This window comes from Pseudopodoces humilis, chromosome 4 (assembly GCF_049639895.1).
Source record: "Pseudopodoces humilis isolate 2021_Gansu_Grassland_sample_001 chromosome 4, ASM4963989v1, whole genome shotgun sequence".
In the NCBI taxonomy this organism is placed as follows: Eukaryota; Metazoa; Chordata; class Aves; order Passeriformes; family Paridae; genus Pseudopodoces; species Pseudopodoces humilis.
In genome coordinates this window covers 1,449,622-1,661,777 of record NC_142203.1, presented here as the reverse complement: position 1 = coordinate 1,661,777, position 212,156 = coordinate 1,449,622, and the positions used below count along the sequence as shown (strand labels likewise).

Below are 212,156 nucleotides of genomic sequence, written 5' to 3'. Positions count from 1 at the left end.
CATTTGCTGTCCAAACCTCTCAGAGATGAAGTCATAAGCAGAACTCTAAAACACCCTTTTGCAAGGGATGTTCACCAGTTAATAAAGGATCTGGTGTGCTCTCCAGGCAGCCCCCATCCCAAAATGTACCAATGTCAGTATGTGGGAGACATTTAAGGCACTCTCACCAGGCACAAAATGCTGGCAAGAGCAGCTCCTCTGGCGTGCTCCCTCTCAGAGAAGCAGATGCCAGAAGTCCCCCTCCTCCAGGAAGGTGTAAAGCTGGAGCCAGAGAAGAAAAGCCTGGAGAAATAGGTGTGTCTGGTTGCTCTGCTCTGGGCACGTTTTTGGCAGCCCCAGATACAGCTACTACGAAGAGGCGGGAGTTTTCCTCCAGCTCCTCTCGCTGTTACTGTTCCAGCTGCTGTGTCCCCAGAGTTACACTGACGGAGGATTTCAGACAAGCCCTTGTTTCCAAAGACAGACCTCAGTGCCAAGTTGGAGGGGTGGGAGGTGGAAGAGATGACAGCCAGGCAGGGAGAAATGGAGACCTGGAGGCTTAAACCAAATCAGCTTTGTGTGAGCCGTGGCCTGGGTGAACAGGGCTGGAGTGCTGGGTGAAATCCTTATCTCAGCTTGCAGAGCTTGTTTGTTTTTCCTCCTTAACATGGAGTAAACACACAATTGCCTGCTTGGGATGTTGGAGAGAAGCTTCTCTCGCACCGCTGCCAGCTCCCAGCAGCACCAGTCCCCCCAGTTCCTTGTGCCTGGGTCAGTCCCTGCACGGTGCACATGCCTCCTTGCCACACCTAAACACGCCGGACCTGCCCCACGCTGGGACGAGGTTTACCAATCCTTGAACCTCCTGTGTCAGAAGAGCTGACAGAAATACAATGCTCTGTTTTCAGAAAGGCACTATAAACAACCGTGGGCACGTCTTTTGAGGGTGTTTGATGCAAATTCACACACAGAGAATTTGCAGTTCCTGTTTTTGGTAGCCTTGCCTGCCTCGCCATGTGCAGTGTCACTGCTGAGGCAGTGCACACTTCCTCTGCACAGTGTTGTGATGAAAGGAGCATACTGACGTTGAATCTCTCCAACACTGGTTCAAACAAGCCTCTTCTGCCCCCCCAGACATAAGGGGGTTGGGTAAGACACACACTGAGAGCACTGTTCCCTCTCCCCATACAATCTCAGCCTTCCCAGGCTGCAGACAAACCCTCTGAATACGTATTCGTTCCTAAGGCAGGAATCTCTCTGGCCCACTCCCTTTTCTTGGGGTAGAGGTGGGAGACCACCCTGCTGCCATCCCACCCTCTGGAAAGGAGAGCAGGACATCCCCCATGGCATTGGGTATTTCCCTTTGTCCAGGCCACCCTCCAGGACAAACAAGGAACTTCTAAATGACCGGGCACCACCGTCAAGCTGCCCCTCTTAGCCTTCAGTGGCCACAACTTCCCAGCTTCACCTGTTCCTGCTCTGCTCCCTGCCTCGGCTTCAGGCGGGAGGGGTGACATTTAACGGAGCAGGAGCCACTTCTGCAGCCCTTGCTTCTTCACCACCCCTTGACTTGTCCACTGCAGACTGAGCAGCTGCTCCTGGCGAAGGATGGGAAGAGAAGAGGGTGACTCTGCTGGCCCTGCCCTGTGGAGATCTTTACTCTGCTGTGGAGCATCCTCTGGCAGCTGTGGCTGCAACAGCAACAGCTCCACGAGGGGAAGCTGCAGCTTTCTGCTCCCACTGGGGTACCCTCTGTGCTGGTGTCCAGCTGAAGCACTGACCGCCTCTCCAGGGGATGGGGAAATCCTGGGTCTGACCAGAAACCTGAGCAGGGAGTAGGGCCGGGGGGTTAGCGCTGCTCCCTGCCCTACAAGCACCAGCAAGGAGCAAACACTAGTTATAGCCCAGGGCTAACCAGCTCGCTGCTGGCACCTCTTTTTTCTTTTTCACGATGGGAAAGAAAGTATTTTTTTTTTTTTTAAGTAAAAAGACCCTTCCCCCCTCCCCTTTCCCACCCCCCGATTGCCGGAGCTCTGATGGGAACCGGCCGGCCAAAGCCGCTCAGTCTCGGAGCTGGGAAGAAAGCGGAGGATGCAGAGCCCACCCCTTTCCCCCTTCTCCCCAGCCCGCTCCCCGCCTTCCTCCTGCTCCTCCTCCTCCTCCTCTTCCTCCTCTCCGCCCGCCGCGGAGCTCCCGGAGCCCCCGCGGAGCCTCGGGGCCCCGGGGCTGGAGGCGCGGAGCCTCCCCTTGCTCACCCTCCCGGCGGCGGGGCTCGGCGTTCCCCCCAGCCCTTCCCGCGCTGGGATGGAGCTGTCTGGGCACGGGGGAGCCTTTGGGGCCGGCCAGACAAAGGCACGGGCAGAGGTGGTGGCAAGGCTGCTGTGGGACTGGGGAGGGAGGGATGAGGAACTCCTCCTTGGCACCCCCAGCCCGCCAGGGAGAGAGAAGCCCGGAGGAAGGAGGGTGTGTCACACCGGAGACCCTCGGGGCTTTTCAGGATGACTGGGGAAAGTGAGGAGCGGATCAAGCTGGAAAAACAGACCGCTGCAACCCCTCGGTGTTTTCATCCCACTTGATTTAACCCTCCCCACCTTCCCCGGCAGCCAAGCTTTTTGCACTGAACCAAAAATCTGTCCAGAGAGGGGATCTCCTTTCCTCCTCTTGGAGACCATGCAAACTGCCTCCATGGGTTATGTCAGGGGCCTGAAACATTGTCTGATTTACTGCGAATGTCAGATATTTTTCTTTGTAAATATTTTAGGCAAAGTAGAAACAGTAAACCTTTGCTCAGGCTGCCAAAAGCCTCCCATGACAAATCATTGTTTTCAGATGTTCGGATTTGTGTGAGAAAACCCAACAAACAGGAAAATGTTTAGGCTTTGTCTCCATCCTAAAGCAATATCACTCAAGAAAAAAAAATAATCCACCCTACTACATCTTAGTCCAGAGATGAAGAAAAACACTATTTTCATTACACACTTCTTAAGCACAGGTTTTATGTTACTGACTCAACAATGATTATCATTTTAAATGTGAAACACAGGCCCTAAATGGTTCTTTATGAGAAACCATTGTTTTCAAATATCTGAAATTAATTAGACCATGGCTACAGCCAATGTGCAAATATCAAACTGAACATCTGTGGAAAAAAAAAAGCTTCCCGTCACTTGAAAGAATATTGTGGATGTGAAACACAGTCTCTCAAGGAAAAACTAATTTCTCTGGTATGGGTTTTCTTAAGCCATCTTTTGTGGCTTCACAATCACCTTTTCTTTGTCTCTTCTATGCTTTTTTTTTTCCTCCTGAGCTGCTGTGTGTCAAAAAAAACTTACATAAAAGTAAAGGAAATAATTAATGTAATTTACATGTCAGCAGTACTAAGGTCAGTTCAAGCAAAATCAAAGATCCTTTCAAAGTTATTCCACCTGGTCAGTGGCTGTGAAAGTCCAGCTTCCCAATTCCATCGACTTGCAAAGGGTTGTACCATGGCAGCTGTGCTGAAAATGAGTCCAGTGGCCCAATTTTCCTCTCAAAGGTACAGATATGTAGGCTGCTTCCTTATTCTGCAGTGATTCAGTTATCTGAACCCCAGTGTGTTTTCAGAAACCACAAAATCTCCTGAAACAATAGACTTTTTGCAAGTTCTCAGATTCCACGTTTAAGAAAAGCTTTTTTTTCTCCAGAACTTCTCTTTCCTACGACGCTTCAAGTGAAATATGTTTTCAGAGGCAAATTAAAATTCTCCAAAGGAGTCAGGCTTAGCAGCAGTGGTAACCATAGTGTACACAGCCACTTTCTCAAACAAAACACTTGATGGCTTATGTCAATGTTTCTTTTGTGGCAAAACCCTTCTCCACCTATTTTTACTCCATATTTCTTCAGTGGAAGGGAGAGCACTCAGCTACAAAAAAACCATGAATAGAGTGTTTCATTTGGTAGCAGAACAAGCCACAATTGATGGTTAAGTATTATTTCTGCATTAAATGTAATGATGCAGACACGGCACTATCTGCACTGAGATAGTTGGTTTCCAGGACAGGATTTATCAGGAGAAGGTCCAGGCTTTCAGCAGCACTGGATGATGATGGCAGAGGCAATGATGTTTTCCTCCTGTGTTCTGATGCTGCCTTCTGTTCTGACTCAGTGTTTCTGCCTTGACTCCAAGGACAAGGGGCCAGACTGGGATGTTTTATGTTTCCACGGCTAATCCCCCCAAAAGCCGTGTCAGGAAGCTGGTGGTGTTTGGTTCTGGCTGGTGTAAGTGTCAGGCTGTGTCTCCAGGTCAGGCTGAAAGAGCAGCCCACAGCCGGGCCTGGCTCCTCAAAGAATGGCTGCTTTGTGATTTTGGGGAGGAGTGGTCAGTGTGGGCAGGTCACCACCAAGGTCCTTCTCAGGGCTGATCCTAGTGAGGACCAAACGCAGTCAAGGCAAGAAAGGGGGAAAGAAACTAAGAAACTTATCAGCACAGAGTGGCCTGAGCCATAGTCAAGTGTTGTGCTAATCCGTGCTGTCCTGGGCTTCCTCTGATAAACTCCATCCTGGGCATGCATTATTTTTGTTTTGATAACTCTGTGGCTGCATCATAAGCTTGAGTGCAGAAGTAATCCTGAATAATCAAATGTGGGTTTGTTCTCCTACTGTTACCAAAAGAAATGACTCTTTCATACTCCTTTTTGTTTTGTTTTGTTTTTTTCTTCATGATACGAGGGTACCACCATTGTGCAAAGAATAAACTCGCTGGGTCTGGTTCCACACTGATAGGGCAAACTCTTGAAATGGATTAAGAGAGATTTTCTTAACTAATCTCTTCTTCCTGGGCCTTCTCATCCTTGGCTAAAGCAATAACAAACATTCGCAATGTGATTAATCCAAAACCTACTGAAGTCACTGGAAAAATCCTGCTGACTCCACAAGTGTCAGTCAACAGCTTCTTCTCCTCGGCTGTGAGTGAAGGGGAAGCTAAGGAATTAAACAGATCAAGAACACCCTAAAAAGTGGAGGAAAGAGGGTGTTGAGGCTTTTGCCTTGCCCCTCACCCCCCCCTCTGCTTTTCTTCTCTGGGGACTCCTTTTTGTTGAGCAAAATAGAAAGGTGGAAATCTTGGTAGCTGTTAGCAGGCAAGGAAAGGTGAAAACATCCATGTCTACAGGGAGAGCCATAGCCCACCTTGAATAAAAGAGTATAAATTTGGGTTGAAAGATCTGATCCTGTCCCGGCACCTCACAGCTTGTGATTGGCTCTCAGGCCAATAAATAATACTTGTCATTATGTCATTTCAAACAAACAAACAAACAAAATACTATATAAAAAAAAAAAAAAAAAAAAAATTGGGCTGGGAACATGTGCGAATATATCTTGGCACAATTTATAAGACTCTTGGGGTAGATGTAAACATTTGCCTCCCCAAAAAACTTACCACTTCCTATGAAGGAAATGATATTTTTTTGTTCAGTGGGGAAAGAATGGGTATGAGAGCAGAGAGAAAAATTCTGTTGAAAACTACCCTATTTTGTTGAATGTTCTCTGATTTTTAATGATCTTTTCTAGTTTTTTGAAGGCCTCAACTTAAGGAAATGTAGCATTCTTGAAGCTTGTTTGAGTTTCACACAGAACATGAATCGTGGTGGGAGCAGAGAAAGTTTGGAAAGAGGAAGTAACTTTGCCCTGAAGATCTAAACACCAAATAAAAATAATCAGAGACAGAAAAGAAAAAGAAGTGATTTGCCAAATAATCTTCCAGTTTGTGAGGAAGATGGGCTCAGTGTTTTGGGAAGCCCAGGACTGTCAAGGAGTGAGAACTGATTTGTGATGCACACCAAGAGCTTCAAGCTCCATGTTCTCCCCACACCATTCCCAGGTCTCTGCTATAACTTGGTCTTGGCCACCCCAAGACCATCAAGGGTTTCTCACCAATTTCTGTGAGACACATGCCATTTTTATCCTCTGTCTGCTAAAGGAAGGATAAATAGAAGTGTTTCTGGTATCCAGAAATTCAGGTTTTCTCTGTTGTGGCAAGTGGGATCTCCCAGGGTGAGGGAGAATGGGAACAATACTAGCATTCATTGCACTGGCTGTAGGAGCTAAAAGATGCCTTTTTTAGTATAAAATCAGACAGAAATGCCATAAACTTTGTGATACTTTTCCATACTAATGCAAGTGGACCAGCTCTTGCTCCGGGTGCAACAGAGGGGTTCTCCCATGACCTGGCTGAGCACAACCCTTCAGCACTACAGCCCCAGAAGCTCTGGACATTTCCATGCCCAAAAGTGGTCAGAGAGCAGCTGCTGATACCTCTTTGGGGTGGTGGATCTGCAGATGGGGTTGGTGACAAGCAGATAAGGGGCTCTCACAGGGGGGAACGAGGTCTCCCCAAGACTCCCCAAAAGCCATATGGAAGTTTTGTCGTGGCTGCCGGTCCTTCCCAAGGGTCCTGTGAGCCAAGAAACCATAAATATAGATAACACCACCTGGCTGGTGTTTGATTTTGAAGGGTGAGAGGTGGTGCAGGTCTGCTTAGATGGGGAGGTGATGTATTTCTTTTTGTCTTTGGCCTCAGCTGCATCCTTGCACAGCATGTTACAGGAAGGAGCTCTTTGATCACCTTCTTACCTGCTCCTTCCCCTCATTCAGATGCACCAGGGTTAGGGGAAGCTGTGGAGTTGTAATATTTCTACTGAAACCAATAGTAATGGTACCCAGCAGCATCCCATGTCATATCACCGCAGGATATCTCACTTTTTTGTGCCCAGTGGAACAAACAGCTTTACCATTTGGAGATGGTTATGACCAAGCTGCTACAACAAAGCTCTTTGAAGCACAACAGCCTCTGTTCCATTCAGCAAGCTTTAGCACTGCAAACCCAGGACAGTCCAAGAAGAGAGAGAATCTCCCTGCCACGCTCCAGGGAAGCAGCTTGGGACAGGAGGGTCTTCCTTCTTCTGTGCATGGAAGCAAAACAGGGAATTTGGGGAGCCTTTGGCACAGTAGAGACAAGGAATAGCCCTGGCAGAGGGAACTGCCCAGGCAGAGGAAAAGGGGGTTGAGGAACAGAAAGATGCCATGAAAACAAGGGAAACCAGGGGACACTACAGCTGAGGGAGGATGAGTGTCAAAACAAACTCCACAGAGCAACAAAAGGCAGGGGGAAAATAAGTGTTTGTTTTTCTCCCTGTTTGCTTTTTAATGAAAGTAGGCAGGCGAGTGTTTGAGGGTTGTTAGCGTTTCTTGCTGACCTGCAGCTGGCGCATTTTTCACCCACTTCTGTCAGAATTTATTTGAGTTTGGTACTGAACGCTGGTCAGACTTTGCCCCTTGCTTTACTTAGGCTCGGAATTGCTTATACAGCAAACACTCTCTGCTAGGGTTCTCATTAATCCACGTCTTTGTTGAGGTTTCCTGGAGGAATTCCTATTTGGTAAACCAAACAGAATTAAAAGGAATGCATCTGCATCGGGGATATCCATCTTGGGTCTCTGGGATTTATTGTCCCGGCTGAACTAGACTAGGAGGCCTCTTGTGTTTGCCCGCAGCCCTGATTCCCACTGGCACTTGATAAACCATTAATAGGCTGCGTTACTCGGGAGGTTTTTGGCAGATTTGGGGCACCCCCGGCAGCGCGGGATGCGGGATGCGGGATGCAGGATGCGGGATGCGGGATGCAGGATGCGGGATGAGGGATGCAGGATGCGGGATGCGGGATGCAGGATGCGGGATGCGGGATGCAGGATGCAGGATGCGGGATGCGGGATGCGGGATGAGGGATGCAGGATGCGGGATGCGGGATGCGGGATGAGGGATGCAGGATGCGGGATGCGGGATGCGGGATGCAGGATGCGGGATGAGGGATGCGGGATGCGGGATGAGGGATGCAGGATGCAGGATGCGGGATGCGCTCCTTGCCACTAGGTGGCACTTCCCATCCTACAAATTACAGTAATTAACGCGCGTCTGGTGCCGCTAATGAGCATCGCCCGCTCTGTTTAATCGCCGGCAGGGCACGGAACCTGATGCACAGTATATATTTATTTTAAAGGCGCGATTGACGGGTGAATATTCTCTGTCTCTCAGCTCCTTATCTTCCCCACCACCCCCCTTTTTTTTAATCTTTTCTTTAAAGATGCTCTGAGCCTCACAACGAATTCTTTGCCTCTGTTATAATTTTTTGGCCTCCTACACGTGTGTAAAGTTGGGCCCTTTCCTCTAGAGATAGTGCTGGTCACTGAAAACAGAAGATTTGTGGTCCCATTTCATTCCCTCTTTGTTGCCTTGGCATCAGACTCCACCGATGTGACATGAAAAAAAGACAAGACAGGAAAGCCAGTTTGGGCCTTCCAACTGCTCCTCTCACAGCAGCCACAGAGAGAGCCTAAAAATGAGTGAAAACTTCACAGTTCAGCCGAAGAAAATGCACGCTTTCTTTATTAAAAAAAAATAAAAAATAAAAAATAAATAGACGCAGGTTTCACTGTGGATTATATGACACTTCACCTTGCACTTTAGGTTTCTATAAAGCCCAGTTTAGGTCAAACTGATTTTTTGGCAGAAAACCAGGCATAACTAAGAGCTTCATATAGTTTCCATCTGAAAACATAAATCAAGCAGCAGGCTCAAGGACAGCCCAGCCAAGGTTTGCTGAACTCCACAGCCCCAGACAGTGAGGCTTTCAGTGGATGTAGCCTGATATGCAGTTTTGGCTATGATATGTAGATATGTAGTTTGTTTGTTTTGCAAAGCATCTGGGCACGAGGAGGGGAGGAAAGATAAGTGAAATGTGGCTTTTTCCAGGCCCAGGAGCCGCCCCTGGCTCCCCAGTTGCTGGGGAACAGTGGGCTCTTTTACACAGCCCCAAGTGGCTCAACGGAAGCATGTGGGATGCAAATGGGAAAAGGGCATGAGAGGGGATTTTTACCTTTTTTTTCCCTCCCCCCCCTTTTCTTTCTTTAAAGTGTGCACCACAGTGTTTATACTTTATCACCTGTGATGCAACCAGATATCTGCTCATACCTGCACACTCCCATTGCCCTTTTCACTTTTTATCCATCCCTCTTTGCTACCTCCATTTATATATATATATATATATATATATATATTTATATAAATTTATATATTTTTTAAAATTTTTTTTTTTTTTTGCAAAATTGTAGCTTTGGGCTTTGCAACTCTTGGTTCTGCCGAGCCTTGCATGCTTTTTTGTGCCCAGCCCTTTTCCTCAGCTGTGTTAGTTACTCTGGTGCTGTCACACAAGGATTGGGACCTTTGTTTGCAGGGCAGGTTCTGTATGTTTTTCTGTTGAGTGCCTTGAGATGCTCAGTTTCAGAGAGATGTTTGTGGTTCTTTTAATAAAAAAAAATTACTGAGATAATTTCCCACTTGTGGAATCATTTAATAAATTCTCACAGGCTTAAAGCAGCACAAAGAGAGGCTTGAAAAAATTCCTCTCAGGTTCTGCTCATTTTGTTGCAATTTTGTTTTCCATGTTCTGAAAGTCTGAGTGGTTTCTAGCGAAACCCACCACGCAGTGTAACCTCTGCTCCCCTGCAATCATTTCACTCTGATTCACAGAGGCTTGGATTGTTCCTGCCCCCGAGTATCCCCCAGGATTAATGCCTGTTAAAACTTCCTAACATATTCCAGCCCATTCTGCTGCTTTCAGCATCTCACCGAGGACTTTCACTGCCCCACTTTGTACTGCAGGTCCGCTGCCTTGTTAGCAAACACTAATTATGTAACAGCAGCCACACTCTGCAATACTGGCCCTGTATGCAACCCAGGTGTGCGAGAAATAAAAAGGAATACAAGCTTGGTGCAAAATGCTGGGGGGGGGATAAAAGGTGAGGGCATTTTTATAAATTGCAATATTTGAAAGCTGGAGAGAAAAAGCTAGTCCCAGATTGTGAATATGGGGTTTGTCTTGGTTTGAAATATGGGTGTTTGCTAGGACACCTAATGCCAACAGGGCTGAAAACGAGGGCTCTAACACTGGTGAGGCCCCTGGGAAGGGTTCTGGGACTGAAGACTTGGTTGGTGGTTGTGATTTTTCCCTGGGCAGGCAGTGGGGTGCTGCATACCTGAGAGGGCTGCAGGGATGCAGAGCTGCATCAGCAGACCCTCTGGAGAGGTGCTTTGGGGCCACTGAAGGTCCTGGAACTTTGTCAGTCTCTGGAAAACCTGCTGCCCTTGTCAGCAGCAGCTGTACAAATCTTTCCATGGAGCTTTGCTTCTCCTTGCAGAGTTTGCCCAGCCCCTTCTGTTCGTACACGTCTTTCTTGAAGGTGCAACACCCCTGCCTCCTCCTGCCAGGGCCTCTCCTTCTCTTGGGCAAACATTTCGACTCAAAAGGCGAGAAAATCCTGGCTCCTGGGCAGCGTTTGAGGTCCCACACGCAACAACTCCAGATGCTGGAGAGCAGGATCTGAGTTCTTGTCACCATCTGCTTGCACAGGGTCATGCCCCAAATCCTGCTGCTCCCACTCAGCAGCACCAGCCCTGCCTCTGGAATCGCTTCCATCACTGACCCATGGGTGCTGGCACCCCTGCTGCTGTCTGCTCCACCATCCTTGTTCCTCCTGATGGAATTAAGCAACTGTGAAGCCCAGGAGAGGGGAGGGTTTAGTGGGGCAAGCAGAGGAAGAAGAGATTTGCGCTTTCGTTGCCTTGCGCTAAAACTTTCTGTTTTGACGCAAGAACTGGGCTAAATCTGCCTCAGCCAAGAAAGCTAAGCACAATAAACCTCTTTTCTTAGGTAGGAGAGTTGAGGAAATCTTTAAAGTGCTGCACAGGTAATAAAGATAAATTTAGGAGATAGCTTAAAAATCTCCCCCTAAGATATAAAGTAATAATAAGAAGTTTGCTATAGTTTGGGTCACAATTAAAATGCCTGTGGGATACATAAGTGCCATCCATGGGAGCTCCTGCCCTGCTGTTGGAATGTATTAATTACCCAACTACAGATGACCCTTAGGTGCTGAAAAGCTACAAAGATACTCACTGACTTTTAGGACTGAAAGCCAACCTTCACAAGGGGGATAGAAATCCCTTGCTAGAAAGCCTTGACATAATTTTTGTGTAACAGTCAACGGTTCGTGCAGAAAAGCGACAGCAAGGTTTTAAATCAATTAAAAAAAAAAAAAAAGGTTATTTCTTATATTCTTCAGTATTCATTGATTCATAGGAGGCTGCCCCCTCAACTACTGTCACGGTGACATCAGTCTTGACTTCAATTTTTCTCAGTTCCCAAGAAGCCAAAGGGATTCCTAAGATTAAATTTACATTTTTTTTTGCTCATGGGACGTGTATACCACATAGTTAGAACTTACACTTTTACCACATCTTCATAGTTTTCACTGCTGTTGTATTGGTTATTATTAGATTTTATTATTAGACTTTACAATATTAGACTTTAGTGTTAGACTTGAGTATTAGGACAGCCTAATTCTTTAAAAGAAGCAAACATCGGAGGTATTTTTATCTCTTCTTTCTTTTTTTGAACATACATCTAGGTCTTAATCCGAAGGGTTTTGAATTTTCTCAGGAATCTTCCGCCGACTTTGAAGAGCTTTATGTTCAGTAAAAAGGTCAGACAAAAGGAATACGTTGACTCTACTCAGGCTTCTATAAAAGGAAACCCGAAAGCGTTTAAAATAGAAAAAATGCTATCTTTCTGCAAGGCGTGTTTCCAAGGCCAGACGTTTAAGCCTCCCCAGAAGCCGGCAATAAGCTCCTCGTTTAATGTCACAATTAATTTAACAGGCTCAGATAGGACAGGGGGTTTGTGTGAGTTCATGCACCCGTGCCCACGCAGGCGTTCACCACACACCGTGACACTACCCTCGGAATATAAAAAAAAAAGAAAGAAATTAAATTCTGCATTAACCTCCAGTCCAGGGGCTTAGTTCACAGCTCTGGCTTTGCCAGCTGAAAGCCGAGCCCCGCTCTGACTCGGGCTGGCTTTGAAGGAGGCCGAGATAAGGCAGCATTAATCTAAGTGAGTGGTTTTTTTGCCTGCAGGGAGGGAGCCTCCTTCGGGAGGCCAGAGACCACCTGGGCATTCATCCTATCGGGCCACAAATCAGTGTGTTAATAGCTTGTGTACAATGGCCTGTCAGAACGAGCAGCAGGTACCTTTGCTGCTTCCACAAAGTGGGCAGAACCTGATTTTTTTTTTTTTTCTTCTTTTTTTCTTTTTTTTTCTTCATTTTTTTCCTTTTTTTCTTATTATTTCTTCCTTTTTTTTTTTTCCTTCCTTTTTCTTTATTTTTTCTTCTTTTTTTCTTTTTTACTTCTTTTATTTTTCTTCTTCTTTTTTTTCTTTTTCTTCTTTTTTCTCTTTCTTTTTTTTTTTTTTTTTTCCCTTTTGGTGCCTGGGACAGGAAAAATGCTTTTTATTTTAAACGCAGCCCTATTTAATAATTCCTTGGTAATCCCAATAAGTTTTTCTGATTAGCGCAGATGTTGGTATTTAAAAATAAATTAAGTCAATTATTTAATTATTTAATATATTTGATTTAGTAATTATTTAATAATTTCTATTTAAGAGTTCCTTGATAATCCAAATAAGTTTTTCGTGGTTAACACAGGCATCAGTATTTAATAATAAATCAAATTAATAGTCTGATTATTTAATAATTAAATTTAATTATTTAATGCATTTAATTTAATAATTATTTAGTAATTCCTTGATAATCCCAATAAGTTTTTGTGGTTAACACAGGCGTCAGCATTTAATAATAAATCAAATTAATGACTGAATTATTTAATAATTCCTATTTAGTAATTCCTTGATAATCCCAATATGTTTTTGTGGTTAGCATAGATGTCGGTATTTAATAATAAATTAAATAAATTATTTGATTATTTGATACATTTAATAATTGCTTAATAATTCCTATTTAACAGTTCCTTGATAATCCAAATACATTTTTTTGTGAGTAGCATAGATGTCGGTATTCAATAATAAATTAATAATGTAATAGTTTAATAATTTAATTATTTAATATATTTCATTTAGTAAGTATTTAATAATTCCCATTTAATAGCTCCTTGATAATCCCAACAAGTTTTTGGTGGTTATCACAGATGTCAGTGACCCTAGGAGCACACTTTTGAAGGGGTGAGGTGCTTTTTGAGCGGAGGATTGTGCAGGGAAACTGACAGGAGCGCAGTTTCGTGGGCGCTTTGCTGATGACTGGCTGTGGAAAATGGTCAGTTTTGGACTCAAATCTTCACGCTGGGAGATGGGGCTGTGCATTTGTCACCTGGAGAGGCACCAGGAGCTCCCACAGCCTCCAGCAAAGGAGAAAACTCAGAAGATGCGAGCTCCTGCTGCTGCTCAGCAAAAAGGAGCTTTAGTTCCACCACAGATCAGGAGGATTTGGTTTAAGTTTTAACATGTACACCGCCGTGCAGCAAGGCTGGCAGGAATGTTCTTCACACTCCTGACTTCCAGAAGTGCTCCCACACTCAGGGCAGCAAATGGAAGCTCTTGCAGAGAGGGACTCGCACAGTGACCTGTTCACACTGAAACTTGTACATCCAGCCCCGTTTTTAGAGCAACAGCACTCTATCAGCAGCCAGACTAACGAAAAAAGAGCAGAAATTTTAGAATTGCAGCCATTTCCTGACTTGAGGCATCGTCCAGTCAATCTTATCATTCATTCCTAAAAGCCCTTCCAGTTTCTCACCCCTAACCTACACCCACAGCGGCGCTGAAAGGGTGACCCATCTCCAGGGACAAAACAGAAGTGGTAAATATTCAGTATCTCGTGAAAACACAGAGGTGGATATGGTACAAAACACCACCCCAACACAAGGGAACCAGGCCCACAGCAGCTGTAATTTCATTTCTCTAAACCCGCTGCGGAGTGGGAAGGAAACAGGGGCAGGAGAGCCAAGGCACAGGTGGAGCAGGACTTGGCAGGGGATGTGAGGAGTGACGAGATTCTGTGAGTGCAGAGGTCAGAAAGAAAGGGCAAGGAGAGAGCTGTTGGAGTCTGAGATACAGAGTGTGTGCCCTTGTTTCTAATACTTAGTTCTAGGATTCAAAGAAACACTGAATTTCATATGACATGAAATTCATGAGCATGTTTTCATGGTGATACATGAAAACAAATGTTAAAGTTAGATAGGAAAAGTGTAAGTGTGTAGATTAGAAAGTTTCTTAAATCACTGGGTGAAAAAGTAGTTTAGAGAACAGGAGACAAGATGGAGGATTTAGGGTGTTGTCTCTTGTCCTTCTTCTTTCTTCTTCATGTTCTTCTCCTAAGGGTTTTTGGGTAGTAGTAAGTGATTGAGTAAAAAATGCCGCAGTGCAGCACACAGGTGTTGGGTCATTGGGTCACTAAGAAAAATAATTTAGTTGGCATCTGTTAATTGGGTAAATGGACATATAAAAGACCTTGAAGAAGGTCTTTGTTATCCATTTTACCCCTTTTCTATCCTAGTGCACATAGCTCCTTGTACCTTGTAATGCTGATAAGAAAAGAATAAACAACTGAGACAGAACAAGAGAAAACTGCCTCCCTCTCGTCAGTCTTCAGTTCAAAGGGAAAAAGAGCCCAAACCCAAAAGTCCATAATGAGACAGAGAGCAAAGCCCCTGCCACTGCCAGCAGCGAGAATTTGGCCATCACTTGAGGAAAGTGAGCAGTGACAACATCTCTGTGGCCTGAAGCATCCCAGCCCCCCGAGGGAGCTGGCTGGTGCTGCCAAACCACCTCCCATCATCGCTGAGAAGTCACAGCCCTCAGGCAAAGCCTGAGTAGAAAATGGGAAACATCATTGCTGCTTTTGAAAAGGGGGGAAAGGAGACCTGGGGAGCTGCAGAGCAGTGAGCTTCACCTCTGTGCCAGGGAAGGACACGGAAATATCCCCAGGGAAGCAATGTGAAGGCACCTGCAAGAGAAGGAGGTGATTTGAGACAGCCAGTGTGGATTCACCAAAGCTTCTGAGTCCAGGGGAGTGCTCAGGGCTCTGTCTTGGCATTCAACCCCTTCACAGAGGAGATGGATGGAGCACACCCCCAGCAGGTGACAGTGACACCCCTGAGGGACAGAATGGCATCCCAGGAGTGCCCCAGGGGATCTCAGGGGGTTTAACCCAGCCAGGGGCCGGTGCTGGCCCTGGCACAGGGTGCCCAGAGCAGCTGGGGCTGCCCCTGGATCCCTGGCAGTGCCCAAGGCCAGGCTGGACATTGGGGCTGGGAGCTCCTGGGACACTGGGAGGTGGCCCTGCCGTGCCTGGGGTGGCTCTGGGTGGGCTCCAAGATCCCAAACCACGATTCCAGGATTATCACTTTTCAAACAAGCATTTGGAGGTTGATGAAGCTCCATGCCTGCTAAGAACTACATTAAATAATAAACCTTGTGAAGATGCCATTCCCATGGCATGTCCTGGCAAAGAAGTAAATAAGGCTGCCTCAAGAAACATGAAGGAAATAATTCAGATCCTGATGACCAAAACCATCCTTTAGTGGCCCCATTTCTGCAGGCATTGGGTGCTGAAACATCAGCACACGGTACCTGCAATTTCTGTTCCCTTTCATGCTCTATTATTATAATTAGCCTCACACACACCTCTTTATGACCAAGAATTACATTCACGGCCCTTATGTAGAATGTAAATGCAACAAAAAAAGAGTTTAATGCACAGTGCTCACAGAAATGTTACTGCTGCCTCTTTACCGTGCATCACTTCCCACTGAGTTATCACGAAAATGCGAAAAGCAAATGGCTTTATTACATAAAGTGCCACAGCACTTTCAGTTGCTAAAGAGTAATTTTAAAGTTGAAAATGTCAGAGGCTGCGGGGACATTAGGAATGAACATTTCGGTGTTCCCTTTTCAAACCTGCAGAGGAAAATAAGTTCAGCAATCATAAATTTCCACTTTCTTATTATCCTCGTTAGAAATTTCTCTGCCTACAGCCCAGTCAACAGCAATTCAGTCGTGATTCATGGCTTTAAAGCCTGAATTATGACAAAAGGACTCATAAACTGCAGGAATTATTTTGCTTTAAAGATGATGGAGTATCTACTCTGACCAGAAGACTTTTAATCCATTATATTTCTTAAATAAATACGCCTGGGCAACTAATCACTTGCTATTAGCACTCTCCTATGATCACTTCAACTAACATAACAGTGTATCACTTAAATAAACTGGCAATGTGGTAGATTTATGGGCTTTAATTTCTCAGCTCACACTTGTCTCTCTTGCATTTAAAACAAATACCAGACTGTAGCTGTTGGCTGATGTTTGTAGAATCCATTTGTTCCGTGTTTTGAAAGCAACCATAGTGTTCATCAGCCAGTCTGGGATTGAATCAATAAGAAAAATTAAAAATTAAAAAAGAAATCCCCAAGAAACTCCAAGCAACCCCAAATTTCTGACTAACAAGCCAACAGAAAGGCCTCTGGATTGTATGGTAGCTTTGGAATGAATTTGTGTTTTTTAACTTCTCATGATGACATGTTTTTTTTTTCTCCAGTGGAAAAGGTCTGGGATGTGCCAGAAAAAGTTCTATAGCTCTGCTCACTTAAAGAAAGGTGTGGAAAGGGGTGTCCCAAAGGGGTCCTTGCTAAGCCAAACTGGCCACCTGACAGAGGTCAAGTACCAAAATTCTGAAGTTTTGCCACCAAGAAATGCCCAAGCAGGTCATGTTTTACCTGGTGCCACAAGCATGGCACATCCATCAGTTGGTGTTAGTCAGTAAAAGTTATACTCCAGGATATTAAAGAAATAGAAAAAGGCAAAAAAGAACAAAACCGAAAAAAGAAACCTGTCAATATAAAAAAGATAAATTAAAATTTTACTGTGGAAAAGCTTACTAAAGCTGGTGGTAAAAGGTGCAACTTTTAAGGCAACTCTTCCTCAAAGATGACCTCACCTCTGCACCAGGTTTTGTGCTTCACCTGTCCTAAATACATTCAGAAGTTTCCAAGGGCAGGAGAGTCAGGGTAGCTGGGAAGGATGGGGAAAAATCAGCTTCTCCTCACTGCTCCATTTGGGTAAATCCCAGCACCTCCCACCTGCCACCAGAGCTGGAGAGAGAACAGATCCTTGGGCTTCTAATGATGGTTTGAAACAAATAAAATAAAGGACAAATGAAAAAAACAAATAAAAAACCCCAAAAAAACCCAAACAAAAAACCAAAAACCTGCATTTCAGGCTGATCCAAATTCTGGCGTTTGTACTGATCTCAAAAATTACTTTGGGATTAAGCAATATGTTCTCATTCCTAAAAAACAACTTTGCTTTGGATTTAGACTATTAACTTAAAGGAAACGTGGAACAAAAATCCTGCCTAAATGGAAATCCCCAAAATAATCTGAAGTAATGCGTGGATTCCTGTTTTCGTCCTGCTTCCAGCTTTTCCTGGACTTTTTGGGATATTTTTTTTTTTTTTTTTTTTTTTTTTTTTTTTGGTAAGAGAAATGACTTGGCAAAAATTAAACTCAAGCTTCTAAAATGCTACGATGTCACCACGTCTCTGTGCTTCACAGAAAGAAATTTTAGCCAGTTGTAACCAACTAATTCATGTCTTGTGGGCAGCTATAGTAAACACAGCTCAGAAAGGGGTTATTTCCCATTAATAATGAATCCAGCAGCTGGAAGGGGAAATAAAAACAGTTTCTCTGTTTGATTGTAGGGCAGCATCTCCTCCAGTGCCCAAGATATCTGTCATTAATCAGCACATTAACCCAAATAAGAACTTGGTTTGAATTCAGGCACCTGTTGCTGAGCAGGCATTTGGGGAGGATCAAGATTAAAAAGGAAACCACTATTTTTATCAGCTGGGGAGGTATGGATCAGCTCTATTTTATCAAATTTCCACATATTAACTGTAGGCATCACTAAATTAATTTCTGGTCTCTGAGAGTGAAAACCAGAACTGACTAAAAGGGCAACCATTTACTCGCCCTCCCCACAATTGTCTTAAGTATGTATCAAAACTGATCTAAATCAAGCAAAAAAACTCCTAGCCTGCCCCTCCCACCCCCCAAAAAAATCAATAAAATCAGGATTAGTTCCATGTTTTGTTTTCTTAAATGCATTTTTCAGTATTTCCAGTCTACTGCTATGCCGCTAAGACTTTAAATTATTGAAGGCATTGGAATTGGAGCTTGCTACTCAGCATGGGTCTGGGCTTGTTTTGTGAAGCCAGAGTTAGAACTTGTCTTTAGGAAGAGCATTCTGTGACTCTGTGGTAATTTAAAATTAATTTTGCTCGTTCGCTCAGGTCGACGCCTACGGATCGCGCCCCGGTAAATTTAACACGTCCCTTCATTCCATCTCTTTGTGTCTGGTTTTCCTGGACCCTCCCAGACTCTGGACTGCCAGCAGACAGAGAGGAATCCCCCTGGAACCATCTCCATCACCCCAGAGCAGCGGGATTTCACCCCTGAACTGCTCCTCACCGCTTTAGTGATCAGGTCTTTTGTGTTGTGCCTCTTGCACATCCCTCAGGTCTCCCCCCAAAACCTCTCCCCTCTGACTGAAATACTGCACCCCACCAAAAACCACAACTGAAGCAGAATCCAAATATTCTGGGAGGAGAACAGGCAGCTTGCAGCATTTCTGTGCCTTTCCCACTCCATGAGAACAGCATCTCCGAAAGGCTGGATTCCTTCTTTTATTTGGCCATATGCTCTCACTGTAACTATGTTCTTTTCATAACAACCCTGCACTAACCATACATTATTAACCCCAGGAGACCCAAACTTCATTTTAACATTTTTCTGTAAGCACTGTGCAAACCTAGGGTGTAACACTAATGTCTTTTTTTTTTTCTTTTTTTACCCCCTGTGCTTACACTTTAAGGAGATGGTAAGTCAGTTAAAAAGAAAAAAAAAAAAAAAAAAAAAAGAAAAAAAAAAGAAAGAAAAAAAGGAAGAGAAACTCATCCAGTGTGGAGCATCCAAATCTGAATTATTTTCTGGTAGGAAAGAGAGTGCAGGTGGTAAAACATCTGTTCTCTCTCTGGGCTTTAGGTATCCAGCACTGGCTTGTGCTTTGCAACTCCTCTCCCATATGTGTCTCCTACAGAAGGTTTAACACTTACTTGTTGGGCCCTCTGCAGCATTTTTAAAATCAAAAGAGCAAAAATGCTTCATCAGTAAGTGACAATATTGTTTCCCAGAGTTCCTGCAGTGAAAACTCCCCTCGAGGTTTGGGCTCTGGGCTGCACTGAAGCCTGTCTGGCAGAGAAACCGGTGCCCTGCTTAGGTGTAACTCACCGAACAACACAGTGCTAAAGAACAAACAAAAATCCTTCTTTTTCATTTCTGGGGGGAAAGGTTTCTATCAAGAGATCTCAGGAAACGCTGTGATGTCTCAGGAGCCTCAAGCTGAGGCCTGTCAGGGTGTAATTAACAGATGCAGACAGCCCCTACCTCGGCATGACTAAGCTAGTTTTACACCGGATAAGCCGGAATTATATTTATTTTCGTTTCAAAACGCGCTCATAATTTTAATGAACTCGTGTGAGACATGAACAGGAGAGCAAGGCACCGTGACCAAGCCCCCTCCCCGAGCTGCTGGGTCTGGTATGTCAGAAAACAACTGCAAACACCTTCCCCACAGATGGGACAGTGGGGAGTGTCGGGGATGGGGCGGCAGCAGGAGCAGGGCACTGCTGAGGGACCACCTCAAACCCTGGGGGCAGCTCTGGGACCCTCCTGACAGGGAATTGAGGGGCTGGAGTGTGCCCAGGGCAGGGAACAGAGCTGGGAAGGGGCTGGAGAATTCCTGAGGGAGCTGGGAAGGGGCTGGAGAATTCCTGAGGGAGCTGGGAAAGGGGCTGGAGAATTCCTGAGGGAGCTGGGAAAGGGGCTCAGCCTGGAGAAAAGGAGGCTCAGGGGGCCCTTCTGGCTCTGCACAAGTCCCTGCCAGGAGGGGACAGCCGGGGGGATTTGGGCTCTGCTCCCAGGAACAGGGACAGGAGGAGAGGGAACGGCCTCAGGCTGGGCCAGGGGAGGCTCAGGGGGGACAGCAGCAGGAATTTCCCCATGGAAAGGGAGCTCAGGCCCTGGAACTGCCCAGGGAGGTTTGCAGTGCCCATCCCTGGAGGTGTCCAGGGAATTCCTGGATGTGGCACTCAGGGCTCTGGGCTGGGGACAAGGTGGGCATCAGGCACAGCTGGGACTTCGTGACCTGGGAGGGATTTTCCAGCCTCAAGGATCCCTGGATTCTGTGATTCTGAGAGGGAGCAGCAGCTACTGGGGCTGATTCCCTGGGACCAGGCTTGTTATTGCCCATCTATGATTAAATCAACAGCCATAATAGCAAAGGCTCAAGAACACTGCCCTTCAGTCCAAAAGCACTTGGCCACACAAACCAGACTCCTGAGATGTGTCTCCCAGGCTGAAACACAAGAAATGTTTCTTGCACCAGACCAAGTGATGCAAATGTTAAAAAGGTAAGTGGAGACCAAGATGTCTTACAAGACACACTGGCAGACAAGAGGCTGTAACACAAGCTAGACGTGGCTGCAGCTCTTGGAAAAAAAACCACATTTTCCTTCTGCTGGCCAACAACAGGAAGCCTAAGGACGCTCTCTGAACCTGCACCTGTGCCTAACATCACCCTTTTTGGGCTGAAACCTGTCCATGCAGCAGCTGCCCAGGTGCTGACTTGTACAGCAAAGGCTTTTCTGCTGCGGAAACACACACACACATTATTCAAAAAGGGATTATATGGTCTCCTGGAAATGACACATTCAAATATCTGAACATGAAACTTTCTGGCTCTGGCTGGAGCACAGCTCACTTTGTTGTGTCAAACTCCTTGTCAGAGCAGTACTTCAAACTCTGGGGACCAGAAGGGAGATGATTTGGGGCAGGTCCAGCCTCAGCTCTGACCTCGATGGAAGGACACAGGGACCACATTCAGGGCTGCTGTATGGCCCAGAGAGGCGAGAGAAGGGCAGGGAGGAGATAACCACCCACCTTCCCATAAATCCAGCCAGCAGCATTCCCCAGGACCAGCACAGCACCAGGAATTTCCCAGCTCTCTTGCAGCTGCTTTCCTCCCCAGGCAGGGCCTGGGTCACCAGTCTGCACCCACAGGGACAGCCACTGCCAGCTCACACCTGCCCACAGCAGCAAAGGGGCAATAAGTAGGAATATGAATAGAAATACTTCTCCCCCTGTGCTCTGGTTTAACCCAGAAGTCATCCCAAGGGCTGTTTTTGCCACACCTGGGGGACACAGAGCAGGAGGAGAGGGAGGATCTCTTGAGCTGTGCCCATCTCAAGCACTGGGACCACCAGTGGAACCCCAGGCTGCAGCCTGGCCTCTTCCCTGCTATAAATAAAAACATCAGCCTTCCTGTTTTTCAGGGATTAATCCTCCAAAGCCAAGGGAGATCCCTTTTCACACACCACCCTAAAAACAGCAGAGCCCTCCTCTCTCTAAAGCGACTCTAGGCAATAAGACAGCAAGAATGTAAAAATCTTCAGCACAGTGTTTCACATTTTGGTTTATTTTTTAATGACTGTTTCATGTAAGAACTCCTGTGCTTGTCTCTTTATCCCTTCGCTGCAATAAAAGCTCTCCCAGTGTCTCCTCCAGTGACACCTCCTGCCCTCCAGCCATGGCAACAGTGGCTACCTGGTCATCACCCAACCACCCCAATCTGCCCCCTTGGCCAGTTTTACGCACTTTAGAAGTCCTGTTTTTCCTCAGAAAGCACACAGCTCACATCCTCTGCTCCCCTGAAGCCTGCAAAGGGCTTGGGGCTGGCTGCAGAGTGGTGGGGACGCGACTCATCCACCCCCCTCCCCAGCAGAACTCTCTCAAGTGATTTTGTGCCACAATGGAAGGCAATTCATTACAAAAGGGCTACGGCAGAAATCTCGCCAGGCAAATAAAGAAAAAACACCCCTGTCAGTAGAATTTATAGAGACATTTTCGAGGGCCTCAAAGGGATTTCATTTCGCGACAGTTTTCTATTCAAATTGTAATTTCAGGGCTGGGTGTGGAGGAGCTTATTTGGCAACTCAGTCCCGGTGAGGGGCAGGGTGAGGGTGCCACAGTCACAAGCAGTAGGGGAACAAAGGGACTTGGGCCAGCCCTGCGAGGTGTGAACATCAGTTTGAGAATTTTCCCCTGAGCTGGGGAACAGAAATCACTACAGAACAGTAAAAAGCTGGCCAGAGTGCGCCCACCTCTGTTTCAGCCTGATTTTTTTTTAAATTTCCCTCCAAATCGCTCATGTACCGAGGAGGAGAAGGGAAAGGATAAGAAGAACCTGTTGTGGTGTGGAACCTACATATGTTACATATATTTTTTTGAGAGACTGCATCTTTCTACCCTTTTTTTTCTTTTTTTTTTTTTCCCTGGCTTCCTCTTGTGCTGTTCAAGTTAAATTTCTCATTTTAGGGTCTTGAGTGTTTAAATAAGACAGGGCCAGCCTCACACATCTTGTTTTGAGACCTCACCAGTGGTTTTTGTGCATCAAGCCTTGGTTTGGGCTGTCTGATTCGGGGAGTTTGACTTGAGAGGTTTCCCTCCCGCAAGTCTGAAGTTTCATGGCGAGGACCTGTGCTGCTCAGGAGGAACACAGGTCCTTGTCAGCTCTGGTTGGGTTTAACCCAGCAAAGACACCTCCTGAAAGCTGCAAAAAAACCTGACCTGAAGGCAGCTGAGCATCCACTGAAACTGGTGACAGCAGCAGGAAAGGCCCTTGCAGCAGCTCCACTCGGAGAAAACATCCAGCTCCTTCCTCCACACAAAACTGAAAGCAAAATCAAGGTTTAAGAAGGAGGAAAAAAAAAAAAAATAAAAACCCCCAACATTGCAAAACAGCAGCTCATTCTGGGCTCACAGCAGCTTATTATGGAGCAGTTGCAATAAATCATCACCCATTCTGGCCCTGGAGCTCAGCTGCAGTCGAAGTGGAAGACACAACATTCCTGGGAGCCCTGTCCCATCTTTCCGAGGCTGCATGAGCAGGAACGAGACAGGCTGCAAGGGGCCAAGTGCTAGGCAGAAATTATTTCACTTCCTCCATGCCTCTGCAGCAGAGAATTTCTTGCCCTGAAACAGCTCTGATTAATTTATAGCAGAGGTTTGGGTTAAAATGTCTCAATTGCTCTTTTGTTCCTGGGAGGACGCTCTTGTTTTTTATGGATATTTATTAGGGTGGCTGGTAGACAGCTGATTTAATTTCCCATCTCTCTGGGTTTTGGCTCTGTGGTGGGAAGGATGGAGTCATGAGGCTGAAACAGGGAGCAGGACGCAGGGTTTTGTCTCCTCCACCACGAGGAGCTGCCCAGGAGCAGACCAGGTCTTTTCCCCACAGCCCTGTGAAATAAATGTGGTTATCCAGGCAAGCCTCGAGCATCACCAGCTGGATCAAAGCTGAGCTAAGACACCCTGAAAAAACTGGAGTGCAGGGATGCCCTCAAGCAGAAAGGATCCATACCATGGTGAAGTTTAGCTTTTGCTTTCCCTGGGCTTGGAATCACTGCAATTTCCTGGGCAGGGGAGCTGCAGAAGTGCTGGTGCTGCTGATTTTTCCCCACTCCAGAGCGAGTAATTCATGGATAACAGGAGGGTAAAGGGCTCATCCATCCTCAGGGATACCAGGTGATGCTTTCTGCCTGGCCAGGGCCTGCCAGCTACCTTCAGGAAGGGTGAAGGTCATTTTCTCCCCTCCTCAGAAAGGGAAATTCACCATGTGCTCACTGTGTGGAAATGCTGTCAGAGAGTGTTGTCAATTCCTGCCGTCCTAATAGAGCAGGAATGCAAAACCTTGAGCAGAGTATTGCACATTTTGGTACATTTTTAATGGCTATTTAATGTAAGAACTCCTGGGCTCCTCTGTCTCCTCATTTCTTTGCTGCATAAAAACCCCTCCCAGTGTCTTTATAAACTTCAGGTGAGTGGGCTTGTGAATATTCCTGTAAATATATTTTATTGCCTTTCTCTGTTTTGACATGGATGTGAGTCTGGAGGACAGACTTTTTCCCCAGCCTTTTCTGCCTAGAACTGTGGCTTTTGGTTAAAATTGAGTTTTAACATCTTTCAACTGCCTTGGAAGCCCACCTGGCAAGGTCTCAGAAAGAAAGGGCCACACAAGGGATATTGAGGTGGGCAATTAAACTGATTATTAAACCCAGGTCTCTCAGCCAACAGGAACCAGAAACCTGCACTGGAAATGAGATGCAGGACTTCAAACTCATCATTAATTAAGCAGGAGAATAAGCACAATGTGGTATTATATCATTTACTCAGAGCAACATGGGTGCTACCTGCTGTACTGATGATTATTAAATGAATTCTACAGTAACAGCTGCATAAAAAGAGATATTTAAACATTACCTTCATCCCCTTCACAGAGTGGATGTCTACCTCTGGACGTGAATTTTACCATCAAATGTTCCTCTCAGACTCTCTCAACTGATCAACAGCTCTGTGTGTGAGAGGAAGACAGTAAGGACTAAGAATTCAGTATTAAAGTGGTTTCATGTGTTTGTTTCTTACCCAGGAAGGGTATTCCAGCCAGAAGCCACGGGTTTGACTCCCAAAATTGGGTCTCACAAGAAAACCTTTACAATTTTGACAATCCCTTTCCAAAATCACCTGTCCAGTGACTCTGTGAGGCTGCAGGAATGATGGCAAAATTTTCCCTGGTTAAATATTTCTGTACAAGGCAAATACCATTAAAAAAACCCCAAACTGAGCTTTGTTTCCTTCCCAAGAAAGAACCTTAAAGCAGAATGGTCATCCTTTTAATCCAGGGCTTGCACAAACATCACCTTGGATGATATTAGAAGCCAGGAAAGAAAATAAAATTTTTAAAAAAGTGATTTCTTTTGTCACCTCTGCCCAGTGGGACTGCATGGAATTCAAGACCGGAGAGTGCCAGGCTTCCCAGATCCACATCTTCAAGAGGTTTCACTGCAATTCCTGCTTTTTGTTCCGATGCCACTGGTGAAAATGAGGCTGACCCCAGAACTCATTGCTAGGGATCTCCAGAAACAATCTTCCTCCAGCTCAGCGTTTTCCTTCTTAAAGGTGTTGGTCTTCAAAAAATACAGTTTCATTTTCCTAACAGTAGCAGATGAATCCTGATGACTTTCACGAATTAAATTGATCCTGGAGTGTAATTATAACAGCAGGGAAATGGTTTAATGGTCAGAAAAGGATGAAAATTCAGATGCTGACCAACATTATAAGGGAAAAAATAAAAAATTTAAAAAAAAAAAAAAATGAGATGGAGGATGACAGATCATCCAAAGGAAATTTAGGAGAAAGATTTTATGAGGGGGCAGACTTTGTGAAGGGAATTAGAATAAAATCAGAGCAGGAAAACATTTAGTAGGGAAGCAGCACTTGCTGAGAGGATTGAAAAGGATTGATCTTCTCTCAGTAGGGTAACGAGACCCTGGGCATTTTTCTCAATTAGGATTGCTCAGAAGAAGTTCAAATGTATCACCTTCAGTCTCTAAGCAGCCTGGACATGTTTTTATTGCCCTGTTTTCCTCCCATTTTGACTTCACCATTCCAATATTTTATTTTTCCCAGAAAAACAGGAAAAAAAAAAATAAAATAAGAAGAATCTTTGCCATAAACATTTATCAGCACCTGAATCCCCCACGTGTAAAGACTTTTTCTTCCCTCAAGCACCTCCAGGCTGATGGATCAAACTGCAGCAGCTGTCAGCTACACCACCCTAAATACTTCCAGAGAAATAAATAAATTAGATGTAATTTAAATAAAATAGATTAAGTAAATTTCACATTTATACACACAATCATTTATACAGCAAGGGCACGAAGAGAGGGAGAATCTGATGCACACACAGAGACACACACGAGTGTCTGCTTCTGGGAATAGCAGTGAGAACAGTAGTTAAAATAGTGATACAGATTGTCAAAACATTATCTCAAAGTCAAACTGACATTATCATGCCAAAGGCAATGCTTTATGCAGCACTTTTCAGGAATTCATGGGGTTTTGGGGTTTTTTTTTTTCGGTCCAGAACTTTATTTTCCCTCTCTTGGAAAGAAATATTTGTGAGCTGTGCCTTTCAAAATTGATGAACTCAGACCTCAAATAACAAATTGTTTTGCATGACAACACACACTCTGTTCAAGCAGTTGCATTAAAGGTAAAAATCTCTGGATGAGTCCAGGCCTCTGATGAAAACATGTTTTTTCCTTCTGTAAAATAACTGCATCTTTTATCTCCCCCCATAAATACAGTTTAAACTGGTGGGGAAAAAAAAAAGTTACCAGGCAAATCATTTGTAGGAAATCTGTAGGGGAAATGTTAATAAAGAATCCTTGGGATCTGATCTGTAATTTGTAAGTTTGGTTAAGTTTCTGCCTTGAAAAACCCATTTCTGGGCATTTTTCTCTATTTTGTCACCTGTCATTTTGGGTAGGGAAGAAGCAATGGAGTGATGTGACATCTTCACACCTGGAAAACAAAGAGAACCCTGTTCACAAAACAAAATAAGTCTCAGTTTGGTAGGTCTGCTAAAGAGGAGGGTGGATGGAGTGAGGATTAGATCCAGACTGTGGAGAGATGGCAAAGACCTTGGCTTTTCTCAGTGACAACCAAGCAACACCAAATATTAGATGAATTATTAGATTTTAGTAGGTTATATTTTATTAATTTACAGTTTATTAGATTTTATTAATTATTAGTATTAATTACTCATTAATTTAGTAGCTAAAGTTAATTTAAAGATAATATTATTAAAGAATAACTGTTATTAATAATTATTAATTATATTTATTTTATAATATTACTTTATAATTATATTTATTTTATTAATGTTATTAATTTAAATAATAATAATTATTATAATAATTATAATAAGAGCTATTATAATTAATATTAAATTATTATTACTTCCCACCCCCAGACAGCACAACTGAGCTCAAACAGACCAAGGTGGGAATGCCCCACCAAGGAATTTTCTGCCCTGGGCTGGCTCTGCAAATCTCAAAAAACAAACAAACAAGCAAAAAAACCAAACAAAAAACAACACCAAAAACCCTAAAAAGACCCCAAAACAAAACAAAAAAAAACCCCTCAAAACCAGAAAGACACAAAAAAAACCCCAAAGAACCACAAAAACCCAAAACAAAACAAAAAAAAAAAACAAGAAAAACCCCTCAAAGCCCAAAACCAAACAAATAATTTAAAAATACCCCAAAAATAAACAAAAAAAAAGGAGAGAAAAGAACACTCAGACAGACTTTACAGCGTGTAACATTTCCTATTTGCACAGGAACATTTTGCTAGTAGAAACCCATCCGTTTCCTGAGAGTGGGGAGTTCTGTGGGATGCTCAGCTCCATTCACCTGCATTTTCTGCTGCAGGCACAGCCAAGGCTCTGGCACTCCAGGTGAAGTCATGGAACATTTTCACTCTCAAACTGAAACCATATACAAGCTTTTGCTGAAAGCATTGTCAGATCAGCGCTGGAAGATTTTAAATCAGGCTGTGCCTATGAATGGGTGCATGAATGGCTCTTTTGTGGCCCTGTCACTTCCCAGGCACAAAGCCCTTTTAGCAAGAAAAATATTTTGGCCCTTCTTATTTTTGCTGTGTGATTTATAACGCCGTCCCAAAGCCCTTTGTGACTTTTAAACGCTGTGACCGTGGTTTTTTTTCAGAGAGGCGTGCTTAAATACAATATTCCCAGATCCCCACGTTCTTGTGTGAAGCCTGAAAATACTAACAGGGATGCTTTTAATTGAATGTAGGATGGAATTCTGGCAGAATCAGAGACACTTCAGATATATCAAGTATTCCACCAAAGAGCTCTGCAACCCACAGATTTCAGCTGAAGATTTCAGCAGCTGACTTCAGTGGGATTCCTTCTGCAGAAAGAACTGGATCTTTCTGTCTTTAACAAGAAACTCTTGAAACTGCAAAGCAGAAACCTGAGATCCACAGTTAGCTCTTCATTTTGACCACTGAAAGAAGGTAAACGCATGTCAACTTGGTCTGTTTTGGTGAAGCCTTAAATCTAAATCTAAATCTAAATCTAACTCTAAATCTAAATGAATGCATCAGTTTGGGGCAAGACAAGCTCAGGCATTAACATGCTTTCACAGTCACTGCCTTTACTCATAGTGTCTAACAAATAAAGACAAATTTGATTTATTTTTCAAATGCATTTTATTTTTTTTTGTATTTTTTTCAGAAATCACCTTAAGGAAAAAAGCTGAAGTATCAAAAAAATCACAATTTTAAACGCCGTGGGTTTCTACGGAATGTTAAAATAGAGTTAATATCAACTTCAGTAGCACTTTACTCCCAAAAGCAGGAATACCTGATAATGCATAGTGCCCTCAAGTAAAAGGACATCTCTTTGTATGCTTTGGCTCAGAACAGACCGTTCCAAGATCACATCTGCACCTCAAATAAAGCTGATTTATCCAGACCATGTCTGGGCTGAGCTGGGAAAGGCTGAGAACCGTGGGATCACTTCATGGGAAATGGTGAATCCTGAGCACCATCAGAGGCTGGGAAGATGCAAGAGCACATCCACAGAGCTCTCCCTTCCCACATGCAGGTGATAAAAGGTCTACACAGAGGCTAAACTCAACTTTTAGCCCCGCACAGAGGAGGTGCAGCAGGGCCGAGGGTCTGCAAGGGCGGGAGAAGCGCGGCCCTGGAGGGTTTAGAGCCTCAGAGCAAAGATTTTGGCTCTGCTCTGTTAAAAAAACTATTTTAGTTTATGGCTTCTCCCTGGGGGAAGCACCAGTGCCCCCCTTCCCAGCCCACAGGTGGCTACATGTGCTCCAAGAGGTCCTCTGGCTGACAGGAGTTTTCCAGGGTTTCCAGATCCCAATCCGGGCAGCGCTGCCCCGACGTCGCCTGCGAGGCCGGGCCAGGCCTGGAAACAAAAAGCAGAGGGAGGTGAGACAAATTTGGAAGCAGATTATAAGTGATTCCAACTCATTTTGGGTGTGTTGTTTTTCAGGCTATGTCTAAGAGGAAGGTTAATTATTAGATATTAGTAAGTTAGATTTTATTAATTTATAGTTTATTAGATTTTATTAATTATCAGTATTAATTACTTATTAACTTAGTAATTTAAATTAAATTAAAAATATTATTAAATAATAATAACAATCCATAATTATTATTAATAGTTTTAATAATGTTATTTTATAGGGAAATTTAAATATTTATATTTATATATTATTAATGTATTTAAATATATATTTATATAATATATAACATATATATATTTAATATAAATATTATAAAACATACAACACAATTATATTGATATAATTTTTTAATTTAATATACTTTAATTAATTAATTTATTATTATTACGACATTACTATATGCTACTATACAACTATAATATATATTACTATATATTATTAATATATTATAATATATAATTATATATTATATATATGTATTATATATAATATCTATTTTATATATTATATATATATTAGATATTAGAGATATATTATATATTATAGATATATTATATAAATATATAATATATAATATAATTATATTATAATAATATTAATATATTAATATTACATTATATATAATATATAACTTATATAAAATATATCATTAATATAAATATAATTTAATATATTTAAATATCATTATGAAAATATTATTAGAAACTATTAATAAAAATTATTATATATTATTACTATATATTACATATATATTTATAATATATATATAAATTATTAATTGCTCGCTGGGGTGGCAAAGCAAGCAGAGGAAATTCAGTTTATAAATGCCAGCGCTCCAGGTGCTCTGCTGGAAGTTTTTTGAACAGCATGAGAGTGACCATTTCACCCACAATTTCCACATGGAGAGCTAGGAAGAGCAGCAGAGATGCAGAAATCATGCTAAGACACCGTGTTTCCTATTTCTGCTCTCTCTCCAAGACATGATTCCAGTTCTGCCTTTGTGCCTTGGGAAGGTGATTTTTCCTGTGTTTCCAAAAAAAAAAAAAGTGGCATTCGCAACAGCTTCTGATCCCTGTAGGAGTTACTCTTACACAGGCTGAATCCACAAAAACAAGCAAACAAATAAACAAAACCCACAAAAAACCCAAACCAAAACAAACAAAACATCCCACCCCACCACCCACAAAAATCACCTGAATCCTACAGAGAAACCTTATTTTCTTTTTTTTCAAATCTAGTTTAGAGGAGATTCATCAGTCACAGGGGTGTGTGTTTCCAGCATCAGTCACTGCCTTGAAAATAAGATGTGATCTCCTCCCCTTGGCTCAGGACCTGGCTGCAGGGGCAAAAATATGAAGGTATTCCCCCTCAGAGATACCCTGGAGTGACTACCACATAAGGTAAATTACAGGGGTATTTTTCTTTTTAATTCATTGTAGAATGGACAATACAAAAACCAAAATGTTTCACATTTTGGGCATGGGAAGCAGGGATCAGATCTCGTGTGCTGTACTGCAAGATTTGGGGCTGGCTGGAGCTCCACAGGGGTTGAGGACTCGTGCCCAGGTTTATTACACTGCTGCAATTCTGACAAAAAGGTGAAAAATTCATGTGTTACCCAGGATGGAAAGAACTAGCCAGAGGTGGTGGAGAGTTCTGCCCTGTGAGGACTCTGTGAAATGAGGCACGCCATGAAATCCTAATTTTCAGACTGACTTGAGCATCTGCCTTCAGCTGCTCCGTGTGGTGAAGTCAGTACTGTTGGTCAAAATTCAGCCATTTTCAGAAGCAAATTTTTCCATATCTCCTACCTAGGAATATCTAGGGAGCAGGAGTCTCTATAAAACATGGCAATTTCACAGGAATGAGCTCTCTGAGACACCAGGCACTGCACAACTCCAAGTTCCCCATCCCCTTGGAGGCTCAGAGCTGTGAATATTCTGTGATTCCTGGAGCTGAGGAATGAGTTCCATTTCATCCCTGCTGTGCCCCAGGACAATCAGCAAAAACCAATAAATGCTGACCCTTGGATGCTGCCACCTCCTCAGAGCTCCCCAGCCATCAGAAGGGTTTCCTCACCACTCTCTCTGCCACTCCAGCTCTGCAAACCCCTCCAAATTCAATATACTGCTATCTTCAGATGATGGTATTTCTCTGCAAGTCTAACGAGCTTTCTCCGAGGGCTCTTCCAAAACGCTCTTCTTCAGGCCTGAACAAATTGTGCCAAGCATCCTTTATATTCCTTCTGACACCTCAACAGATAATTTGCCTCACCAGAAGTCCCTGGGATTAGCTGTGAAACAGACCTGCAGGAACTGGGCTCTTCACCAATGACCTCAGAGCATCCCACGCTGCTCTGGGGGCTAGAAATCAACTTATTTAAAAATAAAATACAGGCACCAAGCCCCAGCAGAGGGTTATCAGGTTCAACCACTGAAGGTGTGCTGCTCTTCTACCTTTGTGGGTCCATCTCCAGTGAGAACAACAGGAGTGAACCACATGGGGTGGAGCCACACACTGATCATTTAAATTAATTCTGAAAGGTCTCATTAGCAAATAAATTAGGTTGTGGAGGCCTTTGTGCCACCACAGGATATTTCAGGTTTGTTTGGGGGTTTTTTTTGAGCATATGCTCATATATTATTCAGGCATAAGAGAATTAAAAGACCTCTGAGACCCCACATTTGTTGGCTGTGAGGTTTCAGCTGTTCCAGAGTTTTCTGATTTGGACAAGGAAGCCTGACAGGGCTTAAGCAACGACAACAACCATCCTCACTGGCTAAAATAACAGTTTTCAACACCATCCATGAGATCACATCTTTAAGCCAAGCCACTGATGAGTTTTCACATTGCACAGTGAGAACTATTAAGCTTCTGTGTCCTTGTAACAACATGGTCCTCATTTAATCTCCAAAAGCTGCAGCCTCTGAAAAAACCCAGCCCCACTTGCAGAGTGGAGGCATTAGGCTCTTCACACAAAGATCATCAGCAACTTAATTTTTGTTGCCAGACTTGGTGATTCCCACTTGCATGGCAGCTGCTCACTGAATGTCAGCAGCCTGCTCTCTTAATCCAAATTATTTTGGATTTCTCAGAGAGGCTGTATTACCATGTCCTGATGCATAACTGAGTTAATTTCTTTAAGTTGCAGCGAGTTGCACAGCCCTCTGTTGCCTAGAAGCCCGTAAGTAAGGCACTCCTCCTGAAAGTTTATTCTTCTGCTGGATCTCTTTTTTTGAAGTCTTGCCTTTTGTTAAAGTTAAACTCCATTAACACATCTGGAGAACTGCTGACTATAAGAGATCATTTCATATTTCCTGACATTTAGTTCATAAATTAAGACAGAAGACCAGACCCACAGCTGGTGTGAATCACTGGAGCACTAATAATGTCAGTGGAGCTCTGCTGACTTGCACCAGCTGAGATTCTGGCCCCAGATCTGGAGGAAAGTGGTTACATGACCAGATATTTCTTTCCAGAGCTGAGTAAGAGCTGTGAGCAGCAGAAGACACGCAAGGCTCTCCTTACCCAACAGCCTAGGAACCCAGAGCCGCTCAGGGCCACGGCTCTGCAGAAGCTGCACCAAAAAAACCCTTTATTTTCAGGAAAGGTGAGGTGTCCTTGCACTTTGCTCTGCCTCTAGAGCCAGCCCAGCACACACTGGTTATGACTCTACCCAAGTTTTGCCCAATTTGGAAAGAGAAAAACCCTCACAAACGAATGTGGATGGAAAGGTTTCCCAGGAAACTTGAGTAATCCAGGATTGTGCCCCTGAGCAGCTGCATTACTTCCCTCATTTTTTAGTACTTAAAATAACTGGTTCCAACCAATGAGCTGGCATTTAAGCAAGAGAGGGGATCTCAGCTCTCAGCATGCAAATTTCTCAGTCTGTACATCCTTCCCCTGCCTGGTTTAATGGTTCCCTGCTTCACCTGGATCTAAATCTTAATGAAGGCTTAATGCCATGAGTAGATAATAACAGAGGATAAAATCTGATACACACTTTATTCAGAATCATAAAAATGTGTGGCAGCAGCAGCTTGTGGACAGAGAACTCTGAGAGCATTAACACAGGAACTTCAAATTTCTGAGGCCCAAATGATGCATTGAGAACACTCCGTGCAGACAGAGCTCTTTAAAATGGAATATTTAAAACGTGGGTAGGCTAAATGGGAGCTACATGTGATTAAAAACATGATGGTATTCCCCCTCAGAGATATGCTAGAGTGACTATAATGTAAGGTAAATTATAGAGGCATTTTTCTTTTTAATTCAATGTAGAATGGGAAAAGGAAAATAAAATGTTTTATGTTTTGGCAGTAGTATCAGTTTACAGATATGGTTTTTGCTGGCATTTACTCCTAGAAATTATACGAAAGCAGGTCCATATACTTCTAAATAATCCTGCAAAATGTAAATCCCATCAAGTTTTGAAGAACTTGCTGGGTACATTCAACTTCATCACTTGAAATTAGAGTTGAGGGACTTTTCCCTAAGTTAGTGAAGAAACTGAGAATTTTTTTTGGTGTCGATTTCAGCCATCTGAGGAGAGCAGTGGTATCAGAGATCATCAGAGCCCAATCCATACTTGGATACCAAGACAAATTCATAGAAACTAGAGAAAAATACTCAGGAAATAGCTGAATAGAACAATTCCTGAGTCATTCCTGCATTTCCCTAAGCTCAGCGTGTCGAGCAAGTCTAGTCTCCTTTGAGGTCACCAGACAGACAATGACAACAACAACAACAACAATAAAAACAAACATCTTGTCCAATTTCACAGTTAATGAAGAATATTTTCAATGCTTCTTAATAAGCTCCCACTTCTGGCTGGAGGCCAATCTGCAACTGCATCCATCACTGCTGGGAAAGCTTGGAATTCCCTCCAAAAAACACAACTTAAAGCAAAACTCCATAACCCAGGACGAATTTAAATTATATCTTCAGCTCCTGCAAGCAAGGCTCTCCATTCTCTGGGACCAGAAACCACCAAAAGTGGGATGGTTTTGTTTTATGCTTGTGCAAGTTGTGTGAATTTTTTTTAGTTCACATATCCTTGGAATCCTCCAGAGGGAGGAAAGTGAACTTGGAATCCCTCAAATAGCCTGTAAATTGACAGACTGATTGCAGCAAGAGCCAAAAGTCTTCCATATTGAGAAGATGCTCACATTTATCTGTTAATGACATAACTTTTAATATCTCATGTAATTTCCAATAACTGGTCTAGATCAGTTCTCAACAATTCTATTCATCCACTGCATTTGTTCAGTCCTACAAACAGAAACTTTTTTAGGGACTTACATGCTTTGAGTTGCAAATTCCCAATTAACTTCAGCTGGCATTGGTGCAGGTCCTTATGTCAAGAGAACATTCTGGTTTAGCAATATAAATACAGGCTTGGATCTTTCCATCTGATCAAACACGCTTACAGATGCTTACTAACAAAGATCTACTTAAAAATGTAATAATAGATGTCACTTACAGGGAAAAAAAGCCTAAACCATGTTTGTTTTAGACAAGTGGCACACATTTCTGTGGCTCATTTCCACTTAAACTCCTTCCTGCTTAAATAAACTAGACCACATGCACTTTGAGGAACACACCAGCACCACTGCCTTCACTGGGGAAAAAACACAAACCTCTTCATCACAGCTACAAAAGTACAGAGTGAAGGAAAAACTTGGTTTGTTTAGGAATTTCGTCAAGGCCTTCCATAAATCCAGTGCACTGAAAATCTATTGGCAAATGCTGGGAGACGTTTCTCATGGTCATTATTTACCACATATACATTTATATAACATCAGAACTGGCTAAACTGTGTCACAATCCTGCTCCAGGCTGTCAGATCCTGGGGCTGCTGGGTCTCCCTAACCCTTTCCTACCCCTCAGGGTGATCACAGAGACCTCAGAGGGAAAATAAAAACTCCTGGTTTGGTTTCTTGTGTAGGGAATGTGTGTCCTGGTGTTCCTCTCGAGGCGGAGTGTGGAGGGATGGAGTTTTCCACCCCAAAATCTGGTGGCTGCACACAGCAGCTACTATCTGAAAGCCATGCTAAAACAGATTACAAAAGAGTATTTAACTGGTGGAAAACAGGAGTTAGTTTAAAGTTAAGTCTGAGCTTGCAGAGCCTCCTGAACCATGGGCTCAGCCTCCTGCTCTGAGTGCTGAAGAATGGAACCACGCCCTCCACAAATGAACATTTAAATTATTCTGAAAGAAAAAATGGATTAGTTCAGCATCTGTATGATGAAAATTTCCCTCTCAATACCAGACTGGGGTACTCTGATTTAGGAGAATCCCTGGACTCAACCCAAAGAACCATCTTTTAAAAACTGTTACAGCTGAATTAAGCACATTCTTTCTCCCTGCTGAACAATTTGTACACATACACCTGGGCACCATCAGGAGCCCATTACTGCCCAGATTACCTATTATCCACAGCTCTGCTCAGCAGGTTTTGGATCACTCACTTTAATCAGCTTATTGCAGAAAACCACTTTAGATCAGTAGAGCATGTGGAAATATCACTCATGTAGGTGTTTTCTAATGACAAAATGCACTTAGAAATATAGAGCAGCAGTGAGTTCTCAATAAATCTGGAAGCAGGATTCAATTTACAAGCTAAGGTAGAGCAGATGAAATATTGCAAGCTTCCCGCCCCCCCCCCCCTCTAGTAGGCTTCTACTGAATATAAAATTGTTTTTAGAACTCAGAACTGTGCTTTCCTCTCCGCTGCCTCTTAACTCCCATTCAGCCTCTCCCTGTGTTCCTCCTGACCCCTCCCCAGCCACAGATCTGAATTCATCCATACTTTCCTGAAATGAGATCAAAGCTTTGATAATTAAGATCAAACAATCGCCTACAGTGACACCTGTGAGAGCTGAAACCTCTTCAAACACACGGGAGGGGAAAGAAACCAGCCAAAAACCAAAAAGAAGGGGAAACAGCAATTTTCAGACCAAACACAAAAGTTCACTGCTTGCTGGGTAAATGCTTCACAAGAGTCTGGAGAATGAGATTTTTAAGAAAGGTTGCACCACCTCCAAATAAACACCAAAACCCCATCTAAACAAAAGGATGGGACTGGCCCTGTGTGCTTCCTTTCGTGAAAATTACTGTAAAACGGGGGGTTTTCTTCTTAATGAGCTGCTTTGCCTTTTATTCCTGTGGATGGTCAGAACCACAGGAACCAGTGGCAGCCCAGCTGGGATGCCAATCCACCCCGAAGCTGGGAAGGAGAGGAGCCCAGACGGGCCACCAGCCCCTGTTTCAGCTAGCCACCCGCGTCCTTTTGGCAAAGGAGCCGATGGAGCTAGGAGACACCAGCTGAAAAGGTGAAAACTGAAACGGAAATTTCTGATTTCCACCTCTCCACGGATCAAGGCAAGGCTTCAGGGAGCCCACACACCTCATGCCCCCTCTACCTGATGCTGCTCAGACTCCAGGTTTTCAGAGACCCTGAAGCAGGAAATCAGGAGAGGGTAAAGCTTAGGATGAACTACGAGGCTCATCACACAGGAAGGTGTGGCACTGGTGTCCCAGAGCCCTTCCAGCCTGCTCAGCACCTGCACTGGACACCTGCAGGTTATATTTCACACCTGGTGTTAGCTGAAAAAACACAACAACAAACCACTCAGCGATTTTGGGTGGCGTTGAGGTGGAATCAGCACCTTCCTGTGAGGAGGAAAGAGGCTGTGTCAGACAGGCTGAGAGAAGGAAATGACCCACAGTGTGAGAACAGCTGTCCTTGGGTCAACTCAACAGTGCCCAGAGCCCCTGGCACAGGTGCTGTTCCTTGGCAGCGTGGAGGCTCCCTGGGTTGCCTTTGGTGTGCTCAGAAACTTGCAGTGCATTTCCCTTTCTCGGAGAGTGCCCCCCGTGTCCCCTCAAGGCCATGGGAACCTCCCAGGGTCTCAAAGACACCCCACACATAATGTATAGGAACAGCAAAACCACAGCAGAAAGCACAGAATGCAATGAGGACGTGACAAAATTGATTAGATACCAGTGCACAGCGATTTTCTTTACACAGATAGCTCAGCTCCAGCCCAAGCCAGATTTTTACCTTCAGTTCTGACATATTACAACAAACCTAAAGTATGTGCAGAAAATTTTCTTCTACTGCTCTGGTTCAAAGCAGCATCCAAACCACAAACATTACACAGTTTTATACAGTTTTAATCCACAAGAGAGCCTTGGAAACAGTCCCAGTGCTGCACCACCACTGAAAAATTTTAGATAGTTTGCCTTTTTGTTGAGTTTCAGCACGGTGCTGTAAAGGAATTTTTCATCTTACATTAAAAGCATTAAGAGAAAAGGGAACACCATAGCAGGTGGGCAACTGGGACTTTATTAGGAGAAGGCAGGTGTCAATCAGAGGAGAATAATCATGGTTCACACATGATTATGTGTGCTGCTGCCTGGGTAAAAGAACCCAGAAAACAGCACTGAAAATGGAGCTGCACCTGGATCTTGAGGCACTGGTAACAGCTCCACTCAGTGGGAACCCACATGGTTTTATCCACCCTGTGGCACAGGGAAAAAGGGGAAGAGTAATGCATATTTTTCAAGGACATCTCTTCACCTGATGTCCCAACTGTTTTCTTTCCAGAGGAAAATAAATTAGTATCAAAATTAGATAGTCATTTCACAGAAATTAGAAATTAGGATCAATAGGAGATTCATGGCCCAAAGGCACCAGGAAGACACTGTCTGCTGTTAATTAAGATTGTGGCAGATTGAGGATTCTGAATCTGTCTGAAATGGGTATCTTTGCAAAGGAGAGAGAGGAAGGTGAAAGAGCAAGACACAGGAATTGCCATCTAAAAGAGCAGTTCACAGCCTGGGATAAAATCTCATGTTCAGAATGGGCAGTTCAGAGAATACAGAGTGATGCAAAACATTTAAAAGACCTAGTTGTTCAAAGAGCTGTTTAAAAACTTACTTTAAAGCACTATTTTAAATAAAAATTGTTGTTTCAAAGGTTTCCCAGTAAATCTGGCAGACCAAAGGCATTCCTGGCATCATTCGGGAGAAAAAAAAATCAGAATTCAGTCTGAAGCACAGGTTTTCAGTTTGAGCTCAGCTTAACTTCTTGTTAAATTACCAAAATCACTTTTAATATAATTTACCAGCCAGGTTTCTAAGCCATTCTACATTTTTGTCCTCGGTGTTGCTAATTGTAATAAAAATATTTAGGCTAGAATAACAGAAGCTCATTTTAAACCTGGTGGGCACCAGCAGGAGCCATTGCAGCGAGGGTCTGGTGTTGTCAAATTGCTGAGTTCCAAGCTTAACATAATTCTTTGGAGCCTACACTTTCCCCATCCTAGAAGGAAAAGAAGTTTCTGTTTTCTGATGGGAATGCAAGGAAACAGACCATTCAACTGCAGAACACCACAATACTCTATAAACCCCCAATAAAATTACAAATGGGAAGAAAAAGTTTGGTATTGCTGGTGGAAAAAGTACAACGAGGCCCCTAGTGGGGTGAGGGAAATTTCAGTGGTGTTGTCTCTGATTTCTGTCCCTGCAGAAAAGGAGGCTGCTCAAACCTAAGCTACTCCTGCCCTTTTCTCACAACAGTTTGATGTCCACACAACTGGTTCTTGTTAACAGCAAGAGCTCAACAGGCAGGAGAAAGAGCTGCAAGACAAGCTATGAAGGAAAAAAAAACACCAAACCAACTCTTATTTGATTGTTAAAGCTGTACAAAACCAGAGCAGTGAGCAATGCTCATGGTCCCAGGAAGAATTTATGTAGTAAGAAGTTTCTCTTCCTGTAAGCATCCTAGACATGGTCCCAGCACTACAAAACTCAGAGGGTTCAGAAGGTTTGGATGTGGACTAGGGGCTAATAGAAAACACGAAGTTCACCCCAAGGCTCTAAACAGCAGAAAATCATGGAAGGAAGTACCCCTTGTAAGATTTCTCTATTGCTGCTTCCAAAAACAAGAGGGGATAAAACTATCCGTCCCCACTTTTGCAGAGGGGGATGAAAAACGGGATAGCATAAACATCCAGGACAATCCTTTTGAGGTTTGGATCAAAAAAAAACAGAAATGAAGCCTCGGGGGCAGGGGAAGTTACTGCTTTATCACATCGAGTCATTCATCTTCAGCACTTCTGCGTGTCTATTACGTGTCAGCAAACCCAAATTAGGCAACAGGAGTGTGACAAAACCAGGTATTCCCACAAAACCTTTCTAGCAGATGATGCCTAATTCAAAGGAGTGGGTTTGTTTTTTGTTTTTTTTTTGGCCTTCCAACAGTTGCCTGAAAAGACAAAAACTCCAGTGAAACTGTCTCTGGTGACCAGTCCAGATCGATACGAGGCGAGCAGCTAGAATTAAATCAATAAAGGGAATAATTTCTCCTCAAAGCAAAAAGGCCAGAGGCTTCAGAGTCCCTCACAGACACCATCCTGCCTCACCAAGGCTGACTGGCCTCCACACAGCTCCATGCTGATGAAGCCACTGTGCTGCTAAAAATGCCTTAATGATGATTAAATACCTGCAGAACGATCAAAAATGGAAGAGTCACAAAGCTGGGTGAGGGAGAGGAAGGTGTGGGGCTCCTGAGAACCACGCAGAGCAGTGCAAGTTTGGGCAAAAACCCCATTTCTGGAGAGGCTGTTGCAGGCAGGGTGATGGTGGCAGCTGGGGAGGGGTGAGCAGGTGTCACACCACCCCTCATAAAGTTGCTCCTGCCACAGGCTTGGCGTAGTCACACTGCCCAGCTGTGTTACCTGCCCCAAAACCCTGCCAAAAACACCTGTTCTCCCACCCTGTGCATTTCAGGGCTTGCTCCCACCTTCAGAGTCTGGCACATCTTGGTGGCAAATCCCAAGAGGTGAAACCCAGCAGGTGAGAGCTGCAGCAGCAGGGCAGGAACCCAGCCTGGTCCCAACTGGGAGAAGCTGGAGCCCTGCCAGCTAGAGCACAGGCAGCTTCTGGTGGTGGGAGTGGGTTTTTGAAAGGTTTTTTAGAAGCTTTAGTACACCACACTGCAGCAGAAGCTCAGTGGGTGACGTGTTGCTGCCCTTTCCAAAAATGAGCTCCCTTAATGGAGAAGTGAGCTCCAGAGTCACTGAGGGCTTTGCTGAGCTGATGTGCTCACAAGTGCTTCTTTGTGCAACAGGAAATGAAGAGGATCTTCTGGGGGGAGGTGGAAAAGGAAAGAAAAAATAAAAAAATCCGTGTGGAATTAAGAATGCTGTGGTTTGATGCCAGCTAGACACACAAGTGCCCATCAAAGCTGCCCTGTCCTCAGCTGAGCAGGGCAAGGACATCACAGCTGGGCTCTGCTGCTCCTTCTTCCTCAGGGGCTGGACTCCTCACATTCCTTCCCTGCTCCAGTGTGGATCCCTGTATGCATGGGGTCAGCCCCTCAGGAACCCCCCAAACTGTGGGGGGTCACACCATTCCCACCAAACCTGCTCCAGAGTGGGATCTGTGCTCCCCAGACCCCCCAGGCACCTCCTCCCCTGACTTGGGGGCTGCAGGGCTGTGCCTCTCACATATTCCCCTCCCCAGCTGCAGCTGCACAGGTTCTTCCCCCCCTAATCTTCCACCCCAGGGGTGCTACCACCAAGAGAAATCACACACAGAGAGTCCTGGCAAGGTTGCAGTTAATGCAAAAAACACAAGTAAGTAAAACATGCCGTGTTAATGGCTATTTTGCAAGGCCAGGCTGCAGCCCTACTGTCCAAGGGAAAACAAAGCAGCCCTAAACAAGAGACTTGGAAACAGCAAACTGAATTCAAGTTGTGTTGGGAAGAAAATCCAAGTGGCTGCCTGGCCAGCCTTGCAGCCTCTGGGCTCCAGCACTCGTCACATCCTGGAGTGTAGTATCCCACCTCCAGGAGAAATCCAAGGAATAACTGTGGCCCACAGACCCCCTGAGCTCGCTCATTAAAAGACAGATATCCAGGGAGTTCTGTAGCACCAAAGGTGTTCCAGAGCCTGGAAATCTGTATCTGAAACTGGAGGCTATTGAGGAGGAGTTGTTGCCAATCCTCCTTGGAATAATCTATGTCTGTGGAGTTTTGTAGATAAATATACACTTACAATTATGTATAGGCAGCAGGGGATTGCCTGGCTATGCTTTTCAGCCAAATCAAAGACACACATTAAATATACATTCTCGTTAATTCTAAGAAACATTGGGAAACTAGGGCTTTGGGCACATAAACCAATGACCTAATTACACTCATCCACATACAGCATTTTTCCTACTCCCAACAGATAAAATGCTTAGCAACCCCCACTGCCCTTCCTGAAATTTGTTGTGCAATGTTCCTGTCACCAGTGCTGCACTGCTCTGTCTTAGATGTGACTGTTTCAGAGACTAAACCACACACATTGCCAGAGAGTCGTCACTTAACTTAAATCAGAGTTTTGGGAAGAGATGTGAAAAAAAGGAATGCTGACAAAATGGAATGGTATGTTCAGCACGAGCCTTACATCCAGTATGAATGAATACTGCAACACACTCCACCTGAAATGCAGATTATTCTCCCCTCTGCACCTGAGCTTTCAAAAGTGTCCTCCCAACCACAGAAAAAAAAAGCCCTTTAAATTTCCCTTTTAGAACACGCCACATACACAGTTGGGTTTTGGGATTTGTCTAACACTTGATGGAAAGACAGGCATTTAGTTTTATATATTTGCCAGGCAGAATATACAGGTACTAAGCACCGATTAAAATCTCTTTTTTGAAGAGCTTTTGTCAGAGAGGGGAACAGAAGAGTCCTGGGACAGAAGTTTTTATTTCCAGCTTTTCCAGTTTCTGCCCCACAGCTGAACTCCTGTTTCTGGGTGAATACACCAAGAACAGTCTAGGGGTAAATATTAAACCAATAACAGCAAGGTGAAAAAGAGCATTTTCTCAGAAAATCCTTTTCCTAAAGGTAGTTGTTTCTGGACATCGATCCCTTTGGCTTGAATTTCGGTGCTAACAGAAACTCACTAAAAGAATCTCTTAAAACCAAATGAAATTTGCCTTTCTCTCTATACCTGGGTGTCAGAGGGGTATAATGAGGGGTATAACATTAATGAATATTACTTCAGGCAAGTTGTCTGAGCTGGACATGGTTTCAAGTTTGATGGAAATTTCCAACAGGTCTACAGTTACCTCAACAAAAGACATGGAAAAATAACTTCACATACGTTTATCACAGCAATTCACCCTTACATGCTATTTTTCAACTCCATCAGTTAATTTTAGAACAGAGAGGAGTGTATCTTGCTTTCTGTCAAGATAAACACTTGTGACATACAGCGCACAGAAAATAATCCAAAATGACAGAATTGATTTTGGAAAACGACACTCACTAACGCAGCTAATGATGAGTAATTCCAGGTTGGGGATTTACCAGATTTGATCTGAACCATAAGCTATTTCTTTGTCTACAGCTCTGTGGAATAATACTTTAATGAGACTGTGGCAGATTTCCCCTACAGAAAAAAAACCCAAAAAAAACAAAACAAAAAAATAAAAACAAAACAAAAAACCCAATCCTTATCTAAAGACATAACTATTTCCTCAGAGCCTCATTGCCCTGATGGCATGGTAATCAATGCCTGTTTTTAATGGAGGGGGATTATCACTGAAATAAAGACAGATTGCATTTGTAGCTTGGTTAGATTAGTTAATTTACCATAAAGGCGTCACAAGGGTTTTATTTCTTATGGCTTGATTTGTTGTTTGTTTTTTTTTTTTTTAACTGGTGCATGCCACAGGTTAATTCCTGCCCACAGACAGCCCTCCAGTCCTGCCTTGCCCCACTGTCCTCCACTTTGATGCTGCTTTCCACATCACAGCCCTGCTCTGTCTGTGCACAAACAGCTGAGCCAGGATTACAAACTCCTCCGGCTCCAGACTCTGCCAAGAGTGAGAGAGCCCAGCATGAAGAAGCAGTTCAGGGATCCAAGTTCCTGTTGCCTAATCAGTCCTTTCACCCTGGCCAGGAGGCAGTCATGCCTCTGCTGTGGTTTTGCAAAAAAAACCCCAAAAAACAAAACAAAAAAAAAAAAACACCAAAAACCCTATGAATTATATGGCAGCACAATGGACTATCAATTACTGACCCAATCTGCAATGCTGGGAATCAAATCCCAAAGAATCTAACTGATCAAAGAGGAGTCGTAGGTTGCAAATTTTATTGCTGTGTTTTTACTGGAACACAGTTTACTCCTCCTAAAATCTTCTGCATTAACACAATACATAGTCTGGAGCTGTTTAAACAAAACCTCATTCCACAATTCCACATTTCAGGGAAATTAGCCAAGTAATAAGACAAAGCATTTTCTTTAGGGTATTAGGAAAAAAAATGGGAAAAGTTTTGAAAATTTAGATCCTGTCCCTAAAGCCTTAAACCCTGGAAATCAATCATAGTGCATATATTTTCCTAGATAATGAAAAGTATTTGTAATGGATTTTACAATTAAGTGAATGAAAGCTGCTACAGGATCTGTTAAGGATTGTCAAACCACTGTAAAAAATCCACTGTTACGTCAAACCCACCATTAAATTTCTTGTGCTTTTAGCCACAGGCATCAGAGAAGAAACAACATTTTGCACTGAAAGAACCCCCCTCATTCGGAAGATAATGACTGAATTTAACTTCAAGAGCGAAACGTGAGGGTAATAAATCAGCCAAGGGGAGGCATGTGGCACAAGGCACATGAGGCTCTGCAAGCAGCACTTGGTTTTCATTGTTATTTTCCACTCTACATCCCCTTGATGCATTGTTAAAGGCACTGGAAACAGAAAAGGCACAAACTGGCGCCCGTGTTGGCAGCAGTGATGCTGAAATGGATGAATTTATGGAATTTTGCTGCTGCCACCAGCCACAGCTTTCATAGAAGGCGCTTCAGAAAGGAAAGAATCTTTTGGGTGCTTTCCAGCAAAGTTAAGTCTCAGGAGGAACTTGGGCAACACCAAACCATGGCTGTAAAGCAGCGTCCCCTGGTAATTCTGACAAGGATGTGCCTTCCAGCATCTCACCAAGTGATGTTCCTGCCCAGTTGCTGTGGGGAGGGATGGAAAAAGACCTGTTCTGAGGAAACCAAAACAGAGTATGAATCAGCAGCAACCCAGCTGGGCTTTTTCCCTTTGGTTTCTTTGGGTTTCTGAGTGTATTTTTTTTTGTTTTGTTGTTTTGGGCTTTTTTTACTCTTCTGTCGTGGAAACACAAAATCTTTTCCTTTTTTCTTCTCTTCCAGTACTTTATTATTCTTGTGTGTTATCAGTGGGGTCCCTCACACTAATAGGTCTCAAACTTCTGAGCCTTTTATTACAGCACTCTCTTCAAGTCAAGACTTTTTCCAGTAATTCTGCAAAACAGGATCTTGTGGATTGAAGAAAAAAAAATAAAAAAAAAAAAATACTTTGGATGGATTCTCCTTCTGCTAGTCCTGACTTGACTGTGATAATCCTACTGAAAGAAACACTTTCAGTAGGTTCAAAGAGGTAAAGGCAGTGGGTGTAATACCCATGAGGAGCTTCAAGGAATCCCAGAATAGTTTGGTTTTGGAAGGTTCCCGTGGAGCTCCCTCAGCCCAGGCCGTGCCCAGCTGGGGCTGCCATGGCTCCACACAGGGACACTCCAGGCCCTCCCTGGGCAGCTGTTCCAGGCCTCTGCCCCTCCATGGACACAAGTTCTTCCTCCTGCCGGGCTGCCGCTCGCTGCCCTTTATTTTATTATCGGCAGCGCCCAGCAGAGCCCGGCCCCGTCCTCTGGCAGCCCTCGGAGATGTTTGTGTGGATCCACGGGATCCCCTCTGGGCCTTCCCTTCTCCGGCCTGGCCGGGCCCGGCTCCCGCAGCCTCTGGAGCTGCTGCAGAGCCCAAATCCTCTTCTACAACACACAGGAGCTGGAAGTCTGGCCCCACAGCAGGTCACAGATCACCCAGATATGGTTAAAAATATGAATAATTAATTAAGCAGAATGCTCAAATTCAAAGAAATGAGCAGCAATACATTGGGCTATGCCCTCCTACAGAGACGCTGTGGTTGAAACTGAAAAAGTCACGTATCCAAACCCAAATATCCTCCCCAAATATGAACTCCTCACTGGGAACACTGCTCCTGCTCCACAGCCCAAAAATGAGCTTTTCCATCAGAGCAGGCCACTCCAGCTGAAACTGCTCCTTAATGTGGCTGGGGACATCATTCAGGAAATAAGTATCCATTGAACTGGTTGCCTTGGTACCCTTAATGAAATCCCAACTTCCAGCATGTTCAGCTCAGCTCATCTCAGAACATTAAAGCCTGATTGCAAGAGGCAGGGGGAAAATGAGGTGGTGCCAGTGGAAAACATGCCTTTTATCCCTATAAATAACTCCTGAGAAAACAAGGTACTCAACCAGGAGTCAGGATGCCCTGACAACCAAGAGCCATTTGTCAGAATTCAGTGCCTGCACATCTATCTGTTCACAGATCTAGAACTGTACTGCCATTCTTGCATGCATACAATAATTAATTCCTCTATTTACATTGGTTTTCCAGAGTACAGAATTAGATGAGGAGCCTTTATTTACCTTACTGTGAAAAGAAACAAGCTCTGAAGAGTTTTTCAAACTGATCTATTTCCCCCAGAACTCTTCCTCATTATTAGTACTTCTGCAGCACATGTTAAATTCAGCCAGAGATACTGCTTCATTTTTTTCCCTCTGGAAACACTATTTTGCAAGCCAATAAATATGACTGACAATTTATTATTATATTGTCCAAAAGGCTCTTTCTCATTGCGAGTCATCTTTCCTAATCCCATTTCTCATATTACATTCTCTGCTCTGTGCTGATACTCTTCAAGCCTTATCAAATGTTTCCTTTGTTGTCCTGTAGCCAGCCTGGATGTATTTAACCTAAACCCACCCCTCATAAATCCGGGTTCCAAATACCATTCCTGTGCACGGTGTTCCTCCCTCCATCCCTCCAGCTGTCAATTCCTCCCTGCTAACGAGACCTCAGCATCCCCAGTGACAGGAGACCTCTGCTTATTAGACTAAAATTGAATTGGTCTTTTATTGCTGTCAAATCAGTATTCCAAATTCATGCCTAATTTGCTGTCAGTTACTACTTTTTAAGTCCCTTTTGGCATTGCTGCTTTCCGAGGTTCCCCTCACCCGCAGGAATCCGTGGCTCAGATTATTTTTCCCTTGATAGGCCGGCGCTAATTAATGTTTCCAAAATGCTCCTAAAGTGGGAAGCGCTGTATAAATATTAAGTATCCTTATCTGTGATGTGGAAATGTGCCCCATTACTGTTGTCACATAAACTTCACATCAACACACTCTGTGCACAGCCCTCGGTCATGGGCACTTGATTTCCGACAAAGCACTGCTGACTGGATACAATAATGGGAAATATTTATGTGTACACACAAAAGCTGGGCCCTGCAATGTCAGTGTTGCACACACAGAACACGGCCCGAGCCACTCTGCTGTTTATGTATTGAATGTAAACAGAAACTCAGAACAGTTTGCAGCTCTGCCTGTGTATTTTACACCGATTTTCGCTGTATAAACACTGTCTCGCTGAGTTATTGGCTGCCCAGCAAGGCCTGGCGCGGGGGATTGTTCAACACTGAATGAAATGAAGTTTGGTAACTTCGGGCAGCTTGGGTATTAATCACTCAGAAAAACAAAACGAACAAAAAGGCCTTATGTTTCCACTGCCTAGCACTTCCTACGTTTGATTTTAACCGGTGTCATTTCCAATGCTCTGCTCCACAAAGGACTGGGACACATTTCTGTACACTTGAACACCCTGAAGCCAGGGCAGATGACGGTGTGCATCCTCCACTGCCAGCACGGTGCCCTTGGGGACTCACAGCTCATGGCTGCTGGGTTTGTGACCCAGAGCACAAGCCCGAGGGGATGATGAGCACAGGGGGACACAAAGGAAGGAAACCAACCCAGATAATTTGTTAAAGCAGGCATTAAATAGGCTGGCAAGGTTTATTCTTCCAAACGGCTGCGTTCTTGGATCAGGTCCAACAAATCACTTACCATAGAACTCTGAGGAGTTATTTGGAAGTTAAATCTGTGTTTACATATTTGCTTCTTTGTTGTGATCAGCACAATCAGCACCTACCAGGATTCACCTACCACTTAATCCAAGTTTTTCTTAAATGTACCAATTTTTGACTCAGGAAATTCTGTGATAAATTTTCTGCAAGCATTGCTCCAGAGCAGTGGGGATGGCACACCTTCACTGTATTGTTTTCCAACAAGCCTATTTGCTACGATGCATTTTACCATATTCCCTCTTCATCTGAACTGGAGTCCCCCACTACAAACTTCAGACCAAAGCAGAAAACCAACCTTCTAAAGACCATAAAAAAGCCATTCCATCCAACCACCTGATGCTTTTTGCATGGCAGGTTGGATTTGCTGAACTCTCCGTGGTGATAAATGGAGCAGGTGGAGGAGGGCACACCTGTGCCAGGTTTCCCAAAAAAAGCCAGCAGGCTGTTTACTTTGGAGATTGTTTGGGCAGCACACCACACAGCCAAAGCACCCACTTCGTCATACTACCACAAGACCAGGGAAAAAAAAAAATAAAAAGCAAAGCTGTGTTTACCTCCCTTATAAAACAGAGAACAGAGCCCTTAACCTCGTATAAAATGTCTAGACTCTGGATAAACAGTCACCAGTGCCGGTGCTGCTGCTGGTTACTGAGTTACCACGGGGACAGAGCTGCACATTAATGCCAGCCATGCTCAGGGATGAGGAGCAGGTCTGGGATAATCTCTGGGATAATCTTTGCCCTGCCAGGGTCCCCATGGCTGCCCCAAGGATGCAGCCACCGGCCCCAGTCCACCCTCACCTCTCCTGAGGATCACAGGTGATCCTCAGCACTGATTCTTTTTCCACTCAGGCATTTCTCACCTCTAAGGTGCAGCTGGAGCACTGGGAAAGTTTGCAATTCCTCTGTCATTATTGCTGTATTATCTGTTTTATTATTACTATTATTATTTATTATTACTATTTTAGCACCAGTCTCCTCAGCAGCAGGACACAAAAGCAGTTAACTCACAGAACAACACCAGGAACTGAGGACAGCCTTCACAGAAACAAGGCAAACTTAGGTGAATCCACATTTTACTAGGTGCTGGCGGCTTATTTCAGGAGTGTATGTACTTTCCTGTAGTTCCACTCTATTGCCTTGATTGCACAACTTCAATTTGCTTCACTTTCTACATGCTGATACAATGCTTGTAGCTGACCATTACCATGTGTTTGCTTCAGGTTTTATTTCCTGGCACTGTGTAGATAAACTAATAACATTGCTTCTTTGGAAAAAAAAATGTTTCCTGTATTCACATAATTACCCAAAAAAAAAACCAAAACAAAAAAAAAACAACAAGCAATTCGTATTTGTATTATTATTCCTAGTAAAAGAAAACCAGAAAGACAACAAGGTTGGTGTGTGAGGGATTTTTGTCAAAGCCATGTTGGAGATGATTCCAGAAAAGAGGCTGGAGAGCTCACAGCCACTTTAGAGAGGTGAAAACGCCACATAAAACAAATGTACCTATCAGCAGCGATTACCTTCTCAGGTGTTTCAGTACTGGGGGAAATTTTATAAAAAAAAAAATCCAGCCCTAACTTGAAAGAACAGCACCTGTTGCTGTTTCCACAAGCAGCAGGTTTGAAAGACCTAGAAACTGGGACAGCCTTAAAGGAATTTTCCAAGATTTCATCCAGGAATGCTGCTTCTCTGGCTGAAAACTATCTGGGCTCCTTGCTGAGCAATCTTTAATCAAATTGTCTGCGACAGAGAAATATTAAGAAGAAAACTAAGGAAAAAAAAAAAAAATCAGGTCCATTTCCACCAGGGATCTAAGTAGTAGCCTGAATTGACATTTAAAGACAAAAAAACTGGACAAATGCAGTATTTCAGACTCATATTCCAAGTTACAGAGGCACAAACAGATAAATGTGTCAGTAAAATCAGCTTTCTTTTACTGCACAGTAAGCTCTTGTGAATAACCAACTTCTCCCCAACACATTTTTTAAAAGAATAATTTGTTCCTAGTCAAAAAGCCTGTGTGCCAAGTTTCAGCACAGAAAAAAAATCTTTACAGTGGAGTTATAAATTTTTTTGAAAAGTGGGTTCTGTGTACTCACATATACTTAACCATTACAAGGGCAGCAGGTGTCACTATAACAAATGATGTAAAGTTTAATTTAAACATCAGAGAGCACACTGAAATACTTTGGAAATTGCCACAGGTCACTTAACATTTTATATGAAAAAAAAAAAAAATTAAATTAAAACCCCTAACTCCTCTCCCTAACATTTTTTTTTTCCCCCTACATGGCAAAGTAAAGAAAACACAGACACAGATTCTTTGTAATTAGCAGGACCGTGGTTTTACAGCCAAACGTGGGCCAAGAATGAAAAGTTAACAAATCATTAGACAACATACATTTCTCTGTATGAGAACTGTGGCAATCTGCAGAACAGCTCAGGATACACGAGCATGAGGTCAACTGTTTTCAGTAGATAATTGTTAAGTATCAGCATCCTTGCCTCACAGACAAGGCATGCAACAACACACTGGGATTCCTGGCACTTTCAAAACAATTATATTTGCCCACCACGTTACCTAAACAAATACAGGAAGCATGGTCACTAATCGCAGGTATTATTTAAATATTAAGGAAAGGGGGGGGAAAAAAAATAAAATTCCTTTTTCTTTCCTCCCCTCTTTCCCTCTTTCTGCGAATCACCAGTTTCCATAGCAACTACACTGTTTACAACACAATAGCCTCTTCCTCTTCTTGCCCAGGCTCCCTGATGTTAAAAGCACTTTAACACCCCACTTAACTTTAAAGCTGGGGGACCCCTACAGCAGTGCTGGGGACCAGCCTAGGTGTTGTGCTCAATTCAGGGACAAAAAGGGAAGAGAACACAGAAGGGGAAGTAAAAAAATGCGACATCTGTTCGCTTAGGGACAGCCCTCCTTTCCCAGGCTGTCTTTTCATTTTAAGTTTGATTTTCAGCGTTACCTGCAGGTTTCCACACAGGAATCCTGCTCCTCCTGAGCTAGGCTCTGCTCAGGGCAGCACTCAGCTCCTACCAGTATTGGTGATCAGTGTTTTACTCTACATCTCATCCCACCAAGGCCAGGTTGGACAGGGCTTGGAGCAACCTGGGGTAGTGGAAAGGGTCGCTGCCCTGGTGGCAGGTGGAATGGGATGGGATCTAAGGTCCTTTCCAACCCCAACCAGTGGGGAATAATAAATATGATTTATTTATCCATGAATAATTTACCACCGTGCTGCCTTGCTGCTGCTGGCGTCCCTACCTGTCCACAACAACAACAAAAAAGCCTTAAAACCAGCAATTTTAACCCACATGGCCAAAGTTAATATGCAAAAAAGAAAAAGAAAACTGTGAGAAGGTTAAAGGAGAAGTTTTAGTTTTGAGTTTTCACTTAAGAAAGGAAGCCTCACCGTGGTCCCCAGCAGTAGCTGCTGCTGACAGCAAACACTGCTGGGATCATCAATCTCATCCCCTGCCCCTGGAACAGCAACCCAGAGCTGCCAGCAGCTGCCTGCCTCACCTGTGCCTGCAGATAACTGGAGCTCTTCCTCTTCTGCAAATGAACATTTTGCTTTAATCCCAGCAATATGAATATTAGCTGTTAGACATAATTTCCTTTTTTTTTTTTTTTTTTTTTTTTGGTGGTTTGTTGTTGTTTTTTCCTTTTTTTCTCCCTTTCTTTTGCTTCAGCATAACAACTCTGGCCCCGGTTCAACAATGCACTTAAGCATGTGCTTAGTTTTAAGTAGATGAATAGGCCTGTTGAAAAAATGCTCCAGTTAAGCATAAAATTAATAATGTGCCTCAGTGCTTTGGATTAGGCTTTAATTGCAGGAAAAGTTTAAAGCCATATTGTATAACACTTAAACATCCACCCGTAACCAAGTTATGCTTTTCCTTAAAAAAAAAAATAAAAATAAAAGCTGTAGCAGTGCTCCCTGAAAGAACCAAAGGACAGGGCTAAAGAGCCCGAAGATGAAACCAGAATTACCCTGCAATGTGATAACAGCACTGTAAAAAATGACCTGTGATTTTCATGCTAATCTTTGCTGTCACACACAATGGAGATTTTTTTCATCAGTCTCGGTAACTCAGATTATATAGATTAAAAATTACTAGTGCAGCTGGGTGTCTTTGTGGCTAGCTTGGTTCTGTTTTCAAACCCCAAAAACAGTGATCACATGCCAGCATCTCTTTGCAGACTTTACTGGAGTCCTTTTTGGTTTTGGTTTGTTTGTTTGTTTATTTGTTTGTTTGTTTTTAATGGGAAATTGTCATCCTTATATCCCTATCTTCCCCATCTACTTAGAAATTGTAATTTCTTGTCTCACTGCTTTCTCCATCTACCTACAACAACAGAAACCTATTTTAATTTTATTGTGAAACACCCCAAATTAACATTTTTAATGGCAAATGAGCCAATGTGAGCATGGAATATACATGCCTTTCTTCCTTCCTTGTGGAAGAGGTGTCTATCAGGGTGAATTTAACAAGAAGTGAGATTTTTTGGGGCGGGAGGGGGCACCCCATCCAAATCTAACGCCCATCACAGGGAATTTCATCTCCATCCTTGTGAAAGGAGAAGTCTCCCAGAAATCTTAAGCCAAATCTGGGTATCTGGAGAGCTTTATTTGGCATATTTGTGGTACCTGGTGCATTGTGAGGCACAGAGAGGTGCAGGATGGTCTGGAAGGAAGGGAACAGACAGGAAGGGAACCCATGGATCAGGGATAAATACAAACTGCTGACAACAGAGAATGAACTCTGGCACTAAGTATGAACTGGTCATGAAACGGGGAGCGTGTGGCTGAAACCTGAGCACAGGAGGGACCGTGAAGTCCCTAAATTCAGCAGGAAGACTGGTATTCAGACCCAGCCCCCAGCTGCCTCAAAGACACCCAATTATTGTGTCTCACTCCTAACGAGGTCCTGGGCCAGGAGCATCCTCCGTGCCAGTTACAGGAAAATATTTATGGGGCAGTTGATAGGAAAAGCACAGAGCCAGAGGAAGGGATGAAAAGGCCACAAGACATTTCTCTCTGCAGCTGTCAGTAGGAGGCTGCACACCAGGAAAAAAAAAGCTCCAAGAAGTTTTTGCAGTGTTTTTTTTTTTGTTGTTTTTTTTCCCCTCAAGAGACATGGATACAATGATACCTATTCAGTAGCCAGAGCCTCAGAAAAACAGAGAATTACACTTTTCTGCCTCTATGTGCAGTTCTCTGTTCACTTACATTGTCCAACACCCAATGAGACAGAGGGAGAATATAGTTTCTGTAACAAAAAAGAACTGTGTCTGTTGGGACCCTCCACGTGTTAGAAATACCCAACTTTTATTCATACAGTCCATGTAGCAAGGCTTATCAAAAGATAAAGAAAAATATTTTATCAGACTGAATTACTACTGGACTTTCTCACCAAACACTGCAGGGCTTTATTCCTACAGGGTTGCCTGAGAGCTGTGGTTTGAAACCACCACCATCGCAAAAATCAATTTTTTTTATTATTAATTACAAGAATTTTCTTTGCAGTCGTCTTGGGAACAGTGCTCACATATTGATCTCTCCTAAGGCAGTTCCAGAACTAATCTACCCATCTTATTCTGCCATCTTTGCAAAGAAAGTCCCCACAAGTTACTAAAAACCTCATTTCTACTGGGCTGTGCCCCTGAACCATCTGATTTCTGTGTCACAAAGGACTTCTCAGACACACTTCAGTACAGGAGACTGGAACTGTGCTAGTTTTTATTTGTACCAGTCCATGGGATCCTTCCCAGCCAAGCAGGGCACTACAAACACTGCCCAGGGTAAGAGAGAAGCAGCCTCTGAAGAGCTGACAACCAGTGCTAAAGAATTTATTTCAAGGGTTAAATAAAAGATATTGATGGTGAAACTGTGGAGCAGCCTCGTCCATTGACTATTTTAAAACTCGTATTTTTCCCTCCAAAATCAGATTGCAGGGGTGCAAAGATAATAACATGTAATCATCACTTGGGAAAAAGAATAATCCAAGTAGGACATTTCAAGGCATTTTGGCTCGATGGTTTTTGTCTCTTTTGAGAAGTGATTGTGTCAGTGTCTTTTCCTCAGATGATGTCAAAAACAACAAGCTAGTGCAGAACAGCAATGAGGAAGAAATCCCTTCATCTCCTGCACTCATGAAACAGCGCAGAAATAGCAAAGGTTTTGATAAATGAACATGGTTGGTTGGCTGAGATTGGAGCCAGGGGGGAGAAGGTTGTCTCTGACCCTGCTCTGGGCACAGAATGCAGAACAAGAATGAGGACAAAATCAGCGAGTTTGGGAAAAGGGGAGCACAGAAAATTCCAGTGACACCATTAGTCACAGTCTCATATCTAATTAATGTTGTTGCCTGCATGGCTGAGTAATTTTCATGCAAATAGGAAGCACTAACATCTTCATTTCACCCTGAATGAAGTCATTGATTTATCTTGCACTGGTGTCCTTCCACCATGCCTTAAAATTAACTGTGTGCACGGTGCTGGGGAAAAGCAACTTTAATACTGGTGCAATCACGTGATATAGAACATTATTTTACCTGATTTAGGCCTATCAGAATGCACACAGCAATGTTTTGCATGCTAACCCTGAAAGCAACAGGAAAGCAGCAGGAATATTCAGCATAAACTGCAAAGAACTGAGACATTTACATGTAGTTTCCTGCACTGCAACCAAAAGTCTTGCACCATCCCGATTTTAACAATATTATTTAAAACTTGCTTCAAATTTCCCTTTTTTCCTCCACAGACAAATGGAAATAACAGATGCAGGAGCCTAATAATGCCTGGCAATTGGTGAGAGTTTTGAAAGTTGCTATTTTTTATGCCGTGGTTTGAAGAGCAACTAGATTCTCATGTTTGTGTATCAGCTGGGTTGTATTAATGCAGTAAAACCTGTTTATTAAAATTGTTTGCCTGTCTTTGGCCTTGACAGCGATTTCAGAATTTTTGCAGCAAAATGGCTTTTGGTGCACGATGCAACAACTTCTCTTCATCAGCTTCTTTTTGTTAACTAAATGACAAAAATACAAAACAAACAAGCAGAAAAACCCCAATTTTTGCCACATTCTCAGCACACATCCAGGCATGTCTAATTCACCTTTTTTTTTTTTTTTTTTTTTTTTTCCTTTGGCAATACCTGGAATTAAAAGAATTGGAATTGTTTGTATGAAGCTGGAGCTTACTGGGGTGCCACAACGAGCTGAGTTTTCCCCGCAGGACCACAGTGATTTTGAGATGCCTGACTGTGAAAACAGGAAACTGCATGGAAAACAGAAAAATTGACGTGGTATCTGTTTGGGGGTGAATTTATCTTTTTGTTATAAATAAGTTTGCCACGGACATGTAAATGCAACTTTAATTCTTTTCCCACCTCTGGCTCTTCCACTTCTTTAATTTCCACAGCAAATAAACCAGCTTTAGTTGCAACCCTTCTGTGGCCAGGAGGCCAAGATTTCACCAAGAGGGAAGATGAATATGTGGTAGCCACAGAAATTCTTATTCTCACCTCAATTCTCCTTTTTCCAACACAAATATATTGGTGCATTTTTACTGCACAACAACTACACAAAACTGTGTGTTTCCAGCATAAAGGAACAATGCATTTTCTTGAATTTAGTTTCCTGATCAGCACAAAAGCTGTAGGAACATATTTTATAATTTGCTTACACCTTCTGGGGAAGGAGCATTAATACTAAGGTAACAGATGGTGGATTTTTTATGTCCAGAACATGAATAATTGAGATATCTATACTGAGTTAAGATGGTATCGTTCCATACAGTAACTTGGCAGGATAGATCAAAAACCATTTCAAATTCCAAAAGTTGTAATTTTCTGTATTACATGAAGCAAAAATACCATCAAAATCCAAAACAGCCTTTCCCGCACAAAATGAAATTTCTCCCTTACACTACCACCTAAACTTTTCTAGATGTGAAGTGACTTAAACTGAAAAAACACAGCTTCAAAAGGGGCAGTGTGACTCCTCTCATCCTCCTCTGTCCTGTGCTGTGCTCTGCACCTCTCTCCATGCATCCCAGCTCAAGACCCAATCTTGCAAATTCTCACTCCCAGGTGAAGCACTACCCCAAGAAGTTCCAGTGAAGCCTGAGGAGATCAAAAAAGGAGTATCCCAGGAGACCAGTTTTGACTCAAGAATGTAGACAGGGTGTCCAGAGGGGGCTGCTCAGTGAATACAAAAAGAGTCTGATGTTTACCTTGGGGTAGCACTCTCCTGACCAGAAAGTGGCAGTGGATTTTATCAACCAGGAGAGGCAAATTCAGTGTTGGTTCAAAATGCACCAGCCTCTTTCACAGACCTCAGCTCTGAAGAACCAAACATAAGTGCCTGGAGCTGCTGTTTTCCCACTAAGTCCACTGCTGATGTACTCTTTAATACAGATCTGTTATTGTTATATTGTTTATTCAACTGCTACTATATTAGTATTTAGAATAAATACTACATTTCTGAATGTATCTATATCCTATAGTCTATATATTAACATTAATATATAATATAATATAATATAATATAATATAATATAATATATAATATAACATATAACATAATATGAGACATAATAATATAATAAGATATATAATATAATACATAATATATAATGCATAATACATTATACATTATCTATTATATGAAATATTTTATATATAAGTATAATATACAATATAAAATATAACATATAATATGTAAGACATAATATATATAATATGCAATACATTATATATTACCTGTTATATTACATATTATATATTTATCCATCCCCATAGATAAAGGGGGATATTCTCAAAGAATTTTAAAGCAAAGGCTTCAAGAACAGCCTGCTTTACAGTGTCCTGCAGCTCAGATTTCAGATAGGTGAGAAAGTATATGTGATTTATTTCCAACATTTAGCATCTACCATAAACCCAGACTAACCAAAACAGCACCAGGACAGTAAAAAACTCAAAGCCACATTTTCAGGTCTCTGTTGTTATTATTCTCTAATGAGAATTGCTGCTGTTGACATTTCAGTGGATGACAAACTCCATAAAACAGGGGTTTGTTTACGAGTACTGATGTTTTTAAGCAGCTGGCCATGACTCCTCAGCACGGAAATTATTTTAGCAGCACATCTTCCATGACATTGCTCACTGCCATAGTCAAGAAAACAAGCACAGGGTGGGAACACATTTTAAGAGAAAAAAAGGAAGAACCACCTCAAAGTCCTGCAGGAAGTGGTGGAGGAGGGAAGTTAGGGCACAGTGGGTGCAGCCGAGGCTCCCCACAGACACTGATGCCTTTTGGGCTACCTAAATCAGAGGCCAGGCCAAGTGAAGGGAATAAAAAGCAGCTGTATTTGCTGAAGGGCCTTCAGGTACATTTAGGGCAGACAAAGCCCCCCAGGGCTGCACCCAAAATGGAGCAGGCCTGACGGGTTTCCCACTTCTCTAAGTCTGCTCCATTTGCACACCGGGGGTTGATCTCCCAATTGCAGCTGCAGGAATTGATGAAGCCATTCAGCCCCAGTTTGCTGCCCCAGCTCCCTTTTGTTTGCATTTCTGGGGCCTGAGGCACTGAGGTGTCCTTGATTGCCAGGCCTGGAGAGGAATTGCTGGGTCTGACCCAAATGGGGAAGCAGCAGCTGACCCTGCACATGGGGTTTGGAGTTCTACCCCAAAGACCTGCAGGGTTACAAATGCATGGGAAATGTAAAAGCTGAAATCCCCAGGCATCAAGACCTCTTTCTCCCTGCTGATGAACCAAGGCTGTGCCACTGCTGGGGGACAGAGGCTCCTCAGGTGTCACCCCCACCTGCACCCCAGCACCCCCACAAAAAACAACCCAGCAAAGCACAGAGTCTGCAGCATGGGGGTAACGAAGCAATTGTCCACTTCAGAATAATGAAAAAAAAAAACCCAAAAACCAAACCAAACAAAAAACCACCTTCCACAAGCGAGCTTCTTTTCCTTCTTTTTTCCCTCTGCCCGTCCTGGAAATATGTACAGTCTACACCCCTTTTATCCCTGATATTTTATAGGGGCTACAGATGATTCTGATGTGAAGCAAAATGAAAATAAGAGTATTTCACACAGTGTATCAGAGAACCCAGTTTAAAAATGCATATCCTCATAACTCGGGCCTCTAAAAACACTCTTTAAAATCAACCAATTCAATGCTTTTCATGTCAATCATACACAGAGGTCTCCAGTGACTCTGAATTTTATGAGCTGTCACTCATCCCAATCCCAGAGGTGTGCCTACTAAATACAAACTTAATGACCCTAGAAAGCATGGTTGAATATTTCTGTGCTACAAAAATGTAAATTAAAAGCACAACGGTAATTGAAATTAAAAATAAAAGAAACCAAACAACCAACACCACTGGCAATTTCTCCTTAAACAGTATTTTTACATTGGATATGGGCTGTCTTTGTTCACACTGAAATACACAATTTGTTCCCAGAAGGATGAAAATGATGCTCAAAGACATCTGCAGACAGTAAATGGCATTACCTTGAGACAGTGAAGATTATAGAGTAATAATTCCTTAATGCACCTGATTAATTGTATTCCCACCCTTATGAGAAATAAGAAAAATTTCTGTGGTCAGTCACAGTCACTGACCATGCTGCTCACTTGAAATTTAAGTTGCATTTTCCCTTTATATCAAGGATGGGGATAATCTACAAAATTCGGTGCACCACTCCAAAATTCAATGTGCACACGAGATGCCTCACTGATGGAAAGTTACCACTAAGAAGCCAAGTTAGATCATAGATACTGAACCACACAGTGAAGAAATACAATTTTAGTAATGCTTTGCAGGGTGATGATTGAAGAAATAAATCCAGCAGAATAAAATAATAATATATTATATATACATTATATATATGAATTGTAATAATATATTACTAGAATAATAGTCCAGCAGAAAAAGAGAGGGAATTAATGCCTGTATCTATTCTGTTGGTGAAAGTAACTGCAGTGGCTGCCAGGAGTGTAATACTGTGAACAACTTATCATAGAATTGTGGAATTGTTTGGGTTGGAAAGGAGTTTTATTCAGGTTATTCAATCCAAGGCCCTGCCATGAGGGTCTCCATTTGCCATAAGTTTTACTGGAGGTGTTAAAAAGAGAAATTAAAATGGCCTGGAAGCTGTGTTACCTGCATGTCTCATTAGTCTATTAAAAAAAAAAAAAAAAAATTGGAAGGTTCAGGTCAGAGCATTCTGTTGATACCAATTAACATACTTGTCAGCTTCACTCATTTATAAGCTGAAGTATCAGAGCCAGTGAGGGCATAAAAATAAAACAGACTTTTTTTTTTTATATTTAAGTCAAAATGTCCTGTGTTACCAACATGGCAGCTCTGAAAATCAAATGACCTGTGCAGACTGACGTGAATATTGTTAACACCTTCATTTCACCTGTTAAGGCAGTCCATACTTCTTATCTTTCAGCATAAAAATCCAAAATACTGGCATGAACCACCACTGTTACACTAATCCTTAACACTTTACATGTTAAAGGCACTGCTAGAAAAGTGCAAAGCTATTTTAAATTCTTACACACACGTCTAAGAGCTTTTACTGTGACACTAAGAAGTGACCTACTTTTGCAGACTTTTCCACTAATAAAAGCTATGAGAAAAAACAGATATCAATGATGGCCAAAGCAGAACCACAGGCTGCTGATAAGGTTCCTAATATTGATGGGAATTCATTCCCTGATGTTGATGTTACACCTGGCAAGTGGAAGGGCTGGAGCTGTGAAGAGACACTTCCCAGGAAGAACAAAAGAGAGAAATTTCTTGCCTGCTGAAAAGTGTAATAAAAAGTGCCAACTGAGAACCAAACTTTAACAAAAACAAGCTGCATTAACAAAAATCAGCTGTCCACCATGCTGATTATCCATAAATTACATGCTGTAATTTACATATTAAAGACAGCTTTATTAACTATTAATTATACAGTGAAGGTGCAGAAAGTTTAACAGATCAGTACAAGGGATATTGCTTTTTTTAATAGTCTTAGATTGGACTAAGTCCTACTCATTTCCTGATAAGTAAACAAAAACCAAACCAAAATTTTGGGTGCACCTTACCCTTTTTATGGACTAGGAAAGCATGTTCTTTTTAAGTTTTGAATGTGGAACTGGAGAACAACGCAGAGAGAAGCTGAGAGACAATAACTCATATAACAATAATATAATATTAATAGGGAGATTTTATGGTGTCTTTATTGATGACACCATAAAGAATAAGAACACCTCTAGTAAAACATGTCCTCTGAGTGTATTTCTGCTAAGGCAGGTTTTTGTCAGGGTGCTACATTTGTTTCACAAAATTTGGGAACACAAAAATAGTCCTTATCTTTACAGTTTGTGTCTTTCCTGGAAAGTAACAAAACACGACTGTAACAGCAAGACCTGAGTTTGCCTAAATTCAGAGGTATGAATCAAACAGCACCCCCAGGTCTTTATTAACATACACAATAAACTCCTTGCCAACGTTTCGAGCTTTAAAACTTTGCAATTAAGTCCCCAACATTGATCTCTGTGAGTTATTTCATAAATACTCAAGTGTTTAAAAGAAACAGTAATTTTCCTCACCAAAACTGCTGCTGGGGTAACACCTTGGGACACTGAAACAAATGCTATTTATAACATCCAGCAGTAACCCAATATCATCAGGCATTCAAATATATGCCTTCAGCTCCAGCATTTCCCTGAAGCATTCAATCCTTTTTAAGACCCGGTTTTTGTGGCAGCGGTTAAAAAAAATGTTCCTTCCACTTGATTAAGGGAACCATTTCATTCCCTAAAGGTATCAGATGTTACCTGTCAGGAACAGAGACAAGAATTGAGCCTTGTTTCACAGAAGAAATATTAAAAGCACAGGACAAAATTGGTGTCACTGCAACGAGCTGGTGAGTTATGGTGTTTGGGAAGCAGAGCTTTGGTTAAAAGCTGCTGGATAAGGTTTAATCCAGGAAACAGCAAAACCAGCACAGACACACACCCAAAAAAAATATAATAAAAAAAGCAAAAAAGAAAAGAAAAAAAAAAAAAAAAGGAGAAGAGGAGGAAAAAAAAAAAAAAGGGCCAGCAGCTTGGAAAGGCTTTTAGAAGTTGATAAAGGCTATCAGCAAGGGCTTGTGTTCTCTCACAGTGAAAGAAGCAGACAGGGTGGGAGTCACCCCTCTAAACAGAAGGATTCAGTGTTGATTTTTGTTTTAAATCTCTGCCATAAGGTGAGGGTGGCAGCAGCAGAGGTTGCTGTAGTCAGTGCGGGAAGAAACAAATCTGTTTATAATTATTATTTTTATGGGAGTGGTAATTCCAGGCCTGATAAGTAACGAAGAAATGAAATAAATAAATAAAATTAAGCAAGACACAAATGAGGAGTTCTGCCTCTCCTGTGCTGTAGGTCTGGGCTTTCTGAGGGGGTGAAGGATGAGTCAGGGTGACTCAAGGCCCTGTCACGCCGGCACAAGGGGAATTGAGAGGCACCTTCTGTTTTACCCTCAAAGTGGGTGATCTGGTGCTAGCACTGCTCCAGCATTAGTCATCCCATGGCAATAGACCCGTGGAACATTAAAAACTCTTTGCCATAAGGACAGAGAGGCACAGAAATAGGAAAAAAAAAAAAAAAAAAAGTAGAAATAAAGATAAACGAGCAAAGAAGGAGGAATGATGTTCTTGCATGACACGACCCTTGTCAAAGGACTGCTTGGTCCATCCACACAAAAACACTGGGCAGGGAACACCTCCAAACCTGTCCACAGGCCTTGAGCCACACCTGGATCACCTGGTTATGGCCACAGCAGATCTAAAACCTCACACTCTCTGCTAAATTCAGCATTCAGCATGGATGTTTACTGATTTGAAAAATGAGACTGCTTCTGTGACTTCATCTGCCCAAGAAAGGTAAGACCTGCAGGAGGGAGGGTGGGTGGGGGAATCTTATTCCAGCCCTGGAGCACAGCTGACTGAGAGAACGGCCAGAAATTCACACAGTTCACAGGAAAAAGATGAGTGAAATGGAGCACGGTTCCAAAATGCCCCTTGGCAGCCCAAGGGCTGGTCTGCTGTGCATAATCTCAGGATTTTGGCAGGAACACAGTTTAATTTGCCTCTGAAGAGCCTTGTTTACTTGCATTTCCCTCTCACCAGTCAACAAGCCGCCACTTCTAAGGTTGTTCAAGCATAGATACAAACCTGAGAGGGATTCAGTGTATGGCTGCTCCATAGTTCCCTCTTGATAATAATACATATCACTAGGACTTTTCACAAATTATAAATATATCCTACATGAAATTACAGACTCAGGGCTATCTGCCTAAGGAAAAAAACAAAAAGCTTAGGAAAACAATGGAACAATGAAATAAGTTAAAAGCTTATAACTTTACACCATTACCAGGAGAGGAAAATAGCCCTCACACCAGGGCTAAATCACACAAGTCAATTTAAGCTGTACGCAAATGGATTAGGGACAAACTTGTCAGTTCTAGAGTTATTTGACACACTGAAGAAAAAATCCCCATGTTTTCAATCAAACAAAGAGTCCTGGAATGGGTATTTAAATGGGGCAGGAAGACTGGAAACAAATGCACAGCTGCAGAGTGAAACTCACAAATTTAATTATGCTTGATTGCTAACTATCAATTTTGGTGCTAAAGTAGTATCATCACATCTCACAGGGAGAACAACAATTTATCTAATTTTATGGTGCTTGCAGTGATGAAATCCTTTGATGTATGCTATTAAGCACGATTTTAACAAAAAAGTATCATTCAACAGGGAAGAAAAAACATGTGCTTCCCAGAGTAATTCTTGATTCCAGAAATGTATCCAGTTGGAATTTTCTATTCCTTAACCCCCACCTGTTTTTTTTCATAATCCACTGAGATATACAGGAACTATCTAACAGTCAGAAGAAATAAAAATAAATGCTTAATGGAACAAAATGAAATTACTGGATTTTCCATCTGTGATATACAAGACATTTCAGCCTAATTGTGTTAGGTAGGGAAGAAAGTGAAAAACAGTGTGAGACAACCTTTCATATTTCTCTTTTGAGAAAAGTAACCTTTGTGTCCCACATCCACAAAAAAAAAAAAAAAAAAAAAAAAAAAAAAAAAAAAAGAAAACAAAAAACCAAACCCAACCAAATGAAACAAAATTAATCACCTGGAAAAGATAAAAACATCACGACTTCTACTGCCCACAGTTTTAGATGAAACTCTATTGAGAGTGCTTAAGCAGCAAAAGGAAAGGAAGGGCAATGCAAAAGCCGGAAAAAAGGAAATAGTCTGTTATCAAAGGACTATTAATTGCTCCCAAAGTAAGAGCAAGTGATGATCTTCTTCCTTTATTTACTAGGAGGTTCAGCTGTCTAATCAAAGAAACGTTGTGCTGGCTGGGCTGAAAGAAAACTGTACCTTTTGTTTTGGTGATTGCCCACTAGACCTTAAGGGCTTTCATTGGATCAGTTTTACAGCTCACTGCTGCACTTTAGAGAAGCAAAGGAGCAGCAGGCAGCTCCCAGAAACAGGAACAGGGCTCTGGAGCATCACCCAGCTCGATTTTGTGGTTGCTGCTGCTTGCCTGGTCCTCCCTGCAGAGCTGCAGTTTCTGGTTATACTCAAATTTACTGCGTTTGTGAATGTGACTTTCTAATTATAATTAGCTGGTAATATACAAGCCAATAGATTAAAAAAATAAAATAAAATAGCTAAAACAAAGCACTTTTTCACAGAGAAGACAAAGATTACAGGTTGTGAGTGCTAGCAAAGCAGTTTGGCATGTGCCACAAGTCCAGTGGCCTGCTTGAAGCTTGTAATGAAGTAGATGAGTAATAATAATAATTAAAAAAAATTACAATTTTCCTACTGCCTCACAGAACCTTTAGAATGCTAGATTTTTGCCTTCACCTCTACAATGTCCAAGAAAAGATGGAAATGCACCTCTTCCTTTTATCCTCCCCCGAATCCCCCCCACACAATCCATTACCAAAGCCATGAAAGTATGAAAGTGTCAGGTCCTCTTTCTCTTCAGAGCAGCAAGTTTTGTAATTTGCCTGCGGGCAGAATAAGAACAAGCAGCTTTTCAAGGTTTTTATGGCCTGAAAGAATTCTTACAACAGCAAAATTATTCTGGAAGAAAATTTCTTAACTCCTGATGGAGAGAGCAAAGATGTTTCAGATGATCTGTAAATGATATGTAATGTATGCTGACTTTTTTTTCCCTATCTAAAATTGCTCTATCCTGCCTTTTTAAAGATTTCTCTATATTGAAAACAGAGTATTTCTAATGGTGGATACCATTACAGAATGTGTGTGCAGAGGCTGAAAACGACCACAGGCACATTTCTCAGGGCATGTAAGGCTTTACAGTAATTTCTGTGTGAGATGAGGCCTACAGGAGTGAAGAAAACCCTCACTCCTGATACTTAGCAGCACAATTTTTTTTCCTATCCAAGATGTTTACGACTCTGCAGATGTTACAGGTTTATTTCTTCCCTTACAGGCTGAGTGAGCACAGCAAATCGTCCCCCACGGGAGCTCCCGAGCCAAGGCACACACAGCTATCCCAGAAAACATCTCCCTGCATCCACAGGAATAAAACACGAATAAAAACCCAGTCTTGAGGGGCTGGTGAACCTCCTGCTTTACCGGTCCTGGCCAGAGTTCTGGCATGTCTGTGAGACAAACACACAGAAAAGGGGCAATTTATGGAAATGCAATTTACGGAAAAGCTTTCGGGTCCGGGTGGGACTCAGTAATTTCATAACAGAGAGAGGCAGTGAGATGAAAGAGGGCTAATCAGGCACACTAAAAGCTGCTGGCTGGCAGGGATGGGGCAGGATCACCCAGGAAGCAGCAACACCTTGAGCCATTGTATCCCAAACCTGTCCCGACAAAGGCGGCTCTGTCACCCTGTTTACTTTCCCCAGTTTGTCTTGCTCTATGCCTTTGATAAACTGTCAGGACTAGTTCCTCCAAGGACCATATTCCCCCCAAAAAAAAACTCTCTCTGCCAGCCTCACATATGGTACAGTTTCTCGTGCCTCAGGAGCCTGCAGTTCTCATAAGAACTCTTCATGTTTTCCATAATAATTCCAATAGTTTTCGCATTATTTTCCAGCTGTGCTGCGTACGGGCTGAGCAGCGACACAAATCCTGCCCTATAACGTTACTCACTTTTAGCTGGTGCTGCAATCCTGTGGGCTAAGCTGCAGAAATATTAAAAGGCACAGGATCAGATAGCTGAACGCCAAACATAGGAACGGTTTACGCGCAAAACAGATGAATTTGCTTTCGTTACCCAGCCCCTGAAATAAAGCAAAGTCAAAATCAGATTACTTTGGCTTTTCCCAAGAAAAATTAGCAAGTTTCCCTGCTCCAGAACCAATTTTTCTCAAAGCTGATAAGGCTGAACTACCCCCCCCCCCCCCAGAAATTAACAGTATTGGAAAGCTAATACAGCAGCACATGTACTGGATAAAGTAACATTTTCTTAAGGCCTTGAGACATTCAGGACTTCTCTATTTTTTCAGGAAGAAAATTTTCTGTTTTTTTTCTATTTTGCTATTTTTTCAGGAAGAGCAACAGGAGAAGAATTCCCTCAGGTGGAGACTCCAATGCTAAGGGAGCATCCACAGGGTCTGGGTTTGCCTCCTCTGGAGCTGGGGAGAGCTGGAGCATAAAAAAGGGAAAATTGTGGAGTCAGAGTGTAATTCAGGGACTTGTGCAATACCATTGCTCCTTAAACTCGCTGATTGAACAAATACTTATTTTGCAATAATTTGCCTATGTAATCAAGCTTATAGCAAGGTCTAGAACACAAGAACTGTTAATACCAGGGTGACTAAGCCGTCCACTTGCAAAAGCCAGACAAAAAGGGGATAAAATGCATGTCTGAGGACGGGAAATGTTTCACACTGAGAGCACAGAGTGGCCTTTTTCTGAAGAATGATTAGTGCTCTGCAGCTGCCCTGACCTCATTATATTCACTCTGCTGAAATTCAAACTTCCGACAGTTTGTTCAGAAGGTGAAGGAAGAGTTTTTTGGTTTTTTTATTGTAAATTTGCCAGTCATGGATGATTACACATCTTCCTTCCACTGATATCCAAGGGGAGATACATGCCCAAACAGAACTTCTGCCCCCCAGGACCTCCCTCCTAGGAAGGCAGCTCCTGGCAAGCAGGTTTTATGCTGAATAATTCCATTTCTGCTCGCCATCCCTCTGAGCTCCAGCAGCCACAGCGCAGACTGAGAAATCTCCTCTGGCAAGCCTGAAACAGATTAGTGAAAAATTGCTTCTCCTCCTATTAAGCAATTTTCAGCACTTTATTCTGGTCAATTCAGCAGGTGACCATTCTCCCCAGGAGGGCACTGGGACCTGAGGGAGTGCAGATGAAAGCTTTTCCTCCACAGATAAATGTGGCACATTTTTAATTCATTAAGACCCCCGTTAAACTCCTCTAAAAACAACAGGCTGTTCAAAATGCTTGTTTAATGGGAATTGCAGTGGATTACCAGTGAGCACAAATTCAAAGATAATCCATATTTGAGAACACAGTACTTCCTCATAGCTGCACCACAAGCATTGCCTGCCTGTCATCAGCATTTTCTGTGCAAAAAATCTTGCTTGCTGTATCATTTCACTAACCCAATGCAAACATTTAAGCCCAGTTTAGCTCCAGCTGGTGGGCTCAGCAGGGCATCACATGGGTGCTGATGTCCTCACCATGCACCATCCCAGCCTCCTGTCCTGGATGTCGCCACAACTGCTCCCACCCACACCAAAAATGCAGCCTGTGCCTCAATATTCTGCCCTAAAAGCCCTTCCCTTGGAAAGGAGAGACAGGGCAGGTTTCTCAGGAGACAACTGTCCCACCATCCCTGGGTCCTCACAGTCCTACAGGGAGCCACAGGGCTTCCCTTCTTCCCTTCTTCCCATCCACCTGAATGCATGTCATAGGCCAAATTCCAGATTCTAGGATGAATTTATGTCGCTGCCACTGCCTTTTGAGTTGGCTTTAAGCTTTTGCAGGCTGCCTCTTTACAAAGTTATCTTCTGATGCAAGTCCTAATCACTGCTGTGACCACAGGAAGGGAGATCAGTAATTCCATTTTCCGTCATTATTCCTTCATGATGGATAACAAAATGCCTTTTTTATTTCACAAACAGAAAATTTCATGCTACGTAAAAGAAATACAGATGCAGTTTTGCTTAGAATTCGAACAGGGCAAAGGCTGCCAAGAGCTCAGGGAGTGTTTGGACAATGCTCTCAGGCACAAGGTGGGTGACTGGGGGGTCTGTGCAGGGCCAGGAGTTGGACTGGGTGATCCTGATCCCTTCCAGCTCAGGATATTCCGGGATTCCTAACCAAAGAGGATCTTTAGAAAAACCCTGCAGGTTATCCAGGAACTGCAAACTTACAGTTTTGGTCAGATGTTTTCTTACACAGCAAAGCCACCTGCCAAAAGTAAGCCCAGTGGGATGTACAAGAAAAAATTAAAGTTTCAGCCCACAAAAGTAAAAACACAGCAGCCCCATGTACTTAAGGTGCTGCCCAACATCAGAGCTGCCTTCTGAAATATCAGGGAATTCAGTCTGCCACAATTAGTGTGTTTAGGCTCACCTGCTTTCTGACTGAAATCCTCAGGAAGCCACACACACAAATGACACAGGGTGATTTAAAAAGCAGGAAATTGGGGGCCCTTGTGGAAGGACTCTGGCAGGTGAGCAGCTCCTGACTGATGAGTGTATAAACAAACCCTTCAAAGGCTAAAAAGGTATCCCACTTCCAAATGATTTTTGCAATTGATGGAACTAAGTGTGGAGGCTGGGCCCATACATCTAAAAATATTTATTTCAGACCCAGTAGATATCTATACTCACCCATTTAATCACACAATATTGATCATGTGTCTGTTCAAAAGAATTTTTTCCCTAATCCAAGTGGCCCCCTTTCTACAGAATCATTCTCTTTGGCTTAGAATTCTGTTAAGTATATATTTTATTCAGCTAATGAGCTGCATGTGATATTTTTTTTTCTTTTTTCAATTACTAAAACATCAAATGGACTTGTAAGAAATCATTCTTTCTGGTTAAAGCTATAAAGACACCCTTAAAACAGCTTCCCACCATTTAATGTCACAATCAGTTGTACAGAGCACTCGGTACAATAAAATCTAATATATCTTCAGTGCCTTTCAGGGAAAATATGTGTTTTTCTGAATGCTTCTGAGCTGCAAGCAGTTAACCTTCCTTGTTGATTAATAACCCTAGGGACCACATGCCATGCATGCAATATTTATTAATCTGTTCTTTGTATTTTGGAGGTAAGTGTATAAAATACCTGAAACACCACAGCAATTGTCAGACTGAGATTAAGTAGAAGGCGACTCCAATGATGGGAAAGAGACTATAAATAAAAACACACTAAAGATTTCATTGATCAGATGCCCTCTGAATGCATAATTCATCAAGGTGTTTGAGAACATTGAGATGCCTTGTTTGAACAGCAATCCACTTCTGTCAGTAATTTGAAATTTAAATTCTCACATTAGCTTCAGGGGGAAGCAGTGGGTGTACTCAACAGGCTGGAGGTATGAGGAAGAAGAGATAAGGATTAAAATAGAAAAGCAAGAAAAAAGTGTCTATTTCAAAGTGCACACTGTTAATTAATAGATTATGAGCCAAAAAAGAAAATGCATAAATATTCCAGTGACGGCTTCACAGTCTAAAAATAAATTTTAATTCAGAATTAGGAAGTACTCTAGCAGAGTTTTTTATTTCCAGTTGGATGCATGCGGGGCTCGACCGGCCTAAGTTAAAGATAGAAAAAATGGAATGGATAATTTCCCTGCAGTTCACAGAATCACAGACTGGTCTGGCTAGGAAGGGACCTTAAAGCCCAGTCAGTTCTTGCTGGGGCAGGGCCAGCTCCCAGTGTCCCAGGAGCTCCCAGCCCCAATGTCCAGCCTGGCCTTGGGCACTGCCAGGGATCCAGGGGCAGCCCCAGCTGCTCTGGGCACCCTGTGCCAGGGCCTGCCCACCCTGCCAGGGAACAATTCCTGCCCAAGATCCCATCCAGCCCTGCCCTCTGCCACTGGCAGCCATTCTCCCTGCTCCCTTGTGAGGTCTCCACACAAACTTCAGCCTTCTCCAGGCTGAACAGCCCCGAATTTCTCAGCCCAAACCTGCCACAGACCCCCAAAATCATCCAAGCCTGAGCTGATCTGGCAAGCAGGAAGAAGATCAAGCCACAGCTCAGCTCAGTCCTCATTCCTTGGTCTCCTTCAACTGCACGAAGTTCATCATCCTGGCCTGGGGCACCAAAGAACTCCAGAGGACAGCCTACAGCTGACACAGGATAGTTTATACTGCCTGAAACAGTCAGGAAGAAGAAGGAATTCTGCTGGGAAAAGGAGGCTGGGCTAATATTCCCAGTCTCTTCACAGCACCAGGAAGCACGAGGTTGCACAAGATGGACACCTCTCGAATTTTGTCGCAGCTTGTGACTTTGGAAACCTCCCAGTGAGGTGGAACACTGACAGCCTTGTTTTGGAAGGTGTGCCAGGAACTGGTGGGAACAGAGGGATGGAGAGGTCCAGGCAGCAGCCAGACACCACCTCAGCTCCAGGAAAGGAAGAGGAAACCATCAGGCTCCAAACCTCTGCCCTCCTGCCACTTAGCTTAATGCCATCGCTCAGCAAACCAAGAATTTTTCTGTGCCCTGTCTATATCCATCCACTGCCTGTGTATAATTGAGTTTTCTTCTGAAGGGCTTTTTAATAAAACTGAAGCTGCTGCCTAAGCCCTTCTCACACATCTGCTCGATCCTCGTGGTGTCAGTTCATCTATAATTAAACACCAGAGAGCTTTACCACCTATCAGTCATCATTCATCCAGGAGCTTGTGTTATTTATCCAATTAAAAAGGTATTTATTGTCAACATATTACTTTTTTTTTTTCTTCAATACTTGCCCAGTGGAGAAGCCTTGCACTATTTCATTTTGTTTGTACGCAATAATATCTACAGCAAAATTCTTGTGAAATCAAGGGGTGTTAAAATAAAAAAAACCCAGTAGCTTCAGAGTTGGCATTATCAAGGAATTCTCCTTTAAGCTTCATATCCAGATGGAATATGGAATTGCTACTGTATGTTTTAATATGGATTACTCCCTCAGTTTCCTGTTCAGGTTAATAAATAAATTTTATTATAATTTATATGACAGCTTGGTTACTGGCAGGAGAATTCATTTTGCTGAGAGATGGAAAATGAGTTAGTATACATAGCACCACATTGAAAACAAAATAAAGAAGGAGAATAAAACAGTATACATTAAAATTATCCTGCTGCTGAGAATAAAAAGACAGAAGTCTATGGAGGTGTCATGCTCGCACATTTATAATAAAAGTTTAATTTTTCAATAATATCCCTGTAATATCGTGTCCTGCAGCACTGATTACTTCCTTGGCTCACTGAAAATTAATTCTGGATAGTGCAAAACTGTCTTTGGAAAATAAACCCCATCAAAACAAAACAAAACAAAACAAAACAAAACAAAACAAAACACAACACAACCATCTACCTACTCATCTAAGACTTGCAAGTTCTCCATTAACAGATCACACAAATGAGGAACTGACATGTTAATAATGTCTGTAAGAAGTTATTAAAGACTGAGGTCCCTGATTATGTCCTGTCACTCTCTTGTCCTTAACGTCTACAGAGCCTTAAGTATGAAGAACACCAGGCTTTCAAAACTGCAGATCTTGCCATAGTTTACAAATAATCCCCATTATTCATGTGGAATTTTGTAGTTCAGCGCTGTTCTGACACAACCAGCACTGCAGCCAATAACCTATAAATTACTGTATGAAACTGCTGAAATCTCCTGCAGCACCCTGAGCTTGGTACCAGACCTAAACCTGGGGAATTTGACACCACAGACAGGGGACAGTGGATCCCAAAACCCATTCCAGGATGCTACTGCCAAGGTTATGAGCTGCCTCGAGAAAAAAAGACCCAAAAAAACCCTACAGCTGTGGACCCTACATTTCTGCTTCCATCAGCCCAAAGTTTAGGTGAAATTGCTCAGAAGAACAATCTGATTTCTTCCCCTTTTCTTCACCTACCTTAAGGCAGTCACGTTTTGCTCCAGGGGACAATGGGGACTGTGTTACATGAGACAACCTACTTTTGTGAGAACATACAATGGAAGAATAATATTTGGAGACGTCAGGTGATGGCAGGTAAACCTCCACACAGGTGCACCTTTAATGCAGGCGGCACCGGGCCCTACCTTGATTAATTTTCTGAATTCCATGTCAAATTGGCTAAGTCTTAACAACTGGAAAGTTTTCAAGATGAAAAGCGCTTGTCAACATGACTCAGCCAAGAAATATATGTAAAAGCAGAGAACTCAATTACATTTGGAATGCTGGTGCCCTGCTAAGGAGCAGCAATTTCAGGTGTGACAGAAGGTTTGAGGTTAATGATTTGGAAGCCCTCGCTGAGACCAAACTTTCTGATGCCAAAGTAATGGCCTTTAAATAAATATCGAGCAAATGCTTAAAAACAAACACTAAATACTATTGCAGACAGGAATGCCTGGTTTAAAAAAAAAAAAAAAAAAGCAAAGATGTGAAATAAAAATATGAATATCCAGCTTAGATTCAGGGTGATTCAGGTAATTTGAAAGGCTTGGATAAGACATGCATACTTACCTGTCCAACAACATCCCAGCCTGTGATCTGTCATCTCAGTAATGAACTTTACTAATACAAATTTCCCTCAATCTTTTTTTGAGGGAAAATTTTGTATTTTGTACATATTTTGTATTTTGAGGGATATTTTGAGGAAAAGGAGTTTCTTCTTCCTCTCACTTGCGTATTTCTCTTTGGAACAGGAATATATTTTAGTTGGTGCATCATGAAACTCCAGTGGTGTCTGAAAATTACATGTGTCACCATATTCAATGGGATCTACCCACCTGTGGGCTGGTTTTGCAAAGGGACCTCGCAACAGAAAAGTCAGAAATAATGAATATTTTTAGCCTGGAAAAATGAGAACACATCAAGACACAGGAGCTGGTGCAGAGCTGGGAGTGGCGTGAACAAAACCATGAAGAAGGGGAGTGTCTGGCAAACACTGCCTCGGGGTAACACGAAAATCTGGCTTTTTTTCCCTGCAAATCAAGGAAAGGTTATAACAGCATCAGGAACATCTCAACCTTGCAAATCACTGCATGAGGGAAGCTGTGAGCGCAGGGCTGTGGTCTCTGCAGCATCCTGCACCCAGTCATGCTGAGTGAACAGCCTGACGAGCATTCCCGCTCCTGCCCTCAGAAGTGATGGTTGGTTTGGTGTCAGTTCAGGCAGAAAAGGTGTAGGTGCACATCAGGCACGCAGGAGGCCATCGTTCTGTGCCTCTCCAGTGCTGTGCTGGAGGGCAGAAAGTGGGAAGGCAAACAGGAGACTGAGAGGTCTCACACCAAGGGGTGGATAAAGACTCACCTGGACAACACCATGTCCCTCTAAAACTGAATTTCAAACCCTCCAGCCTGTACAATCCCATCCCTTGACATGATTTTCCCAAATCTCCTGCTGTGTTATTCCCTGTGTTTAGCCATGTCAGCCACCACCTGCTCCCAGGCAGAGCCTGCTGTCCCAAACAACCCCGTTGTTCCCAGATTTGGGAAGGACAACACTCACCCCCACAAAGGGAAGTTGCACAAACTTCATGCATCTGTACAAAAAATGCTTTGATCTCCTGCTCTCCTGTTCTTCCCCTTGCTTCCCTCCCTTCCCACCATCACTGGCTGGGGGACACTGGTTTGGACATTTTGTTTGTGGACATTTTGCTTACACATTTTGCTCTGGGGTGGCTCTCAGCCACAATGATAAAAAGTCGATGATTTTTGCCTCTTTTTAAAACTCTGGAGCTCACAAAGTATTTTGAAGAGCCAACAGGCAACTCATCACATCCTGACAATGTTTTATTTTTATTTGGAGATCTTCTGTTTTCTGCCTTAAAATCTGGTTTTGCCTCAATTGAAACACTTGCTCAGGTTCTGAGCAGTTTTGTCAACACAACTGGGTGTAATCTGTTTGGTTTTTTTTCATTTAACATTTTTAGTCAATGCTGTAGGCACACAGATATACAGCTGGAGAAGAGTTTTAATACCAAAATAATCTTTCCTAACCTGGTGCTCCACAACAGTTTGACACTGACACAGCACTTGAACAGAAAAATAATTTTGTATTTGTGACAAACATCAAGTCCAGGAGGTTTACTCCTTGTAGTAGTCTTCCTATTCATTGGTGAGTTTTAGCCTAGAGGATTGAAGGTTTTCTTTATAAAAAGTACATATTTTTTTTCAGAATAGCTCAATAAAAGTAGAATTTTGTTCAGGTAGTTCAATAGTTACCCAAGAATCAGCTCCAGAGGGACTAAAGCAGGAGCTCTCTGGATAGTTCACATCCTCAGCAGAAACCAAATGATTTATCACCACTTTACTCCAGTTTTACACCTGTGCAACTACAAGGTTTAGCCAGCTGTGGCAAAACATTGAAGTGATAAGAAACGAGCTATTTTCCTCTCTGAACAAAAAATAACCCCTGTGAAAGAATTTTATAGAGTTGCTCAGGGATCTGGGGAGTGGGGAAGATCACAGCATGAACTAGTAAAAATTTATTCCTGTGGCCAAATCGTAGTTCAGAACCTTTATTAATTTTAATTAATATGTGGAGAATTCCTCAATATGTAAAAAAACAAAACAATCATCTTTTTTCTGACTCCTGCTAAATTCAGTGAACATTCTCTGTGTTCTGTGATGTCTTTAGAAAATTGCATCTCTATGGGCTTCTACAACATAAAACATATTTCTTTCAAGCTTTTTCTACAATTAGCACCTTTTTCAACAACCCTCTCATAAATTATTTTCTCAAGTTAAATAGGTTCTTTATCTCTTCTAGATAAACACAAGGCCAGAGGTACCATTTCTTAACTTAACAGACAGGTCTCCAGCTTTGATGTCAAATACTCCTTGGGGGATCCATATAAGTGGAATATAAAATATTTATTTCTGCGCTCTTGAATAATTAACATCTTTTAAAGAAGCACGTGAGAAATCTCATCTTTTTCTGGCATGAGACCTAGAATGAAACTCACCCTCACCTTACACATTTGTCCCATTTCCTTAGTTTTAGTCATTATTACTGTGCTCATTCTAAATGTACAGGATGGAACACGGATGCCAGTGGCTACACTACTCTTAGATTTTCATTCACCTCAGTACTTAGAATCATCCAAATGATTTTGAATCTCACTTCAAATTTTCACTTTGAAGTGAGATTTTGAGAATCTCACTTCTGCTATTTAGGATTCATTACAACATTGACTCTGTTACTGATCATTTTTGAATATTGACCGTTTTCCTTCATTTTTACACCCAGTCCACTTGTAACAGCTGATATTCAGAAAACCATCTGAGGAAAACACAAGCATGTAATTAGCTTTCAAATTGCTGGTTGTATGTTCAAGCTCGAGTGATGCAACAGCTACATGACAATTGTTATGAATGGTTTGACAGACGAATAAAGTAAGGAATTATTTTATTAAGCAATCAAGGGAGAGTGTCAGCAATATGCTGTGTTAACAAGGCTCATATTAATCTAATTCTGCACCTCCTGCAGCTTCTAATAAAGATATTTTTATTTATGATCGAGGAGACTGAAATGTAGTGAAATCATTTTAAGAGAGACCTGGTTTGTGCAACTCTGTCTCTGATGCCCGAAGTTTTTGGGCTGATGCAGGAGCATGTGCCATGTGCCCTGCCACAGATGGCAGAACTCATCAAGAAGGGGTCCTGATTAATGCCACAGGAATTCTGACACAGGCTGACAGACACAGATGAGTCCCCTCACCCGACCATGAAAGTGCATTTTCTCAGACCACATGCATTAGTCACAGTGTATAAATGTATGAATATTTATCCACTCTGACCAGATCTGGGGATGCTCCAAATATCACTGGAAATTCATTGCCATGGAAGTCAAGGGCTTGATTTACTGCTTTTGGGGAGACACATATCCATGGTAAATAGGAAAACAAATGCACCATCAGTGCCTCTCACCACATTCCCTCTCTGTCTTTGCTCACAGACCTGTCCAGTGCCACCTCTCACCCTTTTCTGTGCTCTAGACCTTTTCCTTCCTCTCCAAGACACTCTGAGGCAGGAACAGGATTCAAATAAATTCAGTACAAGCCCTTTTCCCCCTTTTCCTCTGTCTTTGCACCAGAATGCAAGCATTCTGGAACAGAAAATGTCCTAATATCTGTATGCTTTCCAGTTTCAGCAGCATCCTTAAGGATCACACACAAGAGGTCGAGAAGGACACCCAAATCTGATAAAATATTTCTCATTGGCTGGACCTAGGTCTTCACAATCAACAGCAGTCAGGTGAAATTAGGCAGGTGAAGAAAAACAGACAATCTAGACACAGCCATCACTGCTTGAGGAGTAAAGTCACCACTGGAGAGATAATTCCCATGCATTTAGTTCTGTGGATTTGAAGCAGAGAATTAAGCACTTACTTTGGCATAAAGAAATTGGTAAGCCTTGTTAAATCTAAGTGGCATTTTTTTAGCCCTGCTGTGCTGAGGTGGGACATTTCTGGGAGAAAAAAAAATGGTAAAAAGCCAAGTAAAGAAAAAAGGATGAACAGAAATAAAAATAGGAAGATTAATAGCTTCATGCAGTGAATCTGAGTTTTGAAAAATGCACTGAACTGAGCAATCTCCTCGGCAGAGCAGGCAGTGTTTGCAAGAGTTTGTGAAATCCTTTCCCAGATCATGAGTTTCAGTGTATTTCTGTGCACAGCATTTTCTCCAGCAGGTTTCCTGGGGCCCATTATGATTTAAGGGACTGCTGGCCCTCCCAGACAGTTGTGCTATACAGAATACTCCAATTTAATGCAGTAAAGAAGACTTAACTTCATGTTCAGTCCAAAGAACAGCAGAAACAGGTATTTTGTTATATATGGGGCAGCTTTGTGTCATTAATGGAGCCAAGCTTTCCTCCTACTCTCTCCCACGATATTTTTGACACCAGGGCTGAGGTGGCAAGCAGGTTACTTGGGCTTTCCATCAGCCTAATCTCAATCTCCTGCCAACACCTAATCAAAATCTCAGGCCCCTACATCACCTGCTCCTTCCTATTACAAATAATGTGAAAATAATTCTGCCAGAAAAGCTGCTTTGGGAAATTGAGGTTTAATGGCACCATCAGGAGCCCTTTACAGAGCTGGTCACACAGAAAGTGCATGTTTGCTCCTGCACCCTGATCACCAGGACGCAGGTGGAATTTCAAATATTGCCTTCTTTGTTGCTTCTAACACAATCTCTTCTCCTTAGCTTCTCACCCTTTACCCTCAAAGGCTGAAAATGTTGGAGCATGGTCTAGTTCAAAAGCCAGCAACTGTTCCAGCACTGCTGGTTACCTCAACCACACAAAACCTTCCCTCCTTCTTAGTGTAATTTACCTCCAAGGAGAAATTCTTAGGCCTCCCACATGAAAACACCCCACTGAGGTTCTCAGTATTTAACAAAACTAATGCATAATGTGGTAAATTAAACTATTCCAGCCCACAACCCACCTAAGTGGGGCTTAAAATATAAAGCTCAGGTAAAACACAACTCCAGTTAAAACCTGTGTTTAAAAGTCAAGGGAAAAGCATCAAAAAAGTTGACCAGAAAGGTAATGGAGGAAGAAGGTATAGTTTCCATTTTTTAAGCTCTTCTCTTGTAATCTAACAGCCTGAAATATGAAATAAATTTTCTGGAAATGTTTCAGTGAAATACATTATAGATGAATCATTGGAGACACATATCTCACCAGATTTGTCACAGCAATAAAACCCTGACCTAAGGAACATGCCCTGAGACACCAGAGGGTAGAGCCCTGTCAGTCTTTCTGAGTAATAACTCCTCCATCAGCAGTCAATTATTGGGCTGTTACCAGTGACAAAAACCTGTGAGATGTGCTCCAAAACTGGAGAGCTGAGAGACTTTCCCCAGGAGAAATGGAAGCCTCTGAGGTCAGCAGACAATGCTCATTTTTTTCCTGCCCTGGGCCTTCAGTCTTCACATCATCCCACCCTTCCCTGGGGACCTGGGAGAAATGGTGGTGGATCCCAATTCCCTCCACTTCCCAAGGAAATAAATCACCCCTTCCCACGTGGATGGTGGAAGCCTAATTATCTGCTGCTCAGTTAAAAAAAGAGACACTGCACAGGTACCACCACCAGGAGAAAAAGCAGCTGCACTTTGTTGCATTTATTCCTTCATTCAAGCTGAATGAAGAATTACTCTAGATTTTTTTGCAACCTTTTTTTTTTTCCCCCTCCCCAAAATGATTCATGTCTTTTACAGTTTTTGCAGTATTGCCATAAAAGGTTTTATCCCTCTTTTTTGTTTTTTGTTTTTTGTTTTTTTTTGTCTCTGAGAGCCCCCCATTGTTGCACAGATCCCCTTCCCAGCCCAGCCTGGAACAGTCACAGGTGAGGGCTCAGGTGATGAGGGTCACTTATCAAAGCTGCCACACAAAGGTGCTGGGGTATTTCTGATGTTTGCTCAGGTGGGGCAAAACTGTCTGCTGTGACTGATGTCACACCGCTGCTGCTGCCAGTGCCTCGGCAAAAGAGCAAAAACAGAAGGAAAAAAGGGGGAAGAAAGAAACCACCCAAAGGCACGAGATAATGCTGAGCATGCAAGAATCACAAAGATGCCTTAATTCACTACTTAAATGTTTTTGCTTTAATACTCACATTAGAGGCTCATACTACCCAACCATCCACTTCTAAGAGATTTCTTAACTTGTTTACATTTCAGCCTGGATAAGTAATCATCAAAACTTTCTAAAATCTGCATTCCATAAATTTATGGTGGCAGGAAAGAGCTTCTCGCTGCCCTGACTGACTGAAAGATCACAGTGATCACAGTGTTTGCCAAACCAGGAAAGTTCTCTCCTTCTGCATTAAATAAATGCACTTGAGATAATACAGAAGTGACATGTCATCATGAGCTCTTCAGTACATCTTTCCCTAAAAGGGGATAACTGTGGGATAAACTTCACACCCCCTCTGGAAGGTTCTGGTGTCATTTTCAGCAGAACCCAATTTTTGGCTGGTTGAACTTTTACGAGGAGAAAAAGCTGTTGTGTGAGACAGAAAACCCAAAGCCTGGCCTCAGAGAATGCCAGATTCCAGGACAGGCCTGTGGTTTCTCCTACCTGAGTCACTGGTGGTGGCAGACCACACTTTAAATAAACTTTGCATTAGAGCTTCAAAAATGTGAACCGCAAGCAATGAATTAAACAAATGCAGAGAGAGGGTCCCCAGGGAGCCCTGCGCTCACCACAGGCTCACAGTGCTTTTAAGGGGGTGGAAGTCCATCAAAAGAAAGACAAGTACAGCTTATTACAGTATTGGGATACAATGCTAAAGGAATTCTTTCCAAATAAATTACATATACCTGCGAAGATTAAAAAAAAAAAACAACTTTTGAAGGTACAGAAAGGGAGGAGAGCATAAACACTGGAGGAAAAAAAAAAAAAATAAATAAAAAAGCCCACATTTATCATTAACAAGTAAAAACCATGCAGCAGCTCATTCTACCCACAATTACACACATGACTAAGTTTAATCAGGCCCTGAAGTCAAGAACAAACAGCGAGTGTGAGCACCGTAACAATCGTGTTTAAAGGAAAAATTACATTCCCTGTTTGGCCTCTGATGGAGCCAGGGATGGCAACGCAGGTGGCAGAAGCCTGGGACCTTCAGCACACGCTCAGAAACCTGATTATGTTCCTCTGATTCGCTCAAGCGCTTCGGAGAGCTCCTAAAAAAATATGCTGAACCCTTCTAGAGCTCTCTGAAAAAGCAGGGTTTATGTGTAAAAAAAGAAAAAAATTTAATTACTGGTGGCAAAGGTCCCATCAGTCTGACCTGCATCTCGAAATTTCAGCAAAGCCAAACGCAGGGAGAGCCTCTCTTTCCTTCAATTTAAATTTAGGCCTGATTCTGAAAGTCACTTCATTTTATCACTCAAGCAACAGGTACCAAGCAACCAAAAGTCAAATTTCAATTAAAAAAACTGAAAACACCCAAAGAACCAAAATAAACAAACAAACAAAGCCAGTAGTAGTGACATCAAATGTACTCAACTAGACTTATGAAACTGAAATTTTTGGCATGCAGAACAGCTAACAAGTCAGAGTCACAGTGCTTGGTGCAAACAGGCAATTCTTCTTAAAAAGAAAAAAGAAAATAATACCTGTTACTTCTCAGCCAGCTGGATCAAGAGTATCTCTTGACACTTGCTTCTCAGAATTATGGAACACTTCCTCTGTAAGAACTTTTTTTAAAATTATTTTTCTAGTCTTATTCTCAGGGGAATCCAGCGTATTTGCATCCATAATAATGTTTTTCCTGTATTTAGGATGCCTTTCCCCAAACCCCTAATGTAATTGTACATCCACTCAACAGTAGGTGTGCATTAAAAGGCAGAGAAATTATGAATACCCTCGAGCAAAAGGAATGAGTTATATTTTGAAATATACAGAATAACTTATAGAAAATTTGAGCCTTATCCAGCAAAGCCTTTCTCCTAAGAAACACGTGTGTGAATGAGGACCATAAAAGATCCTTTATTAGCAAAAAAAGAAAGACAGAAATAAAAAGGTTTTGTTTTTCTTAACTCATTAAAAAAAACCCAAAAAACAATTCTGATAAATCAAAGTGGAAAGATGTAAGTTGCACTGGAAATGGAAGCTTTTTCCTGATTTATTTTATTTTAGTGTCGAGACTCCATCTCTGTTCCACAGTAGTCTGTGACAATGACTTTGCCCAATGACTGGTTTGTTCAATGACTATGCTTCATTCTTAAAATTATATTACAAATTATGCCATCCTCAGTAGGTACTATCTGCTCTCAAGTAGCTCCCAACACTTTTAAAATGAAAATATTATAGAAACATCCAATTATTTACAGGATTGAGGCTGACAGGCCACACAGCTAAGCCTCTGTATTGAATGCATATTCCACACAGCTAATAGTGCCATTCATATGCAGCCCCCAAAGAGATTTGGGTAATGCCTCAATAACCATAACTTCTAACTGTGGGTTGGGAATGCTCTTATTATTATTATTATTTTTTTTTTTCTCCTCCAATTATGTAATGCAAATTGTGAAAAGCAGAATTTGCATCTTAACTTGACTACTATATTATCTCTGCTTTGCACCTTAGGAAATTGCCAGATATTAAGTTATAGTTAGAGCTGCACCAAGACCATCAGAGTTCACTGGAATCAGAGTAATTTTATTTTACTTCCTGGCTCAATTGTCTTCTGAAAAGCAAGATCTACTTTTTGTCTTTGCATATATTTAAAATGTGTAAATTAAGAGCCATAGGTCAGCTGTTATTAACTAAAAGTAACATCTGTCTGCCTAAAGAAGTATTTCCTTTCACTGGATATCTCAGACTTAAGAATAACCTGCTAGAGAGCTGGATAAACCTCATTCTTGGCAGCTGGCTGACCCACTAATTATTCTAAATTTCTACTTTATCCTAAAGTACATCTTTATTTCAGCAAATAATTAAACAGTTCATTTAGCGACCTTGTTCCACAAATCCTAGTTCAGTTCCTTGCTGCTCTCATGGCTACTTTCACTAAGCTTAATATTATCCAAAGCACATTGCCAAGTTTCATTAAAAATGTTGATTTAGCCCTTGAATAAATTGCCACAGTAATACTAGATGTCTATATGGATAAATACAATTCAACTCCTTTTCCTGCCACTGCACCCACACACAAAGCATGAGGAAGGCAGCACTCCTTTTGCTCTAATTTCTGTGTCAAACATATTTTTATTTGCATTCTTCTGAGTACTTTTGGCCATATCCAAGGATATATTTTCCTTCCAAGGAGCAGAGAATTGCCACACAACTAGCCTCAACATCCATAAATCCAAAATATTTGCAGAAGTAGAATCCTTTAAGTTTTGATGGCTTAGTATTTACTCTCAAGAGAAATGCTGCTTTCTTAGCATACTGTGACATCTTTTGAGAAGTAGATAAAAGTAACTTTTCTTGAAAGTTATGACACAACTTCTCTTACGTGGTAACACCGCCTGCGTTGAAAAACACTGTGTTTTCAAAAAAAAAACAATCTGAAAGGCAAGGGGAAAAAGAAAACCTTGGATGCTTTCCTTTGCTAAAGAGGTATTTTTAATTCCTTTTTCTTGTTTTTGGATCTTCTTTAGGATTCAGCTTTAGGGCAGGCTCGTGGTGCTGGGTTTGTGGCAGCGCTCCCCTCGCCTGGAGAGCGTGGCTGGTGAAGTCACCAAAAACTCCACGTGGGAAATAACTCCAAACAAGATCTATTTGCTAAAGCAAGAAATGTGGGAGAGGGTTTTGTGTGACTTGGCCTGGAAGCATTCACATTTGTATTTAGATTTGTATTCACACTGAGGAGGCAGCCCTGGCTGCAGGTCTGAGCAGGAGAGCCCAGGAACGAGGGAAGACTCCTTGGTGCACGTGCAGACGTGATCAGGACATCAGCTCAAATCTGGCACTTGATCCCAGAGCACCACAGCATGCTCTCCATCCCCCTGTTTGCCATGGAGCACTCCCAGAGGTGAAGGAATTTCCAGGTTCACTTCCCCCACTGCCACCCCTTTGCTTGGATAAATAATTTTTAAATTTTTTTAAATTTTTTTTTCTCTTTCTGCTCAGTGACACAATACTGGAAAACATTTTGGGCAGGACCCCAAGGTGCTGCCAGCTTAAGATAAAGCCCTTTGCAGCACCCAAGGATCTGGCATTCCATCAGCACAAATTACTGGAGTAATTAAAAACTACTCCATAAAAAGAACACCTACATTTGAGAACTGGATCACGGTGCTAATTCTGCATCTCCACACTTTTTTGACAGGCTGAAGAGAACTGAAAATTATTAGCCAAGCAAATTGACTGAAAACTTGATTAGCAGCTGGCAAGAGACTTCAGATGGAGCTCAGAAACTTCAGTGATGTTGAGAAAAAACAACCAGCAAAGTGGAAATTATTTCAGTTCGGTTTTTGTAATGTTTCAGGTAAGCGGGGTTATTTCCTATCTTCTTATTTAATAACTAAATATTATATAAATTTATATAAATATTATCTAAGAAGTTAATAAGAATTGCCACTGCCACGTAAAGTGCAAAACAGAAAAATGGAGATACAGACTGATAGAATGGATGTCCCATATGGTCTCAAAATAAAACTAATTATGTTATAGCCAGCAAGAAGAGTCACTCTTTAGATTCAGCCCTGACTCAATCTCTAAATAGAGTAGGAATTCTTTGCACAAACAAAAATCATAATGTTGCTGTGTTTCTACTAAAATTTGCCTAAAATTAATTATTTTCAAACTAAAATTATTTCAAAGAACTACAACAAAAAATCATTATCTTCTTAGTTGTCCCCCTGCACACAGGACTCAGACATTCATAAATAGACAATTACTCAGCCCAGGGCCTCTGTATATTTGCAGTATTTTGCCTCCATAGGTTTTCCTTCAACAACCAATGTTAAATAAAATGAACCTGAATTTCAGGCACAGGTAGGCTGCTAAAATCAAACTGACCAAATACAATGGGAAAAAGGCATTTTCCATTGCAATGGACTGCAATGTGAAAGAAGAAAAAAGCAAAGTCTGCTTTCTCTACATATTTCTATGCCATCCCAAAAAAATTGCAATTTTTAAACTCATAAAACAGGGCTGTAAATTCAAACATTCCTAGCTGGTGTCAAACCACAACTTTTACGTCAAAATGAGATAATTCTCCTGCTGATTCAAACAGAAATCTTTGCTAATCATGGGAAATGTCTTTGTAATCTGCTTGTGTCCATTTGCTTGTGTTGCCTGTTTAAAGACTTTACAATCCATGGAGTATTACAGATAAAAACAGAAAATATATATTTTCAAATGTAATTTGCCATACATTTAGGAAAAAAAAATTGGCGTTTTTGAAGAAAATACTACCAATCCCACAGCAGCTCTGAGGTAACTAGAAGCACCTCCCACAACACAAGGGAATATTTCCAGAAGTTGAAATGGACACAAGAAAAATACTTTCAAGTGTTACAAATCCTGACCCCCTTTGTGTTCTAAGAGCAAACTATTTTTTTTCGCCTGGAGACTTCATTTTCAGAAAAAAATCTATTAATCTGTTAAAGATTAATCTATTAATCCATTAAAGATGGAACTGAGAGGTGGTTTCTTTCCACTGGAATCCCCAAGGCAGAACCTCAGGGTTGTGAGGTTGGAACCTCCTCCACCAGAGGCTGCCCGTGCCCAGCTGGGTTTGGAGTCCCAGGAACCCGGTGAGGTCTGTGAACATAGAAACATTTAAATACATTTAAAACCTGCTTACTTTTCCTGCTCTGCCTCGTAAGCAGCCACCTTAGCTCCTGCCCCTGCAGGTTTTGCTGTCCTCTGCCTTCGTTTTCTCCTCGGAGCTGGGTCCACGATGTCTGGGCTGCCCAGGAGGGAGGAATCCCTTCGTTCTGGAGCTGCCAAGAGGAAAAAACAACCAAGGTCAAAAGAAATCTAACATTTGAGGTCTTTCAAGACAACCCTTGAAGTGTTTCTTCTCTGTGTCTTTCTTACAGAAATCTCCATAGTCCCAGGATGGTCTCAGGACTGGGAGAAGTTTGTGACATAAAGGCAGGTTCAAAAAGAGTGAATTTAAACTAGAAAGATAATCTTTTCTTGGTACCTCTTTGTAGAGAGAAAGGCCAGCAACTCCAAACTGGACAATCTGTCTGGATTTTCACTGCCTCCTTTGCTGATGCTGAGTGAAGCAGGCTCTGTCCAGGTTCATCTACCTATTTAAATTACCATGTAAATTCATAAAATATGCTTTATCTATACTTAAACAACAAACCCCTCTCCACTTTGACAATTACCTACTCAAAACTCAAATGTCAAGGCAGACAGATCCTTCCTTAAGCTAAAAAAAACAAAAACAAAACAAAACACAAAACCTATTAATGCATTCAGAAGTTATGCAGACATTTTTTATTCCAGCTATCTACATCCTGCAGTGTGTTTTGATGGTATGCCTGCTTTCAAAGTGAAATCTTTAGTTACCTGTAATTTTCAAGACAATGATATCCAGAACAGTACAAACTTCAGCAGAAATATATTAAATAATAATGGGGTGGCTGAGGCTGAAGCTTTTGGGGTCCCTTCCCTGTTTATTACGTTTCTTTGCATTTTAGGGTGGTTTAATCCTCATGGGGAAGAAAGATGCCATAATTTGAGACTCAAATGGTTTTCACAGAAAGTAAATAATAATGAGTCCTGTTTCCCCACCCCTTTCACAATGGTTACCCACGTGTGCTGAAAATGAAGCAGGGAGGTAACACACAGCCCACAAGTGGCATTTTCACCGTTTCTCAGAGAAACATGTGTTTCTGGCCAAGAACACTGATAAATTTATCAGAGGCTCCCCACAGCCTCTGCTCAGAGTGAGGCACATGCTTTACATTTAATAATATTAAATATTCACCAGCAGGCACTACACTACATCACAGACTTGCAGATACTTGCAGGGTGACAACAGGCATTAGCTGACATATTTCCCAGGCACAAGCTAATTAACAAGTTCCAAAGTCCAGCACAGACAAGATACATTCCTACAATAAATGCTGAGAAGGGTTAAACTACACTAACCATAAACCATTCTAAACTTTAACCAGCTATGCATACTTTTCCAGTGTTAACTGCTGAAAATACACTTATGATAGTTACTCTTTACCTGTCTGGGGCAGCGTGTCCAACATGGGCACAAACACTGGTTTATATATTTCAACATCACTGCTCAAAGTTGGCCTCTTCATAATGAATACACACAGAACAGTTTTATGTCAAGAACCCAACAAATCTGAATAATTTTACTATCATAACTGCTATCCTTCCTTTTTGCTGTTCTCCTCCCACACCCTCTGTTTTGGCCAAAGAGTAGATCCAGAGGTGAACCTCATGTAGAAAATCTACATTTCCCTAACATAATAAAGAAATGTCTCTGTGTTTTCACCTGTGCAATGTGCACTGGTGATCACAGCCCTCAAGCCCAGTAACAGAATTCCTCTGTGTCTAAAACGAATTTTAAAAAGTCCTTTTTTTTTTCTTCTTCTTCTTTTTCTAAAAAAAATAATTTCTGTTAATTATAGCAAAAGAAAGGCTTCTCGTTCAGGCAGCCCAGAATTCAGTCCCACAAACAGCAGCAGACTGGCTCGTGGGTGAGGACTGATCACCACAGGCTTGGGGATTTTTGTTGCGTTTGTTTATTTCTTTTAAGCTAAAACTCTCAGGATTGCTGAAGAAAAGAAGGAATACACTTGACTCTCACAGTACCATGCATCACCGCTGGGCTCTAAACACACACCCACTACTGCTGCCCAAAAATAATTCCCACTAATGAATTCATTTATAGCACTTGAGTAAAAGCCAAAGAAAGCTTCAGCAGAATACTGCTCATTGCTCAATGTAAAAATCTTTTGGAAAAATGAGAGACAGCCTTAGGCACAAGCCTAGCTTTTTCATTCTGAAAATATTTTCTGTCTAAATTTAAGCAACGTTTTAAGGAGGGAAAGATCCTCGTGAAAATAAATTTTCTACTTTTATGTTACGTAATTCAGTATGAAGGGTTGTTATACCTTTGAGAGGAATGGTAGCAATTTAAACACAGACAAGAGTACTGCTGGATGAAAAACAGTAATTAAACCTCCTACACCAAACATTGATTAGGAAAAGAAAATATTCCCAGCAGAGAACATACTTCCTGCAAGAAAATAAGATTGATAAGAGAGCAAGAAGGGGACTGTGGTTCAAGTACTGGAAGAATATTTGTGCCAAGAAGATTAAAGACTTTAAATAAAAACTCCTGCAGGTTGGAGGGCTTTTCCTTGTTTTGGGGGTCCTCTTCTGTAACTTTGAAGAGTGATATTATTTGGTGGGTTGAGGGAGTTTTTCCAATAGGGTATTCCAGAAAATAACTGTAAATTAAAAATAGCTGTCATTGGTTTGGAAGAGCTGGGATGAAATTAAATCAAGGCAGCCCCTCAGTGTTGGGGACCTGGAAACAGAATATGCCTTAAATACAGAAAAACTCTGAAAAACACAGAAAAAAAAGTCAGGACTATTCCTCGAGACATTTGGAAATACAGCATCAGGATCTCTGAAACAACAGAGATTAATTTCTGCAGCCTAGTTATAGGCAGGCGGTCCTGTTAGATTCCACAATACACTTCTGCATTACTTTATTTTGAAATACAGAAGTCAATTGTTTAAAAATAAATACTTTCCAATCTGACATATCCACCTTTTAGTCTGAAAAAAACAACTCTGTGCATCTTCATTTGTGTATACCATGAAAACGTATTTTCACTTCTAATCAAAATCCTACAGCATTGACTTGTCTAATTATTCATGACAGTGTCACCAAGAAAACAGGATCCAGATCCTCTCAGTACAGCAGTAAAGGGCTAAAATCAGCACCAAAAGCTTAGTTTTCCCATAAAAAACATAAACAGGGACCAAAGCAAGCAAAAAGCAAAGCAGAAGTTTTCCAAAACTGAGGAATTTGTTAGTCTACAATAACCTAACTTCACAGTCAGAATACACAACCTCAGTTATGAATAATGGACCACAGGCAAGAAAAAATCGGATTTTACCCACAGGAAATTCAGTCACAGATATTATTTCTCTTCATCTTGCTGTTATATAGACAAGTGATTAAATGGATTCAAGGAATGTTCATAGTCTCAGCCTGTACCACTAAATGAAATGTATTTTGTTTGATCACAATAAAGAACTTGCAGTTATTAAAAAAAAACCCAAACAAACAAAAAAAACCCAAGCTTTTCCAGATTGGTATAGAACAGGAAACATTTTTAAAGGACACAGGCATTTATTCTGAAGAGAAGCCTTTATTTAAAATTATCTCCTATCCTGGAGATTTCATCAACAGCAGGACAGAATTCTGACAATTTTCATTTCTCTTCTGAATGAAAATAAAGACTTAGGAAAATCTGTTCAGACTTTCAGATATTAACACTACTGTAGCTCCCCAAAATTCCACCCAGAGCCCTCCTGTTAGCAGAACTCCCTGGCTGAATTCTGCCTAGCTCCAGGCAGAATGTGTTGCTCCGTGGAATTAATCAACTGAACTTCCAAGTTCTGCTCTTTAATGAGGCTGATGATTTAATGTGAACCAGTACTAGACAAAATGGGCTGAGAGGTGGCCACAAAACCATCACCTGGAGAGCACCAGGGCCGCCTGTCAGAGCTGTCCCCCAAGCTGCCAGAGAAAGGAAAAGGCAGAAGGAGGGAGCAGAACTCATCACTTTAATCCCTGACTGCAGCATAACTCCAGCAATTTCGTGGTTTCTCAATCCCAGCATAATTCCCCAGGGATCACCGTGGTTGATGGTAATTAGCATCCCTTTGACAGCCTCAGCAGAGCCCTCTAAATGAATGGGTATGGAAATTAACACATCCCAGGGATGCAAAGGCAGTATCTGCAAAGCAGGATTAAGTCATTCCTGACAGGCAATTGAGGAAACATCATTCCTACCTCCGTGTTCACAGATCCTGGCATTTTTCATGAGAAATAGATCTATTTGGGTCACTCAGAGATATTAAACACTGCTGTTTACAGTTCATGCATCTGCTTCAGTGAAAGCAACAGGAATATGTCACTATATTAATTTTAGGGAAACAATGAGAGCCATTCCCCATTCCCTTTGTCCTGCCCTACAGTATATTTAATTCTTTGTATAAATTTGGGTTTACTGTACCGTAATCCCCTGGGGGCAAGAAGCAGTTGAGACAGAGGTTCTATAAATTCTCTGTCAGCTGGTTGTTAACGTTTATTTTCACAAAGAATATCTCCATGGGAAGTGTTTATGAAGACACATTTTAAAACAACTCCAGCAAAAAGTTTAGATCCAGCTATACAAAATTTATAAATTGTAGTCAGCTCAGTAAGGAAGTTTACATTTTACCCTAGCAGGCTGTATTACCACTGAGTTTTCTACTTGCAAAGTCTATTCTTTTCCTGACATCACCCTTTTCTAAAAGCTTTTTAAATGCAGCACTTGAATTAAAAACAAACAAACAAACAAACAAACAAACAACAACAACAAAAAAAAACCCCAAACCAAACAAAGAACCCCACACAAAACAAACCAAACAAAAAATCTCACACAAAATGTGCTCATTTCAAACCTGCAGGGAAACAAATCAAGTTATGGTAAAATCTGTTTGCCAGAAGGTTTCCTTTCCAATGATTATTTGTTGGGGATTTATTTATTAGGGATAACTCAGATGTGCTATCCTACATTGTCTTGAAACTACATGGCACAGGAAATTAGGGTAAATTTGACACACAAATAGTAAGCTTGGCCAGGGAGCATGAAAAAGTCTCTTTCCATCTATCAAAATACAAGTGGGTAAAAAAAAGAATGCATTTTACACATCTCCAAGAGACTCTGAGGGAGCTCATTAATTTTAATCATTGAAACCATGATCTGTAATAGAAATCCCTCTTTTTAAAAAGGCCTTGAGAAGGGAAATTTCAATGAACCACATAATCAGATGAGAGATATTAACTTCCAATAATCCACACCAATGTGTTTTGCAAAAAATACTTTACTAGTATTATAATTCTAAAAAAGCCCCTGCTTACAAGCACTGCTGAAGGTTTTGATTTTGCTTGAAAATACTATAAATTTGTAGTGTCTCCAGCCCCTGAGCACCAAGGGAAAGCTTTGGGATGTGCTCAGATCTTCCTTGATGTGGGTCAGGCAGAGGCAACATTTTGCAATTCCAGTTTGGACACCTAAAAATCTCCTAACAATTAAGGTTGTTTCCCCTGCTTTATTGTCCAAGGGTGCCTGACAGAAGCAGCACCAAAGCTGGTGGCTCGGATGCTGTGCTGCTTTTTTGGGCTTGGCCAGGGGCTGTTTGGGGGCAAGTTTTAGGCTGGTCAGCTTTTCATCAACCCTGATTTACTGCAGGAACCTTTCTTCCCTCTCTGGCCCTCGGATCTTCTCAAACCTCCGTGTTAAAGGCTGATTTTCTGTGCTGTCATCCAGCTCACAAGCACTTCCAAATTCAGGCATCAGCACCAAAAAAGGTCGTGGTTTCAAAAGGTTTGGATGAGCTCAGTGTCCCGGGTGTGACTGTTTGCTGGAGTCATCCTCTGGGCTCCTGGGATGTCCCATCTGGATCATCTGAACCACCCAGGGTGGAGGTAGGAGGCTTCTGGACATAACTCCCAGGAGGCATGAAGCACCAGGCAGGTCGAGTAAACAAAACAACAAAGCAGGCAGACACAAGAGCTGGAATCACAGAGGCCACAGGAAGCTTTGGGAAAGATCTCAGTGCTGTGATGTCTCAATTCAACGTGAGGCAGTGGAGCCCAGAGTAATTTCTCAGCAGGCTCGTAAAGCATAATAATAAACCTCATGCCTGGAATTCCATCATTTTTGCTCAGCTGGGATTTTCTGGTGTCTGAGCTGATGTTGCTCAGCCCACCCAGCAGATCCAGGCCCTGGCACCAGCAGTGGTGGCTTCCAATGATTATCCCACATATGTCAAAAATCCTTATTATCCCCAATCCCTGGCTGTGTGGATGTGGAGCCCAAGGTCTGAAAGTCACTCCTAAAGAAGAATGTGAATAAGGAACATTATTTACCTATTTCAAAGCAGTATGTGATTATTTTGTTAACCTTTATGCAGTCATAAAACCACAGAATTGTGGATTGGTTTGGGCTGGAAAGAATCTTAAAGCTCACCCATCCCATCCCTGCCATGGACACCTTCCACTGTGCCAGGGTACCCCAAGCCCCATGCAACCTGGCCTGGGAGATTTTTGGGGACACTTCTGGGGGACTCCACAACCTCTGCAGCTAGCAGTCACCTGTGCTGCTACTTGGAATAAGTGAAGGTACGTAACATATTTGTTCATGACCACTATTGGAAAAGGACTTCTGGACTAACACCAACAGTAAGTGTCAAACCCCTTTCATGTAGTGAGAGCTGTTGCTACTCCTGTGATAGATACTTCACTCAGAATGTCTTGGATGGAGAAATTCACAACAGCAACTGCAAGACCTGTAGAAAATAAAGTCTTTTGACTTCATTCAACTTTATTTTGAGCTTCTGAGCCAGCAGTGTAGCCAGAAGGCCAATGGCCTCTGACCTGTATCAAGAAATGTGGCAACAGGAGAAGGGCAGTGCCTGTCCCTGTGTTGGCACTGCTGAGGCCACACCTCGAGTGCCCAGGGCAGGGAACGGAGCTGGGAAGGGGCTGGAGAATTCCTGAGGGAGCTGGGAAGGGGCTGGAGAATTCCTGAGGGAGCTGGGAAGGGGCTGGAGAATTCCTGAGGGAGCTGGGAAGGGGCTGGAGAATTCCTGAGGGAGCTGGGAAAGGGGCTCAGGCTGGAGAAAAGGAGGCTCAGGGGACCCTGTGGCTCTGCACAAGTCCCTGGCAGGAGGGGACAGCCGGGGGGATTTGGGCTCTGCTCCCAGGAACAGGGACAGGAGGAGAGGGAACGGCCTCAGGCTGGGCCAGGGGAGGCTCAGGGGGGACAGCAGCAGGAATTTCCCCATGGAAAGGGAGCTCAGGCCCTGGAACTGCCAGGAGGGAGGTTTGGAGTGCCCATCCCTGGAGGTGTCCAAGGAAGGGCTGGAGGTGGCACTGGGTGCTCCAGGCTGGGGACAAGGTGGGGATTTGGCACAGCTGGGACTCCATGGCCTTGGAGATCTTTTCCAACCAAAATAAATGATTCTGTGATTCCATCACTCGCTAAATTCATTTTCTTATTTCTGTGGAACATGCACTGGGTCGCCCTGGTGCTTGAACTCACTTTGTCAGGATCACCATCCTGACACACAGTGCATTCCCTGAGAACCCCACGGGAATCTTGAGGACAGAGAGATTTCCCCCAGTGTACCAAAGGTAGCCTTAAAAACCAAGTGTGAGCTGCTTCCCCCCGGTGCCCTGGAGCTCAGACTCCTCTGCCACAAGAATGATTTCTTTCCCCATTAAACAACCTTTGAGGAAATCAATACAGCTCAAGGGAGGACGTAACTCTGGAAAATGTATGTTTTCATAATGATGGCATTTCGTGGTGGATAAATTAGTAACCTCTACCAATAACTTGATCATGTTGTACTTACAAGCCTAAGACTTTTTCATTTGTATTACACATCCTGGTTTTTTGTATTATAGATATTTCTACTTTAGGCTGAGAAAACATTTCAGGTAGAAAAATCTGAAATAAAAACCTATTTAAATGGGAACTTTGCTTGCCTGTATTCCACTATACATTTGTAAGGAAGCACAAAAACATTTAAACAAATACTACATTCAGAACAGAAGGTATTTTGCTGCTTATTTATACAGCAACATAAATACATGGTGCTATTTTAGAGATAAAATAGCAGCATAAATATGTTGCACTATATCTTTTAGAGAAAAAGACAGATTTAAAGCTTTAAAATAACCCACTCTAAAATCAGTCAGTGACACGAGACCTATGCCCCCTGCACAACAACACACAGCTTTAACCCTGGAACACAAATCAGCCACTTTAAAACTGTCCTTACATGTGAACACACAGAATTAATGACAGCACAGAGCCTAATCACTCAAAATGTCATTGTCAAAGGACAAAAGTCGAGATGAGTAAAAGGGAAATGGTGATTCCTGGGGTGGGCAGGCACGAGGAGAAGGCCAGTGTGGCTGAGGAAGGCTCAGACATGAGAAAGATCTGTGATCTAATGGCCCACGAGCCACTCTGATGGCCAGTGTGACTCTCCAGCATGTGAAAGATTATAAAGTGTGCCCACAACCCTTCAGTCAGTGCTGATGGAGAACAGCTGAGAGTGAAAAGCCTAATTATTATCCCAAACAGTGCTTCTGACAGAACCAAAGGCAAAGTCGACATTGTGAACTAATGAAGGAAACAAATTTAGACATTAAATGTGTTTTGGGCTTTCAAAAATCTTTATTTAAAGTACTTTAAAGATTAAATCACTGCCCTAAGTATTCAATGTCTTGAAAAATGAAGTGAAAAAATGGGAAGTTCAACATGAACTTCAGGAAAACCAAGCTCTGCCCCAGCATCCTCCACAGTTCAGCGATGATCATCAAAAATACGAAAGCCTGTGAGATTTTGTACTGCCTGCTTTTATACCTGTTCTCCTTTTCTTCCCCTGCCTTTAGCAAACTTTGAGACAACCTGAGGAGACTGTGGTGACTGCTAAAAGCAGATCATTGCCCAGAAAGTGACAGAATTATTTGAAGCCCCTTCCTTCTCAAAGACTGTTCCATGAAAGCTCACACCCTTTCCAAATTCTTTCTAGCAGAAGTGATTTTTGGAATATTTATACTGTGCTATTTGTATGTATAGACATTATTTTTTTTCCCCCGAATTTAACAAGCTTTAGATCTTTTATTTCCACTGTATGTTTTTGAATTTTGCATAACCAGCTGACACAGTCCCAAACTCTGTTGTGCATTTTCCTGTATTTGCTGTGCAATGAGCAAGCTGAACTGAAGCCTCACACGTCATTCCCTAGGAACCAAGTTCTATTTACACTATTACCTTTCTGGACCCATTTATTTCTCTTGAAATCAGTATAAAACCTCCCCTAAATAAAAGACACACCATGAGTATTACCTACAAATTGCTGTCAGCTCTCTGCCTTATTTTTTTTTTTTTTTTTTTTGTCACACCGTATTCCTAAAAGGCTTTTCATGCTGTGAATTTAAAGACAGCATTTAAGATGTCATTATGGCATGTCTTTATATACAGCTGCCATTAAGGTCTTTGTAATGGATTTAGAAATGATGAACATGGAAGGTGCCTCAGTCAGACATGACATTAATGTTTTTATGGCAGATGCACTGGCACAATCTCAATCAACATCACGGGATAATTCTGCTTTGGAAAAATGCTACAGGTAATTCTGGTTGCCCTAAGAGGCTCTGAGGGTATATTTAAAGAATTTTAAATATCTCAGTAAGTACTTTGAGAGCAGCAACACATTAATATTTATTACAACTCTTAATGAACAATGAATGTGAAACCCAGCCATGTGCGAGACGCTGATATATGGCAAAAAAAAATTATCAATCAACAGGTCTCAATCAGAATCAAGAAGTTGGTTTAATCTGTAACAACTTCTATTTAGATGCTCTTAAACACTCACATAGACAATGAGGATATCATCCACATATTGCAGAATAACTCCTTTTGGCTCCTGTCTTTTCCAGTCTTCTAATTCCTTTGCTAGCTGTTTTTCAAATATTGTTGGGCTATTCTTGAAACCTTGAGGTGAAACTGTCCAAGTAAGCTGGCTTTTCCTTCCTCTCTCGGGATTTTCCCACTCAAAGCAAAGAGATCTTGGCTGGTTTTGTGCACAGGAATGCAGAAAAAGCATCCTTCAGGTCTACAGGACGCTTTCTAGTCATCGTTTTTCATTCATTGTGAACGGATTGTAACACTTGTGACAGGACCCCCGACCTGTTTTTCTTCACCAGGTCCTTGGACATCTGCAGGGCTCTCCTGGTCTGGCTGGGCTGTGACCACGAGCAAAGCCCAGCACTGAGAGGGCACAGCTGAGCTTCAGGAGAGGTGACACCACCCGTGGTGTCACACAGGGCATGGACAAGCTGGGATTGTTACCAAACCCCAGGGATTTTTTTAGAGGACAGTGGTGGAGATGAGTGGCAGAAGCCCATGGCGAACAAGCTGGCCCCAAGTCAGTCAGGCAGCAGGGATGCAGAGCCAGGATGCAGGGTGAGGTCAGTGCGTGTGACGGCCAGACTCGTTACAGGACTGGCCCTGCTCCCCTGGGACCCACTAACTCTGGGATAGTCTTTCCATATGGCAAAAGCCTCAGTGAGAAAAAACAGGAGCACGCCCTGAGCTGGGCTCATGTTCCACGGATCCTCCCCCAGCCAACGTCCCTGAGAGCCACCAGGGCCAGGAGGCATCAGGAAAATTCTGTATTAAAATGGCAATGACAGAGGCTCCATCACCCAAACCCCCAAACCCAAATATCCAAGCTCAGGAAAGGTGGAATTTTCTTCTGATAAAGAGTCTCCCTACTAAGTTTTGCTGATATGCAGAGGATCAGCTGCCTGAGGGATTACGTTGAAGGGTGAAACACTTGCATAGAAGGGTGAAACACCCTTACATAAAAGGGTGAAACACAGCCTAGACTGGCAAAACTTGATGCAATTCCTCTACCCCTCCACAACGTGCAGTGATTCTAAAAAAAAAACCAAAAAAAGATATCTATATATAGGGATAATTTATGGTTGCTTAATATTTCATGCAGGCTCAAAATATCTACGTGCAAGAAGAAAATGCTTTTCTATATTTAATGTATTTTTGTAATTTCATTACACTGGCCAATTCTCATGCCCCTTTACCATCAAAAATTCATTTAAATTATTAAGGGCCTGTGGAAATTTTAAACACTTCCTGACATTTCTCCAAAACAACAGTTACTGTAATGGTAAGGTTTGATTACAAAAAGTAATACAGTCTCCCTCTAACTAAATAAAGCTTAGAGAAAATGGGATTTAAATACAAAGGGTGTGTAAACACACACTCCTTTTCCCACCACAACAAAACAGACTGGTTTAGACTGAAAAGAGTTTTTCCTCTGGCACCTTTTCTTGCTTCAGGAAAAATATCAAGGGATGATCACTGTGATGTAAACCACATGCTAAACTCTGGTGATGAAATATTATAAAAACATGATGTCGTCAAAGAAAGAATGTCAGTGGGTTATTTCCAGAGAAATTTGCTGAAGATGTTGGAAAGTATGAATGATTTTACGACTTTTTTTAGAGAAACAAGAGAAAAAAAGATGTGCAGGCTACAAAGACCTGAAGAATTAAGGTCACTAACAGTAAAAGCAGAATAAATTCACTAGGTTAAGCAGGTGATGCGTGGGATAACAGAAAGCCATCACAAGGTTCTATAAATGGAAAATATTGTATAATTTGATTTTTTTTTTACTCTTTCCAGGAAAAAAAAAAAATGTAAAACAGAGAATCTTGGTATCACAATTCTTCAAATTAAAGGCTCTATCTTAGAAGTACTCCAGCTGTCTTGAGTAGTGCTGTATTTGACAGCCTGATCCTTAGAAAAAAACAATGTTGATATTATTTAAAGCTAGAATTTTTGCCTTTAACTAGTATTTCTTCTAACCATCATAATACTTGTCTAAAAAGGCGTTTGAGAACCTGCAATTTTCTTTTATTGGAATGGATTAATCATTATCATATTGGTATACCCAACTTACGAAAAAAAAAAAAAAAGGAAAAAAAATCACACAGAGTTCCAAATCAGACATTTAAAAAAATATTTTCCTTCCTTGTGTGCTCCAGTTGGAGCTGGGAAAAGCTCCACAGTGCTGCCCTCAGTCCCATGGCTGCTGGTACTGGGTGTTATTTTGGCACCCTGCCTCCCAGGAAGGCCAGTCTGGTCTGACTCCTCTGGAGGAGAACACTGTGCAGAAGAGTGAAAAACGTCAGAGCAGAGCTCAAAAGCAGAGAAAGATACATCTAATCTTTGCCCATGCACACAACACCCTCTTTGTTGACCAACAAAAAACACATTAAAACCTCCAGGACTGGGCACAAAGTGCTGATGTGAATAGCGGCTGCTCAGATGAGTAACACTTTTATTACATATTCAGAACTGAACACTTTGGCCAGGGACGGGGCCAGAATAAACCAGAGCATCGTCTCTGGAAGTTAATGGAACCATAATGAATTACACCAATTGAGAATTCAGAGTATTATTCTGGGATAGAGCTTGCTGGTGAAATGCACAAAACAAAGCAAAAGGCTAATTGCATGCTGGGCATGAACGCAGTCACTTCAAATTCCATTTCCTGAAAAGGCAGCTGAATAATATCATTACCTGAGAAACACCTAGAATCCTTCTTGATCATTCCCTCTCTTGCAAAACCTGCATATAGCAGCTTTCTTCTTCTTTGTTAAATTACATGAAAGAGCTTAAAGTCCATTGCTGCTTTCTTTCCCCTGAAGTAGCAGGATAAAGGCATCACCACGACTAAAATATCCATTTTTAAACTGCTAACTCACCAAACCTATTCTGAGATATGAAATTCTATTTGATACAACGAATCTTTCCCAGCCTTGGAAAAGCTGAAGGGAGCTGCATGGCCAGGGCAGTTTTGGGAGGACATTCCCAAATCCTATGATGGGCTCCCAGTCCACACAGCTTGCTGGCCCCTGGACTGCGGCTAGCCTGCATGCTCACACATCCAGAGCCTCTTGTCTTGGTGGTTTAAAAAAGGAAAATGCTCTGTGCCTTCACCATTTACCCTCAGGACCCCTCACTACAAAAATACCTGTTATTTCCTCTAACACTGTTTTCACTAATAACAACTATTCCAGCTGATAACAAGAATTGTGTTGATCTAGTTATCCAAGGATATCTAAGGAAAATAAAGCCACCTCCTGTCTGCCAGACAGGGATTTTAAAGTTCCTCAGGCCCATGAGCAACAAGGGGATGATTTGTTCCAAGCAGCAGCCATGAATTAAAAATGTCAGTGTTGTCCTGAGTGGAGACAGCAGCAGCCTGGGCAACTGGGAGAAACTCAGCTCTGAGACACCAGGCTGCTGCAGGGAAAGATTTGGGGGCTGCTTTCCCTTCTAGTTTTCTACCCCAGACAAAGGACATGGATACACAGCAGGGTTAATTCACTGCTGCCGGGATAAGGGTCACGACTGACTGAGCCACTGGCTGCTCCTAATAAATGTAATGTCACATCTCTCCTGCAGTAATTTTAGCAAGACACAGCGAGGAGAATGAAGTGGGAAATAGCCTAATCTCACCAAGATGCAGTGCCACTTCTTCCTGTCTGATGTCCCATTTTTCAAAGAATAAAGAAAAAAAAAAACTAAATGAAAACGCAACTTGTCCTGTCCTTTACCGCTGCTACTCATTGCTGCAGAAGGATGGAGCAGCACAGAGTAAAACACAGTTCCCACCTTAGAGCTGCAAAATCCCCAATCTGTACCACAAATTCCACACCTTGTCTCCCACCAGAAGACAGGAACTGTGGATAATATCCCATTGCCCCTGTGCCCATTCCTTCCCCCCAGCTCAACAGGGACTGGCTGACTCTCCTGCCCAGGGGGATCTCACCAGGGATTTCTTTTAAGGCAACTTTCCATTGTTCAAGCAGTAAAAATCCTCCTCAATAGGCTACAGACATATTCATAAAGGGGCTGGGGCTTTAGGAAACTATTTAATGTCTTTCAGCCATAAAATAGAAGTGTCTCCTGAAAGTGCTGGCTTATATCTGGATGCTTGGTGCAGCTCTCCAGTGTCTGTGACACTTCAGTGGCACAGTTAACTTGCCTCTCCCTGCACAAAAAATACCTCCAGTGCACATAAAAGTACCTGCAATGGGATGGCTGCGTGTCTTCCACCCCTAGTTATCCTAAATAAACCATCTCCTCTCCTTGGCTCTCCAAAACTCAAAGGTCCAGCGTGGGGGTTGATCTCTTCTGCCCCCTCACAAGAGACAGGACAAGAGGAAATGGCCTCAAGTTGCACCAGGGGAGGATTAGTTTGGGTATTAGGAATAATTTCATCACACAAAGGGAGGTGGAATCATCCTTGAAAATATTTAAAAAAATGTGTGGATGCGGTGTTTAGGGACGTGGCACTGCTGGCTTCACCATCTGACTCAATGACCTTTGAGGTCTTCCCCAGTCTTAGCAAATCCATGAATCTACAATTCCATGTTTCTGTGAGGTGGACAAAACCCTCCTTTTCTCTCAGGGTGCAGTGAGAATGATGCCTGTTTCCAGCATAACGTGATTTTCCGCCTATTATTTCCTCAGATTATCAAAATTCAACTGTGCTATAAAGCTCCTCAGAAGGTTCTCAGACATTGAAACAGCTTTTTGATGTTCATATGCTCATATGTTCATAGAAAGGGTAATTTTTTCATCTGGCAGCTCCTGAACCAAGTGTTGCAACCGAGTAAAGAATAAAGCCTCAGGAAGCAGCTCAGTAGCCTAGAAAGTGACATAATTCACTCACACAGGCCCACAAACCAAAGGCCAATCACAGCTTTGACCTCGCTGATGCTTTCTGAAAATGACTGACATCAACCTCATGATTCAAATATCTTAAGGATAGCTTGAAAGCACTCACAGCCCTCAAAAATCCTCTGCTAGAAATCTAATTCCTGCCCTGCTTCATGGGAAAGGCTCCCGAGATGTTAGGATTCATGGCAAAGGTCTGATTTTACCCTTGGTGTGATGCGGTCAGTGTCATCAGCCTGCAATAATTGAGGTCAGCAGCTCAGTCTGATAGCTATAACCGTGCAACACTTTCATTTCTCTTTCTCTCTCTCAAAAAATAAAAAAAAAAAAAAAATAAAAAAAAAACAGTTTAGGCAGAGTGGGAAATCGAAGATCACATTTCCATCATTCACAGCCAACCTCCATTTCTGATCACAAGGAAAAGACAGATGAATTCATGTCATAAGCGCCAAAAATCCTTATCAAGTCCTTGGTGGGCAAAAGCACTTTTTATATTTCCCTAAAAGCTGTAAGGCTCAATCATTTCTGGGAAGTTTAAACTACAAGTTGCAGAAGGAAAATAGTTCTCTGTTCTCCACTTCTATGAAAAGTTAAGCTAAGTGCACAATAGGAGCTTATCCCTCCTGGGCACACAGAGAGGAGATGTATTTAAATTTCTTCTGTATGTTGATTTTTGTGCTTGGTTAGTGATTTGTTAATGTCCTCAGAAGCTACAGAAACTTGGCAGAACATGCTCCTAAATTTCGCTGGCTAATGAAATAGTTTTAAACATGGGAGGTACAGAAAAAACATCAAGGTGAAATAAGAATAGGGCACATCACATGAAAAATGAATGACAGTATAGTGAAATGATTGAAAATCCATTTAACCAAAAAGTCCATCTGCATTTCACACCAATCCCCGATTTTTCTTTCCCTTTAACAATCAAGGTAGGTGACGATATTGGAATTGACCTTTTTACTCAACAGAACTGAAATCAAACCAGGTACAATTTACAAGCAGCTTCCACTGGAGCATCAACATGTTTTGAACCTGCTGCATAAAGGCTCGTTCTGCAGGCAGCAGCCACACAAACAGGCAGCAGTGTTCCGTGGGGAGGTTTATTCAGCACACCTTGAGACGTGGCTGGGAATTGTGACTCAGATTTGTTGTTGTCAAGTGAGGGAGTCAAGGGAACTCTGTCTTCGGGCAGGCTGTAAACAGTGCTAAGTAAAGCCAGGTCTGAGCAAGGCACAGGGTTTGTGAAGGACAGGTAATGAAGCCAGGGCTCTTAGTGCTAATTGGAATAAGGATGAGGATTCTCCTCTGGACACAGATGGAAGCTGATGGCAAGCAGTCAGCGTCTCACAGCAAATGGAGAGGAGGTGATTCTGGTGGAAGGAAAGGCTTTGTTAGCAGCTCTCTTTAGCACGAGAACTGAACAAAAAATGAACTGCTTGTTACTTACGTTATGTTACGAAGCAGTTCACACTAGGAAAAGTAGCCAGGTGAAAACCATGGGAGCTGTGAGGGTGGGCAGGCCCTGGCACAGGGTGCCCAGAGCAGCTGGGGCTGCCCCTGGATCCCTGGCAGTGCCCAAGGCCAGGCTGGACATTGGGGCTGGGAGCTCCTGGGACACTGGGAGCTGGCCCTGCCGTGCCTGGGGTGGGAATGGGTGATCCTCAAGTCCCTTCCAACAAAAACCAGTCTGTGTGATCTGTACACAACCCTGTCTTATGGATTTTGTGGGATTTTTACAGACTGGCCAAGAAAATTACTTACTACCAAATATCCTTGTCATTTTGCACACCCGATATATAATTTCCTTCCCACACCAAGGGAGTGTTCCTGCAAATCCCAATCAAAAAACACTGCAAGTCTTCCACGTATGGAAAACAGGAGCCACTGGTAATCAAGGACAAAGTGTCTTACCTAACAAGGGAAATTCAGGGGTTCACAACGTGCAGCTGCTCTGGAAAATTCAGCATTTCCTGGAGATCTCCCCAAGGTTGCTTACTGCACCCCATGCAGATGTTAGGGGCTCTGCCAGGAAACACCCTGTGTGCCGCTTCCAACACAAAGACACACATTTTGGTACCTGCTTCATTCTCATTCCCCTCACTTGCACACTGATCAATGATACAAGAAGCCACTGCCTCCCTCTGCAGAGATGTGTCCCAAATCTTATCACATATTCCTTCCCTGTCCCCTGGGCCACAGGGAAGCTCCATGGAAGTGACTGGGTTTTGCTTTCTTCTCCTCACCTCTTGAACCAAACCAAACTAAAAACAAACCCACCAAAAGAAAATTTCACCTTCATCAGAATTCTCCAAGTCTGGCTAGAATTCAAAGATTACACCCAAAATGTTTTGATGCTTCCTGCAGAGCAACGAGCTACTAGTGAGCCATCTAGTTAATGAGACTGCTCCCAAAGCAGACCAAATTTCATGCCTAACTAGAGAAGTTAATATTTGTTGAGGTGTAATGAAGTAAACAATCAAGCAGGGAGCATACAACAGCTTTATTTAGAATTTATCTTTTTTTTCTTTTTTTTTTAAATTACTTTGAAGCTTTAAGAAGGTGAGGTGCATTCACACCACGTGGAGGTGGTGGGACAAAATTCAAACAACCCACTGGAGAGTGCCAGAATGCCAACATCACGCCCCTGAAAGAATCCCTGGGGATTACAGACAGGTTAACCAGGAAAGGTCTTCAGGAAATTGCTGGCAATCAGATACTCCTGACCTGACCCTTCTCTCCCAGGAACCCAGGTAATGAGTATCCTTGTGAGAATCCAACACCTGGCTATAGATTAAAGAGCTGTTTTTTTCCTGACTGAGACAGCAGTACGGCTAATCCCAAATAAACCCTGCTTTTCCTGTATGGAACTGGAGACAGTTGCAGGATCAGCAGAGGGAAATCTGGGGGCTGTGTGAGCAGGGACAACACTGCAGCCAGGTGAGCACACCTGGAAGACCCAGCTGAGACAAAGCCCTGCTCCAAGGTGTTCTCCTACAAGCTGAGTTTATCTCTCCAACTGAAACAAACAGATTCATTACAGAGACAAAAAGTGAGACTTCTTGTCTGGCCTGAACTGGTTACGTCCAATTGCTTCCCAAGCTTTAATGGATTAACCCATTAAATCATGGAAATTACTTTGGTCACTCTTGAAAGCTGAGATTTTTAGCTATCAGCACAGTTACCAAAGAGCTGCCTGTATACTTATGTGCTGAGGAAGTTTTATATCCTTATTAAATAAAAAAAAAACCAAAAAACCTCTGGTCTCGAAGTGAACAAAGTAATCTCCTGGCAGAAGAGGGAGTCATTTGATATAGGCATAATAAACTGGTTTTCTGCCATGCACATCAACACCAAAGACTAATTAATTCTGATTGTGGCTTTCACATGATTGAGGCAGTTACTTGGTTAAGAGAGGCTAAGAAAAACTATCATGGGAATAAATACCAGTTTTTAGTTTTTATTATATTCCTTGTATATTCAAAAATACTGATACATACAAATGTATGGTAATGTGCCTTTTCTTGTTTCATTTTAATTGCCCTGAATTTGGACACAATTGATATCTATACCACAAGGTCAAAATTTTACCTCACAGTCTATAAAAAAAAGACAATTAAAGATGGTCACTCATTTTATTTTATATTTAGATATCCAGATTTCTAGAACTGTATGTTCTGAAATGCTCAGAGAGCATGCAAATTTCTGTTTGCACAAAGAGTGATATTGTGCCTTTTTACACACTGACAGAATTGATAATGAGTTATAACTGAGTTATTACTGACATTTTTATAAGCTACAAGGGAAGAAGAGGTTTGCAGGTTGACTATAGGGATACCTTCTCTGGAAAAGTGAATTGCTGGGTTTAAATTTGGGAAGAATTTAAAAGAGGGACCAATGATTTCAGTGTGATTGGTCCCAGGTGATCACAATCACACCTATTCACTCACAGGAAAAGGAGCAAAGCTAGGTAAAGACTTGTGAAATGGAGATGAAAACTGCAGGAAGATGAATCCATCTGTGAGCATCATTTTATTTAAATCTACCTTTTAAAAAGAAAAGTTAGATATTTAGTTTCTAAGAGAGGTAGAAGATACTCAGGAGGCCCACAGTGGGTTCTGCAACTTCTTTTCCTAAATATAAATGTAAAGCTCAGAACCTCATGAATTTTACTCTCTCTGGAAGGTTAGCAGGTATGATGTTTTGTGTGTCCTAACAGAGTACAATGAATCATATATAAAAAAATGTAAATAAATGAGGTATTTATCTGTATGAGGAATTCCACACTCTCTCTGTTTCATGTATGTTGGGTTCTCTCTCCACACAGTTAAAAAAAAAGCAAAACTCAGAGTTTACAATACTTTTGCTTTGGCATTATATCCTTTAGTACATTTAATTTATCCAATTAGTAAAAAAAAAAAAACAACAACAAACTAACTAATAAGATGCTGCTGACAGCTCCAGCTTTGAAAACACCTCCCCTCTATCAGATCCCATATGGGAAAGTTGTCTTTTGGAGTGTGTAACTTCGTGTTTGGCCTGCCTGGGCACAGGGTGTGTAACTGAGAGCTCCTTTATGAGGTCACCTGTACATAAACCAGCCAGTTCAGGTTAAGCTCCAAAACCAAGCAGAATACAGCAAAATGCACGACAAAATCTGGCCTAAGAACTACAGATGTCATTTTCCCATTGCACCTGGATTATTTTGAAGCCATTTTTCCCCTTCCAAGTTTCACAGATTTCTAATATTCTGCATGAAATCCGTGCACATAACATATGCAGCGTCACAGATATTGAGGAAAATGGTCCTTGAGAAGAGGCTTTCATCCTAAAGATGAAAAGGAACTTCTCAGCCTTCCAGCACAATGACTGACAAAAAAAACAAACCCTTGCTTTCCAGGAATATTGCTTTCTGGCAATATGCTGAGTGATTTATCTGGAATTTGTGTATCAGTTTTGTGCCATCATTTAGGGCTTCCATTGAGTAAAGCAAATTTTTCTGGTACAATTTTATCACCTCAGTGTCTTTTAGATTGATCTATGTGCCTCTTTAAGAATAAAAGTTTAATGACACATAGGGAGGTGATTTTAGAACAGTACCTTTTACTTGTGACGGACATAAGTAACAAAAACGTCCAGTAAAATAAGCAGGACAATGGAGAAGAGGAGGAGGGAATAAGTGAAAAAAACAAAACAAAACAAAAACATTTCTGAGAGTATTACATTCATTACTTTTAGATGAAGTAAAGAGATTTCCATCTCAATCAAAGGTGTTTTAAGCCATTAAAATAAAACAGCTTTTCTATTCCTATTTTAGACAGCATGACGATTTTGACATTTCCTAAGGTGTAAAAATCTGTTTCCCATCAAGTTTCCACTGGGCAAAGCCAAACAGGGAAACCAACTCAAATCCAGCCAAATTCCACCAGACTCACAGGGTGCAGCCTGGCTGAGAAAACTTCTAGTTAAAAACAGAGATGCGTGCTTTAACCTGGAAAAGCAATAAATCAAGGGAACAACCACGGGGCTTAGTGCAATCTCGAGCAACCCAGCTTTTAATCAAGATAGGCTGTTTGCTGGGATGAGACACCGTAATACAGCTGGGAAGTCGTTAAGATAATTATGGCAGAGAGTGTTGCACAGGTGGCCAGAGCAAATGCCCTTCCAGGGAGAGCCGTACTCCAGATAAAAAATAAACTGGTGTGTGCACCCAGCACGGGGGAACTGCCCCAAACAGCCTGCCCAAAAAACGGAGGAAATGTGGAGCCTGAGAAGGCAGCCTACAAAGTACCCCACTTGGCATCAAAAGAGCTGTCACACAGAACATGAAAGAGCCACAGGGGACAGCAAACTCTGCTCAAATGTGAATCCAGGTGTGAATCCAGGCACTGGGAGGCAGCTCATTCCCTAGCTGAAAATAAGGGCTTTCATCCCAGTGTTCAGGGTCACTATCCTTTTAGGAGCCTTTCTTCCTCAAGAACCAATACTTCTCCTTGTTGAAAGGATCCAAGAGCCAACAGTGCTAAACCAAACGTCAGCTCTTCCAAAGCACAGACATGTTTTCAAGAAGGGAATGGAAATCCACTGTTTTCTGTACACCAATATCTTGTTTTCAGTGTATCATGATATATACCTAAGTATTTTTGATGCTGTTTCTTCCTGCCTGAATTACAACTGGCAGAGGGGCAGGGCTGGATGGGATCTTGGGCAGGAATTCTTCCCTGGCAACTGGGGCTGTCCCTGGATCCCTGGCAGTGCCCAAGGCCAGGCTGGACATTGGGGCTGGGAGCTCCTGGGACACTGGGAGGATAAAGTTCAAAATGAAATTGTGTGACAGAGGTTTCCTGGGCAGGCTTGTGTTTCACCATGCACTAAATTCAGCCATTCCTGTCATTCCAATATACAAGTATACAAGAATTCAAGAATAATTTGGTGTAATAAAAATAATCCCAACCAGGTCCTTTAATTGCACCAGATCCCAAAAGAACCATTACCCTGGATGCTAAACAAATGCAGGGACTGTGGATTAAAGGAGAAACAAAAGCTGGGGTGGGGACTGCCCCTGGCAGGTTGCTGATGGCTGTCAGGAGTTTCCTGCTCACCTGATAAGCAGTGGCTCTTCAGCTGAGGATTGGAGGAGGATGAGGCAGAGCAGGGCTGTGGTGGCACAGCTCCAGCACCACCGATGTTGCAGTTTCACAACTGGGGAGTTAAATTCTCTACCAACAGGTGTCAAAATAGGCTTGGGAAATTATTACTCTTGGAAGGAGATAACATTTATGAAGGCACTGCTTCATTAATGGATTTAATTTTGATTTATTTACTTAAGAACTTGAACTTCATGCCATTTATTCTCCTTTCATGAACATATTAACACACCCACTCCCCCATTCCCCCCCAAAAAAAAAGAAAGAACAATTCCACTTCTGTTCCAAGTGCACATTGCTGAACTGTTGAAATTACCCTGGTTTTTCAGTTGAGGAGAAAAACAAACAACACTGCATTCATGGGTGTGCATCAAGCTTGGAATCACCAGCTTGGTCTGAAAATTATTCTAAAATAAGGATCTTACAATTTAACTTAAATATATTAAAGACAGTTAATTTGATGATTTATGCAGACATGAAATTGCAGTTGGAAAGATTTTACAACTCACCAAGGGAATAAAAGTTCTTTCATGTGTAACATTTAGTAGTATGTGGATAATACAGCAACAAACATTTTTAAATTTTACATTAATCGGTGCCGTTGCATCTAACTGCAGTGTGATCATTAACAGCTCTAATTTTTCTGATCAATCACCAAACTCTCACTAGGCTTAGCAGAGCGTAAATCTGACTGTGTCAGTTATATCAGTTCACTGAATAAAAACTCATTTTGAGGCAACAACATTCAGCTGCACCACTCTGTATGCTGAAGCAGGAACAATAAGAAGGTGTGGAGAGAATATGCAGAGATATAAGGAATTTTGATAATTTTCATAGAAAAATGTCAAAGTAATATGTTGTAAATCCCTCTTAGTGCAATATACTCGCAGCAGGATTTTTAAAGGGGCATGGAACATCTTGATACTTGTACTGTAAATGTATTTTGAACGTGGCACCTGGTGTAACACAGGAGGAAACCAGTTTGGCAACCACAAGTATTTCAGGGGCATACAACCATCAGGTTGTGGGGGAAAAAAAATCAGTTTTAAGTTTCAGGGGGAAAAAAAAAGGTACCTACAGCTTTAAGGGAAAGGGAAATGAGATTATTCCTTGGGATGAACCATTTACAATTACAGCCTGACAAAAGGAGAAATAATTTAAACCCGAGGTAAATTAAAATGGCTAAGTACTGAAACTCCTTAAAAAGAGACTTTTAAAGAGAAACCTCCACAGATAGAACCATAACTGCACGGCACAGCCGGGTGCTGTTACAACAGGCTTTTTTTATTATTACTAACTTTGATCAAAGCTTATTAACCAGCAGCACCAAGCCATCAGTGGATTGGACTACACAGGAGAGCTAATTAAATTTAAAAGGCCATGGAGTCCTGAGGGCATAACACACAATCCCCAAGGCAGAAGCTGGAATGGAGGGGGTGAGAACATTTGCATGATGAGGCAGTGGGAGATGGCAAGGTGCTTGCTCTTATTTACTGTGGGCTCTGCAAAGAGGTTAATACAACCCATTCTGAACCTGTCCTTGTCATCAAACACACAGAAAAGTGTGGGCACTGAATGTCTGGGGAAATATGGAATATTTCCACACACTTCAGCAAGAAACACAGATCATAAAATTTTATTTGATCCAGCAGGGCAGATCATGACATCCCTCCTTACCCTAAGGAGAGGTAACTTCTACCAATTATAATGTGAAATATAACTAAAGAATTTAGGGACAAGAGAAAATAAAACAGGATGCAAGCTGACTGTAAAGTGGTGCACAGCAGACTTGTTTTGTCCAGAGGCAGACACATATTATAGCATTTATAACTGGAAATAACAGGAATAAACCATAAAACAATTTCTTCTGTTGCCTACATCCCACCTGCTACATTATCCTCCCTATCTGCAATAGATTGCAATAATTAAATCTTTCCCTGCAGTTTTCTCATATACCTGGAGGAGGAATAACATTCTCTTTTCTGGTCACTTTCCAGGCACTGTGAAGAGTAAAATATTACCCTCCATCCACCTTTCAAACTCCTGGGAAAGCAGCAGAGAGGGGGAACATTTATCCCATCCTTGCTAATGTTTTAAAAGCCTCCTGACACATGGACCACTGAAACATTTTTCAGTTAATAAAAGGAGCTGATTCGCAGCACAAAACTATTATTTCCAACCATGATATCAAATTGTGATTTATCAGTCTGATACTGCCATTTCAGGATCCCTAGGAGGAAGGTCTCAGTAGCTGCAGTAAACCAGTAAAATTCAGTGCAGAGGGGAAGAAAGAGGAATTGGTAACAGCTGGGTTGTCCTTAACCAGAGTAAGTGTTTCTGTATCCTAAAATGACAGAAACATCTTGCATCAGTGTGGTGGCATCATGCTGAGTCACCCACTCACTCCTGTGGGCTAAGAGAAACACAGGCTGGCAACTTCTGGGGTTTGTGGTTTGGTTTTTTATTTTCCCCTTAAAGAACAACTGTGTCCAGTTGGCACCAGCACATGAAGGGAACCACAGCCTCATCCCACTCCACACCTCCTGTGGCATTTCCAGGTCTGCTCCAGATAGGGGAATTTTGTTGAAGCACCAGCAGAGAAAACAAAAACTACACACACCTTGCTTTGGTAACTCACAGAATCAAAACCAACCCTGTCCTGCTCCCAAGAAACATTCCCGACCCTCCATCCATGAACACCAGCAGGATTTCCTTCACCTCTTCCTTCCTCTCTCAAGCAGGAGTCCACAGGCATTTCAAGGACCTGACATGTCATCTGTAGCTGCTGCCTCAGAATTTATTAAACTGCAGTGAGAGCTGGAGTTCTGTGCCTTTCTCAAACTCACATTCATAGCCCTAAATAAGACTTCAAATAAATTCCTCCCTTGCTCATGGCATGACGGGAAAAGCTCTTCTATCTACAAATGTATTCTTATTTATAAATGTTGCACTATTTCTAAGGGGTGTAATTCTCATCAGCTGTATTTCTGAGTGCTTTAAAATACTCACTAATTCAATTTTAATTTCTTAATTTACAATACAAAGCATTAACTACATTGGTGTGTAGGCAAGACAAAAACTACCATGTCTGAGTTGATCTTTGTTTTAAGCTATGAAGCAGAAACCGATGTGAGAAAGGAAACCATAACTCAAACCTACAAACAGTACTGTAAATCCCAAAAAAAGAAGAAATTTTAGGTAAACTTTTAGATTCTGCCCCTTTACAAAGATTGCAATTAATCATTCTTACTTAATTTTCTTAGTATTTTTCTTCACTGGGTCTTGTTACAATATTTGCATCAGATCAACACCAGACTAATAACTAGGGAAGTCATTCCATTTTATTTTAATAAACATCAGCAGGTTTTTCTCCCATATCCACTGAAACACCATGGTATTTGAGTGCCCCAAAAATTCAGGGAGAAGAACAACTATTGGTGGCTAAGAAAAACCTTCAGACAGAGTTTTAAACTCTGCAGTTCAATAAATCCTGATTTTTTTTTGCTGATTTTGCAGTGACTGGATTTCATAGTTTCTGTGTAACATCCCCAGGAGTTGCTAGATCAGAATTATGTTGTGATGGAACCTCCCCAAGTTTTCCCTTCCCAACACTAACACAATCACCTGCTGAGCACTGCTGCTTTTTCAATTAATAGTGAATTATTTGGACATCTGCGTATACAAACACATTTTTACTGTGTGCATCAACACGTGCAGACACACACCTGCCTTCACTTTCCTTCAAAGAAGTGATTTAATTCTGATCTTCTCTTTTGATTGTGGGTTTCACCAGTATCTACTAAAACAACCCCAATGATCTTCTAATTCTCATTGACTCCTGCAATGACAGTTCAAGTCCAAAAGGGAATGAAACACAATGATGGACTAGAAGATAGGAAAACAAAGACAAACTGAAAAAAAAACCCAAATATTATCTGTTTGATCTTTTATGTCTTACAGTCCTTGATGCTTCATGCAGCTTTGAGCTTCATTGTCCACTCATTCCACTCATCCCTGAATCACTATTTTCTCCATGAAGACATGGTTTGCCTCTTTTTGAGTGTGAACATTCTAGGGCAGACTGCAGGTATTCAGCACCCAGAGGTGCTTTCCCCTTGTTCACTGAAAGAGAAAGCTGTGCACACAGGAAAAGCACCAACTGACCTCAGGGATACTCAGCAGTGCCTTGAAAAACTCAAGTGTGTTACCCAAAGCATTTACTTCATGGTCTTGATGTCATCTGCAAATTTTGCATCTGAACTCTTCCACTCAGGACCAAAACCCCGAGGATGGCATCCCTCAAAGGCAAAAGAAAGTACATTTTCTGTTTGCACCTCAAATAAAAGCACAGTGTGTTTTCCTGTAACACTGATCAGACTGGTCCTTCATGATGGCCTCAGCAGGGCAGTGGGTGTTGTTTTCATTATTAAAAACATATCTCTGTCTCAAAACTCACACTGGGCTAGTTAGGCCCCACTGAATTTAGAAACACCTTCCAGTTTTCCCTACCTTTTCACTGAACAAAGTATTTCTCATCATGTTACCTGAACTGAGCAATTACCACCTGACAGCAAAGACTTCTGGAGAGCACAGAGCAACATTAGATGGTTTCTTTCTGTGATCACAATTTCCTCCACTTGTCTGAAGCTCTGCCCACTTCATATGAAGCCATAAATTCCAGCAAACAGGCCCACATGAGTGACAAAGCTGTTAGCCACTGGCAACAGGGTCCTGAACACTTCTGGTTCCCAATGAGCACAGAAAATTGCTATTTTACAGGAACACATTTTTGTCTGATTACCTTTACCTGTGTGGAAATAAAAAGCCCCAGTGAGACGCCCATAGAGGACTCTGCAGACCTGCAGGGAAGTTTATGTATGTATTTTTGTACACATATGTGTATATATCTATACATTTATACAACCATATTGCAACTCTCAATGCAGTTTTGCAACTTGGATAGCATTTGCCTCATGTATTCCCACTCATTTGTCACAAACATGCCAAAATTCTGATTCACAGTTAAGTATCTTGTACTCTATAATGGGCCATCACTGCATCCCACACACTTTACAAGGCTCTAGTCCTGGAAAAATTAATCAGATTAAGTTTCATGAGCATCTTCACAAGGCCAAAAATTCTCTGACAAATTAAAGTGGATTCTGCTATAAATACATTTTCATTCCATTTATGCACACAGCTCTTTTTATAGCTGTTAAATCTCCTCTCCTTCCCCTTTTTAAACGCTATTGAAACTGTCAGGAGCTACCTTTTGCACTTTATCAATCACGGCACACACATCATGATTCCTAGAATTTAAAATGGAATTGTTGATGGTTCAGATACTGTTAGACTGTCATTAGTTCCACAAAGTGTGTAATTTGTCACTTTGCAAGAAATGACAGTGCCTTCACTCGTGCAACATACTTTTAAACCTCCCCACTCTAATTTGAAAATGCCAGTATTGTACTCTGCTTCAGGAGAGGTATTTTTAAGGCTTGCTGGCTGGCTTGTCACAGAGCAATCTGTCAGGTAGTATTTTGCCTTCCTTAAGGTTTATTCACACAAAGCCTGTCTGTGATATCACACAAAGACAATGCTCTCTGTCTTACCTGATGGCAACGAGGCCCATGCTGGATTTTCACTTTCCTCATCAGTGCTGGCATCATAGTTCTTTTCCCTCTTTATAACCATCTGAGTAGTAGCTATACTATCCCTAAAAACATCAAAAGAAAGGAAAAGAAATGAAGATATTTTTGTTTCTCAAAGGAATTAAATAATTCAGGGAGAATATGTACAGAATTACAACCTATGGAAAGGGCAGAGACATGATCTGATTGGAAAATCAGCTGCAGCTCAGCAGAAAACAGGACAGATCCATCAAACACTCACTTCTTGGCTACAGCACCCACAGCAATATGCTGCTGCTTCCAAGGATGCCAGAAAGAATCCTCCTCTTCCATGACTTCCAGGATTGGTTTGGATAACCCAGCACTCAGCCAGGAAGAACTGTCACTCACTGTCAGGGCCAAGGAAATGGAAACTGAACTAAGCTAAACTCAAATATGCACCAAGTACTACACCAAGAAACTCAGGGAAATTAAATACCTTGCGCATTTGGCATCCACTGCAGATTCTTTAGCTTCACTCAACAACTTCTGCAAGCTTCTTATCTTTGCCTTCTTTTCATTCAGCACCAAAACAAACTTGCTATAAAGGTCTGCCTCCAGCTCCTCTTTAGCTTCCACGCATTTTTCCAGCCTGCAGCACAAAATTAACTGTTACACCAGCTCTTCTGTTTCCTAGAAGACAATTCTGTCATGAGGCCAGCCAGGAATCCCCACTCCAAACCACGCACGGCTGCTCCAGCACCTTGTGTCTGAAACAGGCCAGAATAAGCTATTTTCTTCTTGTTGTTTTTCCACAGAGAAGTGCAATGAACTCTGCTTCCAAAAGGTAAAAGCTCCCAGATGTGAATCTCCTTTCTCCTCATGCCTTTTTTTTTTTTTTTTTTTGGTAGCTTCTTGCACACCTCCATCTGAAACAACTAAAATTTAAATAGGCAAATGTTCTTTATTTTCAATGCTGAATCACAACAGTGGGCATACCTTAGCAGGACAGACATAATGAAATTATAAACAGATATGATTCACCTTGACAGGTCTCAAATCTGGACCACACACAGGTGTGAAATATATTTGAAGAGGAAAAGAAAATACCAAAATATGAAAATATGAAGATCTTAATATCTTCAGAGGAAAATGTATTTCAGGTTTTAAAAAATTTTAGTATGCACCTGTGGGTAGATGAATGTCAATAAAAGGAAGCACAATGGGAGTATTAAATTAAGAATATGGTTGTATAAAGTCTCATAAGAAAAACTGGAATACAAGCAAACCTGAGCACAACAAATTAAGTGATTTGTGGCAAATGTAATTCTGTATTTAATTCTTATATTTCATAACCTTTCAGTTCTTGGGTTGAACCACAAACATTTTATTAGCTGTGTACACAAGAAGCAAATAAACATCTCGATAAACTTACTGATCATGGTAAATATAGTAAATAGTCATAACTTAAAAACATTTCTTTCAACAGCCTGTGTAAGGCTGTAAAAAAGTTTAGAAGGCTTATTATGCTATTAATGCAACAGACTTTAAAAATACTAATTTATAAGGCAAGAGATTTCAACAGACTTCCTACATAAATACTAATTATTTTGTTCACAGATCAAAACCATATATGATGTAAGAAGGAAGACAACAGCAAAAAAAAAAATCTCATGAAGTATTAAGCCTACTGTTCAATGCTTTAGGGATATGCTTGATAGTTGATAAATAATTCATCTAATTTAAATGCAAATAGCAGAACATCATTACCATATAGATCAGTTCAATAATTCCTAAATGAAAGATCATAGGTACTAATCAACTACCAGGAGACTTTCCACCTACAAAAGGGAAGTTAACTGTTAACTGGGGAATAAATAGACAATTCATAAAGAATCATAAACTCTAATGCAGGGCCCAGAAGAGCCTGGACATGCTTGATACTAATTATTTCTGTATACATAAAAATGGGGGGAAAAAAGGATTTTGTCTAAAATATGCTAATCTTGTCTGTATCAAATCCTGTAGAATAATCCCCTCTCCCACACATAAACCAGGGAAAGCGGTTGCTCTCTGCCTTTACTTTGCCAAGGCACTGGCTTGTGTTGGAGCAGTTGAGGCTGATTCAAACAATGAGAAATGTGGCTGACTTGGCCAAAAAAGTGCCATTTAAGACAACTTCAGTGATGCCCTCAAGTGCTGCAAAGACATCCCCTGATGAAAACCCATGTGAATGGAAACTTCCAGTGAAGTAAAGCTGATGCTGCCTGGACTGTGAGTAGTACAGTGGAGAAACCTACTGCAAGACTAGCCAATTTCTTCACTCTCTGGAGAAAAAAGTCAGCATCTTGAATATTAGTATTAGAATATTAGCTCTTCCCTCTGGGCAAAACCCATTAGTAGTATGCCATCAGTTAATCTCATATGATTGTTTTCATTTACATGAACACCTTTTGTTGATTTTTTTTTCCCGCTATTCAAAGCTATCCACATCCAAATGCATTCTCCAGACACAGAATGGCAGTAATTTGGCAAAATACTCAATGTAAAAGCACTGAATATCACAAAAGTGCCACATTAATGCTGTACTTGTAGGTTATGAGCCTTTAAAATACACTGCTATATGGCACATCTGATACTTTAAAAGAGACTGACAAAAGACAAGGGTTTTGGGGACAGAGATGCAGAAATTGTGCAGGTGGTGAGCATCCACTGAGGCATTCACCACCTGAGCTACGTGAGCACAGAGCAGAGCTGGCTGGGTTTCATGGCTGCCAACACAAACTTTAATTGCCATTCCTCACGTGCTGCTGCCTGTGTGCACCCTGTGTGCCTCAAACACCATCTCTCCAGGCCAATTGCAGGAGCTGCTCATCTCACAGACACCAAGAACCCAAATGGGGTTTAATTGCTGGAGTGTTGCCTCCCAATTTCTGCATCCTCAGGTCTCTCTGAAATGCTTTTCACATGCCAAATTGCAGCCAAAGGTGACAGGGATCCAAAATCCTGCACTGAAAACACACACTGGCAGGGACTATGACAAACAATGAACTGAGAAATTCATAATAAAAAGCAAGATTTCAAGCAGTGACCCAACACAGAGCAATCACACATGCTCTACAGAGGTGAATGTGAGCCATGAAACTTAATGGCATTTCTTTAATTATTAGTGGCAGCCTTCACAATCCAAGACTAAGAAGGAAAGAACTCAGCACCTCTGGTATTCATCCCTGCTCCCAGTGCTCTAAAATAATTCCCGATCTCACAGCACTGCTCCCTTGCATTTCAGATTCACCCTTCCCCCAGCACTGGCAATGGTATGGAATGTTGATGAGCTAATGCTGAAGACCCAGTTTCAAGCCCAAAGTACCTAGCTTGCATTTTTATAATCTGCTTGTGGTTTAAATATACTGTCACTGCAGTTGACCACAACATAAAGTGGCAGCTATTTTGAATTTGGCTTGTCTACACAAATTTTAGACACCTGATAAAAAAAAACAGACCCCAGGCCCAAACCAGAAATTAGATTTTTATTGTTGAAGGAATTATTTTGCTACAGGTTATTATTACTTAAAATTTGCCACCTCCATTATTAGGGAATCACAGATGGGTTTGGGTTGGAGGGGCCTTAAAGCCCAGCCAGTTCCATGGGCAGGGACACCTTCCACCATCCTAGGCTGCTCCAAGCCCCAGTGTCCAACCTGACCTGGAACTAATCAGCCTTGAATTTTCTCTATGAAATAAAGAGAGCAGCTGTTCTGCACTGACATTTTAACTCATCCATCCCTGAGGTGTGCACACACAGATACACACACCCAACCCCAGGCAGCCACTCGCTCACCAAAACCTCCGTGATGGGCAAGAAAATCCAAACAGGGAGATGGAAATGGGATGACTGAATAATTCCACCCAGTGCCCCACGACTAAGGGGCACAAAAGCAGCTCTCAGAAGCCTGCCTGCTATGTTTTAATTCTAATGAAGTCCTGAGGAGAGAGGCTGTGGGCAGAGGGAGCTGCTGCAGGGCTGGCGGGCGAGGCAGGAGCGCAATTCCCCACACCACGTGCTCCGTATTTGATGTTTCACCACTCAGCACCGTGAGTGGTGCAGGATGCAAATCCTGAAATCCTGCCTCCTGAACAAAGACAGGCACAGCTTTGTTCAGCTCGGGGCAACTCTCAGCATTTGGAGCTGAAGCAGCAAAAGGAGACAGCAGGCTAGAACTGGGCTGTGGTAAAAAGAATTTTAAAAAAACACTACGCCAAACTAATTTAAAAAAATTAAATAAAACAAATAAAAAAACTCCCCAACCCCCCCCCCCCCAAAAAAAAACCAAAAACCAAAAAGCTCATTATTTCTTGAATGAAAATTATTTATGAATTATTGTTGTTCTGCATTTAACAGACATGGCCGAAGACTGCTGACCATAAAACCTTCACTGTATATTTTGAAAATCCACTTTTCATGTACTCAAAAAGATAAACATGATAAATAAATCCACCAGCTTGCACTGAGAACAAAGTCACACAGCTCTGATTTTTTTTATATATTTTTTTTTTTCCTTTTTCCTCCTTTTCTTTGGGGTTACTCTGTAAAAAAGTGCCACCCCACCATGGAAATTGATACAAGCACTAATGCCTCTTACACATCAGCGTGTAATGCAGTACAGAACACGGGTTATACAATACACTATTGTTCAATTACACTGTTAAGCAGTAAAACACTACTTAGGGGAGGCCCTTTGCTTGTCAGGCAGACTGTCAGGAGAAACTGTTACTCATTTTAATGAGAGGGAAACAAAACTAACTCCTCCCAAAAGTTGGCTCTCTTTTTCAAGGTAAATTAACACAAATTAGCTGCATTCTTTCATCAATCTTCCTAGATCGTGTGTTTTTTCAGGTAAAGCAACAGAAAAGCAAGATAAATCTCTGACTGCTCTGCCCTAAGAGTTCTATGATCAGTGAAACAAGCATAGATTATTTCACTACAGAATGATTGACAATTCAGGTTGTAAATTCAACAGCAATTACAAAAATCTCTTGAAAAATAATGGTACTTTTCCCTGTAATACTGCACTCATTTTTCAATTCCGGCTTCTTCAACAAAGAAAACTGATGAAAGAAACAGCAATTTATTCCCCACACAAAAATGTATATAATTTACACTGCCAGTCCTAAGAGTTACAAAAAATAATGTTAATGAAAAGGCTTCCTAAAGAAAGTTAAACTAATTCCACAGATTTTTAGGTGTTTGGGAGTTTTTGCTAACTCATAAGCTAAAACCACCTTTAACTGCAAGTTTTTTAGTATCAGTTGCATCTTTGTCAAAGGGAGGATATCCACAACCACATGGGCTGTGGGTAACTGAGCTCAAAACATGTCTCAAACGCATAAAAATTTCTGTCCTCTGCTGCTGAGCTTCTCAGGTGTCACCTGTGGATCCATCTGGGAACTCACCTCTTCTCTGCATCGCTACAGTTGCTGAGAAGCTTTTCATTTTCTCTCTGCAGATGCTCAGTTTTGGCCTGCAGCTTTCCCAGCCTGTCCAGGCAGTAACCAAGGAGTTCCTTGACCACCTCTGCTGGCCTTGGGACTTCCTGCAGCTTCAGAGATCCAAGTCTGAACTGGGACACAAGGAAAGAATGAGTTATTTCAACTGTACAAGAAACTTCGCTGAGGCTTTGCTCTAGTAAACTTGAACACATCTCCAATAAGTGTAAGAAATACCTTACAGCCCTCCAGTTCAAAGGGGGACAATAAATTTGTCATGCAGAGAATGGAGAAATACGTGGAATGATCTACATGCTAATTATTTCCAGAGGGCCACAATATTGAGAAGGAGTCTGCAGCAGCTCCGGGCCGGCCAGAGGCTGCGGGAGCCGGGCCCGGCCAGGCCGGAGAAGGGAAGGCCCAGAGGGGATCCCGTGGATCCACACAAACATCTCCGAGGGCTGCCAGAGGACGGGGCCGGGCTCTGCTGGGCGCTGCCGATAATAAAATAAAGGGCAGCGAGCGGCAGCCCGGCAGGAGGAAGAACTTGTGTCCATGGAGGGGCAGAGGCCTGGAACAGCTGCCCAGGGAGGGCCTGGAGTGTCCCTGTGTGGAGCCATGGCAGCCCCAGCTGGGCACGGCCTGGGCTGAGGGAGCTCCACAGGAACCTTCCAAAACCAAACTATTCTGGGATTCCTTGAAGCTAATATGAAAAATCTAGCCAACAAGTTGCCACCTTCAGGGCTCAGACAGTAAGTTCTTAATCATACAAGGACTCCTTCAATTAAACAGGCAGCCTCATCAACTCAGTGAGATTAAAGGATCTGTAATGAACCACTGTGTGTTTTCAGCAATGGGGATGCCATACAGGACGTACAGGAGGTGTGAACATATTTTGTTTTGCCTGGTCTGGGACAAACAACAGAAAACTGTTGTTTTTGTCATGTCAAAGGAAGAATAGCTCAGCCATACATACAAACCAGCGCCAGCTGAGCTACAACCATGCAAATCTGGGTGGATACACATTAATATACAACACAATAGTTTGAGGGAGTGGAAGAAGGAGAAGGGTTCGTCTCTCATATCTTGTGATTATCAAAAAGACTGACATAAATTTTGTGGCATTTCCCTGTGGAGAGAAGTATTAGCCATCTTTTCAGCTTGAGTAACTATATACAGCTATAGCATCCTATAAAAAAACATAAATGTAAGTGGTACACACTAGGGAAGAGTTCACTCTGTTGTGGCACCTCACCTATTAAAATCAGAAATGCAGTTTGATTTGGTTTTTTTCCCCATTTTACTTGGGAAGGCATGGAAAATTACATAAAAGACATCTATTTAAAAAATACCTATTGTTTGCTAACTTTTTAAAATTTAACTTTCACTAATGCCTTAACACTAAAAGAATTTTGGCTGGTAAAGGTAAAAGCTGCTCACAAAGCTTCCAAAGACATTGTTTGAAATGAGCAACAGTGCTTCCACACAGACCTTTTATCTGGGGAAGTCTCTGCCACATGATACCATCCTGACCTCCTTCAGCAAGGTCAGTCTGTCAGAAAATGTGTAAAACCCAAAGGTTTAATTTCCAATTAGCCACCAAATACACATGTGCTGTCTCTAAAGCGTTGTTGTCTTTAGCTGGCACGCATCTGATAGCTACAGATGAAAAGATGCTTTTAATTTATTTTTGGAAATTAGATTACACTATCAGTAGCCTACAGATTGGTGTGCACCCCCTGAACATCACACTTGCTGTCTGACAGCATTAACAAAGATGGACATTTGTGTAAAGGAAACTGTTTTTCATCACTTGCAAGCCACCACCACACTATTTGGATAAAGAATTCACAGAGATAGAGAGGCACAGTAGCACAGATAAATAGGATCACAACCTTTTACCGTGAAGGAAATAGCAAGGAGGGCACATAATTTTTGTCTTATGCCTTAATATATTCAACTGAGATCAGGTACAGGCAAGTATATTTAATCAAGACAAACAAATTACAGTTTTCAGTGCACAAAAAGAATGAAAAATGCATAATCCTAAAACAGGTCAAAGTGAGTAGCAGTAGAATTATTCTGAAAGCCTGGTACCACTGCACAACCAAAATCACGCCAGACACACAGCAGACACTCCAAAAGCAACTGTAATTATTGAAAACCCCCAGCGCTGCTACAGGGACACAGGGTATGCGCCCAAATTTGCAGGTGTTGAAGTCCAACACGGATGGTCAACCTTCAGTTTACCCTTTAGTTCAGTCTTTATGCAAAGCAATTGACCATTACCTACTTTCTCACTATAAAATTCACTGTCCTTCTTCTGTGTCTTAGAAACTGAGACCTGTGGACCATTACTAGGAGGCCTACAAAGGTGAGCAGAGCAAGCCCGTCACCAGGAGGATTAAAATTATCATGCAGGTGCTGACAAATCAACTAAAAAAAGGAAAAAAAAATAGTAAGGTTTTCTGCAAAACTCTTCTGTACCTTCCCTCCTCCCACAGTCATCTAATCTTAATTTAGGATGGCTGTGGGGAGCACATTATCCAGCTACCTCCAGGGAAACACACAGAATGTTTGGATACAGCCCTAATTGAAAGAAAACCAGTGCGACAGGCTGAAATAGCGGAAGGTGTCCCTGCCCATGGAAAGGAGTGGAACGAGATGGGCTTTAAGGGGCCCCCCATCCCAAAGCACCCAGTGATTCCATGATCCTGGACTGCGTGCTGGTGCTCTGCCTCCCTCACACAGCACATCACACGAAAACCAAAATCCCCTTCTGGCAGGCAGCTCCTCCAGCATGGAACTGTTTTCCAGCACCTATTGAACACACAGAGATGTCAGCACTAACAATAGCAACGCTGCTATCTCGGCTAATTACAGCCCAGTGGCGTTCGCCCCACCAGGAGCCCGGGGCTGAGAGGCTGATAAGCCAAAAAGGCAGCCAGGCCCACTGAATTCCCAAAGCGGCACTAAAACAACGTCAAGAGAAATGAAATCTCCAGGCAGCTCTGCTTTTGAGTCATGCTGGCACCCGAACTGGAAAGCGGACCGGTAGAGGAGAAGATGACAAAATAACACAATTTTGCATCCAAGAACTCTGAATTTGGGACTGGCGTGTAAATTGCAGACAGAATTTTAATAAAATTCAGTGTTGTGGGGGAAAAGGATTAAATTAAATTTAAATTTAATTTAAAATTAATTCAATTTAAATTCTCATTCAAAAGGAGATGTTAGTTTTTCCCACAACACTGCTAAGATTGTCCTTGCAACTAAAGCAAGAAACAGTCCAGTTATTTGTCCTTCATCACCAAAACCACAGTAGGGAAACTCCAAACAGTTCTAGGGAGATGCAGTGGAAGTGGTTAAAGATCAGGATACCATAACAAACAGTTAACTGGGTGGGATATCAAGATAAACAGCTCTTGGGTACTGCAGGAGTGAAAGAAAACATCATTAACACCTCACTAAGCTAATCTGACAAGCAACACGTCTTTGGTTTGGATCACGTTTCCGAGGTGATTTTGTAAATTTGTAACGGTGAATTTTAATTTTTGTTGTTGTTGTTAGCTTTGTAAATTCCTGCACGTTGCTGCTCCCCAGATGAATTTAAATTTCTCACCATCCTTACAGCTGCTGCAGCTCTCTGGCTCGGCATCATCTGCAGATGTAACTAATGTGCTTTCTACTTCCCCTTTCAGATCATTCAAGAAAACATTATGTAAAACACTGAAGCACTAAACACTTCATTTATACAGAGAAGGAGTAGATCTGGTAGAGGTCCCAGGGGACAACTGACTGACTGCCCTTCAGTTTCTGCTTTATTGTTTGTTGGCATTTTATTTTTAAAAATTTTTATGTTCTTACAAGTGCAGGAAGGTGAACACAGAAGCATTCAGAAAACTCTGTTCCCTTAATCAGAAATCACAGTCATCACATATCCACCAGGCCTGTATTTTGAACTTGAGAAATAAAAACAATTAGAAGGTTATGCCAAAAATGTCATTTTCCCCTGACCTCCCACCCTGCCCACTGCTTGTATTCTAGAGATGAGGGAAGAAGTGATCTCAAACATAAGACACAAAATATTACAGAAATAACTGAAAAGTTTCTCAGTTTTTCTTCTAGATGCTTATGCTTACAGGAAGATGTGCTTCACATAAGAAAATAACAGTTACTAAAAAATGAGACAACACATTTTTCACAGAAGATTCCAAAACTTAAAGTTACTTTATTGTATACTGACAGTGAATTTTAATTTTGCATGAAATAACACAGATCTGCTATATAATCTTTGCATTACTACCCTAAAAAAGAGAGTTATCATATCTAAGGCAATAATTATCAGAAGTTATGCACTGAAAGGAGGACTTTCACACAGCAATGCCTCTCTTCTGAGTCAGATTCTGAAGATAAACACTAACAGTCAGCTTATTTCCAATAACAATTTTTCACTATGTCTATAAGAAAAAAAAATCATGCTGGAAACTCTCATTACATCTGCTTTGCTGGCTGTGATTTCTTTCTCTATTAGTAAAGTATTCCAACAACCCTTTCTAACAGTATTTTTTATCCACAACATATTTAAGGAATTCTATACTTCCAGAAGGTAGGAAAAAGAAAAAAAAATAATTAGATAGATTCTGTCCCTTGTTGTCCTGGCAGGGTAGAGCATATAGATATATATATATAGATGTATTTATAGATCTATATGTTGTGTGTACTTGTGAGCCTCTTTCCTGTTAAATCTTAACCCACAGTATTTCAATTCCTCCTTCTCTGTTTTGAAGACTAATTAACAATTTTTGGAGAGAGCACACTTGACAGATACTTCAGTCTGATTTTCAAATGAAAATACTCCCAGCATGTGAATGATAGAGGTTTAATCACATGAGCCAACCTTGTATGGCCTTTTACAGGCTCTAACTCGGCTCACTCAGCTTCCACTCCTCCTGCCTCTGAGTGAGAAGAGATCTTTTCCTACCCCTGAGTGAGACACAGAGATCCCCGTGCTCTGCCCCTAAAACAGAATTTCAGACTGAGCTAGCACACCCAGGAACACCTACTTCCATGCAGACAGATGCTGCTGCCTGCAAGGTATTGCTCAAGCAATATCCTTTCACCAGGGAAATATTAAACAAGAATCTGAGGGGGAAAAAAATAAATTCCAGAGCAGCCCACCAGCACGGAGCAGCTGTGCAGTCCCTGTCTGGTTTCTTGGAGACCTGCAGTCTGTGAAATCAGCTGTGACCACTGTACTGGAGCAGGAAAGCCCTACAGATCCACACAACAACAAATCCTTTTGTCACTGCCCTGTTCTGAGCACAGAATCACAGAATCAGAGAATGTGGAGGGTTGGAAGGGACCCCAAAGCCCATCTTGTTCCATGGGCAGGGCCAGCTCCCAGTGTCCCAGGAGCTCCCAGCCCCAATGTCCAGCCTGGCCTTGGGCACTGCCAGGGATCCAGGGGCAGCCCCAGCTGCTCTGGGCACCCTGTGCCAGGGCCTGCCCACCCTGCCAGGGAACAATTCCAATATCTCACCTAAATGTCCCCTCTTTTAATTTCTACCCATTCCACCTGGTCCTGTCCCTCCAGTACCCAGTGCAGAGTCCTTTCCCTGCAGCCCCCTCACACGCTGGAAGGTGCTCTGAGGTTTCCACACAACCTGCTCCTTCACAGGGTGAACAAACCAAATTTTCTCAGCCTCTTTTGGCAGCAGAGGTGCCCCAGTCCTCCTGACCAGCTCTGTGGCCACCTAGAAAAATCCTGCTAGGAGATGGTGTTAAAAGCTGTACAGGTGAGCTACCCATACCCTTTGTCCACTGCTGATACTGAAGGCAAATTCTTTACTACAGAGTCTGGATGTCTTAATTAAAACTAGTTAGTCTTGAGTTAATTTCATTCCAAAGGAATTGTTAGAAAAGGAAGTTGTGCCTTGCATGTGAGATACAGCAGCTTCTTTTTCTCAGTTGAGAGCTGGAGCATTTGCAAGACAGACAGGCTGTGATTCCCTCTTAAATATCAGCTACCTCTCCTACTCCACAGACTCTGAAATAAGGTAGAATCAACATTTGGATAAAAATAAGCTTTCACTATGAAAATACCTAAGAATTTAAAAGAGAAAAATGTTAATGAAAATTCATGTACAGGGTTAAAGAATATGACCTACAAATGAATGATGCTGACACTCACACAAAGAAAGTATTGTTACAAGCTTGAATCTGGAAAGCATTATACCATTTTTATTTCTTAAGTCAATCACTGAGTGGTCTTGATTTTTTAAAGCTGTGCCACTATTATCTCGAGGGAAATCATTCAGCAGTAACTATGACATCCCTGGGTGTGGTAATAAAACGAGTACACTGGACTTGCACAATATAGTGATGACAACGTGAAAGCAGAAGTTGCTTTTGTAAGAGCAAACTCTAGGAAGCTAGAAGAAATTACAAAGCACCATGGAAGCCAAGAAATCTGGCAGGTTACATCAGACGGTGTAAAAATATGATCACCAACCTCCAAAAAACAAGTTTAACACAAAAATCTTGCCTGCAACAAACCTCCCTCCTGACGAAGGCATTACAACTACTCTAGAGCAAAACAGCTGATGTAAGTGATTGGTATTTCTCTCGGGCTTTTACCACACACTGCAAAAACCTCCAGAATTGCCATCCTATCAGCTCCATGTCCAGTGGAAATTAAATTCCTTCTGGCTTCACTATTTTGCATGGGAGCAGTTCCCAAGTGTTTTTTGGAGAGCGTTCCACTGTTCCTCACGCCCTCAACCCCACACACTCATGGCACTGTGGGCCCCATAAGGATTGGGGTGCAAGGAGGAAAACTACAGAGAAATTGGAAATATCACCAGGTGCCAGAACACCCTGAAGGCTCTGTTGCTCCTTCCACCCCTCATCCAGCTTTATGCTCAGCTCTGATCAGGCTCTGATCCTGAAAGCCCTCCATGAAGTCACTGACTGGGAATGAGCTCTGAGCATCATTTTTTGTGGGGCTTGCACCTCTGTGCAATCACAATAAACAGTGTCACCTAAATCTGTCACATAAACCCCCTCATGCAGGAATTTAACTTCACAAAAGATTTTCTACATCTCATTGGTGTAGCTGAGTTATGTTTTCCTGATTTGTCTCCTCAACACACACACACACACACGCGCCCAATTTGTATCCATTTGTTCTAGGACATACTCTGTTCCCTGGCTTACAGTGTTCTTTTCCCTCTGCCATGTTCAGACTCCACAATTTATAGATAAATCACTTTCTCAGCAAGTATATTTTTATGTTGGACTAAAGCTCCATATAGCTTTGGCTACATACATGTTACTTTCTCTATCCCTCATACCACACAACCTTCCTCTCAATTCCAGCTTGCATTTCTTGACTGTTAACAACCAGGACATTTAATTTCAAATATAAACCACATCAACCTAGACAGTGAAAACCCACAGAAAACAGACACAGACTTTAATACTGATAATGTTCAAATATGACATAAATCTGTTTGCATGTTTCATTCCTTTCCTTTAACCCTGTAACATCTACCCTGTGTAAGCATCATCAGGATATCATCAGGATGCCTGGTTCTTCATTTTAGGATGCCTGGTTCTTCAGACAGTTTTGGAATTAAAAATGGTAAATGAAAATAGTAAGAACATGAGATAATTCTTAAATATCCCCCCCAAAGGAAAAAAAAACAAGCATGGAAATAGGTTAGAGTACCAGAAACACCTACTGGGCAAGTAACTACTGGGTTTATTTCATGAATGGCACTATATCCATATGTCTTTCCTTAAAGCCTTTAGAAAACTTCCTTGTTTAATCTCTACACTCTTCAGAAACACCATATTTCACATATCTATACAATCAGCTACTTCTGTGAAGCTTAATCCCACCCAGGCTGAAAGGGTCTTTAGCTACTGAATTTTGACAGCTGTGGCATGGTCTGGTCAGGATCTACCCAGGCTGTGATTCCACTACCTCAGAGTGCTCTGTAACCATTTTTTCAGTCTTACTCTAAAAAATATTGCTCATGAGAGCACTTCCTCCTAACTAACCTTAAACATATATATATATATGTGTGTGTGTGTGTGTGTATATATATATGTATATATATATGTATATATGTATATATGTATATATGTATATATGTGTATAGATATATGTATGTATATATGTGTGTGTGTGTATATATGTATACACACACATATATGTTTATGTAAAAAATCCTATCTTTGTAAAAAATAAGATGTATTTCCAAAAAATGCAGGAACTAAGTTGCAGAGCATCTGCACTACATAAATGCTCATTTCTCAAGGTGCTAAGCCACAGAAAGCTGCCACTAATTTCCACACCCCCCCACACCAATTTTTTTGACCACTGCGCAACTGAATCCCTTAAAATTAGAAATACACTAAATACTAAAACAAACTGTGGTGGGGTAATACTCAGCACCTGTAACATCAGGTATTTCTTCCACTTTTTCCCTTTTTTTTTCCCCAATGGCAATCACATAAATTGTTTCACTTCACCAAGAAAAAAAAAAAAAAAAAAATCAAAGCAATTGGAGTAAAGAAGCCAAAGGCAAAAAATATATAAAAATCAGGTGTACAAGATAGTTTTTAGAGCAATAAATGTGGAACAGACAACTATACCTTACAGTTCCACAAGGAGTGATTACATGATTATGTGAAGAACCAACAAATCAAGTATTTCGTTGGATTTGGGATGAAATTACTATTTCACCACACAGGAACTGTCAGGTTTGCATTTTATGCATGCACCCCAAATGATTTATTCCTCTTCTATGCTTCCCCTCTTTTTATCGCTCCCTTCTGTATTTCAGGCAATATTGTCCGTTCAGCTCCCTGCTACCCCTCAGCCTCTGAAGTTTGGTTACAAAGAGGACTGAAGCAGGACACCCTTAAAGAACCTTGTTTTTTTGTTTTTTTTTTTTTTCACTGTTTCTCTCATTAATTCCGTGGCTCCAGGCAGGATCAGATGTGTTCCCACCTCGCTGAGCAGGCAGGCAGCAGGTCTGTGAGCAATGGAACTACTGAAGGCTGGTTTCCCATGGCTATGACTCTTGTGCTGGATCCCCTAATGTCTAAAAAGGTGAGAAATCCAGTCAAAGCTTTTCCCTTATTTAATGCATTCATAACTTCTCTCTCCCGTGAGGATTTGCTAGTGTCTAATAATACAGTTGATCTCATTCCACAGCTTTTTCCAAAGCAGGCACATGAATAGGGTCTCTTTTTCTCCATCCAGGCACCTATTTCCATGAAACTAGTAGGAACCTGATATCTCTGAGACCTTTACTCCTGTCAAATCTGTTTGAAATTGTCCAGGAGTTTCAGAAGTTACTGGGGGAAAGGGAGGAGGTAAGAGGCTGGCAGTCAGCAGAGGCACACAGCATGACCACATAAGCTTTGTTTCCTCAGAAAGCACGGTAAAACACTTGCACTTTTTATTTTTTTTTAAACTTGCCCTAAATGAATTAGGAAATGAGCTTTACTTGGAGATCTAAACTTGTTTTCTTCCTTGTTTCTCATGTAATTTATAGTGTAGCATTAATACAATAGACTCTGGACGTAACATCTGGATCCAGGTCTCAGGGCCTAAATGCATGAACAGTTCACAACTGTGTTAATTTAGATTTTAGAGACTTATAAGATAGCTTAAATCCCAATTTTTTTCCTAGAGGCAAAGAACAGAACATGGGCCCATTAACATTAAACAACTGGCACACAAACTTATCACACAGCAACTTCTTTGAGCTGGAGGCTCGAGTCTCCCTGAAAGTATGAAAGGATACCTGCCAAGGATTTTTAATTTAATCTGATGGTTTTTTTGGGGGAGGCTTTTTTTTCTTTTTTCTTTCAAATATTCCTCATTTATGTTCAGGTTTCCAACTCAAAAATTATTCCAGAAAAAACCCACAACTTATTTAAATAAAATGTTTGAAGGAGCAGAGTGAAGCTATTTTTCTGCAAAGCATATGTAGCATGAACATGAAACACTGAAAAAAAGCATCATGCAAGCCTTTAAAATCCTCCAGAGAAGCTTCTACAAACATTATGAAAGGTAGACACACATAAATGTGCTTTCAGCCAAAAATCTCCAAAATAAAAGCAAGACTTGCAGGAGTGCTGGTGATATTACTGTCAGTAAAGGTTCCAAGGTAACAAAATATAAATGATTAATACTTCCAAGATTAAAAAAAACCACCATGACATGATGTGCTACATAATAGGAGTATTTTAATTCGACCTGTCAACTGATCCTATTCCTACATGTGAAGCCCAGACTGCAGCTTTCCTTTAAAAACTGTAATAAAGCACAACTGAAATGTCTGGAGTAGTAACTGTCAGATATGAAGACAACTCATCTTGGGAGCTGCTTCCCCTTCAAACACTTGACCTTTAGGCTTTGGGAAGTAATGGAAACTATAAAGGGCTGGGTGAATACACCCTTGGAGCTGATGTGCCAACGTTTTGCAGTAATCTGGGTCTGATTCCCCCTGAATGTGCTGGCAGTAAACAGCTCCAGGATTGCACATGACTTTTTTTCTTTTTTTTTCCCCCCTCCCCTTTGGAAAGTAAATGTATAACCACGTGAATAAGCATGAGATAATGCCTAGACTGAGGCAAAATATAAAAGTGTTCCCAGCTAAGCACTACAAACAATTTTCCAGTGTGAGTAATAATACTGCACTCATTTAGAACAACCATTGACTGTTTTCAGGATGGTATTTTACCCTTTGTTTGAAAATAAAAACCCTTCAAGATGTTGAAAGCCACGTGCTGAAGCCTTCGAGATCCAAACACCTAACTATTTAATAAAAACTTAATTGAATGGAGTTATTCCATCCCACTTAAAAAAAAAAAAAAAAAAGGCAACAGATTGAATATTGTGCACCTAATCTGAGCAATCTGAACATCTGTGTATGCTGTGCCCCACCCACAAACATGGAAATAACTCAATGCATCATGACATACATACACTGAATATGAAAAAAAATTCAGTAAAGCCAAAATTCCAAGCAGTGCTGAGTTCACAGAAGGACATAAACACTTCTATAAAATTGTCAAGACATGAATAGAACATTTCTTTCCATCCAAGAGGCTAAAGAAATAAACAAAAAAAAAAAAAAAAACCCAAAATCTTATTTTCACATAGAAAGAAATCAGCAGAAGCTCAGGTTCAGGAATGCAACTCAATTGAAAAAAAACTTTATTGATTTATTTCTCCCTACAGTTACATCCCTGTTCTTACTGTTCAATTTCATCAGCAGGAAAAGCTTTCCCTCACCCCTTAGGATACTATTTAAGTAAGCTTTAAGCAAAATAAGAATGAAATTTTTAAAAATCAAGGAGTAGTTCACTTTGTTTCCTTGTAAAACACGAGGGAAACCCAGCTCTCACATGACATTTTCCCCAAAAATGTCTGGAGGAACCACTGTGTGACTCCAGGCAGAAATACATGTTCTATCATGTAAGAATAATTAAAATACAACGTTTTTGTTCCATAGGTAAAGGCCATTTCAGAGCATTAACTCATCATAGGTCATTCCCAAGTGATCAAATGTCACTTCACCCTGATAATTATGAGGTGATTATTAAGTTCTATGTCAGATCCTTTCATGGGCACTACAAATTCAATTCCAGCAAGTAATTTTTCTGTATGGATTATTAAAATGATAAAAGGCATCAAAATTTTTGCATTCAAGAAATCCGTATTAAGTTCAAATAACAGTTCTAATAAAAATAGGTTTTCTGAAAATTCAAATCACCTGAATCTATCTGAAGACAAAGAAATTCCCCTATCTTAAATCCCTTACTGAATGCTTAAAATGAACACAATTATAATACGTCTTTTCACAATGGAAGTTTTTACTCAGATCAAAAGCTGGAATGGATTCAATTAGAAAATATTTTTCCCTGAAATCTTATAAATTTTCGTCTGCAAAAGAAATATAGCTCACAGATAAAAAAGTTAGACTAAACTGGTTGCTAGCAACACAAACAAAACATTTACTTTCTTTTCCGCATAATACCGTTTTTCAAAAGTTTTTGTGACGAAGTATGTAGAGAATTAATGTTTTCTTAAGCCAAGCCAAGCCTGGATGAAGGAAAGCATTTTTTTTTCTCACAGTTAGGATCCTATAGAGCACAACTGGAACCTTCATGGGATCATGTTTTAGAACATGAGGTGCTCAGACAAGGCACCGAGAAGCTGCATCAGGGCATTTTATCTGCAGAACAAAACAGGAAAAAGCTTCCAAGGAATCGAGGGAAACGAGTGAAGGCTCCTTGATTTCTCCCAGAGCAGAGACAAGGACAGGCTTTCTCTGGATGGCCCCAGCAGTTTGTCAGGGGCCATGAGCAGAACACTTATCACAGAAACGCCTCAATGTCACAAAGAACCTCAGGATTTAATTCCATCCTTGCAGCAATTTCAGTGGAGGGAAAACATCACTGTTCAGGTCTGTTGTGTTGTGTTTTATTTTCTTCATTTTTACTTGCCAGCAAACCAGCACAAAAGGAAGAATCTGTGGATTTTATGAAATACATGGCAGTAGAACTAAAGGTTTATGAACCAGAAAATGCTGGGATTTTTTGGCTTTGGTTGGCTTTGGTTTTTGCTTTGTGCTTGTTTGATTTTTAAGCACTCATTTTATTAGAACACTAGGCAATATCCTATTAGGATAATTATATAATATTAATATAATAATATTGTTATTTAATACAGAATAATAAAATACTGTGGTATCACCTTAAAGAACATCTGAGGTTGAGCTCATGCTGTTTAACATGATCAATAAAAAGAAAAAAAACACCAACCAGCCAAAAAAAACCCGCCAAAAAACCACCAACCAGAGAACAGTGCATACACTGAGGTGATAAAAAAGTCAAAACTCAATAAACACATATATTTTAGTCAGCAACAAGTTGGAAAAGAAGACACACAGCAGCAAATGCAAGCTGAAGATAGAGAGGTAATATTTCCTTTAAAGCACAAAACATCTCAGTGCCACACGTCAACCATCAGTTATCAGCGTTAAAAAAAAAATCACTATTCTAAAATTATGGGCAAAATAAGATCCAAAGGGATGGGTCTGTCAAGAAGCACTGTTTTTCAAGAACCCATTTTCAAGGGCAGGTTCTGGTGACTTGGGGAAGCCCTGCCCAGGAAGCTCTGATGGAATACCTGACTGCAGGACCACCCTACAGACAGCCCTGCACACAGGGAGAGGGATGAGAAGTTTAATTTTATAATTTTTCTTATTTTATATCAATATTTCACAGTCAAACAGAGAGTGCTTGGTGAGACAATGGCATATCCAGAGCTAAACAGGCCTGAGATGTTCATGTAGGCTCTTTTTTGACGAGGATAAAACAAGTACTTGCATGGCCTGAGGCAAGCAGTTATCTCCACTTGGCTAAATATAACTTCACTGAAGTTCTCAGCAGCCTCCTGCACTGCGTGCTCAGCCACAGACCTGCAAAAACCTGGCCCCAAATAGAGTAACACGAGGCTTTTCTTAGGGACATACAAGGAAACCGCTCCTTTGAGCAAATCCCACGCGCAGCACATGGAAATGCTCGAGGAGGCTTTTGGAAAGAAGCTGTTCCACGCTCCGGGACTCGCTGAGGTTTAAACACATGAGATGTGATTATTTATCCTGAGATGTAAGCTGGGGGAAATGGTGCTTTCACCCAGCTGAACTGGAATGACACTGGGAGTGTGAAACAGCCCAGGCTGGGAAGCAAAATTGTGTTAGTGACTACACCAGCCCACACAAAGACAAGCCAGAGATGAACCAGAGCAGCAGCCCCAAAGTATAAGAACTCATTAAAAAAAAAGATGGGAAATATCCCTATCCTGTTCCTGACTTGCAAATTGAAGATTATTATTTCATGTTTTGCAAGACCAGAGTCCTGTAGCCAGTAGCCACTCAGACCAACCTCAAAGCCCACTGGTTTGTGGCTGGTTAACATTTAAACAATCACTAAAATAAATAAAAGTTAAATCAGGATGCTCAACATCCTGTTAAATAATTTCTTTCTCCTTACTTTGAGCCATTGGAAAGCGATGATGGTAATTACAGCAAATGTTACTTGAAAATAGTACCACGGAACAAAAGAAAATAGGTAACTGCTATCCAAATTTCTGTTAACATTAATTATGTCAGAACACACTGAAACTTGCAAAAGCTGCGTGTTTATTGTCTCTATATTTTTCTTTTATCTACTGGAGCGCAGCAATTCAAATATGCTGGAAATAAAAATGATGCCATGCTATCTGAACACGGGGATGAAATTTCCAAGAAGCAAAAGAGATCTGATAATAATTTCATCACCTTTGTGTATTGAAATCTACCTGAAACACAGCCTTCCATAGCAAATGAAGGAACCTCCATTGTTAAGCCTTTAAAAATAAATTGGAAATGCTTGGGTCTTCACAATCCAGAAGTTTAACATCAAAAACAAGGGTAATTCGTGCACTGTCTGCCCATCCCAGCTTCCAGCAAGTTGGGGTTCCTCTGAGATTGGGACCAACCCAAAGTACAAAAGTCCTGCACCAAGAACTACAGATCAGCTACTTTGAAAACACATGGAATGGAGAAAGGATGTTAAAATGTTATTAGAAACTGCACAAAAATGCAAAATGGACATGGACTCTCCAAGTTTCCACACTCTTACCAGAAAGGCAGTATCTCACACATCTGAGCACTTATATTTGGAAGATCATAAGGGGACATGACAAAGAACAGCAAATGAATTTATTTCACCTCTCTCTAAATAAATTTGAGCAGAAGCTTATGAGATAGCAGGTATCTTATGTCAAGAACCAACATTCATGTGCACAGAATCATCTACTGTGTGCAAAATTAAGTAGCTACAGCTCACAGCAATCATGATTTCTCTCTCTTAAACCTGAAATTAGAGTAGTTTGCCACAGAAGATCACAGTCATGTCCACCTGTGTTGAGCGAGAAGAAGAGAAGAGAAGAGAAGAGAAGAGAAGAGAAGAGAAGAGAAGAGAAGAGAAGAGAAGAGAAGAGAAGAGAAGAGAAGAGAAGAGAAGAGAAGAGAAGAGAAGAGAAGAGAAGAGAAGAGAAGAGAAGAGAAGAGAAGAGAAGAGAAGAGAAGAGAAGAGAAGAGAAGAGAAGAGAAGAGGAGAAGGTAAAAAGGAAAAAAAAAAGGAAAAAAGGAGAAAAAAAGAAAAAAAAGAAAAAGGAGGAAAAAGAAAAGGAAAAGGAAAAAGGACCACCAACCAAATAAACCTCTGTGCCTCTAGAGATTACAAAATATAAAAAACAAGTCCAGAAAATCAGGCATCTATTTTCATCTAAATAATATCCCAGGAGATAACTGATATCTTACCTTCATACAAATTTCACAGATTAATAATTTAGGGCAGTATTCTATAACAATAATTAACTGGTGTCTTACTTTCCTACAAGTTTTACCAATTAGTAATTTAGGGTAGCATTCTATACAAATATTAGGACTGCACCTAAAACCATGCAATTGCAAAACTTTTTTTAGGGACATTATTCTCTTCCCCCCACACACAGTGAGGCAGATCTTGTCAATGGAGAACAAAACACTTTTGTCATACACCTCCCAAGAGGAAAGACAGCTCTCTGCAGAACTGCAAGATAATTCACGTCAAAACGAGGAGGAATCCTAACTACTCTGAAAACAAATACTGTATTTCAAAACCCACTGGGAGGAGCCCGTTGTGCAAGAGGTCAGGATAGTTAGTGCTCCTCTACTTCAGCTCATTAATTGTAGCCAAGGATGGATTTATTTATAAATACGAGATAAGTTCTCTATCATGCCATGATTATTGCCTCTCTTGTCTAAACCAGCAACATAAGTCTTATACACAAGCTTCCTTTTCCTTTCCACTGGTTCTCAAGTTAAAAAATAGCAACTGAAAAGCAAAACCCAAACAGGATGACTCGTCTCACTTTTCTCCTTGATAAATTGGGAGCAACATTTTAATATAACATTATATTTAAATAAGCCATAAGTAAAACAAACAACAGCACAAATCAACTGTGATGGCTGACTTGTCCAGAAAGCAGACACTTCCTGGCAGAAAAGTTGGGAAGTTGCAGTGTTGGAGCAGTAGATGAAACAATCCCTCCTAGCGTAACAACTTCAGCTTAGTGAAAAAGAAAACTCTTAGTGTTTCCAGAGGAAGCTTTTCCCCCTCTGCAGCTCTAAGCTGGGTTCATACTATTTCATACAGCGATTCTGCAAAGGAGACTCAGACGTGGCGATGCCTGGAGAGATGGAAGATGGAATCTCACCAGTTAATCAGCAGCAGTTCACGCTGCTCTGAGCAGACAGGGCTCCTTCCATGCACCCTTCAGGGCAAAATCAGATGTTGGACGGATTGTGGAGGCCTGGAGAGCTCAGCACAAGAAAAACATGGAGCTACTGGAGCAGATCCAGAGGAGGCCACGGAGCTGCTCCAGGGTTGGAGCTCTGCTGCTCTGGAGCCCGGCTGAGAGAGCTGGAGGTGTTCCTGCAGAAGAGAAAGCTCCAGGGACAGCTCAGAGCCCCTTCCAGGGCCTGAAGGGACTCCAGGGGAGCTGGAGAGGGACTGGGGACAAGGGATGGAGGGCCAGGAGCCAGGGAATGGCTGCCAGTGGCAGAGGGCAGGGCTGGATGGGATCTTGGGCAGGAATTGTTCCCTGGCAGGGTGGGCAGGCCCTGGCACAGGGTGCCCAGAGCAGCTGGGGCTGCCCCTGGATCCCTGGCAGTGCCCAAGGCCAGGCTGGACATTGGGGCTGGGAGCTCCTGGGACACTGGGAGCTGGCCCTGCCGTGCCTGGGGTGGGAATGGAGGGGCTCTGGGGTTCCTTCCAACCCAAACCATTCCACAATTCCATTACTTTAAAAGTGATTCAATCAAGTAGTGAAAAGCAATGATACACAAAAACTCAGAGCAATTTAATCCCTCAGAGTGATGAAGCATAATATATTTTGGTCCTACCCAACTTGTAAGAATGTAAAGGGATTACAGTTTTCTGACATTAATATTTTCAGTCATGGTGACACTGTAATTTCAGGAAAGGCATTTTATAACTCCTGTGGAATTATTCCATTATCATTAGAAGGTTCTCTGCCACTCTTTCATCTTGTAGAATATTGAGGCAACAACCCCTTCCACCACAAAGCCAATAAAAATCAAATCAAACCAAACAAAAAAACCAAAAAACCTAAAACACAACAAAAAAAAACCCCAAAAAACTCATAAAACACAAAACAAACCAAAAAGCAAAAACAACAAAAAAAACCCCAAAACACAAACGAAAACCCAAAAAAACCAACCAAAAAACCCCAAACTAAAAACACCCCAACAAACAAAAAAACCAAAAACCACACACACCAAAAATCTCCCAAAAAAAACCAAAAGAAAACCACCAATAAACCCCACAGAAACAAACAAAAACTAGCCAAACAAACAATTAATGCAGGTTTGTTTAGCATTAATCATATTCCAGAGCATAATGGGTTTAGAGTTCCATTTTCCACAGCGCCAACCAGTTTGCAGCTTTGATAGAATCGGCCCTCTTTCAGAACAAATGCATGTTTACAAAGACTTACAATAATATGCCAGCCATGGAAGAGTTTTTGATGTCAAGGACTCCATTATATGTTTGGGTGCAAGTTCAACAACAGCTGCTCCAGATTTAATGAAGGTAGTACTCCAGGGACGGACATTTCCTGGATTTATTTATGGGAGCTTGCAGAAAATGTTCAATGTGTACCAAAATATACATTGTTCAGAGGCTTTCATGCTTGAGAGTGAAACTCTCAATGTTTGATTCATAATGGCTATTTCACAAGGGCTTACAGGAAATAAAACTGTTTATTTTAATTGCATACAGCAAAAATGTTAGAAAAGAAAGATTTATGTTCTCTAGTGACAGTGAATGTTTTGGGCTAATTTGTCATGGTTACCATGGACAGAAAATAAAGGAATACTATTCAAGCACTACTCCAGTTCAAGCACTACTCCAATTCATAGACAACTTAAAGTATCAGCAAATACTCAAGTCCTGTGGGCTCTCTTTTTAATAGTTCATGTAAACTTACAGCATCTTTTTAATCCAGCATAATTACCAGTGCAAACCCAGCATTTTACCTTTATTTTTCTTTTTGTTAACAGTTCATACTTCCTGTTAGTGGAAAATAAAAAATAAACCTGTGAATTTAAGATAATTTTAACAGCAATTACACAATACTCAAAAGACTAGATAGTTTTTTCACTATTAGTGATCTCTAATTGTGTCAAGTTGGTTTTCCACTCCAGCTCAGGATTTCTGTTCTTGTTTGACTGTAACATGGCAATTTCTTTAAAACAAACAAAAAACCCCAGTGTTTTCCCTTTTCACTTGCATATTGTCTAACAAAAAAGTCTAGGAAGAAACAGATGGAAAATGATGCATCTGCCTATATTTAAAGGTCAGGGAAATTAGCAGTATGAGGAGAATTTTGATAAAGATTAACACGGGAAATTTGATTACAGTGTATCCTCTGATAATAGAAATCAAAATGCGAATTTAAAAAATATTGTACGTTTTACCTTTTCTTTTCTTTGAATATTCCAATGTCTGTATTGGCCAATGCTTTGAAAAGCAGAACCACTGCCTACAGGTTCACACCTAGTCTGTAGAAATTTTAGCTTTCCACTGTTTTGTCTTTGCTTTCCTGAACTGGTGACCAGACAATGGTCTCACATTTCTTAGGCCTCACAAAGCATTAGAAAACTCAAATACCCTACAAGTGTGAGCTTTTTTGTGCCTTTTTGCTACAAATCGGTTTCACTGTGAACTGAGACACCAAAATGAGGAGTTTGCTTTCCATTTTTCATTCCACTATTCCACTGTTTTTCTCCTTTCTTTCAAAGCTTCACTGTTTTGCCACAGTTTCTCTCACATCAATTTTTCACACTTGTTTATCAGTACAGATGAATGTGTCCAAAGTTGAGAGCAGTTCTTTTAACTGAGATTACTTTTTGTTTGAAGTAGTGTTCAAACCGAAGCCACTTCACTGTTTTTGAGAAAAATGAACAGAAAAATAGATTTAAATTAAAAAAACAAGTGTTGTTCTCAACTTCAGTTTGTTCTTGTCTAACACCTGCATTAAAAAAGTGACAGTACACAAGAACAATTCTATTTTAACCTGAGTAAGTCCTCAATCTCTTTCCTTAGGGATTTGTCCTTAAGATTTGTCCTTTCTCATTATTTAAACATTGCAAATCGCTGTCATTCAGAAAGAAATGTGAAGGAAGGGGTCAGTAATGGCCCTACAAATGGAAAACAAATACTTGTTTGCTTTCTTCACATTAAACTCCAACACTAATGAGCCATCCAAAAAAATATTAAAGATTTTTCATTGGCCCAAAATAGTAATGTAGGGTTAAAACTGAATTTTTTTTGAAAATAAGTGTTACCTTTTATTAACTCTTATCTTTTTTTTCTATATAGTTTCCATATTTTTGGGCTTTTAAGATGTGCATTTTTAAGCTTTTCCCCTAAAGTTCATAATGGGGACTGCCAAAATTTTGAGTGAAAGCTAAAATTCTTACTCAGATAGGCAACTGTGGTAGGCATACTTCAAAGAAATAATGATTTTTTAAAAATCAATAAAATGTATCAATTTCACCTTCAAATCTTGTATATTATTGTTTAGTTTGGACATTTCCCATACCAAGATTTCTTTTTCTTTGAGACACAACCTAAAGGGGTCTAGATGCCACTGTTATGCACAGAAACTCCATGCAAAAAAATGTGAAACGTAATTAAAATTATATTTGATCAACAAATACAAGAAGTAGACTTCAAGTCAAGTAACTTCAAGGAAGCTAAGCCCTACAATTAGCATTATTTTTCACAATTTTCTCTTTCTCTGTAGCATTTAATTCCAGAACAATTTTCCCCACCAAAAATCCTATGCTAGCCCAGTAAAGCTAACATCATCACCTCAGTCCTCAGAACAGCCTGAAACCTGCTTTTCATGTATAATAATCCAGTTACCAACATCAGAAGGCTTGTCCTAAAACCATTAATTGCCTTTTCATCACAATGTGGTGGCAGCAAGCAGCTTTAATCCAATTTATAAATAAAATCGGCAAAAAAAAAAATTAATTAATTAATTTTTCCTCAATATTACCGCTCAGCCTGCATTATTCTCTGGATTTAGTAGGGCTGAATGAAAAGTGAGAGCTATTAACAGCTTTCTTTTTAGTAGCAATTAGCTAATTAATGGCCTTTTATGGGGCTGGCTCGTGTCACCACCCGCTCCAGCTCTGGCTGTGGTGACTCAGGTCACCAGGCAGCGCCAGTGAATCACTGGGTTTGTAAAAAGGGAACTTTTATGACGCAGCTGAGACCTTCCCCTCAGCTTTTTCTGCCCCTCCCAGTGGGTCAGCTCCTCCCTGATGAGGCAGAATCACTCTTCTTTAGAAATTATCTCCTTCCCAGGGCTGTGGAAGAAGCCTCAGCCAGCCCAGACCTGTAATTATTCAGAGGGCATCTGTTATTTTTATCTCACCTTTCCATTTGCCTGCAACTACTGAGGTTGTTCTCCTTGCAAGGCTGAGCTGGAAAACAATTACTGACCTAAAATTTGAGGTACCTGTAAAAAAAAGCCATCAACTTTTCAATCTCAGCCAGCCCACCTGAAGCAAGCTCAGGGGATGTGCATTGCTGTTATCAATCCATATACAACCATCACTTTGATGTTTCTCCTTACAAAAACTGTGCTCCTGTGTATGGGGTTTTTTTGGGTCGCTGTTTTAAAACTGATGTAAATACACAATACTTCCATTGTACACTCAGAACTAGCAATTGCTTTATATTGGATCTGCTATTTACAGCAGTCAGATTTCAGGAGTTACACCCCATTTCAGCCCCACTGAGGCTCGGAGCACAGTCCTGTCTCTGTGCTTCTCCAGCCGAGCCAAGCAAGAAATAAAATGTAAGTTTATATGAGCCTTAGTACCAGAGTCGAAAGAAACTTCTTTCAAGGGAAGACTGGAACTTTTGTTCACTCAGACGGCCAACTTGCAACTGAAATAGCTGGAGGGCAAAGCCCTAAAGCAATTCCAATCTGCACCAACTACCAAGATTTTTAATATTTAAAACAGTTGCTTTCCTACAGGTTGTAAGATTGTGCACTTGTCATTCAATTCAGGAGAGAGAAAACAGTCTGGGTATGGAGCTGAGACTACTTTTTAATTAATTCAGTGGCCCAGTACTCCTAAATTAACTGCATGCTTACAGCAAGGGGCTCAAGAGGGTGACCACATCTGGGACTTTATTTAGGATCATGGAATATTCCTGAGTTTGATGATCCTGATGGATCCCTTCCAAGTCCAGGTGCACAGGACAGCCCCAGCAATCCTACCCTGTGCCAGGGAGTGCTGAGGAAACGCCGCATCTGACACCTACAACACAGAGCTGTCACAGTTGTTGCTGTGTTTTTGTTTATAAACAAATAAAGATGGTGCAGATACAATGCAAAGAGCACTCAGCATTTTTCTCTTCATTACCCAGGTCACCAGGAACAGACCCATGCAGGTCAAGGAAAATAGCCTGGATATATCCAATTTGTAACCAGTTATATTTAACCTCTTAATCAACTTACGTGCCCTTTCTTGAAGGAAAAAAAAAGATAAGTGAACACGTTCACTTCTCTTTTTAAGAAGTGAACATAATTTTTACTTTATAAAACAAGGTGCCAACAAAATTATCATGGAGTGGTATTGATCTAATAGTCTTGATTCCACGATAAAATTCAGCAAGTTACAAACTTAAGTGTGCTCATCTAAGTAATATCTTCCTTAGTAACTAACGGATTGTCTTCGTGACACACAAATATTTTTGCTTTTCAGATTCAGAAGAGGAGATGGATCAGTCTCAGCTGCCCAAAGGTTTTCTAGAAGACTTATAAATTATGAGGAAATTATTTTAAATATTGGCACAGAGCATTTCCAAAGCAGCCTGCATTAGACCACTACAATAACTGCAACCCACCAACATGAGCTCTGAAAGATACTTCCAAAAACAAATGAGATACAATAAAAGTGATGGCCTGCAACCAGGGTTGAACAGAAGCCCTTCATAACTCAGGAACTTGGTGAAAAGAGCAGTGCTGCAAGCTTTTCCAGCATATTGTCCAGTGGGTGAGTAACCAGCAGGAACCACCCTGTCCTGGACCGGCGCTGCCTCCCCGCCTGCCAGCTCAGGCTCCACAGCAGCTCCAAAATCCAGTGCTAAGGTACATAGGCAGGAACTAAAAACTGAGCTTAACTCCTTTTGTTTGCTTGTTTGTGAACCTGGAGTGATGTGTGGAGGGGAAAAAAAATGAAGAAAAATGAAGCAAGACACCGTTCTCTGTTCGGTTTCTAAGACCATCAGAGCCAACCTCGTGCTGTGGTTTTCTTTAGTCAAACATGCAATCATCTTAAATATTCACACAGTATTTCTTAGCTTTATTGAAATATAAACTTGTAGGGACAAAAAGCAGGCTGAGAAGTATCAGACATGTTATACAGATACTCAGTGTTGCTACAATCACACGCTACAGAGGATAATCTTCTTAAATGAACTAACTGCTCACACACTGTGAATTTAAGGGACATTGTCTTTTTTTCTCACTTGTTTATTGTCTGGTTGCCACAGCAATACACTGCCTGTTTGTTTTGAACATGACATGGAGAGCACATTTGTTCAAGGCACTATTTTCTCAGCTTTATACTGTACGTGCACTGATGGTCTCGGGCCAAAGGAGACGCAGGACTCCAAACGCACAAAATCCGAAAGGAATGAATCCGAAAAGAAATGAACTCTGGCCAATCCCAGTTTTAGAGCACCAAAATGTCAGGCTACAGCTGTTCTGCCTTAATGAAGACATATACTGCCCAGCTTTACCCAGTCCTTCTCCCCACCTCCCCCTTTGGAAGGCTGATGATCCTATGTCATCCCACCAAAGGTGAATATCTCACGCAGAGGTTTCCTGCTTTGTGCCCTCCTTTTCTCACTTCCACCTCCAACCTCCACAGGCACAAACCACTTCACAAAAAACAATGTTTCACACAATTTTACAACCCCACAACTACTCTTATTCATTCACAGAGCTGCCCAGAGTTTACAGGGAGAAAACAATAATTTGCTTTTCCCAGTCTCAAAAAGCATCCACTAAATCCAAGCACCAAGACACGAAACATCCATTTCACTTCCAGTGTCTAAGTTCTGACCTTTGCTCAAACCTCTCCAACATGGAAAATTGCTGGCAAAAGCTTCAAGCCCAAACTCCCCTCAAAACCTTCCAACAGGGTTCCTCTAAAGAGACTTCAAAATATTTCTCCAATTTTGAACAACTCTTTCTGCTAAAGTCTAATGTTCTAAGGTTGCCCACATGTTTTTGTTTGAAGAGATCACATCTTTCAACTCACTTTTATTATAAAAATCAAGAAACTGCCCAGTTTCCTCATGATAACCATTTCCACCACTTGGAAAATGCACTCAGACACTTTTTTCTGCTCTCCATCTAAAAGTGATACCAACGTTTCTTCACTCTGAAGAAATGATGGCAGATGATAAGCCTAAAAACAGATATATGAGTCAAGAGCCACACCACTGCCCTGGCACTTTTGAAAATCTTTGGTATCTGATACACCATTCATTCCTGGATTCCATTCTGCCTTGCCTAATTCACCAAAAAGGGGGAACGAAATGCAGAACTTGCATGGCAGATTCTCGTTTCAAAGAAATGCAAGGATAAAGACAAAGAGTAACACAAGATATAAAAAACTAATGTGAGAATTCGCTGACATTTTATTCTCTGAACACATGAAGACGCAGCAGTGATACCTCAAGGACACAACCTTGCAGGGATGTCCTCAGATTTCACCGAGACTTTCTATCTACAGCAGACATGAAACATGAACTACATACATTTTAGGCTTGAACAATAGTACAAATGTAAGAACCACAGCCATTACTTATTTCACTGAGTCTCAAATCCTCAGACATTTCATGGGAAATAATTAAATCCAGCCTTCGTGTAGAACAAGGAAACCTCTGAAATTCTACCTCCAAAAAATCTACTGTGATATTCTGCATCCACAGATTTCCTTAACAATCTTTTTTTTTTTTTTTCTTTTTTTAACTTTTGGGTCAGTCTAAGTGATCTTGACATTCTCTTCTTTGGATGTGAGTAACTATAGGGATGTAAGCCTTGATCCTGTCCTGCAGAGGGATTTTTTTTTTTTTTTTGTAAAGGAAATTTACCAGCCAGAATTACATTTTCATTCTGTAATCCCTTTAGTATTTTAGCAGACTTGCCTATTACTTTAATTCCAGACTGACTACAGCACAGGCAGCTTCAGATTTCAACACCAACAAGTGGGATAGGATACCCACTGCATGCTGACAGAACAGTAGCACATTTTCAAGTCTTCCATAACTTCCCATGGATTTAGCATTAAAACCAGACTTGAGCAAGCCAGACATCAGTTCAGCCAATTCTTTTTGCTCTCTTGGACACCATTTATTTGAGAAGAATGGTAATTTAAATGTGTTCATCTATGTAATATCTTCCCTAGTAACTAATGGATTGTCTTTGTGACACACAAATATTTTTGCTTCTCAGATTCAGAGGAGAAATACTAATGGAACATCTTGGTCTGCTCTGAAGTGATGGCAACTTTTTTCAGCATTATTCAGAAACCAAATAAGCCTAACAAGAGTATAAGCCCAGCACAATTCACAGGTTTTTTTTGGTTTTTTTTTCAAAAAGCATTTCTTCTCATAATTCTATCAGTTGCAGGATTTTTTCATTATATTAATCTTATTCTGATTATCTTTTGTAAACTCATTTTTTTCCATCTAGTCTTTTGTACTTTTACACTCCCACTTAAGCAGGAAAACCCTAATTTAAATGTGCTTTCTTAAGCCAGAAACAGTGAGACTTTTGATCCTATAAATGTTTTAAATCTTGTTGATAGAGATCTATGTACTTGATTCAACCATCTGCATGGTCTTTATTACCTTTTCTAAAGGCAAGGCAGCATAAATCAAATTAATCAAACAAGAATCAATCACCCTTTCTATCTGTGTATAGGAAATCCACCATAATCTGCACATAAAGAACACACAAGCTAAAGAAACTAAATCAAAGATATTGGCTTTGTTATTAAAAAAACCTCAAAAAAACCCCAAAAAAACCCCAACCTACATTCCCATTATTAACTCTCAGCATTATTAATTCTGTCTCATGTTTCTGTAATATTTTAATACCTCACTTCAGGGCAGCCATGAAGAATTTTCATAACTTCCAGAGTGATGGGAAGACAGATATGAGGTTAGCTCTGAACTCCAAAAACTCCCATGCAGCAGCCCGGGCTGCTGCCAAAAGACCACAGATGGATGCCATATGAGCAGCTGAGCCCATGATGCTCAAGGGGAGCCATGGAAATTCTCTGCTTGTAATGCACTCGTGCAGTTCCAAGGTGTAACACACACCAAACCCGGTGTTTTTTTGTAGTTTTAATCTTCAGCTTGATAATTTTATAGCCCAGTGGCTCAGCAGTAAGCTTCAGGGAAGGGACTCAAAAAGGCAAGGTGACAGAAAATTGAAGTGAAAACAATGCAAAAAAAGATGGATGTTAAACAGACCATGAGAGACAGAAGCAGTTTTGAGATTTTCTTTTTAGCTGATTTTTTGTGCTGACAGAACTTAGTGTAAAAATGTAATTATGTTTTTCTACACAAATCCAGACACTAATTTTATCACAGTGATTTGTTGGTTTTTTTGGGGTTTTTTTTTTCAAAAAAGGAAAGGAACAAGCTTTCACTTCTGTTCAGAACAAAGTCTCCAAGTTACAAGCTATCCGTGAATTAAGTCCTTTTGTCTTTTGATAACCAAAACTATTTGCAGAGAGAGCCCAGAAACAGCTTCTCTGATACTCCTAAATTGCATATGACTAATCCAGGGGAGTGGGGTGGAAAAGGGGGATGGAAATCTGCCTGGGCTGAGTCACTGTGAAGGCACAGTAAAGAATGACTGCTGTACAAGTCCAAAGCTATTGAGACATAAATTGGCTGACCTAGTAGCCAGTTTTTAAGGCTTAGCACAAATATGAGAACCGAGCCCTCCCTTGACATCTCACACTTCCCCTTTCAACAAATGAAACTTCTGAGTTGCACTGAGAAATAATTTTCAGCTTACGAGGACGCCACATAGCTGAAATGATCAAAATTTAGAAGCTTTTCAAACTGAAAAGCTGCTGGTTCAGCTGTGTTTGATTGTTTTCTCCAACAGGATCCAGCTAATGGACTGAACAATAAATAGTATTTCTGAAACCCAAACTCCCTTGTAATTGTGTTTGACAGGTAAGTTAAAAGTTCCAGGTTCTTTTTCTTGGCTATCTGCTCTGCTGCTGACTTAAGGACTGCACATCACTCTCTCTCACCAGTGTGAACTTCCTCGTGTTAACACTTGGAAAAGGTAAAACAACAAAAAAGAGAGGCTGAAGTTCTTCAGAGAATATGAACACAAAACCTCCCTAAGTATGAGAAGGCCAACAGGCAGACAGATCAGCTTTTGAAGTCACCATGTAGAGAGGACTATGAAAAACTGATTTCAGGAAAAAACACAGCATTCTCATAGTGCTAAGTTCCCAGTGGAACTTCCAGCAAAAAAAATATTTAATTTGGACAGAAGTGTCCAAACTGAAATACCTACAACAGCACTTCTATAAAACTATCTGGTGTTCATGCCATTGCCTGCAACTGCTGCCATCCCCACCAATTACAACAGTGCACACAGTAAAATAAAAGTATTCTATGACCTAAAATGCTCTGAAACCATAATTTGAAGGGTTTATCTACAGAATGTTTTAAAATTAGCTTCAATGCCCATAGGAAAGACCTGATGGAAATTCAAGATCTTGTCTATCTTGTATAGGTGTCAAGTTGATAATGAATGGAAAATTTAGGACCTGCAAAGCAGCTGGGCATCTACTGCAACCAAAAGATAATCCTTGGAAAACAAACACTGAAGGAAACCAGATCCTATCTCTTTAGCCCATGGCTATGAATACTCACTCTTCTTCACTGAGGAGAGCAGCTGGGACCTGTAAAAAGATGAGCACCCAGCTTAAATGCCCAACTTCAGAGCAAACCAAGAGTCCATTCAGCCATCACTTGGGAAATCCTTAATTACTGCAAAAAAAAAAGCCCTATGGGGCTCAAATGTGTCTTAGCTACAGCTTCCGGTTTTATTAGCACTTTTGTTTCTAAAGTAAAAATACATGTTCACTTCAAAAGGCATGCTCCTTCAAAAAAGGCCACATAAGTCAATTAACAGGTTAAATGTACTTTTCCTAAACTTGTTCAAAGTTTCCAGTGGGGTTTCTGTAGAAATATCAGAACATTTCAGCTAATAAGGTCATTGTGCAATGCAAGCTGTGTTAGTGTAACAGACAGAAGTCTGCAGCCTGGGTGTTAGCAGCAGCCAATCTATGCTATTTGTCAGCAATAACCTGTTTTTGAGCACTACCCAAAAGCTTTAAGAACAAATGCAAGTTTCCATTTTGTCACACAGTACTCAGAAAACAATAATTACACAACACTCATGATTCAAGCATCCATCACAGACTGACACCACATAAATGTTACCTCTACGCTATAAATTCACTTTTCTGAATTCTAAGAAACAGATAAAAAATGCTTTCCCACAATTTCCCCTGCTTTCCCCACAGCATGTCCCTAAGTTCCAATTTCAGAATATTTTTTTCCTTAGCTGCTGCTTTAGCATTAGAGCAAAATACACATCTCCTTCTCAAATCAATGCCTATCACCCTGATCTAAGGCAACAGAGAGCTCAATAAAGCCTGGAAAACCTGGGGCTTCCATCACGTACCAATATGCTGTAACATTTCATCTCTGTTTTTAAAAAGAGTGCCTATGATAAAGACCACTTTCCCTTGATTGCCATTTTCACTTCAAAAGGCACCAAAACAATAAGGCACAGAGAGTTTATGTCACCCACCAGACTACTGAAGCATTAACAGCTTCATGGAGAAACCCACATGAATTTTTCAACAATTATGACTACATTTCTTTTACCACATGGAAATATATTTCTTTCCAGTGTCATGGTCTGGATCAGGTTTAAAGCTGCAGCTGAAAGGAAAACACTCCTGTGTCATGGAATCGATGTTATTTTCCTTAAGCATGTGACCTGACATCTAGGGACTTTCTTTAATTTCTTTTTTAATTAAAGTAGCTGCTATTTGTTGTTGTATTACATCATTTTCCATGCTCAAGTACATAAAATACCCAGTTTTGTAACTCTGTCACTGAGCACAACCTGCAGAGTCACTCACACACCATGAAATACAGGAGTTTCTTCAGGTAGAAGTAACAGAGAACTAAAAATTAATTTACTAAAATCCGAGACTGGCAGGTAACTGAGAAACATTTGACTGATGAATCAAAATCAATTCATCAGATGTGGTGAACTTAACAAAAAGCAGTAGCAGGATTTTGCTGACCTCTGAATTTGCTGTGGAATCACACAGAGAGCTTCCACTACAAGATGATGGTGTCATGAAATTTTAAGCTACGGAAGGCAGACACATCACTGACTCAGTTTAAAGCTTCTCTTTTTCGACAGGGAAACTCTAACACTCCTGAAGAAGTGGTAGGATGAACTCTGGGTTTAGACAGATAGATTTTGTCCAAATCTAGCCCACTGCCTTAAAACTGCAATTTTTTTTAAAAAAAAGGCAACTTAAAGATTAAATTTAAAATATAAGAAAAAAATGTAAGAAAAAAATTGTTTTGAAAAGGGAGAAAGGTCCGGGGTGGCTGTCCCACCAGCTCTGGGGATACTTTAATTAACAAGCTCAGCTTTATCAAGCACTACAGCACTGTAAGAAAAGAGACATTTCCTCCTACTGCACTACTGACTTTGACAGGAAAAAGAAACCACAAGCAAACCCACTACAAAATACTAAGCTGTCAATAGAAGACAAGTTATTGTTAAAGCAAAACACCTTTAATAACTGCCATTAAAAATTCACAAGAAATTAACTGAAGTTGTCTTTAAGGTCCCTACCAGCCTTAATTATTCTATTATTCTGCAAGAAATGTAAAAGATAAAATTGAGTGTATATTTATGGATGTATATTATTATACACATATGATATATAAGTAAATCATTCAAATGTCATGACTATCCATCTCTGAACACACACATTCTCAGAACACTGCCTGGCACACTTCACCTCCTGGCTTATCAGGGGAATTAACACCATCTCAAACACATTTGCATTCTCTATGAGCTCTTTAAGTACCCAGCAAAAAGAACCAGCAAAAAAGTTAGGGAAGCTTTAACACAATGAAGAAATTGTCCAGAAAAATACGTGGAACAAAAACTTCACACTTTTGTGATATGAAGAAAGGAGCACAACAGATGTGAAATGGTTTAGTGGATGTTTCTGTTTAGACAGACCTGGAAAATTGAGTTTCCTAACAAATTAAAGATAGCAGGCAATTCCTATAGGCTTAAAATTCTCCATGACAACTCTTGATTTGTTGTTTTTACCACGAAGCTCTTTAAACAACTTGGACTCTGAATAATATACACAGAAGTATGAGAGATTACAGACAAAGGTATTAATTTCAGAGAAGTGGCACCCTCTGGAAGCCTATCACCCCAGCTGATGTGTCACATTCAGTTTTAGGTATTGGCCCATCCCACAGAAGTTAAACCCAAAATGAGTTAACTGCCTGGTGTCTTTCATCTTGGGTTTGGGTTTTTCAGTGGGGGAGTTCCCAGTGTTTACTAGATCCTGCTCCAAAAAAATACTACTCTTATTCTCTCCACATTTTATCTGCCCCAATTATTTTCTGCAAATCAAGACCCTTAGTGATACTGCATAAGGTCAGCCTTAACCTGTGGTAAACTCTGTGTAAGTTTACATCTTGGCATTCAACAAAGAAAACAGTTTCAGAAAAACTGATTAAAAAACGTTCATGAGGACCACATTGAAAAAGGAAAAGTTGAAGGACTGGTACCTGAACGTTCTTTTCCAGAGAAAGATCTCTGCAGTCAGGCTGGCTTTATCACCAGATTACATCACTGAAATAAGACCTGTTAAACTATAATTATGTCAGGTAACTAATGCAGGTAACAGCCTCCCTGCCACTGGTTACCACAGCACTTCTGTCACCACATGTCCACATAAGAGCCCTAGTAAAATCCCTTTCCCAAACATCCTTAGTGATTCACCTACAGCCTGCAAGGATTTTTGGGAACAAAACATCTTATTTATGTGGTTTACAAGCTTTTCAAGCTAGCACACACACGTAAGAGCAGGCTGATTTTTTCTCTGATCTCTTGAACAAGAGACAACTCATATTTAGTTATTTACAGTCAAGGAAAACTGGGGGTTTGCCCCTCATCACAGCTAACAAAACCGTCAGGTGGTCTCAGAAACGCAACAATTTTCTTACATACAAATCAGTGCATATAAAACCAAAATAAATACTACGTAAATTAGTGCAATTCTTATTTGAATTCCCCATACCCATGTCACTAGTTCTTAATGAGATGAAAACTACATTGCTCAATGTATTCCATCCCAAGTCAGTAACGCTGGCAAAACAAAAATTGCAGTGGTGAATGGCTGATTTAGAGAATCACAGCAGGTCACAGGACTACAGTTTTAACTCCTATGTGAGCCCAAGGAAGTAAAAGATGAAAATGAATTCTGAAGAAAAACCTCACAAAAATTGCAAGTAAAACAGTGCTTGTAAGGACTAGACAACCTCAAAATTTTCTTGAATTAACATCTTCCCCAAATCACCTCAGGCTTGGACCTCTCACCTAAATCAGAACTTGCTAATCCATAGCTCAAGTTAGTCTCTAAAAGCTACATTAGATAAATCCTTTTCTTTCTTTTATTTTTCCTGAGAGTGATTCAGCTGAGAAGAGAATACAGACTCAGGACAGACTGAAGGAGTAGTCAGGTTTACTCCAACTGAATAGCAAAATTCATCCCTGTGATGTTCCTGGGATGGATTAGCTATATAGAACAACAAATTCTCATTCCAGCTGGAATTGAACAGGTATAAAATATGTAGGCAACAAGTTCAGTGTGAATTAATGGAAATAAATATCCCATTGTTTTGCAAAATGTACAGACATCAATTAAGTGAGCAAAGAACTAGGATAAAAAACCCCTGACTGCTTCCAAATTCCAATTTTTCGCACCTCTGCAGCCCCTAAGAGTATTGACTATGTTCTCTTACGAATCTGTGTTAAGCTAATAACCTACAGGTATTACTCACACACTGAAAAGACAATGTGTTTTTATGAACAGAACAAAAAACTGTACCTCAAACTGTTAAAAAACCCCAAAGCTTAAGACCTGTCTGAGAAAAATGCATGCAGAAAGACTAGGTTTTGGGTTCCAAAAGTAAGAAAAAAGACCTGTTACACTTTGTACCCAACAAAGCAGCTGACACCTAATCTTAGATAAAATGTCAGACATTATTTGCAGAGGTACCTGAGAGAAACAAGAGGGAAAGATAATGAAACAAATAATCTTCTAAGGAAGAGCTTTTCCCTGGAATGATGCTACCCAGAAACCTCCTCTTGAAATTGTGTGCTGTACCTGCCTTTCTGGGAAAGGTATTTTTATAAGAGAACCACATTCAAGATTTCAGCGAAGAAAACCTACCTGCCAAAGAATTTTCCAGTGAGACTAAAATACTTCAGAACAACTCTAATTGAATATTTTACTCCCCAATTCCGAATACACGTGCAATTTAGCTTCAGATTTTAAAACTCAAAGACCCTTGGGTTTTGTCCTCGTGATAAAAAACACTCATTCCACATACTGGCTTGTAACAGGCATTATATAATTAGCATTCTGCCAAATCCTATGGGCAGGCACTACACCTCACAGGATTTTTAGGGAACCAGCAAACTTACAGTAGTGCTGTTCCACCAGAAAAAAAAGAGCTGATCTTGCTCTGCTCACTGGACACAGAAATTAGAGACTTGTCTTCACTGTTCAAAGAAAATTTCATTTTTATGTGTAGACTACTAATACAGACTGACTTTATAGTGGAAAACCAAAGATGCATGCATTTTAAATCACTGAAGCTCAAGGAAAGAAATCAACAGCAAATGTAACACTTTCCTCGCTGCACATTCTGCAGCTCCCTTATTTCTTCATCCCATCACCCTGCAGTATTTTCCATATTTGTCACTTTTTAAAAGCACAGGAGATCTTGAATTTGCCCTTTTTTTAAATTTCAAGACATTTTCTGTAACTGCAGCAGAAATAACAGAGGTGTTGAAGTTGCTCTGAGGGTTTTAACTTATCCATTCAATATTTTATATTGGAAAAGGTGCTGTTTTAGTGAACCCAAGAGTTAAAATGAGCTTGAGAGCTCTCCTTTGCAGGAAGAAAGATGAATGGTTCCTCTGGAGCTGTGAGAGAGCTTCTGATGAGAAACCACAGGTGAGATTGTCATTGGTTTTCAGGCTCTGGCTGCTGTTCTCCCTCACAGAAAACACAGGGCTGGGCTCTTGAGGTGAAGGTTTAGAGCCCACACACAGTAATCTCTTTTCCAGTGCACCTACTGTCCTCTGTAATTTGTGTTTGGGAAACTAAAGCTTGTCAATACGCCATGATTTAAAGATTTCTTCCTCCTGAAAGGAAAGCATTTGTACCCCATTCTGCAAATGAAAGTAGGCCTTGATGTCCACACAGGGATTTGAAATGCACAGCAGGTATTCCAGAATTGGAAAATCTGAAAGAATCAAGAGGGAAGGAGGGAAGACAACACAATAACACCAAGAGGGAGAAAAGACAACTGACAATTTTTCTTGCACAAATCCAAATCTGCTATTTTACTAACACGTTAGGTATACTTGAAATGCATTTAGCCACTCATTGTACTCAAGAAATAAGGTGCTTTTCATAGTGTAATTTACAATAGGCTTTAAAGCAATTAAAGTCCCATTTTTATCTAAATGGATAGGTCCAGTGAAATACGCATATCCTAACAGGTTGAGAAAAATAAAGAGAATTTATTCAACACACTGTTTGATTCCTCCTATTTCAACAGCACCAGTTTTAAAGGTATAAGTTACCAGTATTTTAAATTAATTTCCCCAAACTACTGCTTATCAGAAGCAGCAATCAAATACATAATCTAATAGGCTAAGCAAGGAAAATAGCAGAGCTTAATTACTTAATTCACCAGAACTTCTGTCACACCTTGTACACTTACACCTTGTATTGTACACCTAATAATACAGAATCATTCATTCAGAAATGTTTTTTCTTACCTCAAGGCTACAGAAGTAGTGCACTGCATTTCCTGAAATACCTGAAGGTACACCCGAGGTGAGATGGGGAAAATCATCACTCAACATTCTGAGATTACTTACAAGATAACACTTAATGTTTCCATTACATAAGGCACATTAGAAGCCAGCAATTTCCAAAATGGGCTTCCAAGAAACCCATTCAAGTGTCCACTCTCAGGTCTTGAAGTACAAAGATACTGAGTGATATAAGTGATATGAGAGCCATTACTTTCACACTGACCTAAGGATTAATCATTTCATCTTCCTCTCTCCTCAGCTGGTGGAATTGCTGGTGGGAAACAACCTGAACTCTCAGTGACCTTTGCTAACCAAACAACACATCCTCAGTGGTTTGGAGAGAAGTAGCTGTTCAGACCTTGAACCAAGAGAGTTTGGACAGCACAAAGAGCTCTGCCAATTACATTTCTCTCGTTCAGTATGCTGTGAAAAATTTTGGTTAGCACAAACTTCTCCCGCTTTTTTTTTCAACTCTTAGTAAACTTATAATGAACTCACAGGCCCAACCAGGATAAAGCAGCCACAGGAAATGGAGGAGACAAGTAACAGCATCTCTTCCATCATCCTAATTAGCAACAGTGCTGCATCTAAGGTGGAATTTGTTAAGCTTTTACCCTCCCTGTTTACAAACTTGAGCAAAAGGGAAGGAGAAAAAAAAAACCCAGAGCATTTGTAATGCCACATTACTGTAAAAAAAGAGACTGCTAGCACTCAAATAATTGTTTATCAAAGGCTATTTAGTCTATTTAATTGCCATCCCTGAAAAAAAAAAGAAAAAAGAAAAAAAAAAAAAGAAAGAGCTTGCCGGATTTCCATTATTTATTATATGTGGAGTGACTCGCTGAAGCACTTGGAAAGATTTACTTCCCAGTGGTCACCTACTTAGATCAAGCACTAAATCACTGCCTCTGTGGCTGGTGTTTGTTTAGGTGGCAGCAGTTGAGCTGGACCAGCCTCCCTGGCCCCTCGCCGGGGTCTCGGTGTGTGTGGCCCATCCGGGGCTGCAGCTGGATCCGCACACAATTCCCAGACATTGTTATTCCAGGGTCCTTCCCCACACCCCAGACACCCCAACACGGCTCCCAAAGGCAGAGACACCTGTCCTGAGGGAGGTAAATCACAAGCACGCCGGGATTTTCACTAAACGTGTTGGAATTCTCACAAAAACACACCGGGATTTTCACCGAACCCATCGGGATTTGCACCAAACGCGTCAGGCTTTTTAAAGGCATGATTTCCTATCCTGAGGCACAGCCAGAACCAGTGCTTCCACAGCTCAGACTTCGTTATCTCCTGACCAACATTTCAAAATAAATAAGTACTAAAACCCCTGTGAACATGCCGTAAGTTAAATTACTTTTCTTATTCTGTTACTTCTAAGCTTTACAGACAACTACAAAACAAACATGTTACACTGTGCTCCCTCTAAATCAGACAGGAATTCTTCGTGACTTGGGAAGAATTTGGAAGTTTTCCTTCCATTCAAAACACAAACCATCAGCATTCATCCATTACACAAACCTCACATACATGTCATTATTATACACTGACAATTATAAACACATTTAAAATTACATGCAGATACAGGTTTGGTTTTATTCCATCAAAGCAGGAGTAGGTGTAAGGACATCCTTTTAATCACCCAGACATCAGGTCATGGAAGGAACCTATTTGTTCATTATTAACTGAAGAACAAGTGAATAAAACACCTTGTTAAGTCATCAAATGTACTACAGTGCAGATAATTAAAGTGCATTTTTCATGCCAGTCCCTTTCAAAGCAAGGGGCACAATGGAGCTGCCACCACTTCCTCCAGAAAACACCTGAGCAGTAAAACAAATTTCCATATCAGAAACCATTTCCCAATATTATACCTATGTTTTCCTTTGCTTAACATCACCCCACTTCTTTTATTTGCACTCCTACACACCACCCAACACAGTTTTGGCACATAATTAGGCTTTATGGAAGCAGAGCTTCAGCAAGTTGCTGCAAAGAAGGCAAAACTCATTCCAAATGCCATGGTTTGGTACAGCCACGAAAACAATAAACCAGTTTCTAGCTCAGAGATTTGCCAGTCACTAGTCCCATGTGAGATGGAGAACAATGACAGAGCTCAGCTCTGGAAATTACTGGGCACAGGTGACTGCTGGTGATCAGCATCAAGTTCTAGGCAGGTCCCATTAAAAATAATTAATATAACTGAATTTGTGTATATATGCATGCATATATTTCTAAAAAATAAGGCAAGGCATATTATTGATTTTCTAAGACTACAAAATTGAGTCTCAGCCACCCAAGTACCAACTTCATCAAAAGATTTTGCCAAAATTTTTACTTATATTAATTGATAAACATTTTGTAATGTAAAGTGTAACAACACATTTCAGAAGTTTTTGCATTTTTTTTACAAAAAACTGCTAATTATTAAACTGATAAGAGATAAACACTGAATTTAAGTCATGTTTAAGCTGAAGAGTAATTTCTCTATGCTTCCTCTGTGCTAAATTTATATTTAGTTGAATATCAGCCTTCTGGATGTACAGAGCCCAGGAAGAGTAATTTCCTAATGTTATGCTAAAAGAGAGAGACTACAAGTACTTCCACAGACAGTTTGCAAAACATTTGGAGTATATTCTGTTACACACCTGAAATCTATTCCTAGTACCTAATTCTATTATTTAATTCTTCATAATTGCTTTGGCAATTTTACTTGTAGGCATTAGTTTAGTACAGAAGGAGAAAAAAAAAAAGGTGTATTTTCACCCAAGAAATCCTATCTTACCTAAAAACACTCTTTCAACACCCAAAGTTTAAAACATACATAGGAATCAAAGTTATTTGTGTTTTCAGTCTCTTTGGCCGGATTATTATTTTCCCACATTGACATAAAGTTGTTTTCATACAAATTAAATTTATCATAAGCCTTAATTGATGGAAACATGTATTAGGTGACCCCAGAAACACAAGGATATTTTCACTTAATAAAAAATACAGCATGTATTTAACCTGGCCTGTATTTAGGACACGTGTGACACAGAGCAGAACCAAAAAAAAAAAAAAGGATTCTTAACCTTACTGCTCTCAATTTCTGAGTACAGTTTGATCCTAAACTTGCAACATCGTCATGAACAATTGAACAGCTCACAAGGTTTAGGGTCAATATGGCCTTGGATAAATTCACAGAAATACTTATAATGCAGACTTATAAGGTAGATTTACAAGCCCTAACTTTGGCTCCTCATGAGCCAAACTGGGCTGAAATTTCCTATACTGCACAAAGAAAAAAACATGTAAAAGAACTAAAAGGAAAAAAAAAAAAAAAGGACAAACTAGGAGATTAACCTTAAGTTAGCTTTTTTCCTCAGAGAGGTTTCAACACAGCAAAGCACAACCTGAAATATCCAGAATGTCTACAGATACAGATTATACTGGTTTCTTTCCTATTTTAAGAGGGTCCTTCCCTTTGCAGCCAAGCAAGCAGAATGGAACCACTTTCCCATTTGCAGTTTAACGCAAGAATTTCAGCCTTAGCTTACAAAATATCTGAAGCAGTAGAAAAGCTATTTTTAAAACTATGTTTGAGCATTTGAAAGTAATATTGCCTGAATATTATTTTTTTTCCAATTTAGGTGAGTAGGACAGAGAGAGGCTGAAGAAACAAGGATAACAGAAGTGCACAGGAGGCTACAATACGAAAAGGGCAGCATCCATCCCAAAACACCAACTTTCTTTTTAGCTCGGCAGACGAAAGAGCTCACAACACTCATCCAATCTGGATGAGTATCACACATCTGTCTGACTTTAAAGACCATAATAAAATACAAAAATGTATTTCATTCTCATAGTTTAACAGTTAAATTTAAACATTTATCTACTTACAGAGCCATCTTTCAGGTTCCTTTCATAGGAGAAGTGACAGGCCTTGCTCTGCTCATCTCTTGAAATCACGAAGTTGTATCTGCCAGCTGACTCTTCTCCAGCTATCAGTGCTTTCCTCAGCTCTGCCACATATTTTTCTCTGTCCATTTCTATGTCAGCAGCCTCCCTAGAAATGTCTGCTTCAAACACTACCAGAAAGAGAGGAATAAATATTATTATTTATAATAATATTTATGCAAGGAATAAATATTCATATATGTGTGAACAAGTATATGCAATATACATTACATATAAAACATAATTAATACACATTTATACATGTCAAATACATTTATATACATTTACTATATATAAATAGCACACATATTATATATATAATATATGTATTTTAGAGCACATATAATTTTTAATTTTAATTTTTAAACAATTTTTTTTTAATATATACATATATTTATATGTATATACAAACAGACACCTACTAGGTGACTTTCAAGGTCCCTTCCAACCCAAGGCATTCTGTAATTCTAGGAAATATTAGGAGATTATTCTTCCCTTGAACACACATTGGCCATTTTCACATGTGGAAATGTACAGAAATACTTTACAGAAGTTCTGTACTCTTTTTTTCCCTGTCTGAAAATGGGTTATTTCCTTTTTGCTACTCATCCACAGTTCCAGTTGCCTAAAGTTACCCAAAACAGTACAGAGAGAAATGTGGAATCCCATGCAGAGTGAGGCAAAGAGGCAAAAAGGCAAGTTTGAAACACAAAAGATGTTAATCTGGAACACTGATTTCAATACTGAGAAGATAAACTTTTAATAACAAGAAAATAATAATAAGAAAGACACTAAAATACTGCAATAGAGCACTGTAGGTTCTTTTTCTCCTGTATATGCTGCTTGTTCCTTTATGATATAAAACCAGCAGAACTGATCAATCATTGGGAAAATACACATAAATCCTCATAGGTATAGGTCTTTAAGCCAATACCAATGTAACACACTAGATTACATTGCACATTTTTGTGCTTCTCCTCCCCTCCAATATTCACTGTATTCCCTCTCTCCTTAAACAGGACTTAAACAGCACTCCTAACACATTTCATCATCACATTAAACATACAAAACCCATAAAAGACAACTCCATCAGCAGCTCTCACTCTCTTCCTGGTAGGTCTTGCCAAGGAAAATAATCCACAGCATGAGAAACCCAAAAGGGATTTCCCACAGCAAGAATATTCTGACCGTTGCTTTCCCTTTCCCTTTTGAATTTAAAATGGAAGCAGTCTCAAAAATGATCTAATAACTTTAGAAAGTAACTAAAACTGATGTTTCGTGGAATGAAGCAGAGATCAGTGCAGTAGAAAAGCCTCATGCACAAGAACACCAACCCCCAGTGAATTATTAATTATTTGAATATGAATTATTCAAGGAACAAGAAAGTCAATAAAGATTTCTTAGAAAGGGATCAAATTCTTCCAGAGCAGAAAAAAACTCTCCTTTGGATGAGCACCCAGCGCTCACGGCTGAACTGTTGTGGGTTTCTTTCTTTACTTTTTAGTGGAGTGAGGTCACCCTGTTTTCACTGCCCCTCTGTTTTGGAAAATCATTATGCCCCATTACACCAGATGCAGGAACTCCACAAAATGAGAACTATGTCCACCTATTTCTTCTACACATTCCCAGCTATACTGGCACAGCCTTCACTGGGAAAAATAAGAATCATCTTTTTGTGAATTCTAAAACAGGGATTTTGAAGCTGCCTAAGAACGAGAAAATCCTTTAAACAGAAAAACCAGTATTTGTCAGTGTTAACACCCTTCTTCTTATTTTCAAAATAACTTGACATTACAATTGTCCAGCCAAGAAAGAAAAACCTTTCATTACTGGAAATCAGGATTGGAACTCATGTGTTTGCTTTGTGCAGGGACCCCTGATCGATGGAGTGTTTGAAATGTTAAAAAGGAATATGGAAAAGCAGATTTAATTTATGTGTTGATTTTAATTTACATTTATCTAATCTCAGATCTATATGAAAGCTTGGCTTATGTAGGAACTGAGGAGAAACAACACCCACAGGGCAGGGAGAAGGAAGAAAGGAAATTCATAGACACTTCTTATAATTCAGACAAAGCGTCCAGAAAATGGTTTTGCCTACAGTTTGCTGAAAATACACAATTCTCTCCTCCCTTTGAAATATTTTTGCTACCCAGAGAAGGGCCTTTGATCAAGTATTTGATATTCCTCAAGGAACACACAAATCCAACCTTTTCTGACTGGGCATGAATGACAGAAGCATGCACATATGCAGAGACACATCCCCTTACTGAGGTTTCAGAGAGGAGAAAAAAATCGCACAGGCTAAGATTTTCCTACAATCATTTATTGTCCCTTTTCCTCCCCAAAAATTCAATTCAGTACGAAATACAGCTACCTTTGGCTATTAAAATTTCATGAAAACATTTTAGAAACATCTGCAATTAAAGTCTTCATGGACTCCAACTTGCAAATGGAACTTGCGTACACATTTGTTCAAGAATCTGGAGAAGACACGGAAGTGTTACTTCAGCATCACTCCAAGAAATTATACATTCTTGAGAAAGAACAAAACATTGCATATCCATGTGCTGAACGAATTAGTTTTAGCTTTGACACACAATAATCTCTCCAAATTTCAGAGTTCTCTGGCCACATCCCAGAAGATCATGAACCCTACCTCCTCCATCACAGGGGAAAACACGCCCCTGAAATTTCCATACAAGTTGAGTTATTATGAATTATTAGGAATTATTGAACAGTAATAACTTAAATTAATGTACTTCTCTTTCCATTACCTGTCCCAGTCCAGGCACACTGACAATCACTAAGAAGTAAATCAAAGCCAGTGCCTAAATCCTTCTCCCATGACACCTGTAGAAAATAGGTTGCTTCTGGATCAGAAACTGGATGAATTCTGTTCAAAGTCTTCTCCATCTTCTCAATACCTGTTTAAAAAGCAAGATAATCTTGTTACAACCACTGGGGTGCTTAACAGCTTTATGTAACTAGCTTGGGGGTTGTATATGTGTGGAATATACAAATACAAGCACACTTGTAATTTTATTCTACTTTCCTCCCCAAATTCAGTTTGTCAGAGAACTGGTGATACTTGCAAACAGGAAACTGGATTATAATAAGTAAGGTTTCAGTGCCAACAATTAAATGTACTTGAATAGTCTCAAATTAAGAAGCTGTCAGGAAGCTGGGGGACAGGAAATTACTATACCCAAGCTCTTCCCCATGGCTCTGTTTTTAACTCACAGTCTGCTATCACCCAAAGTACAGAACATTTAACATAATTCAAAATAATCAATATTCATCTGGAAGACTGCCACGTGAAAGCTGCTACTAAGCTTCACAGCAAAGCAGAGGGTGTAGCAAATGCCAGAAACCCAAAGGAAATATTTTAAGCACGGGATTCTGCAGAGAACAAAATATATGATGTTACAGTGAATATTTTTGCTCCATGGCAAAGCAACTTGGCAACCTGTGCCTGACCTAAGACCTTCTCAAGAATCCCATGTATTTATACACAACTTAAGGGAAGTGACTGAGAAAAGGCAACATGTTCACCCACAGACTAAAAGTAGCATGTAAAAGGAGGAAAAACCCAGATGAGGCATTTAAACTACATGCACTGAATACAATGGTTCTTGGGCAGGGATTAAACGCTCTATCAAGGTTTCCATCTAAAGCGCAGCAGTAAATAATCACGACCAGGATGAGCTCAGGCCCTGAGGGGATTCTGTTCTCCAAGAAGGAGTAGAAGGAAGCTCTTTCTTTGCTCCTGGACATTGAGAAACAAATCTAGATACAGATTTATTTACTGCCTTGGTTTCCCCAAAAATTGTCACTTTCAGGTTAGGAGGAGCAGCTTTAGCTGCAGTTGACTGAGCTGTTCCTGACCCTTCCTCAACTCTGCACTCAGCATTTCAAAATGCCTCTCCCTTGCCCAGACAAGCATAGAACATACGAATTTAAGCTTTGGTTTTCAAGCATAAAGCTTTAGTATTTACATCTCTAAACCACCACCATTTTTACTGTTACAGATGTCACACTCCACCTTTCTATTTCCTGAAAATGCAACAGAAACTAGAAAGTTACCAGAACATAATCTGAAAAATTAATCTGAGTTTTCTAGTTCCATCACTAATCAGATGGCCATTTCAGAAAATCTGCAGTGTATCTGTGCACTTGTAAGCAAGAACAAAAACATTAAATATTTGGGGGTGGACAGCTGGAACGATGCCTTTGCCATTAGTGACTCCAGAAATAAAGGCATTTTCAAGATTTGTGGGGCACTAACTGCCTGGCCATGGGTCACTAACAAGCACGGGGCAGGAAACAAGCAATGCATGCTCAAGCACACATGCATGCACTTTCCTTTGCCTGCCAGAATCCCTTTTGCTTCTTGTTAATTATGGAAAAATACAATTTCTCATGAAATATTTTCACAGCAGTCCTCTCTGAAGGACAAAGGTTTTAAAATATTTCAATTAAAGACTATAAAACAATATCAGACAACCCTGACAGACAGCACACAGGGTATTGATGCAAATATGTGTAGTTCAACAGGAAGGTTTTGCTTGTTTTATGTGATTTTTATCACAAAGTAGAGCAGCATTCAGTGAAAAACACCTGCACTAGAGGCTTTCTTATCAACACAGACTGTTTATAACAAAAAACAAAGCAAGAGAATTAGATTTTCTACTTATAGAATGAAGTCAGGCAGTCCTCAGTCAGAAAAAGTGAGGTCAAGAGCAGCAGAGGAAAGAAGCCTGTTTATTCATTTAAAGATGCACTAACAAGGTCTCTGAGGCCTGAGACTAAATTCATTCGATACAGTGATACTGGCTTCCTGTGCACACATCAGTATTTTGTTCCAGTGATACAGCACAGCTAGAAATGAAAAGTTCTGTTTAGACAACACTCTTAGTACCCCTGTGGTGAAACACAGCCTCAAGAGAATGAGGAGAAACAACCAAGAATAATACCCTGAACTTTGAAACAAACACAAAATACGGTTTTCCTGCTTTACCACATTTTATTGTCCCTGTCTGAAAAAAAGCACTTTCCAAGCAAGCACAGAATGAAGACACCTTTTCTCCCAGCTTTCATCTCCTCCACAGTGCTTGCTGACCTTTTCAAAGGAGTGTATTAGTTATTACTGCGTGCTCAGGAGCTGCCTCTCAAAGCAGAGCTCAGCCTGACTCCATCTCCAGCCACTCAACTGCTCCAAGCCATCAGCAGAAGCTCAAGGACTCCTGGCTGTACACAATGCCTATTATACACTTCTCCTCAAGAGGAGGAAAAAACCTCCTTCTCGAAAATTAGTCTGACCTACACAGTGCATAAAAACATCACTGCAAACAGAAATGGTGTACATTACTGCTTTTTTCAAAACAAAACAATTACAACAACAAACTAAAAATCCAAATTGCTTTTCCCCTTATCCCTTTTATGTCCTGAGAACACAACTCTTGTCACAGAGTGCAGTGTTCAGTAAATGGATGAACCACAAACAGCCGCATGAATACAGCAAAAAATACCAAATGAGTTCCCAACTTACTTAACAGAAATTAAAGATTTAATTAATAAAAGAAATTTAAGAAATTTACAAGAAACTAAAAATACAGACAATAAATGAGGCCATATCCCTTATACATTCACTATGACTGCATGAATTTCATTCACTCAAAAGGCAAATCTTAATAACAGATGTACAGCACTGTATTTCCAAAATAAGATGTATTGCTCTGTATTTCAAGAGGCGAAATAAAACAATCTCCCTATAACTAACCTGCCCCAATGCACCCACTTGCTCACTAAATTCATAACCCCATCAGCTTCCAATGTGCCAAGCTTATGTGACCCCTCACAGATCAAGTACTTCTGCCAGGAAAAAAATTCATTATGAAAGAAAGGCACAAATATAAAGGTGAACCAAAACCTTGAGAGTTATTTTCACTTTCATCTTCGGGGTGGAAAGGTAGGAACCGTGTTAATGCTCAGAAAGGTTAAAACATCCCCCTCAATTTTGGAAGTGTTACTATTTAACAGTCCAGCTGCTGCTGAAGCCTGTTGAAGCAAAACAAAACCAGTGCGTAAAAGCAGTTTGTATTTTTACTGCTACGCAAATTACTGGAACCAGCCACTCATTACGGCAGCCCAAAAAGCCCCCGAGTCCATCAGACCAGGGGAGCACCCTCTGGTGCCATTCAGCCCCTGTGGGCTCTTCCCGTTCAGCACCTCCACAAAATGAGCAGATTGCGTTGTTTCTTCCTTCCCCGGTGATGAGAAAGCAAATCTGCAGAGAAGCTTTGTGCCACGGAAAGGCGGTGTTTCATCCCTGAGGGGCCCAGGGGGTCACACACACCAGCACCTCCTCACGCCAGGGGCCGGCCTGCAGGTGGGGACAGCAGAGTCCCACCCCAAAAGTGTAAATCAGAGGCTTTATTGAGGCCTTTGAACAGTCGGGGATTGAGCTGTTTATCTTTAGCACTTTGTCCCCGCGGTCTTTGGCTCCTGTGCTCACCATTAGGCAATGCTTCCCTCTGAGGAGGAATCAGCTGTTGGCTGGTGCCTCTGCCCTCGGAACAAACAGCGCACACAGGGCCCTTCTGAATGAACAAGACAGTCTTAAAACGGGCCCACAAAGAATTTTATATGTTGTTTTGGATAGCACCAGGCATAGACCAAAAGCCAAATCTTTCAGGCTGCTCCAACACAGCATCATTGATAATATTCTGAACTTCAGCACTTCGATTTTTTTTTTTTTTTCTTCCATGCAGACTAATGGCTTTTTTTTTTTTCCTCCCCAAATTGGTCGGGCTGCAGGTGTCCCAAACCTCGTCAGCTATGCTTGGAAGGCTACTTAGAGCCCAGAAAGAGCTACTATGTCTTTGAAATGAGGCAATTAACGTAAGTGCTTTCTTGCTGAGGAAAAATGGGAGCTATCCACAGGGAGTTCAGAATAGAAGACCACACACTGCTACTAAAGTCTAAAGTTTGGTCCCTTCTGACACTGCCCAAACTACAGATCATAACCTAATCATCAGAAGAAAGTTAATAGTAAATCCATAATCAGACAAGAGGCACTATTCAGGAGATGCTACAGGTACTCGTAAGTGGATAATTGGAGATTTAAACCAGTCAAGAAAAGCTCAAGATTGCTTTTAAAGATTAAAACTAGCTATTACCACATTTTCTAACAGAAGGAAATAAGATAATGCCTATATTTATGCATATTTCCAGTGATATATTTCATACAAATTGATATTCTCTCGTGTTAATTTAAAATTCCATTAACTCAAATACTTCAGGAGTAAGAACATTAAAATACCTGACAAAAACCTCAGCTCTCACTCCATTAATCTCAGAACTACTACTGATCCAACAGGGACTTTCTCTTTTCTCATTTCTTTTTGGAAGAACATGACTGGGCCAACGAACATGAAGACAAATCACACAGCATCTTTCCTGTCCCATCTCACAATAATCCTCCCACTCCTCTGGCAACAATATTCGTTTGATATTGAAGAACGATTCAGTAACAACCTTCATGTGGAACTTACAGAAAAATCTGAAAGCCACAGAAGAGAAAAAAGTTAGAGCTTTGTTCCCTAATGCAATTTAGGGGGATAAAACATTTTTATGTTACATGCATTCTAAATAATATTCAGTCGCTCTTTTGTTTAACTCCGCTCTGTATTAAAAGCACTCGGGTTACAATTTTTGCCAATCTTGCAGCTTTGTCTTGGAGATAAAAAGAAACGAACCAAAAATTAGCACGTGGACATGAAGAAGAGACTGAATGATTTTCTAGCTTTGTGCAGAGGGGTAAGTGGGCCATTTTAAGAAGCTCAGTGCTCCATGGCAACATTTGATCAGGAGATGTTGGGCCCCACTGCAGAGCAGAGGCTCACATGGCTCACATTTGCACTGCTGCCTTCCCACTGCTCCGTGGCAGCCACAGAACGATTGGAAACATGCACATGGCTTTTTCTGCAACTGTGTGTCCCACCCCCCACCAAAAAAAAAAAAAAATAAAAAAAAAAGAAACCCCAAACCAAAAAACCAAAAACAAATTTGTTCTGAGCTTGTCAGGCTCCACGGGACAATAGGATATGGAAGATTTGCCACAGAAGATCTGGAATCCACGATAAGGAACAACCCTTGTCAGGCTTATTTACTACAGTCACCAGCTGAAAAATGAGGAGAAACAGAAGGAAGCAGACAGTCAACAACCTTTATAGTAGGAATCTTACTAACAAGCCTTGATCTTAATTGTAGCCTGGAGGCAAAGCCCACCCTGGTGTCTTTCATCCCCTTGAAGTCTCAGCCCTAACCCACTACCCACTGCAGGCATCCAGCCTTGCCAAGCTCACTTACAGCCATCTACATTAAGCTATAATAAGGTTAAAAAAAAAGGCCTTCAGTGTATTAAAATAAACACCAAAGTGGGTAATTATACTAGTATATACTAGCAAGTAAGGGAGTATGCAGACAGATTTATAAAAAGGGCAGACCCTTCTTTCTCACCCTTTTTCTAACAACTTTTCCCAAAACTAACAGTCACGCTGTCAAAATCCTCACTTTCCAAGATGCACGGATAAGCCAGGTTACACTCACAGAATATTATAAACCTGCAAAAAAATAAAAATAAGACATGCAACTGTCATCTTTCTTGATGAAAAAGTGGATTTTATTAGTGAATCTATTAAAAATGTGTGTGGAACGGAGCAAAGATCAAAGGCAGCAACCAGCCCAGCCTCCAGAGGACAGATCTGGGATGAAAAGTCAGCAAGGCGTGTCTCAGAGACCCAAGACTCCCTTTCTCTGCTGCTTCTGGAAGACGCAAGTCCCAACAAATACTTTTTAACTCTAACTTGGCAGCAGGACACCCTGGCTTTCCAAGGTCCTACCAAAGCCAGTGGTGGCACAGTGCCTTCGCTTGAAGACCACAGGATATTTATTAAGAAAAATAACTCACTTCCTCCTCAATTTTTTTTTTTTTTTAAAAAATGACACACATTCTAAATATATCTCATTTTCCACACAGTTTCTCTGAAAAGGCAGTGCTAAAATGCTGTATGTTTTGCAGATGAAAAACAGAAAAAGGAAGTTGTGCCAGACACAACCTTTGAGCCCAATGTATACAGTCAGTAAGAACAAAGATTTGGGAATTCCAAGTCTCTTAGTTGTATTTTTAAAAGCATCTATGCAGTTTTAAGTATTGTAGTATCATCCATTTGAGGATAGTAAAGCCGAGGCAATTTTGGGGGAAGGACAAAAAAACCCAGCATGTTTTAATCGCCTTTCGTCCATCCAAAAATACCCCAATACATATGTCTTTTTGATGTATATTTGGATAACAATGTAGTCTGGCTGAGGTATCATCTGTTTTCCAAAACACTGCTTTCTTTAGGATTAAATATTATCAGGATATTCAACACAAATCTGTCACACAGATTTCCTTTGTTTTCTACTTTTTAGTCCCCACACAGACCTATTACAATTACACTCAATCTGATGTGTTTCTCCAAATGTCTGACTTAACATCACTGGGCAATGGATTCCACTAAAACCCCTTTTTTTTTTTCCTTTTTTTCCCCTCTTCTTTTATTTTTAAATATTTAAGTCAAATAAATTCAATACTGTCGAATCCACAAGAGATCCATAGGCAACAGTACCCAGTCTGAAATGAAGATAAATGAAACAAAGAAATCAGTGTCAGGTAGATATGAATGGATTTAATTCTGTATGTAGGATTTTCTGAGGAGTTTTGAAAAATTGAGCCCAGTAACCTGGAAAAACAAGTTTCACCAAATGTTGCCACTTCAGTGGGACAAGGGCAGGTATAAATATGAAGGCTTACATATCTTTCTCTCCTCCCACCTCTACATCCAAGACTTTTCAAAGAGATGGATTATTTTAATTTCCCGTCCCTGTCAAATTAATAATAAAAAATAGGCCCAGGCTCCAAATTGCTTTATCTTACTAAACAGTTTCCTCAGGCATTTTCTTTGAAGAAAATTCCTGCATTACCCAGTCTTCACTTAACCAAAGTTTTATTATGTTTTTTTTCTTTCCATCTGCTATTTATCTATTCTAAAATGCAACACTAAACTCCCTGAAAACAAAGAGCTCACACAGCTTAAATTTATTAATTTAAAAATTGTAATTCATTTTGCTTCGCCTGACCCTCACAGAAAAATAATTCACAAGACATTCACAAGGAACTGAGACATTCACTTTCAATGCGGCTAAATTTCAATTTTGCAGCTCTTTATCCAGCTATGTTTATTACTTGGCATTGAACATTAATTACTCTTCTGATGGATTAGGCTGAGTTTGAAGATAAGGCAAAAAGACACATACTGAGCACCAATTTCAGCTGTTTCCACACATGGGCACAGGTTCAGCATGGGTTTTGCTCAGGCTTGGTGATAATCTACATCTGACAAACCAAAGCAGGGAAGAAACACCAGTCCCTATAATGACATGGGACAGTATTTTAGCACAAATCCCATCACCCCACCAAGCTCTGAGCAAACAACCAGATTTGTTAAAACAAAACAAAACAAACAAACAAACAAAAAAAAAAAGACAGCAATAAAAAAAAAATAGATAAAATAAGTAAGGACACAGTTCAACCAAAAATTCAGAAGTCACTCACTCTACACCCTCAGCCAGCACTTACAAACCTTCTGGTTTGTGCTCAGTCAGCACCATGTCTACAAAGCACATTTGGAAAGGAAAAAGGGCACAAAGTCACTTGTACTTTTAACATCACAAGTTGTGTACGTGAAAAAAAAATAAAGTTTCTCAAGACTCATCAGCTCACTGCTTTTTCTAAGCAACTTTCATGACTCCTTCACTCTCATTCATTTGGGGGTTTTTTTTGAGGGGGCTGGGGGGGAATTTCGTTTGTTTGGTGGTTTTTTGGGCTGGTTTTCTTTGGGTGGGTGGGTGGGTTTCTTTGTGGGTTTTTTTTGGTTCTTACTATATACTGGGCAAAACAAACCCCAAAAACCCAGAACAACAAAACCCTACTCAAAAATTTAACCCTTACCCAAGACACTTGATGCCAAGCAGGGGGTCTACTCCAGGAAAACAGCTTTTTAGTATTAGTGTTCCTTTACAGTTCCTAAAGAATGTTTGCACGGGAGTGAAAAGAAACCTGCAGGCTGAGATGAGGGCACAGCAGGGGCACGCCAGAGCAAAAATGCCACTGGGACTTCAGCTGAGAGGGCAATTAAGTGCTCATTAGTAAAATACAGCACAAAATTGCTTTGGCACTGAACCAGTCAGACACAAGTTTGAGATCTTAAAACGCGAATTACAACAAAGCAAAGATGTGAAGCACCACAGAGGTCTCAGGGTGCATGTTAAGGATGTAAATTGTTGCCTTCCCAGGTAAATTAATGACGACATAAAAAGTGGGGAGCAGAGCACAGAAACAGCAGAGAAGGGATAAATATTTTTAAAACAAGTCTCTGTTTACGTTAGGGAGCACTTCACCTTCATGTTTCTGGCTCCCAGCTGCAGCTGCACATCAGTACCTGAAACACAACAGTGAGCAAACACAATGGCCCTGAAATAATGCAGGTACATGAGCATAAAAAAACAAAAAAACAGCCTTTGAGCACAGGATTCACCTCTCCACAGCTCCAACCACCTGTCCCAGTGCAGTTTTAGATAAAGAACCTGACACAGCACTTTCTTTCAGTGCTACAAATGTCCTTATTTATCTTGCACCATCAGAAATATCAAATTCAAAACATGTACCTCATATTAATACTATGTACTAAAAAATTCCTCCTCTACCTCTTTACTTAAAAGGAAAAAAAAAGAATCTGGTTTTAAGATAGTCAGGGTTAGTAAAACAAATCCCTGCAACAGACAAGAGTAAAAAAATTAGAAAATATAAGGCACATTTTTCATCTGTAGAATTCTCTAACCAAGGCACAGGGAAAAAAAAGCTTCTCTCTAATACTGCCTTCAGGAGATCACAAAACATTACTCAAGAAGGTATATTTCCAAGACACACAGGAATGCTTCAGCTGGTTTCCTCAGTCCTGCTTCCTAAAACAATTATCTTCCATGTCAGGTTTCAGAGAAATTAACATTTCTGCCCCATCTCCTGATCTGTGGCTGCTGCATGCTGGACTCTGAAAATTAAAGTTCATTTTCTCAGCTGAAGTAATTTAATATAAGCCTCCACAACAGAGTCTGATGCTTCCCTGCTTGGCTCAGCCAGCACAAATCTCTCCCCAGGATTTTGTGAGGTTTCACCCCAAGCCTGACACAGCTGACAGCGTCTGGAAAGCCCCAGGCTTTCTCTTTCCTGTCCAGCTTCTGTGCTGAAAAGGGTGGCCTCTAAGACCCCTTTGTAGACCTGTAAACAAACAATCCCTTTCATAATCATTTGCTTCATTTATTAAAAAAAAACAACACCACAACAAACAACAAAAACAGAAACAACAAATGCAGCCTGTGATAGGATATATAGCCTCACTCTTCCTCTAGTTGCAATAATTTTTCTGTCCCAAGATAGCAAGAAATTTGGCTGATGTCTAGATCAAGGGCACAAAAGTTCTCAGTCTCTGCACTCTTAAAAGTCACATCAGATCAAGTCTCCCTTTTTTTCTCTTTATTTTACAATCTGTGCTTACGTCTGCTCTGATGGAGGACACCCCTCCCCAGAAAAGCCACCTAATAGTCTGCAGAGCAGATGCAGAAATATTCCAGTGCTTTTCCAAGCTTTGTAAATTCGTATAAATTTAGTAAAAAAGTGTTTTGTGAAATCACCAGTACACCTTAGAAAGCAGTAGCACCAGAGGCCCTTGCTCAAGGCACATACTTAATGATTTTTTTTTCTTCCCAACCTGGAACTTTTCCTGTAAGACATGTTCTTTTGTTGATCAAATTTGACTGTGTTAGATTAGCAAACAACAGTAATTTGTTTAGTAATTATCTCCTAAATTTTGCCTTAGCTTGTGTCAACATGGCACCATACATAATTCAGCAAGTCTTTTGTACCTTGACATATATTGGACAGCAGTCCTTACCATTTACATTATCTGATACTATGTTCTATGCCTAATCTTCAAAGTCGCAGGTTTTTGCCACCTTTCCCTTTTTTCCATCTCATATACAGAGGAAAAAGATGTGGGAAAGATTAAGAGCCACAAGACGTTGATTACAGAGATGGAGATGAAGGCCATTTCCTAACCCTGGAAAGGGACATAGCTCAAGTCAGGGATACAAGTAGCGAAGATACTCATTTTGGAGGGAAAATAAATAATTTCAATAACCATTTAATGTTATTTTACAACAGCTGTCTACATTAGAATCTCAGTTATTTGGTGATGTTGGTTCAGAATTTATGCACATGACTTTATGCGTTCCCCACAACATCAGCAAGCACTACATTACGTTTCTGCCAAACAAAACAGTGAAGAAATCACAGCTGCATCCTACTAACCTTGAAGAATCAGATAATGGTTTTGAGTCCTTGAAAATCTCACCCTCAGCTCTGGGTGGTTCCACTTACTCAAGGACAAGGGCTGCTTTTTCATCTGGGGTTCCCGAGCTCTAACATAACCCCTGAAAAACATTCTCCACCTCCTGCTAAACCTGAGGTGACAAGAGTCAGGGATTAAAATTTCTCATCCTCAAGTGGCACTGCAAGATAACAAGGACATCAGAAACAGGCATTGAGACAAAACAGCAAGTGACCCTGCAAGGCCCATGGCACACCCATGAGCACATAGCACAAATATTTGCTACACTGCTTCAACAAAGCCAACATGCAGCGTAGAAAACCACCTTAAATTACATCATCTGGGCTGAAATGGATGGGTTTTGGTCAAAACAGAGCACTGTAAGGCATCCAGTGTTGCTGCACACCAGCAGTAGGGATTGTCTGTGTCAGGACAGGGGCTGAGGTCACCTGTGCCAGGCACAGCATCACTAATTCTATAGCAAGACCATCACACCTTGGGTGTTTTTACAATCTGGAGTACCTTGCTAAGTGATGGAATACCCTTTGCATTAGCCCACCAGTTGTACACACGTGAAATCTACCACAAAAAGCAGAATTTTTAAGGTGCAGGAATTCCCACTGCTGTAGGAACGCTCCCCACCACACATCACCCTGTGCAGTAACTTTCTATTAAATATACAGTTAAAATACCAGGCTAAAGCACCCCCGAAGTGAAGAATGAGGTTCATTCCTGCTCAGAACAGCTGCAAACTCCAAGCATTTCACAGCCATTGTGATCCATCCTACTACAGTGACTATCATGTGCAATTCTGGCAGGTGACAGGCAGAGGCAGAGAAATGAAAAGAAAGAAGAGCCAAACATAAATGTAGATGGGGGTTTGTTTTTTGGTGTTGGGGTGGTGTTTTTGTTTCGTTTTGGGGGTTTGGGGTTTTTTTTGAGGGGTTTATTTTGGGTTTCTTTTCCTTCAAAACATAATACCACACTCCAATTACCACTATCAGCACACATAACACCACCTATCTACGACAGACTTGCCTGCAAAATGAACACCCCTCCTGTTCCACTGCCTCTTTACTGCAGAGGGAGAGCAGAGCAAATTTGTAGCAGTAGCAAAAATGCAAATAAGTTTGTAAGCATTCAAGCCTGTGTTTGAAGATACTGGGAACAACAGATGTGGACACTGCGTAGAAACCAAAGAAAAGCAGTACCAGCTTTTTGCCAGTCACTCAAAACAGCATTTCTAAAAAAAAAACAAACAAAAAAAACCCAACTGACTGCATTTGTAGCTTATTTTCAAATGTTTTTTCCACCTCATATACACACATGGATGTGTTATGCACAGGAACTTTTTTATACAGATGTCATGTCAATCACCTACCTGTGGTATTTTTCAAACCATTTCCTCCAATCCTCCTCCTCCTGATGAAAAGGTAAAAGACACAGAAGATAAAAACCAAGGCACATGCAATTCTTTCTCTTTTGTGCTAATTCTTCCTGTATCTGGAAACAGCCTAGAACTTAAACCTTTTTCACCTTTCATTATAGACACAAATTCCTTGGTGTGCTCTACTACTCAACGGAACAGTATGTAAGCCTCTCACCACTAGAATATTTCTAGACACCAGGAAACACAGCCAGGACCATGAACCCTCCTCTTAACAGACCTAACAGCAACAAAAAAACATTATTCATCCTAAGTTTTATTTAAATATCTGACTATTGTGATGCAGATCAATGTAGTTGTTTAAACTTAGGATTTGTTTCTTGATTTTCACCAGACAAGTGTGCCTCTACCCCATCCATTCCTGCAGACACCACCAACCAAGTTGTCCCAGCTCCGAGGAGCTGCTTTTCCATGACAATATATTAATTAAGAGGGAAGAAAAGTACAAGGGGAACTGGAACAACACCATCTGAAAGCTGATATTCCAGTCACTATCCCAAGCCTATCATAACCATATCCCAGAAAACACTTCCAAGGCTAGGTGCACCAATCTTTTAAATTATGGCTCCCACAAAATCTTTAAATGGCATTTTTCCTACCACAGCTAATTATTCACCTGAAATCATTTTAATACAGCACATGGTCAGGAAAAATTCCCTTTGGAGCAGCTGAGACTGTTGGCTTCACTTGGAAATTAAATAAAAAGGTAAATAAAGAGCATTTTTTGCCAAAATCTGCAATGGGTTTCAGGCAGGAGCTCACCAGAAACTACCTTAATAAATCTGTCATTAAAGGACATGTTTGCAAATAAGTCTACACTAGAGGAAGATACATGACCACCTGAAAGCAGGCTTGGCTATTGTGTGAACAAGGACTGACAGCTGGAGTCTCCCCAGATGTTACAGAGTATTTTCAATTTGAGTTTCTAATTCATACTGAGCATACAAAAATGAGTCCAAGCAGGCAAAACGACCCAGTTTTTACTTTCTATCTTTGACACACATAAAAAACAGTTCAAAAGTATTAATGCCTTTAAGGTCTTTAGTCATGTTCACCATCGGAGGCTACACTGGTCAGCGATTATACTAACAACTTGTTTCTCTTTATGAACATACTTCAATATAACATCATTCAAGCACTTCAAAGTCAAGTTATCCCAGGTATTAAGGCCATTTTTACAACTGTCTTTATGCACTTAATGATTTTTTTTAATCCAGAACCTTGACATGTGATGGAAAGAAACCAATCTGCTGAACGTAATTCAGTAACAGGAGTAAGATATATGAAGGTGTAGTGAGAAAATGAGCACACAGCAAAATGCTGACTGCCTGCTAGACAGCTGGATAAATCAGAAATTGAACCAACCTTTATAGTCACTAAACAAAAAATCAGAGAAAAATCAGAACAAATCCAGAACCAACACAGTGCCAGAAGTCCAAAGGACAGAAAAAACCTGAATGAGAGAACCACCTCAAACTCTACACCTGCTCCTGCTGGTTATATCCCAGGTACATTTTGCTGATTATGAATCTGAAACCATGATTTCACAGAGATCTGTCATTTATAGTGATCAAATCTAATATTGCTAAGGAAGGTGCTCTGAAGAGGACATAAACAGCATTGTAAGTGGATTGTGTAGGTCTCACTTCAGTCAGTCAGTCACTCTGCTTCAGTCAGTCACTGCCTCAATTCCATGGGATAGAAACATTTTACACATGTACATCAGCCCCCAGCCTCCCACAGCAGCTGCACAAAGTATGTCAAATGTTACCTGCAAGTATCATTTTAGAGAGAAAAACACCTGCTTCCCCTCACCAAAGGAAAAAGCAAAATCTGCCCCACACTCAGCAGATAAGCACATATTTGGTGCTGAAACAGAGTGACACAGACCTCAAAACCAAGCCATCGTGTCGGGAAGGGGTGATGCTTTTAAAAACACTTTTATAAGGAGGAACAGGTTCCTCATAAAACTTCAGGTGTTTGTTATGACAGAAACACTCAGGCACAAAGTCATCACTGTGAAGTTCTTCCACAGAGCTCACTTTACTGAGCTCTCACAGCATCAGCTTACTCTGTAAAATACCAGAAAATAAACAAACAAACAAAAAACCCAAACAAACAAAAAAGGCTCCTGGAGGGAAGAAAAAAAATGAAAAAAAGTTGGAAATTCTTGGGCAGGTTCAGCTACTGAAGAGATAATGAAAAGCTCTAAAAGGGGAAAACGTAGCACAGGAGCCAAAATGCAAGAGACCAGGGGGAGACAGTCTGTATTCTCCCTATACAACAACAAAAGTAATAGTAAGAGAGCCGTCATTAAGAAAAAACCTCATTAAATCGCCCTTGATGTTATTAAGGCTTCAGGAACCAGTGGCCCACGCCAGCAGGGCAATACCCCCACAACTCTCAGGGAGCCGCTGAGGGCCGAGTAACAACGAACAATCGAGAAAAATTCCAAAAACACACCAAAATAACCAGTTGGCTTGGAGGAGTTTTGGATTTTTTTCTTTTTTCCGGTTAGGCTTGTTGGTTTTTTTTTTTTCCTTGTTTGGGTTTCCTTTGATTTTGTGGGGTTTGGGGCCTTTTTCTTTTGTTTTGGGTTTTTTGCGGGGGGGGGGGGGGGGTGGTGTTTGTTTTTTTGCGCCCCACTAAAGACACGAGGTTCCCATGGCCTGCCTGGTGTAGGGTCAGTGAAGGGGTGATCTCGGTCATCCCGGCTGTCCCCACACCGGGACACGGCAACCCCCCCCGCTCTCCTCAGTCCCGGTGAGAGGCCAGTGAAGGGCTGACCCCGGTTATGCCGGTGATCCCGGCTGTCCCCACACCGGGACAGGGCAACCCCCCCCCCCCCCCCCCCCCCCCCCCCCGCTCTCCTCAGTCCCGGCGAGGGGCCAGTGAAGGGCTGATGCCGATATCCCGGTGATCCCGGAATACCGCTCGCTCCCCCGCTCCCCTCAGTCCCGCCCGCGCCGCCGCGCGCGGGGCGGGCCGCCCGACCTACCTCCCGCGCCGCCACTTCCGCCTGCGCCGCCCAGCCAATCAGCGCCGTGTCCGCCCTTCCGTCCCGCCTCCCGCCGACCACGCCGACCAATCGCGGCGCCCCGCGGCGCTGCTAGCCAATGGCGGCCGCGCCCGCGCCCCGGCGCGCTGAGGGCGCGCGGTGCGCGCTTCCGCCCATCGCGGCGGCCGGAAGGTGATGTGGCGGGGCGCGGCGCGATGGTAAGCGCGGGGCTGCCCGGCCCAGCCCGCTCCGGGACCGGGCCCTTCCCGCTGCCCTGCCTCTCCGCGGCCCTGCACGGTCCCCGGCGACGCCTCCTGGCCTGGGCGGCGCCCCCAGGGGCCGCTCACGCCATAGGCCGCGGCCCGCGGGAGCGGAGCCGCTCCAAGGCTTTGCTGGGAGTAGCGCGGTGCGGGTTTGCGTCAGGGGTTTAGTGACAAGAGAAAGACACGTTTTGTGTCTCTGCGGGGCATTATCAGCCGGTGTGAGGTCGGTCAGGTGTTGTGGATGTCTCTCGGGGCATCGTGATGTCATTTTCGTGCCGCGTGACGTCACGTATGAGTTGTATGACGTCATTGTGTTGAGTGACGTCATGTTTATAGAGCAGCGCGTGAGTCGCGACATTGGCTGCTTTTGCGAGGTGTCAGTAGAGGCCCAGGTCAATTTACTCATGAAATCTGTATGGGTTATATATAAAACTATATATTTGATGTAATATGAAAAGTTTTATATATACTTACATATGTATGTGTGTGTGTATAGATATATATTACGTTTATTTTACATTTATTCAAAACTTACATGTCTGCAGCATACCTAATTTTAAGAACATCTGTGTAATATAACTTAATATATAAATACGTATTTTTAAATGTATTCATAGTTATATAAATAGCTAAAACATATAAATACAAAAAAACCCCATGTAAGTACATATGGAATAGGCTATCAATATATATGAGTTTATTATGTGTATAACAAATACATGTGCATATAAAGACGCTTATATAGATATTTGTAGGTGTATGCAAATGTATAATTGAATATTTTAAAAATTATTTATTATATATTACCAATATAGCTTTTTCTATAAACCACACATATCAAGAGTGTAGGTGTGTATAATATGTTTATATATGTAAATATATATATATAAATACAGGGACACATATATATATGTTTTTATATGTGTGTGTGTGTGTATAAATAAATACCCACTTTATGTAGAGTTGGTCTAGAGGCACATTGGTATTTATTTTTTTGTTTCCTGCCCATTTTACCAGTCTCTGTGCAAATAATATAAATGAAGAGTTTGCATTTCTGTCATAGTTAAAGCTGAGCAGTGAAATATTTTTTTAGTCAAGGTTTATACATTAAATATTTATGTATCAACAGTGTTTATATGACCAGAGCAGATACATGAATTTAAAATTAAAAGGAAGGCCAAAGGAATAACTGAGTTAACATAAGTTTTATAACAGAGTTAACGTAAGTTTTTCCTGTACAAAATACATGTTTGCTCCTAACTTCAACACAGAGTATATTTTAAGATAGGAATTTGTGACATTTTTATAATAATCTGAACATGGTTTGGGTTGAAAGGGACCTTCAAAGATCACCTGGTCCCCCTCTCCCATGAGCATTGGCAGGTTGTCCATCACTGCATGGATGCTGTGCAACTTAATGGAATATTGCTGTATTTCCTGTGTATTCACAGAAAAGATCTATAGCACTTGAAGTTTCTTATGGCTCAGTTCAAAAAAAAGCTTCCTAGGCTCCAGATCCTATCACCAGCAGGAAATTGCTGGGAGTTGCTCACCTGAGCATTCCTTGGCAGATATTTAAGATGAACCTGCTCTAGTCTGGGGCTCCAAGCAGAAAACCAAGGAGTTTTTTTTATGAGAGGCATAAATTATCTCAGGAGATGTAGAACACGGGTGCAGAAAGTGAAAGACCTTTAGTCAGCTCCATGGAAAGGTGAATGAAGAGAATTACAGCAGCACCTCACTCTTCTTTGTTGTACTTCAAAGGGTTTGAGGTGATAGAAAAAGGCAAGAGAACTTGGTGAGACATTGGTGTTGCTCAGTGATGATTAAATACAACTAATTGTTTAATACTATGTTATTATGTAATTTATATTTTATATATTCTATAGCTGATATGTAAGAAATATGTAACAGTAACTTAAAAGTGAAGTTAATGTTTAAATCAAAGAAGATTATGGCAAGTGAATGAGATTCTGTTAGGATTATCTTCTCCACTTGTGCCTGTTCCTTGCTAGAGGTTCCTCCTTGTGCCTCAAGAACCCTGAAACAAGAAACTCTCCTAAGGGTGGTTTGCTTATGATTTAATGCTGAAAATAAGGTGAAAATAAGTTTCTTCAGCATGATTGTGGTGTTTGAATTTCTTAAGAGAGCAGCAACCCTCCAGGACTTTAGGTCCTCCATGATGCCACCTTTGGTGTCCAGGCATTTTAGGGAAAAAAAAAAAAAAAAAGATAATTTTTGAGCTCACATTTGAGTGTGAGAGAGGAAACAGCTGCTATGTGTCATGAAATGGAAGAGGTTAGAGCTACATCTCCAATTTATTCTCCTTGTCCAAAGAGTAAGAGCTGCAGCTCTGGCAGAGGAACAGCATTCTGAATAGCACCATTTGCTGAAGTAGGATTTCCAAAGGACTTCATCCCTTGGAAACTTTGCATCCCGTTGTTTTCCAGGCTTCCTTACCATGTCCATCCTTGATAAGCAGATGAAAACTTGTGCTGGGTGAATGGCCAGCTGCTGCCAAGCAGAAAAAAAAAAAAATTATATATATGTATGCGTAAGCTGACATTTACCTGTATTTTCTTTTATGTGAAAGCAGAAATTGTGGTGTATTTTTTTTCCTCTTCACTGCCAGTGTATAGGAAAAAGACTCACCATTTTGACTTAAAGCAAAACCCTCACTATTTTAAATTAAGGCAGCTACAAAAGCCAGAAGCTTCTCAATGGATTCCAAACTTGCTGGAAGTGATGCACAGCTCCTTCATTTATTTAGGAGCAGAATGTATATTGTTTGCAGACTTCCACAAATCATTTTGTGCTGCCAGCTTTTAGGGTTTTTACATCTGAAAGCTAAACAGAAATTTTCCTGGTGGCCTTGAAAAGCTTGCCACATGCATGGATGGAAAGAGGGAAGAAGCCAAAGGTAACATTGAAGTTAATTAACCTCCTGAAGGGTGGTCTTCACTTTTCTTCATAGCAGAAATGTGAGGTTGCACTCAGAGAAAATTTGGTGATGGAGAAAACTTAAAAGAAGTGCAGAAAACTTGACAAAAATGGCTTCTTCTGTGTCGCCCTCTGGTTGGGACTGATCCTGGCCCCACATTACTACCTAAAAATTGATTTGGGAACTTTCCACCAGGACAGACATTTCTGTCACAGTCTTTGTTGCTCTCTTAGTGTGCTGTTTATAGAAGGAAGGGGAGTTGCTCATAGAGCAAATGTAAAAACATTCATTAGTAAATATTATTTCAAACCAAGCTGTCAGATATAAACATACCAGAACCCAAGACACTGCTCTGAAAAAAAATCTTTCAGGAGTTTCAAGTACAAAGTTTTGTGTTTGTCTTATTCAAAATTACAAGAAGGAGTCAATCCTGTTTCAGACTGCTATCCAGCTTTGTTTTTATGTTTACTTAGAGGTACATAGGTTTAAAAACATCTCCTAGGTCATCTTATAGTGTCTTCATATTGTGAATTTATTTCACCTGAAGTGTTCAGTTTAGATACTTCTCTCATCTTAGAAAACAATCTGAAAATATTTTGTCAGTGTTTAATTTTTGTGATTATTGAACTGAGGAAATTATTCTGTCAATGTAAGATGGTCTCTTTTTTGGAAAAGTAGGCTGCAGTGAGTCTACTTGAACAGATTTACCCAGAATGACACTGGTTGTGAGAAACCATTTCCTTGCTGAGTGCCATAAAAAAAGTGAATGTCACAATTTAATTTTTTGGTTGCCTGCAGCATTAGACACCACACACATTCATTGTAACAGATGCAGCACTGAATATGTTTTCTCCGCTAATGCACAGAGCTGGGCATTCAAACTGAACAAAAGTTTTTGATTTTCAACCTTGTGACTGTGGAAACATGGTGGGAACAGCTGTGAAAAATAGTACCTGTCTTCCAGATGCTAAAAATTCAAACCAATACAGCTGAACCTCTGCCAAACAAGAGACTTGCAGAGATACTGTGGACCTGCCCAGGACCATGGGACATGACAGACTTAGCAGAACCTGTCATTATTTCTTGACTAAGTATATTTTTTCCTGATACTTGTTTACTGTGCTTGAAAAAGAGATGGTTTGACTATGAATGAGAAAAAAACCCATACATTTGGTAAATAGTATACAATAAATATTTGCAGTTCTGTTTTGTAGTTCTTAGGTAAATTAGAATATATCTTTTTGAGAATTTACACTTTTTCCCATGGCCATGTTCACAATCCTGTAACACCTTCTGTTACAAAGTCCTGATTTTTGCATGCTGCTTTTATTATAGGAAGGATATCACCTAATTCAAAGTGTGCTTTAGTATGACTCTACCTCTTCCATTCACACACAGAGGTTTTACTGGTTTTTCACTTTCAGTAGTGTATTTGTGGTGAGCTAAACAGTTTGGTGTGCAACTTCAGATGGGAGAGTTACTTAAAAAAAACGGGGGGTTATTTAAAATACTTTAATCTAATGGGGGAAGACAGCAGAGGAAAAATATCTCTGTACAATTTAAAAAAGTATAATCTACAGAGAAGACCTGGAGGAAAAGGTGTTATAAGCTTTTACTGTCGTATTCACTATAATTGTTTGTTTAGTAAGTATGTGAACATGCGCACGTTTGTGTTACAGTGACCCTGGCAAAAGACTTTAATAGTCACTTTGTTTTTTACAGTGAAATTGGTGAAATGCTGCCTCTGCCAGTTGTTTGCAGCAAAAGTTCAGTTTTGAAACTAGGTATTGGGGCAAAGAGGAAGGAATTCAAGCAAGTGTGAAATTTCAGCACCATTGGCTTGAGGTGTCTTTTCACTGCTGGTCTGTGGATTTGAATTACGGTAAAAATCCTAAATGTGTTTTTATAGGAGAGGGCAACTGTGTCCATATGTTTAATTAAGTGTTTGATTGTTTGAGATTGGTTATGTTTTAAATAGATGTATTAGTCTTCAGTTGACTGGAAAGGTAGATGTACTTGCCATCCAAACTTGACAATGTGCTTCTCCAGGAAATGACTAGGAAAAGAATTCCCTACTTCTCTAATCAAGCCTTAGCTTACATTCTGTGAGTGCAAAAATATGTATTTTAGACAGAAATCTGAATGAACATAAAATACGGTACTTATTTGAAAACTAAATACTGAGGAGAACGTGCTGTAAATCCAAAGTAAAAAACCCCGTTTATGCTGGAGCAGCCACCTCTGGCTGGTATTTGGATACTTATTAACACCCCTTGCTTAGTTTTGTTTTGTACTTCTGCCAATAATTGCTTCAAACTTAACTAATTTGCAGTTTTTGTAATTTTTTAGAGTGTTAATTAGCGTGCCTCTTTCACAAGCTCTTGTTTTCCATTCGTTTTGATCAGATTGCATTTGGCAGCAGTGGGAAAAATAATTCTTTTTTTAATAGATGGGAAAATAATACAATTAGATTCATGTTTTAATTAGTTTTTAGCAATTGCTTTGGCTTTCAGGTTGGGAGTACTACTACGTGATTTATATCCTATTACGTTTCTAGGTATTATACTCCTAAAAATTTGATTTTTACTGACGAAAAAAGAATTGCAAGGCCTAATGGAAGCCCTAGATAATAAGCATTTTCTCTTTCAGCTTTGTAAGGAACGCTTCATTAAAATTTCATAGCTTGATTTAACTTTTCTGTGATGAAATTTTTATCAGCTCTTGCTTAACTAAAGTTTATCTGCACTACGTAAGCTCTTGCTCGTATTCCAGTATGAGAAAGGCAGCTGAACAATTGGGTATCCATATCTGGCTCCAGACAACATAATCACTCATCAATTTTAATGTATTGGGGAGGAAAAAAAGAAACCATTCTAGAAAGAGTGAATATTCTGTGGCGTATTACACAAAAATTGTACTTCCTTTAAAATATTCCAGTTTTTTATCTGTGTTTGCCCACATAAATTGGTTATTAAAGTAGTAACCACAGGGCAAAGTTTTGCAACTTGCTGGCGCTACAATGGCCTCTGCTTTTATAGCGCAGATGGATGAAATCATCATGGTCATGCTGCAATCAGAGATAAAATAATCATTTTGTAAATACTTAAAGTCTAGGGAAGGTTAAGCTTTGGTTTCAGTCTGCTAAGATAAACTCAGAGAGCTTTTGAGTTACGCTTTCTACCAACCCAGAAGGACAGAGCATGGGGTTTATGCTCTCCTCCTGCACGTTTCATCTCCCTTGGAACCATGATACTGGGTGGTTTATGTTAAACAAAAGTGTATGAGGCAAGGGGAGAATCAGCAGGTAGGTCCTTTGTGACACAGAGAGTTGCGTCAAAACCCAGGGTGTGATTTATTACTGTGCTGCCCAAGGGTTGCATCAGTAAGTGGTTTGTGAGTGTGGTGGTCTGCAAGGACAGGGAACCAAGTCTGAAGCAGAAAATATTGGGGTAATGAAGTGAGTGAAAACTGCAGAGGTGGATAAATTACGGTGTCTTGTCTATGGCTGTTGTTGTCAGTGCAGGAAAGGGTTTACAACTAATGCATTCATTATAGCTATTTCTGCATATTGAATTAAATACTCTTGTGAGGTGCAAGACCTGTTGATAACCACAACTCTGAGCTGCTGCTTTTTTTTCTTTTTCCTTCTGCCCAAGTGTAGTGAATTTAATGCCAAGGGACAGCATTATCTCTAGGGAGGTTTTCAGGAGCTGTGCATTTGTGATCATCATTCCCTGTCACAGCCACCACACAGGTAATTTTTCAATCAACACTTACTAAAGTACATTAAACTTCATTTTATACTCAGATGGGAGTACATTCAGACATCCCTAGCTGTACCGCTTGATTTCCAGCTACTGTATGTTCCTGTGAGTATTTATTTTAATACCAGCCACCACAGTTAATCCCAACACAATAAAGCTTTCTGGAGTATTAATTCTTTATGGTTTATTATATGGAGTTTTTACTGTGATACATTATGATCAAGAGATAATATCGAGGCTTTTTTTAAAGGCCTGGTTTTGGGAAGGATTTAGAACATCCTTTGGGGCATGTAGCTCTTAAAGCTGAAGTCCATGGTCTTAAATTTCCAAAGACACTGGAAGAAACTTGGCTCATGCGAGTTCAGGTGCATACAAAACCTCATTAGTGCTGCAGGTGGTGTGGCAGTGCTCCACACAGGAAGGGGCACGAGGGGAATGACACAGAATGGAGCAACTGAGGTGTTCCCACTATGTCAGAAATGCACCAAATACAGATGTAGAAAATTTCAGTCCGTGGAATTAAAGCTTGCACAGTCTAAGACCAGAATAAAATGCTAGTGCTGGTTCTTTCTAGCACTGCAGCGTGAGTCTTAGGAAGTTAGTCATCGTTTCACCCTCATAGGGTCACAGCGTAAGAGACAGCACCATGTGCTGAGATCTCTTTGTGGCAGGAATGAGGCTCACAGGACCTACAGTAAGCCAGTCAACACAACTCAAAAATTGCAATTAATACGTTTTCATCAGAGGAAGCCAGTCTAAACAAATGAACAGCAGCGCGCCTGTGTTGTCCAGGTAGCTTGGTATGAGAATGCAGTGTGTTTTGAAAGGCTTCTGAACAATGTATAACTCTTGCAGCAGCTTTTAATTACATCAGCTGGAGCAGCTGGATGTAGGTTGCTGCTTTCTGTGAATTCAGCTGGCCCCTGAGAATTACTTGAGATGTGAGGAGAAGCTGTCTGATTCAGGAATAAGTTCTCATTTCCAGAATTTGTAAGCAAATTTTGGAATGCTCACATCTGTCCTTTGGAAGTGGCCGTGCAGATAAACGCATCACTCAGAGCACACTTCAGATGCAATTACAGTGATGCATATCTGGGGAAACACATGAAGACCCCAACAAAGGACAATTATATACGATTATATACTGCCCCAGTTGATTGACTGATGGCACATTTCATGAGTATACATTTACAGCCCCTGCTTAAGAGCAAGCAAGCGTGCCCTTCTGCCATTTTGCAGTGTTGGAGTGGCCGGTGCCGCCTCGGGAAGCAGCTGCAGGAATTCATGGGAGTGGGTGGCTGGCAGGAACAGGGCTGCGAGCTGTCAGAGCAGCTGTCTGTCCCACAGGACTGATCAAATTAATCAGTTGATAGGCAGTATCTGGCCGTGCTGAGAGGCAGCCACTCCTGGATCCGGCCCCGCTGCGTTCCTAGACCCGCAGGAGCCAGGGGGAATGGAGACTTCCCTGTTTTCTGGAGCTGGCAGAAACTTCTACTGAGCACAAAGGCTCCAGAGGCTGCTGCCGGGGATGGCAGTGTGTTGTCCTTTGTGAAGAGTCTGTCCATTGTTTATGACATGATAGGGCAGAAGGGGTGGCTAGCTGAGCTGAAATGCTAAATTAAACATGATTTAGCAAAGGCTGTGGCGCGGGAGAAAACCAAGCAGCCTCGTGTTTGGGACAGGAGGTCTGGCTTTGGGTGTGGGATCACAGCTCCCTCATCACAGAAAGGATGGGTTTGAGGGATGCTGAAATCTCTACTATACAGGGTGCAGAGTTAGAGCATCTCTGTAATGATGCTGGCCCATCAAGTTAGATACTGAAATAACTTTAGATAGCTAACCCCATCTAAAGCATGTATTCAGACTGGCAGCTCTGTGCATGTTATGGAGTTCATGTAATTCACGGGGACTTCTAAATAAGCTAAAGTTTTTTGTTTTGTTTCGCTGTTGTTGATTTTGGGAGGTTTTGGCCACCAGGTTTTTGATCTCAGTATTGGAACACTTGTGCATGTTCCAATGGTTTTCCTTCTACTAGAGTTTCTCGTTTTTCTCTCCTGATTTCCTGCTAGTGCCATAGTGAACTAGAATATTGTGATTTTATTTATAGTTCTCTTTAGCTAGATAGATTTGACTACTGGAGCTTCAAAATGTTGTGATTTTGTGACATAGGAGGAAAGCATGTGCACATCAACAGAGATGTGCCTCAGGCTGTGTGGAAATGAAGGCTCTGATGTGCCCTAAAATATGCTTGGAGAAGGAAATGCCAATGTAATATCCCTTCCTAAGTGCTAAATATTTACCTTTAATTAAATACTACTGCTTGGCCAGCTGGGTTGAGCAGTACGAGCACAGGAGACAGAAGTTCATCAGGATTCCAGAACAAAGAGTGAATTTATTGCATTTGCTTTGACATTATTTTTTTTTTTTTTTGGAGCTCTCACTAAATCAGATTTGCAAATGAGCATAACAGAATGAAGGTAAAATAAAGGTTTTTGAAGTAAGCAGTTGCCTCTTATACCACCTGGTGCTGTTATGCTGACCAGAATGTCAGTTGAGACACTTAAGAGAAACCCCAAAACTGTAAAAAATAACATTAAAAAAAGGTTTATGGGATGCACTTTCTGCCTTTTACTAATACTTCACGCTTTAGTAAATTGCCAAATAGTGCAGCAGTTTCTCAAGAATTGTCTCTTCTTACTGCCACTAGGCTGATCAGTGTTTGCTATCAACAATAGAACTTTACTTCTTAATCCTAAGGCAATTTCATCCATTTCTTCAGGACTCACCATATTACTAGCACTTCTGAAATTTACAATAAAGATGCTTTCAATTTAAAGTCAGAACATTTTTTGAAAAGAAAAGCAATCACTTGTCACAGTTCAGGTGGGCTTAACTGTATATATTTCCACAAATCTGTTAAATTTGGCCTGTAGCCTTTAAAAAGTGATATATTAACAACCCTCCTGCACATTTGGTGCTATTTTTTTGTCCTTTGCTACTGGTTTACTTGCCAGCCAGTCCTCACTGCTGTTTTCACTACCACAACTGTATTCCATTGACACAAAGGTTTTCTGACTCGTGGCCATTGTACATTTCATTTTTTGTTGTCTTAAGGGGTCACCCATTTTTTCCAGAACTTCCACTTGGAGAGAAGTTCTGCACTGCAGCAGTGTAATTCTTTGTTTTCCTGATTCTCTTCCCTAGTCTGCCATCTTCAACTTCCAGAGTCTTCTGACTGTGATCCTGCTGCTCATATGTACCTGTGCCTACATCAGATCCTTGGCTCCCAGCTTACTGGACAAAAATAAAACCGGGTAAGTGGCCTGATCATTTCAAACATCCACAATCTGTGTGGTTTCAACTGCAGCCTTTCAGCATCTCCAGATGAAGTGTGGGATAATGCAGATCCTGCTTTGAAAATTTTCGCTCTTTAAAGATAAAAATCTTAATTTTGTACCTCACAATAGAGTGCAATAAGGTATTGGCAAGCGCTTAGTTGCAGTTTCTCTAAAAGAATTTATTAGCTTGCTAACCTTGCTAATACTGCATTATTAATCTTCTAGATTTGTAGCTTTGTTGTTAGATGCTTATTAGAGATACAGAAATAAGAGACAGAAATAAAACATTCTCCTACATGTGGGTATTGTTGCAATGATTTATTTTTGATTCCTAGGGTGGGTAAGCAACCAGCAGAAACTGGCTTTTTGTTTGTTTTCAAGATAGGTGTTTTGCAGATGCAAGTTTGAAACAGAGCTTTAGCAATAATCTGTAACAAAAAAAAAACCTAAAAATATTTTTTTAAAATAAGCAACACAGTCGTCTTGTGTGGTCTGTTAACGTTACGGTTTTGTAGTCTCTAAAGTGAGGGAGTTTCTAGAAAAGTTTTTGAAAGCTTCTACAATCCTAACTTTTTTTTTTTTAATAATCATATGGATGCTAGCTGTGATCAGCAGAACTGTGATTTAAATGTGGTGGGTTTTGAGTATTGGGCAGTTGCGACACAGAAGCCTTTGGGGCTGTCCTCAGAACTTCAGTAATGCCGTCACCTAGGGTTAATGCAAAGGAGGTGATATTTGTAGGAGGTACTTCTAGGTGGAAAAACAGACAGGCTTTTGGATGCTGAGTGTTTGACTTCTCCACTTTTTCCATTAGGCCATTTCCTGTTAAGTAAAATGTTCTTCCCTAGGTGTCTTCCATCACTCTTGCATTCAAATTCAGAAGTGTCCAGTTTTAAATGGACTGTTGTGACCAAGAACCCTGAGTGTTTGTCTTCTGAAAACCTTTGTTGTAATTAACCTCTGGGGCTGCTGTTTTATTACCCAGTTTTTTTTAATTTTAGCGTTGTAATACACTCAAAGCATGCCAGCTCTTTTTTCCTTAATTTGGAGTTCTAACATGAAAATACTTGTGTCCTTTTATATGAGTCCATGCAATTGCCCCTGACATGAGCGAGGTTTCTTTGGATGGAAGTAAAGATGGAAGAAAGGATGACTTCATGAAGGACAAGGGAGTGGGGGGATGAGGGGAGTTTGGATGTCTGCTGGTGGAAGATAACACAATAGTCAATGAGGTATACACAGTAAGAAGTAAGAATGTTTATTTTACTGATTAAAATTTTAGTGCTGTTCTTGGCAAGGAGTATTTCCTTTAATCTGGAGCTACTCTGTTTATTCTTGAGGCAAATCTGTCTGGAGTACAATAGAACTCTCTTCATAAAACATTTCCAGAGGGTGCTGACACTGTGGAGGAGTTGGGTGTTTGATGTGTACGATGTGTAGGTTTGTATTTATGTAGATGTAGGACATACCATTTTGGGTTTTTTTAATATATATATTTAAAAATTTGTAGACTACTTTGTACTGGAGAATAAAAAAACCTTGGCCTGGAAGCAATGAAATTTGTTTCCTGTATGGTAGTTGTTTACATGGAGCTCATATGGTGCTCAGCCCCTGTCCCTCCCTTCTAACCTATTCCATGCTCCAGTGGAAATGTCTGGACATGTGGGATAAAACAAATTCTAGTGATACTTCAGTTGACCACAGAGATGCTCTTAGCTCATCACTCCTGCTCCAAATTAAAGGCATAAAAATGTAACAATAAAATACTAAAGTGATGGAGAGGAGGAATGTTGATAGTTATTCACTGTATTTCTGAGTGAGTGGCAACTTTGCTGAGGATTTAGGTCTGTTGGTAATAAGTGAAGAAACATACTTCTGTTGGTTGAGAGATGCCGTTGCACAGTGATGTCACCCATCCTCATAAGCCTGTATTTCCTCCCCCTCGTTTCTGCCAAAGTGTGTCTTTCCCTACCAAGCCAAACAGAACCTTAAACCTTCATTTTCCCTGAACGTTTCCATGTGCTCAGTCTTGAGCAACAGTGTTAAAGGCTGGGAAAGCAAGTGGAGATTTACTGTTTCATGCTAACTAGAGGAGAATGTGCACCACAACATAATTCTCTCCTCCCTGCTAACCAGAAAGATGTGTTAGCTCATGTGCAGCAGAGATCCCCTTTGATTTTCCATCAGCATTGCAGTGGGGATGTCTCACACTCCCTCCTGCAGTGGCAGTGGGCTTCTCCTGGTGAACACATGGCATCTTGCAGCACACCCAGCCTTAGCAGTCGTTGTCTAAGGCTCCACCAACTCCTCCTCAGCTTAAGAGGTTCCATTTATTTGAGTTTTCTGTTCTCCAGATAACCACCACCACTTTTCACGTGCACATTTGGGCTGTGGCTGTGGCTGTGGCTGTGGCTGTGGCTGTGGCTGTGGCTGTGGCTGTGCAAATAGCAGGGGTCCCAGCCAGACCCACACCTTCACCTGCATCCAAGCAAGGATGGAGCAGAACACGAAGGGCAGAGAAGGAATTACACTGAGGAGTTGCTGAAGGAGGAATTGTTTTGGAGCAGTTACTTAAGGCAGCATCACTTTTGTAATAAGCAAGCAGGTTTTGACTTGAAGAGGTTCTTGTTACGCACCTGGGATGAGCACTGGTGGAAAAACTAGGGGAGTAGGAGGTCTGCACAGGCTTTTCCTGCAGTGGGAGCTCTGCAGTTCTTGCAGAGGGTGTATTACCAGAAGGTCCAGAATTCAACCTGCTTCTGCTCAGCAGCAGGTTATGTGGACAAACAGAGGTACTGAGCTGTTCCAGTGGCACAAAAGCCTCTTTAAAAATGTTCTGGTGTCACCATGGGAAGGCTGGTCAGTCCTCATGTCAGTGCCTTCAGGTTCATAAATTGTTAATTGCAGCTGTTAAGGGCAGCTGGTGAAAGCCATCCTCTGTTTTGTACCTGGCACATCAGGTAGGAAAATTTCTGGTTTCACCAAGAGGGCTTTGTAGGGCAGTGTGCAGTAGTGGCTTCACATTAGTCAAGAAATCCCTGACAAGACAAAAAAATACCCTTGCTGGGATTCTGAGGCAAATACAACAGACTTCCAGGCTGCCTGAGGGGGTTAATACCCTTTTTCCCATGCAAGATTCTTCAAAAGTATATGAACAGAACAGTAATGTTTTATTTCTTCGAGCTCCTGGGCAAGCTTTTGAGAGATGAGAACCCTTTTCTCAATATGAGAAGCAGGGTTGTGGAAGTTTTCCTGTTGGTTTTGCAGCATGCAATCTGTAAATTCTAATTTTACAGAGAGTGAACATCAGTTTTGAGAACCTGAGGTGCTATCAATGGAGCACTTCAGGGCTGTGTATTTTGCTCTTTGAGATTTACACGTGAATGCCTTTCTACCTGCACACATCTTCAAAAAGTGCATAGATGTCTTCAGGTTACTTTATTGTATGATCTCTTAGCCTGGAAAAGTGTGGTGGTCTGTGTGCAGGGATCATTACTTCTGCTTGTGGAGCTACATAAAAAGAGAAAGAATAGAGCTTTGGCTGTACAGAAATATAGTCAAACCCAAATATGTATGTATGTGTGTGTATATATATGTATATTGCTTGAGGTAAAACTAAAATCAAAAGCACAGATGAAAATGCTTTCTAAAAATCTAACATTTTTCTGAAAATGTTTTCTAAAAGTGGAAATGGAAGTTTTGTTCATGACAAATTGGTCAGCATTGAGTACCTAAGTCAAAAAGCATTTCACTTTGAGTTTGAACACCTCATTCACTTGCTGCCACACCTGGTTTTCACCTGCCCAGCACTGAATCTTTGTCCCAGAAATAGAGGAGGCTGCTAAATGGACAGAGAGATGCTAAGTAAACCCAGACCATAAAAGAGGACATAAAGTGCAAGTAGCAGAGCAATAAAAGTGCGTGAAACGTTGACTGCTCAAGCATGCAGGAGCAAGTGGCCCAAGCCTACCTGTCTGCTTTTAAATGTGTTAGAAGTAAGCAACTTTCAGAGCCCAAAAAGGGGTAGAGACAGACAACCAAACCTTTGTGGGTGTGAGTTCAGAACATTATTTGTGGGGATGTATCTACTACCTGCTTGATGGCAGTTCTCTAAGTGCTTCCCCACAGTGTTCTGTGCCATGCTATGAAGGAAACCTTCCTGTGGACAAGCTTTGAAGAGCTGAAATCTGTCTTCCTGCGCAGGGACAACTCAGTATTGTTCCCTTCGTCTTCCTCAGATCATAAAAGCAGTCCCTGCTCCTCTGGGGAGGGTCAGTATGAGATTGTTTTAGTTACACAGAGAAACTGCAGGTTTGTGACATGCCTTTGGGTGTCCTTTTGTTGAATTCTGCTCTTCCCTGTTGCTGTTTCACTTGTGAGAGGTAATGTCCTGGGCAAGCAGCACAGGAGAGACTTGAGCAGGGTAAATATTGGTAAAGGAATAAGAAAGAGCCAGAGGAATTGGGAAGATATTTTTCTTCACAGAATTTTCTGTCTGGGGTACTTTATTGTAGATAAATACAGGGTTCTGATAACTATTGAGATCTGGAAGACAGGATGGGTTAAATGCATCTTTGCATGCAAAAAGACTCCTGCTAGACTTAAAATTTGCCACTTCTGTAATTCATTATCTGTACCCTTATGTGCAGGTATCTGCTGTTTTCTGGTGTTAGAAGAGAATCAAGTTGACAAATTACTGTCAATTCAGATTGTTTTAATATAAAAGAAAGAAAATTAGTTGATGTGGATGTATTAAACCAAGAGCCTAATGAACTTATTTTATCTTTACAGATTGTTGGGGATATTCTGGAAATGCGCCAGGATTGGTAATTCCTTTTTTTCTTTCAAAATCCTTAAGATCAGTCCTATTTCTAACATAATTTATTAGGATAATATTGCCATGTAGCAATGAAAACCATACACATCCTTTTTCTTCAAAAATGCAGGTATGAAATAGTGGGGCAGGATATTGCTTTCTTAGATTAGCATCATGGAAATCCCGCATCTTCTCATGTCAGTTCATGTGTCTGGTGTTATATTTTCAAAAGTCTTTTGTACTTTTTGCCACAATTAAGGGTGTATTTCTAACATGCAAAGAAGTCAGTGATTTCTTACAAACTGCAGTCCATTTGAAATTGCAATGGACTGTTGAAAAAAAGCCAGATATTTACCTCATAGTAGTAAAAGAATATGGAGTTCATAATGCATTAAGGTTCTGTTTTAAGTATAAATGTGTTTTTTTTCCCTCTCCTTTCTTTACTCAGCTTCTGTGCGCTTTTGAATTACACAAAGCTGTTCGTTTCAAGTGACATCTGCACACAGGCTGATCAGCTCTATCTGATTCTTGACATGTTCCCATAACATTGGTTTTATATTCATTTTAATCCTTATCCTGAATTTATTTTGAGAAGGAAATTGGAATATGCAACAGAAGTTTAGTCTTAACATTAAGGTATATCCACGATTTAGGAAAAAAAAAACAAAACTACAAACCCGTCATCAGTGTTCAAATTGCATTGTTAATTCAGAGCAGAAACTTTGAACTTGTAATTCTAGATCTTCCTACTTGTCACTGAACCTAAAGAAAGCCTGTATGATTCCCCTTCTGCATTCCCAGGCAGAACATTTTACAGGATGTCAAAAAAAGCATTGACACAAAAGAAGAGGGGTTTTGTGAAGACCGGTTGTTAAAATGATTGCAGATATTGTCCTACTTAGATAATAGACCTAGCAGAACCCATTTTAGTGCTGTAATTGAAAGATACTGGGAAGGTGGCAGCTGTCAAAAAAGAATTTTCAGCTATAGCAGTGAAAACAAATTTTAAAATTTAGCTGCATTAGGGTTTGTTCAGGGTTGAAGAGAATACTTCACCTAACCTTGCCCTTTCCATCTTCTTTGTAGTTAATTAAGTGCAAGGATATTTTTTTCAATTAGCTATGTTTCTTTTGCAATTCCCATCTAGAGTGGACCACTTTGACTTTCTTTTAGACTAAGAAGTGAAAATGGGCTTTGGAGATGATGCCTATAATTTTATGTGTGTTAACCATAAAGGCAAGTAGAAAATGCAGGTTTTAAAAATGAAAATGTCTACTGGCTTCTTCCTTTACATTTCACATCCCTGGTATGTTTAAACAACCTTTTCACATGTACATAAGATCTTAATCACAGGCAAGTGGTTACATATTTACAAAGTTGTGCAAAATAATGTTTAATCCTGCCACATGATGATTTTTCTTTTAAGAAAATTAAGAGCAGAAAAGCATAACCCATACGAAAATTTTAATACCCTGAACCGTAGGAGTTGGACTTCCTCAAAATTTATTTTAAACAGATGTGAAACTGCAGACATTAATTCGTTCAGTTATTTGAAGTTTAATTAAATATATGGCAGATCATGACAGCATCTTGTAATGTTACCGGGCAGTCAGTCCTGTGTATGGGAGGTGTCACTGCAAGTATTTAATTTTCCTTTTACTGTGGAAAGCTTGTTCCCTCTGTGTTTAAAGGTCCTGCTGGTAAAAGAAAATACTTTTTTTTTCTTACAAAATTGCACCGTGCTAGACTTGGGAGCCTTGGTGGGTTTTCTTCTTTGATGTTTCTCTGAAAACCATGTCTCTGATAAGGTGGTTTGTAAAGACAAAAGACCTCACACAGCAGAGGGAAATTGAACTTTGCTTAAAGCAAACAGCCCTGGATGTCTGAAAACAGAGATCTTCTCACCTTAAAGACACATTTCAGTATTAATACTCCCTGGCAGTTCTGTGGGCTGGAGGTACCATCCACTGTTGGTCTCTCCAAGGAGAATTCAGTGGAACCATGAAGAATAAAGTTTTAAGTGTAAAAACATCTTGCTAATTAATGGAGGAAGTGCTCATGTAAGTAGGTACCAGTCTGATTCAAAGATGTTCTCCTGGTAGGTTCACAGTTCCCCATCTGAGAATCTTTTTCTGCTCGGTGAAAAAGAGACCCCTGTAGCATTCTGTACTGGACCAAATGGGTGGGAATAGATCTCTCACAATCGTTTTTGCCACCAGATGAAAGTCTTTCAATGGAGTAAACTTAACTTTTGTCCACAGTTTGCCCTGGGAAGCTGTGACACCAATTTGAAAGACTCAGAAAATAGAGGTGTCTGCGCAGCTTCTGTGATCTGCTGACCAGTTTCATCACAAAATGTGTGGACCAGACTTACTCCACATGCTAACAATGTTATGTCTTCTTAGCAAAGCAGAAAAAGACAGTCATCTGTCCCTGTCTGGGCAGCTGTGAGCTCACTGCTCTGGCTGCTGCATGACTCCCTGCTCAGAAGATTCACACTGCAGGTGGTGGGTACCAGGCCCAGACAGCACCAGCTGTACATCAGCTGACACAGAACAGCTCCTGAGCAGCCACAGAGGAGCAGAGCCAGCAAAAATGGATTGTCCTGGGCAGCATTCCACTGCCTGCCCCCTGACTCTGGCACTAGGAGGTAGCAGCAGCATAAAACGGCACCTCAAAAGGTGGTTTGTTGAGATAGAAGCCCTTGCATGGTTTCACAGAGACCCAGAATCACCCATTCCCACCTCTGCCACGGCAGGGCCAGCTCCCAGTGTCCCAGGAGCTCCCAGCCCCAATGTCCAGCCTGGCCTTGGGCACTGCCAGGGGTCCAGGGGCAGCCCCAGCTGCTCTGGGCACCCTGTGCCAGGGCCTGCCCACCCTGCCAGGGAACAATTCCTGCCCAAGATCCCACCTGTCCCCACCCTCCTTCAGTCTAAGGCCATTCCCCCTTGTCCTGGCCCTCCATGCCCTTGTTCACAAGTCCCTCTCTTAATGCAAAGAGCCTCAACTCTGTTTTTATATCGCAAAATAACCTGTCCTACATTTGAGTTTCCCCACTGCCCACGCATGTTCTGTGTGAGTACAGAGCTGTACTTGTGTCTGCCTTTCTCCAGCTAGAAATGTTGAATATCAGTTTGCACGTGCTGTGGCACAATTGCAGCATTGGACGAGCAGCAGGTGGGTCTGTTTAGCCATCTCTGAATTCCTGTTTCTTCTGTGTTCTCTCCCCTCCTGCCAGGTGAGCGGAAGAGCCCCTACGTGGCCGTGTGCTGTGTGGTGATGGCCTTCAGCATCCTGTTCATGCAGTAGCAGCTGGAGAGAGTCCCCGAGTACCCAACAGCAGATCTTGTGTCAGGAAAGGATGGGAAGCCTCACCACATCTCCTCTCACACGATGGATAGCCTGTCTCCTGGCGGACACCCCTGCAGATGGACCAGCATTAGTGATCATAACCCAGATGAGATGTGCTTGTTAATGCCAGGTCAGCACTGACACTCCTGCTGTAACTCCTGGAAGGGTGTCTGCTGCGTGTCTGATTTTCAGGGGAGCTTTGTTTGTTTGGTTTGGTTTTTTTTACACCATGGTGTCGAAAAGGCTTGCTGTTTTCAATTCTTTAAAATTTCTTGTCCAGTAGACCTGTTGAATGAAACCTTAAAATGGTAAATCAGTCACAGCAATAAGACCACCTTTGAAGAATGAGGAGCATTTTGACTCTAGGGGATGTTTATCAAAGTTTTTTTAGTTCTTGCTGCCTGAACAATTCCTCTCAATTTGTAAGTGATGGCTCTGCTCTCATCCTAAAAATATGACCTCTGACCTAAGTTACACTCAGCTGTTTGTTTCTAAACTTGTAATTCTCAAATAATCTATCAATATCTCTGTTGTTAAGGTGTGAAATAAAGGCAGGGACCATAATTGTGGTGATGTCTTATTAGTTGCTGTGAAGGCACAGATGTGGCATCTGAAACACCTGGACTTGCTCTCTGTAAAATACCACATGTACTCATTTCTAGAATTTTAGGTCTTTCAGGTATGTAATTTCCCAGCTTCTTCCAAAATGTTGCAGAAAGGACTCAAAAGGCTCTGCTGTTGTTGCATGTATGGAAAGGTTTCTAAATTAGCAGAATTAAGTTGGCTGCAGATAAGGAAGTTGCATGTCATAATATAAAGGTTGAAGCAACTAAACTACCCTCACCAGTAGTAAAAATTATATTACTTTTAATGATACCTTCCATTAGCACTTACTTCTTAGTTTTGCACACTCAGTAATGTAGTGACTTCTTCAAGAATGCCTGACAGGTGTGTGTTACATCAGACAACTGTGTGACTTCATCCTGGCCCATTTGGGAGAGTTGTCTGTTTGCAGTATTTGTTGTTCTGGAAAGGCTTGTGATCAGAAGAAACAAAGCGAAAAAGTAAAACATTGAAAGGTGTGTTAACTGTTCTCATTCTTCTTTGAAAACCTTATTTTCATCAATCCAAATTATCCTGCAACTATGGAAAAAAAGTGGTTTTGAGTTAGGACCTTTTTGATGTCTCATATATATCTGCAAATCTAAATCACCATCAGAAATAGCCATCCAAAACTTTTCTAATCTGGGTTCAGGAAAAACAGATTTCTCTAGTTTGGGCCAAATAAATTCCCATGGCTGTGAGCCAGAGCAGTGCAGGGCTGTAGGACTGTAACCATGCTGTGCACACACAGAAGCCTGGGACTGGGCAGGACATGTGGGGAGTGCAGAATTGCTCCTGTAACTCCAAAAGTGGCTGCTGCTCCAAACAGGGCATCAGAGCAACTCAGATTTGGATTTCAAAAGTGCTGCTCCTCAACAGAGGGAAGGGAGATCCCTGAGGAGTCTTGGGTTTTGACTGTCAGGTGTATACATGCTCAAAATACGGAGAGAATCATCTGGTAACTTTTTATGTCGAGCAGTTACATTCTTGTTATTACTTCTTTTAATAAATAATGGCACTTTTATGATATTCAGACATTTCCTAGTCATCCAAGCTGTTCTGATTACCAAATGAATTCTTAATAATCTCTGGGGTTTAGCTGCAAGTAGGAATACTAGTAAAAGAACCCAATGAAATCTTTTGTTCTGGGTGTCTGAAAACTACTAACATGGAGAAACTGGGTTGCAAAAACCTCCTCTGTTAAGGTTTTATCATCTAAGAAGGTCAGACAGCCCTTTTCCTGTTTGTTATTTGTTGTTCAGACTTAATTTGTTAGATGGCAGCTCATCCTTTTGGCCTAGAGGCAAGTGATGGACACTTCCTAGTTGGGATTTTTTTTGTTGTTTTTATTTTTATTTTCCCCCCTACATTACACTTTTGGGCTATTCAGTGTGTGCTAGCTGCATGGCTGCTCAACAAAACTATCAGGAAACAAGATCTTTAAACTGACAAACTGCAGTTGTTTTAAAATTGCTGCTTCAGGCAGGTGTTTGCCTCAGGAGTAGTGCTGTGCTTTTCAGGATCTTGGCTTTGAAGAGATTGATACCTCATCTAAGATCTATCGGAATTACTCGTTTCCCAGGTTAGAATCTTAAAATCTGTTTTGCTTTCTTTTTGCCATGCAAGAGAGTTTTCACCCACAGCAGGTCTGTACACACCTTTCCCTGTGTGAAAGGGACAGTGATAAATTTGACTGAAGGTGTTGTTGTGCCTGCTGCTGGGGAAGGGTATTTCCACACTGGGACTGCATCCTTTTTTTCCTAAACAGCACCATGGATGTTGTTGATGCCCAAACATCTGAAACCACAAGATGCTGCCCTTGGAATACTCACAGTATTTTATACCCTTGCATGTACTTGGATATGGATTAATACTATATTAATTTCCTCCCACATCTGTGCTTTAAATGACTTCAAATTCAAAACAGGGATTTAGGAAGGCTGAATTGAGCAGCAGTAATTGCCATGTTGGGAAATGAGTAAAGCATGAGTAAGAGATGGGATCACTGTGAAGGTCTGATGTTCTGGAGGGACTGATAAGCAGCTGGACAGACGTGGCTGGTGGAGGAGGAAAGACAAAGTGGAGTCCAAGGATGACAGGAAGATTTCCTGTTCTTGGAACAATGTCCTTGTTCTGTGAGTGCCCTTTCTACCTCAATAACCACAGCAGTGAGCAGTGGAAATACACTGTCACAAAGAGGTGAAGCTGCACTGTGATGGAGGGAATAAATGCTCTGTTAGTGCTCTGAGGCTTCTATTATTTCAGTTTGTCTCCAGTTCTGTCCCACTGGCATCGGGGGCAGAGCCCACTCTCTTATGCCTAGGAAGTCTCTCCATGATTGAGTCATTCCTCCCCCCTTCTCCCTCTCATAATCATCTTCTAGAGAAAAGAAAGCAAAACCAACATCTTAGTAATGATTTAAAATGCTGAGCTTGGTGGAACTCGCCAGAAGCCAGGAAAGGGTGATCTAAACCTGCTTCTCATACTCAACAGCAACTTCACATTATCTAATCCAAACATTCCCAGCAAAGGAAGGTTTTCCAGCCAGGTTTCTTTTCCCTCTCTTTTCTCTTGTTTCACCTGAGCATTATTACTCATTCCAGATATGTTTGGGGAGTGCTCCCAGCATCCATCACAAGGCTCATGTAGTTCCACATGTATTTGATGGCACTTGGCTGCCTAGAGAAGCAGTGGGAGATTGAGCTACACACTGAAAAACAGGTTTTGAACATGAGGCCTGAATTGTTTACCTGGCTGTTTTATAAATAGCACCTCTTTTCATGATACCCCTAGGCCAAAAGGCAAAAGGAGGAGTAGTCATTCTGCAGGATCTAATAGTTGGGGAAAATCCTCCCCAGGTGCAGCATGACCTGTGTCACACAGCTAACCTGTACTCGGTGTTCTTTGACTGGCATTTCAAACCTGAGGGGCTTGTGTGGCCAAAGGCACAGCTGTGTTTTTCAGTCAGTCGGTATCTGATGGATATAATCCATCTCCAGAGCCTGAATTCCACGAGCTGTTCCCTGTCTCACATGGCACTCCAGCATGAGCTGTCTCTTCACAGGGTACCCTTCTCTTTGGCTGTGTGACAGGTGGAGCCCAGGCTCCTCTGATGAAACATCAGCCAAGCTCAAGCTTCAGAGACCTCAGAAATAAAATCACCTATGGCATTGCAGCTGCCTTATCTCTTCCTGCTTCGCCAGCTGAAGCAGCAAGTGCAGCTGCAGGAAGGTTGCCCAGCTCTTCCTGAATCTGAGTGAAAAAGACCTTGAGAAGAGTGTGCTACTAACTCATGTAATCCCCACTGGTGTGGAAGGGAGATGCCAAAATTTCCTCAAGGACCTGGGTATAAACATTTCCAGGGACACAACTGCTGCTGCCAGCTCCTGGGACATCGGGAGGGGAGATAATTAAGGAGTGAGAAAGTTCTTTGCTGGTCTGTCACATTCAGAATTTATTCTATGACAGCATCTTGTCATTTACGTTGTTTGAAAGGGCTCTTTGGAAGCTGTGCCACAGGAAAAGAGGTTTTCCCTCCAGCCCAGCTCTCAGTGAGTGGGAAGCAGGCAGTGCCCATCCCCAGCTGCCACAACGTTTTAGTAGATGGCAAATTTTTGTGCAAACTGCTTCAGCTGAGGACCAGCCCTCCAGTTCGTACAGGCACAATGGACCTCTATCATCTCCTTTTCAAAATAACACACGTAATGTAAACACACTCCCCTGGGCTCCCTGACACCCTCTGCATCACCTGTTTACACAGAGGAGCCTGTCACATCACTGACACCACATAACAACACTTGCCTTTGGCAAACCCAGTGGTTAAAATACTGTCTTCTATCCCAAAGGATGACTAGGAGGTTTTAAAAGGGTAAAATGATATCATTATATATATTATATTATAAATATATAATTAAATAATTCATTTATTCCCCCCAAAAATGGAGGGGGGTTTGCTTGTTTAAAAACACAAAATACTTAAAGTGACGAAGTCAAGTCAGGTCAAAATATAAATGTACCCTTTTCAATTCTAAAATCTCCACAGCTGGTCATTCGCACATGCAAAAACTTAAATAACCTTTCAGAGCTGTAGTAGGGCTAACGAAAACGCCAACCAAATGATAGATGTATTTGGACACTTGGATGTATAAATGTCACACCCAGTGGAATTAAGAGGAAATAAATAGTAATTTGACAGCATTGGCAAGCAGTGTTTTTGACTGTGTAGCACCACCAGCATATTTTACATGTGTATCACAGTCATGAATAAGCCAGCCCAGACACACATTCACAGACCAGTTTTGATTTCCTATTAAGCTACATGCTCATTTTCTTTCCCCCACCCTTTCCAGCTAATAAGAGCCAAGGGAACGCACTGATCCTTGTCTCTTTGGAACAAATTACCTCCAAATTCTCACAATTGATTCACACAGGCTGGTAAAACTCCAAGAGACAGGGGGAGGGGAAAAAAAAAATCCCTTCCAAGTGAAAAGGCATTCTTGACATTTGAATTGTTTGTCATTTACTAAGGACATCAAACCACGATACCAAAGACAGCACTTGAAATTATCATCGTCACTGGAGACCTGGGGCTGGAGTTCCCTGCTCCAGTTTCTTTTTGAGGACAAAGAGTCAGTGAGTTCTCCCCCTACCTCTGCCCGGCACAGAACGTGCTTCTGCCTGCCCAGGGACACGTTCTGACATCAGTCAGATCACTTAATAATACCCCTCCTGCACACACCTGAGGAATGGAGAAGATTTCCATCTCTGAATTCACCGTGGCTTCTGGAAGTAATAAAAATTGTTTCCTCCTTCTCGTGAGGAAGAGCAAATCCTTCGAAATCCAGCTGCTTTCAGGTCATAGCTTGGTTGGTTGGTTTGGCCACCTCCACATTCATATAATCACAGACTGGTTTGGGTTGGAATGGACCTTAAAGTCCATCCTGTTCCATGGGCAGGCACACCTCCCAGTGTCCCAGGAGCTCCCAGCCCCAATGTCCAGCCTGGCCTTGGGCACTGCCAGGGATCCAGGGGCAGCCCCAGCTGCTCTGGGCACCCTGTGCCAGGGCCTGCCCACCCTGCCAGGGAACAATTCCTGCCCAAGATCCCATCCAGCCCTGCCCTCTGCCACTGGCAGCCATTCCCTGCCTCCTGGCCCTGCAGCCCTTGGCAATTGTCTCTCTCCTTCCTTCTTACAGGCTCCCTTCAGACACTGGAAGTAACATTGATTTTACGTCCTCCAGTCTCTTCAGGGAAAGCAGAAGGGTGCCATCCCTATTCCACCCAAATCCTCCCCTGGAAGAGTTTCACCCCTAACACTGGATGAGGCACAGGAAATTCCTGTGCCAGCACCATCCCTGTGCCAGGCAGCAGCACAGAGCATCACCTGCCAGGGCTGGAGGGGCTGCCCAGGCCACGGTTTGGGCCAGGAAGAGTGAAATCCACTCAAGACAGCGCTGGACCAGCGCAGACACACAGCAGCAAGCTCCAGAGCTTAGCAGCAGTCGTACTTGGACTTTCCTTGTATCCCTCTAAATCCAGCTCCAGAAGCTGCATTAGAGCATCTGATCCTTGGAAGTGTCCGAGCAATTTCTGTTGAAGTCCCTCCTGTGTTTAAACAGATTGCAGATTTTTACATTTTTTTTAATGAAAAATTCAATCCTGAGCATTTTGAGGATAGAATAATTCCGTCTGAAAACACTCCTGCTTCGAGCATACCATTCTGTCGATGGGGAAACTGGCAGAGAGACAATTAGAGACCTCATCAAAGCAAGTGGAGTTTTCAACAGATGGGTTTGCTGTTAAGCAATTCCACAGCCCCATTAGGAATCCTGAGGCATCTTTACTTGAAGCTTTCAGGAATCAGAGAAAAAAACACACCGAGTTACGTGCGATCTTACTTCATTTTAGGAGGTCGCCTGGGTTCTTTTGCAGCCCTGAATTCACGCAGTTAAACACCAGACCACGTCTGTTTCCAGGGAACCTGCTGTGCTTCCAGCCACCTCACCTGTGCCCTGGTGCCTGCAGGTGTTTGGGCAGCTCAGCTGTTCATTAATGGAGCTGTGGACATGTCCTGGGTGAGGACCATGACCTTTTCTCCTTCCACCGTGTCAGAGCACTCACCAGCTTTATGGGGAGCAGCACCCAGCATAAAAAGAGCTCAGGGCAGGAAAGGAAACGTACCCAGTTTGTGTTCTGAGAGAACCAAGACTATTGATGAACTGTTAATTATCACTAAATAAGGTGAAAGATGTATGCAGAGGCACAAAGAGTGGGACCTACTCAGACTTTAAATCAGCCAAGCGATTTAAACTGTAATCCAGATCTCAGTCATTAAACAGCTATAGCTCCAACATCTCTAGGAATATGTTTTATCAATTTATCACAAATCATAACTGAAATTCTCAGGACTGTGCTATTCTGCTGTGATGCTGCTACAGATTTTGGCCATTTCCACCTTCCAAACTCTTATTTCACCTGGAACAAACTCACTTGGGATGACTAAATAAGCTTTACTTCCAAAAACCTCTGTTCCAACAGACTGCTGTTTTATTCTCTTGAAAGCTTTATTCTTAGATTTAAGACCCTTATCAAAACTTTCTATCTCAGAAAAGACATTATTAGCCCCCATTTCAACATAAAATGTTCTTGTTTTGGAGGGAAAATAAAGATTTCGATGTGAATGTAAAGAGTAATGCCTCAAAATGTCTACAAAATTTACAATTCATTAATGTGTATGATGCTACCAGATGATACTCGTAGGGAATGACAATAGCAGTGTGTCCAACTGGATGTTATCCCTGTTCCAAAAGTGCAAGTTAATCTTAGCTGTCTTTATGATTTACAGCGTCACTAATGGAAGCAGTTTAGCAACATTTTCTGGCAAGCAAGAGCATGTGCACCAGGGAGAGGGAGAAATATCCTGCACTGGAGGGAGAGGATGTGTTTGCTGAAGGGGAGAAGGATCCTGTCAATGTAAAACACACAAATAGAATTAAATCATTCTGGGTTTTCCTCTGTGTTTCTGTATGTCCATTAGTGAGTACATAAATTAGACTCACGGGGGCTGAGAATTAATCTAAAAAATATTGGTAATATCAAGGCCCAAACAAGGACAAAATTATTTTAACTTGTATTTTGGTTGTTTTCAACTGATCCAAAATTGTCCCAATGTCATTCATTTGAGGCAAAGATGCCTCCAGAACCCATTAAGCCCCATTTCTGCTATTTTGTGACAACAATGCTCCATTTTGTGATAGTAATTCTTCCTTGTGTTTATGCCTGGAAGCCTCTCTTCCCTCACAGTTTCGCATACAATTCCTTTTTCTCAGACACTGGATTATCACCCATTTGTTCCTGCAGCATAGCTTACATGGCACAGTTTCTGCTAAGTCTAACAGAAATAGCATCTCACCTGGGCTTGTCACACCTGCCAGCTGATTTTCCCAGTATTTCACCCCTTTTCTGGAAAAAAAACCAAAACCAAACAGTCAGGTGTTGAAATGTACAAGGTAGATAGATACTCAACCTCTTTGGTTCTCTGGTGGTATCACTGAAGAAAGAATACTGGTTCTGTTTTCTCAAGGATTAGTTATTTCTTTACCATTGTTTCTTGTTCTTTTGGCTCCTGCTTGGTGGCTCCTTTCCACAAGCAGCCTGGAAGAAAGAGTCAAGGAAAGCTGTGAGGCCACCGGGGAAATCAAATGGCATCATTACAAGTGACACAAAACAGTAAATTAAAGTCTTCCCTTCCTCAGGCTGTTTACATTTCTAAAGGCTTGGGTGGCTGAAATGCTAGCATTAATTAAATCTAGCACCAGTCAGTTCTGCAGGAGTTAAGTAGATCTGTTTCATAATGGCAAGAAAAGTGAAAAGACTAGAAACAGGAGGATATTTCTCTTTTCTACCACATCTGGTTGAAAAAGAGTATGTTTTTCTAGGCAAGCATGAAAACGGAGATGAAAGAGGAGCTTCTTTCCACTTAAAAAAAAAAAAAAAAAAAAGAAAAAAGGCTGGTTGATTATGATTATGGAAGTGGTAGGAAATGAATCAAACCAGGAAAAGCTGCTGCCAACCTGCACAAATGTTATGGCTGATTGTCAAAATTGAGCCACGTAGGAGGACAAACACCAGGATGTTAGTCTCTAATCAGAGTCGGCGGCACTGGGCGGGCGACAGGGCCACACTCATCATCGGGCTGGAGTGGGCAGCTCCTCCTGCCCTGGGGGTGAGCCTGGGATCCCCAGAACCACAGGATCATCAGGGCTGGAAAAGGCCTCCAAGGTCATCAACCACAACCATGAGCACAGCGCTACCATGTCCAGCACTAGGCTGTGTCCCCAAGTGCCACCTCTGCACGCCTTCCTCGCCCGTGCCCGGGACACAAAACATCCCCTGGCGCTGCAGGAATCAGTTCAGACAGCAAAACTTAAGAGGCACAGCCACTTTCCCAGGAAAAATATCTCATTTCTGCTGCTCTCTGCTTGCTAACATCACTTAGGGAGAGAATATGTGCCTCCCCCTGGTTCTCCAGCCTCAGGGTCTTTTCAAAGAGCAAATTGGCTGCCACGTTGTGCATAATCGGGACAAAAATGTTAGATTTGCTCTCCATACAGAAGCCACCTCGCCTTTGTTACTCGAAGCTTTCACCACCTGCACCTGGAATGACGGAGAGCATGCAGATGGTGGTGTAGCCTCACCAGTCTGTTCTCGTGGAGGGCTCAAAAGGCAAGTTCCCATCTGTCCCTCAGGGAAAGACATGAGTTGTCATTTTAGAGATGACTCAATCCTCACATTTTTTGAGTTAAAACTTCCCTTGACATTTTCCAGGCCAAGCTGGACAGGGCTTGGAGCAACCTGGGGTAGTGGAAGGTGTGTGTCCCTGCCCATGGCAGGGGGTGGCACTGGATGATCTCCAAGGTCTCTTCCAACCCAAACCATTCTGTGATTCTGTTATTCATATCACATTTACTTATAATAGGCATTTTTTCTGGATGTCTGGGCATTAAGACAAACAATTTCAGAGATAAGAGTTCATACAGATTTCCAAAGTACACAGTTTAAGAGCTAAGAATTAGGTTTTCATTGGTTACAATTATACCCAAACTTTGGATTAAGTGTCTTTTGCAGACTATGAACCACAAAACCCAGCATCTTCACCAAACTGCCATGGACCTCAGTAAAAGCAGGACTCTGCCCTTTTTGGGGTTCCTCAAAAGTGCAAAATTGGCATAAACCCTCCATAAATTTTGTCTCTAGGAAATATTTTAAACCTGAAACATTTCCACCGGAGTTGCTGATGATGGATTCTACAGAGGAACATTCCCATCCCTGTCGGTGCCCAAGGCCAGGCTGGACAGGGCTTGGAGCAACCCAGGAGAGTGGAAATGTTAAAAAACTGTTAGAAAATGCCAATTAGACCAGCTAGAAAACACAGATCAATATAAACTGCAAAAGATTATAGAGAAAGTCTTCAGCAGAAGAGGTTTCCATGGAAGGGGAGCAATTAATCCCGCTGTGGCAAGAGATGGAATTTGGGTAACACAATCCACACAAGGTGTCTCAAACAAGGATAGGTGCTGATGAAACACTATTTATGGTTTAGGTGACAAGAACTACATTTCTCCCTTTTTCTGTGGGAAAGGTTGCATACTAAAGTGTACTTTGTTCTGAAGTAGAACAATTGTTTGGGAGAAAGATAGTAGTAATAAAAGTCTAAAAATAGCTTTTTGTAATGGAATTGCTAGTTTATTGGAGCAATCTGAAAAAAAAAAATCTGAACAACTGAAGAGACAGACAAAGGCAGAGACCTGGCAGTCTTGGGTGGAGAATGGATAAGCATGGGGAAGTCTCACGGAGTTTCATGGGGGAAACAGAATTTTAGTGGGAAAGCCCCTTATGTTTTGGTGAGGTAGCAGTCAGGAAAGATAAACCCACTTAGTAAACCAAAATTAAAAAATAAAATAAATTTTAAAAATTAAAATAAACCAAATTAGACCTTAGTTTCACTTAGATTAACCAAGGCAGAGTGTCTTGATGAGGAATGTGGTGAGGATCAAGGCTCAAGGCCTCAGCAGAAGGAGAGGAACAGCAGGAAGGCACATCTGTGCTTTATCTTGGTGCACAGTGAAGCCTAAAAGAACTTCCAGAAAATTTATGAGGAACTCTTCAGACACCTTTCTCACATTTGAGTGACTTTTCCCAAATGCTATCTCCCAAAGAAAAATCGAGGTCAGACATTTTGCCCCAGCTGCAAAACGCAGACCTGTGCCTGGGGAAGGAAAACAACAGGAAGGAAGGTGACAGCTAAAAATGCCAGGTTTTCTTGGGACAGCAAATCCATACAGGAGCACAAACAATGCTGCTCTGATTTAGGCTGCTGACTCTCTCCCATAAGGGCTGCTGACATCAAAGACTCCCCACCTTAGAGTGCCTAACAGCCCCTTCCTCCCTGCAGCACAGAGCTGGCAGGAAATTCCAGATATCCAGGGAGCTGAGCTCCTGAAATGAAAGCTGCCATTCAGATGCAGCCTGAGGAAGGCAGCAGCACTGAAATTTAGAATCTGAGCCATACCTGCATTGTAAAAAGCTTTCAGTTTTACCGTGGTGGGATTTTGGCACAGGACAACCAAAGTTCAGCCCTGAGTTGCTGACATATTAAATCTAAACATACCAATAATTGTGGTGTGAAACCACAGTTTTGATTCCAATTTTAATTCTGTTGTGTCTAGCAGAGGTATTTCTGATGCAGGGAAATAAGGTAGGGTTGGGATCACAATGCACTTGAAGAAAAAAAAAAATTCCAAAATACTTCATGCTTTTTTCTTTTCTTTCTTTTTTTTTTTTTTTTTTTTTTTTATTTAAAGCCAGGCTTCCCATGATAAGACTGCTGCTGTAGTGATTTATGGACATCCACACAGCAACTCTGGGAAAAAAAAAAAAAAAACCCAAACCCTTGTGTAACAAACCTTCAGATAATCCCAAACCCAAATGTAGAATTCATTATTGTTCTACTGCCAGTATTTTCATGGCCATTTTTATAGCGATGGGTTGTTTTCTCAATTATTTTCCTGCAGTAAATCCTATTCCAAACAATAGGCAGGGAAAAGCATTCTGGACTGTAAATCACTGCAGCAAGCTCCAGGATGTGGAGTTTTAGAGGGAGCCCACCACAGAACTGCTGGCTGGGGAAAACTGAGGAGATGTTTTCAGCCTCGTGTGAGTTAAAGTGAAAAATTCTGTGAAGCCACCACGAGGACACATTACCAGATGTTTATGTGTATCCAAAAATATTTCCTTTTTTTCTTTCTTTTTTCTTTTTCTTTAAGCCTTCCCAAAAGACTGTAAGTTCATGCCAATGGTAATGTCAGGTGACAAAGGTGTCAGTCTCATACACGAGCACTGAAATTCCATTTGCAGTGTAGATGAACCTTCCTTCACACGCTCAGCTTCACTATTTAGCTGTTCCCAGCTATCAGGAAAACCACATGCACCTGCTCTTTTTCACTCTTGTCAAGTACACCACCCCCTTCAGCTTTGAAACCACTGAAGATGGGTCTTGTTCTTATCCCAGGCCCTTACTAAAACTGCAATCTGTCTCTACTTTTCTTGCTGCCTCTGTCTGTCTTATTAAAGTGTTTTGCCACGCTGCTTCAGAAAATAAAGTGTCAAAAATGCACAGACCAACGAATCAGATGTAAGAAAAGGTTTACATTAAACATTTACATTAAAAAAAATAAAGATGTTCTTGGGCTCTCTATTATGAAGGGTATTTCCTGGTGAAGAAAACAGGTAACCCCTCTATCTAAAAGACAATTTGTAAGCAGGGACAGGGAGTTCAATCACAATTTCTGCAGCCTGCTTTCAATGCAAGCTCTGTGCACAGTGATCCTCTGAGCCAGTGAATAAACCGATTTTTAACATATTTTTAGATGAGATGGAAAAAAAAAAATACTTTGGATAATTTCATGTATAGAATATTTAAATTTCCTGGCCCAAATTACTACGGTCTACAGTCAAATGTTCATGGCATGAGTTAAGACTTTGGCTCATGAGCTAATTCTTGGCTTTCTCAGCAGTGACACAGCTTTCTCAGTCATGTATTGAGCATTTATAATTAATGACCAGGTGTTAGTGGAAACAATTAGCTCCAAGCTCCTAACTGAGTGTTTTCCAAGCAGTAGATACATATTTTTTAGCATCTCATCAGAGCAGGGTGTCTCAGCAACACACATTATTGTTGTGGCCATCATGCCAAGTGGACTGCTCTCACGAGAGGGTCTGAGAAAAGACCATGCCAGGCCCAAGTCAGAGCCTAATTTAAATCCAGATCTAACTTTTTTCTAGGCAAGACCTAATACATACCCTTAAATCAAACTGGTAAGGGGAAAAAAATTATATTTTATGAAGATTTGTTCTCTTAACTCCAACCCCTGTGATGTCACACTAGCACAGGCATTTGCATGGCTTTCCTCACTTAAAAAAACGTGACTCAGCTTTAGATTTTTTTAAAAATACCTGAAATTAAATAATACTGTGGCAGGATTTACCTTATTGCTGCAAGCAAATACAAACAATGCTTAAAACATGCCGATATTCCAAACATAACATAATAGCAAGCAAAAAAAAAAGGCGTTTTTAAAGGGGAAACTCATTTTCTCATGTATAGAAAAAGTCCTAAAGGAGTTTCAGCTGGGATTTATATATTTTTTTTTTTGTCTCTTATCAGGATCTCTGATAAGAGGATGCTGATAAGAGCCCCTGGGCACGAGGGGAAGGGCAGAGCAGGGCCGTGGGTCAGGGATGGAGCCGCACGAGCGTCCACAGCCACGGGTGGTGAGGCTTGTTGGAGTCAGAGGCACAGGGAGTGTGCCCTTATCTCTGACACCTGGCTCTGACACCCAAGAGAGCGCTGAATTTCATAGAACACCCTGAAAACAACTGTTAAGGTTAAATAGAAAAACTAAGAGTGAGTGTGTAAGTTAGAGAGTTTTCTTAAGTCACTGGGTGAAAAAGTTAAAGTTTGGAGTTTAAACAAGTTTAGAAAACAGAAGACAAGATGAAGGATTTAGGGTGTTGTCTCTTGTCCCTCTTCTTTCTTCTTCATCTTCTTCTCGAGGTTTTTGGGTAGCAGTGAGTGATTGGGCAGAGAATGCTGCAGTGCAGCTCAAAGGTGATGGGTCATTGGGTCACTAAGAAGAATAATTTACCTGGCATTTGTTAATTGGGTAAATGAACATATAAAAGACCTTGAAGAAGATCTTTGTTGGCCATTTTGCACCTTTCTATCTTAGTGCACTCAGCTCCTTGTACCCTGTATCCATGAAATGGAGATAAAAGAAGAATAAACAGCCAAGTCTGAACAGGAGAAAACTGCCTCTCTCTCATCAATCTCAGTCCAAGGGGGAAAAGAACCCAACCACAAACGTCCTAACAAGACAAGGCTGACAGGATCAGCCCCCCTGGTGCTGCAAGAGCCAGGCAGAGGATAAAATACACTGATTTACCTTAATTTAAATTACTGGTGCCTGAAGAAGAGCTCAGGAGGACCAAGTCTGTGAGCAGTAACAGGTGAGCTGGGAGGCATGACCTGAGCTGCTTGCAGACCTCACCAGAAAGTTCAGAGGTAGAGGGGATTTAGCCCCTCCAGAGCTTCCTTTGCTGCAGGAAATACATCCACAGCACCAGTCCTTCCCTCACTTCTGAGCTCTTGAAAGGTACCAAACCCTACAGCTGAACACTGGCATGCACGTGGTCAAAGAAGTTAAATTTTGGCTGTCAATTCTTGGTACACTTGGGCAATTCCAGGCAGCTCTGGCTTGCTTCTCACCCAGCAATAAAAGGTATTTATATCTTCCTTTTCTCAGTGTAAATAACTTGCTTGTTTGGCCCAGTTATTTTTCCTGATCTTGACTCCAGCCCTCCCATTAGTGAGTATTATAATGTTCAGGAAAAGAAATCCAGCTGGTGAAGGCTCTACACAAATTAAATGGGAAGCTTGCAGCATGCCTGTTTTTCATCTAAACAGCATGTGCATTTAAGTCAGGGTTACAAAAGCTCCTACGTCTTCAAGATTTCATTTATAGGCACATCTCTCAAAAGACAGTGAAAAAATTTTAATGTGTGTTCATCTATTTTATCTCAAAGTAGCCTAAGGAAATGTAAGTTTAAAACTATCACTTTCTCTTCAGGATCAACCATCCTTCACAGCAGAGATCATGTTTTTCAGGAATTTTCTTTCCCCTAAAAAAGTCCCACAAGTCTTCTTTGGGTCTTCAAACAGTTTATGGTCATGGAAGAATCACAGAATCCCAGACTGGTTTGGGTTGGGAGGGACCTAAAAGTTGATCCCATCCCACCCCAGGCACGGCAGGGCCAGCTCCCAGTGTCCCAGGAGCTCCCAGCCCCAATGTCCAGCCTGGCCTTGGGCACTGCCAGGGATCCAGGGGCAGCCCCAGCTGCTCTGGGCACCCTGTGCCAGGGCCTGCCCACCCTGCCAGGGAACAATTCCTGCCCAAGATCCCATCCAGCCCTGCCCTCTGGCAGCTTAAACTTGTCCTAACCCAAAAAAAGATGACCATTTTGCCCATTTTCACCAACTTTGCTCAAGAAAGTTCCTCCATGCGAGCCAAAAAATGCAAGAAATGTTTTACAGCTTCTTAATATTTTGTACAATATGTAATACCCAAGTGGTATTTTATAAAAACTATTCCCTGAACAGAAACTTCATTTCATCTTTTACCAAGGTTTTAAATTATGTATAAAAGCAGTAACTTGAGGCTTTTTTCTTTTCTTTTTTTTTTTTTTTTGTAATTCTTTCTTTGTCTTCTTTTTCTTCCTTAACATAATAACACTTGACAAGAAATCTAGAGACAAAACTAAAATTACATCATATCTTCTTTATCTTCGTTTTGTATTGTACTGGAACAGAGCAGAGCACTACAAAGTGTCTTCAAATCAGGTTTTAGAAAGTTAAAAATAAAGGATGGTGATGGAATTAGAAGACTCCCACATAAATTTTATAGGAAGTAGTGCCAGTCACAGAGACATTGTGTGCTTGGAAAAATCCCTGCCTCCTCACCAAATCGTACTGTACAATTTCTTGTCACTAAAATGCAGTAGAAAGATGAAGAGGTGAACTATCAGAACAACTTCTAATGATGTGCAGGAGGCCAGCTTTGATGCCAGCTGTTTCTGAAGACTAATTGCTTTCGGTAAAACCCCCTTGATTTTGGAGTTGCACTGATGGGTTGTGGGGATTCATTCCAGTGCCACATTCCAAAATCCAGATTCTGCTCTGTGCCAATCCCAGTGGGTGATGCCCTTATTGGTGGGTGGTCACCATGAGTCAAGATAAACTAATTAAATTTCTTTCTTATCCACTGTTATCCCCCACAACAGCCCTTTCCTTCACCATTTCACCTGATCCTGAGCAAAAACTGGTTTCAACATTCAAAAATTAAACCATCTTTATTCCTAAAGTGTAAAATCCTGGACTGGGAGAAGGAGAGGCACTTTCATGGAAAGAATCAGGGTTTCACCCAAAAAAAAAGTGTGATACTTTTCAGAAGGCATGGGTTGTTTGGAATTTTTTATGACATCTTTTCCTCCTTTCCAGCTGCCCACAGGGATTCCCATCAGCTCACTGTCCTTGGTGGTAGGTAGGCCTGCTGTGAGCTAGTTGTGACCAGTGAGATCACACATGAGGAATTTTGTTCTGATTCAGGCAGCATGAAAAAGCTTTGTGGCACAAGTTTTACTGACAGTGAGAGTGGGAATCTTATTTTCTCTTAATCCTCTGTTTGGTGAATTTTGGACTGGGCAAGGCAAGAATAAATGGGATAGTAGCATGAATGGAACAAAGCAACTAAATGAGCAAAAATGAGTCAGCTTTCATCTGGCTCTTCTATAAGGGCTGAGGTTTTCATATTGTATGTATGGTGTTGTTCTATTCATGTTTATGCTTATAAAGATGCCACAGAGCATTTCACTGCTTCCATTAAACCTTCATGGCATGACAGGCATTACCAGGCATATCCACAGGTATCAGCCACACACTGGTGTCTCCTGCAGGCTTCCAGACCAATCCCAGCTAATTTAATTCAGGGAGAATTCTTAATTTCTCACAGCTCCAAATGGTCACTGAAAGGGGAGGCGCCTCATTTCAGGTCTCAGGGGCTCCTCAGCACCAATGCATTTCCCAGATCTGGGAACACCTCACAGGTGTTAATGTGACAAGGAGTTACCTTGGAAAATTGCTCCTGTTTCCCAGCACCATCCCTCCCTGGGGTTCTGGGAAGAGCTGGGAGGGGGAAAGGCTCTCTGGAAAGGGAAGGCTGTCAAGAAAGGAGGTGGAAGAAATGGGAAAGTTTGAGGTAGATGAGCTAATCACCAGGCAGAGGCAGAAAACATTCCAGGATAAATATCGGGTCCTTGGTTCCAAAGAAAACTTCTTGTTCGGAGTCAGACAGTCTTTCCCAACATCAGATAAGGTCTTGGCAGGAGGAAGTTCCAAGCACCTAAAGGACATAAATTCTGAATAGTTCAGAGATTCAGTATTTGTGAAGAGCAAGGCTGGTTATGTCTGCAAAAAAAAAAAAAAATTCTCCCCCCACAAAAGGAAATTCCCCAGAAATATCACTGACCTTAAAGGGAAAAAAAAAAATTCCAAATACATTTAGGAAGAGCACAGCAAGTATTATGTAGATTTTCTATTTACCCTATTTATTTGAGAAGTTGTAGCACAGAGAAGAGGAATCAGTACTTTTCTTTCTTACAGGGAGCATTGATACTCATTAGAGTAATTGTTCTCATTAGAGACTCACTCATTAAGCAGAATAGAGGAAAGCTGTGTGTGTCATCTTTCCCATTCCCAGCTGTTGGTGTGTAAAGAGACCCAGCCCTGGAAGGAGGGAGAACTGGAAATATTAACTGCTACACTAACATTCACAACCATGTAATTTCTGCAGGATATAGGAAATCATAATTTATTTTTACTCGAGGCTTATCACAGAAAATCGATTCTTTCCTCGCTTTATCCAGAATGAGACGCGGACAAAGGCGCACATTCGCCGAGAAAACAAAGAAGTAAATTAACGTGCTTTTTGTTTTGTTTTTGGAGGAGCTAGAACAAGGATTTCCCTGTTGCAGGCGGCGGTGTCATGTGCAATAATTGGTCATTGTAAAGCCATATCTGGCCCTAATTCCCAGCCCAGCACCAGATGTTCCCAAGGCGCGTTCCCTTGCAGAGCAATATCGCGGGGATTTCAGCTCCCGTGTCCCAGCACCTCCTCACGGCTCTTAGGGGATGGGGAGAGGGATTTCAGGGCTGTCACCCTGCCAGGGAGCCTGTGCCAAGAGGGGCATTCACAGGAGGGCTGGGATGGTGGCTGCAAACTCGGCCTGTCCCAGGCTCAGCGTGTCCCTGTCCTGGAGCATCCCAGGAAGGGCTGGCACCCCTCCAGCCACTGGCCATTCTCACATGGGTCAGGCTGTGGGAGGCTCCAGCCCCGCTCATTTGGAGGGGCTGGGCTCTCACTGGGGCTGTGAGGGTTACAAGGGATGCTCTGTGCTGGGGATCAGCCCCTGCCCCACGGGGCTCCTGGCAGTTGTCACCTGGCTCCTTTCCCTGCCATGTCCAACAGGTGCCCCCAGGCTGCTGACACAGCACGCCTTGGGATTTTAGGTTTTTTATGTTTCAGCTGCTGCAGTGCACTGGTGCACAGCTCTGAGCTGCATGCAGAGTGTCAGCCACTGTCCTCACACTTTGGTCACACACAACAATCCCTCTGGGCCCGGAGCTCAAGGACACCCCACAGCCTCAGGCCCCAAAAGCACAAACAAAAGTGACTTGGGGGGAGCAAACTGGGGCTAAATGACTTCATTAGCTGAAGCTGTAATTGCAGGGTTAACCCTGATATGTGAATGGACCATAGAATTGTCTGAAACACCCATGACCATTGTCCATCTTTGGGTGTAACCCCTGTGGAGGCTTTGCCTACCTTTAATGTACCTGAGAGCCCTTCATTTAATATATCTGCTTTTAATCTCTTAACTCTGTACAGCCTCTGGTTTTAGGTAAGCCCAAAAAGGGCATCACCCAGGAGAACTCCAGGCTTGGAGGGTCTCCAGACCTTGCTTCTGGTTGGGTCAGAGTGCCCCATGTCACACCAGAGGTGCCACTCTCCCCTCCCAGGCACAACTTTTCTCCTTTCTTTCCTGCCCAGCCTTACTGATCCCCCCCCTCTTCCAGCTCCAGCTCTGCATTTGGGGCTGTACTGCCCCAAAAGTGACCCCCTCCTCCCACAGAAATGAGAGTGGGGGGCTTTTTCCTGCCACAAAACCTCTGGCCATTGGGATGGTGGTGTCAGGCCCCTGAAGAGGGGTGCAGACAAGACACCTTCTCTTTTTTCCTGTTTCCCATACACCTGTGGGGTGCACTGTAAATTAGGATGGATCCTCCTGAGCATGTTTTCCTCCGTAAGGACAGTGTAGGTGTTCCCACCAAATAAACTGTAGCTTTGTGACATCTTCCCCTGCAGCTCCTGGTATGGTATGGTTTGGTTTTTTCTGACCTTAGATTGTCTTTTCCAGCCTTAATTCCATGGAAGTGGAATGCTGATCTTCACCCTGTATGTTGTATTCCTGTACTGCTTCAGCCAAACAAATTATTTTCAAAACTTATGTGAAATTGTGATGTGAGTAAAGGAAGACTCTGGCATAAAAATTAATCACTTCTCATCACATTTTACACAGGAAGGAACCCAACTGTTGATGAGTTATTTACACTATGAAGTCTCCAGAATAAAGAAATAGCAGTGCTGAAATGCATATGGCTCCTTTTTTCTTAGAGGAAGAAGCAATTTATAAATATCTGAGAAGATCTGAGTTTCAGGGCTGTAAAGCAGATGAAGTAAGTTGCAAAAATGGGCAATTACAGTTGGTGGTGGTACATGCCATGAAGATGTGCATCCTTTGCACAAATGCTTTTCACTTTCAGACATCTTAGTTGTGACATGAAGTCTCAGGCATGGAAAGTGTGGGCTCACCTGAGATTTAGCAGTTCTACAAGAAATCAGGTTTGCCCTGCCTTGTTTCCAGAATGAAATGAGCCTGTTTGCTCAGCAGAATTTCTGGGTGAAACAGAGGTACTTGCCCCAAGTGCAGTCACGAGGTGTTTTTATTGCAACAGGATGGATGCAGCCAATCCCTGCCTTGAGGCAGAGACATTTCTACAATGAAGTTGCTGTTCAAAACCAGGAACACAGGGAAAGCATGGACAGTTTCCCTGAAATTTGTCAGCCTCTGACCAAAACCTTTATAGGTTCTAGAAAGTAAGTGTACTCAATGACTAATTGTACCTGTCACTAAAGCTAAGTGCTAAAACTTGTCTCTTTTTTTTTTTTTGCTTTTCATTGGAGATTTTTGTGTGTGTGTGTGTTTGTTGTTGTTGTTGGTTTTGGGGGTTTTTGTTTTGGTTTTGATTGTTTTTCTTTTTGGTTTGTTGTTTTGGTTTGGTTTTATTTTTTTGGTTCATTTGGTTTTTTTGGGGGGGGATTGTTTTTTTGGGTTTGTTTTTTTTTTGTTTGCTTGGTTAGCTTTTTTTTTTGTTTGGTTTGGTTTGGTTTTTGGGTTTTGGGTGGTTTTTTAGGTAAAAAACCTTTAAGTCCCACCAGGGTCAGGCTGGATTATACTGAGGGTAGTAAAAGCAGTGGGACACCATCCTATTGAGCAGCTCCAGGAAACGTTATCAGGAACCAGGAAAACAGCACCTGAAGGAGCTAACAGTGACAATCTAATGGAACTGAAGAATCATGGAATGGGTTGGGCTGGAAGGGACCTTAAAGCTCAGCTCTTTCAAATCCTTTTACCATGGGCAGGCACACCTCCCAGTGTCCCAGGAGCTCCCAGCCCCAATGTCCAGCCTGGCCTTGGGCACTGCCAGGGATTCAGGGGCAGCCCCAGCTGCTCTGGACAGCTGCCAGCTTATTTTGAGGGTTTTTTTTTTCAGCACAGAGGTTTTCAAACCCTTCTGTCTGGCTCCAGATCTGTAGCCTCATTGGGTTGACATTTGAGTGGTTCCCACTCAGAGCTTTGCTTCAAGTCCTGACCAGGCTCACACAGATACAATAATGTGCCAGTAACTGCCAGAATCGAGCAACAAAAACCATCTGCCAAAGCTGAAATTCACACCAAATGCTCTGACAGATGAGATTTCTCATATAAATAATATCTCATAAAATTTGAACTGTTATTCCATGTCACCGAGCGCTAGTGCATTACATTCTTGTTTTCCCTTTAGGGTCAGTTATTGGGGAGGAGGTAAGAAGGAAAAAAAAAAGAAACCTCAAGCAAAAGCAGGTTAATTGTCAAAAGAAGTAAAGGGAAGCACAGTGGGTCAACAAAAGACACATGGTTGTGCCTGTAGGAATCACAGCCTCTAATCCAGCACCTAAACTGACTCTGTTACCCCCTTCAGCATCCAAAATCCCCACCTCTGCCATCCCTAATGACTGGCTGGGCACACACAGGCACAAGCCTTGGGGGCTTTTGTTGCTAAAAACTTCTGTGAGAACGTGGCTCCGGTTTCCTTGTCTTCTGCTTCTCCATCCCCCCTTCCTCCCACCCTTTTTCACTGCTGTGGATGGTCTGCCTGGAATTGTTCCTACCCCGTGCCACATCGGAGGGCCAAAGGCCTCCTCCTCCTTCATGGGGTGAAATTTTTAACACAAACCTCTTCATCTAGTGGGTCAGAAAACACAGCAAGCTATTTCCTAGCCTTGCTGGGCCCTGCAGCCCAGCCTCTGCAGCTCCTTCAGCTTTTATGGCTGTTGTCTGCCCTGCCCTGGTAGGTTTTTTTCCCCCCCTAATCAACACCATGGAGTGAAGAACTCCTGCTCTGCGAGCCCCTGCGCTCTGTCACGGCACTCAGGCAGCTAGCTCCTTGTCAGCAGAGTGCCACAGAGACCTGCAGGCATTAACTCATTAATCCTCACACCCCCCTGGTGATACGGGCAGCTATTATTATCCCCCTTTCTCGGGGCCGCGGCGGAGAGAGGAAACTCTCCCAGATTAAACATCTCAAGCCAAGGTCACACGGGAAGCACAGCCTGGCCTCTTCTTCCCTTGTGTCCAGGTCCTCCTGGAGGAGCTGCAGTGGCCTCCTCACAGCTGGGAAATGCTTCCACAGTCAGGGCTTACACCCACACGGCGGGAAGCAGGAGCGTTGAAATTATTGGAGGGAGTTTGGGGCGTTCGCAGAGGGCGTCAAATGGCGAGGTCTCAGCAGACCAAACCTGGGCAGATGGTTTATTTTGTCCCATTGCTCACACTGCCAGTGGTGCTCACCACCAGTGGAAAGCCAGACTGTGCTGGGATGTCTGGGATGAGTCCTTGGAATGTCCTTGGAGGGGAGGGGAAGTGAGCAGCCCAGGATGTGCCTTGGGTGTCACTCCCACCTTCCCCTGCACAGCCCCTCGCTACCCCAAATCACTCCAAATAAAACCACCCCAGGAGAAACCACACCTGTAACATCACAGAACTGACTGTCACGGAGCAGAAATGCCAGAAATTCTGACATTTGTCCTAATTCTGACAATGTCCTAATTCTGAGGACAGCAGAATAATGGTCAAGCCCTTTTCATTCACAGAAATCAAATTGCTCAGTTTCTTTCTACCTCTGTTCTTGCCGTCTGTGAAGCCATCACAACAGTGGCACGAGTTTGTTGCAGACCTGCTTTTCCACAACACAGTATTCAAGATCAGAATTTTTTCCTCCTCAAAGTGAAAAGGAAATATTGAAAACTCTTCTTTATGTCGGTGCCAAACGAAATCTGTGTTTTATAGCCATGTCTAAATATGGGTAACTTAAGTTTTCAGACTAATTGGAAACATGAAATTAAGGCACCTTTGAACAACTGCATTTGAAAATAACAGGCAGAGATTTAATCTTTCATGAAAGACTTCAGCAGAGACTTTTGCCCCCTCCACCAGGATAGTTTGATGCTGTCCAGATGTTTGCTGTATGATGGGTGTGTACCTTCTGTCTCTGATGAAGAAACCAGCCCAGACATCCCTGGGTTCTTTTCTTTTTACAGCTTAAGAGGATTTAAACCTGTTTTGTCCTAGACTGCCTACTCACATTATCATTAGGGATGGGCAAATCACAATGGGAGGGAAAGGCTGGCTTAGGTCAGTACTGGAAATTTTGTTGCCTAGGCAAACTCAGCCAAAACACTCATGAATTCAAAGGGTTTTAGCCTGTGAGGAATTGTAAATCCATAGCTTTTAATTTCTGGGTTTGCAGCAAAAAAAAAAATAAATTCAGAGATCAACTTTTCTTACGTGATTAGTCTATTTTTATTCTGGATAAGAAGGCTAGAGATAATGTGACAGCAATGACAAAAAATTATTCAGTGGATTTATTTCAATTCCATCATTGTGTTAAATCCCCTGCATGACTGCATAAATCAAAGATTTTTATTTGGCTGAAGAGAAACAATATTTATGTCACCAAACCCACCCTGCATATTGAAAATGGTGGAATTATAAGAAAAATTCCAATTAAGCTACAAATTAGCATAGGTAATTGCAGTTTCCCTTTCAGACTGGTGCTGGCTTCTGGTCTTGATCATAACAAAGGAAATAACACAAATAAAGGGGAGAAGCTCTGAGTTTAAAATAGATTTTTCCTACATTTAGGTTAGTTATGCAGTACAAAGGCAGTGTCTGGTGTGTACTGGCAAATCCTGGAGGATGCATAATGTTAAAGCTACCAAATCATTTTAT

General features: G+C 41.4%; 2 protein-coding genes across 3 annotated transcripts; one reads left to right on the top strand and one right to left on the bottom strand.

The window, feature by feature from the left end:
- Positions 1-28,154: 28,154 nt before the first annotated feature.
- XRCC4 (X-ray repair cross complementing 4) lies at positions 28,155-170,313 on the bottom strand. Of its 2 annotated transcripts, none has more exons than XM_005529477.3 (8): positions 170,299-170,313; positions 155,141-155,290; positions 152,307-152,494; positions 114,935-115,101; positions 109,980-110,132; positions 109,484-109,587; positions 82,473-82,611; positions 28,155-28,837 (listed from the first exon to the last, which is right to left on the bottom strand). In XM_005529477.3, the coding sequence occupies exons 2-8, from the start codon at positions 155,277-155,279 to the stop codon at positions 28,732-28,734; spliced, it is 996 nt and encodes a 331-aa protein (XP_005529534.1). In that variant the 5' UTR covers positions 155,280-155,290; positions 170,299-170,313; the 3' UTR covers positions 28,155-28,731. The 2 variants fall into 2 exon arrangements, with proteins under 2 accessions (XP_005529534.1, XP_014113711.1); XM_014258236.2 differs by lacking the exon at positions 170,299-170,313 and adding an exon at positions 167,235-167,266.
- Positions 170,314-170,425: 112 nt separating this feature from the next.
- On the top strand, positions 170,426-189,859 carry TMEM167A (transmembrane protein 167A). The gene is made up of 4 exons (XM_005529448.3): positions 170,426-170,516; positions 180,471-180,580; positions 185,396-185,430; positions 188,659-189,859. Exons 1-4 carry the CDS (start codon positions 170,514-170,516, stop codon positions 188,727-188,729), a joined length of 219 nt encoding a protein of 72 aa, XP_005529505.1. The 5' UTR covers positions 170,426-170,513; the 3' UTR covers positions 188,730-189,859.
- The last annotated feature ends 22,297 nt before the right edge of the window (positions 189,860-212,156 follow it).

Bases quoted from the DNA above. Each gene is read 5' to 3' on its own strand.
- XRCC4 (XM_005529477.3), bottom strand. From the start codon at position 155,279: ATGGAGAAGACTTTGAACAGAATTCATCCAGTTTCTGATCCAGAAGCA. The intron at 109,588-109,979 runs GTATTTAATTTC...TGATGTTTTTAG, and splicing joins GTGGATGCCAAATGCGCAAG to GGATAGTATAGCTACTACTC. The intron at 82,612-109,483 runs GTAAGACAGAGA...TCCTCTTGGCAG, and splicing joins ATGGGCCTCGTTGCCATCAG to CTCCAGAACGAAGGGATTCC.
- TMEM167A (XM_005529448.3), top strand. The intron at 180,581-185,395 runs GTAAGTGGCCTG...TTATCTTTACAG, and splicing joins CTGGACAAAAATAAAACCGG to ATTGTTGGGGATATTCTGGA. The intron at 185,431-188,658 runs GTAATTCCTTTT...CCCTCCTGCCAG, and splicing joins CTGGAAATGCGCCAGGATTG to GTGAGCGGAAGAGCCCCTAC.